Source organism: Globicephala melas, chromosome 11 (assembly GCF_963455315.2).
Source record: "Globicephala melas chromosome 11, mGloMel1.2, whole genome shotgun sequence".
Taxonomy (NCBI): Eukaryota; Metazoa; Chordata; class Mammalia; order Artiodactyla; family Delphinidae; genus Globicephala; species Globicephala melas.
This window is the reverse complement of record NC_083324.2, coordinates 38164461-38412440: the sequence shown is the minus strand read 5'-3', so window position 1 is coordinate 38412440 and position 247980 is coordinate 38164461. Positions and strand designations below refer to the sequence as shown.

The window sequence follows — 247980 nt, the reverse complement described above, 5'->3', positions numbered from 1 at the left end:
CAAAAATAGAAAGGAGAGATCCTGTGTACCCTTCACCCACAGATGTCCCCTTCTGCCTTCTTAGGAACTTGGGGCCAGTTCTTTAGAGGATGGACCACAGCTCCCCACAAAAGTCCACAATAGCTAAACCAGGTGCTATCATAAATTCTTTTTTTAAAATTGAGGTAAAATCCATACAACATTAAAATAACCATTTTAAAGTATACAATGTAGTGGCATTTAGTGTATTGACTATGTTGTGCAACCACAATCTCTCTCTAGTTTCAAGACTTCATCACCCACTGAAAAACACCACAACCATGTTAAATAATTGCTACCCATCCCACATCCCACATCTCACCCCCTGGCAAACACTTATATGCTTTCTGTCGCTAGGCATTTGCCCATTCTGGATATTTTATATAAAAGGAATCATACAAAATGTGACCTTTGGTATCTGTTTTCCTTCACTTAATCTTTTTGAGGTTAATCCAAATTGTAGCATGTATCGGTACATCATTCCTTTTTATGGCTGAATAATATTCCATCAGAGGCATATATCACAATTTGTTATCCAGTCACCTGTTGACATTTGAGTTGTTTATGCCTTTTGGATATTATGAATTGTGCTACTACGATTGTTCTTGGACAAGTATTTGAGTACTTGTTTTCAATTCTTTGGGGTATATGTCTAGGAGTAGAATTGCTGGGTCACATGGTAATTCTATGTTTAATTTTTTGACAGACCAAAAAGCTATTTTCCACAAGCAATGTACAGAAGTGATCTCCACATCATGGCCAAACTGGTTTTCCTTTTTTTTTTTTTTTTCAAATTATATCCATCCTAGAGGGTGTAAAGTAGTAGGTAATTGTGGGTTTTTTTTTTTCATTCAGTGAACATTTATTGGCTGTGTTATACGTACTAGGTACAGAAACCAGGGCCAGATTCTTAAGTAAGTGGTATCTTCAAATAGATACCAAAAGGCATTTGATGAAATTCAACATCCATTCCTGATTTTTTTTAACTCTTATTAAAATAGAAGTAGATATTTTTTAAAATTGTGGTTTTAACCATTTTTAAATGTACAATTCGGTGGCATTAAGTACATTCACAATATTGTGTAACCATCACCACTATTTCCAGAACTTTTTCTTTATCCCAAAGAGAAATACTGTATCCATTGAAAAGTAACTCTTCAACAATCTTAGATCCCCTGTTTCCCTGGAGCGTCTATTCTATTTTGTCTCTATGACTTTCCCTATTCTAGGTACCTAATGTAGGTGGAATTATAAAGTATTTGCCCTTTTGTGTCTCATTTATTTCACTTAGCATACCTTTTCAACATTCATCTAGGTTGTAGCATGTATCAGAATTTCGGTCCTTTTTTTTATTGTGATAAAATATGCATAAAATGAAATTTACCATTTTAACATCTTTAAATGTACGGTTCAGTAGCATTAAAGACATTCACATTGTTGTGCCACCATCACCGCCATTCATCTCCAGAACTTCATCCTCCTAAACTGAAACTCTCAACCCATTAAATAATAACTTCCCATTCCCTCCTTCCCCACCCGTGGCAACAGCCATTCTACTTTCTGTCTCTATGAATTTGACTACTCTAGGTTTCTCATATAAATGGAATTATACAGTATTTGTCCTCTGTCCCTGGATTATTTCACTTAGCTTAATGTCTTCAAGGTTCATCTATGTTATAGCATGTTTCAGAATTTTTTAAAAGGCTGAGTAATATTCCATTGTATGTATAGACCCAGAGTCTTGTAGTTTTCCCTCACAGAGATCTTGTACATATTTTGTTAGATTTATACCTAAATATTTGTTTTCTTTTTTCTTCTTCTTTTTTGGTGCTGAAGTAAATGGTATTGGGTTTTTAATTTTAGTTGTTGGGACTTCCCTGGCGGTCCAGTGGCTAAGACTCCATGTTCCCAATGCAGGGGGCCCAGTTTCAATCCCTGGTCAGGGAACTACATCCCACGTGCCACAACTAAGAGTTTGCATGCCACAGCGAAGATCCCATGTGCTGCAACTAAGACCTGATGCAGCCAAATAAACATTTAAAAAAAAATTAAAAATAATTTGAATCGTTCATTACTGATCTATAAGAAAGCTATTAGCCAGCCACTGCACCCTTAACTTGATGCTACACTTCCCCTCACTAACTGTCCCCATCTCAAGGCAGCACCAGAGGGGTCCAACCCCCATAACCAAGAGCGTCACTTCCTCCCCAAGAAGCCCAAGGCTCCTCCACACCTGCTGGAGAGCAGCTGGGCACTCTCAGCCTGAAGCATTCTCCCCTGTGCCAGGTCCATGCTGGGATCTGCAGAAACAGGTGAACTCCCATCCAGTAGTGAGAGAGGAAAGTTTAGGGGTCCTCATCCAAGCTAGAAGTTCAAAGGGAAGTCTTCTGGGAGAAAGTGCTTTTGAAGCTAAGATGCAGAGGCTAGCAATCTGTCTGGCAGAGTTGAAAGGTGAAGAGGGGGGTGTCACTGGTCATTTGTTGTGCTTGCTGTGAGTTCCCTGTGTGTCTAAACCCTAGTTCACCCATTTGCTTTCCTGCTTATGGCCTTTGCACTGTGCCCAGGTTAGAGACTGTGGACAAAGCTGAGGTGATGTCACTCTTGCTACAGTCTCCCTGTGCCCTATGAGAGGGCAAATGCCTAAGCGTGAAGCTGCTGGGTCTGGGTCTAGGTGAAGGTCCTGCTTTAGAAAATCATGCCAGACAGTTCTCCAAAGTGAGGGCAAATTTACACTCCCAGAGTCAGGAAGAAAAGACTCTATCTTTTTTATTTCACGAAGAAATCTGGCCCCCCTCCTCTCCCTACCACCATCCCCCATTCCCCGCCCTGCTTGGTCCAGGCCAACAGCAAGTCAGAGAGACAGGCAGAAGCTTGGGCAGGCTGAGGCTGCCTGAGAAGCCTCAAGCACTTTGGTCCTTACAGTCAACAAAAAACCCTGGTCTGGAGGACCAGAAGCAGCCCAGCCACATCCGATCATGGCTATAAATGGGAGCCTGGAATACGGAGCAAACCCTGCTGGCAGGAACAGTGAGCTGATCACATCAGCTCTCACAGGGAGACCCAGTATGATGGGGGGTGGGGCAGTGTGTGTGTGCAGGAAAAGCACAGTTTCTGGGCCTCACCTTCACCCCCATCTTCTTGTTTATCCTTGTCCTCAGGGCTGGTCCTAGAAGAGGGGCCATGCCCCGCAAACCATCTGCCGAGCCAGTCCGCAGTCCTCGGCCTATAAGTCAGAGGCATGTATCTGGCCACTGATCAGACTCACTGTTCTCACTACCACAGGAAGGTGTCCAGCTTGGCCTGGGAGGGAGGGAGCACTGTCCTGGCCCCCAGTCTCTGCTTAGCCCTGGCCTTGGGCTTGGGTTTAACGGGCAGTGAGCGGATCATAGTCGTGTCAGTCTGAAGGAAATGTCAAGGAAGAGGCCTAAAGAGGGGACTGGAATGGAATGCAGGGCAGGAAAGGCTCAGACTTGGTGGTGGGCAGCCCTGCTATACTGAGTAAGGTCTGGCTCTGCACACCTGGGGCTGCAGCCACTGGTGGGCTGGGGTCTGGGGGTACAGGTGAGGGATGATGTGGGCGCCACAGCTCAGCTCAGCCCAATGCTACAGAACAAGGATACAGGCTGGATGAATTTTGTCCGGCCTCCAAGTCCATCGAAGCCAGTCCTTACCTAAAGCAGAAGGAAGAGGTGAGTGGGCCAGGCTAATGGGCTAGGGGGCTGGCCACCCAGCCCCACCCCCAAGGAGGCTGGCACTTGCCACTTTTAGGAAACCACACTCACTGCATCTGTGCTGCGACAGGGCTCTGCCCTGGTCCTCTTGGTCTGTTTCTGGCCCAGGACAGCATTCCGGATGAAGACAGGGAAGGCACCAGCCAGCTCCTCATCAGGCTCTCCCAGACAGCGCTGGCCACCCAGCAAGAGCTGGGACTCCTGCAGAGGAGACCCCAGAGCCAGGCTTGATAAGCCGGATGGCAGCAAACAAGGAGGGTAGGAGGTGTGTTGGAATAGGATCAGGATCTCTGATGCTTCATCAGGAGGCAGGAAGGACAGTGAGTAGGGTTCCCAGGGTGGCTCCAAAGTGCTTCAGTCCTCCAGGGGTGAGAGGACTCTGGCAAGACCCTGACCTCTCAGAAAACCAGATTCATACTCAGTCCCGGCCAGAGTTGGAGGGTGATTGCCTGAGCTTCTTCTGGGAAGCCTTACCTGCTTGGGGCCTTTGGGCATCTTCTTGAGAACGTCCTGAACGGGAGAACTGCAAGAGCAAAACGTGAAGACAAGAGGCAGGTGAGCAAGACATAAGGGGTAGGTGAGGGACTTCCCTGTTGGCAGAGTGGTTAAGCATCCGCCTGCCAATACAGGGGACACGGGTTCGAGCCCTGGTGTGGAAAGATACCACATGCCGCGGAGGAACTAAGCCTGTGCGCCACAACTACTGAGCCTGTGCTCTAGAGCCTGTGAGCCACAACTACTGAGCCTGTGCTCTAGAGCCCGTGAGCCACAACTACTGAGGCCCACATGCCTAGAGCCCGTGCTCTGCAACAAGAGAAGCCACCACAAGGAGAAGCGCGCACACCGCAAGGAAGAGTAGCCCCCGCTCGCCGCAACTAGAGAAAGACCTCCGTGCAGCAAAGATGCAACGCAGCCATAAACAAACAAGCAAACAAATAAATATATTTTTAAAAGGGGGGGGCAGGCGAACCAGGCTCAGCACATTCCCCTTGGGGAGCCACCGCGTGGCATGGCTGCTGGCATGGCTGCGTGCTGGGCAAGGCACCTCAGTAATCCCTACCCCAAGAGCAGGTCTGTGAACAGCTGGATAGCCACAGCCACCAGAGTGGTGGAGGCAGGGGAGGTTGGGCCATATTCCAATCTTGTGGCTTCCACTCAGGGACAAACCAATTCCACTCACCATTGGAATGATGGGCTCTCAGTCACCTCACCACATCCTGGGCTGTATGTGGGGCTGGAGAGCCCAACAAATTCACTACCCACAGAAGGCAGGCCACTCATGCCCTGAAAATGAGCTCAGGCCTAGCCCCATCTGCCCAGAGAGGGGTCACCACCTCCAGAGGACCCTCAGTAAGTTAGAGAGCCCGTAAAGTACTCTCAGAACACAGGGTTAGGCCATGTCCCTAGATAAATCTGTGCAGGTAGGGTCTGGGGCAGAACAGGTCATGGCCCCAGGCCCTAGTCTGCCACTCCTAGTTCCAGAGCTGGACCCAGTGTTTCCATCCAACTCCTGGGGACCCTAGCAGCTGGATACCCTCTTCTCATATCTTCCCAGAAGAGTGGGAGAATGGTGACCTAAGGCTGACCCTGTGGATTCTCAAAGCCATAAGGACAGGGGCAGGATCAGGGCCTGCAAATATTGAACCCCTCTGTTCCTGTCCCCATAGCCTGTGGTGATGCCGCATGATGACCATGGGAAGAATCTCCTCTTGCTCCACTTGCAAGTCCGGTTCTGGGGAGGCTGGGCTCCCTCACCCCCCTCACAGGCACTGAAGATGGTAGAAATGTCTCTAAAAGGTATGGTAGCCTGCAGGCCCCAGGTGCCCACTTTCAACCTGTATAGTTAAAGAGGCAACAAGAGGAAGCCAGAGTACCGAGCAGGCACTGATAGGCCCCCTGACTGTAGCCCACATGCTCTAGGTTTGTTTCTCACTGCTACCAGGCCTGGCCCTATACAGCACTGGTGCCTCTGCCCCTGAGTCTGGGGAGGGGTAGAAAATCCAGCTGGCTTTCCCTTTTGTCCTCTCCCTGGGCCTCCTCTACCTCCACTGCCTAACATCTCAATTTCTTTCTCTCATGTCCAAAGTCTTTGACTGAGAAAAAACTTGCTCAGCCCCTGACTCCCTTACCTGAGCAGCGTACAACTACATGGATGTACAGGAGCAGCTCTTGTCTCCATGATGAACTAGTGGCCTGCCTGGCCAAGGAGACAGCCTCCCTACTCCCAGTCCCACTGTACCAATAGTGCAGGTCCCACCCATACCACTGCAGCTCCTCATAGCTTTTCATGTCTGCCCCTGTGGGCTACCTCCTTAAGTGGTAGGGCTCTGGTTCCATGGTCTGATATGGTCCTGCCTCAAGCATGAGCCTGTGGGGCACACAATGGAAGAGGAAGTTCAGAGTCCCTGACTTAAGACTCCAGCGAGCCCATTCAAGGTACTGGGAGCACCCTGCCTCCCAACAGCATCAGCCCAGACCTGCCCCTGCTAGGACCCCCATGTTCTCTCTAATTCACATCCCCAACTTTGCTTGAAGGGTGATTGTGAAGATTAATGAGACAAGCAACAGAAGGGCTTTGTACAGATTGAGTACTCAGGAGAGGGCAGAAAGGTAGCTGGAACCAAAGCCATGGCCATGGCCATGGCCAAGCCCAGGTGACCCTCACTGCCCTGTCAGCCACTCAGAGTTATTAGGGTAGGACCTGCAGAGATCTCTTAGCCATCCTCCCTCCAGGCTGTGGAAGGGCCAGGGGCTACCACTTACTGTGCCTTCTCTGGGAAGAGCCTCTTGGCATGGCCATGCTGGGTGCTGGAGGGCTGGGCTGGGGGAGTATCCACATTAAAGGTGGCATTGAGGTCAATATCATCGCCGAAGGCTGGCCGGCGAAGCTTCAGGTTCAGCATCTCCACAGGAGCTGGGCTATAGGCAGAGATGGCCTGGTTAATCAAGACCACAGCGGCAGCCCAGAAGGACAAAAGCCCCTCAAGCATCAGAGATGGCTCAGCTCCAGGGGCCTGGAGCCCACACCTGGTTTAGAGCCATCCTGCAAGGAAGCCCAAATCTCTACAGAAAAAACCACTTGGCTTAGTCCTTCACACAGTGGAAGTCTGGAAGACATGAAAGGAAGCAAGCAAAAACTCACACAAAACCCAAATGTACAACTAAAAGGTCTTTTGTTCACGTAGCCTCATTTCTCAGAATGCAAGGCAAGGATCCTGTCAGAGAGGTGACCACAGACTGAAGTAAAGGGATGTCCCTTCCAGTGCTACTTATTATGACAAATGGCACAATCTTAGAAACTGGCAAAATGACTCCCCTAGGGGGCTGGTACTGTCATAGCTTGAATATGATATACACATTAAAGTAGTGTTTCTAGAGAGTAAACTTAATAACATGGGAAAGTGCTCATATGTTAAATTTAAAAAGCAATACAAAACTCTATAGTCAACAAAAGAAAAAACAGAAAAATTAGACTTCACAAAAATTTTAAATTTCGCGCATCAAAAGATACTATCAATAGAGTAAAAGGGCAATCCACAGAATGGGAGAAAATATTTGCAAATCATATATCTGTTAACGGATTAAAATCCAGAATATATAGAGAACTTCTAAAGCCCAACAACAAAAAAGCAAATAACCCAATCGAAAATGGGCAAAGGACTTGAACAGACATTCCTCCTAAGATGATTTATAAATGGCCAATAAAGGGGAGTTCCCTGATGGCCTAATGTTTACGATTCTGGGCTTTCACTGCTGTGGCCCAGGTTTAATCCCTGGTCTGGGAACTGAGATCCCCATAAGCCGCAGAATGGCCAAAAGAAACCACCCCCCTAAACAAATGGCCAATGAAGACATGAAAAGACCCCCAATACCACTAATCATTAGGGAAATGCAAATCAAAACTACAATGAGACACCCCTCACACTCATTAGGATGGCTACCATAAAAAAAAACAAAACAGAAAATAACAACTATTGGTGAGAATGTTCTTAAATTGGAACCCTGTGCACTGTTGGTGGGAATGTAAAGTGATTAAATCACTGTGGAAAACAGAAAGACAGTTCCTCAAACAATTAAAACTAGAATTATCAAGTGATATAGCCATTCCATTTTTGGGTGTATGTGCAAAAGAACTGGAAGCAGGATCTCAAAGAGATATTTGTGTATCCGTGTTCACAGTAGCATTATCCACAATAGCCAAAAGGTGGAAGCAACCCAAGAGTCCATCTACAAAAGAATGCATGAGCAAAATGTGGTATATACATACAATGGAATATTATTCAGCTTCAAAAAAGAAATTCTACAACATGAATGAACCCTGAGGACATTATGCCAACTGAAAGAAGCCAGTCACAAAAAGACTGTATGATTCTACTTACATGAGGTATTTGGAGTAGTCAAGACCATAGAGACAGAAAGGAGAATGGTGGTTGCCAGGGGCTGAGGGGGAGGGGGAGGAAATGGGGAGTTACTGTTTAATGAGTATAGCATTTTTTACAAGACAAAACTTCGGGGGATAGATGTTGGTGATGGTTGCACAACCTTATGAACATCTTTAATACCACTGAACTGTACACTTAAAAATGTTGGTAAGGGACTTCCCCAGTGGTCCAGGGGTAAAGAATCCGCCTTCCAATACAGGGGACGCGGGTTCGATCCCTGGTCGGGGAATTAAGATCCCACATGCCGTGGGGCAACTAAGCCCATGCGCCACAACTACTGAGCCTGCGTGCCTCAACTAGAGAGAGAAAACCCGCACGCCACAACTAGAGAGAAGCCCGCGCGCCACAGTGAAAGATTCCACATGCCACAAAGAAGATCCCGCGTGCCGCAACTAAACCGGATGCAGCCAAAAAAAAAAAAAAGTTGGTAAATTTTATGTTATGTATATTTTACCACAATAAAATTGGGGGAAAAAAAAACAAAGAAAACTCTATGTATAGTATAATCACATGACTTGTGCACACACATCCCCCACTCTACCACATACAGAAAAAGGACTTGAAGGGATTTTCCGCTGGTCAATGGTGACTACCTCTGGGATAAGTCCATATTTTCCAAATTCTCAACAATGCATGTGTTTTTACTTTTTTTAATGGGGGAAGGGTATAATTCTATTAGAAAATTTAAGCCAACAGGATTTTTTCTAGCCCATCCAGACCTGGTGGGGCTCCCCAGCTCCTGTGATCAGAGAACTCCGGGGAGTGGCAGGGGAAGCCCCAAGACCACTCTTTCCCTCAGGAGCCTTTCAGAGCTGCCCACAGCCCTACTCTCACTACTCAGGGACAGAGGGATGAGCTGTGCCGTATTAGTCTCTGGCCAGGAGCCAGATGGGGTGTGCAGATCAGAGGAAAGGAACTACCTGCACTGACTTGGGTAGGTAAGCAATCTGGGAAGCTTGGACTCTCTCTTTCTTTCCCTGGCCAGACCCCTGGAAGCTCTACCCTTTCCTTGCCTGTAGGTGGAAGCAAAGGCTGCATAGACCCACCTCAGACCAACTTCACGCATTGCTTTGCTTCCCACTCTGGGAACCACAGCATAAAGCAGCAGTCAGGACCACTCATGCCAATCTTTTTTTTTTTTTAATAATTTTATTTTATTTATTTATTTTTATTTTTGGCTGCATTGGGTCTTCGTTGTTGCTCACGGGCTTTCTTTAGTTGTGGTGAGCAGAGGCTACTCTTCATTGTGGTGCTCGGGCTTCTCACTGCGGTGGCTTCTCTTGTGGAACACAGGCTCTAGGCGCGTGGGCTTCAGTAGTTGTAGCCCAGGGGCTCTAGAGCATAGGCTCAATAGTTGTGGCACGTGAGCTTTAGTAGTTGTGGCTCGCAGGCTCTAGAGTGCAGGCTCAGTAGTTGTGGCGCACGGCTTAGCTGCTCCGCGGCATGTGGGATCTTCCTAGACCAGGGCTTGAACCCGTGTCCCCTGCATTGGCAGGAGGATTCTTAACCACTGTGCCACCAGGGAAGCCCCATGCCAATCTTCTGTAAGATCTGTTACTCTGTCACTTTTTACCAATCTCAGCAAGTCCAGGTCCAGGTTAAGAGAGGTGCACTCAGGTGGCAGGCAGGGTCTGGCTATGACAGCCATTTTGCCCTCCAGGTGGCTCAGGGTAGGACTTCCTGCTGCCATTGCCTCAGACCTTGCCCAGTGGTGTTCATGGCATGTGCCCAGCCTTGGCTCAAGCCAAGCCAGTCTTTTTCACTCACACCTCCTGGCCATCCCCAACACTAAATTCAAGACTCAGGAGGTTCTCTCAGTGCCTCCCTCACTCCCCCACACCATCTGGCTCATATGAACACATTTCTTGTTCCCTCAGACACTTCCTGGTAAATCCTTCTTCTTTTATAAGCTCGAACCCTGTTTTTCTTCCTGCCAATGGTCCTTCTTTCCTTCCCACCTTCTGTCTGTCTGACAGACAAGGTGGAAGAGTCTAGAGCTTAGTGGCCATATACACCCCCCAACTGGTTGAGGGCTTGGCTTTAGGTCCTCCTGGGTGATACCATCATCTTTGGGATAGTCACCCATGGCCAACATACAGGGCTTCATGCCAGAGGACTCAGGAATTGGGGCAAGACACCCCTCTTTCCAAAACTCAACCAAGGCCCTGGGCAGACCTATTACCTGTGTGGCACGGGAGTTAGTCAGTGTGTCCTCCATGAACTCATGGCAACCGGCAGGCCTACCCTAAGCAAAGGCCTCCCCAACTCCCTTCAGCTTGGAGGTCAGGGGCTCCTGGGGTCCATGAGAGAGGTCTTCCAAACACCTCCTCTGTGGTTGGGGGTTATAGCTACCTCCTGAGGCCTCCCTAAAATGACAGGAGTGAAGGATAACCCTACTGCAACAAATGGAATGGGCAGCCATCATCAGTACCCATAGAGTTCCACAAAAATCTGGGAGAGAGCATGGCCAGGGGATAGGAGACTTACACAATAGCCAGAACCCACCAGGAGAGGGCTACGGATGCAAGGGAGGAGCGGGGAAGACCTGGATTTACAGATGCATTAAACAAGCCTGAAAATGGGGGTACTGATGGAAGGTGCGAGCTTGGTGCCACCCCTCCCTACATCAGGGAGTGAGCACCAGGAAGTGAGCCTGCTACCTGGGGCCAAGAATGAGAAGGGCCTTTTCTAAAGTCACCTGCAAACCATCCACGGGATCTTACGGCAGCCAGTACTGGACCTGACAGCAAATCCCTCTGCACCTAGGTTCAGACATGATACCAGATGACTGCACATTCTCCCAATCCCTGCCCATAAAGGTTGGGTTCCCAGGACACCTTTCTGTTATTCCTCCTCAGAGGGCCACAGGCAGCCAAGGACCCCCAAGCATGAGAGGGAAGTCCAAGAGAAAGGCCATGATGTGCAAACACTGGCCCTGACAGAAATGAAAATGCTAGACCATAAAACAAGGTATAGCATATTTTGCCAAGGATGTATTCAGCGAGCAAGAAAGAATGTGTGCAAATTTAAAATGCGATTGCTGATTCAGCCTTAAAAAGGAAGGAAATTGGGAATTCCCTGGTGGCGCAGTGGATAAGACTCCAAGCTCCCAATGCAGGGGGCCCAGGTTCGATGCCTGGTCTGGGAACTAGATCCTACATGCGTGCCGCAACTAAGAGTTCGCATGCCACAACGATGGAGCTCACCTGCCGCAACTAAGGAGCCCATGTGCTGCAACTAAGGAGCATCCAAGCTGCAACTAAGGGGCCTGCCTGCTGCAACTAAGACCCAGTGCAATCAACTAACCAACCAAATAAATAAAAAGAAAGTAAGCAAAAGCAGGAATGGAAAGTCCCTGGGCACCTAGAGGAAGCCTCTGTGCTTGTGCTCCCCCTTACTGTGGACGCCAGACACAGATGACAAGTGCATGGAAACACCAAGGCCCATGGAATAGAAAGTGGAGAGAGCACGATGGGGAGCTTGCAGACAGCAGCCTTGAGTGATATCCTAAAAAAAAGGATTTTTACTTTCTGCCTTGACTCAGGTTGGGTTCTAAAGGTCTATCTACATGAGATGGTCACTGAGACTAACAGCTCCCTGAGGGTGGGTACTATACCTGCCAAGCTCCGGACAGAGCCCTCATGTTACCTGGGGCTTCCAAGGTGGCTGGGCCGATAGACTCTGAGTGTAGAGTAGGTAGGAGGGACCAGAAACAGAGCTCAGTTTGTCAAAATCAGCCACAGGCTGGACCTCACAGAGTCATGTGCCCATCACACTCCCACAGCCCTCAGACCTAAACTGGGGCAGGCAGGCAGCCCTGGCTCTGTAAAGAGACACTGGAAGGGGCTTCCCTTGTGGCGCAGTGGTCAAGAATCTGCCTGCCAATGCAGGGGACACAGGTTCAAGCCCTGGTCCAGAAAGATCCCACATGCTGCAGAGCAACTAAGCCCGTGCACCACAACTACTGAGCCCACGTGCCACAACTACTGAAGCCAGTGCGCCTGGAGCCCATGCTCCACAACAAGAGAGGCCACCGCAACGAGAAGCCAGCGCACCACAACAAGGAGTAGCCCCTGCTCACCGCAACTAGAGAAAGCCCGTGTACAGCAACGAACACCCAACGCAGCCAAAAATAAATAAATTAAATAATTAAAAAAAAAATGAAACACTGGAGGACCTGAGGTATGAAAGGAAAGAGAAAGACTGAGGAATGAAAGGTAGGAGAATGAGAGGAAACTGGCTTGCACGCATTCACTGCCCCCCTCAGATGCTGACCGGGTACTATGGTGTGGGGGAAGGAGCGTGTGTGTGAGGAAGCTGATGGTGGGGACACAGATCAGGAGGCAGCTCCCGGTCTACTCACAGCCGGGTGTGTACACAGGGGGTAGACCAGGCTCCAGAAAGCCTCTAGAGCACCTCTGTGGACGCTAGCAGCTGATGACATCTGAATAAGAAGTGCTACCTGTGCAGAGGACAGTGAGCTTATTTCTGCTGAGGAGACTAGGGAAGGCTCCGCAGGGCAGCTGACACTTCAGTGTGGAGAAGAGCAGAAACACAGGAGGGCATAGGAGCAGGAAGGCAAGGGGTGTTCTGCTGCATTGGGCAGTGTGATTTGGCTGAAGCCTGAATATCCACCGCAGCCCACAAGGCCAGCTCCATGAGGGCCTGAGGCCAGTGCCAAGGGTCCTGGGAGATGTTTGGCAAGGGAGTGGCATGATGCCCTGGGGCTGCTATACAGGACAGGGGGGAGGAGTGGGGCGATGGGTCACAAGTCTCACACGGAGGTGGGAGCAAGGAAAAGGGTCAGGAAGGCACCACAGAAGTTAGATGGGCAGGCTCTAGCAATTGAGTGGATGTGGGGAAGAGGGAGCATAATGAGTTTCCAACGTTGAAACGTGGCTCAAAGGGACTTCCCTGATGGTCTAGTGGGTAAGATGCCACACTCCCAATGCAGGGGGCCCGGGTTCGATACCTGGTCGGGGAACTAGATCCCACAGGCATGCCGCAACTAAGAAGTCCACACACTGCAACTAACAGCCGCATGCTGCAACTAAGAAGACTGCATGCCACAACTAAAGATCCCTCATGCTGCAACTAAGACCCTGCTCAGCCTAAATAAATAAATAGTTAAATAAAAACAAAAGTGGCTGAAATAAAAGTGGCTGGGGGGCTTCCCTGGTGATGCAGTGGTTAAGAATCTTCCTGCCAATGCAGGGGACACGGGTTCGAGCCCTGGTCCGGGAAGATCCCACATGCCGCGGAGCAACTCAGCCTGTGCGCCACAACTACTGAGCCTGCGCTCTAGAGCCCGTGAGCCACAACTACTGAGCCTGCGTGCCATAACTACTGAAGCCCACGCGCCTAGAGACCATGGTCTGCAACAATAGAAGCCACCACAATGAGAGGCCCATGCACTGCAACGAAGACTCAACACAGCCAAAAAAAAAAAAGTGGCTGGGGACTATGCTGGTGGTCCAGTGGTTAAGGATCCGCACTACCAATGCAGGGGGCATGGGTTCAATCCCTGACTGGGGAACTAAGATCCTGCATGCCGCGTGGCTCGGGGAAAAAAAAAAAAGTGGCTGGGCTGCTGGGTTGTGTCTTCTGTCTGGACCATCAGGAGGGCTGCTAGGCAGGAGATTGCCCTGAGGACCCTCTCAGCCCATTGGCTTCTGTGGAACACTGGGGAGGAGGACACCCATCCCTCTGCCTCTGGCTCCCTCTGCTGGCAGCTTTAATGTGCATATTCCTGGAACCAGAAGAGAGTTACAGTATTTCCATGGTTGTTTCAGAACCTGGGGCAGACGGATACATTAGGTGAGCCATTCCATAAACAGGATGCCCTGAGCTGGTGCTCCTGCCCTTTCTCTGACCAGCCCTAGGTACTTTCTGGCCTCCCCTGGCCTCTCCTTGTCAGAACCCAGAATCTACCTCAAAGCTGCTTTCCAGCTAAATCTTGGCTATCTCCCAGGGCAGGGGGTCCACAGCCTTCAGGCCCACATGGGCCACCCACTCCCACAAAGCCAGGAAGAGTGAGGACACCCTTACCAGGGAGCTCTTCCAGCCTATAGCCCTTGCACCACCCCAGAGGGTCAACAAACCTCTCTAAAACCAGGCGGTTGACAGCCTCACTGTCCACTGGTGGCAGGTTCAGGGTTTCCTGCAGCATCGTTAGCTTTTTTCTCAGGCTCTTGGGGAAGGAAAGAGAAGAGAGTGAAAGAGCCGCTGAGGCACCAAGTCCAGAGGGACTACCAAGGACTGAGCACCACACACGAAAGGCAAGCCCACTGGGAACAGAACAAGGCCCGAAACCCAAATATCAGGCTCAGGAAGCCAGGACCACCCGACCTCAGAACCCGTCTCTGGTGGAGCCCCTACTCTGGTGGTCTCAAGGATGTAGGCACAGGACAGACTGTGAGGAAGACCCAGGTGCTCTCTGTCCTCTGCTGAGGAGGCCCCGGCTCCAGACCAAGGGCCAAGGCACATGTCCTGACCCACCCTGACCCAGGAGGATGCAGGGATCCCAGAGCCACCACCACTGACTGGTGCAAGGTTTCGCGGGCAGAACTGGCCAGCCCTGTTCTTGGAGGGCACATAAGCCACCCCTCGTTCCCGCCTGGCCAGAGATGTCCCTCACTGCGATTTCCTTGTCAGCACTCTGTAAGTCCTTCTGGGCCGACCTCAGCTCCAACTTGGCCTGGTCCAGTTCAGAGTAGACTGTCTGCAACTACAAGAAAGTGTAAGGAGAAAAGGATGAACCCAGGGGTGCCCATGTGCCCTGCCCGCACCTGCTGCTACACCAGCTCGTGGTAGCCCAGGGTCCAGAAGAGCTGGGAACACGGGAGGGAGACCCTAGCTCCATGGGGCTGGACCTTAGTCCGGCAATGTCCATCTGGAGCTGCCCAGGAGCAAGGGCTACTTCCTACACCCTTGCCCATGGATGCACCATGCCCAGAAATAAAAACTGCTGTGCTGACTGCATCAGGTTCCAAGATGCCTTCTACTGGCTGTTCCCTGGTGGCCTAGTGGTTAGGATTCCAGGCTTTCACTGCCATGGCCCAGGTTCAGTCTCTGGCTGGGGAACTGAGATCCCACAAGCCGAGTGGCGTGGCCAAAAAACACAAACAAAATAAAAACAAAACAAAAAATACCCCCAAACAAGAGGCCTCATACTCTGGGCCTGGAACAAAAAACAGGCACCTGCAGCTGTCACATTTGGGACCTGTGTGCTCCAGCCAGCTGAGAGGTACCCAGAAGAGCAGAGAGGAACAGAAGTGTGCAGAGGCTGGGGGGATACCTGCCTGATCTACCACCCTAACTGGACAAGCCATGTAGCCAGAGTCAATGCCCAGTAAGGATCAGAAACCAGCCTCTGTGAGTCATCCAACAGCCCCATGGCCTTGCTTAGGAGACACACATGAGCATGACAAAAGGACAGCCACCTCTCCCCTCACTGTCAGCTCCCCACTGAATTACCTTGCTTCTGGAAGAAAACAAATCCTTCTTCAGTTTGTCGGCTAGCTCCCCTGAGGCCTTCCGCGCCTCTTTTAGATTCTCGTACTCTCTACAAAGGGGCCATGGAAAGACATGTCAGCACCAGACACCTGCTGGTCAGACTGAGCCACAGCACCAACCAAACACAAAGCCCAGCCCAAGCCCTCAGCCCTTCTCATTCCTACTCTGACACCTGAGCCCAGAGGGGACCAGGTGGTGCTGTGGAGGGTCTGGCACCCAATGCAAGGAGAGCTGGTGAGTCTCTGTTCCCTGCCTGCCTGCAGGCACTGGCGATTTGAGAGGGTGTGCAGGAAGCCCCGGCCCCACTACGAGGCCCCCTACACCACCTGACCCCTACACGAGGCATCTGGGATCCTCCATGCCTGTCAGCCAAGTGGTCCCTTTTCTCCCACCTCACACCCATTGTAGTAAACATCTGAGCTGAGTTTCTGATGCAAGCCAGGCAGGGTCAGTAACAGTGCTAATAGGAAACAGGCTCCAGATATCATGATGGGGCTCATGGCTCAGAAAGCTGTGCCAACGTCTTTAGAAATAACACTTATAGTTCACACTCAATTCTCTCAAAATCCTGTGAGGCAAGTTATTATTATCTCCATTCAGGAAGCTGAGGATCAGAGAGGTTAAGAAATTGGCTCCTGGCCACATGGTGAAAGGGGTGAGGGTTCAAACTGAGGCAGCACGGCTCCAGAGCCTGCCCCTTAACTCCACCTGCTGTGCTTTACAAGAGATGGGCAACAGACGGAGAGGCATGGCTGGGGTGCCATGGCTTAGCTCCTGGGCTTGGATAGAGGGGCCAGAGTACACACTTCTTGAGGGACACGCAGTACACAGCCAACTGCTCCACCGCTGACTGTCCCACACCCATGTCGCGGATCATCTCCTCCACCTCGGGCCGCTGACTCTGGAGTAGGAGCTCAATTCTGAAAAACACCCAGCCCACGGCATTTAAAATCTGGAGGCTGATGGGTAGGTACCCAGTGCAGCTCTGCTTCCCTTTGCTGCCGTTGCTATGGTGACAGCCTGAGCTGCTAGGATGCTTCAGCAGGCAGGTCTGTCCAAAGAAAGGCCCCACAGCAGAGCTAAGCACAGCTGCAGTGATGCTGCTGAGGAAGAAGGGGTGTTGACAGAGAGCCTCAGGTCAGGGATCCCCAGAGAGAGGTTCTTGGAACAAAACCCCTGCCAGGTCATTTGGCCACAGGCAACAGGGACAGGGAGGAGTGTGGCAAGAGCCCCCATGGAAAGTAGAGGAGCCCATAGAGGTTGAGTAAGACCTGTGCCCATACTCAGCTAGCCTGAGCCCCCCATGGCCTATGGAGAGTTGAGCTACAGAGGTGAGCCAGCCCCTGCTGAAGTCCTGAGAGCTGTGCCCCAGAGGGCCCTAGATGCAAGGGCACAGGGCAGGCCCCAGATCCAAGCTCACCGCTCCATGGTCTTCATCTTGTTCCGGAGCCGGCGGGCCTCCTCCCGTGCTTGTTTGGTCTCATCCTGCTGCTGTTCCAAGTACTTCATCTGCTTCTGAAGAGCAAACGTACCCCTACATATCTGTTGCTTGGAAGCTCCTGGGGCCAAGGCTAAAGTCACTGGGAGAACACTACCCTAGAACTGTATGCTTTTGAAAATGCTGATAAGCATATGCTCCAACCCCCAGGAGGTAAGGCTCCTGGGCCCCACTCTGGCTTATGCTTTTTCTGCTAAGAGGCCCTAGGCCAGCTGCTTCCTCACCTCCCTGTTTGCTTCCTCCTGAGATAGGTCTTACCATAGGCACAGCCCACTCCCAGGATCTATAGGCCTGCTGGGGGCTGCCAGGGTCCTGTGGCCTGCTGTGTAGGAAGCTGAAGAAGCCTGGAGCACAAATCCAGGCTGCGCTATCCACCAGCTAGACCTATGGACAGTTGCTGGGGTAGGAGAGCTGAGCCAGAGGCAGCTGGCCAGGCTGCCCTCAGTACCTGGCCACTTCATCTCTGACCTGGGACTGCCAGCAGACTCCTGCTCTACAGCCAGGTGCTGGTTCACTCCTTCCTTCCCACTGGCCAGGCCACGTGATCCAGGCCAGCCACGAAGCAGAGACAGAAACAATGAACACCCTGGGGCTCTATCTGTTCACAAGGATGGCTCCCTTTCCCTTTCAAATGGCATCCAGCAAGGACTGCTCCTTCCTACGAGGCCAGAATATCAATTGTGGATTCAAGTCAATCACCTCATGCCCCTCGGAGAGCAAGAGGCTCACCAACCTAGGCTGACACAATATTCATTTGGGTCTAGAGCCACTTGCTCTGCAGGCTTTGATCTGCCCAGTCAGCTCAGCACAGCCGACTTCAAAGGCCCCCTGCTCCTCCCTGGGATGCTGTTTGATCTGGCTCCAGAGAGCAGCCCAGCAAAGAACTAGAGTGCTAATGGAAGGTTCTTCAGGCTGGCTTTGTCAGTGGAGTACAAACCACTTTTGGAAGCACGGCCCAGCCTCACTGACGTCTTGGCTGAGCAGCCCCTCCATGAAGCACTGGGCAGGCCTCACCTCTCGAAACTACCTAGTACAAAATCCATAAGTGCAGGCAATACGACCCTTTTCTCATGGGCTGGATGGGTACAGCATGGGAAGCCTGGGGAAGATGGGATTTGCCTCCATTTTACAATTGCACAAACCAAGGTATTGACCAAGGCAGAACCAAAAGACAAGCCCAGAGTGATGAGTCCAGGACTAAAACTATATCTCCCCAGCAATCTGTGTCCACAAGGCCTGGGGACCCACCTTGAGGGTGGAGCACAGCATCTCAGCCTTGTCTAAGGCCTTCTGCAGGGATTCAACAGTGGCGTTGCGTTCTTCCAGCGTGTCCCGCAGAGTGTCAATGATAAGCTGGCCGTCTCGTTTTTCCTTCTCTGGAGCAAGGGTGGGGGATAGAGGGAGAGGAGAGGCCCGTCCACACTGCAGTATGAGAACATGGGCCCTTGGGCTCCAGCACACCACCCCAGAGCCAGGTGAGGAACAAGTCTCAGGCCAGAAAGTTGGGTGGCCCGCTTCTCTCTCTGGCAGACACCAAACCAGGGACACCCAGCCAGAGTCTCTTCCTTCAGGGGATGAGACCCTCTTTCTGATGCTTGGAACTACTTGAGTAAAGATTTCACTGCTCTGTGCTCCTGTGGGTCTAGTTAATTCATCATCCCAGAACTCAAACAAGTTCCTGCCAAATTTGGCAGTGGAACCCTCACCTACAAATATTTTGTCCTATCAGATAGCCCCCTCCCAGCCCGGGTCCTAGGCAAGCAGCCTCAGACAAAGAGAAGAGGCTCACCTGATCTAGGTGGACAGCTTCAGTCACCTCCCTTTCCTTTCCTTTTCTGCCAATCACAAGAGCTGATAGGACTCTTGGACATATGAAGCAGGGAGAGTCCCTGGCTCTGCCAGAAGGTTGGAGGCCTTCCTCCCAGGGCCTCTCCCTCCACTACCCAAGTCAGGGGCTTCCCAGGGCCCCTTGGGAACTCACCTTTCTGGGAAAGCAGAGCTCTGGTATTATCCAGTTCATTCTGCAAGGCAATATCCACAATAAGCAGCAAGAAGGCATCAGAGCTGGCCTCCACTCAGCCTCCCATAAGGCTTGTGGGGAGCCCCAGGAGGGGACAAGGAGGCCTATGGGCCCAGGGAAGCATGAACCCTGCACACCTCAAGGCCAAGCTAAGTCAACAATGTAGAGAGAAACCTTGCTTTATCTCTGTGTGCCTTTTTAAAAAGTAGGTAAAATGGACGAAAATAATCTCAGGTACAAGACCCTAGGACAGGAAAAGAGGCATAAAAGCGGCAAAAGAAGTGGAGCTGCGCCTGTGCAGTCAGTCTCATGGCAGAGGCTTCCATCGCTTCCTTGGGCCTGTGCTGGCCTTGACCCTCTCTGGCATTAGCTGCACTCACTGGGGACACAGAATTGGGATGTCCAAGCACCTTGGGCCACCACTGCTTCCCTCCACCCTGGGTCCTGCCTGCTTCATGGTCTGCCCCTCTCCAAGCTCTAAGCTGGCTCTGTGCACCATGAATCTTCCAGCCCCAGAATCCAACAGGTAGGTGAACCAGGACAACTTTGCACCCCTGGATGAAACCTCACCTGCGCTAGGCTCTAACCAGACTGTTGTGAGGGTCAAATGGGCCTCTCAAAGTGCGTGCCTATGTTCCAAAGCCACTGCTACAGAACCACTGAGAGGCTGAAGCAGAACTGAGCCCAGCTCCCATTCAGGAGTCCCATGTACTCAACACCCCTGTGGGCAAGAGACATGCCTACTCCATAAGCAGGAAAACCAGGTTCGGCAGACCTGAAAGGCTTGGCCTAGGGTTCATGGTGGTAGCTCGATGCAATCCAGAAAAATCCTCCTCCAGATTACCCTCCCCAGGTCAACGCAAGACTCAGAATATCGGGCTTCCCTGGTGGCACAGTGGCTAAGAATCTGCCTGTCAATGCAGGGGACACAGGTGCGAGCCCTGGTCCGGGATGATCCCACATGCTGTGGAGCAACTAAGCCCTTTGCACCACAACTACTGAGCCTGTGCTCTAGAACCGGCAAGTCACGACTACTGAGCCTGCGCTCTAGAGCCCGCAAGCCACAACTACTGATGCCCATGCGCCTAGAGCCTGTGCTCTGCAACAAGAGAAGCCACTGCAATGAGAAGCCCGTGCACCGCAACGAAGAGTAGCCCCCGCTCAATGCAACTACAGAAAAGCCCTCACGCAGCAACAAAGACACAATGCAGCCAAAAATAAAAAATAAATAAAATAAAATAAGTTTAGAAAAAAAAAAAAGGCTCAGAATATCACATGTGACCAATACTAAGGCCTAGCCCCAGTGCGTGGATAAGTCCCTGTTGTCAAACTCTCTACCCAGGACTCTGGGGCAGGAACTGTTGGTGGCTGAGCTGGTCAAATAGGCCGGACATCTGGGGTGGAAGTGGTGGGCAGAGAAGGGCACACACGGGCTACCTGAGAACGGCTGCCAGCCCAAAGCTACCGCTAGTCCCCTGGCTCCTTCCACACCCAAGCAGGGTGCCTTCCAGGCCCTTGCTCCAAACTACTCAAGATTTTGCCTCCCTGTCTCCTAGATCTGGCTCAGAAGGCCAGAAAGAAATGAAGCTGCCTTTGTTGCCTTTATCACAGGGAGGACACGGCTTAAAACTGGGAGCAGTTACCATGACGATGAACATGTTAGCTTTAGGCATAAAAGTTCCACGTTCTTGAAGCAGTGAGGTTCCAAGGACATCACAGCACCCTGGGACCAGGGCCAAATGAATCCTGATCTGACAGATGCCCAGCAAATTAACCCTCAGAGTCCAGGTTCACTTGCAAACCCCAATCCCACTTATTTGAGAGGTTTCTGCCAATCCAATCCCTTTGTACACAAAGAAAGCTAAACTTTACACTTGGAGGGGAAGCAGTATAAGTGTAGGAGGGAACCCACCCATCCTCCCCTGCAGTGTGGGTTTCTATCCTGGCTGCATATCTTGATTCCAGGGGCTCTACCCTCCATTCCTCCTCTGAGAAAGACTCAGGCACCTGGATATATACCAAGTTCCCCAGGCAGTTTTGAAGCACAGGCAGGTTTGTGAACAGTAGGTTCACACATATTCCCTGGCTGAGGACTGAAAAGATGGTTGTAGACCCTTTGCGAGGTGGGGGAACTTCAGGAGAGGCACTCTGAACTATGGTCAGAATTGCTCTGAAATCCCCAGGGGAGGGCTCACAGTCAAGTGGCTCCCCTCCCCGCTAACAGCGTATTTCTCCAATGACTGTAGCATCATCACTTGTCCTCTGCTCTCTCAGCCTCTGCCTTGAAATCTCTACCAAGTCTTCCCTCCAGAACTCCATCTCCATACTCGAGGTACTCTCCCTGGGTAGGAGCAGAAAGTGAACTCTCAGAGGGCTTGGGGTTCAGTAGAATGAGATAAATTCTGGGTACCTTTAAGAATTCTGCATCTAAGACACTCTCCTCCTCCTGGGCAAGGTCAAAGAAGAGCTTATTGATAATGGTTCTTTTACCGACCTGAATGAAAGAACAAGATACAGTATGACTGCACAGCTGGGTCATGGGCAAGGATAAGGGTGTACATTCAGCCTAGCCCATCTCAGGCCTAACCTTTCACAGCACATCCCTTGGAGTGAGAGGACCTCTGTAACCCTGTAGGTGGCCCAAGCTGGTGCCACTAGCTTGGTGGTTACTGAAGTCATGTCACTGCAGACCCATGTGGTAACTGTTCAAAAGAAACCCCAACTCTAGGTGCTGGGCATTGCAGGGGAAAGGCAGGGAAGGAGACCAAATCTACCCAGGTGAAGATTGGCCCAGGCAATGAGTCCATCCGCCTGCTATCTTTGGGTACAAAGAGGCCTCCCGAGCCGCTCAAAAGCACAAGTGAGGCTCGACCAGCCTCAAACCACGAGGGTCCAAATAGGTCAAAGACATTGCTTAGCTTCAGAGATCTTTCCTCATTCCTGCTCCCTGGCAAGGAGCTGTCTTTAGCTGAGGTGTTTTCATCCTACCACCCTCACCTGGATTCGGCACTGCGGGCAGGTCCGACTTGGTGCTGTCTCGAACCACTGAATTAGGCTGGAATGAGAAACAGAAAAACAGACTTGTGAGCCATGGCTTGGAGCGAGACATACAGGCCAGGTAGCCACCCCGACCAGAACAGCGCCTGTCCTGCTCCTCCTCGACCCAATGCCTGCCTACCCAGGAGGGCAGCACCACAGGCCATGACGGTATATCCCACAAGGCCTGACTGGTACAAGCACTCCAACCAACTGGCCCTTTTTTGGGCCCTGTTGGCTTAGATTTCCCTACCCCTGAGCTGTAATTTTGTCAACTTTCTAGGCTTGGAGCAGGGCATGGGGGAGCAACAGTCAAAGCCAGACTCCCTCAGAGATGGGGGTTGTAATAATACCCCCATGTAAGCTAGGGCTCCAAAGGGGTACACTTTCAAAGTAAGGATAAACTAGAGGTAAAAGCAAGTAGCAGTAAAAGCAAAACACAGCCCAGCTATGCACCATCTGCTTTAAATTTTAATTAAAATAGTCTCCTGCTAGGGAATTCCCTGGCAGTCCAGGGGTTAGGACTCCGTGCTTTTGCCAAGGGCCCAGGTTCAATCCCTGGTGGGGGAACTAAGATCCCACAAGCTATGCAGCGTAGTCAAAAAGAAACAAAAACAAAACGTAGTCTCCTACTGGTAAACAATCCCACCCCCAGGAACCAGGGAGAAACAGAATCTTTTCAGGAAGATGATACCATAATCCTAGGCCTCAATTTTTTTTCTATAAATAATTTTTCAAATACATATAATACAAAGCTAACAATGCATAATGGAATACTACACAGCAATGAGAACGAATGAGTCTACAACTAAGAACAAATTATGGATGAATTACATAAATATAACATTGAGGAAGAGAAGCCAGATACAAAAAAAGGTATATTGTGTATAACTCCATTTACATAAAGTAAAAAAGTAGGCAAAACTCATCTATGTTGCTGGAAGTCAAGACAGTGGCTATCCTTATGTGTGGCGGAAAGGCGGGCAGGTGGGAGTAACTGAAAGAGTGCACCAACCTGGGTCGTTGGACTCTTTAATCAATAGAAACTGATAAGATGCCAGAGGAGAAATTCAGGCAAGGCTTTATTGGGACTTGTGCTGCACCTCAGGGAGCAAAAACAAGCAACAGGTGCCCTTGCTTGCTCACTGTGGGGCGGGGGGGGGGGAGCTGGCTCCTTAAATGGGGTGAGTGTAGGGGTGGGTTGGCAGATTGAGCCACAGGGGTGGCTTAGGTAGTCTGCCCACCCCTTTGGTGCTATGTGCAGGGGTCATGCACAGTACCCTGCTTTTGCTCCAGGCATTTCAGAAGCGACAGCTGGGTTTTGGCCTTTTTGTATTTTTTGTTTGTAATTTGCCCCAGCTGCTGCACACATGTACTTATTTTTAGTCCCCTATAGTTTCTCTGTATTCTGTTGCTTGAGGAGAGGTTTGTCTAGGTGCAAGTGCAAGCACTCTGGCAGTGTCCCAGGTCCCAGCCTGTCTCAGGAGGAGGTTTCTGGAGTGCTGATGTCTAGTTTCTTGTTCTGAATTCTGGTTGCAAGGGCGTGTTCAGTTTGTGAAAATTCTGCAAGCTACACACTTATTATATATGTACTTTTAAAGGTTTTATTTATTTATTTTATTGATTTATTTTTGGCTGTGTTGTGTCTTTGTTGCTATGCGTGGGCTTCTCATTGCGGTGGCTCCTCTTGTTGCAGAGCATGGGCTCTAGACGCCCGGGCTTCAGGAGTTGTGGCTCACGGGCTCTGGAGCGCAGGCTCAGTAGTTGTGGCGCACAGGCTTAGGTGCTCCGCGGCATGTGGGATCTTCCTGGACCAGGGCTCGAACCCGTGTCCCCTGAATTGGCAGGCGGATTCTTAACCACTGCACCACCAGGGAAGTCCCTGTAATGTATTTCAATAATTTTTTTTTTAAGTAAACAGTTATACAAGGAAAAAAGCACTACATAGTGCAAACCAGAACATATCCACAAAGACTTAAGATATTCGGATTTTCACAGACCATAATAAACACATTATGCTGAATAAATAAAAATTAAGATTGAAAATATCAGCAGAGGGCTTCCCTGGTGGTGCAGTGGATAAGAATCCACCTGCCAATGCAGGGGACACGGGTTCGATCCCTGGTCCGGGAAGATCCCACATGCCGTGGAACAACTAAGCTCGTGCACCACAACTACTGAGCCTGTGCTCTAGAGCCCGCGAGCCACAACTACTGAGGCCCGTGCGCCTAGAACCAGTGCTCCACAACAAGAGAAGCCACTGCAATGAGAAGCCCGCGCACCGCAACAAAGAGTAGCCCCCGCTCGCCACAACTAGAGAAAGCCCACACGCATCAACAAAGACCCAGTGCAGCCATAAATAAATAAAAACTTTTTTAAAATTAAAGAAAAAAAGAGGGCTTCCCTGGTGGCGCAGTGGTTGAGAGTCCACCTACCGATGCAGGGGACACGAGTTCGTGCCCCGGTCCGGGAAGATCACACATGCCGCGGAGCGGCTGGGCCCGTGAGCCATGGCCGCTGAGCCTGCGCATCTGGAGCCTGTGCTCCGTAACGGGAGAGGCCACAACAGTGAGAAGCTCGTGTACCGCAAAAAAAAAAAAAAATTAAAGAAAGAAAATATCAGCAGAGAATTCGAAAATAAAAGGTGACATATCAGAATTTAATAAGGACCAAACAGAAATTCTAAAACTGAAAAAATGGCCAAAATTAAGAATTCAATGGATGAGTTTAATAGCAGTTTAGACACAGTTGAAGAACTGGTATATTGATAGATAGGTCAGAGGAAACACCGAGAATTAGAAAGACGGAAAATATATGAGAAATGATAAGAGAGATAAAAGATACTGTGATAAGGTGTAGCATACATATAACTAGGAATTCCAGAAAGAAAGTGTTAGGTAGAATAGTGTCCTCCCCTCAAAAAGTGTACGTCCTAATTTCTGAAACCTGTGAGTATGTTACCTTATATGACAAGAGTAATTTTGCAGATGTGATTAAGTTAAGGAGATGGAGAGATTATCCAGGTGTGTCCCATGTAACCACAAGGGTCCCTGTAAGTGCAACAGGAGTATTGGAGTCATACAGAAAGCTGAAGATGTAACACTGCTGACTCTGAAGATGGAGAAATGGGCCATGAGCCAAAGAAGGCACAGCTCCACTTCCATCTTGATTTTAACCAAGCAAGACTCATTTTGGACTTCTGACCTCCAGAATTATAAAATAATAAATCTGTGTTTTCTTAAGCCACTAAGTTAGTTGTTAATTTGTTATAGCAGAAATGAAAAACTAACATAGAAAGAAAAGAGATAATGGAATAGAGGCAATACATGAAGAGATAATGGCTGATAATTTCCCAGAACTGATTAAAGAAATTGTTCCACAAGTTAAAGAAACCTATGATTCTCAAGCAGATTAAAAATAGTAACAAAAAGAGAATTGAGGTAACTATATTATCGTCAGACAAAATAGACTTTAAGTCAAAAATGTTTACAAGAGACAAAGAACGACTTTACATATTGATAAAAGGTTCAATCCAACAAGACATAACAATTATAAACATATATGCACCTAACAAAATACATATGAAATATATACGTGGAAGAAAATTGTACAGAATTGAAGGGAGAAACAAAAAGTTCCCCAATAAAAGTTGGAGGTGTTGGGACTTCCCTGGTGGCTCAATGGTTAAGAATCCACCTTCCAGTGCAGGGGACAAGGGTTCAATCCCTGGTCCAGGAAGATCCCACATGCTGTGGAGCAACTAAGCCCGTGTGCCACAACTACTGAGCCTGCACTCTAGAGCCCACAAGCCACAACTACTGAAGCCCGTGCACCACACCGCAAAGAAGAGTAGCCCTCCGCTCGCCACAACTAGAGAAAGTCCGAACGCAGCCACGAAGACCCAATGCAGCCAAAAAAATAAAGTTTAAAAAAAATTATTTAAAAAGTTGGAGATGTCAGTACCCCACAATTTCAATAATGGATAGAACAATCATACAGATAATTAATATGGAAATAGAGGACTTGAACAACTCTTTAAACCAAATAGACCTAACAGACATATACTCCCCCCAACAACAGCAGAACACACATTTTTCTCAAGTGCACATGGAACATTCTCTAGGAAGGTCATATGTTGGGCCACAAAACAAGTCTTAAATTTTAAAAGGCTGAAATCACACGAAGTATCTTTTCTGATCAAAATAGAATGAAACTAAAAATCAGTAACAGAAGAAAAATGAACAAATGTGTGGAAATTAAACAACACACTCTTAGACAACCAATGGGTCAAAGAAGAAATCACAAGGGAAATTAGAAATACCATGAGATTAATGAAAATGAAAACATACCAAAACTGTGTAATACAGCAAAAGCAGTGCTAAGAGGGAATCTGATAGCTTTAAACACACAGAATAAAAGAGAAGACACCCATTAGGATGGCTATTATGGAAAAAAAACAAAACAGAAAATAAGTTTTGGCAAGGATGTGGAGGAACTGCAACCCTTGTGCATTGTTGCTGGGGATGTAAAATGGTGCAGCTGATGTGGAAAACAGTAAGGCAGCTTCCCAAAAAATTAAATATAGAATTACTGTATGATCCAGCTATTCCACCTCTGGGGATAACCCAAAAGAAATGAAAGCAGGAATGTGAACAGATACTTGTACACCAATGTTCATAGTAACATTACTCACAGTAGCTGAAACATGGAAACAACCCAATGTCTATTAACAGATAAAGGGATAAACAAAATGAGGTATTTTCATACAATGAATACTACTTAGTCATAAAAATGAAATTCTGAAACATGTTACAACATGGATGAACCTTGAAAACGTTACGCTTAGTGAAATAAGCCAGACTCGAAAGAACCAAATGTGCAATTCCACTTATATGAGGTAGCTAGAATAGAAAAATTCAAGGAGACAAAGTAAAATAGAGGTTTCCATGGGCTGTGGGAAGGGGAGAATGGAAAGTTATTGTTTAATGGATACAGTGCTCTGTTTGGAATGATGGAAATGTTTTGGAAATAGATAGTGGTGATGCTTACACAACGTTGTGAATGTACTTAATGCCACTGAATTGTACACTTAAAAATGGTTAAAGGGCTTCCCTGGTGGCGCAGTGGTTGAGAGTCCACCTGCCGATGCAGGGGACGCGGGTTCGTGCCCCGGTCTGGGAGGATCCCACATGCCGCGAAGCGGCAGGGCCCGTGAGCCATGGCCGCTGAGCCTGCGCGTCCGGAGCCTGTGCTCCGCGGGGGGAGAGGCCACAGCAGTGAGAGGCCCGCGTACCGGAAAAAAAAAAAAAAAAAAAAAGGTTAAAATGCAAGGCATCTTTGAGCTCACTGAGTAAACACCCTTCTGATAAATTTTAAAATTTTATGAAGAAGTTATCATTGAAATTAAATGGTGGCAGACACGTCCAAGGAATATTGCAGGAATTTGATCCCTTTATGAATCTTGTGACAGGTGAATGTGTGGAGATGGCAACTACTGGGCAACAGAACAATACTGAAATGGTGGTAATATGAAGAAATAGTAGCATGTTAAAAGTTTTGGAACAAGTATAAACAATGGCTGTGTTCACCAAAGAAATCAATTGTTTCCACGTGTTCCCTTTCCAAAGGGCCTGTTTTACAATGATATAAAAATCAGGTTGTGTACATTTTCATACTAAACTTTTTTGTTACGTAAACTTTTGCAAAAGTTTTTAAAAGGTTAAAATGTTAAATGTTATCTTATATATTTTTTACTATAATAAAATAGTGTATAGTAAAAAAATGAAAAAATGGTTAATTTTATGTTACACATATTTCACCACAATTAAAAAAGGAGCTCGGAATCAGCCTGTTCACAGCTGCTAGAGGAATCTCCCCACTAGCTGCACACTCAACAGAACGGCTTGATTAGAAAGCACCTCCTTACCCTTCGATGTTAACTTGGGTTTGCTGAGGTCAGTGAATACACTGAAGTGTCTGACCAACGAGATGACTCTGGACAGAATCATTCCAAACCATCAAACAAACCACAAGAAATCGGGTAGCCAGCAGTCTACTAGGTCTCGAAGAAACAAAAGGGCTCGCTAATGTGGTGAAAGTTCATTTCTGCCCGGGGTGCTAATTTTGAAATCACATCTCTTTGCAAGTCGATCAAAGAAACCCCTACTCTGTCTTCATTAAACCAATCCTGTACCCCCGACCTCAGCTCAGCTGTCACCTCCTCCGGGAAGCCTGCCATAACCCGCCTCTGCCCAGGTCAGGACCTCTCGTGGGGCTCCGTCTAATGCCGTCCTCATCACCAGTCTGGGCTCTGGGTCGCCCGGAGGCCCGACACCCCACAGTCCTGTAGCCGTACGGGGGCAAGCGCCCAGCTCCAACAGAGCAGTCACTCACCACTGCAAGTGGAAGATGTGGCCGCAGTGAATGGCGGCCACGTCGCGGGAGTGATCGAAGAAGTCAGAGCAAATGGTACACAGAGCACGGATAGGCATGACGACTGGTCTCAAGTGGCCAAGGTAGCCAAGGAAAACGCGACGGGTTCAGCTTCTTGGCCGTGCTTCCGCGTCTCAGCTTGCTTCAAATTTGCCTCCCGAGCGCAACTTCCGGGAGCGGATCGGAAGTGGCGACAAGGCACGTGAAAGCGCGGACTGAAGGTTGGGTCCGGATTGGACGAACCCTCAGGGGCGGGGCTTAGCGGCCCACCGGCCGTAAAGAATCCTGGGGCCGAGCGCGGGCCTGAAATTGTTAGCGGTAATTCTCAGGCGGCTCGCGGGAAGACAGCCGGTACCGCAGGAGCGCAGCGTTGGATTGGCACGAAGAGCAGCTGCGCCGCCGGCCGGGCCCCTTTCTGGGGCAAGACTGGGAGTTATGGTCCCAAGCCAGAGCTGGTGCCAGGTGCGCTGGGCACGGGCTTCTCAGCCTTGTTCTCTCGGCGTAGCCTCCTCTGCACTTCGGGGGAGTCGAGAAGACCACGGCCGTAGGGGAATGGGACGACGGTCCCGATGGAGAGCGGGTCCCCTGGCCTCTGGACAGTGCTCGACCATATGGTGGAAGCCCATAGTTCCCAGACCAAAAGAACGCTCCACCCTGTCAGCCTTCCGCTCTGAGTGGTCCTAGAAAGATGGACAAGGTCCAGACACCTCAAGCTCACTCTGGCTCTATACAAGCAAAGCTTGATGATCCCTAAGTTTAGAGGTGGCAGGGTCAGTATCCTGACTTTAGTTCCTAGCTCTCAGGAGGATCAAGTTTTTCCTCGGGACTGCAGTAGGGTTGGAATTTTGGAGGCCCAGATGCTTCATAGATGAGTGGCTAACAAACCTTTTTCTTATTCCCACATCAGAGAAGTTATCTTTGGGGTCCTCTCTGAGAAAGAGCAGCATACCTGGTGAGTTCACCTGGGCTGATCTGGGCTGGAACAAGTATTCCTAGGAGTTTTCATGATTAATTATTTTTAGCAGTGTTACTCCCGTCTCCCCAGAAAAAAACCTTGTACAGAGCCCCATAATATAAAGCTGATCTGTTCCACCTGAAGTAGACCCACAGTAAAGTCCTTGGGGCCTATGTGGAAAACAAAGGTGTTGTTTACAGGAAAGAGGAATCAACACAAAGGGCAGGCTAGAATCTTTGTGTAATGCCCACCCTGCATCCACTCCCCAACCCAGGGAAGCCCAAAGGCCTCTCCCTATGGTGGATGGCACTTGGTGGGTTCCAGGTCTACGCCTAAGTTAAGATAAGGGCTCCTTGTTCAACAGGACTTGTGAGAACATAGACCAGAGGTTATTCCTCGGCACACGCCCAGCACAGTACCCACCACCCACATGGATTTCTGGAGTCCAGAGGACCTTGCCACACCATCAAGGAACACCCTGTGGCAGGGATGAACTGTACTCTCAGCCCAAGCAATCCGCATGGCACTGAGCACAGACCACTCACTACCTGTGAACCTAACTCCCGGCCTCTCCCCTCCCCATTGCCTTCCAGGGGCCCTTCCCCAGTAATATAGAGGAAGCAAAGGCGAGAGGGTGGCCAGAGGCTTTGGCAGAGTGACATTTATTTGCCAGGTTCAGCAGGTACACAGCCCACCGACCTTCATACACCAGAGCAGACCCACAGGCATGCAGGGAGAAGGGCAGGACTACCCCCAAGTGCCAAGCGAGGGCCAGGACCAGTGCAGCTGCCTGCCCAGGCTGTAGTGGGGTCTGACAAAGGGCACCTGCCAGGAGCCTCCGTTAGGAAACTGGGGAGCTTTGTTCCACTCCCTCATTCCAGCAAAAGCAACTCAGCATGGCTCAGAGGCACCTGGGCCTCTCTCCAAGCCTTGATAGAAGGGAAAGTGGGTCATAGACATAGAGGGGGTTCCTCTCTATTTTGTTGTTGAATTGAGAGAGCAGAAAATCTGCCCCTGTGAAGGGCAAACCCCGAATCAGACTATGGGACACTGCCATACAGCAGGCCCCCAGGTATGGAGAGGACTGTGGACTGAGCCTGAGGGAGCCCATGTGGGAAGAGCCAGGGGCAGCACTCCTTGTTTGGCCCAGGGTAAGGACCCAGCTAGGCTGATACACTAGGTGCTGGGCCTGCACTCTGCCCTCCCAGATCTCATTGCCACATGCTCATTGCTCCTCCTTCCCCTTACAGGCTCAGGCAGTTCAGGGCACAGGGCAACCCACTACAGGACCCAGGAGGGCAGGAAATAGAACAAGAATCCTGGGAGAGACTTCCAGGGACAAAGATGGAGGCTTCTAGCCTCCAACTCTTTCTCTTTCACTTCTGAGGACCCCCATGGCTACCAAGCAGTGCCCCCAGCCATGTGACCAGTCTTGTCTTAAAGCATACTGCCTGAGATTATAGCATTCTCTATACCAACCTGTTTCCACTCCTAGAGCAGCCCACACACCACAGGCACATACCTTCATGTGCAGGAGCCTAAGACCGCTGACAGGGCCTCGCTGGAGGACCAGCTCTCAGGGCAAGGCCACCCAATTTAGGGCCTGGGAGAGGATGGGACCTGCAGGGCCTGCCTGGGGGAATTGTGAGGCAAAAAGGGAAGGGGGAGGGGTGCAGGGACCTCCTGAGTATCCCTAGAGCAGCATCCCACAAGAAACAGAAACTGATGAAGCTAGCAAGACAGAAAAGCCACAAGGAATCCATGCAGGGGCTGGGGCTGGTCCTGCCTCTGGCCTGCCCACCACTCACACACATACACACAGGAGACGAAACTGCTCTCCTGTGGCCCCCAGACATGCCCCATGCTGGGAGGCAGGGGCAGGGGAGAGCGAGGGCATCATGCCAGTGACTCTCTGTACAGTGAGAAGCCCCTCGTCCACTCTCCCACCCTCCTGCCCATCCCCCGCCCCCCCACAGCCTGCCCACTCAGCTGGTCTCCTCCCTCCGAGACTCCTGGGCAGAGCCAGCAGCCTCTTCCCCTTTACTAGAGGGTGGAGCCTGGCCTGTTGCGCCCCCTGGGGCTGTGCTGTCCGGCTGGGCCAAAGCCGGCTCAGGGGTGGCAGCAGCCTTGGTGGCCAGTGTGGCACTGCTTTGGGTAGTGGGCATGGTGCTCTCTTCCACGGCTGGTGTGGCTCTCCCATCAGTGGCTGGAGTAACACTTCTGTCAGTGGCTGGGGTGACACTCCCATCAGTGGCTGGGGTGATGCTCCCATCAGTGGCTGGGGTGATGCTCCCATCAGTGGCTGGAGTGGCACTGCCATCTGTGGCTGGGGTGGCACTACGGTCTGCAGGGGCTACATTATCACTCTTCGTAACACCACCCACTGTGGCTGGGGTGGCACTGCCCCCAAGGGCTGGGGCAGCTCCACTTGCAGCTGTGGCCCCGCCTGCAGCCCCAGAGGTGGCAGTGTCTGTGGCTGGGGCAGACTGGGCTGCAGCCGTGCTGGACTGCTCCGGTGCCCTGAGCCGTTTCATGAGGGTGGTCACTCGGACAGCCTTCTGAAAGAAGGACAGTGGAGAGAGGCTCAGAGCGAGGCTTACAGAAGCTGGATCCATTCCTTTGCGAAGGCCAAACCCAGACCATTCCATCGTGCCCTGGCTGCCTCTGACCAACCCAGGGCCGGGGGCCCAGCTGCTCAGCACACCTGCCTAAGGTAGTAGCAGTGGCTACAGCTACACCTGACGGTTGAAGAAAAGCCTGTGTGTGGCTGCAGGGGTGTGATGCAGGCAAGAAACTGTGGTGCCAGAAGGAGCACTTGGGATCAAGCCAGGAAAGGGAGCCATCCAAGCCTTACCTTCCACTTAGCCCTGGCAAAGTTCTTTTCAATCTGGGCACAGACACCATCCTTGATGTTCTTATCAGAAGCAGCATTGCCAGAAATCCTGGAAAGGGTGCAAGTGCGTCTGGATCTGAGGGGGTATGGCCTTCATGGAGACTGTGCCCAGCCCTTTCTTGTAAGACCCAAGGATTACCAGGCAGACCCTCTGGGTTGGCCTGAGCTCTGGGTGTCCCTTGAACCCCAATTTGAGGCCTCAAGGATAGAGGCTGCTAGGTGTGAGGAGGACAGAGGCCAAGGGACCCCTGGCCTCTCCTCCCATCCTCCCTGGGCCCTGCTCACCACTCATGGGAAATGGCCTCTTCCGCAGTGATCCGCTGGTCTTGCTCCACCTCCATCAGCCTTGTGACCAGGTCTTTGGCTGGGGACAAAGCCAGGGAGAGGCTAGGCTTGGGCACCCCATTTCACTGTCTAGAGGTGATGAATGGGCTCGGGGATAGGATCAGAGTCCAACAGAGAAGGCTGAGAGCAGTCCTCCATGCCAACCCTTCACTCTGCCCTCATGCTGGGCACCTCCTCACCCGCCTGCGAAATGTCATCCCAGTATGGAGAGTCAAACTCATAGTCGCCAGCCAGGATCTTGCGGAAGAGGTTCTTGTCGTGGTTCTCATAGTCATCTTCCTCCACCTCCTCATAGAAAGGTGGATTCCCTGAAAGCCTACACAGGGTCCCAAGGACAGGGTTACTCAGGAAGGCCATGGACACAGACCCCCACCCCACCTGGCTGCCAGGCTGTTTGCCGGCTTATCCACTCACAGGATGTACATGATGACTCCAATGGCCCAGCAGTCCACAGGGCGTCCATACCGCTGCCGGCCTACCACCTCTGGGGCTGCAAACAGTGTCCACCTGCTGGTCAATATCAGGCCTGGCCAGGCCTTGTACCACTCACACCCATTTGCTGGGATAGGGACTTCCTTCCCCCCCCCACCCACCCAGAGCCACTCCTTGAAGGCTGTGTCCCACCCTGCCCCACCCCACTCCCTGCTTGCCCAGGTACTCGGGGGTCCCACAGGGCTCCTTGATGAGGCCATTCTCTAGCTTAGCCAGGTGAAAGTCGCTGATGACAATCTTTGAGTTCTTCAACCGGTTGTAGTAAACCAGGTTCTCCAGCTGCTCCAGCCAGGAATGGCATGTGGGTGGGCAGAGGAAGAGACCATGGAACCCTCAGAGGCTGGACCACGGCCCTGAGGTGCTGCCCACCCCAGCCCCAGGCCGGCTGCCAGCTGACCCTTTGACCTGATTGCTGGCCTCACCTTGAGGTTCCTGTGCACGATCTTGAGTGAGTGCAGGTAGGCCACCGCCTCCAGGACCTGCCGCACCACGTTGCTCGTGTCTCGCTCCGAGTAGTAGCCCTGGTCCAGGATCCAGTCAAACACCTCCCTCCCCGTGGCCCTGAGGGACACCAGCCCCTGAGCCCGGCGTGGGCAGGATCGGGGGTGGGGCAGGAGCACGTGGGCAGGCTGCCTACACCAGGCAGCTGGCTGGGCAAGGCACAGGGACCTGGGACCCCAAGGGTCCAGAAGGGGGGCCTTCCCTGGCTGCAGAGAGCAGAGCAGGTAAAGACCTGGGGGACTGAGGAATCCTGGAACCCAGACCCACACTCACAGCTCCAGGAAGATAAAGTACTCCTTGCGGGTCACAAACACATCCACCAGTTGTAGGATGTTGGGATGCTTCACCCTGGCAACAGAGAGAAGAGCCAACAGATAGGGCTGGGTGAACCCCTAAGAGAGGCTCTGGTCACCACTGTGAGCCACAGCAGACTAACTGGCCAGAGGCTGGTACTACTTGAGGCCTCCGGACCTCGAAGCCCTTCCCGGCTACCTCCCCTACCCCACCCCACCCCTGGGCCACATACTCACATCTTGAGGATGCCTATCTCGTTCTTGGCTGCCTTCCGCACCTTGCGGCCATCCCGCTTCTGGAATTTCTTGCAGGTGTGCAGCTTGCCTGTTGTCTTGTCCTTGGCCCGAAAGATCTCACAGAACTCCTCACTGCAGCCAGCAGGCACTCCACTCAGCCCTGGCTTCAGCGTGGGCTGTACTCCGCTCCCCTTTCCCCAGCCCTTGCCCACCCACCCTTGCCCAACAGACCCGGCACTCACGTCTTGATGACCTGTCCCAAATCATATCTGTCAGTCACCTCCGATGGCTGGTTATAGTTCTTCTTGTCTCCCAGAGTCACACACCCAAACGGCATTGCCGGGCTCTGAGCTGTGGGCAGGATGCGGTCTGGTTCAGCTGTACCACAGCCCACTTCTCCCCACAATGTAAAGGTTGCGTTTGGGAAACCCCAACCTGTCTCAGACCAAGTCAGAGGCAGAGTCTACACCAGGAAGGGCTAGAGGGTGATCAGGCTCAGATCCAGTGCCTGCTTTTCTGGCTGTACCTCCAACCACTCAGCTTGGCTGCCCGAACTACAACAAGCCCCTGCGCTTATGAAAAATATAGTAAACTGACATATCCGTGAATCACTTCGCATTATATACAATCTAAAGAAGATTTATCAAATGATTTATTTAAATTTCAGTAATTCCACAGATGAAAGGGGCTGTATCTACCCACCCATCAGAGAATCATCTCCACGAGTCTGAAGATGCCAAGTGTTGGCAAAGATGTGGAGAACACGAGCACTGCTGTTGGAGGGCAAGTCTCCCCTTTGCTAAACAGTTTGGTAAAACTACTGAAGTCGAACATATCCTGTGCACCAACAATTGCACTACTGACTATGTACATTTGTGCAGCAGGACACTGGTACAAGAGTGCTCATGGCTGCAATATTCAGAATTGCCCCAAACTGGAAACAGCCCACATATCCATCAAGAGCAAGATGTATTGTGGTAGAGTCAGTCACACAATGGAATATTGTTACAAAACAATGGAAATGAGGAGCTACAGCTCTACGCAAGCACATGGTCAATCTCACCAATACAGTGTTGAGTGAAAAAAATACCAAATACATATAGTGGGATTCTACTGATACAGAGTTCAAAACAGGCAGAACTAACCTATACTGTTTAAGGATACAGATATACTGGTAAAATTATAAAGAAACACTAAGAAATAAACACCATGAGTCTTTCTAAGAGAAACAAAGAGGTTGTGATTGGGGGCGGGGGGATTCTGGAGGACCTATTTCTGAACCTGAGAACCACCTGAGTCGTGGTTTAACAGGTGTTCAACTTTATAATAATTTGTAAAAATGTACATACACATATTGGGCACATTCCTAGATCTTATATTTCACAATAAAAAATGTTAATAAAAATTATGGCTATCCATACTGAAGAATACTTGATAGCTATTAAAAAGCATAAAATAGATCAAAATGTGCTACTGTAGGACAGTCTCTGAAAAAAAGCAGGGGACAGAATGGTGGGTAAAGCGTGCTACACTGGGAAAAAATTTTTAAAGTTTATATGCCTGTGTACACTCACAGACTCTTTTCTGGGAGAAAATAAGAGTTCTCTTTGGGGGAAAGAATTGGGTGTCAGAGGGGCAGATTTATACCAATTGTTTATTAATTTTCTGTTAGGACTTGTACTGTGATTACTTTTACTGATTTAATAAATACTGCAGGACTTCCCTGGTGGCGCAGTATATAAGACTCCACGCCCCCAGTGCAGGCGGCCTGGGTTTGATCCCTGGTCAGGGAACTAGATCCCACATGCATGCCGCAACTAAGAGTTCGCATGCCACAACTAAGGAGCCCGCCTGCCGCAACAAAGACCCGATGCAAATAAATAAATAAATAAATAAATAAATAAATAAATAAATAAATGTTGCTTGGGGATTCTTCAGAGGGAGAACTCCCATCTGGGTGGAGAAATGAGGAAAGGCTTTGAGGAAGAAGCAGCATTAGGGCTGGGCCTTAGAGGGAAAGGATTTGCCAGGAGGCAGGAAGGGGTAATGGTCCAGAAAAGCAAGACAAGCCTGCCTAGTGCCTCACTGCCAGGGCCCGCAGGAGACCTGGACCATCAGGTCCAGGGGAGAGGCCCCTGGCCAGGGGTGGCTATTCCAGGCACAAGGATGACCACATGCAGCTGACTCCAGTAGGTTCCAGGCACTCTGGCACCCGGAGCATGGCACCCCCCGGGTCTGCAACCCTGCCAGCCCAATCCTCACCTGAGGTGCTGAGTGAACTGGCTCCAGCACCCACAGGAAAAGGCACTCACGGTCCTTGCTCAGAGGTAAACTTCAGGAGGGGAATTGGGGACAGTGTCTGGACCTTTCCAGACCTGACCCAGAGTCAGCCTCCTTAATGCCTGGTTGGTGTGACACTGGGATGATAACACACTTCACGCTGAGGCTGCATTGAAACTGCTCTGCTGACTATGCATAGTCTCCCTCCACCCCGATTAGCACTTGCTATGCTAAGGGGCTGGGCTGGGGCCTTGGCTACCTAGATGCCCCCCTACCTGAAGTGACTCATAGCCACAGGGTAGTGAAGGAGAGAGGAAGCCACCACCAGAGGAAGCAGCTTGGTCAGAGGGACTCTGCCAGCCAGGGTCAAAGGCCAGGACCCACACAAGCCCCCTGGTCAGCGCTGGCTGCTGCTTGTTTCCTCCTGGGCGGAGGCTACCCACTTCCTAGGGCACCCAGTCCTGAAAGTTCTCCCTCAAATTTGCCCTCCGCTTTAGGGAACAAATTCCATCCAGGTTCTTTGGACTCAGGGAACACAAACGCATTTCATCAGTGTGATTCAAGCTAGGGCTTAAGCCATCTTGTGAGGCACTGCAGAGGCAAACAAGAGAAGCTTTGAAGATCGTCCCTGACTGCGTATCTTTGCCGCCATTGTCACAGCCCTGCTCCTGCATCTGCCGGGAAGGAGCCTGTGGCTAGAATCCCACTCTCACAGCTGAGAGCAGAGGCATGGCCACCCACCACTGCCGGCCACCCATCTCTATGCCCAAACAATCCGGGGGAGGGGGCTTGCATCAGTCCCCTCATTGGTCTTATGTGCAGCGATTCCCTTCCCAGGCTGCAATCCAAGGGCCCTGTACTGGGTGGGAGGGTTGTACCTCAGCCTACAGGTCCCCCAGGAGGGCTGGGAGGGACCTGTGTCCCAGCTCTGCCGCTCTGCATTCCCTCTGGCAGGAATGCCCTTCCCCCAAAGTCTCCCATCAGTATCCTATTTGTCACAGCAGAGTTATTTTTAACATTAAAAAAATCAGCAACTACCTAAACAACCAACAACAGGTGACTCGCCAGCTCAACTGTGTCCATCCAATGGCAGGAATTGTGGGCACTGGCAAGGGCACTGCCCATCCTGGCCTCTCTGTGGAGCAGCCTCCACATGAGCTAGGTGCTGAGACCAGGGCTAAATCTCTTCTTTCATTGTGATTTCTGACATTATAAGGCTATTTGTGCCACAGATTGGCTGCAACGATCCTGAAGCTCCAGGCTCAAAACCACCCTTCGCTGAGGTAACTTCCACAAACTCCACCTCCACCCACCCCACACCAAGAGCTCCCTGCTCAGCCGCATGGCGTGGGAGGTTTTGTACGTGCCTGTCCCTGATCTTGGCCCAGCTTTTGGCCGTGCACAGGCACTCGTACCCGCAGGGACCCAGGGCTGGTCATGGGGGTCTGTCTCCACCACGGAAATCCGGACCTCTGCTCAGTCACATCAGCCTGGAGCCATGTCCTGAAGCCTCATGGCAGGGGCAGGGACAGATCTGTCTCCTCCCTCCCACAGCGGCCCTGATCTCAGCCAGTCACTGCCTCTCCTCACTAACCTAACTGCACTCACTTGCCTCCACCCGCAACCTGGCCCCAGGGCAAAGAGAGGAGAAAAGGGGGCCCTGCTTCAGATTAGCATCTTGGTCCCCTCCACCCCCACCCACTCTACCATCTGCTACCCACTGCTCCTGCCTAGGAGGCTGCCGGTATGCGTACCAAGCCCCTGGCACCTGCTTGCAACAAGGGGGCCCTGGCCCCAAAGCAGGGAGGAGAAACTGAGGGACGGCTTCAAGAACAGTAGAAGGCCAGGCAGAAAGAGGGCGTGCATTTCTAACCCCCATGGCCTGGACAGCCCAGACTCAACATCCAACAATAGAGGGCTTCCCCCGCAACGACAAGTGACCTGGGCTCGGCCTTAAGTCCACACTGGGACATGGGAGGGCACAGAGGTCCCATAGCTGCTGTTTCCCTAAAGACGTGGTTCCTTCCATTCTCTGCAGAGAAACTGACTGGTGTGCACAGGGGGCGGTCCAAAGGGAGCTTGGGGGAAGTGCAGAGCCTGGGGGAGCCTCTAAGGGAGCCTGAGGGCCAAGCATTCCCTAGCTACTGCCTGCTCCTCAGGTCTGGCCCCTCAGGCAATGCTGATGGAGCCTCTGCCTTGGTAATAAAGGGTCCCCTAGGGACCCTACTGTAGCCTAAGACAAGTCTGGCCCAGGGGAGGCCCGAATAGGACAGAGGCCAGCTCCGGAGGCCCAGGGGTCCCACAGAGAGTCCTGGCCCCTCCTCTACTGGGGTCAGCCTGATTCAAGCCCCACATTTCGTAGCCATAAACAGGAGTTACCTGGCACCCTGGTCCTCTGCCATGTGGGGCTTCAGACCTTGCAGTAAAACTAGGGAGGCCAGGGGGGGCCCAGGAGGCCTCCAGCTGCCTCCCAACAACTGTGGGCAACACCTCCCAATTTAGTGGCAGCTGTGAACACCAGCCTGCAGGCAACCCCTCCCCTTCCCTGCTCTCCTCTCTCAGGGACTGGAGCTGGGTTTCCTGCTGTAATAGACATGCCTAGGCCCAAGCTCTGCCCAGCCTGCCGCAGAGACCTCACCCACAGGATGCAGGACCAGCAGAAATAGAGACCTCACTCTCAGGTCTGTGTCAGGAGGCAGAGTCAAGTTTCTCGCCCACTATCCAACTGCTCTAGGTAACTGGGCAGGGGGCTGCCCTGGCTGGGCCTCAGGCTCTAGCTAAATCATGGTCCGTAGTTCCTGCTGCTGACTCTCTCCCATCTAATGAGGGCGCAGGCAGAGGGCGGGGGTGCTCTCCAGTCTCAGGGGTGGGCATAGGATCAGGTGCTGCCTCCAGAAAGTTCAGCCTTCAATAAGCAGGCAGAGCCGAGAGCCAGCTGGCCCCTTCCAGGCACCTGGGGTCCCAGTCTTTGAGCCTCTGAAGGAAAATTCACTGGGGGCCCTGCTTCCCTGTGAGCGGAGGAGGGGAAATTCAGGGAAGGCCCCAGAGTAAAGGGTTGCTATGGTGATGGAAGTTTTTTAAAAAGGAGAGGGGAGGGGAGGGGAGAGGAGAGGTGTTATTCAAATTCTCCAAGAATTCCCTGAGACTTTGGCCTGATTCCTTCCCCATGGGTTCTGTGACCCTGGTCCCCATCAAGGAAGGGGAGGTGGGGAACTGAGAGACTTTAGAAAAGAGAGGGGCAGGGACACAGAGAGACAAAGGCAGAACCTGTGATGGAAGGGGAGTAAAGAATTGACACAGTAAAAAGGATGCAGGCACAAGGACACAGGAGGGAAGGTGGGCAGGGGGTTTCAAAGGGGCCTGTGGATGCCCAGCAGAGCCCTAAGGCCTCCATGACCATGTGCTCTGCACACCTGGACCAGGAGCTGCCCCTGATGCCAGGACCTCTGAGACTGACCCCTCCTGTATTCCCCTAGACATGCACTGAACTTGGTGTGGGACAGCCGTAGCTCTGGGAAAGAGGCCAGCTGTTGCGGTCCCCTCAGAACAGTTCCTCAGCCTCTCTCCCTGTCATCACAGCAGCTTAGGTGAGGAAGGTCCAACATATTGAAGGCACAGGCTTGGGGGATGGAAATGAAGCTTGGAGACCTGGCTGCTTCCCTTTACAGCCCCTCCTCTCAGCTGACCCAGCTCTGCCTAGACTCCCCAGCCACCCCCACCCCCATCTGCTGTCCTCTAGAGGCCTTGGGTCCCCAGGGCCTCTCTTGCAGCTCAGCCTAATTCCCTGCCACCACCGTCCCCCTCCCTGATAGTGGATCCTGTCTGAGGGCCAGAAACAGCACCCCAAGCAACCTAGAAACAGGATAACAACTGCACAGCATCCCTCCACTATGCCTCAGTTTCCCTGGATGGATATCACTGACTCTGTAGTCTTCTCCCAGGGCAAGGACTGCCCACCTGCCAGGACAAGGGCTGGAGAGGAGGGCCAAAAGCTGATATGGGAAAGGCAGCCTATGGCACCTGGGGGCCCACACCAAATGCTGTAAAAGAAAGGGAGAGAGACCTCTTCTCCACCACAGGGCCCAGCGTCTGACACCGAAGGGAGTAGAGTCACCAATTGCCCAGCTGAGGAAACTGGGGCCCAGCAGGTGCCTAAAGCTGGCAGGAATCAACTGGGAGTTGGGGGGGCAGGAAGGGCACCAGGTCTCCACGCGCGGTCCTGGGCGGGGGTGGGGGGGTGTTGCTCAAAGCCTGGGCCTTGGAGGAGGGTGGCAGGACAGGGGCTGGACTGCTGCAGACTGAGCTTTTGGTGAGGGACAGAGAGCCCTGCTCCCTGGGAGGGAACCTGGTGAAGCAGGCTCTGCCTAGCGGTGCGGACAAAAGCAGTTTGGCAGAGCTATGGGGGGCTGGGAGAGCCTAGGGTCTCTGCCAGACACTACAGGCTGGGGAAAGCAGAAACTCACTCGCTCATTGTTCACCCTGCCAGCCGGGGGCCCTGCTCCCCACCGTGCTGCCACCCTGACCCCCTTCCCCAGTGCTGCTGACTCGCCCCCGCTGGCACAGCAACACACATGCGGGAGGCACACGTGTGAGCACCCAGCCCCGCACCTCCCAGCAGAAACATGTGCGTCCCCCAGCCCCACCGCCCAGCGCTGGGTCGGTGTCCTGGACCCCCGGCGGGCCCTCGAGTTGAGGCTTGGAAGATGGATCTTGGCTAGGGGGCTGCTGGTCCCCAAGGGCTTGAGCCTCCTCCCCCACCCCGCGGCAGCCCCGCCCAGCCCCCTTCAGGTTGTCGCCCATAAAGAACTCTCGTTGTCATGGAAATTAGTGACTGCTTAGCGGGAGGGAGGGGGCCCGGGGGCAGTTGGGAGGGGCCGGAGGCAGCTCTGGGAGTCCAGAGGTACAGCTGAGCCCTCGGCCCCTACCCCCACGGGGCACCACGAATGTTGGAGGGTTAATGTTCCCACAATTAGGAGCCCAGCGAGACGGAGGTGGGATGGGCGACAAGGACGGGAGATTGGCCTGGACTTGAGTCTCAGAGGCTTCCCTTGGGACCCCCGACCCGTCTGAGGCGATGGGGAACTTTAGCCCAACCCCGCACGCCGAGCCCTGGATCTGCAGAGCCCGCGTGCTCTGCCCCCGCCGGGACCCCAAGCCCTTGCAGCGCCCCGGCGCACTCGGCTACCCGAACCTCGAGCCAGAGACTCAATCCCCTAAGACCCCACAACGTACGTTCCGGGGGCGCCACCCCCTCCCGGGTCACCCCGCACCTGCAGCGCTGGTCGGTCACAGGGAGGAAGCGATCGCGGGTTCAGTGGGGCGCCGAGGGCTCCGGGGGCGGCGGGCAGAATCCGCTCCGGGCACGCGGGGCAGACGCGGCGCCAGCTGCAGCCACTTCGGCTCGCGAACCTCCAGCATCTCCCGCCGCTCGCCGCCCGGATTCGCACCCCGGGCCGGGGGCGGGCTGGGGGCGGGGCCTCCCTCAGCCGGCTCCGCCCCGACCCTGGAGGAGCCTGAGCCCGGAATCTCACTCGAAGGAGGGCTGAGGATGGGGTGGCAGCAGAGAAGGTGAGCACTGGCCTTCCCGGCCCCGGCCAGGCTTTCAAAGGCTCCCTTAGGCCCTTGGACTGACCGGGCAACAAGGACCGGAGGGGCCTTCCTATGCCCATTGTAGAGGGTGCGGAGTAGAAGGTGTGGGGAAAGCCTGAGTCCTGGAGCTGCACAGGAGTGTCTTGGCAGGTAGTAGTCCCCAGGGGACTGGCGTTCTGCCCAGCTCCCAAAACCTGACCCAAAGAGCGGAACCCACTTAGAACCAAGTGGGCAGTTGCTAGGGCAAGCTGTGCTACAGACAGGCCTCCCCTAGCTAGTAAACACACCGGGGTGTGTGTGTGCAAGTGAGGGCTCCAGACCTTGGTGGCAGAGTCTTCTACCCATCCTCCCCTCCCCTCCTGCAAGGTCCCATCCAGGGTGGCTGGCTCAGCCTGCCCCCTCCTGTGTGGCACTGAATTTCTCAAGCTCTAAAAGTTACCTATGACATGGCATAGACTCTGCTTTCTTGACAGTTTAATCACCCTCGAACCCTTCCTGAACAGCATCACTACTGCTGGCCTGGGCTGAGATATGGGGATACAAGAGAACTACAGCACCATGGTGCCCCACCAGACATGGCCCCTGACTGGAGGAGGCTGAGAACTGCCGGGAAGAGCCTCTGAAGGAAGTCCTTGGCCATTTCTCTGTCCCTTGTCACAGAGGCACATGGACCAAATGCTTGCCCCGCCCCACCACAAGCCTTGAGGCCAGTATCTGAAGGCCAGACTTAGGCTTCTCTGTGCCTGAAACTGGGCTCCACCCAACCAGAACCCTCTCAGTGAGCCTTCTGACCCCATCCTGGGTGGGGTCATCTCCAAATCCCTGGCCATGTTGAGTGAGTCTCTCCTGGATGGTTCCCCACAGCTGCTGACAGGAGTGACTGCCCAAGTGAGGAAGTTGGAGCTCATGCTGGGGCTGGAAGTCTAGCCTGGGAAATGACTGCTCGAACAGGACCCCTCGATATCTTTCTCCAGAGGGGGTGTCGAGGAGCCCTTCACATCCTTCCCTGGTTTGGTCATTGCTTCCAGGCCAGATGGGTGTCACCTCTGGGCTCCCTGGGCTCTGGGTGGTCTCATTCATGGCACCAACTCCACTGGGTAGGAATCTCCAGGTAAGCTGGGCATCTGCAGCGCAGAGCTCTGAGTCTCATCTCAGTATGCTAAGTTCATGTCTGCAGAATTAATGAATGGCCTGGCACTCAGTCTTTCCTGCTGTCTGCCCACTGTCATTGAAACAATGGTTCCCTGTGTTGTATGGTGCATCTGATCCTTGGCTTGCTGACCCCACACGTGGTACACACATTTAATGCCTTTCCTGAAGATCATGGCTATCCAGGCACAGAAAAGCTGGGCCAAGGAGAAGCTGGAATGTGGGGGATTTAGAGGCAGGGGAAGAGGTGGCTCGCTAGAGCCCTGCCTGCTGCTGGCAGTGCTCCACGTCTTCTTGGTCCCGTGCACACTCCATGTGCCTGTGGGTGAGCACGTGGCAGGGTGTATGTGCACACGTGTGATTATGTCTGTGTGTGTGTGCTCTTATGCCAAAGGAGATGGCAACAGCACAGTGTGTGCAGCGGTGCCCAGGGGCACATGTGTTTGCATTCTGTGTCCACCCAGGCATGCTTGCTTGCATGTGCACATGGACGCTGTAGCTAGCTAGTCCCTAGAGCCACTGGTCCTCTTCCTACCTGGCACAGGCCTCAGGATCGTGGGGGCTGACTTACAGTGTGAAAGCTGGACATGGGAAGAGGGTGGACCATGGACCATGCCCAGGGGAGGGTGGGGGCTGTGATGACCTTATATCATTGGCCATTTATAGTCTCTCCACGAAGGGCAGCCCCTCACTCTCAGGTGTGTGTGGGGATAGCCAGGTCTTTGCCCTTTGTGGAGAGGACAACCTAAGACGAGAACCCAGGGTTGGGACAGGGGCATGGCTTGTCCCTCAGCTCCCAGCCAGAGGGGCACCAGCAGGGTAGGGCTTCAGTGTCTTTTTTTTTTTAAAGAATTTATTTATTTATTTTGGCTGCGTTGGGTCTTCATTGCTGCAGGTGGGCTTTCTCTAGTTGCGGCGAGCAGGGGCTACTCTTTGTTGCGGTGCATGTGCTTCTTGTTGCGGTGGCTTCTCTTGTTGCAGAGCACGGGCTCTAGAGCGCAGGCTCAGTAGTTGTGGCACATGGGCTTATTGGCTCCGTGGCAATGTGGGATCTTCCCAGACCAGGTATCGAATCCGTGTCCCCTGCATTGGCAGGCGGATTTTAACCACTGCACCACCAGGGAAGTCCTGGCTTCAGTGTCTTGGCTTCAACCTCCAGCTGCCCTCCAGGCAGGAAGTAGCAACACCAGGTGAATTCTTCTTCTCAGCTCTTCCAGGCCATGGAAGACATGGACCTTTATTCCTACCCCCACTATTCAGAGCCAGACAAGGTCAGGGGCCGTGGCTTCTAGCCACTCCCCTGGCCAGAGGGACAGCGGGAGGCCCTTTAAAACAGAGTGGAGTTTGGGACAAGAGCAGGGCAGTTGGCACTGGCATTGCCCCATAGCCTCTATGAAGATCTCCTGACGAGGCCTTTACCCTGGCCACCCTGTGGGCAGAGGCTGCCCATCTTGGGAGGCACAGGAGGCGAAGGGAGCCCAAAGTTGACAGTTCTGGCTCCCACCAAAACTAGATAGTCAGAGAGGCAGGATAAGATGTGAGTCTCCACGTCCTCAGAGACTACAAAGCAGGCCAGAGCCTCATCCCCCAGCTCAGGTTGTATCTCCCACCCAGGATTCAGGATTTATCAGCCCCCCACCCTGATTTCCTGCCCCAGGGAACCAAAGGCCAGCACTCCTATACCTTCATATTCTGACTGGCTGACAGAAGCACCTGCCAAACCAGCATAGAGCTCCAGCCAAGGTTCTGACTTTAGGAGGTATCTGCATTATCAGGCCAGCTCCCCCAGGAAGCCCAGACTCTGACAGGGACCCTCCTTGGGGGTAACAAGTGCTCCAGGGCCCCAGCCATCTGTAGAATTGTTTGGCTGTTGTCAATGTTGCTGGCCTCAGCGCCCCGTAGAGGGCCCAGCATGGGGGAAGGCAAGCAGTCTTTTCCTCTGGAGCTAGGGGAGGGGGCTGCCCGCCCCCATGACTCACTCCAGGCTGTGTGGGTTATTACATTATGTTTGAAATTGCCATGGCAACGAGCTGGCAATCAAGGGTAATTGAGCTTGTCGCCAGGGCAACAGGGCAAAACCCACAGCTGCCACTCTCTGTGGTTGCCCTTGGGGTGCAATAAAGGTCAGGCTAGACCAGGGCCAATGTCAGCTGTGGGGCTGTGGGGCTCTCTGGAAAGGATAGGATTGCCAAGGCCCATGGAATTCCAGTGTGTAGAGGCAGGGTATGCCTTGGCAGTGCCAAGGGCCCCATCCCTGACCACATGCCTGGATCCCTGCCCTTCCCTCCACCACCCTGTGCCTAAAATATGCCACAGTGGTCAAAAGAAGCAGAACCAGAAAGAACTTTTATGTGCTCACAGATGGTACTTATAGATGGCCCATGGGCCCTTCTCCTCGTACTCACGGTGGCTGAGCTACAGGCTCTGGAAGGAGTCCCGGGACGCCATGATGGAGCCTCCAAGCCAAGCAGCAGCAGCACAGTGCAGAGAGCCCAGCACAGTGGCACCGGGGCCCAGCTCCTGTCTCAGGCACTCAGGAAAGCCACTCAACAGGGTGCCGCCACCGTCCAGCACCACACTGGCCAGCAGCTGCTCCTGCTGCTTGGCCTCCAGCCGGCTGATACTCAGGAGGGCTAGTTGTGGAAGGCCTGGCTGATTGAGGCCTAGAATATTGGGCTGGAAGAGGGCCTCGGGGCAGCAGAAGCACTCAGAGCCCAGTGTGATAACCTGCTTGTCTGCAAGCAAAAAGTCCACCCGGGCCAGGGCCTGGGCACGGGCCATCTCAGCTGTCATGTCCATGGGCACATAGCAGCAGGCCTCTTCAATCTGGTTGACCAGCCATGCCTTGAACAGTGACTGGCCACCTGCCGGCAACAGCTGAGCCAGGTATTCAGTGAGGTCAGCACCCGCCACATCCAGCCGGTAGGTGTCAAGTGGGGCCAGATCCCCGGTGATGATGGGTGCCACAGAGGAGGTGCCATGGCCACTGCCCAGCACCAGCCCAGTGGTCCGCCCATAAGCATAGAGTGCCAGCAGGGCCTGATGCACTGTCTGCATGGCTGGCACATGGAAATGCTCAAAGAGTATTTCAGCCACCTTTTCTCGGTTCGTGCATGGTGATGTGGGTGAGTCCGCCACAAGCACAGCCAGCTCCTCGGGCTGCACACCCAGCCTGCAATAGAACAGGTGCTGCCACAGCACCTCCAGTGCATCCCAGTCAGAGACCACTCCTCGATTCAGCACCGAGTAGGAACCCTCTCGGTTCTCAGGCACTGCGTACCTGGGCTGGCCGTGGACTGGATGCTGGAGCAGCTGGATGCGTGAGCGCAGCACACTGAGGACGTGGTCCTCTCCAGCCAGTCCACATTTGGTGAAGCCTGTGCCTGTGTCGATCACCACAGATGCCATGTCCTGGTAGGGGTCCCGTGAATGGCGGCAGAGCACTGGGGACCGTACTGGCAGAACATCCATGGTGGGCACCAGCTCATAGCAGGCTCCTCGGAGAAGGCCAAGCTGCGCGACCACTGGCGAGTGTGTAATGTCCTCAGCTGTCAGCTTGAACCGGGGGCTGTGGGCAAGACCTTGCAGCCAGGACCAGGTGTGGTGAATGTGAGCAGGGAAGGCTGCTCCTCCCGCTCCCTGGGGTAGCTGCCAGCTTGCCAGGATGAGAGCCGATGTGAGCTGAAGCTTTGACCAGCACTGACACCAACATTTTCTCTGCTTACATAGACACAGGTCTCCTCAGGGGCCGGGGTCACCCGAAGTACCCCCACATGGGTAGGCGGGCCCAATGGCTCACCTTCCTGGCACAGGGTGGAGGCCTGACCAGGGTCCCTAGTGGTGGGGGGACCTCTTGAGAGAGTGGGCTTATTGGAGATGGGGGGTTCTTGGGAAAAGGGAGGCTGCCTAGTGAGAGAAAGCTGCCTGGCAATAGGGGCTCCAGTGAGAGGGGCCCGACCAGGAAGTGGGGGCTGCTTGGTGGAGGGGGCCTGCTCAGCTAGGGGTGGCTATCCAGAAAGGTGGGTCTGCCTGGGAAGGGGACGCTGCTCTGCAGAGGGAGGCTGACCGGCCGAAGGGGGCTGCCGGGAAAGGGGATGCTGCTCAGCTAGTGGGGGCTGACCACAGAGTGGGGCGTGCCCAGCACCTTTGACCTGAGGGCTGTCAGGGTGAGCAATAACGACCTCTTTCTGATTGTGGTTGCCTACATCCTCCTGGAGCAGGGGTCTGGGCACCTGCTGGTTTTTGGCTGGTGGTACAGGCTCTGGGGTCAGCTCTGAGTTCATCCACTGCAGTTTCTTGGCCTGGACCATAGAGGTGTCCTGCATCCTGGAGGCATCCTGCATCCAGATGGTGTGACTAGTTTCGGTTTTTTCAGCGTCAGGTTTGGACCAGCCAGGATCATAGGCATGGCTCAGTATCCTCTCTCCAAATTGGAGGGGCATACCCAGTGGAACATGCCCAGTGAGCATCCCCATCCTGATGGGTGTCTCAGTACCAGGGGAGCCTCGTGACTCCAGGTTGAGCCTGGCCTCTTTGGGAACCAGGGCCACCTCTCGGTAGCTTCCAGATGAAAGGCTGGAGGGCACAGGGCTGGACACCATGGGTGTGGTGGACCAGAAGCTAGAGCCATCACTGTCAGGGGAGAAGATGGGCATGGTCAATGGCCGGGTGGACAACGTATTTTCAGAGGCACAGATGGATGGGTGGCTGGGCATGAGGCCCACCAGCACTGCCCTTGAGCCCATGGGGTCATGGCACAGCAGCCCCGTTCTGGTGTTGCCCGTGGCCATATCAAACACCAGCACACGGTCTTCCACAGCATCCCGGAGCTGGCAGGTAGGGGCACTGGAGGGGGGTATCTGCATGGCTTCCTTGGGAGGCTGTACTGTGGGGGAGTTGCGGCAGGTTACTTGGTAGGCAGATGGCGGCACATTGGAGCAGGTGTTGCTGCAAGCATTGAGGGGCTGCTGACCTGGCTGAGAGCTGCAGATCTCCTGGTTACCCCGCTTGGACTTGGGGGTTTCTGGAGGCCCTGAGCCCGGTTTGGGGCTGCCTGGCCTGGAGGTACAGACCATGGGTTTCTCCACTTGGTTCTCAGGCTGCCTTGGTAACACCGGCCTTTGGGCAACCTCGAGCTCCTGGGCCTGGTCTGGGGACTCTTTTGGAGTGCGTGCTGGGGTGGCAGGCTCATCCTGAGAATGGAAATTCACTTTGTCCTGGCAGGATGTGACCCCTTTGGGAGACTCCAACTGGATAGACCATTGGTTGCCACATTTCCTGGGCAAGAGGTCTTGGGACAGGCCCTTGGTGATGGCATTGGTATCCATCAGGTGGTCAAGGTTGCAGGTGTAAGATTCAACTGCTGCTGACATTGAGATTGTATCCAGAGCTGGAGTATTTGCCTGAGTTGGAGTTGGAGTTGGAGGAGCCTGAGCCGAACATGGGCACTGGCCCTGGCCCTGAGCTTGGGCCGGAGCCAGAAGAGGACCTTGGGCTGCAGCTGAGCCATCCTCCCCTGAAAGAAAATACGGTAGCCACCGGCTCTTCCTAATGCCCAATGGGGCTATCTGTTTGGGGCTGCAGGGGCCTTTGCCCCAGCCTACTAGGACTTTAGCTGGAGCCTTGCCCTCCCCCGCCATCTGCACCTGAAGCCGGGAACAGCAGAGTCCGAGCTGGGCCACATCACTGGTGCGGTCACCGTGCCTGCACACTGGTAGGGCCAGGGTCCTGTTCTCTGTGACGAGATGTGTTTGGGCTCCCACGATAGAGCCTGGAAACGAGCTAGTGGAGGAGAGTCTCAGGGAATCCTCAGAGGCCCGCTCACAGCCACATTGGGAGCTAACCTCAGAGGGTCCCAGAGTTGCTGGTGACTGGGCTCGTGTGTATGGGCCTGGGAGGCTGAGCCATAGGACCCATCAAGGATGGCCTCGGTGGACAGTGACAACCCCTGCCTCAAGTATACAGATCCTGAGCTTATCCATGGTCCCTGGGACCCTCTAGGGCCACCGCCCAGCTGCTGGCTGCCAGCTGAGGGGTGGCCCTGGGAGCCCGATGGATCAGGGCCCCCCACTTTCTTGGTGACTTCCATAGTCCTGCTCCATGCCCTAGGTGCCCTGCCCCCACTTCGTTGCCATGTGTGGCAACCCCATACATCACAGCCCCCAGTGACCTGGAGGAGGGTGAGAGAGTGTGGGAAACCAGGGGCCCCACCCCCCTGAGGAATGGGGGCCTGCCCAGGGAATCTTGAGAGGTAGAAAGGCCAAGGGACCCCAGTGAATTCTGCCAACCCTAGACTGGCCTCCTCTCTCCTTGCCAGCCAGGTGGCCACTCTGCCCAGGCCAGCCCTAGAGGGAGGGCAGTGCTCCTAGAGGCGAGAGCGTGTATAAGGCCAAGGGAAAAAGGTAGGCAGGGGAGATACTGAGGAAGCCCCTGGGTTCCCAGTTTACCTCAGATGCCAGACTTGGCTCTTTCTCCCCATTTCCCACGTGGCAACTTGAGACGTAAGCCCTGACCCAGGGATGCAGTTCCAAGTGTGTGACCCGAGGCCCCTGTGGGGGGCAAAGCCCCTTCACCACTCAGTCCTGCGAGGCAGAAGTGGGTGAGGGGCCCAGGCTCAGGCTCTAACTCCCCTCCCCCATGTTCCCCAGCTCCCGCTCCAGGGACAGCAGCTCCTTGGCAGTCTCTCTGCTCCAGATGGCTTTCCCCTGCCTGTGCCTCACAGAGCCCCCTCCCCAGAGTCACATGTCCTTGAGGCCCAGGACCAGTATCCCACAGAGGTGGGGATGGGGACGACACGGGTGGGAGTGGGGCCTCTGCTCAGAACCCTCAAGTCAGAATGTTCTAGCCCTTGTCATATTGTGTCAACTTCACCTTGGCCAGAAGGGGGGCAGAACACTGGGCATAGGGCTAGGCCACCAGTGGAAATTACAGGATGGGCACAGTGGGGACACAGTGGTTAGGGGGCTGTCCACACAGTGGGCACAGGGCTGGCTACACAGTGCGGGTATGGTGGGTGCAGAACTGGGTACACTTTGGGTACAACTGCATACGCAGTGAGGACAAGTTGGACAAAGGACTGGACTTGGGTAGCACACAGAAAAGAAAGCTATTAGACGAGGTGGGCAGTCCTACCCTCCATTTTGTAGATGGGCAGAGGGTCAGGGAGGAGTGGGACCTGCCTGGACAACCAGCCAAGGCCCAGATGTGCCCTGCAGCCACAGAGGACAGGCCTAGTTTGGGGAACTGACCAGTGCTACAGGCCTGAGTCTGGAGGTTCTGACTGGGGCAGGGTCAGACCTTCCTCCTTCCCCCAGCTATGAGCTCTGGGCCTCCTCCCTCTGTCCTCCAGGGCTATCCTTTCAGGCCTCAGTCTTTCTACCCAGGAAACAGGTTTGTGGAGAACGAAGCTGTAGTCTTGTCCTCTGAAGCGGTGTGTTTTCACAGAAGTTAAAAATAGTGCTTACGGTTGGCCATGGGGTGTGAAGCGATGTGACCAGGGACCAAGGCTAGCTCTGTGCTTCGTCTGCACCTTCCTGACTCGGCACTGGGCAAAGCCTGACTCAGCCATGTCTCAGGCCCCCGGACCCCTCCCCCTTCCCCAGATGCTGCCTTCAGTTAAGAATGGGGATAGATGTGGCTGGACACTGCTGCTCACTACACACTATGGCCCAGGAAGGTGACAGAGCCCAAGGGTCTGTGGTCTGCACATGTGTGCATTCACACACACATACTTGCTGAACACTATTAACTTCATTAATCTCTGGCCCCAAGCAAACTGTTTTTTAATTTTGTTTTGTTTTTCCCCATGACAGAGATGCTAGTAGCAGCCTCCTGTGGTTGTGGGAGGGCTGGAGAAGCATGGAGGGAGGCCCTGAGTCCCTGCCTGTCCGACCACTGAGCCATCCCCCGACTCCTGCGAAAGTGAGGCATAATTCTCCCTTTCCGGGCTGGAGTCCTCATGAACAACGGATCTGAGAAGGGTGTGCCCCACTAAGGAAAGACCAAAGAAGGCAGCCCGGAGAGAGGAGAAAGCTTTTCCCACCTGGGAAGCAAACACCCCTTATAGCAATAAGAACAGTGACTGCTATTGACTGGGCCCTTCCTCTGTGCCAGGCAGTGCTGAGCACTGTAACCCAGCCTCACAGCAATTCAACAAGAGCCGGGTGCTGTCACCCTTATTTTATAAATGATGAAATCAAGGCACAGGGAAGAGAGAGAATTCACAGAGGTTGCAGCTAGTGAGTTGTAGAGCCAGAATCCGAAGCCAGGCCACCAGGCTTTGGACCCACACTTCAGGAAACTACAATGCCATCACAGGTGTCATGCGCAGGGCCACGTTGGCATGGACCCTGCTGGAGGGGAGCCAACATGCCTCCCTTCCGATTGCTGCAGCCCCAAGCCCCCACCCAAGCTGTAACCCACATGGCCCTGTTCCTCCTCCCAATAGCTTAGCAGGTGGCTCAGGCATGGGAGGGGGCATTTTCCTGGGGGGCACTAAGCCAGTGCCTCCCAGGAAGCTGTCAGTACTGAGTAGGGGCTAGTTACATACCCTGTGGGACCTGGCTGAGTCTCTTGTATTCAGAATTCTTGGCCTGCTGAAGCCCCTCTGCTTTATCCAGCTGAGGGGAGGGGCAGCAGGCAGTTAGAGAGGATCCCAGGCTGGGCCCCTTCTACCTAGCCCCCTCCTGCACCCACCCCTCATCCCCCCCATCCCCTCCCACCTCATCAGGCAGGGACATTGCCCCTGTACCCCTCCCCCAAACATGTTTTTAAATAGTCTCTCACCAGGAAGAAGGGCATCCAATTCTATTTCTGATTCTGGAAAGTGAGGAGGGCCAACATGTTACCATGGCAACCTAGAGAGCCCCTCCCCCAGGCTGAGCCCATTCCCCAGGCTGAGGGCTGTCTGGGATGGAGGGGCCAGGAAGCAACAGGAAGGAGCTCAGTCTGAGGGCGAGGCCATACAGAGGCTCCTCTATGAGGGCGGGTTCCAGCACTGCCTCCCTTCACACTTCACCTGACCCGCTCCGGGCAGGCTTGGGGGAAGGCCCCAAACCCTGTGGAGAGGGTCAGACTTCAGAAGATGGGGACAGTCACCTCACTCTGAGAAACCCTCCTTCCCAGTGGATCAGGCTGGAATCCTCCTACCTAGGAGAACTTGAGGGTGGTGGGCAGGAAGGGCATCAAGAGGAGAGGCACAGAAGGCCCCATTCTACCTCATGACCAGCCAAGTCTCCCAGACTTGCTTCTCCAACACAGACATATTTTGGGCTCTGTTGTGCTCTCAGGTGTCAGCTCTGTCAAGTCCCTGGCCCTGCACTCTTCCAGTCTACCTGCCTTCCCCTCCCTGTACTCTGGGAAGACTCGACATCTCCAAAAATCTAGGATCAAAAGGAGCCTTAGGGACTTCCCTGGTGGCGCAGTGGTTAAGGAATCCGCCTGCCAACGCAGGGGATATGGGTTCGAGCTCTGGTCCAGGAAGGTCCCACATGCTGCAGAGCAACTAAGCCCGTGCGCCACAACTACTGAGCCTGCACTCTAGAGCCCGTGAGCCACAGCTACTGAAGCCTGCGCACCTGGAGCCTGTGCTCCGCAACAAAGAGAAGCCACCGCAATGAGATGCCTGTGCACCGCAACAAAGAGTAGCCCCCGCCCGTCGCAACTAGAGAAAGCCCACGTGCAGCAACGAAGACCCAAAGCAGCCAAAAATAAATAAATAAAATAAATAATTAATTAATTAAAAAGGAGCCTTAAAGGGCTCCCAGTGCAGCTAACCACTTGATAATGGAGTGAAAAGCAATGCCTGTTTCCCCAGAGGTTCATCTCTGCCTACTGTCCAAGGGCTCAGACACCAGCCCTCTGTCCCAGAGGCTGCACGTGGGTAGCACTTAGGTCTGTGGAGGGAGGGCACTGCAGGTAGGAGCACAGCCCAAGCAGAGGCAGGCTTCTGAAGAGACCCACAAGGACCTTGTGATCAACACTCTCTGGGTCCTGATGGGAAACCAAAGCCCCCCAGGAGGAAGGCTGTACCCTCTGTCTGTCTCTCAGCTCTACACCCAGCACTCTGTCTGTGTTTTCCTCTCCACCCTGTGAACTCTAACTTCCTGCTTCCCTGGAAGTCTCTCCTGTTCAGGGTGCACCCATTCCACGGAGGCAGCACCATGTTTGAAGGAGCTGGCACCTTCTCCCTGCCCCGCTGCTTCACCCCAAACAAAGGCAGTCACAGTGCAGAAAACCCCAGTCCTAGAGGAAACTATGGCAGGGTGAGGGGTGATAATCCACTCCTCATCTGGGATGTGAAATGCAGAACCTGAGAGTGCAGGAGGACATGGCTTTTGAGCTTTAAGGCACAGGGAAATTTAAATAACAGATGTTTAAACAACCTTCCCTGCAAGCCATGGTGCAGTGACCCCTCTGCTGTGATGTGTTACAGCTTAAAAATAGCCCACAATGAACTGCTCTGAGCTCCAATTGACTCAAGCTTACGTAACTCTGCGTGAAAGATGGCCAGCCGCACCAGCCAGGAGGGAGGACAAGAGCACTGGCACCCCCCTGACTGCTGTCCACAGCTGGCTTAGGGGCTGCGGCCAGCTCCTCACCCTCCCTGGGAGCAGCCTCCCATCCAGGAGCCAGCAGCAGGGAGTGGGGGGAGGAGGCAGGACTTCATGCCTGGCAAGAAAAGACCTCCAACCACACCTGTGAAGGGGATGTAAGGAAAGCTGCCCTCCCTCAGGGTCCCTGAGGAACCCGGGCCCAGTGGAGGGTGGGGGCGACTTTACGAACAGATGGCTGGGGCTTCCCTGGTGGCACAGTGGTTGAGAGTTCGCCTGCAGATGCAGGGGACACGGGTTCGTGCCCCAGTCTGGGAGGATTCCCACATGCTGTGGAGTGGCTGGGTCCGTGAGCCATGGCCGCTGAGCCTGCGCGTCCGGAGCCTGTGCTCCGCAACGGGAGAGGCCACAACAGTGAGAGGCCCGCGTACCGCAAAAAAAAAAAAAAAAAAAGAACAGATGGCTGGACTTCCCTCTTCCCTGGTGGTGCAGTGGTTAAGAATCCGCCTGCCAATGCATGGGACACGGGTTCGATCCCTGGTCCGGGAAGATCCCACATGCTACGGAGCAACTAAGTCCGTGCGCCACAACTACTAAGCCTGCACTCTAGGGCCCGCATGCCGCAACTACTGAGCCCGTGTGCTGCAACTACTGAAGCCCGTGCACCTAGAGCCCGTGCTCCGCAACAATAGAAGCCACTGTGACGAGAAGCACGCGCACGTGCACCACGATGAAGAGTAGCCCTCCCTCGCCACAACTAGAGAAAGCCCACGCGCAGCAACGAAGACCCAATGCAGCCAAAAATAAATAAATTAAATAAATAAATTAAAAAAAAAAAAAAGGAACAGACGGTTGGGTCAGAGAGACCAGGGCAGGAGCCCACGTGGGCAAAGTGACTGGGGCAGCCCAAACAATTCCTTTCACCCTTTTAAGAGGGGCCTCCCCAGCTTGGAGAGACATGTCAGCAGGACCGATGCCTGGCTGAAGCTGTCGCTACGGTGGAGCCCAGGGGTGGAGCTGACTCTTTGGGGGTCTCTAAGTCTCCATGGTCCAGGCTGCATGGAGCCGGTCAGGGGGGTGGACTTGTAGCATGAGAGAGGGAGCTCTGGCTTCAAAGCTGATCAAATCCTGTGATCTTGGCCACCAGCTGCTGCTTTTGAGTCCCCTGCCTTCCCTGATGCATTCCCAGATCCCAACTGCCCAGTCCAAGACTGACCACAAGTGTGCAAGTGGCTAAACCAACAAGAAAGGCAACAGATTGGAGAGAAGGCAAGGATGCCCGTGGCTCTCGCGCTCCCTCTGCCTCTGCCCATGCTGAGCCCCAGGGATTCAGCAACTTCCCTCAGCTCCTACCACCTGAGCTCAGAATAGGAACCATCATGGGCCTGGCCCTCAAGCTCCCAAAGAGCAACAGTGAGACAGGCGAGGGCCAAATACAAGGGCCCTCCTGCCACCTGCCCAGCAAAGGCTGGCTCTCAGGACCACTAGTGCATCTGCTTCCCTTCCAATGTTTGGGCTGCAGGATGGGTGGAGCAGAAATTGTGGGGGAATGGGTAGCTGTGGAGGGACAGGAGCTGGTCCTGGGCTCTCTTGGCATCTAGGCTCATTGGGTTAAAAAACCCAACTGGAACAAACCCCAAAAGAATGGAGGGAGAGACTGAGGCTCAACTGGCCCCCCTGTGCCAGTTGATGGGGAATGCTGGGGGTGGTTCATCAAGTCATCCCCCCTCCTCCAGGCCGGAGTAGCTCCACCTCCAAGCTGGTTGGACCCTCACACGGGCAGAACAGAGGCTCTGAGTGAAGAGATGCTTGGTTCCTGGGGTCTTCATGGAGGAGAGTTCTCCAGCCCAGCATGGAGTAAACGGTGTTTTTCATCAGGGCCTGGCAGATACTGGATCAGTGCTCAGCTACCGATTCCTGGGGCTGCTTCTCTCTGGGCAGAGGCAATAAGTGTGAGAGGTGCATCCCAGGCCTTCCTGAGCCTCAGACACTCCCAGCAGTGCCCACGCCCCCCAACCCCACCCGGCAGTGGAGGGTCCTGCTCTCTCCTACAGGTGCAGGGAGTTAGTTCATGAAATGGCACCAGAGGTGGACCCGGGATCTCATGGGCTGAACCAAGGGAGTGGCGGATGAAGCCACTGTCCCAGAAAGTTCTCAGGATTTGAAATGGGGCTGTGTCTAGAGCCCTCAGGTGTGACCCCCTAGAGAACCTTTGGATCCCTGAGGAAATTCTCTGATAGGCTGGGGCTTTGGCATAAGGGGAATCTCAGACCAGACTCATGGTCCCCTATCAAAGCAGGTCGGTCTACCCCATGCTTGCCCTCCAGGTGCCAGACAACAGCGACACCAGTGGGCAATCAGGAGGATGTGAGTCATCTGCTGCTTCCTCAGCCCCAGCTTCCATCCTGGCCTTCCTCCAGCCTTTATTGGCACCTGCTGGGCCCCAGCCCCACTGGAGATGAGGAGAGGAACTGACACCAGCTCTCCACAGCTCATGATGGCAATGCTGGACTCCCAAAGCCCTGGGAGAAACCCGTGCTCACGCCATCCCACCCTAGTGGCAGGCCCAGGCCCACCAGGGCCACCAGCAACCTTCTCCTTGGACCAACCATTATTCAGGCCTCCCCCAAGGCAAAGGCAGTCCAGCCTTCATTAGCCCTGGAAACCACTCAGAAAACTCCTGGTCCTCCAGCCCATCACGGGGCCTAGAACCTATCCTCCCTTCCTCTCCTTCCTGGCGGCCCAGTCAGGAATTGGAACCCTGAAGTAGTTCCAGCTCCCGACACTCCAGATGGACTTAGGACTATCAAGTGGCTCTGAGAAAAGAGTTCAGAGCTTGGGGGCTGCAGCATCAGGGAGAGGGGGTGCAGCTGTGGCAAGCACCTGCTTAACTGTGTCCCCTCCCTGGAGAATCCTGGCCCTGGAGGCCCTTGGCCCAGAAACAGGCCCAAAGCCCCACATTCTGGCTACACAGGAAACCTGACATCCCCTGAGCTTCTTCTGTCTCCATTCTCCGGGACTCCTCTCCTCGCTAAGCTTCCCTCCCATCCAGAGACCCCCTTCTCTCTGAGTCCCTCTCTTATGAACAGAGAAGCCCATGGTCCATACGCTGCAGAGGCCCAGTAGGGAAGGAGCCTCAGTCCAGCTTCAGTGAAGCCTCTGAGCCTTCTTCTCACTCCCCACCCAGCTCCAAGCCCCGGGTGACGCTTAGATCCCCAAGATGAGGTTAGGGCACAAGGACTACTAGTTGGAGGGATGGAGACAGTCCTTTCCAACTGGTACGGGGACCACAGCTGTGGGAATGCTCCAGGACATTCCACTCACCTCTCTCCCAGCCTCAGGGGTGACACAATGGGGGAGAGAGAGCCCAAGGGTCCCTGGCAGAGCATGCAAGGCTACAACCTCCTCTGTGCCTGCACTCACGGGCATCAGAGGTGTAGGGGTAAACAGGCAGACGGAGTCCATCTCTTCCCCTCTCCAGCTCATAGGTCCCTGATCTTCAGACCCTTGCACTTGAGCGTGAGAGTCTCCTTTTAAGCTTTACCCCTGTCCTCAGAGTCCTTTGGGTCCCCATATTTGGGCCTCCCTCTGGCCTGAGATGACAGAGTAGGCAACAGATGGGTAGAAAACAGCTAGGCAGCTCCAGTCCCAAGGAGACCCCCACTCTGCTTACCAGGGAGCTCTTGCCTAAACCCAGGGTTCCATGCATGGCAGGGCAAGGAGCTGGGGACTCAAAGGGAAGGGAGCCTACGCCCTTTAGCGTGAGCCAGGGTCTCCCAACTAATGAGATAGAGGCCATGGGGGACCCGAGCAAGAGAGAGGAACCAGGACTTCCCTGGTAGCACAGTGGTTAAGCCTCCATGCTCCCAATGCAGCAGGCCCGGGTTCGATCCCTGGTCAGGGAACTAGATCCCACGTGCATGCCACAACTAAGAGTTTGCATGCCACAACTAAAGAGCCTGCGTGCCACAACTAAGGAGCCTGCCTGCTGCAACTAAGACCCGGCACAACCAAACAAATAAATAAATAAATATTTTTTTAAAAAAGAGAGAGAGAGAGGAACCGCCATAGTGCATGTCCCGGGCTCAGTCACCCTGATACTCCAGTCATCCACACCAGCAGAGGCCAGCGACCCCCTCAGCATTGAGGGCACGGGGGAGGGATAGTACAAGGAGGAAGCTGTTCTCCTTCTCTGGTGGAGCCTGCCCCTCTAGTGGGTATTGTACAGTGGCCTTGACGAGTATAAATAGCCTAAGCAGTCTGCACCTTGAAGCTGGTGCCTTGAAAGTGTGGAGCTGAGGTCTTGCTGCTGGCTCATCTCTTTCAAGGCTGCAAGAGCAATGCTGGCAGGATTGGGGGGAAGGGGAGCAAGTCTCCATGACTTATCAGTGGCGGGGGGGTATCGGGGGGAGTTGGGGGAAGGCCGCAGGTAGAGCAGGGAGCCCTGGAGTGGGGTTAGGGCCTGGGGAATGGGACAGGCAGACTGGGCAATAGGAGAAGCCAACCTGGCTGCTGCATATCTGGGTATTCAACCCACCCCTCTCGGTTCCATCCAAAAGCCCCCAGGACCCTGTAACCTGGATTTGGGCCTGGCCTCCCCTTCCTGTTCTCTGGAGCCTTCTTGCTGACTCAACCCCTTTCCAGCCTCAGGGTATTTGCATGTGCTGTTCACTCTGCCAAAAACTCTCTTCCCCCCCCCCCCCGACCGCTTCTGGCACAGTTCCCACCTGACAAAGTCTCAGCAAAAATGTCACCTCCTGGGGTGGTTTCCCTTACCTCTCTATTCATCTATCTAAGGCTATCCTCCATTCCCTCAAAGCAGCCTGTCTTTTTCTTCCATAGCACTTACCACAATTTGTAATTAAATATTTATTTGTTCATTTAATGATCTAAGGGCCAGTGGTCACCACTGAGTCCCCTGTGCCCAGCAGCCAGTTACACAGCAGACACTCCATAAATACTCACTGCATCAAGGATCCCATCACTGGCCCCCACTGGGGAGTGAGAGACCAATGTGCCTTGTAGCCCTCCTGTGCCCCTGAAGGTTAAGAGGCAGGGACAGGGACAGGGCAGAGGCCAGCCCAGAGGCAGCTTGGGGTTAACTCCCACCGCTATGCAGGTCCAACCCCCCAATGCCTGCCTGGGGCTGAGGTCACGTGGACTTTGGTGGCTCTGAGAGGGGCCGGGCCACCTATACTCCTGTGCACTGGTGGGGATGGTGACTATTCCAAGGGCATTTCTGCCTTGTCCGGGGCACCAGGGCCCACGTTCACGTAGGCCACAGGCAGCTGCACGTAGTGGTCCCCTCGCAACGCGGCCACCAAGCGTTCCACGTCCCCTGCCAGTGCTCCAAAGGTGGGTCGTGCTGCAGGGTCTGCAGCCCAGCAGTGCTGCATTACTGCGTACCTAGCGGGTAGAGGAAAACATGAGGGGCACGGTGCACCCCTACCCAGAGATTCTGCGTTATCCACCTGCTGTTAGCCCCCTGCCAGGCCACATGGGATGTAGAGCGGGTGACAGGGCCTGGTGCCTTGCATCAGCCAATTAGGGGCAGCTCTTCTCGACTGCCTTCCCACCCTGGCAGAGGTCAAATTGCCTCAGGGCAGAGAGGCTGGACTCCTGTGTCCTGTGACCTGGGTTATGTGATCTTGAGCAAGTTCCTTAACCTGTGTGTGCCTCTGGAGTCTTCTCTGATCACAGAGCTATTGGGGCATAAAGTGAGAGGATTCCTGTGAAGTTCTTAGCTTAGGCCCCGGCTCACAAGCTATCATGGTTATCATCACGTCTTCCAGGAAGGAACCCCAGGTCCAGTGAAATGGGGATTAAAAGCCCTGAGATGTGTGGGGCAGCTCATTACACCATGGATTCCAAGCAGAGTTTCTCTAGGTTTGTCTGTTGGGTCCTAATACATGACCCTTTATCTTGGAAATGTCATCCCTGCCTTAAATGATACTAAAAGTGACCTACACACAATAATCTCATATAATTCTCAGACCTCTGAGGGTGGTACTGTTATCATTCCAACTTCGCAGATGAGGAAACTGAAGCCCAGAGAGAAGGGACTTCCCCTGGTATGGAGGATGCCATGGTATGCCATCCAGTTTCCCCCCTTCATTCCCCCTGTGACTTCTGATGGCTCTTGGCTGAGGCCCCCTCTAGGAACTGGCCTAGGCAGAAAAGAAATGCCTCCTCCAAGCTCACACTCCTTCCTCAGGGACATCTGTAAGCAGTGACTAATGGATGTCTGGAGCAAAGACCTGGGCCCCTTGGTCTCAATTTCAGAAAACTCTGAAGGGCCATCCCAATTACAGAGGTCCCCAGGGGATGGACTGCAGCCTCTGCTGCATCTGCATCACAGCCCAACTTCTCCCCCTACCTAGTCCTGCGTCCCTCGCCCCTAACCTACCAATAAACCCCCTGCATGTAAACCTCCATCTCAGAATCTGTTTCAGGGAGCCTGACCTGGAGGCAGATAGGCAGTGAAGTTAATTTCCCTTACTCTGAACCAGGTTCATTAGTGAAATAAATAATAAAAAGCAAAATCAAGGCAGGCAGGGCTGTGAGGAAGGGTGACTCATACCCTTCTGGAGCACAAGCTGGGTGAGACAGTAATCATCAACCACCTTTACCTATGACCTGGCTTTTCCTGTTCTAACCTCAAAGACCTCAGCACAGCTAAGGCATGCATGCTGCTTATGAAGCTGAACCACGCGACAGGCACTGATGAAACACAGCTGCTGCCATGCCTCTGGGAACAGGGAATCTGAAACTATATCCAATGAAGAAAACATTCTGATCTGGAGACGTGGAGGGGGCTAGTGTGAGAGCTAATGGAACCTTTCCTTGAGGTTAAGTAAGTGGAATAAATGGAAAACAGCCCCTCTTGGCATGGTGAGGGGAGAAGAGTGCTGGGAAATCAAATCACTGGCCTCAACCCAGACTCTGAGTTGGGAATGGTGTTACCATGGCAACCATGATATCCCTCCAGCACCAAGCCTCGAACGGTGGTGGAACCACAGATGAGGAAACTGAGGTCCAGAGAGGGTCCCTTTCTAGGTCAACCAGAGAATCAGTCAGAGAGCCAGGCAAGAACTCTGTCTCTGGCCCCCTCCTCCCCTCCTTGTCTCTGGGGCCCAGCTCCCTCCCCATCGCCATTTCCACATACTCACAGAGAATCAGGGCAATACTCAGGCTGGGGCAGGCGCCGACCCTGGGCCAGGAAGTGCATGAGGTCAAAAGGGTCGATGTGGGGGTACGGTGGGGCACCCCGTGTCAGCAGTTCCCATAAGAGGACACCAAACGACCACTGTGGGAGGGGACAGGTGAAGGGACTCAGCTCTCGCCCTGGGGAGGACAGGTGGGCCCCCCCCAGGTCCTCTACCTCCTAGAGCCCTCTAGCTGGAAATGAGGGGCTCAACGCCCCCAGTCAGAGCCCATTCCTCAATACTTCACAAGCATTTCCCTCTGTCCCCGCCCACCACCAGAGCCGTCCAGAGCTGGGGCTGGGCAGGGCCTGGATTGTCTGTGAGAAGCCAATGAGTTCACAGCCTCCTCTTGCCCTGACACCTGCCCAGAGGTGGACGAATGGGCTGTGGGGCTGCCCAGCGTGGGGATTCCCTGGGCTCATCACCATCCGGAGATCAATGGGCAAGGCCAAGTGTTCTCTGAGGCCGTGTGGACTCTGGGGCAGGTGGGGCCTAACCACGTCGGACTTGGTGGTGAATCTGTAGGTCTGCAGGCTCTCTAGCGCCATCCATTTGACAGGTAGGCGAGTATGGCAGCGCTGTTGGACACTGTAGTACTCCTTGTCCAGGACATCGCGGGCCAGACCAAAGTCAGCCACCTTGACTGTGAATGACTCATCCAGCCTGGGAGGGGAGAATCACACTCAGGACGGGCCCCCACCAGGCCCTGAACCCACATGTTTCAGACCCTTACAAGGTTTCTGAGCCACAGTGTCCGACTCAAGCCTGCATTGGGCAGACAGGAAAACTGAAGCCCAGAGAGGGAAGGACATGCCCAGGGCTGCACAGCAAGGACTGGAGCATGGGCCTTCCCTGAGGCACCTTTAGCTGCACGCCCTGGTGCTCTGCCCCTTGGCTTCACCCCAACCTCACTCTGGCTGCTCACATGCAGTTCCGAGCAGCCAGGTCCCGGTGCACAAACTTCTGCTCTGCCAGGTACGCCATGCCACGGGCCACCTGCAGGCCGAAGCTGATGAGGTCCTTCACTGTGGGGCTCTGGGGGCACAGGTGGGTCAGTAGGCGAGGACGGAGCAGCTCCATCCCCAGCTGTTGCCCAAGCCCCCCAATCCAGGGCCAGCTGAGCACTGACCCGCTGGGGTGAGCGGATGAATTGGAGCAGGTCTCCGTGGCGCATATAGGGCAGCAGCACGCGGGGCAGCCCTTCAGGCGGCAGCACGATACCAATAAGAGCCATCACATTTGGGTGGTGCAGACTGCGCATGAGCAGCCCCTCACGCAGGAAGGCCTCCACCTCCTGCACCTCCGTGATGCCTGCAGAGAGGCTGGAGTCAGGCCCAGGGCAGGGAGGCCCTTTACAAGGGTCAGATGGGGAAACAGAGAAGAAAGGTCTCCTGCTCAAGGTCACTCAGAGCAGTGGTAGCACAGCAGGGACGAGTATCCTCCCAGCCTCTGCTCCACTTACGACTCAGCGACTTGATGGCACAGTGGATTTGATTCTGGGCCTCGTCTGTGTATTCTCCATGGTAAACAACTCCAAAGTGACCTGATGAGGGAGAGACAGTGAGAGGGGGCCCAGTGCCCAGGGCTCACGCCACACCCTCCCACTGGCAACCAGACCTCAGAGCCCCAACTGGCCAACCTGACATTAAAGACAAGCAGCAGCTTCATGATGGCAGAGCCTGCAGCCCCCCCACACCCACGTAATCTGCACCAGAACCCACGGAAGACAGAATTCCTATTTCACAGATGAGCAAATGGAGGCTCAGAGTCCTGCCCAACTATCCCTTGAGCCCCAACCCCACCTGGCCTGGCCCCCAGACCTTTGCCAATGACTCGGTCAGTGTGGGTGACTACCCACTCGTGGGGAATCAGTACATCCTTGACCTCGGCCAGGAGTGCAGAGTTCAGGTCCCCAAGCTGGATGGACTCTTTCCGCAGCAGTGGGACATGGGACCCATCCCCGTTGCCTGAGAAGGATGTTCTGTGGACCTGAGTGGTGGAATCCCGGCTATCAATGGCAGGGGCTGCTGAGAAAGAGAGGGAATGAGGGGCTGGTGGACCAGAGAGTATGGTCCCAGCTTCTAGCACCTCCACCATCTCACCAAGGCCATTTCTATAGTCAGAGCTTGAGCGGAGCAGAGGCAGAGGCATGGCTCCAGTGGTCCGGTCCAGGGATGCCAAGTCATCCAGGTTCGGAGAAAGGACTGTGGAAAAATGGCTCCTGGTAGCCAGCCACTCCAAGCTCCTAGAGGCTGACCCCTACCCAGGAGGTGTGAGTAGACCCCTAAGGCCTGGGCAGAGAGAGGATATAGGGACTTGGAGATGTCAGAGTTTGGGGGTGGGGTTGGGTCAGGATGGGAGTGGAGAGCTCACCTAGCTGTTTTCTCTGGTGGTAACTGAAGACCAGTATGGTGGCCAGTATAGCCACAAGCAGGAGCAGGGCCAGTAGGACACCGAGGAGTGTGCTCTGTGGGACCCCTTCCAGACCTGGCCGCACTACCTTGCCCAGGATGTGACACCCACCATCCACACAGACCTGGAGGCAGGTGGCAGCTCAGGCCCAGCCTGTAGGTCCTCAACCCATGTTTCCCATAGAGGGCCAACTGAGCTGCCTACCTGCAGTGGAGCACCGTCCTTGCCAAGTTGCAGGGAGGGGGGAAGGGGGCAGACAATCACATCCCCCCGCAGCTCATGCTGGCAGCTCTCACCACCCACGGTCACGATCACATCCACACAATCAGCCACAGCGCCCAGCCCAATGTACTGCAGAGACAGTCATGAGGGCTGGCCATTGCCCCCATCTCTTCCGGGCAGGCTGCAGCCTTAACGCTCCACTGCCTCCACCCCCTATCCTCCCCACTTACCTCAAACTTAACGGCATGCTCCTCAGGCTTCAGTGCGACCAGGTCCATGCTGGGTGGGTGGGGTGGGGCCAGGAAGCGAAAGCCAGGCAGCGTGAAGCCAGCAGCTCCATCCCCCTGGGCACTCAGGTTCCCCGTCACCCACCCCTGTGGTCCTCGGACCACGTATTCGGGCAGGCGGCACCAGTGCTGCTCCGGGAGCTGCCCCTCACACTGCTGGGTCCATGCGAGAGTGGTTAGCCCGGTATCCCACCTACAGCCACCCCAGACCCCTCAGCCCAGCATGGGCTGGGGCTGGAACTCAGGGGACTGGTGTGGCCTTCCTCCCTCCTGGCCAGTGCCCACTCGGCAGCTACCAGTGCCCACTCACCCTGTTCTCCACTGCCCTGCGCCCATCATGGAATGACAGCACGAGGTGCCACACTGAAGTCAGATGCTGGCCATGGATGGTGACGTGGGAACCACTGTAGAGGAGAGCAGGGTGGTGGACTTGGGGTGCTCTCCGAGGCTGGATCCCTCATTCTTAGGAGACCAGAGCGGGCAAGGAGGTGGCACTTACGTGTAGCCACAGTTGGGGCTGATACCCAGCATGATGGGGTCTTCCTGATAGTGGAAGTTCCAGGAGCCAGGCACTTCGGCGCCCCCCACCTGCAGGCGAATGGGAACGCGGGCGGTAGCAGCCCCGGGGGGTGTGGTACATAAAAGTTGCCCCTCGCTGACCCTGCAGAACAGGGGGATTAGGCTCAGGGGCACCCTCCATGTGATGGCTAGGCCCGACTCCCCCAGGAGCCTGCTGACCCCTCCCAATTCCTCTGTTGGTCATCTCCTCAACTTGCCCATACTCCATGGGTCTGTCTGAAGATAGGGTGGTCCCAGAAAGGCCTCCAAGAAGTCAGGGAGGGAACAGGTTCCCCCCACAGCCTTGGCTGCAGCCAGTGGACTCTGTAATGGGCTCTCTTGCCATCCCAAACCACCTCTGGGCTGGAGGGAGCAGAAGACACTTCTTCCTGGACCTGTTCCCTACACTGAGTGACTGAGCCCTCCTCCCCCTGCCCTGTCGGGGATTCAAGCCCCACCTGGTGAGGGCTCCCCTACGTGGGACCCTGTGGCCTCCCATTCCCTTTCCCACTGGCACTTACCGTTTCAGCAGGCACTCAGTCCCATTGACCAGCACGGCCCGGCTGCTGCCAACAGACAGGCCTTGGCCTTCAAGGGTGAGGCAGGTACCCCCTGCCCGTGGACCAAAGAGGGGTTGTACTGCTGTCAGCACGGGTTCCTAAGAGGGCACGGACGTGGCTTAGCTTGGAGCAGGAGGCACTCCACTCTAAACTCTTCCCTGCCCGAACTGCCCAGTTGGCCAAGGGCACAAACAAGGAAAAGTGGCCTCACCATGAAAGAGAAGCCTCGCAGCATGGAGGTGCCATCTACCCGGAAGTGCTTGCCCAGTGGCATGTTGGTCACAGTGAGGCTGACGTTGGCAGGCCCGGCTTCCTGCATGCCCAAGGGCTCCAGTTCACACTCAAGCTCCTCTACAAAGTCCTTCCGGGGTACTTGGCTGGGACATCAGGGGAACTCAAGGTCAGCCAGGGGTCACACAGGCCTGGTTGCATGCCCACCACAAATCACAGGTCTCATCTGAGCTTGAAGATAGCATCTCTCTAGCCATGGCTTCATCCAGCGTCGGCAGGATCTGACGGGGAAGGGACTAGCTTTGCCATGACTCAACAGACAGGTAGAGCATATGTAGGCTCAAGAAGGGACAGAGATGTCCCCCCAGACAGAAAGCACAGAGCTACTACAGCTTGCCTCATACCTCCTTGCCCCATACAAGCAGAGGACAGGGTCTCACAGGGAAGGGGCTGCTTGGTTATCCCCATCAGGGATAGAAAGGGCAGGGACCAAGTCGTACCTGAGGTTTGAGTTGCCTTTGAGCAGCAGTCGGCAGGGACTTTGACCCACAGTGACCTGATGGGTGCCCTCAGGCACCAGACCAGGAGGATGCAGGTAGAAGTTGGAGCCACACAGGGTCAGTCTTGTGCTGCCCCTTAGGGGTCCACTGTGGGGGCTGAACTGAGAGGGGAGGAGAAGATAGCCTGAGTCCCTTTATGGGTCAGGACTCTCAGCCCTGTCTGCTTTCCCCTAAGTTTTCTGCCACACTCCTTGCCTGCCCCACACTCCAGTCACTCTAGGTCACTTGCTTGTCCTCACTCAATACTTTTCTGCCTCTAAGTCTTTGCGTGTGCCATCCCGTCTGCCAAGAATACCCTCCTTGGGACTTCCCTGGTGGCACAGTGGTTAAGAATCCGTCTGCCAATTAAGGAGACACGGGTTCAATTCCTGGTCCGGGAAGATCCCACACGCCGCGGAGCAACTAAGCCCATGCGCCACAACTCCTGAGCCTGCACTCTAGAGCCCGTGAGCCACAACTACTGAAGCCTGCGCGCCTAGAGCCCATGCTCCGTGACAAGAGAAACTACCGCAATGAGAAGCACATGCACCGAAATGAAGAGTAGCCCCCGCTCACCACAACAAGAGAAAGCCCGTGCGCAGCAACGAAGACCCAAGTCAACGCAGCAAAAATAAATAAATAAATTTATTAAAAATTAAAAAAAAAGAATGTTCTCCTTGTAAACACTGAAGACATCCCAGGCCTGAGGAAGATCATGGTTAAGACCTGCTGACCTCCACCCCAGGCCCGGTTTGTCCCACACTTACCTGTGCCCTGCCAGGTAAGCCATACCTTAGTAAGCTCGGGTGGGCAATGGTCCTGTTGCCAGGAGCCAGGACACTCCTTCTGCCGGCCACACATGCCCCCACACCATCCACAGCCCATGAAACGCTGTGCCCGCAGGCAACGCCCACAGGTGAGGAAGTGGCGGCAGCCAGGGCCCTGGATAGGTACCTGGAAGACCTTGGACAAACAGGGGGCTCAGGGGTGGCTGAAGGGGGAGACTAAGCCCCTTAGACCCCCTGGTCCTACTGTAGATCAGGGTGGGGGGACCTGTGTGTCAATGCCTCCTTGGATCTGATGGAGAAGCTGTGCTCCCAACAGCCCGGCCCCGGGCCCTACCCTGCCCACCTTACCTGGTCCCCAGAGGCAAAGAGCAGGTGGTCCCCAAGGCGACTGACATCCCGATGCACAGGCTGCCCATTGCTGCCCAGTGAGAAGTTGGACACGTACAGCAAGTAGTTGAGAGACCTGGCCAGCTCCACCTGGGACAGGTCGGCTGTGAGCAAAATGGGGACAGGGATCCCGGGACAAGGGGCCGTGGAGATGAGGGACCTACCTGCAGGATGCGCCCATCGGCTGTGCCCATGTGGGCCACTGTGACATTGTCGAGACGTGTCACGTGCAATGCAGTGACCTGCGCTGGTCCTAACAGCCCGTTGAATAGGTCCACCCGTAAGAGGCTGCTGCTGACCAGCAGAGGGAAGTGGCGGCAGCTGGTTTTGGGGCTGGGAGCCACCAGGCCAGGCTGGGGAGGGTCAGGGAAGGAGTCAGGGCTCATCTCCATGAACTGACCCCTTGGGGCTTCTGTCAGTGACCACAGCAGCCTAAACTCCCACCCGTCACCTGGCCTGGCTGGAGAAGGCCCCAGTCCTGCCAGTTACCCCACTGCCTCCATGGGGCTCTCAGATGTAGCAAGGCCAGGGAAGAAGGCCAAGGCTGGAACGCTGGCTCCCCCTACGCCTTGCCCTACCCTGCCATGGCCATTCTCATAAGGAGTTACTGAGTTTTACAGAGCCAACCCCATTCTGTCCTCACAGCCACGCTGTAGAGTGGGTTCTCTCATCACCCCCATTTTATAGATAAGGAAACTGGCTCAGAGAGGTTTGCTCACATGTCAAAGGCCTTATCGCCTCTCAGAAGACGAAGCAGGTCGGAAGTCTGAGCTCCTGACCAGAGTCCTCTCCTGCCCCCTGCTGGTCCTGCCCTGCACTTCAACAAACCCTGTCCCCTCTTCAGCCTTCAGTCTCTCCACCTGCTTAAGGGGCTGAACTCTGAGGTTAACTGGCCAGCACAGGGTTGGTAACGTCGTCCTTCTCCCTGAGATGCCAAAGGTCTTTCTGTACCTCCAGCTTCTACCTGTACTTCCTTCAGGGTACAGGAGGGATAAACCAAGGCCTGAAGGCCCGGGTAAGAGGAGACACTAATTTCTCCCCTGCTCTTAGCAGGTGGGTGTTTGGGGGACACTCAGTGCCCCAGTGCAGAGCTGTGGAAGCTTCTAGGAAACCAGGCAGTGAGGGTATGGATGCAGGGTATTGGAGCTGGGTGCAAGGTGGGGGCAGGGCTCTGTAGCCCCGTAGCTTGGGACCCTCCCTTGCCAACCCTAAGGGCACTCCTCAAGGCTGATGGAAGGCCCCTATCAGACTAAGTATGCTTAACTCAGTCCTGAGACCTCAGTGCTGATTATAAGTCTTGGGAACAAGACCTCAGCATAGAGCTGGGCTCTGAAACTCCACACACTGGGTCTATAGGGTGGGTGGGTGGGGACTGGGACTCTGTCCTCACTGGAGGTGAGTAAAAGTCCTGGCCCTAGCAGGAAGCCAGCCAGGTGTTTTCAGTATGACTCAGGGACAGGTGGGGCTGTGGGGTGGAATAGAGGCCCTACCCTGGTCAGAGGTGCACCGCTGCCTGTTTGCCCCTGGGCTCCAGGACTTGAGATTAGTCCTTTTGGAGCCTTGCACTGCCAAGTCGTGCTGGGTGTCTTCTGATCCCCTGACCACTAGCCAAGTCAGGGAGAGGTTCTGACTCCCCAGAGAGAAGGAGAGGAGGGCAGTCAGGGCTGCCCAGACCCAGACTAGGGATCTCAACCCCTAGGGCCTCCTCAACCCAGAGGGAGTCAGTTGAAGGAGGGAGGCAGAAGATCCCCCCACCCCTCATTGTGTGTAAATTCTCTCCCACCTCTGGGGCATCAATCAGAGCGAAAGGAGTCAGTGAAGAATATCACAGAAGGGCCAGAGCCCCAGGGCAGCCAAAGACTCAGAGAGCAGTGACTGTGGGTTAGCTCCGTGAAAGGCCACTTGTCCAATGCCATTTGCTTGTTCGTTCACCCCATTTCCTTGGCGTAATCTCTTGTAACGTAGGGTGGGACTGTTTCAATGGCTTCAAGGGATACGGTTTTGGGTTTGTCATCAGGGAAGCATTTTAAGGAATGTCCTCTTACTCTCTGCTCTAGCTCCCTGACACCATGGCTGAAGAGAACCTGGGTAGGGTCTGCAGGAAGGAGCACCTAGTTCAACATAGGCTGGGAGACCTCCTGCCTGGGGTGAGAAGGGCCCCATCTATGGTGAAAGTCTGGGACTCCTACATGGTGAACCAAATCCAACCAGCCCCTCCTAGGCCTTTACTCATCCCCAGATGTTTAGTTGCTTGCACAAGACCGGGGTGAGCCTCCTGGAATTTACTAGAGCCAAGCCACCTTCTCACTATGTCTTGAATCCTCCCCCAGTCACCCCATGGAGAACAATCAGGGGTGAGTGGGTCCAGAAAGCCCAAGGCATGCAGGCTCTCTGACAAGCCCCCATCTTCCAAGGCCCGGAAGGCTCTCTGGAACAGGGGTGGAGGGGAGCATTCTCTGACAACTCCTGCCCCACCCTCTTGAGAAAGCAGAGCAAAACAAGTATTCCCGCAGGGAAAGCGAAAACGTGTTGGTGAGTAGATGTGAGTCTGGGTGAATTTGTGAGTATCTGCCTGTGGGGGGGAGGGTGCTGTTTTTTTGTGTGTCCCTAAGGGTATATGTGGTGGGCAGGTAGGAAGGAACAACCATCGTTGTACCCAGAGTTTGGAAGTGTGCCTGGTAGAGAGACAGTTATGATGTAATCCAATTTTCACATAACAAGAGAAATTACCTAAAAAAGCAAGGGGCCACGGTAAGTGAGAGGGTGAAAGAGCAAAATGGTGTAGCAACAGGGTCTAGCCTGGCTGGGAGATGAGCTTCCAGTGTGGCCTTTGTTTGGCTGATTCCCTCACACCACCCCCTAAGAAACTGGGTGGAAGAGAAAACTTCTCCCTGCCTGCCCTCCCCGTCCCAGATCCTCTCAGTGCTGGAAGAGAAGCATGTGCACACTGCTCACAAGTGAGGGCCCTTTCTTTCTGCTCACCGGGTCAGGGCAAAAACTGGGCAACTGGAAGAAGTCGAGGCCTCGCCGGAGGCCAGGGTGGACAGGAGGCTCACAACAGCGCTCCACACCCTGCTCGATGAGAGTGTCCAGCAAGTCTACAGGGAACGCACAGACGACAGAGTTGGGATCCACACCTGGGCCGCTGTCTCTGCTAGCCGAGAAGACCCCGAATAGCACTTCCTGGCCCTCAGCGATGCTCAGCTCAGTGGCCAGTCGCCCGCCCACTGGAGCAGCGTGGGCCGCCTGCAACACCGGGTAGGGCTGTGCGCCCTCATGGGCCGCGCGTCGCCGGCGTTTAGGTGCAAAACGGCAGTCGAGGACCAGCTCGCGGTAGTCGCCCAGGTCAGTCTCGACAGCGCTGAGCCGTACCAGGCGCGTGTGTAAGGCGCCAGGAGCATCTACCACGTTGGCTGGCTGCACAGTCAGGAAATAGACGAAGGCTCCTGCACGGAAACTGTACACGTATTCGATGCGGTAGGAAGCCAGGTGCTCAGGCATCACTGACAGTGCTGCAAAGCCTGGTGCAAATCCTGAGGCGTCGGCCTTGAGGCGCCGGATGGACACTGATCGTGGGCTGAAGCTGGCGGCCACCGCCGAGTCCAGTGAGGATGCCACGTAGAAGTAGGAGGCATGACCCTGCTCAACCACGGTCACGAGGGTGCCCAGCGGGCTGGCTACACAGTCGGGACAGTCCTCCGGATGATTGTGGTGCGCCGAGAAAAGGCAGACTGGTGGCGCCAGGTGCAGGGCTGTCCCGCGGGGCTCTAGCTCATGCAGGAAGCAGCGTCCCCGAAGGCTGGAGCCACAACTGATCAGTGCAGGCAGCACCGGCTCCAGCACCAGAACCTGCGCATCTGTGTCTCCCGGTGGGCCGTGGGTGCCTGGGCCACAGGCCGCACACGTCTGGCAGCCAGGGGCCCCAGCAGGGCCGGTGGCCAGGCTCTCAACTGGCTGCAGATCAGGCCCAAGCACATGCAGGCGATTACGTGTGGCCACGAACACGGCACTCCCTTCCCTGCCGCCCTCGTAGGTTGCCACAGCCTGTACCGGCCGGCCAGCCGAGAAGCTGGGCACCAAGTACTCCACGTCAAAGTCGCAGGAGGCAGCATAGGGGATGCGCGGGCACTGCCAGGACCCTCCCGTCTCGGGCACCGCTGGCAGAAGCAGCAGCAGCAGTAGCAGCAGTAGTAACAGGAAGGGCTGCAATGGCGGCGGGTGGAGCTCCATCGAGGCCCAGATGGCGGCCTGCGGAGGTTCCTGCAGGCCCGGGCCTGGCTGGGAGCCAACGAGAAGTCTGGGTTTGGACAAGCGTCGAGCGCCGGTCCTGGGAGCCCTGGGGCACCGACCCCACCAGGACTCCTGAGATGCCCGCCGCCTTCTCCTGCCCTCGGGTCTGAGCACCTGGCGCGGGCGTACACACACGCAGAGAGGCCGGGGCTTGGAGCAAAGTCTGAGTGCCAGGGGCGGGGCGGACGGGGCCAGGGTGTGGGGGCGGGGACGTGGGCGGGGCCTGCTCTATGCCTGGCCTTGCCCAGCCCTTCTGCCCGTTCGACTTTCCTGGCCCTCGGAAGCCTGGGTCCTACACCTACACTTGGTCCCCTTTTTCTCAGTGGCCTGTGGGTGGGTGTGCGTAGAGTGGCCTGGAGAGAGGTTAAGTAGATCTGAGCTGTCCCGTCCTGCCCCCCACGACCGACTGGGCGAAGTGAGGGGGCGTGTTGCCCCAGCGCATTTGAGGACCACCTGGCCTATTTCTTCTCTTAGCGCCAGGATACAGCAACATCCTCAGACACTCGTTCCAGGCAGGGCCTGGGGGACCCACCGTGTGGGAAACAGAGGCCAGGAATGTGTGGAGAACCAGAGGGAAGGTGTGGAGAGACCTCAGGAGTGGCACTAGCCTCTGTGGGCAGAGACTATCCCTCTGTGGGCCTGCCCTGGGTTGACAGCGACAGGATGGTGTCAGCATGGTGCATTGCATCCCGCCTGCCCAGGGCAGGTGGGATTTATAAGATGGGGCCAGCCCTGTTGGCTGGACATTAGAGTCAGAGGAGAAGCAACTTATGTGGAGGCCCAACCCTAGCTCTGGTCTGTCCACTGCTGCCTCAGTAGGTGGAAGCTGTAGGATGGGGACAATAAAACACAAAATGTTGGCCTTCATTCCTGGCTCTGCTCCAGGGCCTCCCTGATATGAGGGAAACATGGGCTTTGGCTCTCAGGGCACCTCTAACCTGCTCTGTAAGCCATGCTGGGCCTCAGCCTCTCAGTCTCTGAAATGAGGGTGCAGTTCTTGCTAGGTGGTTACCCAGAGTTCTCTCTCCAGGCTGTGATATATGCAGGGCAGGGATAGGGGAGTCAACTCAGTTCTGCTCTTGCCATCTCTCAGCATCTGCTCCTTGGTAACTTGGCTCCCCGCAACACTGGAGGGGGGCCCTGGGGTACATCCTTAGCCTGACATCCCCTTCAGCCAGGTGGGCCTGGACCCTGGAGGGAGGGAAAGCATCACAGGGTGGCCCATGGCTGAGGTCTGAGGGACCTGTGAACTGTGAGTCCCAGAGCTTTGGAGGGTAATGGGTGGGGGTGGGGAGAGGAGCCCTCAGCCCAACAGGATTCAGCCTGACCCTACAAGTATCTCCTCTACTCACCATCCAGCCCATACTCCTTGTTCTTCCTTCCAGGAGCACCCTTTTCCCTTCCTTCTCTTGTAACTTAGGTGGCATCTCCTCCAGGAAGCCTACCTGATCCAGGCGGTGACAAGTCCATCTTGTGGGTCCCACAGACCCTGTGCTACACCTACCCCAGCACAGTTTACTCTGGATACCTGACTCCCCCCATCTCCCATTCATAATGCTGGACTCCCCTACCCCTCCAGGCTGGAGCTTAATGAGCATCTGGTGACAGGGTGGAAACAGCACGGGGGCGGCCACACCCAGTGCTGGGAGGATACCGTGCCTGAGGCAACATAAAAGGCACTCCCTTCGCTAACCAGAATTGGCCCGGAAATGAATAAACACACATCAGAAATTATGGCACCATTCCTGTGTTCCACAGTCAACATGTCTAAAGATAGTCATGCAGGGCAAAACTGATATGAAACATTCCCTGCCCGGCGCTGAGACATGGGTTCTTGTGGCCCCTATTCTGCCTCAGGACATTGGGAGAGACTTATAGAGGTTGGGAGGAAACCTGAGGGGTCCTCCCCGTTCACCTGTTTTGGGGGTGGATGTGCAGCAGTCAACAGTTGGTTCTCTGCTGCCATCATGTGGCCAAGTTGTTGGCTGCCCCCAGGCTGGCATCTCCTCTGAGGTAGCCTTGGTCTTTGACAGCAGGCATCCACAGAGTGCCCCTTCCTCCCTCCTCATCCACTTGGTCTGTGGGAGGGGGGCAGGCAAGCCATGTGGGTGAAGTCAGCTAATGGAGCCTTGCAGTGCCGAATACAAGCACTTTCTCAAGGTGAGTTCACAAGGCCTGGCCCACGTTCAGCTAAGGACCTACCCCACTGCCCTTGCATTTGTCACCCTGAAGGAGTGCTAGCTACTTTGCCCTCTTTGGGCTCTCACTCCCCTCTGAACACTACTCCAGAGAACTAGTGCCAGCCTCTTTCTCCAACGCAAAGAGATCATCCTAATGACAGCAGGGGGACCTCTGTAACCACAATATGACCATGTCACTCTGCAGCTTTAAAACATTCTGTGGCTCCCCACTGCCAGACTTTTACCTGGAGTTTGAGAACCCTAGGCTTTAAAGACTCCTCCAGCTTCACTGTTACCCAGTCGGACAAGGTTCTTTACCATACCAGGTTTCATACCAGGTTCATCCCTTTGCACATGCTCGTTGCTCCACTAGGAACACCTTTCCTGTTTGTCTGTTGTCCCTTCCTTGCTCCCCAAACAGGTAAACCCTGCACTCTTAGGTGCCTACTGTCCTAGGTATACACACTTATCTAATTGTGACTATCTCTTCCCACCCCCACCCAGAATAGGTGCTGAACGGCAAGAAGCTGGAAGCCCTGCAAGGATCAGGGTAGCCAGCAGGGACACCTGGAGGCTGACCACTGACCAGAACACCGGTAGCAGTCAGAGACAGCTAGCCTGGCATCACCCTGGCCCCAGAGGCAGTGGTTTGGTGCCCTTTCCAGGATTCAGGGAAGGAACAGAAACAGCAAGCAGACAGAAAAGAGACCCAGGGCATGTGGGCAGTGTGAGCAGCACCCACCAAGTCTGTGGCTGCTCCAGAGGGGCTTTGGGGTCTGGGCAGGTGGCCTGCTGCCATACCCATTCTAATGTGATCTGGGGTGGGGCCAAGGGCAGGCGCTGTGCTGCCATTTCCTGGGACAGTAAGTGACTCATTCCAGTGCATCCTTGGCCTATGCCACCTACAAAGACACATTTTCCAGCATGGGTTGGTTTCAGTGGCACAGTATCTTGCTCCAGCACTCAGAGACTGCATGAAGGTGATTCACTCTATAGTCTGAAGACCATATTCCATGGACACTATTCTCCCAAACACTTCCTAGGTCTTCTGTTCCCCTGGCCAGTGAGATGGTTCAGTTGTGGCATAACTGGGAGAGTCCCCAGCAGGAAGGTAGAAGCTTTCTGCACTGTGCCTTGGGCTCTGTCCTAAGAAGGTCTCATGGTAGAGTGAATGGGGCTGGGCCTTCACTGCTGAGCCTCCTGGGATGTTCCTAGTGACCCACGTAGGCTGGGCCATGCCAGGGAACAGGGTGACTGAAAAGAGCATCAGCCCTTCTTAGGGCAGGGTCCACTCCAGCCCCAGAGGTCAGCTGGGTCTTCTTTCAGGTCCTCTGGCTCACTCCTGGGGGCCATCCTAAGGAATGTGCTGGCTAGAGGTAGGGGAGCTGAGGTGGACAGCCTTCATGAGGAACCCTAAGCTGGAATAGTTTCCCCAGAGGCCTACAGCTATAGTGAGGCTGGACTCTGAATTTGTGCTGAACACTGGGCCACCTCACCAAGGGCTCCCACCCATGCCCGGGCTCAGACTCTCTCCACTTGACTGTCCCTGTCTTACTCAGCTCAGCCCCTGCTGAAATACAGCAGTCCATTAAGCAGAGCCACAGTCAGGGCTCCCAGGTGGTTGGGTGGTCCTTCAGGCCATGCAGCTGGGAATCCCACCTAGGAGTGACAGGGGAGGCACCAGGGGCTCAGACTGAGTGTGGGGTGGGGCATCGCGGGAGGTTGGTCGTGGTGGGGAAGGCCAGTGGGGTCCTAGAGAACACTTTACACGTGGCAGGACTTCAGCTGAATGAAAACAGCCCCAGCCCAGGGGCCAACTCTGAGCACATGTGATGCTGTGCATGGGGAAGCATGGGCAGGGCCTAGGGAGGAGGATCCAGCGTCTGTGTGTGAGTGAGAGTGAAGGAACCAGTGACAAGGCCCACAAGTGTCTTCCCCAAAGCACTTTAATGCACACACCAACCCACAGTCCCTGCCTGCTGCCTGGGCCAGAGGCCAGCCCCACCTGGAAGCTCCCATGGCTTCCACAGCCTGGTGTGCCTAGGAGGGCCGAGCCCACACACATTCTCATCAGTATGTGAGGGGCGTGAGGATGAAGAGGCGGTCTTCTTCTTTGCGGATCCAGCGCATCAGTTTATGGATGGCACTGACGGCCGACGCCTTGGTCCCCAGGGGGCTGTAGCACATGTAGAGCTCAAAGGCGCCTGTCACCTGGAGGAAGGGGGCACAGGGTGGTCATCCAGATTAGACAACCCTTGTGGCCCTTGCCCAGGACCCCGATGAAGCCCAGCCCATCCCAGGGCTGCCTTACCCAAGCCAGGAGGTTCTCGTTGGGGCCCGTGTAGTAGATAGTCTTGAGTGGGCGGGAGGCATTGTGGGCGCGGCTGTGCAGGTACTGGTAGAGGCCCAGCAGCCGCTCCTGCTCCTCTTCACTGGTGTACGGGGCCTCGATCTCAGGGCTGGAGATGGGGGAGTGGGTTCGCAAAGGAATGACTTCCACTGGCTTCTCTGGAGATCCAGAAACACCTATTCCTGGCCAGGGAGACTCCACCATGGGTCCTACCCTCCAAATGCCCCCCACCCCAGGACAAGGCATTGTCTCCTCACCACTGAAGACTCCCCAGGACAAAGCTGGGCCCACCCAGACTGGAGCCCTGTTCTCCCCTCTCCCCCAAGTTCATGGCATCTTTGGTGACCCTCCCTTGGAGAAACCAATCTGGGTTTAGGTGTCCTAGACAGAGTGACAGGTCTGAGATGAAGGAAAAGTGAGCCAGGAACCTTCTGGACCAAAAAGGGGTAAAAGGAGGATAGAAGATGCCTCATCTGGCCCCAGCCCCTCTGCTGGAGGAGGAAGTGGAGGAGTTGTGCATCCTGGGCTGGACCAAACTGACCAAACAGAGGAGACCTCTGTTCCAGCTTCCTTCCCTGGGTGTATTGGGTATTTCAAGGCCTTATGGGAAATGACTGAAGTAGAGAGGTGTATGCTGATGGGGAGTAGGGTGATAGGGGGTTTGGGCCCCTGGTATCAGAGTCAAACAGACACAGCAGGTCGGTCCATTCCCAGAGGGGTCATCAGCTTCAGGACTGCATCAGAGCTCAGGCCCAACCAGCCGCCCACCCCCACCCCCCACGCCCTTGTCTTCCTCAAGCAGTCTCCCCAAGGCCCTCCCTCACCTGGTGAAGAGTCCCGAGCTCTTTGACTTATAGAGGAAGTGGCGCAGGTCAGGGATGCCCACTTGGGAAACACTGTAGTAAGGTGTGCGCAGTGCCTCCCGCAGCGCCAGGTGCGCTCCGCGCTTTCGCAGGCGCTCCTGAAAGCGGCGGCGGCAGTCAGACACTGCAAAGAAGTCCTCACGGTCGGTGGAGACGAGCAGCAGGCAGAGATCCGTGTCAGGCTCCAGGTACGAGATGTGTGCGTGGAAGAAGCCGGCTGCGTTGAATTTGGGCAGGCACACGGGCGTCCAGGCCTCGCCCTCGCGGAAGGACGAGGAGGAACTTATGAGGTTGAAGAGCAGGTGCAGGTCGATGGGGTGCAGGAATTGGTCCTTGCGGCGCACAAGCGCCACGAGCTGGTTGCGCGCCAGCAGGATGGAGAAGACGAGGCTGCGGGCGCGCGCCTGCTGCAGACTGGCACTCACGACGTCGCGCACGGCCGCCGCCAAGGGCAGGCAGCGCGCCGCCCCCATCAGGAAACTGGGGTCTCGCGCCATGAGCTGCAGCAGGTTGTCCGTGATGCGCTCAGAGCCCGAGAGCAGGCGCCGCAGGTCATAGTTCTGCTTCTGCTGGAAGATGTGGCTCAGCTGCGCACCCGTAAGAAGGCTCAGGATCTGGTAGTAGATGTAGAGCAACTCTTGCGCCAGTTCCTGTGCCGACTGCCGCGTGCGGGCCACCGCCACCAGCACCAGTGGGCTCCGGCGCACGAATACTACCTTGTAGCCATCTGATGGGACCGATGGATAGGGGTGGTGTCAGCTTCAGCCCTTCTCCGGAAAGCCCTCCCTGAATGGCCTGCCCTAGCACCCTCAGAGCCCCGCTTTCCACAATCTCTCCACCTCCCCTCAGAACTGTGCACACAGAGGGGGCTTCAGGATGAAAGAAAAACAGATGCCCATGGGCCCCCCTTTCCCCCCCTTTCCCCTTTCCTGCCACTTGTTTCACAGACTGGGACCAGCTAAAATGCAGGAAGCACTTCAGAAAGACACACATTCTTGGGCTAAGCGGCAAGACCTGGGTGGGGCTCAAGACCTGGGATTATTTTGGTTACCTCCCCCGGCTTCTCACCTTCTCCAAGGGCAAAGCCATGTGCGAGCCACCTTTGGCCCCCACAACAGCCCTATGAGGCAGTCAGTGTTGTTTTCCCGTGTTCAGATGAGGACCTGGGGCTCGGTGAGGTGGAGGGACTAACCTTGGTCACACAGCACATCCCAGCCCTCTAGTCCCTGGGAGTCCGAAACCTGGTATGGTCTCTCCTGGCCAGGGAGACCTCCTGGCACCCCCCTCCTGGTGGCTCACCTGCATGGATGGAACGGATGGCATTCTTGTCAGCCTCCAGGAAGGACACCAGGGCCACCATGACACCCATGGTGCTGGAAAGTGCCTCCTCTGACCCATAGCGGGAGTACACAGGCTTCCCCGCCTCGCTCAGCACGAAGACATGCTTCTGGTGCAGGCGCCATGCCTCAGCAGTCTCCTCCTCATCCCCTTCACCAGTGCCCTCTCTTGGGGGCTCTGTGGCTGGTCGCCCAGCTGCCCCTGGGGACTCCGGCCAGTCCTCAGAGCTTCCTGGAAGCATCTCCTCCTGCAGGTCTCGGGCGACACCTGTCAGCTGGGTGCTCAGCTCACTGAAGTCCTGGCTGATCTGGCGCATGTCTGTAGGCAGAGGTGGAGGACCACCAGCACCCTCCTTGGGGCTCTCCCCAGAAGCCACCCCATTCTCTGATTCTGTCAGGTCCTCATAGGAACGGGCATGGACGAACATGGCACCCTCCTGTCCGGCACCTGCCAGCCAAAAGCACTGGTGTTTAGAGCAGTAGCTTCTGGCAGACCACCTCACCAGCAAGGTGCCCAATACAGTACTCTGCCTGTCCTGATGAGGTAAGCCACTGTTCCTTCTGGCTACAAGTCATGCTCTGCGGTGACTTACAGCCCACCAGCCTCCTCCCCTCACACTGGGAATAAGACCCCAACCCCTCAAGGCTGCGGTGGTAGCCAGTATCTGCCTGCCCCTCTCACTCTCATCTCACAGCCCTTCGTGCATCTGCTCTTTGGATATCCCCACCTACCTCAGGGCCTCTGCATCTCCTGTTCCCTCTGCATGGAAGGCACTCCCACCTCTTTGCATGCCAGCTCCCTGTCACACTTCAGCTCACAGCAAAGATGTTAGTTGTCCCTGTCACCTGACCCCCAAACCCAGGCACTCTATCATATCCCCATCCTTGACTTCTCTTGCGGCACTTATCAGTTATTGCCCTTCTCCCCAACTGCAGTGGGGTTCCCCCTCATGGGCAGGAACCTGGTTTTTTGCTGCTGTGTTCCCAGCACCTCGCCCTGTGCCTGGAATACCTCCTGTGCTCAGCAAATCTCTCTCCCTGGGAGAAGGCTCCCTGACCCTGCACAGGGACTCATGGTTCCTAACCCCCTCCACTGGAATGCTCTCACTAGCCTGTGGCTCCCCCAAGGCAGGGACAATGTCAGTTTTCCTTTACTGATTTTTTTTTGGACAGAAGAGTTCAAGAGATATGTTTTGAGTCTCTATTATGAGTTCAACACTGTACCAGGCATTGGGGATACAACAGCTCTGTGCTCAAAGAGCTCACAATCTTGTAGACAAGAAAGATGGGCAATACATACACACACAAATAAGACTACAAAATAACTAGTGTTCTGTGCAGAGCATGGTCAGGGCAGGCCTCTCTTGTGAGGAGGTGACATTTAAGTTGAGAGCTGAGGGAGAGAGAAGGAGCCAGGGAGGTACCTGTAGACACAGGAAATAGGAGAAGAGCCCACACTGGTGGCAAGACAGCACAGGGCAAGTGGCACAACATGAAGTGGAGAGGAAGGCCAGATGCACACTGAGCCTGGATCCTTGCAGTATCCCCAGCACATGACAAATAGCTAACAAGTGAGCATGCATGAATGAGTGACAGTGAAAGAGTGGTTGGGAATCCCGATTGCCCTCGAGGCTGCTCTAGCTGTAAGCTGGCTGGGGCTGCGCACCCTGCCCATACCTGGCTCCATTCCCTGGGCCAGTCCTGGTGTGGGGCTCTCAGCTCTCTCCACACTCTGCCCATCAGAAGGAGCCAACGTGCCATCAGGGCCTTCGCTGCTTCTCTTCCTCTGCATGTCAGCAGCCATCCCTTGGGCTCTCCTGTGGGGCAAACAAAGGCATCATTGAGGGTAAGCGGGAAGGTGCTAGTGGCAGGAGTCACTGGCATAATTAAGAGTGGTTAAGTACAGGAAAGTATCCCTCACCAGGACCCAGCTAACTCAAACCTCTGGGGAATGGGTTCTGAATATTCCCTTCTAAAGAAGCGTGCTGTTCTCTTTCTGATTATAAAAGAATGCATGGGGGACTTGCCTGGTGGTCCAGTGGTTAAGACTCTGTGCTCCCAATACAGGGGGCCCGGCTCAATCCCTGGTCAGGGAACTAGTTCCCACATGCTGAAACTAAGAGCAGCATGCTGCAACTAAAAGATCCCTCACGCCACAACTAAAGATCCTGCATGCTGCAATGAAGATCCTGCCTGATGCAACTAAGACCCAGTGCAGCCAAAATAAATAAATAAATATACTTTTTTTTTTTTTTTGGCCGTGTTGGGTCTTCGTCGCTGCTTGTGGGCTTTCTCTAGTTGCGGTGAGCAGGGGTTAAGCTTTGTTGTGGTGCGCGGGCTTCTCATTGCGGTGGCCTCTTGTTGCAGAGCACGGGCTCTAGAGCGCAGGCTCAGTAGTTGTGGCGCATGGGCTTAGTTGCTCTGCGATCTTCAGGATCTTCCTGGACCAGGGATCAAACCCGTGCCCCTGCATTGGCAGGCGGATTCTTAACCACCGCGCCACCAGGGAAGTCCCTGTGTCGGGTCTTAGTTGCGGCACTCAAGCTTCTCTCTAGTTGTGGTGTGCAGTGTTTCTTTCTCTCTCTAGTTATGGCACGTGGGCTTAGTTGCCCCGCGGCATGTGGGGTCTTAGTTCCCTGACCAGGGATCGAACCTGCATCCCCTACATTGGAAGGCGGATTCTTTACCCCTAGAAGTTCCAGGGAAGTCCCAGTCCCTATGTGGATTTTTATGTAATCCTGATCACTCTTCTCTGAGGCAGGCACTCTTGTCAGACAAGCTTTATATATGAAGAAACTGAAGCTGAGAGAGTGTAAGTACATTGTCCAATGTCACGACAGGAAAGAAGCGCTGGAGCTGGTAATTGAAACCATTCTGTATCCTGATATCTTCCACTGTACATCCTATCATGAACATTTCTCCATTCAAAACTGAGTTGACAAATCAGTTCTTTTTGATATTTAGACATTTACTATGAACAAAGTGAGTCAGAGTAAACAGGCCTAAGCCTTGCTTTTCTCCTTGCATTCTGTACCTTTTGAATTTGGCACCAGGGCTCACCTCTCCAGTTAAAAACAACTATGGACATGTCGGTTCTCAGTGCCCATTTGATGGACACTAAGGACAAACTCAGCCTGATCTCCCAGTCCTTCTGCAGCCTCAGGGCCAGGTGGAGGTGGCCAAGAGTGGATGTCAGGGATAACGAAGTTGGGTGGCTCTCTTGGGATCAGCCTCTAAGGTCCCTTAATGTCAGGCTGAAGGGTCTTCATTTGGCAGGCAACAAACAATCCATAGGAGAGGGGTTCCATCTGAGGCACTAACCCTTTAGGGAATAGAAATTTGGCTGGATGGGCTAGAAGGGCAGCGAAGACTAGTCAGAGACTCATGAGGAAGGCACTGCAGGCAGGCCAGGGGCCTGGGGGGGACTGGTGTTAGTGTGAGCAAAGCAGACTCTGTCCCTGCCCTCCTGGAGCAGAGTCCATAGGGAATAATTGAGGCTTGTCCCTTACTAGCTCTGAGTCATAACCTTGGGCAAATGACTCCACCCTGAGCCTGGCATGAAGTAGGTGCTCAAAAACGTTCATGAGAAGAGTGATTTCAAAACAGTGTCACCAGCACTAGCATTTGTGTGGCCCCCGCTTACCTGTGTCTAAGAACTCTCTCCGACCACAAGTTCCTAGCGGGCAGCTCCTGCAAGTGTACCCAAAGAGTTGATTTTCAAGCTCTTCTGTCATCTTTGTTGTAAGCTACGGAATCCTTTCTTCAAATTAATCTTGTAAAGCAGTTCAATGTGCAAAACAGACAGAGAGGGAGGCAGGGCCAGAGACTGGCCTGATGGCCACGCCCCCCACTGGTCCCGGAGCACCACAGAGTTAAGTGGGGGTTGGGTACCACTGGTCAACAGCATCACCCCACACAGAGTGCCCTTTGAATAATCTTCAAAGGAAGATTATTTGGGAGAACATCTACCTTTTGGGATTTTCTAGGCCACCAGTCCTGTCCATCAAGACAATCAAGAGTGATGGTTCCCAGCGAGGGTCAGAGCCCAGAAGACCAAGGTGTGGTCCACCTTTTCTGATGAAGAGTAATTAAGAAGCTGCATGCCCTCAACAGGAACCTGGGGAGGCATCCAGAAAGGTCTCCTCTGAGACTGAGACCAAGAGGAGCAATCCAAAACAGGCCAAAACAGCCACCGCAACACCACGGAGCCCAGGGCAGTGGGTGCTAAGGAAACTAGGGCATGTCCAGATCTTGAGCAAGAAGACACAGGCCACACGAGAACCTTGGAGACCATTATTTTACAAGCTAACCTAAAAGCCCGGTTGGGGTCTGCATTGCTGTGTAAAGAGAGAGCGACCCCAGAGAGATGAGTCTGTCCATATATAGGCAGAGGGCAAGCTGCTACTGCCAGTCCTGGGGTTGTGGCCAGGGCTTCTGGACCTGGCTCCTTGGATGGAGGCCTGGATTGGTATGTGCTTTTTTCTGAGGAGAGGGTCCAGAACAACTACTTTAAATGGGAATGCCCTACATTTCTATGTGTACTCACTTTCCCACTCCCCTAGTGGAGAGCTTCACATCTTCTCTCTTCTCAAGCTTCCATCATCTTCTCCAATGCTCACCCTCAGCACTATCAGTGATAACCTTACCTTCTATTTCACTGAGGACATGGAAGTCAGCAAAAGAGAACTTCCAAGATTCCCACTACCACCTCACCTCACCTGCCAGACTCTGCCTTCCTCCTTCTTACTAAAGATGAGCTGTCTGGGCTCCACTAACACCTCCACTCCAGCCCCTCTCACCCATCCAAGCATATGGCTTCAGCAGCTGTCCCTCTCTCTCTCAGATCATCAGTGTCCCCTTCTCCCCTATTCATCACCAATATACTGATGTTTCTTCCATTTTCCAAACACCTTCCCTTAGATGTGTTTACTCTGTTATAATTCATTGAGCTGTACTTATGATTTGTGAACTTTATGTTTGTTTTATTTCAATTAAAACCTTAAAACAAACATCCCCTTAACTCTACATTCCCCTCCCTCTAGGTACCACCCTATTTTTTTTTTTTTTTTGCTGTCCTTTATAAAACAAACAAACAAACCTCAAAACAGTAAACAGTACTTGGAGTTTAATTAGTCACGTAAGCTAGGCTATGCTGTGTAACAAATGAGTGCCAAAATGGTAGAGGCTTTACACATAAAGGCTTTTTTTGTTTGTTTTGGCCATATCACATGGCTTGTGGGATTGAACTTGGGCTGCAGGCAATGGAAGTGCAGAGTCCTAACCACTGGACTGCCAGGGAATTCCCTAAAGGCTTTTCTTTTTTTTTTTTTATTGCAAGCATTTTTTTATTGAGAAATAATCTATGTATAACATTATATTAGTTCCAGGTCTACAACATAATGATTCAATATTTGTATATATTGCAAAATGGTCACCACCATGTCTCGTTAACATCCATCACCACACAAAGTTACAAAATTTTTTTCTTGTGATGAGAACTTTTAATACCTACTCTCTTAGCAACTTTCAAATATACAAGCATTATTAATTATAGTCACTATGCTGTACATTACATCCTCAGGATTTATATATTTTGTAACTGGAAGTTTGTACCTTTTGACCACCTTCACAGATTTTGCAACCATTTTTTAATAAACTCTAAAGGATAATATGTATTAAAATATTTACAAGTTCCTAATTTGACAGGCTGACTCCATTATATACAGCAGGGGTCCCCAACTCCCAGGCTGCGGACCTCTATCTGGGACGTGGGCTGTTAGGAAGTGGGCCGCACAGCAGGAGGTGAGCAGCGGGAGAGCCGAAGCTTCATCTGCCACCCCGCGCCGCTCCCCATCACTCGCATTACCGCCTGAACCAAAAAATATGGAACGCTTCAGGAATTTGCATGTCATCCTCGCACAGGGGCCACGCTAATCTTCTCTGTATCGTTCCAATTTTAGTGCTGCCGAAGCGAGCACTAAAGGCTTATTTTTTGCTCACGTACTGTGGGTTTGGTAGCAATTCAGAGCAGCTCCCTCCGGGCAGTGATTCAGGAATCCAGGCTACTAGCATCTTATAGTTCTGCCGTCACCTGGCAATGGAAGACAGGGCTGGAGGGTCATGTCAGAACTCTTAAATACTTCAAAGTCCAGACTGGCCAGAACTAGTCATGTGGCCAGAGGGACTGGGAAATGTGGAGCGCTCAGGTGTCTCTCCACTTTTCCCATTCACACTTGAATCCATTCCAACTATTACTCCAGTAACACTGCTCCCTCAAGGTCTCCAGTGACCTCCAGGATCATCTCACTTCACTCAGCAGCCACAATGATTATTTCCTCTCTCTCAAAACACTTTCTTCTCTTGGCTTCTGGCACATCACTCTCCTTTCATGGTTCTCCTACCTCATGGACCACTCCTTCTAAGTTCTCTTTACAGTTCTTCTTACTGTTGAGGGACCAAGATTTCAGGTCTTGGATCTCTTTTCTGTCTTCATTCGATCCCTTGGTGACCTTATTCAGTCTCATGGTTTTAAATTTCACCAATAAATTAATGATTCCAAATTTTATTCACAGCCCTAATCTCTCTTCTGACTTCCAGAGGCACACACATTTAACTGTTTACTTGATGTCTGCCCTTGGATATCTTATAGTATCTCAAAGTTATATGTCCAAAACTGAGTTCCTGATCATCCCCTTAAAAAGTTGTTCCTCTCAGAGTTTTCTCCATCTCAGTGAAAGACAATTTGATACTTCCAGTTATTTAGCAAAAAATCTTGGAGGCATCCCTTATGCCTCTCTTTTTCCCGTACCTCATATACCAAACCACCAGCAAATCTTGTCAGCTTTACTTCAGAATACAGGTACACCCAGCAAAATGTCTCTCATTAACCTTTGCCACATAGAATGCCTCTTGGTTTTTAATACACAGCTGTGGTAGCCAGCCTTCCAAATGGTCCCCAGTGATTCTCAACTCCCAGCATTCAAGTCTATATACTCCCATCCCACACTGAGCAGAACTAATCTATGTCACCAACAGGATAATGTGAAAATGACAATGTGTGACTTCTGAGGCTAGGTCATAAAAGACATTGTGGCTTCTGCTTTGTTCTCTTGGATCACTCTCTCTAGGTGCAGCCATCAGCCATCAGTTGTGAGGACACTCAAGCAGCCGTAAAGAGAGGAGCTCGTGGTAAGAAACTGAAACCTGAGAACAGCCAGTACCAATGTGCTAGTCATGTGAGCAAGCAGTCTTGGAAGCAAATCATCTAACCCCAGTCATGCCTTTGAATGACTGCAACCTCATGAGAGACACTGGGCCTGAATCATCCAGCTAAGATGCTCCCAAATTCCTGAACCTCAGGAACTGTATGAGATAATAAATATTTATTATTGGTTTGAGCTGCTAAGTTTTGGGATAACTTGTTACACAGCAATAGATAACTAATACAACAAACTTGTACTGATTGAGCTTATGTTTACATAGAAAAAAACTATTATCAACACTTGATCTATATTTTTTAATAAAGGAATGTGCATTTAAAGCCTCAAATTACATTTCAAATAGAACTGATAGATCATTGAGTGCCAACAAAAGGGGTTTACTTACATCATGGCTATCTGCAGGTACTGAAAGAGGCCATGATGCTGTATCAAAGCAACACTGTTTGATCAGGAGGAAGTGTTTTAAGCATTTTGTATCCTAACATTATAATTTGTTTGGCATATATTAGGTATGTATTTTCCTTGTGTTTTAGTGCCATTTTAGAAAATTGGGGATTTGGGGTTGATGAAGGAAGAATTATACTTTTTCCCATTTGAAATAATGGGGAAACACATAAATCAACTATACTTCAATAAAATGTTAAAAAAAAAGTGGGAAACAGATACTAAGTTAGTGATTCCAGACAGAATGTCCAACTTTCATGGAACAGATTATTGATGTTCCATAGGAAAATGCCCATATTCAGAATCTGACCACTTCTCATCACCTCCACCACTATCACATTGGTCCCAGTCAACATTATCTCTCTAGCAGATTGCTGCAAGTCTTTTTTTTTTTTTAACATCTTTATTGGAGTATAATTGCTTTTCAATGTCGTGTTAGCTTCTGCTGCGTAACAAAGTGAATCAGCTATACATATACAAATATCCCCATATCCCCTCCTTCTTGCGTCTCCCTCCCACCCTCCCTATCCCACCCCTCTAGGTGGTCACAAAGCAGCAAGCTGATCTCCCTGTGCTATGCGGCTGCTTCCCACTAGCTATCTATTTTACATTTGGTAGTGTATATATGTCAATGCCACTCTCTCACTTCATCCTAGCTTACCCTTCCCCATCCCCGTGTCCTCAAGTCCATTCTCTACGTCTGTGTCTTTATTCCTGTCCTGCCCCTAGGTTCATCAGAACCATTTTTTTTTTAGATTCCATATGTATGTGTTAGCATATGGTATCTGTTTTTCTTTCTGACTTACTTCACTCTGTTTGACAGACTCTAGGTCCATCCGCCTCACTACAAATAACTCAATTTTGTTTCTTTTTATGACTGAGTAATATTCCATTGTATATATGTGCCACATCTTTATCCATTCATCAGTCGATGAACACTTAGGTCCTGGCTATTGTAAATGTCCTGGCTATTGTAAATAGTGCTGCAATGAACACTGTGGTACATGACTCTTTTTGAATTATGGTTTTCTCAGGGTATATGCCCAGTAGTGGGATTGCTGGGTCGTATGGTAGTTCTACTTTTTGGTTTCTTAAGGAACCTCCATACTGTTCTCCATAGTGGCTGTATCAATTTACATTCCCACCAACAGTATAAGAGGGTTCCCTTTTCTCCACACCCTCTCCAGCATTGCAACAGTCTTTTAACCAGTCTCCCCACTTCTGTCCTTGTCCCTGTACAGTCTATCCTTCTCACAGCACTCAAAGTGATCTGCTTGAGACAGAAGTCAAGTCACGTAGCTCCTTTGCTCACTAGTCTGTAACGGTCACACCTAACCCAGTGAGAAAGCCAACTTCCTCACAGTGGTGCACAAGAACCTCTCTGTCTACACGCACTGCACCCCACCCCCCAAATTACTTCTTCAACCTCATCTCCTGTTCTTTCCCCTACTTGCTTTGCTTCAACCCAGCCACACTGACATTATGGCTTTCCTTGAGTATACTGTAAATGTAAATCCTGAGTATTCCTTCACTTCAGAACTTTGCTCTTGCTGAATTTTCTGCCTGGACCACACCTCCCTACTTTTCCCCCTGCCCCCCACCTCACCTATTCCACTACTTGGCCAAATATCTACATGACTCACTCTGTCACTTCCTTCAGGTTGCTGCTCAAGTGTTACCTTATCAGAGAGGCCTTCCTGGAATATCCTGGATTCTTATCTCCCTTGCCCTGCTTTATTTTTCTACATTGAAGGTAACCCTGTGAGCTGTCGCAAATTTCAGAATGTCAGCTCCATAAGCAGGATTTTAATTAACATTTGTCAGATAAATAACTTTGGAAGGGAGAAGATGAAAGATCCTCAGAGAACACCCAGCTCCAATGTAGCCTTGGGAGACTCCTGCCTGTAGGGAAGACTTAGTCCTTGGTAGTAGTTAAGTGTTCAGTAACAGTGGCTCTGGAGTCAGAGGGACCTGTATTAACCTGGCTTGGTTTTATAAATCTCAGCTTTCTCACCTATGAAATGAGGATGATGACAGCACTGATTCATTGGGTTGTGGAAGGATTAAATGAGATAATCCATGTAATTTGGTTACCCTGGCACAGAGTAGGTACATATACACTCAGCTGTCTTTAGCACATCATGATTATTCTTATTCAGACCATGTGTACCTGCACTTATACACAGATCCAGTAATCTCTGCCATGTAAATCAGTCCTTTGCGAGTTTGCTCATCCTGAGCCAGGCCCTTAGTGAGCAGGACGTGCTTCTGACCTCATGAAGCCAGGTGGGCTCTGGCCTGAAATGACCCATCTGTGATGCTGGGACAGAGATGCCTTTGGGCCTAGGGCTGGGAGTTCCTCCAGGCTCACTGGCTATTCATCCTGAAATTGCAGGACAGACCTGTAACTTCCCTGCTGCTCCCAGAAGTCTCTCCCAAGCTGAACTCCTTTCTACCACATGTCCCTACTCTGCGGCCTTGCGCCTCTGGCTCAAAGACCAAAACAAGGTCTACAGCAGCTTACCCCTGAGGGCCCACTATCCACTGATCCCAGTGGGATTTAGGTAACTGCGCCCAGCATGGCTGAGTACTACCCAACATGGTACCTGCATGTTGTGAGGGCAGGGTCAGCTGGCTGGGGCTAGTGGACATCTCCTTCCGAACAGTTCTCCAACCACCTGAAATCATGTAGTACCTCAATATCTCCAAGGCAAATATCGGGGTCCAGCCAAAAGCCCTGGTGAAGCAAACAGTTCTCTGGACATTTACACTGGAAACTAGGCAGGGAGGGTGAATGACTCATAGCAAAACCCACCCCAAACCCCATTGGAGCCATAACCTGTGTGGCTGAAGCTCTTGGGTGGCTGGGCCTGAAGCAGTTAAGCAAGAGAGGTCTCTTGGAAACAGTCCCAGATACTCCCTTGGGGCCCCTTCTCAGGCAGCCTCTCTAGAAGCCCCCAGGGCTTGCTATTTGCCCTAGAAGTGCTCTGCTGTGCCTTTGAACAATGTCACCAAACAAGTTAGCTCAATCAGCCCTTCTGGTATGCCTCCCTCCTCTAGGTGCCTGGCCTGGAGAGAGGAAGGGCCTTGCAAGAACTCCTCCCTACTGGGTCCCTACCACTCTTGCTCCCTCTTCCTGCTTAGATTGTGCCCTATCCTGCCTTGACCCTTTGGGGAGTGGGCTATCTGGGAGGATGGTGCCAGGATGCATGGATGTGTGGCAGACAGGGTCCAGGTGAGGCTGTGCTGTAACTGCTTCAGCAGGATGCCTACTCCACGCTGAGAGTATAGCTTGGTACTTGTCACTGCTAGTGGTCACTCCCCTTTCTGACAAAGGCTGCTCACCCTCCCCAGCAAACTCGAGCCCAGAAAGTGTGGCTCAACAGGTGCAAGAGGCAGCTTGGTTATCTGAGCCAGGGCACCCTTGAAGGCAAAGTCCCAAGCCTCAAGACACTTTCAGGAGCTTCCTGCTCACCCCACAGTCAACCTCTGCCAGTCTCTGAGAGCACTCTGCTGGGCCGAATGTGTGTGCGTTGGGGCTACAGGACTTTGCCCTTCCAGCCGAAGGAAGAGTTCCAGGCCTCGCCTTTTGTATTCCCCAGCTGGGAACCGGCGAAGGGACCCCAGAGAGACCCAGTCCTTCTACCGCAAATAGCAGCGTAGACTGCAGGGGCCCCCAGTCTTCAAGCCCCTCCCTTCAAAGATGACAGCTCTCCAGTCTCTTGGCGCCCCCAAGCCACGTGGGTTGGCAGTCGGACTCACCTGTTTCTCGGGGAGGGGGAAGGGGTCAGGAAGCACAGAGATTGCCGGTCACTGCCCTCTGCCGGATCCCCGGGAGGTCACGGGTGTCCGGCCGGGCCCGGACTGATGGTTCAGGTTCGCGGGACCACGGCCCCCTGCAGACACAGACATGGCCACAGCGCAGGCCACCGCTCCCTCCCACGGCCCCTTGCCCGGCTGCCGGCTCGAGAAGACAGCACTCGCCGGCCTCTGGCGGCGGAGGCCCGGCTACAGTCGCTGGGCCTGGCCCTGCCCGCCCCGGTGTGCATTATGGGAAATGTAGTTCGCAGTGCACGGCCGCCGCGAGGTGGGGCGGGGCGCCAGGTCCCGGCAGAGACCTGGGCGGGGCCTGACCCGGGTCAGCGGTGGCATCATCCCGCACCGCCTTTTACAGGGTCCCGGCCAAACTCAGGCACCTCCCCAAACCCAAAGCCTGGGGTGGACCGCAGGCCCAGACTTCCTAGCTCCTCCGCCCGAGCCAACAAGAGGTTTATTTAAAGCGAAAGAAAGAGACTATGGCATTGTTTCCTCCACTAATTGTGGAAGGACAGTGCAAGTTTGGGGGCTGGATAAATGTCATTAGTGGACCCGGCCACACTGACTGTAAAGGATGTAGGCACACCAACTGCTGCTAAAGGAACACCCTTTTATTTTTTTTTACATTTTTTTAAAATAAATTTATTTATTTTTGGCTGCATTGGGTCTTCGTTGCTGTGCGCGGGCTTTCTCTAGTTGCGGTGAGTGGGCTTCTCATTGCAGTGGCTTCTCTTGTTGCGGAGCACAGGCTCTAGGCACACGGATTTCAGGGGTTGTGGCTCACTGGCTCTAGAGCACAGGCTCAGGAGTTGTGGTGCACAGGCTTAATTGCTCCACGGCATGTGGGATCTTCCCGGACCAGGGCTCGAACCCGTGTCCCCTGCATTGGCAGGTGGATTCTTAACCACTGTGCCACCAGGGAAGTCCCAGAACATCCTTTTAGCCACGTTTTCATATATCAGTATGAATCTCTAGAATGTAGCTCTCAACTCTGCACATAGAATGACCTGGGGAACTTTTAAAAAAAGATGAATGCCTGGATACCACCTCTAGAAAAAAACAGGAAAACATAAAATCAACAAGTTTACTTTTGGAGAGTAGTTTAAAGAAATAAAATTAGGGATTAACAACAATACTGCTCATGTTTTCTCTGAAGCAATTAAATCACTTAATAACCTCATGGTTAATTCACCCAACAGTTCAGGGATGAAGGAAAAAGTATGAAGTCACTCCTTTGATTCTCTCTGCTGCTCCAAACACCCCAATGCAGTGTTCTGTCTCCATCTCAGTCCTACACTGGAATTGAGGGAGAGCTCTGCCCCTGGGCTTTTCTCATAGTCTCAGACAGCTGCCACTTGGAGCCTACCTCCACAACACTGGACTGTGACTGACATTGTGACAAAGCTGTGGCCTTTTACCGGAGATGGCTTTGCACAGGGCTTAGACCTTCGCACATAGTTTAAGGGGAGCTTTCTCCTCCCTTTTATTGATAGTTAAGAACGTGTGAGAAAATGCCCAATTCCTTGACTATCTTTTCCCCTGGGAAGGAGAGAGGAGTCTCTCCCTGTCTCCACAGGTCACTCAGTATTTTCTCTCCTTACTAGCTCAGCAGGACAGGCTCCCACCCTTAGAGTAAATATCATTTATATAGTTTTACTCTCATTAATCCTGCCATATTACATTATGAGAGTTCAAGCCAAGAAGGTCTCATATTCTCTGGTTGACACAGAAATATCCTGGCTACATTCCATTAACCAGAAGCTGCAGCCCCTAGAATTGATCCCTATAGAAGACAAATTTAAAGTTTTTTTTAACATACCTAACCAATCTCCTCAACAGTCTCCACGTGACCTCAGGGCTTATCTGAGTCCCACTCTTGCTTTCAAGCACATCAGCTCAACCAGATAGCACCACTGTCATTTGGAAGTATTGCATCTCCTTAGCCAAGCAAGTGGCCATTTACCCCATGGGCTTCTGGCTAACTCTTGAGCCTAGGACACTCAGAGCAAACCGTTGTGGCTACTTACGAAACGTTTTAAGGTTGTGATTTAAAACTCTGTTTAAATCAACCTATTGACCTATATTTGAATATTGGGACAACCCTTCCTAAACGTCACTTTTTTTTTTTGTGGTGCGCGGGCCTCTCACTGTTGTGGCATCTCCTGTTGCGGAGCACAGGCTCCGGACACGCAGGCTCAGCGGCCATGGCTCACGGGCCTAGCTGCTCCACGGCATGTGGGATCCTCCCGGACTGGGGCACGAACCCGTGTCCCCTGCATCGGCAGGTGGACTCTCAACCACTGCGCCACCAGGGAAGCCCTAAAGGTCACTTTTTACTGATAGAATTACCAGGAAATAAATCTAGGTCTTTTGGAATAATAATACATGTCAATTCTGTGATGGCTCTGCTGCCCTGTATGATGCTGCTTCAAGCCTTGGGCTTTGAGTGAGGATTAGCCTTGGGCAGTGGTGAGGACTAGCTAGAACTGGAGCAAAGGTAATAAGACCTCTGTTCTTCCCCAGATGTCTTTTCTTTCATAGCTTGAGTGGACATTTCAGAACCTGAGGTGCTGTGAAAATGCTGTAGCTGAAGTGAAAAGACCCGATTGTATCCTGAGGCTGGAATCTGTTACCAGCCCTGTTGCTATCTTGCTGGTGTGACTCAGGGCAAATTTTTAAATGACTCTTTCAGCATCTTCAGCAGTTTCTCCCTCCTACAAATACAAGATTATATAATATGAAGTATTCTGAGCTAATAATAAGAATAGTCGGGCTTCCCTGGTGGCGCAGGGGTTAAGAATCCGCCTGCCAATGCAGGGGACACGGATTCGAGCCCGGTCCGGGAAGATCCCACATGCCGCGGAGCAACTAAGCCCGTGCGCCACAACTACTGAGCCTGAGCTCTAGAGCCCACAAGCCACAACTACTGAGCCCACGTGCCGCAACTACTGAAGCCTGTGCGCCTAGAGCCCATGCTCCGCAACAAGAGAAGCCACGACAATGAGAAGCCCACGCGCCCCAGTGAAGAGTAGCCCCCGTTCACCACAACTAGAGAAAGCCCGCGCACAGCAACGAAGACCCAGCGCAGCCAAAAATAAATAAATAACATAAATTAATTTTAAAAAGAAGAATAGTCAGTTCTTCCCTGGAAATTTTGAAGAGGTTTTCCTTCCTGTTTTTATTACTTTGCAGTTCCTGGTAAGGCAGCTGGTTTTCCTGCTCTGCTGGAAAATTTCCTCTGTGGCCCTTGTATTATCTGTATCTCTCCTGGTTCCTGTCTCTCATTTTAACATTTGATCAAGTCCCTACTTTCGATGCTGAAGAGTCATGGCCCCAAGTGTGACCAAGGCAACAAAGAACAACAGGCAGCACAACAGTCTTCCTCTTTGCTGGGTTCTTCCATGTGAGAATTTAGGGGCTGAAAGTGAGTCAAGCTACCTCTGCAGCTGGACGTTGTGCTCCCCATTCCAGGCGAGGGCGCTGTTCTGGGTCAGCTATTCTAAATACTCATATTCCTGGTCTTAGGCAATATAAACAACCTTACAAGTACTATGGGCCAATGTAAGTTAAAAAAAAAAATTCTAGATGCTTCCTCTGAAAACTCAATAATCACCATAAGGAAAAGGGGAAAGTAGGCAGGAACATGAGCCTTGGAGTAGGACTGACCTGGGTTGGAATCCCCCCACCCTCTACTTTCCAGCTTCAGCAAGTTAATCTTTCTGGGCTTTGGTTTCCATAACTACAAAAGGGGATATCATACAGTTATTGTGAAGATTAAATGAGATAATGAAATGTCAGCACAAGGCCAGGCAAAGAGTTGTGAACAAGGGTAGCAATTATTATTGCCCAAGGAGCTTGGGCATAAGACAAAAATAATTAGTTCTTTCATATGTTTACCTCCTTAGAGGACAAAGTACTATCCGATAAGGGAAAGAACCACCAACAATGGTCCAGTTTGGGAAGCAAAGTCAAAGTACCCACAGCTCTGTGTAGGTGTTCCTCCTCTTCCCTGAAACCTCTTAGTGCTGGTGTGCCCCAGGCCTCAGGGCTGCAACTCTGCTCTCCGGTTATTCTCACTCCTTCATTCCCTAGGTCATCTCATCCAGGCCCATGTCATTAAATATCAGCACCAGCGATATGTTGATATCTCCCAGATTTGCATCTCTATCCCTGACCTTTACCTTGAACTCCAGATTCATGTAGCCAACTGCCAACTCCACATCTTGTCTACTAGGCATCAAAAACAACCTACCCAGGGCTTCCTTGGTGGCGCAGTGGTTGAGAGTCCGCCTGCCAATGCAGGGGATGAGGGTTCGTGCCCCGGTCCGGGAAGATCCCACATGCCGCGGAGCGGCTGGGCCCGTGGGCCATGGCCGCTGAGCCTGTGCGTCTGGAGCCTGTGCTCTGCAATGAGGGAGGCCACAATGGTGAGAGGCCCGCGTACCGCACACAAAAAAAACAAAAAAACCCACAACCTACCCCAAACTGAACTCCTGCTCTTCCTACCAAAATTGCTCCTCTGACATTCTTCCCTCTTTCCCCTCATCCCAGTCCATGTTTCCTGTTTCCACTGTGGCCACATAGGTACAAGTATTATCCTTCTGTGGTTTTATTACTGCAACAGCCTCTTAATCAGCTGGCATGCTTCTGCCCTTCCCACCTTCAGTTTATTCTCTACACAGCAGCCAGAGGGATCCCGGTTACATGGAAGCCATGATATTATTCTGTTTAGAGCCCTCCAACAGCTTTCCATCTCCCTCCTTACAGAAATCAAACTCATTTCAGCAGAGATTGTATATCTTGTTTAGTTTGTTGTCTGTCTTCAGTAACCACCCCCACTCCCATCTCCACCAGAGCAGCAAAGTTTTGCTTTTGTTTTTTTTTAAGTATTTATTTTGCTGTGTCGGGTCTTAGTTGTGGCACGCGGGATCTTTGTTGTGACATGCGGGATCTTTTTAGTTGCGACACGCAAACTCTTAGTTGCGGCATGCATGTGGGGTCTAGTTCCCCGACCAGGGATCAAACCCGGGCCCTCTGCATTGCTAGGGCAGAGTCTTAGCCATTGGACCACCAGGTAAGTCCCCAGAGCAGCAAAGTTTATCAGCTTTGTTCAGGTTCCTGTGGCCCCAGCACCTGATACAGTGCCTGGCACACAGCAAGAGCTTCATGCAGTTCTTGAATGACTTCCAGACAAGATGTCTGAAAAGTGGGAAGGTAACTTTAAAGACTACTTAACTCAACAATCTCTTTTCTCTACAGATAAGTCTTGCTTTATTTTAGAATGATTTATAGGCTTTTCTTGCAGCAGACTTCTTCGATTCCATGATGTTGAATTAAGGCTATAAAATCAGGTTACCTTCCCTGACGAGCCACTACCTGGCGATACCAGGTAGCTGGAACCAGCAAGCATTTCAACAATGTAGATGATCCACCTGGAAGCTTGGAGCTGGCCATTTGAAGAACATTAGCTGTAAGGAGATTCTGGACATGAGCTGCAAACTGAAAGTTGTGCTGCCCCGTTTTCCACTAGATTGCTGATTTGCAGATACTTTCCAGTTCCTCTGTGACCTCGCACAAGTCACTCTTGGCCAGATGTATTGCCCGAGCTAGCAAGGCTCTGTGTAAACTGAGTAGATTTTCCTTCGTAGGTAGGGATATTAAACCTTTAACACAGATGACACCCACCTGGTATTCCTGAGTCGGTAATACCTAACTTGGAAACCCATCAGAAGGAAAAGGAGACGAGCCTCTGTGACTACTGCTTCCCTATCCTATGGGAGGGTCGGAAAACAGGCTCTTGTGTGGGCCAGAAGCCCCTGCCTCGGAAGTCTTAGGCTGGAGACGCCTCCCTTCCATTTCCTTCATATTAACGGAAAATAAGTCGTTTTCAAGCTACGCAGGCCGGGGCCATATGTGCGCTCTGGCGGGGAGCAAAACTCGAGAAGGCCAAGCCACCAAGAAAATGCACGCCTCGCTCAACTCCAAAGACCGAAAAAGAACTAGAACCCGTGGGCCAGAGGCCAAACCACAACCCCCAGCAGCCCCGGCGGACGGAGTTGGGGGGGGGAGGGAAGGGCGCCCTCCCATTGGACGCCGACGAGAGCGTGCCCTTACGTCCCACCCGGGCAGGCAAGCACCCCCCCTCCCGCCCCGCCCTCCGCCCCCCGCGCGGGGTACGCCGGGAGTGGATTCGGTGCGACCGGCCGCGGTACTCCATCTCCCGGCGGGCAGAGCGCTAAAGGCGGCGGCGCCTTTGTGAAGGCAGCGGCTCGGCGCGGAGGAAGTTCCGGTCTCCGCGGCGCTGGGTCGGTGGCAGCGGCCGAGGATTAGGAGGAGCGGGCCGCGGAGGCCGCGCTGCCTCGGTAAGGGCTTGGGGCCGTAGAGAGGGCGTGCCGGAGCCTGGGGGAAAAGAGCCGGCCTGCCAGGCCGCTCTGGACGTCGCGGGCCCGCGCGGGCTAGAAGCTGCAGCTTCGGTGTCGCGGGGCGGCCGCGGCCTCGCTCAAGAAGAGAGCCAAGTGGCGGTGTGGTGAGGGAGGCGCCGCCCACGGGAGGAACGCCCCAGAATGGTCGCGGGCCCGGGGCGGGGCCCGGCGCGGCGGTGGAATTACCGGTCCAGTCTCGGGGCGGCCGGCTGCGGTGTTTTGTAGCTGGCGCGTGGTTGCGGTTCGGTGCTCCTGGTCTGAGGAGCTCCAAGCAGGCGGCCCTTTCTTCCTCCTTTTTTCCTGTTTTTTAAAGATTCTGATACAGTTCTGAGGCATCGTTCAAGAGGGAGCTTTTTTTGTGCTTAGCATGTAGCCTCACTCTCAGACCTGGACAGACCCGAGTGGGCTCAGCCGGACCACAGGGCGCGAGAGTTCGGAGCCCGGCACTCGGGGCTGTAGAATCTGGAGCCAGGGGAGTGGTCTGGTGGGTCCTGCACCCGTTGGGCGCAGGTAGGAGGAGAGGGAAGTTTCCTCGTATTCGCTTTTTAGATTCCTTTTGGCGTTGTAAATCTGTGTTTTTCTCTTAATTTTAGAATTGATGTTGTGCTTATGGGCTCAACTCTGGGCGTGCATTTTTTAATAAAACAAAGGGCCTTGTTTTGTAGGGTACATAAACTGTAAGAGTACTTGTATTTTTTGCACATTCCAGGTTTGCTTGTGAAGGTCAGAATTGCGGGGATCTAGGTGGAGTTCAGTAGACTTAGATGCGCCTGGTCACCTGATTCATTTCTGAACTCTGGATTGTGCCCTAGGTTTGTTAGTTTTCAACTTCCTGTTGAGTAGTGCCACCAATGTGAATGGTTTAATAATGTCAACATCAGCAAACTTGTGAGGACTATAGGAGAGGTATCAAGAACTGATAAGTGACGGTAGGACTGACAATGGTATGTTAGCATTCTGGTGAAACACACAAAAGTTGGACCTGAACCTTGCCTGGTTAACAGGCATCTAACTAGGTACCTAACCTATAGAATAGGTACTAGGTCTCTGTTTCTGGACATTTGTAGCACCCTTCTTTATAGAATTCTGTTACCAGAATTGGGTTTACTTTTGTTGCTTTTAGGAGCCTAGTTTTTTGTAGCCTTTCAGAGGAGAATTGTCAATGGAGAGGTTACTAAGTGAACTCTCCAGTCTTATTGAAGATACATGGGCAAGGTTATACTCTTCTGCCGGTGTTTAAATGTATGAAATGGTGTGTTAATAATCTAACTCAGAGTTGTATTAACATTAAAGCTATTGGAAAATTCTTTTTTGAAAAAAATTTAAATTTTATTTATTTATTTATTTATTTTAGGCTGCATTGGGTCTTCGTTGCTGCGTGCAGGCTTTCTTTAGTTGCGGCGAGTGGGGACTACTCTGTTGTGGTGTGCGGGCTTCTCATTGCAGTCCCTTCTCTTGTTGCAGAGCACAGGCTCTGGGCGCGGGCTCAGTAGTTGTGGTGCAGGGGCTTAGTTGCTCCGTGGCATGTAGGATCTTCCCAAACCAGGGCTTGAACCCGTGTTCCCTGCATCGGCAGGCGGATTCTTAACCACTGCACCACCAGGAAATTCCCGCTATTGGAAAGTTATGAAATTTTAAAGATGATAAATCATGGACTCTTCTGGCTACATTCCAAGTGCTTAGAATTTATTTTCCTGCTAGAATTCCACAGTAGTTGTTCATCTCATTCACTTAGTTAACGGGGCATCTATTGGGTGCCTTTAATAACCTTCCTATCACACTGTGGGACTCAGTAGAGCAGAGTGGGTAACTGTAGGAGCTCTAAATCTGGTAGGGTTTGAACCCCTGACTCTTCCACTACCTGAGTGACATTGGACAAATTACTTAACTTCAATTTCCTCATATGTGAAATGAGGTTAAGAAATGTAGCCACCTCGGTAGGTTGTTTTGAGGTTTATGTAATCCTTTTAGAACGGTGCCTGGTGTGTGGAAAGTGTTCACTAAATGTTAGCCATGGTTACCTTTTTAAGAAATAGCTTTGTTGAGATATAATTCACACACCATACAGTTCACCCATTTAAGGTGCTTAATTCAGTGTTTTTTCGTATATTACGTTACTTTTTTTTTTTACAAAGTTGTGATGAATATATTTTGTTACATACATTGTAACAAAATTTGCCATTTAAGCCATTTTTATGTGTAAACTTCACATAAAATTCATTGCATGAATTACATTCACAATGTAATGAAACCATAACCATTATCTATTTCTAAAACTTTTTCATCACCTCAAACAGAAACCCTAACCATTAAGCAAGTAACTCCTATTACCCCCTCCCTCTAGCCCCTGGTAACATCTAATCTGTATTCTGTCTCTGTTTATTTACCTGTTCTGGGTAACCCATATAAGTGGAATCATACAATATTTGTCCTTTCATGTCTGACTTATTTCAGGTAAAAATGTTTTCATGTCATAGCGTGTGTCCAAACTTCATTCTTCTTCTTCTTCTTTTTTTTTTTTTAAATTTATTTATTTATTTTTGGCTGCATTGGGTCTTCGTTGCTGCGCGCGAGCTCTCTCTAGTTGCGGCGAGCGGGGGCAACTCTTCGTTGCGCTGCGCTGGCTTCTCATCGCGATGGCCTCTCCTGCCACAGAGCACGGGCTCTAGGTGCGCAGGCTCAGCAGCTGTGGCACGGTGGCTCAGTAGTTGTGGCTCACAGGCTCTAGAACACAGGCTCAGTAGTTGTGGTGCATGGGCTTGCTCCACGGCATGTGGGATCTTCCCGGACTGGGGCTCGAACCCGTGTCCCCTGCTTTGGCAGGCAGATTCTCAACCACTGCGCCACCAGGGAAGTCCCCGTTCTTTCCTTTTTAATTAAAGATTTTTTTAAAAACTGAGATGTAATTGACATCTTCATTCCCTTTTAAGGCTGAACAAAACTCAGTTGGTATGTATAGACCACATTTTGTTTAATTGTTCACTTGCTAGACAGTTGAGTTTTCACCTTTTGGCTGTTGTGAATAATGCTGATGTGAACATGGGTATACAAATATCTCTTCATGTCCCTGTTTTCAGTATCTTTGGGTATATACCCAGAAGTGGATCATATGGTAATTCTGTGTTTAGCTTTTTGAGGAACCACCATACTGTCTTCCACAGCAGTTGCATTGTTCCCACCAGTAATGCACAAGGGTTCCAACTTCTCCACATCCCAACACTTATTTTCTGTTTTTTTGTTTTTGTTTTTTTTCAGTAACCACCTAAATGGGTGTGAAGTAGTGTCTCTCTCTCTCTCTCTTCTCTCTCTCTCCCTCTCTCTCTCTCTCTCTCTCTCTCTCTCTCTTTCTTTAACCATTTTAATGTGTACACTTCAGTGGTATTAAGTATCTTCCCACTGTTGTGCAACCATCATTACCATCCAGCTTCAGAACTTTTTTGTCTTCTCAAACTGAACCTCTGTACCCATTAAACAATAACTTCCTATTCTCCCCTCCCCCAACCCCTGGTACCCACCATTCTACTTTCCATCTCTATGAATTTGCTTGTCCTAGGTACCTTACATAAATAGAATCATAAATTATACAATATTTGTCCTTTCATGACTGGCTTATTTTACGTAGCAGAATGTCTCCAAGGTTCATCCATGTTATAGCATCTGTCAGAATTTCATTCCTTTTTGAGGCTGAATAGTATTCCATTATATATATATATATGCTATATTACGTTTATCTTTTCATCTATTGGTGGGCATTGGGTTGTTTCCACCTTTTGACTGTTGTGAGTAATGCAGGAATGAACATGGGGGCGGGTACACATATCTACTTGAGTTCTTGCTTTCATTTCTTTTGGGTTTATACCCAGAATTGGAATTGTTGGATCACATGATAATTTTGTTTTTAATTTTTTGAGGAACTGCCATATGTTTTACACAGTGGCTGCACCATTTTACATGCCCACCAGCAACACAGAGCGTTCTGATTTCTCCACATCCTCACCAGCCTTTGTTAGGTTTGTTTGTTTGTTCGTTTATTTTTGTTTTGTTTAGTAACCATCTTAATGGGTGTGAAGGCGTATCTGGTGATTTTGAGTTGCATTTCCCTAATTGCTAATGATGTTGAGAGTCTTTCTTTGTGTTTATTGACCATTTGTATGTCTTCTTTGAAGAAATGTGTGTTCAAGTCCTTTGCTCATTTTTGAGTCAGGTTGTCTTTTGTTGTTGACTTTTAGTTTTCTGTATATTCTGGATGTTAGTCCCTCATCAGATATGTGTATTGCAGATATTTTCTCCCATTCGTGAATTGCCTTTTTACTCTGTTGATAGTGTTCTTTGAAGCACAGAAGTTTTTAATGTTGATGAAGTCCAGTTTGTCCTTTTTTTTGACTCTGCTTTTAGTGTTATATCCAAGAGATCATTGCTAAATCCAATGCATGAAGCTTCCCCTCTCACTGTTGTGGCCTCTCCCGTTGCGGAGCACAGGCTCCGGACGCGCAGGCTCAGCGGCCATAGCTCACGCACCCAGCCGCTCCGCGGCATGTGGGATCTTCCTGGATCGGGGCACGAACCCATGTCCCCTGCATCGGCAGGTGGACTCTCAACCACTACGCCACCAGGGAAGCCCTCTTCCCTCTTTTGAATCCTTTTTTTGAGATAACTTTTGTATATGGTGTTGGGTAAGGGCCCCACTTGATTCTTTTGCGTGTGGGTATCCAGTTTCCCTATGACCATTTGTTGCAAAGACTGTCTTTTTCCCATTGAATGGTCTTGGCACCCTTGTTGAAAATAACTTGACCATGTATGTGAGGGTTTATTTCTGGGTTCTCTATTCCATTGTTCTGTATGTCTGTCCTTATACCAATACCACACTGTTTTGATTACTGTAACTTTATAGTAAGTTTTGAAATCGGGAAGTGAGAGTCCTCCAGCTATGTTCTTTTTCAAGACTATTCAGAGACCTATGAAATTCTATATGAATTTTAGGATGGGCTTTGGAATCAGATGGTGAGTTTGCATTTTGGCTTTTCCTCATATTAGTTATATTGTTTTGGGGCAAGTCTCTCAACCTATTTGAGCCTCAGTTTCATAGTCTGTAAAGTGGGGATTGTAACAGAACTTACCCCATGGAGGACCTGTGATGATTAAGTGAGAGAACCCATGTAAAATGCGCAACTGTGGCAGAGTCAGTACTCAGCTGTGCCTGCCTTTATTACTCTTGTTTCGGAGAGTAGGAATAGACATACTCAGAAAGGTCCTTTCCAGCTTAATGTTATTGTCATTTTAAACACCTGACCATAGTAGCAGTAGTAATAATATTTAATACATTGTTGCTTTAAAATTTTTCAAAACTTTTTTTTTGGAGGCATAATTTACATATCATAAAATTCACTTATTGTAACAGTTCAGTTTGATGCAGTCATCACCACTATTCAGATTTAGAATATTTCCAACACCTCAAAACATTCCCTAGTTCCTGTTTGTTGTTAATCTACACTTCCCACTCTTAACTGCAAGTCCTAGCATCCACTGATCTGCTTTCTGCCTCTGTAGTTTTATGTTTTCTAGAAATTTCATATAATTGGAATGTCTGGCTTCTTTTACTTGTAATCTTTTTTGAGATTTATCCATGTTGCATTCCTTTTTACGAGTATATCACATTTGTTTATCCATCTACCTGTGGATTGACATTTGGATTCTTTTCAGTTTTTGGCTGTCATGAATAATGTTGCTATCAATGCAATTGCTTCTGATGCATGATCTCATTTACTCCTTACAGTAATCATATGAGGTAGGTACCATTATTATTCCCCTTGTGTAGGAGGAGAGCTTTGAGGCATATAGAAGTTAAATATAACTTACCAAGGGTACATAGAAAGCTAAAGTTTTGGGCTTCCCTGGTGGTGCAGTGGTTAAGAATCCTCCTGCCAATGCAAGGGACACGGGTTCGAGCCCTGGTCTGGGAAGATCCCACATGCTGTGGAGCACCTAAGCCCATGCACCACAACTACTGAGCCTGCGCTCTAGAGCCCTCAAGCCACAACTACTGAAGCTCGTGTGCCTAGAGCCTGCGCTCTGCAACAAGAGAAGCCACCGCAATGAGAAACCTGCGCACTGCAACAAAGAGTAGCCCCCACACACCACAACTAGAGAAAGCCCGTGCGTAGCAATGAAGACCCAATGCAGCCAAAAATAAATTAAAAAAAAAAAAGAAAGAAAGCTAAAGTTTTGTCTTCCTTTTTTTTTTTTTTCTTTTCTCTTGGCCATGCTGCGTGGCATGTGGGATCTTAGTTCCCCAACCGGGGATGGAACCCATGCCCCGTGCAGTGGAAGCTTGGAGTCCTAACCACTGGACCACCAGGGAATTACCAGAAGCTGGAGTTTTGATTCAAACTCAGGCAGTCTGACTCTAAAACATATTCACTAGGCCAATGGTCTTGAAACCCTTTTACTCTTGAACCACCTAAAAGGATTAAAAAAAATTTTAACCCCTAAAATTTCGAAAAAATTTTTTACCACCTTGTACATTTCTATGTTGGCATCTTAACACTTCTGTCATAAATGGCTGCAAAGGATGTATTTTCTGGTATAATATATATGCTGCATATATGCTTTAACTATGTAGTTGACAAAACCTTGGAACTGCAGATTTAATTTATGGAAAATGTCTGCCATTTAATTTAATTGGCAAATCAAACTTTAATGTCAATCATTTAGCCAAACCAGACTGCATCAATGGGAACATTCCAAATCCCAATGATTTTTGAAATAAACTGTTAAAAAGAGTAATAACATTTACTGAGCATTTATTTATGAGGCACCGTTCTAGTGAATTTACATTGTCATTTTATCCTGATAACTATGAAGTAGACATCTTTATCCTGATTTTTAGAGAGAAGTAAACTGAGGCATTAAGTTAAATAACTTGCTTAAGGAGCTACATTGTGCAGAGCCAAGATTTGCCTCCAGGCAATCTAACTGTGAACCCCAGCAGAGTATGTCCAGAGACTGCACTCTTGTCCCTTCACTACCACACTGTGCTTTCTTATAAAACTCACTTTTAAACTAGGAACCTGACTGTAATTTGCTGGTGTAAGGGACCAGGATATAATATTTAAAATCTGGGAAATTTCTATTCACAAGAAAAAGCAGCTCTAATGAAGTATTTAAATGTCTCCCTATAGTAGTAAAGTCTTATTTGTACATGAGCTTGAGATTCCTATGGGATAGCTAAGTGGCCATTTCTGGCAGGCATTTGGACTTTATAGAGAAGTCTAAGCTGGGGATGGAGATGTGGAAATTATCATCATAGAGATGGTAGAGATAGTGGTTAAATTGGGAATGGGTAAGATTGCCCAGTGTCTTAGCTTGGGCTGCTCTAACAAAATACCCTAGACTGGGTGACTTAAACAATACAAATTTCTCATAGTTCTGGAGCCAGGGAAGTTTTTTTTGTTGTTGTTTGTTTTTTTTGGCTGCGTTGGGTCTTCGTTGCTGTGCGTGGGCTTTCTCTAGTTGTGGCGAGTGGGGGTTACTCTTTGTTGATGTGCATGGGCTTCTTATTTGTGGTGGCTTCTCTTGTTGTGGAGCGTGGGCTTTAGGCGTGAGGGCTTCAGTAGTCGTGGCTTGCAGACTCTAGATCGCAGACTCAGTAGTTGTGGCGCATGGGCTTAGTTGCTCCGTGGCATGTGGGATCTTTCTGGACCGGGGCTCTTTCCCGTGTCCCCTGCATTGGTGGGTGGATTCTTAACCACTGAGCCACCAGGGAAGTGCCGGCGGGGAAGTTTAAGATTAAGGTGCCAGACAGTATGGTTCCTGGTGAGATCCTCTTGATTTGCAGACAGCTGCCTTCCCGCTGTGTGCTCACATGGCAGGGAGAGAGAGAGAGCATCTCTCTTTTGTCCCTTTTTTAAAAAAATAAAATTATTTATTTATTTTTGGCTGTTTTGGGTCTTCGTTGCTGCGTGCGGGCTTTTCTCTAGTTGCAGCAAGTGGGAGCTACTCTTTGTTGCGGTGCATGGGCTTCTCATTGCAGTGGCTTCTCTTGTTGCGGAGCACGAGCCCTAGGCGTGCAGGCTTTAGTAGTTGTGGCTTGCGGGCTCTAGAGCGCAGGCTCAGGAGTTGTGGCGCACGGGCCTAGTTGCTCTGCAGCGTGTGGAATCGACCAGGGCTCGAACGCGTGTCCCCTGCGTTGGCAGGTGGATTCTTAACCACTGCACCACCAGAGAAGTCCTCTTTTGTCCCTTCTTATAAGAGCATCAACCCCATTCCTAAGGGCTCTACCCTCATGACCTAATTACCTCCTAAAGGCCCCATCTTCAAATACCGTCACATTGGAGATTAGGACTTCAACACATGAATTTTGAGGTAACACATTCAGTTTAGTCTATAGCACCAAGAGACGGCATCAAGAACCATGCTGGGGAACAGAATAGAGGCTAGGGGATTAGCAGTATTTGGTGGACGTTCATTTATATATTGAACTAATATTTAAAGGTTTTGTATTGGGTGTGTGGGTGTGTGTTTTGCATGAGGGAGACTTGAGTATGTTTACAAACAAAAAGGAAGTAGTCAGCAGAGTGGTAATATAGGTCAAAAAATGAGTTAAGTGATGGAGCAAGATAAGGGTACGTTCTTCAGACTACAGTCTTTAATTAACGGGTACACAAAAACATCCCAGAGAGACTATGGCCATGTATATTTTTAAAGGAATCAATATGCAGAACTTGCCTTCCATAAATACTTTTCTTAAGAATGATCTGGGGACTTCTCTGGTGGTCCACTGGGTAAGACTCCACGCTCCCAATGTGGGGGGCCCAGATTCGATCCCTGCATGCCTGCCGCAACTAAGGAGTCTGTGTGCCACAACTGAAAGATGCCACATGCTGCAACTAAGACCTGGTGCAGCTTAAATAAATATTAAAACAAACAAAAAAAGAATGAATCTTGCTCCTGGGTGTAAGAATGAAAACTCTTAGAAGAAAACATAGGGGGAAAGCTTTATGCGTTGGGTTTGGCAATGATCGTTTAGAGGATATGACACCAAGGGCACAGTCAACAAAAGGAAAAATAGACAAATTGGACTTCAAAATTAAAAACTTTTGTGGTCAGTGAACACTATGAACAGAGTAAAAAGGCAACTCACAAAATGGGAGAAAATATTTTCAAATCACACGTCTGACAAGGGATTAATATCCAGAATATATAGAAAACTTCTAAACTCAACAACAACAACAAAAAACCTGAATCAAAAAATGGGCAAAGGGGGATTCCCTGGTGGCGCAGTGGTTGAGAGTCCACCTGCCGATGCAGGGGACGCGGGTTCGTGCCCTGGTCCGGGAGGATCCCGCATGCCACGGAGCGGCTGGGCCCGTGAGCCATGGCTGCTGGGCCTGCGCGTCCAGAGCCTGTGCTCCGCAGCGGTGAGAGGCCCGCGTACCGCCAAAAAAAAAAAAATAAAAGGGCAAAGGACTTGAATAGACATTTCTCCCAAAAAGGATATACAGATGGCCAATAAGCACATGAAAAGATTCTCAGCATCATTATTGATTAGGGAAACGCAAATCAAAACCACAATAATTTACCACTTCATACCCATTAGGAAGGCTGTTATTAAAAAACAAAACAAAACAGAAAAACAGTATAACAAGTGTCGGTGAGGATGTGAATAAATTGGAACTTGTATTATTCTGCTAGGGCTGCCATAGCAAAATACTGCAGACTAGGTGGCTTAAACAACAGCAAATTATTTTCTCACAGTTTGGAGGCTGAAGTCTAAGATCAAGGTGTCAGCAGTTTTGGGTTTTGATGAGGCCTCTCTCCTTGGCTTGCAGAAGGCCATCTTCTGTCCATGTCCTCACATGGCCTTTTCCCTGTGCATGCATTCCTGGTGTCTCTTCCACTGATGCCAGTCCTGTTGGATTGGGGCCCCGCCCTTATGGCCTCTTTCAACCTTAATTACTTCCTCAAAGGCCCTATTTCCAAATACAGTCACATTGGGAGTTAGGGCTTCAGCATATGAATTGGAGGGGGCACAGTTCAGTTCATAACAAAACCATTGTACACTATTTGTGGGAATGTAAAATGGTGTAGCTGCTGTGGAAAACAGTATGGTGGTTCCTCAAAAAATTAAAAATAGAATTACCATATGATCCAGCAATTCTACTTCTGGGTATATATATCCAAAAGAACTGATCTCAAAGAGATATTTGTATACCCTTGTTCATTATTCACATTATCCAAATGATGGGAGTAACCAAGTGTCCATAAGTGGATGAATAGATAAAATGTACACACAATAGAATATTATTCAGCCTTAAAAAGACATGAAATTCTGATAGCTGTTGGAATATGTATGAACCTTGAAGACATTATGGTAAATGAAATAAGCCAGAAAGAACAAATATTGTATGATTCCACTAGTATTGAGGTACTTAGAGTAGTCAAAATCATAAAGACAAAGTGGAACGGTGGTTGCCAAGGACTAGGTTAAGAGGGGAGTGGGGAGTACTGTTTAGTGGGTACAGAGTTTCTGTTTTGCAAGATGAAAAAAGTTTTGTGGGTGGATGGGGATGATATTTGCAAAACACTGTGGATGTACTTAATCCCTCGTAACTGTATACTTAAAGATGGTTAAAGTGGTAAACTTAAATTATTTTTAAAAAATGGCTCTTGTTGATTCTCCTTTTCCACTTCCTCTTTCTTACTAACCCTTCTCCCACTTTACCAAAAAGTCACCTTTGCATTTGCAATCTAACTGAAGTACACTGTGCCAGGGAGGATACCCTTTAGGACACCAAACAATGTTTATATCTCATCCCTCATTGAAGGATATTTGGGTTGTTTCCATTTTTTTTTAAAGCTATTATGAATAAAGCTGTTGTGAACATTTTTGTAGAGGTCTTTTATTTTCATTTATCTTAGGCAAATACTTTAGAAGTGGAATTGCTGGGTCATAGGGTAGTGTTTCTCAGGCCAGTTTCTAAAGTGATTGTACAATTTTGCATTCTTTGTGTGTGTGTGTGTGTGAACTTTTTTTTTTTTTGATTTATTTATCTTATTTTATTTTTGGCTGCATTGGGTCTTCATTGCTGCACGCGGGGCTTTCTCTAGTTGCAGTGAGAGGGGGCTACTCTTCCTTGCCATGCCCGGGCGGCTTCTCTTGTTGCGGAGCACAGACTCTAGGTGCACAGACTTCAGTAGTTGTGGCTCGCGGGTTCTAGAGCGCAGACTCAGTAGTTGTGGCACGCGGGCTCAGTAGTTGTGGCTCACGGGCTCTAGAGCGCAGGCTCAGTAGTGGTGGCACATGGGCTTAGTTGCTCCGCGGCATGTGGGATCTTCCCAGGCCAGGGCTTGAACCCGTGTCCCCTGCATTGGCAGGCGGATTCTCAACCACTGCGCCACCAGTGAAGCCCTACAATTTTGCATTCTTTCGAGTAGTGTATGAGTTCTGATTGCTGGAAATCTTTGTGTATCTGATTTTGTGAATCTTTTTAATTTTAGCAATTCTAGTGAGTGTGTATTGGTATCTCATTGTGGTTTTAATCTTTTCCTTCTGACTAATAATAGGGAGCATTTGTCAGACATGTGTCACAAATATTTACTTGCTGTTCTGTAGTTTACCTATTCATTTTTTTAAGTGTCTTTTTTTTTTTTTTTTTTTTGGCGGTATGCAGGCCTCTCACTGCTGTGGCCTCTCCCGCTGCGGAGCACAGGCTCCGGACACGCAGGCTCAGCAGCCATGGCCCACGGGCCCAGCCGCTCCGCTGCATGCGGGATCCTCCCGGACCGGGGCACGAACCTGCGTCCCCCGCATCGGCAGGCGGGCTCTCAACCACTGCGCCACCAGGGAAGCCTAACAAGTGTCTTTTGAAGAACAGATTTTGATTTTAATATTTTTCTTTATGGCTAATGCTTTCTAGGTCCTTGACAAAAGTCTTTGCTGATACCAAGCTCAAAAATATTTTTCCTGTGTTTTATTTTTTTGCTATGCCTCTTGGCTTGTGGCATCTTAGTTCCCTGACCAGGGATTGAACCCGGACCACCGCAGTGAAAGCGTAAAGTCTTAACCACTGGACCGCCAGGGAATTCCCTGTGTTTTCTTTTAGAAACGTTATAGTTTTAGCTTCTGCATTTATGTAGATCCATTTTTAATGTGGTATGATAGTAGGCAAAGCAAATGCCATCAATGGGGATTTAGGATATGATTCTGGAGAGGAAGCCTGAAAAATCGCTATTACATTTGAGGAGGAATCTTTTTTTTTTAATTTATTTTATTTTATTTATTTATTTTTGCCTGTGTTGGGTCTTCATTGCTGCTCACGGGCTTTCTCTAGTTGCAGTGAGTGGGGGCTGCTCTTAACTGTGGTGCATGTGCTTCTCATTGCGGTGGTTTCTCTTGTTGCTGAACACAGCCTCCAGGGCACGTGGGCTTCAGTAGTTGTGGCTTGCGGGCTCTAGAGCACAGGCTCAGGAGTTGTGGTGCACGGGCTTAGTTGCTCCGTGGCATGTGGGATCTTACCACACCAGGCATCGAACCTGGTTCCCCTGCATTGGCAGGTGGATTCTTAACCACTGTGCCACCAGGGAAGTCCCGAGGACAAATCTTTTTAAGTGTAATTGAAATGAATACACTTAAATTTTTTTAATGGGAATTTGCAGGGGTTGGGGGAGCAATGGTGCTTCCAGCAGTCACTAATTCTAGGTCCAATAGTGCATATTAAAATTACTGCTGTTTAAAAACTCATAGTTGGATCATAGTTGGGTAGGTGCTCACACCAGTCCTTGCCTGTTGGTGCCCCCTTGATCCTCTTAGCTGAGTGTCCTGTTTGGCTCAAAGCATTTACTTTGGAAAAAATTAGAATGTTTAAAGCAGGAACAGGCTGCTATATGCCACAGCTAAAACTAATGGAATAGTACCCCTGGTTCTGCTTTGTTGGCTTTTGGAACTGAAGTCATGAGTAAGAGGGGTGGCCCTGGGTATTGGTTTTATTTTGCTGGAGGTAAATTTCTTGGACATGTGCAGAATGGACCAAAGTGAAAGTATTTGCCGAGAATTTTTTTTAATTAATTAATTTAATTTATTTTTGTCTGTGTTGTGTCGTCATTGCTGCGCGCGGGCTTTCTCTAGTTGCGGCGAGCGGGGGCTACTCTTCGTTGCGACAGGCGGGTTTTTCATTGCGGTGGCTTGTCTTGTTGCGGAGCATGGGCTCTAGGCATGCGGGCTTCAGTAGTTGTGGCACGTGGGCTCAATAGTTGTGGCTTGCAGGCTCTGGAGTGTAGGCTCAGTAGTTGTGGCGCACGGGCTTAGTTGCTCCGCGGCATGTGGGATCTTCCCGGAGCAGGGCTTGAACCTGTGTCCCCTGCATTGGCAGGAGGATTCTTAGCCACTGCGCCACCAGGGAAGTCCCGCCAATAATGTTTTTATTAATCAAGAGTCAAAGGCAGAGGAGGCTTAGAAACAATCAGCTAACATCATCATTCTAACCTTAAAGGCTGCTGACCCTATACAATGGGGAGGCTTTATTCCCATACCCACTGGTTGGTTTCCAGGAAACCAGTCTTTATGTTCTGGGGGAGTATAATTGTAAAGCTGAAAATTAAAGGAATTGATGAGAAGGGCATCACTAGGAGTGCAATCCATGGTTTAATGTGATGCTTGCCATCTCTCAGGATTAAATGACTCCTGTTCAACCAGTATTCACATGAAATTACTTTTCAATTCAGCATTCAGAACTCTCATTTGAGTGTCATACAGAGTGCAGTAAGTCAAAGGAAAACAAATATCTTACATTAACGCATATGTGTGAAACGTAGAGAAATGGTACAGATGAACCTGTTTGCAGGGCAGGAATAGAAACTCAGATGTAGAGAACTGATGTGTGGACGTGGGGGGAAGGGGAGGGTGGAATGAATTGGGAGATTAGGTTTGACGTAAATACACTACCATGTGTGAAATAGATAGCTAGTGGGAACCTGCTGTATAGCACAGGGAGCTCAGCTCAGTGCTCTGTGATGAGCTAGATGGGTGGGATGAGGGGGTAGGAAGGTCCAAGAGGGAGGGGATATATGTATACATATAGCTGATTCACTTCACTGTACAGCAGAAACTAACACAACATTGTAAAGCAATTATACTACAATAAAAACTAACAAACAAACAAAAGCCTCTCATTTGACTATTTACTACTACCACCAAGATCTACACCTGCAGCAGCTTCACCTGGACTTACATCTCAGCCTTGCCACAGGGGCCCTCTTACTCATTGCTATGTTGCATCTGTTAGGGGTGGGATCTGGGCATTTGAGGTGGCAGGCCTTCCGTTCCCACTCATGTTCACTGCCAGGTACAGTTGTGTAATTAGTGTTATAGTGCCACTTATTTTCAGAGTTAGGTGGTATGGCAGGTGACTTGTTATACATTCCTTAGTGGATTCTGACTTTCTTGGCTCCTGTCTTGCTGTGTATATCAACCAATATCCCTGCTGGGTTCTGATGAGCTTCAGAATTTAAAGCCTTAACCTGGCATTCAGTTCATCCCGCAGTGCCAGTTCTGTTTACCAAAAGTAGCCCTGGCTCCATGCCAGTAACTCAAGAGTTTTTGTTTGGTTTTTTGTTAGTTTTTTTTGCGGTATGTGGGCCTCTCACTGTTGTGGCCTCTCCCATTGCGGAGCACAGGCTCCGGACACGCAGGCTCAGCGGCCATGGCTCACGGGCCCAGCCGCTCCGCGGCATGTGGGATCTTCCCGGGCCGGGTCACGAACCCATGTCCCCTGCATCGGCAGGCGGACTCTCAACCACTGCGCCACCAGGGAAGCCCAACTCAAGAGTTTTTACCCATTTAAAGTTTAAGGATAGTTTAACATCATTTCAGCCCCAAGACCTGTAATCATTTGCTTTGCTGGATTAAACTGTCCAAAGAATTCCAGCTATTCTGAGGGAAATTTTGGAGGGAACCACTAGATGTTTGTACATATCTTTGGCCCCATTCACACCAGTAGTATATGAGGGTTCTAATTTCTCCAGATTCTTGTCAACTTATCTTTTTATTAGAGACACCCTAGTGGATATGAAGTGGTATCTTACTGTGGTTTTTTTGTTTGTTTTGTTTTGTTTTGTTTTTTGGCTTATGGGATGTTAGTTCCCCGACCAGGGATTGAACCTGGGCCACGGCATTGAAAGTGCTGAGTCCTAACCACTGGACCACCAGGGAACCCCCTTATTATGGTTTTGATGTGCATTTCCCTTATGGGTAATGTTGAGCATTTTTCTTATGCTTATTGGCCTTTTAAAAGTATCATCTTTGGAGAAATGTCTATTCATAGCCTTTGCCCATTTTAAAAATTGGGTTATTTTGCTACTGAGTTATAAAATAGTTCTTTATGTATTCTAGATACAAGTCCTTTATCAAATATGATTTACACAAGTTTTCTCCCATTCTGTGGGCTGTCTTCACTTTCTTGATGGTGTCCTTTAAAGCACAAAATTTAAAATTTTGATGATATCCAATTGATCTATTTTATTTTTGCTTTTGTTGCTTGTGCTTTTGGTATTCATCTTATCCAAAAAGCCATTTCTTAATCTAAGGTCATGAAGATTTATGCCTGTTCTAAGAATTTTATAGTTTTACCTCTTAAAACATTTAGGTTTTTGATCCATTTGTATTAATTTTTATACATGACATGAAGTAGGGGTTCAACTTTATGCTTCTGCATGGGGACATCCACTTGTCCCAGTACCATTTGTTGAAAAGACTGTTCTTTCTTCATTGAATTGTCTTAGAACTCTTGTCTAATACACTTGATCCTAAATGTGAGGGTTTATTTCTGGACTCTCAATTCTGTTTTATTGATCTTTGTTTATCCTTATGTCAGTGCCACACTGTCTCGATAACTGTAGCTTTGTTTTCTTTTTTTTTTAATTGAAGTATAGTTGATTTGCGATATCGTGTTCATTTCAGGTATACAGCACAGTGATTCAGTTTTTTCGTATATACACACACACACACACACACACATATACACATATTCCTTTTCAGATTCTTTTCCCTTATAGGTTATTAAAAAATACCGAGTATAGTTCCCTGTGCTATGCAGTAGGTCCTTGTTGGTCATCTATTTTATATATAGTATTGTGTATATGTTAATCCCAACCTCCCAATTTATCCCTCCCTGCATCCCCCCTTCCCCATTGGTAACAACAAGTTTGTTTTCTATGTCTGTGAGTCGCTTTCTGTTTTGTAAATAAGTTCATTTATATCATTTTTTTAAGATTCCACATAGTAGCGATATCATATGATATTTGTCTTTCTCTTTCTGGCTTACTTAGAATGATAATCTAAATGTTGCTGCAAATGACATTATTTTGTTCTTTTTTATAGCTGAGTAATATTCCATTGTATATGTATATACTACATCTTCTTTATCCATTCATGTGTCAATAGACATTTAGGTTGCTTGTAGTTAAGTTTTAGAATCAGGAAATGTGAGTCCCCTAACTTTGTGGTATGTGTTCTTTTCTATTTTGCACAGATGATACCATATTACAAATAATATTTTGCACATATTTTTAAACTTAATATGTAATAGTTTATCCTATATAAATTAACATAGCTATTTCATTTTTTGAGAGTTGCATAGTATTTCAGTAGTACAAATATATTCTGTTGATGTAATATAGATTTTATAATCTTTTGCTATTACAAACAGTGCTGCACTATGTACCTTTGTAAACATGTCACCTCACATTGTAAGTTTCTAGAGAATGAATTCCTAGAAGAGGAACTAGAAAGTCAGAAGTAATATGCATTTAAAATTTTGTGAATTCTAGTTTATGTAGAAGGAAAACTATGGAAAACTGTAGAATTTTTCCTTATGTTATTGATGTCTAACTTTATCCTGTTTGGGTTAGAGAGGATACTTTGTACGGTTATTTATCTTATAAAATCTGTTGAGCCTTGTTTGTGGCCCAGCAAATGGTCCATCCTGAAGAATATCCCATGTGCACTTGACAAGATGTGATTCTACTGTTGTTGGGTGGAGTGTTCTGTGTCAATTAGATGTGTTTGGTTTATTGTGCTAAGTTCTCTGTTTTCTTACTTATATACTGTCTGGTTGATCAATTCATTATTCAAAGTGAGGTTTGAAGTTTCCAACTGTTATAGAACTGTCTACTTCTCCCTTCAGTTTCTTTCAGTTTTTGCTTCATATATTTTGAGGGTCTGTTATTAGGTGTGTAATGTTTATGATTTATCTTCTTGTGTTTTTTTAACCTTTAAATTAATATATAATGTCCTTTGTCTTTTGTACCTTTTTTGATTTAAAGTCTGTTTTGTCTGATACTAGTATAGCCACCACAGATCTCATTTGGTTACTATTTGCATGGAATATTTTTTTCTGTCTTTTCCCTTTCAACCTATTTGTGTCTTTGGATCTACAGCGAGTCTGTTGTAGACAGCGTATAGTTGGATTATGTTTTTTAATCTATTATGCCAATCTTGTCTTTTGAGAAGAAAATTTTAAACTGTTTACATTTAAAGTGATTACTAATAAGGAGGAACTTCTGCCATTTTGCTATTTGTAATCTATATTCCTTATAGCTTTTTTCCCTTCATTTCTTCCATTATTACCTTATTTAGTGTTTAGTTGATTTTTTTATAGTGAAATGTTTTGATTGCCTTCTCATTTTCTTATGTGTATATTCTAAAGATATTTTCTTTGTGGTTACCATGGGAATTACATTTAACATAGTATAGTTATAACAATTTAATTTGAATTTATACCAACTTAAGTTCAATAGCATAGAAAAACTGCTTCTATACTGTTCCTTTCCTTCCCTCTGTCTTTTTGTTTTTTAATATATTATCCCATTGCTTCTATTTATTTATTTATGTATGTATGTATGTTTGGCTGCATTGGGTCTTTGTTGCTGCACGCGGGCTTTCTCTAGTTGCAGTGAGCGGGGGCTACTCCTTGTTGCGGTGCGCAGGCCTCTCACTGAGGTGGCCTCTCTTGCTGTGGAGCATGGTCTCCAGGCGCATGGGCTTCAATAGTTGTGGCTCGCGGGCTCCAGAGTGCAGGGTCAGTAGCTGTGGTGCACGGGGTCAGTTGCTCCGCGGCATGTGGGATCTTCCCGGACCAGGGCTCGAACCCTTGTCCCCTGCACTGGCAGGTGGATTCTTAACCACTACACCACCAATGAAGTCCCCCTTCCCTCTGTTATTGATGTCACAGATAACATCTTTATAAATTGTGTCCCATTAACCTAGATTAATAATTTTTTTAAATAAATTTATTCATTTATTTATTTTTGGCTGCGTTGGGTCTTCGTTGCTGCACGTGGGCTTTCTGTAGTTGCAGCGAGTGGGGACTACTCTTGGTTGCGGTGAGCAGCCTTCTTATTGTGGTGGCTTCTCTTGTTGCGCAGTGCGGGCTCTAGGTGCGTGGGCTCAGTAGTTGTGGCGCACGGGCTTAGTTGCTCCGCGGCATGTGGGATCTTCCCGGACCAGGCTCGAACCCGTCACCCCTGCATTGGCAGGCAGATTCTTAACCACTGCGCCACCAGGGAAGTCCCCCTTCCCTCTGTTACTGATGTCACAGATAACGTCTTTATAAATTGTGTCCCATTAACCTAGGTTAATAATTGTTTTTTATGCGTTTGTCTTTTAAATCATGTAGAAAGTAAAAACTGGAGTTAAAAATTGAAGTCACAATAATACTAGCTTTTATAATTGCTCTTGCTTTTTAAATCTTTACTGAAGCTTTATTTCTTCATATGGCTTCAAGTTACTTTTGACTTTCTTTCATTTCTTGCAGGGCCCATCTACTGGTAACAAATTCCTTCAGCTTTTGCTTATCAGGAAATGTCTTAATTTCTTACTCTTTTTTTTTTTTTTCCCACGCCAAGTGGCATGCGGGACCTTAGTTCCCTGACCAGGGATTGAACCCGTGCCCCCTGCAGTGGAAACACAGAGTCTTAACCACTGGACCACCAGGGAAGTCCCTCTTTCTCATTTTTGAAGGAGAGTTTTGCTAGATATAGAATTCTTTTCCTATACCATTTTTGCAAAGGCTGTATTCCTTAGGTGTGATCACTGACACCTGTTCTCTTAGCCTTTGTTCATCTAATGTGTTAACCAAGATTTCCTTGAATTCTAGGAGCTCAAACAGATAAAACAAAAATGGACAAAAAACACACCAACAAAAATAAGAGAAAGAAAAACCCACCTCTCTTTGTTTTTGCAGATTGGTTCTGTGCTGGAGCCATTCCTTCAACACTTAGCTAGGCTTGCTCTGAACCTAGAGATCAGCCTGAGGTGAAAGCTTAGAGTCTTCTCAGGTTTTGTCTGATCATGTGTCTGGGTATGCTTGTGGTGTTCTAAATTTTCTCATATACATGGTGCCTTGGAATGTCCTAACTCCCCAAAGTGTTTTCACCCCAACCTCTCCATATCTGTGAGTCTGTAGTCTGCTTTGCAGCTTTTATTAGCAGTGCCTGCGCTTTTCCCCCCAGAGTTCTGAGTTAGGTAAAACAGAGGCAAGTACCTTGCATCAGTCCTTCAGATAGCCCCCATACAGATTAGAACAGATGTACACAATAATTTACAAATCAGGTTTCCCTTGGGTTTAGGGAGGGAGCTGAAAACTGGGCTGCCTTCAAGACAAGAACCACTGCCATGCTGGGGTGGGGGTGGGGCAAGGATCAGTAAAAACACCAAAAAACTTTGCTATTATTTTGAGGATGACTTTTTCATTTTTTATTCTTTTTAAAAAATATTTATTTATTTGGCTGCGCCTGGTCTTAGTTGCGGCTCGTGGGATCTTTATTATGGCACGTGGGATCTTTGTTGCGGCATTCGGCATCTAGTGCCGCTGACCAGGGATCGAACCCAGGCCCCCTGCGTTGGGAGCACCGGATCTTAACCACTGGACCACCAGGGAAGTCCCGAGGATGACTTTTTCTTGACTGAGTGTTCAGTTGGTTGTTGTAAAGCTTTGACTGTTTTCTAAAGCTACAACAAAGTTGGTTCAGACTGCTTGTTTTTTGATGTTTCTGTTGAGGAATGAGGCTTTGGAATTTCATAGTCTGCTGTTTCGCTGACATGTGGGTTGTGTTTTCACTCTCTTGATAGTGTACTTGGATTCACAAAAGTTTTCAATTTTGATGAAGTCTACTTTATTTTTTCTTTCGTTGTCATAGTAAGAAACCATTGCCAAATCCAAGGTCATAAAAGTTTGCCTCTTTTGGGGAATTCCCTGGTGGTCCAGTGGTTAGGACTTGGCTCTTTCACTGCCTGGCCCCAGGTTCAGTCGGGGAACTAGGCTCCCACAGGCCTCGTGGTATGGCCAAAAAAAAAAAAAAAAGTTTGCCACTTTTTTCGTAGCTGGAGCACAGGTCCTGTGATGACTTCTCAGCCTTAGGTTACATGCCCATCTTCAAAGCAATCACTGTGGTGAGGTAATAGACTATTCTTGCTTTTTTTTTTTTTAAATTTATTTTTTGGCTGCTCTGCTTGGCATGTGGGATCTTAGTTCCCCCACCAGGGATTGAACTTGTGCCCCCTGCATTGGAAGCTTGGAGTCTTAACCACTGGGCAGCCAGGGAAGTCCCAGTAATAGACTATTCTGATTGGCCAGGCTGAATAGAGTAGGATCAGCCGCACAGACTGGGAGTGGTGTTTATGCTAAGGTGCTATTTCCGAAAAGGAAGATAGAATGGGTGCCAGAAAAATTAGTAAATATATTATGAAGCATTCTTAGTACATTGAGAAGTTGATGGTGCCCTAGAGTGCACATTTTAAATTTAAAATGTATTTTTCTTGCTATAAATTAGCATGTAAATGTTTAAAAGTGACTTCCAAAAGTATACCTGCTGATGTTGTCCCTGATAAGCCAAACAAGAGGAAATTGGTTTATTCTTTACTTCATGTTCCAATGTACTCATTTTTTGTGGTTTGTTTTGTACAGGTACTGTGATAACCAGAGTTTGGTAGCAAGGATCTACTTATTGGACCCTCTTGACATAGAAAGAGATGTGGGGGGATTCTCGATCTGCTAACAGAACAGGACCTTTTCGGTAAGTCTTTAAATTTGAATATTGAAATGTCAGTATTTTAATGATACAGTATAATATTTTTGGCCTACCATAAGGAGGGATATTTTCTAGAAATAGCTCTGATTTTTTAAAAATAGAAACTATTTAAAATTTTTCTAGTCATTTCTAAAGTGATTGTGAGACTAAATACCCAGTGTGCCAAGTGTTTTGTGTTTTAGCATTTTTAAAAGCATTAACAAAATCCCCCAATTTCTAAAAATATTTTTTGTCTCTTTTAGCAAAGTCATACATATTTGATTAATAAGGAAAGCTAGTAAAAAATGTACATAAATGTATGTAAATGTTTCATTAAATTCAGTAATTTATGTCTAGAATCCAGAGCTCTGTCTTTCCTGTGACATATTGTGTTTCAGCTACCAAAAATAGTTCTGAGAAAGAAAAATTACTCGATGCAATTTTCTAAGCTACATTTCAATTTTAAGGATTACTAGGTACAAAGATAAGTGGAGAAGGTGGTACCATTCAGTTGTAAATGGATTATATTTTAGAATTGTGGGAAGTTAATTTCTTATAGCCAGTATAATAAACACTGATGATGGTATTTTAAAACTTTTGCATTGTGTTTACAATTGGAATATGATTGTTATGGCTTTAGTTGGTATATGGCAAAGAAATCTGACCTTTAAAGCTATACATTAAAAAATATTTATGCTCCAGGGAGTTCCCTGGCGGTCCAGTGGTTAGGACTCCATACTCTCACTGCCAAGGGCCTGGGTTCAGTCCCTGGTGGGGGAACTAAAATCCCACAAGCCACGTGGTGTGGCCAAAAAACAAAATTTATGTTCTAATTGAAACTTCTGTTACTAGTAAATTTTCTTTTTGATTGGCAGTCTGCAGGATCTTCTTGTGCAAATTCAACAGATGTTTTATTATTTTGAAGCTTGGGGTTCCAATGAAAAATTAAGGGAGAGAACTAAGTTTTAAAAAAATCCGTATAGGGCTTCCCTTGTGGCGCAGTGGTTGAGAGTTCGCCTGCCGATGCAGGGGACGCAGGTTCGTGCCCCGGTCCGGGAAGATCCCACATGCCACGGAGCGGCTGGGCCCGTGAGCTATGGCCGCTGAGCCTGCGCGTCCGGAGCCTGTGCTCCGCAACGGGAGAAGCCACAGCAGTGAGAGGCCCACGTACCACAAAAAAAAAAAAAAAAAAAAAATCCGTATAATATTTAGTAAAACTAGTTTCATGAATACAGGGGTCTTTACTTTCTGCTTAACAGTCTTTAAATTAAAGCAGTGGTGGTGATGCTGGTTATGTTTTTCCTTTCACAATATTAAGGTCTGGATCAGTGGTCAACAACAACAAGCTGTACAGCCTGCAGCTTGTTTTTGTTTTATTGGAACATAGCCCTGATCATTCATTTACAAATTGTCTATGGTTGCTTTCATGCTGCAATGGCAGAGTTGAATAGTTCTGACAGAAACTGCAAAGCCTAATGTAATTACTGTCTGACTCTTTATGGGAAAAGTTTGCAGATCCCTAGTCTAGATTAGTGAGTTTGTACTTTAACATTTAAAAATCTCTCCTTTTTACTTATATTTATGGATAATTATTTGTAAGTAAGGCTGTTTCCTATAAGCCTTCAGGAATTAGGTAACTTTAGCTCTATTGCATCACTTAAAAATTTTTTTCAGAACATTTTCTCTTTGAATTTATTATTTAAAGTTGTATTTCCCCACCTTAATTTTAGTTTAAATATAAGTCATTACATGCTATTTTTTAAGATCTTTGACCAGAAAGAGACATAGTTTATATAGCATAACTTTTGGGGGGACTAATTTGGGTGAAAAAGGTATCTTGCAGGAAAATAATTTTGTATTCATCTTCTTAAAATTTTTTAAAATTTGGTTGAAAATGATTTTCGTAGCCACTGCTATTTTATACTAATAGAAGTGTTTCTTGAATAGTCTACATAAAATACAGTTCTAAGAACCCTAATACAGTGGTTACTCTAGATCTCTTTGATCTTCTCCGCTGAAGAGGGTAAGGTAATCCTTAGGGTAGTATTCAAAGACACTGTTGGATGTGTTCTGGTCAGAGAACATGTAGATTTAGATACGGCAGCACTCAGCCTGTGAGTGTCTGCTGAGGCTTAAGTCTTCCTGCAAGCTAACTATTGGGATTTTTTTTTCGTTAATTTTTAAATTTTTTGTCTGTGTTGGGTCTTTGTTGCTGTGCACAGGCTTTCTCTAGTTGTGGCGAGTGGGGCTACTCTTTGTTGCGGTGCACAGGCTTCTCATTGCAGTGGCGTCTCTTGTTGCAGAGCACGGGCTTTAGGCGCGTGAGCTTCAGTGGTTGCGGCGCGTGGGCTTCAGTAGTTGCGGTGTGTGGGCTCAATTTTTGTGGCACGCAGGCTCAATAGTTATGGCGCATGGGCTTAGTTGCTCCATGGCATGTGGGACCTTCCTGGAAGAGGGCTCGAACCCGTGTCCCCTGCATTGGCAGGTGGATTCTTAACCACTGCGCCACCAGTGAAGTCCCTAACTATTGGGATTTGAATGATTTTAAATATGGGTGACACCAGAATTAGTGGTAATGTCTTAATTTTAGTATTATATTGTATTACTTATGAAGAACATTTAAAGTTACTTCTCTTATGATGAACCCCATAGATATAACTAATGTTAATAGGAGCTATTGGAAGTTACCATGTTCTGAAAATCCATTAAATATGCATCATTCAACTGTTTAGGTTACTATTGTTAAATTCCTATTACTTTTTGGAAAGGGTTTGGCATTGTAACTGTTTCGCTTGCACTGAGTAACCCAGAAGCAGTTGTCTGTTGAATCTTTCTATAGCAGTGTAGTCTGAGTTCAGAAGGGTCATGTAATAGAACCTGTATATTCTGGAAGGAGAGAACTGAGTTGGACTTGATCTCTTAATACTTTTGTTTTACTGCTAAAAAGCAGGTAACCATTCAGATCATTTCATGTTTTCCTTTTTCATGCCCTTCTCTCCCCTCCCCTTCAAGCTCAGTATCCTAGGTACCTAATTGCCTATTTAAATTCCCTAATCTTTTACCAAAGTCAAAACATATAAAATGGTCTGGAGCTTAAGACAAAGGGAGGAAGTTAGGTAGTATGAAAGATTGGGCCAATTCTCATTTATCTCTTGAGTTCTGTAAACTGAGAATGTGAATACTATGCTTATTTTAAAATATATTGTATTACCATGAAAAATTAGATGAGGCATTAGAATCTAGAAAATCAGCTTCTTTTTTGGGGACCTGGTGATAATGCTTGAAGGCCTAATGCTCTCTCTAGGTCCCTTTCAGTATTAAGCTCCTGGATGCTGTTGCTTGGTTTAGTCGACTTAACACATGCTTTGTGGCATGATTCATGCTGCCTTCTGAGATACCCTTGAGTAGTTACAATAATAGGACCCAGGTGAGAGCAGTTCTAGGCAGAGCCACTGTAGAACTAGGATTTAGATGCAGCCAGGGCTGATGCTCAGCTGGTGAACACTGGTATACTCCTAGTGATTTACAGCCAGTGTTTCTTCATTTTGGGCCTGCATCCATTCTGACTGGGTGGTGTCCATACTGTGGCTGTAATCAAATATTTTGGAATGTTACTCCTGTATGCACCAATGAGAAAGACACCTCCTGAAACCTACTGTATAAAATTTACAGTGCATTGATTTTTCTGATGTATAGGAATCATCATGCTGATCTTGGAATTCTAAGTTCCCTGGCTATAGGAAATGGAAATTTTTGTAGAGTGTCACCATTGCTAGCTTATCTGGTGTTGCGGATTTTCCCTGTTGCAGGACTGGGTGAAAGCTTTTTCTGCAGCAGTCATGTTGAAAACCTTGTGTTGACTTTCCTCGTGTTCTGAAATGGGAATATAAAAGTTTACTACGCCACTTCGTCTTAAAATAGCAAAACATTGCTGTTTTCTGCAGATCTAGGACCTTGTTACAGAACTCTGCCAAAAAAAAAAAAATGTTTACAGAAGAATGTGCTGTGATTAGAGAAGAATATGCTGGTGTGTAGATTTCAAACTCTCTGGACAATATGAATAACACTGTCTTTGTTTCTACAGTGGGAGCCAAGAAGAAAGGTTTGCTCCCGGGTGGAACAGGGATTATCCTCCTCCTCCCCTTAAGAGTCATGCTCAAGAGAGACACTCTGGCAACTTTCCTGGCAGAGATTCACTTCCCTTTGATTTCCAGGGGCATTCGGGGCCTCCCTTTGCAAATGTAGAGGAGCATTCTTTCAGCTATGGAGCTAGAGACGGACAGCATGGTGACTATCGAGGAGGGGAGGGACCTGGACATGATTTCAGGGGGGGAGATTTTTCATCTTCTGATTTCCAGAGCAGAGATTCATCACAGTTGGACTTCAGAAGTAGGGACATACATTCTGGGGATTTTCGCGATAGAGAAGGACCACCTATGGACTATAGGGGTGGGGATGGTACTTCTATGGATTATAGAGGTAGGGAGACATCTCACATGAACTACAGAGACAGGGATGCTCATACTGTTGACTTTAGAGGTAGGGATGCTCCTCCACCTGACTTCAGGGGCCGGGGCACTTATGATTTAGATTTTAGAGGCCGGGATGGATCCCATGCAGATTTTAGGGGAAGGGATTTATCAGATTTGGATTTCAGGGCCAGAGATCAGTCCCGTTCTGATTTTAGGAATAGAGATGTATCTGATTTGGACTTCAGGGACAAAGACGGAACACAGATGGACTTTAGAGGCCGAGGTTCAGGTACTAGTGATCTAGACTTTAGGGACAGGGATACACCACATTCAGATTTCAGAGGTAGACACCGGTCCAGGACTGATCAGGATTTTAGGGGCAGAGAGGTGGGACCTTGTATGGAATTTAAAGATAGGGAGATGCCCTCTGTGGATCCAAATATTTTGGATTACATTCAGCCCTCTACACAAGATAGAGAACATTCTGGTATGAATGTGAACAAGAGAGAAGAATCTGCACATGACCATACAACAGAAAGGCCTGCTTTTGGCATTCAGAAGGGAGAATTTGAGCATTCAGAAACAAGAGAAGGAGAAACACAAGGTGTAGCTTTTGAACATGAGTCTCCACCAGACTTTCAGACCAGCCAAAGTCCACTTCAAGACCAGGACAAGTCACAGCTTTCTGGAGGTGAACAACAGAGTTCAGATGCTGGTATGTTTAAAGAAGAAGGTGGTCTGGACTTCCTTGGCCGGCAAGACACTGATTACAGAAGCATGGAGTACCGTGATGTGGATCACAGGCTTCCAGGAAGCCAGATATTTGGCTATGGCCAAAGCAAGTCTTTTCCAGAGGGCAAAACTTCCCAAGATGCCCAACGGGACCTTCAGGTATGTTAATGGAGTGGATTGCTTTTTTGAATTTTGCTTTTTCGTAAGACTTTTCTGGAGGGTGAAGTGTAGAGTCCAGGACCATTAGTCCGAGGTCTTAACTTTGTACATCCATTAAAAAGCAAGATTTGTATTCAGTGTACATCTCTAGAGAAAGGGCCCTCAGTTCAGATCATATTTTTGATGTGTGTCTCTTCATTATTTTGCTTGATGGTACTGATCGAAATGCTTTGGGATAATTTAGTTTGAAAGTATTTGTCTTTGCGAGTTGGTTCTCTCAACTCTTACACGGTCAGGCCTGTGGCTGTTTAGGGCTCATTTTCTTATTTAAACTCATTTAGAGGATACCTAGGATATAGAGATAGAGAATACCTAGTTATGAGGCGGTGATATTAATGTTGCAAGTATTCTATTGAAGCTAACTTAATTGACTTAAATGTTGAATTTCTGTATGTATAATGTATAATCTAATGTATATATAATCTAAGCGAGGAGAATTATGTTTGCAGTTGGACATTGAAAATATTATCTTTTAAAATAGGTATTACCCATCTCTATTGAAGTTTCTGTTATTTTGGACAGTAATTCTAAGACATGCTAACCAAATAATGGATTTTGAGAATGTTAGAGGCGGATGGCCATATAATTTATTGTTCAAGTCAGGACACTTTCAAGAGTAAAAGAGGGGGCTTCCCTGGTGGCGCAGTGGTTGAGAGTCCGCCTGCCGATGCAGGGGACACGGGTTCGTGCCCCGGTCCGGGAAGATCCCACATGCCGCGGAGCGACTGGGCCCGTGAGCCGTGGCCGCTGAGCCTGCGCGTCCGGAGCCTGTGCTCCGCAATGGGAGAGGCCACAACAGTGAGAGGCCCATGTACCACAAAAAAAAAAAAAAAAGAGTAAAAGAGGACACTATTTATAATTGTGCCAGGAGAGTAGGCATAACTGGGAGGTGTGGTCACATAGTTATAGGAGACTTTTTTTTCCCAAAAGTTAAACCCTTTTTATAACTGTTGAAATGAAAGAGGATCAGTTAGATCTGAGACTTTTTGTGTGTGTGTTGTATGCGGGCCTCTCACTGTTATGGCCTCTCCCGTTGCGGAGCACAGGCTCCGGATGCTCAGGCTAAGCGGCCATGGCTCACGGGCCCAGCCGCTCTGCGGCATGTGGGATCTTCCCGGACCGGGGCATGAACCCGCGTCCCCTGCATCGGCAGGCAGACTCTCAACCACTGCGCCACAAGGGAAGCCCTGAGAGCTGAGACTTTTGTGAATATGGAAAATGCAAATTTCTCTGAATTGTACTGTTAAGTTATATTGTCATATGACACCTTTTGACTGTTCTGGAATTTGTTTATAAATGACATCTTTGATAAGTGACATCTGGTTTTATTTATTTATTTGCTGTTTTCTCATTCAGGAAAAGAAAATTTTAGTTTTGAGAATCTAGGTGATTTTTTTTCCTGTTTATAAAAGTCACATTCAGTGTTGTTTCTCTTAATTTTCTGCTTTACTATTTTAAAATTCCCTCAATGACCATGGGTCTTAGCACACTTGTATTCTAATGATTTGAAATCAAATTTTGGGGGAATTCCCTAGCAGTCCAGTGGTTAGGACTCAGTGCTTTCACTGCTGGGGCCCAGCCTCAATCCCTGGTCGGGGAACTAAGATCCCACGAAAAAAAAAAAAAAGAAAGAAAGAAATCAAATTTTGGAACTCAGAAAAATAGACAATTATAATTTTTCATATCTTCATATGATGTAAGTCATTTTGATTTTTGATCCTGAGTACCTGTATTTCAAGTTGTTTCATTTTGCGCATTAACATGTATTTGTTTCTAAAATAATTTTTTATTCTGGATTCAAGGATCAAGATTATAGGACTGGCCCAAGTGAGGAGAAACCAAGCAAGCTTATTCGATTAAATGGGGTGCCTGAAAATGCATCAAAAGAAGAGGTAAGGCTTATTTTCTTTTTTCCTTTTCCTTTCTTTTCATCAATTAAAATTGTTTTTTTAACTTTTTATTTTGAAAAATTGTAGATTCCCAGGAAAGCGTAAAGAAATATTCAGGGAAATCTTGATTATCCTTCACCCAGCTTTCTCCTGCCCGTCCCCCAGTGTCAACATCTTGTATTACTGTAGTACAGTAGCTAAACCAGGAAATTGGCTTTGGTGTAATCCATAGAGCTCATTCATTTTTCACCAGTTACACATGTACTCAACTGAGGTGAGGTTTGTTAAAAAAAAAAAAAAAATTATGACAAATGATTGCTGTCCTTAGGCCTGATAATCGTCCTTTAGGGGATGATCCAAGATGCAGTTACATAAAGATACATAAAGATGCAGTTTATTGACAGTAGTAAAAACTGGGATCTGCCTAACTCCTCAGTGGTAAAGGACTTGGTGACTAAACTATGGATGACCTTAAGGAAGAGTTTGGTCAGAATATACAACACAGAGCAGACAGTGCCTTACTCTGTATTAGGCAGTGTGTGATGTTTACAAGCATTAGTTCATTTAATTATCACAACATCCTATGAAACACATACTCTTTATTCATTCATTCCAAATATTAAGCACTATTTTATTCCAGGCAGTGTTCTAGGCACTGAGTGATATAGCAGTGAACATTATGAAGTCACTGCTTCCATGGATAATAAAAAATAAGCAAAAAAAAAAAAAAAAAATCAAGCAGTGATAAATGCCCTGAAGGAAACTAAAGTAAGGGTTTAGAGCATCATTGGGGTATAGGCTATTTTAGATTGGGTAGTTCGGGAAGACATCACTGAGGAAGTGACATTTGAGCCCAGGCCTGAATGCAAGTGAGAGAACAGTCCATTTGAAAATGGGGAGAAGAACTGACCAGGCTGAGGGAGTTCAGGTGCCATGGCCCTGGACTGGAAAGAGCTCAGTGCATCATCTTATGTTTAAAAGATGAGAATCCGGATGCTGAAAGGTTACACAGCACATGAGCAGGAGACGCTTGGAATACAGGCAGTCTGATTTCAGAGCTTGAGTTCTTGAGCTTATGCTCTTCTGCTTTTTTTATGTACTTGAGAATTTTTAAATAATTATGTTCTACTTATTCAGCAGTTTTTGAATGCCTGGAGTGTGTATGGCTCAGTTTTGCCTTTGTAAAGTAATCATAGCTTTAAATTATGTAGAATAAAAGCCACTAGGGGAAATATAATATTCAGTATTTGATTATGATGTGTATCATTACTGTACATACCATATTCTTGCAGATTCTTAATGCCTTTCGGACTCCTGATGGCACGCCTGTAAAGGACTTGCAGTTGAAGGAGTATAACACAGGTGAGTTTCATGACTTGCATGCAGCCTTGGGTTAGGAAGAGTCTTTGTCAGATCTCTGCATCTTGAGCTACTCAAAATTTTTTTAAGAAACCATAGTTAAGATTTTCGGAAGTCTCCTGTTGATGCCTTCAAATAACAGCCAGCTTTAGTGTTAGCTGTGGTTCTTTGTGGATGTTCTTCCACACATGGGCAATAAGGATGCATGTTCCAGTTCTTCTGAGTGCCTGTGAGATATAAAGTGAGTGTTGTAGCATTTGTCCCCAAATATATTTTATATAATTGAAACATTAAACTTACTGCTTATGTTCTTCATGGTGGTGGAATGTTTACGTTTGAGCCTGGTAAGATTTTAATTATCTTACTATATGTAAACTTTTACATTTCATTTCTTCAGCGTGGAATTGTCAACTTTCCAGAGAAATTGTACAAATTAGTGGTTTCTTGAAATTTTAGTCTTATTCTGCGAACAGACTCCTGCAACAGCTATTTTGTTGAAACCCATGAATAGATCCAGAAGAGCTTTCTTTTTGACCTCTGTTCTGTGGTCTGAACTGCTGATTAGACTTTCAGAATATCCTCCTAGTATTTTAGAGTACCAGGTTTGGTCAGTTTCTTCAAATCTTATTACAGAAAAAGTAATCAAAAGTGAAATGCCATGCACTCAAGGTATTGGACCAATATTTTTAGGACTACACATATGAAATGGTTTAAAAAGGTAATATTTAAGTGATCTATTTTGCAGAATTTTAAATTGAAGAAGTAGAGCATTAGTCTTTTCACAAAACTTAGAATTTCAGTAATTCATGTTAAAGAACTCTTCAAGTAAGAGTAAGCCATATTTTTGAGTAGTTTACTTTTAAACAGTTTACCATGGAATAAAATTTTTGCATTAACTAGATAGCTTCTTTTGATTGGTTCTACAGAGGAAAACTATCCACAAATTTCAAGCACAAATAAATTTTTGTGCTTGAAATAATCTGGTGTTTGAGTTAAGTACAGAATTTTTTTTTCTGTAATTTGACAACAAACTCAGAAGCATTATTTCTCAGAAAGCTATTGTTCCTTTGTTTTAAATATGTCAACTCTAAATTTTTGGAAACATGACTAAGAGTAGTTAAGTTGTTCTTGCACACCACTTTTTTGGCAGGGAGGGGCATGTGTCTCATACATACTTTCTTGATTTACTATTAACTTTGGGAATTAAAAATAGAATTTATAGGCTGCCGTTGCTTTTTGACTCATAGGGCAATAATTTCAGCTTTTATGTTGTTTCATGAGCTGTGCTTTCGTTAAGTATTGGTATTTTTAGGAAAAAGACATGTCTTGATGTTTAAATAGCAGCAATTGCAGTTCTTCCATTTCTGTAGTAGTCATTGACTTTCTATGTGTATTGTCAGATTTATTAGCAGAGTAAAACCTACATTAACTTACATGGTTCACAGAGGGAGTTCTTAAACTTCCTGGCTGTGGTAGCTATTAAAATTGTAGCTGGCACACCAGAGATATTGATACGAATGTGAAATCATTCAAGACAGGACAGTGGTTTAAAAAAAAAAATCAGCTTTCAGGAAATGCACTTTTCTTGGCATTTTAATATATGAAGTGATAGTGTAATAAAAAAATATATATGCACATACATATATGTGTATATATATATATACCTTTTGAAATGAATGGATTGGATTACCAGTCCCATGTTATCCATATTACATCACTGTGTGGCAAGTAGAATGAACTTTTTAAATTATCAGTCAGATCATGTTATTCCCCTGCCTAACACCCTTTAACACCTTTCCATCTCAGTTGGAAGAAATTCCCAACTTCTTGTTTTGACTTACACAGTCTTGCATGAGTTTGCCCTTGGCTGTTTGTCTGACCTCATCCCATACTGCTCTCCACCTTTCTTATTATACTGTAGCCACACTGAGCCTTTCTCTAGTCCTTGGCGAATAAAGACTTCTTTCTCTGTCAAGGCCTTTGCACTGCTCTTCCCACTGATCCTCACTTGTCTTTTGGGGTTTAGCTCTTGACTTCAGTTTCAGCTCTCAGAGGCCTTGCCTCACCATCCAATCTAAAATCACTCCTCAGTCATTTTTTATTGTATCTTGGTTTGTCATCATAGGATTTATCACTTTGATATTTTTCTCAGCGGTTTTGTGTGTCTTATTCCTCTCACTAGAGAGTTAGCTCCATGATAGCAGGAGCCTCGTCTGTCTTGTTCCCTCTTGTTTACCCAGTTCTTGACACTCTGCCAGGCCCTGATGGGTTCCCAGCATGCCTGGAATGATTAACGTGGTGTATGTGGAGTAATGTATATGGAGAGCAGCTGTGGTCTCCTTTCAGGTGAGGTGCATTAAAGGGTAGTTTAGGTTTCACAGCCGTGCACTCTTATATATCTGCTGAAGAACATACCTTGAAACAATCAGATGTTCTGAGAACTTTAACATTTACTTGTTCAAAGGTTTTGTGTGAATTTTAGTAGAAATGGTGTCTTATAAATGGCAGTCAATTTTTTAGGCTAGGATAACCTGCAGAGACCATGTAGGATGGATGTTGATCATAAGAGGGGGATTGTGGGGTAGAGTTCATCCTTTTAGTTGATGTATTGGGGAGCTAGTCTGTAACAGAGAAAACATTAATGCCTCTTCACTGACTCAAGTAATATCAGTTTAATTTTTGTCTCATTTAGAGCTGTGTAAGTACAGGGCCACAACTTCTATCCAAAATCTGTGGGATCAGATGAATTTATGAATTTTTTTGAATATAGAAAGGTAATGTGGTACATAGCTCATACATGAATTATTTCTCCCAGTGGGATGTGTATCAGACGTAATACTTCTGCAGCAAAATGAATATTCTTACTAAGAAGATGACTATAAAGAGACTAAGTGTAGTATATAGATCAAGATTTGTCTCCAAATGACTTCACTGAAAATTTACCAAAAACTTGGTATTTAGGAGATATTTAGATTTTGGAATTGCAGATAAGGGACTGTGAACCTACACATATTGTGTACGTTTGAGTTTTTCTATTGCCATGTGCAAATATATAATAACCCTATTAGTTGTAAAAGTACCTTGACTTACATGATTATATTCCTGGGGAAAGTACCAGGAATGAAATGTCTTTTGGTGACTGAGCAAACAAACTCTGATATACACATACAATGGAATACTACTCAGCAGCAAAAATGATGAAACTATGTGTGCATGTAATAACATGGATGAATCTCAAAGGCATTATGCTAAGTGAAAGAAACTAGACTCAAAAGGCTACATACTGCCCTGAAAAGAAATAAAGTACTGATACATGCTACAACTTGAATGAACCTTGAAAACATTATGCTCAGTGAAAGAACCAGGCACAAAAGAGCACATATTGTCTGATTGCATTTATGTGAAATATCCAGAATAGGCATATCTGTAGAGACAGAAAATGGATTGGGTAGTTTGGTGGTTGTTAGGGGCTGGAGAAGAGGGAAAAGGGGAGTGACTGCTTAATGGGTATGGGGTTTCCTTTTGGGGTGATAAAAATGTTCTTCTGGAACTAGATAGTGCTGATGGTTGCATAACACGGTGAATGTACTTAATGTCACTGAATTGTACACTTTAACATGGTACATTTTATGTTCTCTGTACTTGATTATAATTTTAAAAAATACTGCATACTGTATGATCCTATTTATATGACATTCTGGAAAAAGAAAAATTATAGTAATAGAAGATAGTGGTTGCCAAGGTATTGGGGGAGGAGTTGACTGTAAAATGGAAGCATAAGGGAATTGGGGGGCATAATGGAACTGTTTTATATATTGATTGTGGCAGTGGTGTATCAATGTTAAATTCACTGAAGTTGGTAACTACTGTGGTTATGTAAGAGAACATCCTTATTCTTAGGAAATACACAGTGAAGTTTTTAGAAGTAAAGGACCATGATGTATGCAGTTTTCTCTCATGGGGTTTAGAAAAAAAATTTGATGAATATGGAGAAGCAAGGGAGTAGATATGACAGCATGTATCAATAGATGAAACTGGTAATGGGCATATGAGTGTGTTCTTTGTACTGTTCTTGCAACTTTTTTTGTAACTTGGAAATTATTTCCAATAAAAATGTGAAAAACTGACATAAATCTGATGTATCCTATTTTAAAACAATCAGCAGAAATCTCGCAAGATAAAGACTACAATGAACTATTTCTGTCAACAAACTATAGAGCAGTGGTCCTCAGAGTGGATCCTGGACCAGCAGTGTCAGTACTACCTCTCACTTGTTAGAAATACATATTTTCAGATTCCTTTCTAGTCCTTCTGAATCAGGAACTCTGGGGGTGGGGCCTACCAATCTCTGCTTTAACAAGCCCTCCATGCGATTTTTTTTTAATGCTTATTTTATGTATTTATTTGGTCGTGCCGGGTCTTAGATGCGGCAGGCAGGCTCCTTAGTTGTGGCATGTGAACTCCTAGTTGCAGCATGCATGTGGGATCTAGTTCCCCGATCAGGGATCAGACTGGGGCCCCCTGCATTGGGAGTGTGGAGTCTTAACCACTGTGCCACCAGGGAAGTCCCTCCATGCGATTTTTTTTTTTTTTTTTTTTGCGGTACACGGGCCTCTCACTGTTGTGGCCTCTCCCGTTGCGGAGCACAGGCTCCGGACGCGCAGGCTCAGTGGCCATGGCTCACGGGCCCAGCCGCTCCGCGGCATGTGGGATCTTCCCGGACCGGGTCACGATCCTGTGTCCCCTGCATCGGCAGGCGGACTCTCAACGACTGCGCCACCAGGGAAGCCCCCTCCATGTGATTTTTGATGCACCTTGAATTGTGAGAATGATTGCATTCGATTATTTGTTTATAGTCTTTATTCTAGAACTTTTTTGCACCGTTTAAAATAGACAGTAAGCAAGTGGACCTTCAGTAAGTAGAAAAGCCTAATGCATATGTGCCTTAGGAGCCCATGGCAGGGCCTTGCCTACCTGATATCAGTTCTCCTGTACAGAGCTGGGGCAGGAACTGGAGTAGTGTTGATGTTATTTTATGTTCTTAGTTGTTCTTTCTGTTTATGTAGCATACTTCCTCCAGAGGTCTTGGAATGGTTGTAGATGTTCTCATTCTCACAGTGTTTTTCTGATATTTGAATGCAGACAGAACTGCTGTTGATTTTTAGATGGACTTGAATACTGACAGTATAAAGCTTGCTGTGATTTTTTTCCCAAAGGAATTTGTATCATTTAAGTAAAAACAATATAGCTTATGGATTATGTTTCCTAATAAGTCTCAGACATAGAAAGTAACTCTCTTACAGTAAACTACAGTACTACAGAATTGTTTTAGTACTGCTTCATTAAGTAGTGTCAGAAAGTTAGAAGGTTAATAGGGTGGTGTTAGTAGGAAGAAGCAATATCTTGCTTTGATTCTGTCAGTGTTCATATAGTGAGTGGACACAGTTTTTGTGACCCTGTGAAGGAAATTTCTTCTTAGGAAGTAAGCATTTGCAGCAACCGAGTCACTTGGTCTCGTACCCTAGCATTTTGGGTATATTGAAAGTGTCAGAGGCTCTCTGCATTTATTAAGGGAATAGGCTCACATCCTTTCATTTTTCACAATTGAAATGGTTTGAGTTTTTTACATCTGTGTTGATGAAACAGAAGTGCCTTCCTTAAGAAAAGAAAAAACTCTAAGAGAATCTTTCAGTTTAGGGCAGAAATCCATTGTGAAATGGGTTGACATGGATGATACAAAACATGCATAGTTTATGGTATTCCAGATGGAGTAGCTCAACATCATTTAGAAAAAATAAATTATAGTTGGAAAATGCAAATACACATTTTTGGGTTTTTTTCCTGGCACTTACAGAATAGACAAGTAAAACTTTTAGTTCTTAGGGGAAAACTGACAAATCAGAAAATATCACACTTACTTGTCACATCTCTAAAACTACAGAAGATCTTTTCAGCCAGGAGACTTACTGGGTTTGGTACCACATTTGGGGAGGGTGTTTACAGATGAGCCTTAAGGAAAGGTGGCTGAGCTTTAAAAATAAGAATGTCTGGAAAGCCAAGAGGCACTTTTTAGGGCTGGGTGGGTCTTGTGGAGGCAGTGGATGGACTCTATGGCTGAATGGAGAACAGTACACCTGGAGAAGAATCCTGTGATGTGGTCCTAGAGGGATCAGGTGAACTGGGGAGAGGTGCTGGAACTAGGGTTAATTTTAGTCATCCTTGGCATTACCTGGGGATTGGTCTTGTTTATTTCATTTTTAACGTTTCCCACCCCAAAGACTTTGAGTAGAAGGTCCTGTTAGAGAATATGGATGTTTTGTGACTCTTACCCTCACTTTAAGGGATTACCTCTCCTGAGAGATTACCTTGGTGTAGACTCTGGAAATGGACAACTTGGCTAAGTACCATGAGCAGAGACATGAGCGAGTTGTCTCTGATGATGATGTATTCTGAACCTCATTAGGTGGTGTGGTACTTACTGCAGAATAGGGGCTCACTGGACTATTGGGAACGATAGCTTGAGGTCCCTGTAGAATTTATAGGAGCAGTAAGGCACTAAGGTTTAGTGACTAAGGGAAGTTTGAGTTTAGGTCTGTCAGCTAGTAAGGGGAGGGGTAGCCTAAGAGGATATAAGTATGTTTTCAGGGCTTGGTCAGGGCTGGGTACTTTTGAGGGTTTGTTGCTGACTTTAAAGTAGAATCCCAGTACTGTTTTGGAAAGCAAGACTTTATAATTTCTGGTTTTATTTAATCTTTTTCTTTGGGGTAGTTAACTTTCCTAACACTTAAGATGAAACTCATTTTGTATTCTGGGAGCTGGCTTATTCTTCAATTTAAGCTTCCTTATTAAAACCCCTTAAGTTAGCAAGGATGGTTAGTGGTAGTTTGCAGCCCTGGTAGGGAAGTTTTAATATTTTTATTGACTTTTTTATTGGGCTCCCTGCATGCTACCTTTCCTTGGGGCTTTTGGGTGTCGAGTCTTTTTTTTTTAATATGGTATTAATTAATTGATTGATTGATTAATTTATTTATTTATGGCTGTGTTGGGTCTCCGTTGCTGCGCGCGGGCTTTCTGTAGTTGCGGCGAGCAGGGGCTACTCTTCGTTGTGGTGCGCGGGCTTCTCATTGCAGTGGCTTCTCTTGTTGCGGAGCACGGGCTCTAGGCACGCAGGTCAGTAGTTGTGGCTCATGGGCTCTAGAGCTTCTCACTGCAGTGGCTTCTCTTGTTGCGGAACACGGGCTCTAGGCACACAGGTCAGTAGTTGTGGCTCACAGGCTCTAGAGCGCAGGCTCAGTAGTTGTGGTGCACGGGCTTAGTTGCTCTGCAGCATGTGGGATCTTCCTGTACCAGGACTCAAACCTGTGTCTCCTGCGTTGGCAGGCAGATTCTTAACCACTGCGCCACGAGGAAGTCCTGGGTATAGAGTCTTAATCTGGATCTGAGAATGGGACATCTTTTGCAACCCAAGGCATCACTTTATTCATAAGCAGGGACCACCAGCTTGGCAGTTTTTGGTTGGTAGACTATGTAGCATTGGAGGTCTCTATCTAAACCACACAGGACATCTGTAGGTAGAACAGACAGGTGACAGTATAGCATGACAGTGATGAGCAGATGCCTTAATTGGCAAGTTATATTCTCTTCCCTAGAACTATTTGGCTGAGATGGAATTTGCCTCTCTGAAATGCAGAAGGTGTTTGAACTCTGTTTATAGCCCTGTGTCAGTTCACTGCCTTTCTGAGTTCCTCACTCTTCTTTAGGTAGAATTGCTATAGTCCTCACTTGTCTTTTTGGTCAAATGCTTAGGTGGCTTTGGCCGAATCTTAGTTTGTATAAGGCTGTATGGGGTTTCCTGTGCCTTTTGGTAGTTAGAAGAATTCACTGAAGAGTTCCCTCTGATGGGGTAGCAAGAAGAAAAGAGTCGTTAATCAGCCTGCATAGTGCAGGAGCCTGCTTGAGTCCCAGCTTCAGTCCAGGGAGGAAAAGTCATTTATACAGTTACCTTCAATGGGAAGTAGATAGAGGCCATCCATAAAAACTATTTATGGGATTTAAAGTACATTGGCTTCTTCCTTTAACTTTCCCCTTGCAGAACATCTGATTTGTACTCGCCCTTTCTAGCTTACATTCTCTACCCTCAGAATGTAAATTAAAGCAATTTTCCCCTACTTCCATGTTTCTTACTTAGGTTATCACTTAGGTCTTCTATCTAATTTAAATACAAGCCTCTTAGGAACTATTTGGTGGTAATGGTTACACTACTTTGTGAATACACTACTGAATTGTACACTACTGAATTACACTACTTTGTGAATATACCACTGCATTTTATGGTATGTGAATTACATCTCAATTTTAAAAAATAAGCCTTCTTGAAAACTGGTTGACAACTTCTAGAGGCAACAGGATTAAAAGAGAATAACACCTAAGTGAATGCTTGAAGGTAATCACTGGTCAAAGAGATCAGCAAATAAAGTGATGTCCCCTGAGTTTCAGAGAAGTAAAATAAATCAAGACTTTTCATGAGTATTATAGGAAATGATCAGACAAGAAGTAGAGAAAAATGCATACAGATGGACCTTTTTTGTGTGCTTTCTGGAAGGCTCATTGTACCTCTGTTCCAATGCATTTTTTTTTAAATAAACATGATCCAACTATATGCTGTCTATGAAAGACTCACTTTATTTTATTTTTATTTTTTATTATATTTTTTTATTTTTGGTTGTGTTGGGTCTTCGTTGCTGTCCACGGGATTTCTCTGGTTACGGCGAGCGGGGGCCACTCTTCGTTGCGGTGCAAGGGCTTCCCATTGCAGTGACTTCTCCCGTTGGGAGCACGGGCTCTAGGCATGTGGGCTCAGTAGTTGTGGCGCACAGGTTTAGTTACGCTGCGGCATGTGGGATCTTCCTGGGCCAGGGCTCGAACCCATGTCGCCTGCATTGGAAGGCAGATTCTTAACCACTCCGCCACCAGGGAAGCCCCCAATGCATATTTTTTAAAAAGAATATTTTCAACCTCTAAAAATGTAGTTGGGTTGTAAGAATTTGTAAATTCTCAGAGAGAAGCTGTTTTCTACATAGGAGACCTTTGGAGGCCTTGAAGGTCTTGGTTATTTCAGTCTCAGTATTGGGAAGTTTCTCTACTATTTCTCCTTACTAAAAGAGGGCTGCTTTGCCTTCAGGGGAGTTTTTAAATGATCTGGAGCACTTTGAGATGTTTAGAGTGGTCTGAAATGTGACTTCCAAACCACCTCAAAATGTACCTTAGGAACCAGGATAGGGGAAATGGTAATATTTCATTTGTAGAACTTAGTCCTGGCTCTGTTGAAAGAATGTTAGTTTTGTTGTGGTATTGCCTCTTTTGGTTTTGTGGGGCCTACTGTTTTTTGTTTCTGGTTTTTTTTTGCGGTATGCAGGCCTTTCACCGTTGTGGCCTCTCCCGTTGCGGAGCACAGGCTCCGGACGCGCAGGCTCAGTGGCCATGGCTCACGGGCCCAGCCGCTCCGCGGCATGCGGGATCTTCCCAGACCGGGTCACAAACCCGTGTCCCCTGCATCGGCAGGCGGACTCTCAACCACTGCGCCACCAGGGAAGCCCTTGTTTTTGTTTTGATCACGATTTTAAAAACTAGATTTGGACTGGAAAGAGAAAAAAAAAGATATTTATTGGCTTGGTTTATATCTTTCATGGTTCATTCAGTTGTTTTAGGGGCAGGGGGAACAGGAAAACAAAGTAAAACAAAACAAAAAATTCCTTTCATGTTTATTTGAATGCCCACCAGTGCTTTTGAGTTTATCAGAAATGAATGTTGGTTGTCACAGTCGTCAGATGCATGTTAGAAAATCCCATGGTACAGGAGTTGGGGTGGGAGCTGCTGAATAGTACTTCATAGCTCTCTGGTGAGGGAAAGTGACTAGATAAGATGATTTTAATTTTATTTATTTATTTTTTAACTGAAGTATAGTTGATTTACAATGTTGTGCCAGTCTCTGCTGTACAGCACAGTGACTCAGTTATATACATATAGACATTCTTTTTTAATATTCTTTTCCATGATGGTTTATCAGAAGTATTGAATATAGTCCCCTGTGCTATACAGTAGGACCTTGTTGTTTAGATAACATCATTTTCAAAAATGAATCAAATGTCCCTGACAGGGTAGGAAAATCATTGCTTAATAAATGAAGCTTAAGCTTCATTAGTTTTTTCCTAATAACCGAGCAATTGAATTTGTGTCACAAATTAAATGATTTCCTGCCTTTGCTTGTCTTCAAATCAAAGAAGAAAATATTAGCCAAGCTACAAAAATTCCTGGTAGCAATGTGTGAGGTTATGTGTGAATTGGTGGTTAAATAATATTTGTGTAAGTATTGGAATATGTTTCTTCAACCTGAAAGTATTAGTTAACATTAGTTAACATGTATGTGCTAACTTTGGAAATAAAATATTGGATGAGTAGATCCTCTCAAGAAATTTTTGTCAAAAATTCTGACATACTTAATTTTAATTTCTAAAACTATGCAGTGGTGTTATGTTGAGGGAGTAGAGTGTTCTGTTTGTATAATTGTAAGTAATTTAAAATTCTATATTTTTTAGAAAATTTTTCATTTTAGCTTTCACATTAATATCAAGTCCTAGAAAGTGCTCACCTTGTTTATCAGACAATGAGTATGTTTGACAATGTACAAGCATATCTGATGAAAGATTTTGGTAAATCTTAATCAAGAATAGTCCTGTATTTTATTTATTTATTTTTAAAATTATTATTATTATTTTTTTGCGGTACGCGGACCTCTCACTGTTGTGGCCTCTCCTGTTGCGGAGCACAGGCTCCAGACGTGCAGGCTCAGCGGCCATGGCTCACGGGCCTAGCCGCTCCGCAGCATGTGGGATCTTCCCGGATCGGGGCATGAACCCGTGTCGCCTGCATCGGCAGGCGGACTCTCAACCACTGAGCCACCAGGGAAGCCCAGTCCTGTATTTTAAAATGGCTGCATGGAGGACAAGTGCTGTCAGTAAGTTAGCAGCAATACAGGGGCAGCTGTCTCATCTTTAGTCCCTGAGAGTGCTTTGTAATAGAAGCACAGGGGTACTGAAATGTATTATCTCATGCACCCCTGAAACCACCCTGCAAAGGAGTTACCATCATTGCTACTTGGCATATGAGATAACCCAAGCCCAGAGAGAAGTGCCTTGCCTGAGGGCACATGATGAATTAGCTGTAGCTTCTTGCCTATGTACATAACTGTAGAAGTTACTTTGTGTGTTGCTCCAGTGAAGATACTCATTACAAGTGATGTGGCATTGACTGAGCGCCACCGCGTGCCGGGTATTATGCTAGTGTTGGGTGTACAGAAATGAAAATATCCCCCTCCCCCACTTAGTCTGGGACCTCTATTGTTCTGGCATCATCTCTCTGCATGGGCAGTTTGCTTCAGCATTGATGCTACTCCTCTCTTGGGTGATCCTTTTGCCACTCCTGTACCATCTTTCCTGTCAGGTTGGAGTGTTCTTAGCTGGGGGGAGAAACTCAGATCTTACTCCTGATGGTTGCTCTGTAGGTTTTTTTGTTTGTTTTCAAGTGAACAAAAATTGAACTAGATCATTGGCTCTAAAAAGAGTAGTTGTTCCCAGATTTTTAAAAAGTCCTGGGGATTTAATATACAGGGTTGTGACTATAGTTAACAGTACTGTATTGGATATTTGAAGGTTGCAGTAAGAGTTGATCTTTAAAGTTCCCATCACAAGGAAAACAAATCGTAACTGTGTATGGTGATGGATGTTAACTAAACTTATTGTGGTAATCATTTTGCCGTATATACATATATCAAATCATCATGTTGTATCCTAAAAGTAATACAATATTATTTGTCAATTATAGTTCAGAAAAAAAAAGTTCCCTTTTTTGACTTACATAGCATTTTGAGATGGTCTATGCTTATCTACTTGTCATAACTCTTCCATTAGGCTAAGCTCTCTGAGGGCTAGGACACTCCCCTCCTCTGTGCTCACATAGCGTTGTAAATGTCAGTGGAAACTAATGAGTTGAATAAGGGTGAGAATTTCCTAACAAATGTTAATCTGGGCCCGAGAACCATCATCAGGATGAAGTAACCCTAAGATTAATTTTGGATTTTGAAAACTACTTGAAAATACAAACCAATAAAAAATATTAAAAAAAAAATAACCATCTGGTGCAGATGGAAAGCTAGATAAAATAGAACCATATGCAGTTTTCAAAAATTTAGCAAGTAATCATCAGTGCATATCTTCGTAGTTTCATCTGTCTTATTATAAACCAGCAATCCTTATATGCATAGTTGAAGGAGAGAGAATTGAAAGTGCTTATAAGATGTCAAAGTGATGATTTCATATGGGCCAATTTCATTCTTCCCAGATGGTATTTTGACATGTAAGTCAGATATTTTCCTAATTTTCCTAATGAAAGCTGCAGGTACATACTCATTTGAGGTTTTAACATAGCAAAGTACCTGTTGGAAATCTTTCACACAGGCCTCCTTTGTCATGTTATTTCCATTGATGGGAATTCAGATACCTGGATCAGTTCTGTTTGACTTTTGTTAAAATCTCTAACCTGATAATATTTTACTTTTCTTCTAAACACCTATATTCCCAGTGAAATGGAATTAGGAAAACAAGACCGATAGAACTAAGCCCTCTTGAATCTCTATTAATATTTTGCATGGTGCTTTTTATATTCATAATGCTTTGTTTCCACAGAAATATTACTTCTTGTTTAAAGGGGGAAATCCCTGTGTTTTCTTTTTCCTCAAAGATACCCAATAACATTTAAATTAATTTTTCCCTCTGCCTGTGTCCTTTAAAATCCTGATTCTTTCTTACATTTCATAGTTGGTATGTATATTCTGGCCTTTTTCAAAGTCAACCAGTACTCTCCTAATGGGAAATTCAACTGGACTTGTTTATGTTTAGTTGGGTTTTTCTTGGTCAGTTTGAATATAGGGCTGCTCATCTCATTTGCCTAAATAAAAATCTTGGTGTATAACGGTTACGAAAACAGGGCTTGGTATAGACTAACAGTTGGCTTGAATGATCAAGGGCCATGTTTGTCAGCATCACTGAGTCAGCTTTTCTAGGGACAGAGACTAAAGAATTAGTTCTGGGATTGGATATTATTTATCAGGGCTTTGTTTTCTGTACGTTGTTTTCCCCTAAGCACCTGGTTAGCTATTATCACAGATACTTTTTTGGGGAACAGGCAACCACATGGTTAATGAAGATGGAGAAGAATTGAAAATTTAATATTACCTTTATAGATTTCCTTCCTTTGCCTTGTTCCCATCCTTCTCAACTGCAAAAAAAAGTATAAGGAGCATTCACATTTCTATGAGAAATCTATACATTTAGGTTAGGAAATGGAGAAAGATATGCTTTTTAATAGTCATACAAATAAGCCACAAAGACCCATCAGCCCACCAGGTTTCTTCCCAACATGTGATGATGGAAGAAAAAGGTAATAAAAGAGGTTTTTTTATTACTCTTTTTAGGTGAGAATTTGTCTGTGGGACTGTTAACACTGAGTTTACCATCTTGATGATTCCAGATGGTTCCTAGCAATTCTGAATGCAAGGTTGGTTGGTAGTCTTCAGAACATTTAGGTCTCTGAGTGGAACATCTTCTGTGTCTACTAGAACTTTTTCTGTGAATTATAAAATTACATTTGAGAACTAAAGGAAAAAAATCACAATTAGCTCAATACAACCACTGTAATCATTTTTGTTTACAGTTGTGTCACATTACATCATTTTCAGATTTCTGTATATTCACCTGTGCTTGCTCAACTCCTCTCCCCTACCCCACACCCCATTTTCCCTCTCATGGAGTGAGCATGAGAGGTGGGGTGTGACTCGGCTATGACTTCAGGTGGTCTCTCCAGTTTTCTCTGAGTATGAGCGTTCACTATGCTGGCTGTGATTCTGTCATTTAAAGTGATATATTTTTCATACATTATGGCCCTTAAATGCAAGCCAACCTCTTCATCTGGTGTCAGCCAAAAGAAAAGTGATCTGTTGCGACGCTGGAGGAAAAACTGGCAGTGTTGGACTTAACCTATATTGAGAGATGGTATGTTGTTCTTCACCTTGGGGTGTTCAAGTATGATATTGAAAATGCATGGTTTTCATCTCATATGCTGACTTTTGTCTCTGACCTCTGAATTAGATGCAACTTCATTGTATTTAATTCTAGTTCTTTTTCCTATACACATTTTATATAATTGTTCTCAGTTTTAAAGTTTTTAAAATATACTATATTCAATATACTATATCAAGTATCTTATCATATTGTAATTTTTATAGCCATCATTTACAACAAGACTTTTGGGGTTTTGTCTTTTCAGAAGAATTTTGATAGCCAGTATATTCAGTCCATGAAAGTGAATGCTTTCTAACTTGCACAGTCAGGCCCACTCACAATGGTTCTGCCATAGATATTTTAGAATAAAAATAACTGTTGTGCTCAAATTTCAATATTTCTTAACTGTAGACATAGTCTTATCTGTGCTTAGGCATGTGGGATCCTTTCTGTGATTGGGCTCCGTGGAGGTTGGAAATCAGATTAACTTATACAGTGTAGTGGTTAATAGCATCAGTTTGAATCTGGACTGACTGGGTTTGAAGCCAGGTATTGCTCCTTACCATTGAGGTGATTTTGAACAAATTACTTGTTCCTTCTTTGACTGCTTCCCCATGATGGGTAAAATGAGGTTAATAATATTTACCTTATAGGATAGTCATGGGAGGATTAACTATATGTAAAATATTTAGAATACAGTCTTGCACCTACAAGTGCTTTGTAAATATTACTTGATATCATCACCCGTTTTGGCAATTTATGAAAATCCTTATAGTACAACTCTGAGTCTTGGACACACAAAATGCTTTGGATCAAGATTGGGTCCTTTTTAATTTTTATTTATTTATTTTTAAAGTTTTAGGTATTATAGTTAAACTTTTTTGCTTTTTCTGGCCACACTGCATGGTTTGCAGCACCTTAGTTCCCTGACCAGGGATCAAACCTGGACGCCAGCAGTGAGAGCACCAAGTCATAACCACTGGACCGCCAGGGAATTCCCTAAACTTTAAATTTCTGTTTTTGTTTCATAAAGTTTCAGGCAGAAGAAGTTGAATGTTGGGCTTATAAATTTAAATATTATATCTGAAGTACATTGTCAACATATAATATCTCAGGAATGTATAGAGATGCTATTAGATGCTCATTATGTCTGCTCTAGATGCTCATTATGTCTCCTCTAGTATCTTTTCCTTTGCAGTGACATTAGTATCAAAGTCTATTTGTTCTTTAGCAAAGTATGAATGTTGCCATGAATCCTTTCTTTTTCTGCACATAGATTCTGTGTGCTCCTCTGGGCCACAATAGTTACTTCTTTAAGAACAGAAAGGAAACTCAGGGCTTTGCCAATTTGGTGTTGGTGTTCTGTGTTTTTCATTTTGGCAGCTATGGAGAGGGTTTGCTTTCCACACACCTGGATGCTCCTTTGACAATGTTCTGTAGAGGTAATCAACACACTTGAGAGTATATCTGCTTGTTCTGTGGCTGCCCCTTTCTGATTGTGGACATACATTTGAATGTTTACAGTAGATACTTGGTGATAAAAGGCACTTTAGTTGCTTCTGCTCTTCTGCAGTGTTTCCCAAGAACACTCAGAGCCCTTTACAAAATGCAGAATGTTTTATGTATGAGATGTTCACTGAGTTGAATCAAGAAATCCACTTGAAAGGAAATATGTAACAAAACAATTTCTCCTGTTAATAGGGTATATACAAATGCATATACTGTTTCTCTAAAGTAGTTTCATTTCTCTAAATAGTTACTAATTAGAGAAGACTGATTTTGTTGTGGTAAGTTTAAATAGAGATTCCAGGGGTTAGTTCTAATCTGTGTTGGTCAAAGCTGTGAAATCAGGTAGAAAGTCTGTCCACCTAAGGGGGTGCTGAGATTTCTAGTAGCTTTCTTTTCTTCCTGGTCATTTCCTAAAATTCAAAGGAAGAATCAAATTATACCATTGTAACATTTCATAATGAACTTGGAGTATGTAACAGATCTAAAGCCTTACCTATATCATAATAAAACATTTCAGGCCATTCATTCCATGTGACAAGGGATCCAACCCATTTCACCAAGTTTGGTCTGTTTTTAAGTTATATTTTCTCTTGCCCTAGCTTTTTTGTTGTTGTTTTCCTTTTCCCTTTTTTTTTTCTTTTTTTGCCTTTATTACCTTGATTCAATGATACCAGTTTTCTATTATTATATATACTTTGTGCTCAAAATTGACCTAGGTTTTGTGTGGTTTCTCTTTCCCTGAGTTTTATTTCTTTTTTAAAAAAAAATAAATTTATTTGTGTCTTTTAAAAAATTTTTGGCTGTGTTGGGTCTTTATGGCTGCACGCGGGGCTTTCTCTAGTTGTGGCGAGCGGGGGCTACTCTTCATTGCGGTTCGCAGGCTTCTCATTGTCGTGGCTTCTCTTGTTGCAGAGCACGGGCTCTAGAGCTCAGGCTCAGTAGTTCTGGCACATGGGCTTAGCTGCTCCGCGGCATGTGGGATGTTCCCGGGCCAGGGATCGAACCCGTGTCCCCTGCATTGGCAGGCAGATTCTTAACCACTGCACCACCAGGGAAGCCCCTGAGTTTTATTTCTTATTTGAGCAAATCACATCTTTTTCTTGGTGTTCCATCTGCACAGTGTCACTCCTAAAGATGAACTTCTTTATCCTGTGAGGCAGTAGAGTGGCGGAAACATGGAAGCCACTTGTGGAGCATTGCTTTAATAAGTATATTTTTGTAGTCATATGGTGGCAGTATCAAGGAAATTATAGGATGGGGTTAGTGTTAGAGTTTGTCAGCTTGTAAATCCCATGACTTCCCATCTCATGGGTCACGAGAGTCACAAATGACACTTGCTCAGGAAAATGGTGAAGGGTGTTTTGTGCTCTGATGGTACATACAATTCTTGAACATGTACTGATTGCTAACAATTCCTGTCTCTCCCCCAGCCTACCCCAACTTTGTGCATAAGCACAGTTTTGGACCCAGCCATTTGTACTTATTTATGCTTTTACACCTTCTTCCTTTCATAAAGATTTTAGCTGGCTTATGACTTGAGTTGAAACAAGGAAAAAAAGAGGAGACCTGATATGGTCTGTCCCCTGCCAACCAGAAGCTTCCTGTGGTATATAGTTGCCTCAGTCTGTCAGCACTTCTGTCTTTGAAGGTGGTTTCTGCTTGATAAGTGGTGACTATTAGTATAGCTTTGAGATAATTGCTTCTCCTCCTTCTCTCGGTATACATTTTTTTTTCCAGATACTTTCCTGTTCTTGTTGACCTTGTTTTTCCAGAAGACTCAGCCTGTGGTTAAAATGTTTCGGGTCCCCCTTTGAACTTTCTGTGGGATTACCCAATTCTGGGGCACCCTCACCAGATCAACAGTGCTAAAGAGGGCAAAGAATCTTCTTGGTTAATAGAAAAGGCCATTTTGGAATGACTTTCTAAGTCCAGAAACATCCAGACTTTCCTTCAGTACTTTTTTCTGTTTGGGGTAGCAGCTTTGCCTAGTACAGGGGAGGGGGGGGGCTATGGGGAGGGCTTGTGTTTAAGGGGTTCAGAAACAGGGGATTTAAGTGTGTCTTTTGTGTTTTCAAGGCACTAACACCACTCCCGTCTGTATTTAAATGCTGTCCCCAGGTTACGACTATGGCTATGTCTGCGTGGAGTTTTCACTCTTGGAAGATGCCATCGGATGCATGGAGGCCAACCAGGTTGCTTTATACTTCGGTCAAATGATGCTGGAAGGATATATTTTTTATGTATGGGGAGGGAGGGCTTCAAATGATTAAACTTTGGAAAGGCACCAGAAATATGTATTTGGAGCATACCACATTCCAACCAGGAGAAACTTTAAAAGAAGCTGGGAAGGTTTCTCTAGAAGAGTTAATGGGCACAGAGTGTATTTTAAAAAATAGCATTCAGTTGTAGTTGCACCATATTCCAAGGACAGTAGATGGAAAAAAATGACAGGTCTGGAGTGCTTCCCTTTGGGATGTGACTGAGCTTGGGATCCAGATGCAAAGAATGATCCTTGCCTGTCTGTGATCTGAAGGAACTTCCTGGCACAGGAATTCTAGGTCAGTACTTAACACCCAGACCTAGGGTGAAGACCACTGATGGCAACTCCTGTGGCACTCAGGTCCTGCCTGCAAGTGCTACTTTTGGAAGAGGGCCAATGGGGAGAAGAGAGTTAGTTGTTGATTGTTGGGGTCTTTTGCATTCATCATTGTTCTTTGCAAATTGGGGTTTCGTACTCAAGTTCTTAGCTGCATATAGTCAGAGCTGGTGAATCTGAATCTGTACTTACCTTATGTTTTAAACACCTAGATGTATTTAGCTTGCCACCTAGAACTGTCATCTGGGTCTTTAATTGAACGCTGCCTGGTAGTTTTGGGAGGAATTATGAAATGGATAGAATCCTTGTCATCGTGTTTCCTTGGGGAAAGTTGTTTTCTCTGTGGTGTGTTAGTTCCTCCATCTGTAAAGTGGGAGAAAGAAGCTTAGTGATACAGTTTGATTTTTATGTACCCCCTGCCTGTGCTTAACATTGTGATTGCGATGCACCCAGAATCTTAAAAGAAGGCTCTGCCAGGGAAGAGTAGTATTGCATGAGAACTGTTTCTCTTTCATAGCCGAATGCCCTTTCATCAGCTTTGTTCCATTCAGCATGGCTCATCACACTTAACTTTTTCCCTTCTTTGACCATGTTCCCCCTTTATGGCAATGGAGATGACATGCTCTAAATCCTCTGGGATCAAGAAGTAATTAGAGGAAACTTGATGTATCCATTCCTATTGTTAGTAGTATAAATACTGTTAGATCCTCAGAAAATGACTGCAATAGGACTATATCCCCTTCACAGAGTTCTCGTTGCCTGATTTGTTCAGTGTCCATCATTGAGTCAGTCATTTAACAGATACTAATTATGTGTCAGAAAATGCTATCTGCCAATATTTGGGGAGAGGAATAAAAGTCCTAGTCTATATGCTTATGGTTGATTCCATTCTAGCAATCTGTCCTAATTTGAGAACATTCATTTAATTCATAAGCATCTTGTCTTTATCAGTGAGTAATCTTTAAATCCTTTGCCACTGTACTAAAGAATATTGTGAGTGGTAGAAACATAAATGGGGAGCCATGGCAGATGCCATTTCTTTAGTATCATTCTCCCAACTGTGTGTTTCTCCTAGAGGGATGTTGCTTTTTATCAGAGCTATATAATCTTAAAAATAACCATATTGTGTCTTAACTGCCTCTTCCTTCTATCCCCCAAAAAATCCTATCTAAAGTATCCAGCCTCCTAAAGAGTAATGTCAAATAGAACTAGGGCAGCCTTCTTTAAAAATAAGGATTATCATAATGCTGGATTTCTGTTAGAGGTACATCTAGAAAAATGTTCATTTACACAAGCAGTGTCAAGGGGGTGTGGCCTATAGACATATCTCCCCCCACCCTTCCCACCCATTCTTTGAACACTCTCCCAGATCCCTCATGAATGACCTTTGCCCAGTGAATGGGACACCAGAATAAAGCAGGAGCAAGGCCAGAATTTTTCTAGACGGGTAACCATGCTCTTGCATATGTCACTCTGTGCAGGAGAGCAAATAAGAGACAGCCTCTGTCTTCTAGGACCTTATAATCTCATACTAAGAAAGGTGACAGAGATTATGTGGTACTCATGGATTCCATAGAGTGTTCTCTCAGATAAACTCCAAATTCTGTCCGATAACATTTTCAGTATTCACTGGAGTTATTTCTTTTTTGTTTTTTTTTTTTGTTTTTTTTGCGGGACGCAGGCCTCTCACTGCTGTGGCCTCTCCCGTTGCGGAGCACAGGCTCCGGATGCGCAGGCTCAGCGGCCATGGCTTACGGGCCCAGCCGCTCCGCGGCATGTGGGATCTTCCCGAACCGGGTCACGAACCTGTGTCCCCTGCATCGGCAGGCGGACTCTCAACCACTGCGCCACCAGGGAAGCCCTGGAGTTATTTCTTAATAAGATATCACCATATCCTTATTCAGTCAACCCGATTTCCTAGATTTTTATTCTTCCCCTAGCCATGGGACAGAGGTCACACTGCTAACACTGCCATGCAATAGAATCCTCTCGCTGAACTGCATAGACTTCATGACCCAGTCAGTATTCTTCTAACAACCTTTACCACAGCTCAGATGTATACAAATCATTCTGATGAGAAAAATTTTGAGAATGGAATATTCAGGGGGATTTTTGTAATTAGGTAGTATAGCATAGAAAAGAGGAGTGTAGGTTCTATAGTCAGATGTTACTTCCTAGCTGGGTTGTCTCTGGCAAATTTCTTAACCTCCCTTGGCCTCAGTTCCCTCTGTTACCAGTACCTCATGGGACCCTGGAGTGGATTAAACGAGATCATGCATTCACGAGTGCCTGCTGTGTACTAGGCACCTTTCTGGATGCTGGAGATGCTGCAGTAAACGAGACAGATTATATAACTTCTGTTTTAGTGATAGAAGTCAGAGCATAAGCAAGTAGACAAATTTAAAATAATATATGATAATGCTAAGTGCTATAAAGATAATGAAGCAGGGTATTGAGAGAATGCATATGAGGGCAGTTTTAGATGAGGTGGTTAGGGAAACTTCTTGAGGAATAACATAGAATTTGAGTAGTGACTCTTGGTGCATAATGTATACAGAACACTTAGCATAGCATCTGATACCTAGTAAGCATTTGAAATTAGACAGTCGTCTCCTCCTCCTCCTCTTCTTCTTCTTCATGTCAAGTAATTTCCAATCATAATTCTGGGAAAAAAAATTTTATATCTGGATTTTCCTTAAGGAAATGGATGTGGATCAAGCTCCCAATAACACAGCAGTTTAAAATCTTATGAGAGACATAAGAATGTGAGGGACGAAGTCCTTACTCCTTGGAGTAAGGTGCAAGTGTTTGTGGAAGATGTCTATTCATCCATTCTCCTTCCGTCCAAGTTTTACTTATAGAAAAATTAGTATGAATTCTGAGTCACCATCTACAGGGCACCTTTGAGTAGTCTGTGTATATGCTTCTGAGGAGGGTTCTATGAAATGCTTTGGGTTGAGATTTTTATAACTCTTCACTATCCTGACTCTTGATGTGAAATGTCTTTTATTTATCATTGACTGATACTTATAAGTCTGGGGAAGGGGATAAAGGAGGCTTCTGTCAGCTTGGTTTGTCAGATACTGTGGGGTATGTGTGCATAATGAGGTTGTTCAGGATGATAACTAAGGCCCCTCTAGCCCTTTCCCAGTGCCTTAATGGAGACATCAAACTAGTAGGATGCTCTGCAGCAGTACTGAGGATGGTGGCCAAGGGGACTCATCAGGGCATCACTTAGCCAGCAGCTGTCTGTCTGGGAAAGTAATTTCCTACAGAGGTCTGTCAGCTCATACCTTCACCATCTCTGTCTAGGAGAAGTATAAAGCCAGCAAACACTGTGAGATGCAGAACCTTTTATTCTATCCCTTCCTGGGAAAGGTATTTCTAGCAGTGTCATATACCCTTGGCTTTCTTTATTGTCCAAGTCCCTGAGGATTGAGAGTGACTATTATCTCTTTTCTCTTTGTCCCATTGCACTGGGACTTGGGGAGGGGAGTAAGAAGCATTGTGTTAGAATATCTCTCAATGGCTGCCCAGTTGTGCTAGTTCTCTCAAACCGTTGTCATTTGGTCTGCAGCATTTTATTTTCTCAAATTTGCAGGTATGATGTTTGTTGCCTATTTCTGTTTGACCAAATAGTCACTAAAGTGCCCTTATAAAAGGGCTCTGGGAGAATAATTCATTTCTCTGCAGTTTTTACTCAACTTTATTAGCATCAGTGACCTTCTTTACTAAAGATGACTTGGCTACATGACAGAATCAGCCTGACTTTATAAAGTGCAAGGGAAAAGGATGCTGTTATCACCTAACATGAAAATTCCTTCAGACACTGGCTTTTTCTAGTATGTGGAATGAAGACTGTAGAATACATGAAGTTTTATGAAATAGTGTTTTTTTGTGTCAACAAACTTAAGAGAGTTTGAGTTTTTGAAGATACCAGGACGGCCAGGGTATTTCTGAAGGTATGTGAAGGAAGCCAAATCTTAAATAGGATCCGTCCTTGTGATTAAAATGAGATGAATAGGGAACGCTTATGTTTTGGGGGATGGGAAAGACTTTGTTGAGGCCATGATGGAAAAAATGAGCTGAGACTCAGTTTGTTGGAATCTTATTTAAGTTGTTAGCAATATTGTATGAAACATTTCAGTACTTGAATTGTGTGCTTTCCAGGTAACAAAAAAAAATAATCTTTATAAATACCTGCAAGGCTTGTGGCGTTGCCTAAACCTGCAAGGCTTGTGGCATTGCCTAAACCCTCACCCTAAAACTACTTCACTGAAGAGAATGTGGCATCCTGGCCAGAGCTCAGCTGTATAACTTGTGGCTTGAGTCATGCCATTCTTTCTGGAAATCTCAATTTCAGTACCCTCTCTTGAGTGCCCTCAGTAGAGGTATTGGTGGGAAACAGAAAGGAAAATGAATTCTAAAATGTGTGTAAATCAACAATTGAAGATTCTCACTCACTGGAGAGTTGGGGAATTCTGGAGAATTAAAAATGATTTTAAGGGGGACTTCCCTTGTGTCGCAGTGGTTGAGACTGAGCTCCCAATGCTGGGGGCCCAGGTTCATACTGGGTCAGGGAACTAGATCCCACATGCATGCTGCAGCTAAGAGTTTGCATGCCACAACTAAGGAGCCCGCCTGCTGCAACTAAGACCCGGCACAACCAACCAAATAAATAAATAAATAAAATATTTTTAAAAAATGATTGTAAGGATTGATGATCTGATTATGCAGTTTGGTTACCTGTCCAGTGATTGAGTCTTGGCTGGGCACCAGGCAATATATCATAGTAGTTAAATATATGGACTCTGATCTCCATCCAACTAGCTCAGTAGGTAAATACATGGACTCTGGAGGCAGACTGCTCAGGGTTGCTTCTCAGCTCTGTCACCTTCTACTATGTAACTTGGGCAAGTGGCATAACATAACATCTCTGTGTCTCAATGTCTTCTCATACTTCTAGGGATTAAATGAGTTAATGCATGTAAGGTGATTCGAACTGGGCCTGGCACGCAGTGAACATTGAGTGTTTATTTGTTATTAGCACACAACTTATCTGACTGGACAAGAAAGTCCTAAATTATAGCAGCTCCAGTTTTGGCTTCATGGAGTATATGGTTAAAAAGAGGATTTGGTGGCAGTGTCCAGGGGATTATTTTTACATCAACAATACTTCTTATTTAGCCTGCTGATTGGGACTGATTATCAGGTCTTTCTAGGTGTTTCTCCTGCCTCAGTGATCAAATCTTAAATTTTCTCAAGAGGAAGTGCAAGAGACATACCACATGTGGGGCATGGAGTATGGTTAGACCACACTGGGAATCTAGCCTATGACCTTAAAACCCTAAACTCTGGTAACTAGCCACTGGCGTTGCCTATCTCAGATTTTTTCCAATAATTGTAAAAGGTGCTCTAAGTTGGAGTCAGTTTAGTTTTCTTGAATTTGAAAAGTAAATATTTATCATTTGGCAGTTTTAAGGGAAATTTCCAATGTGTCTCCTATAATGAGATTTATGATTATTTTTGTTACACATGGTTCATTTCTGTGGTTGGAAGAAATTTAGTTCCTAATTTGTTCTAAATTGGGCATGTGCCTGTATATTTTAACCTTGTGCTTTGTTGTTGCCATATTTCTTTCAGCTTGTATTTTTTTTTAATTAATTAATTTATTTATTTATTTTTGGCTGCGTTGGGTCTTCGTTGCTGCACGTGGGCTTTCTTTAGTTGCAGCGAGCCGGGGCTACTCTTCATTGCGGTGCGCGGGCTTCTCATCGTGGTGGCTTCTCTTGTTGCGGAGCACGGGCTCTAGGCATGCATGCTTCAGTAGTTGCAGCACTCGGGCTCAGTAGTTGTGGCTTGCGAGCTCTAGAGCGCAGGCTCAGTAGTTGTGGTGCACGGATTTAGTTGCTCTGCGACATGTGTGATCTTCCAAGACCAGGGCTCGAACCCGTGTCCTCTGCATTGGCAGGTGGATTCTTAACGAGTGCGCCACCAGGGAGGCCCCCAGCTTGTATTTTTAGTTAATGTTTGACTTTTTATAAAAATTGGGATTGTGCAAAGTGCTAATTTTGGAACTTGATTACAGACAGTTATTGAAAACAAAAAGCAGAATTTGTATAATTCTAACTAACTAGTACAGGGGTTATACAAAGGCACAGTTCCCTTTGTGGTCTTGGTTATAGCTTTGGTTTATGACTTTGTATACCTCCAGACAGTATAGTGTTAAGAGCACAGACAGGTTTAAGATTCCAGCTTCATCAGTTCCTAGCTCTTGTAACTTCTGAAGCTCAGTTTCCTCATCTATAAAATGGAGGGATAATCACAGTACCTACCTCAGAGCAGTTGTGAGATTAAAGTATGTAATGTATGTGAAGTGCTTGGTATGGCAGCTAGCATATGGTATATACTCAGTAGTACAGGGTGATTCTATAACACTGGACTCTACTTGGTTGCCTTCCTTTTTCTTGGCTGCTTATCTACCTCTTGGGACGCAGAGATGCCTGAAAAGTGGAGGCAGTGCTTTGGGTGGCAGCTAGATCTTTTGACAGCCAGTTCTGTGTTGCTGCACAGTGTCTCTCCCATGAAACTTGGGGTGTCTGGACTGAAAGTGAAAGAGGCTGGGTAGCACCTGTCTTGACAGTGTCTGAAGGATGAGTGCACAGGCATCCAGGCATGTGAGGGCAGACGATCATGGCCATTCCAGCACTCATATGGTGGAGAGCCTTGTTTCTGAATCTAGCATTGCTGGTAGTTTTGTCACAGAATTCACTTAGGCCACAGGTGGCATTGAATGTTTATTGGGTGTCTTCTCCATTCAAGTTGAACTTGGAGGTTATCATGTGTCTTTGTGTCTCCGTTCTCCACAGGTCTACTTGTTCAGATGTTGTCATTCCGCCCTCTAGCTCATTTGTATGTGAGCTAGATACATAAATATGTGTCTATGTAATATGTATTATATATAATATGTACATATTTCTTGTTAAGAGTATTGATGGTATGACTTTGATAATCATGGATAAGCTTATCTAGATTAATAATTATCTTTGGGACTTCCCTGGTGGCTCAGTGGTTAAGAATCCGCCTGCCAATGCAGGGGAAAACGAGTTCAAACCCTGATCCGGGAAGATCCCACATGCCATGGAGCAACTAAGCCCGTGCGCCACAGCTACTGAGCCTGCACTCTAGAGCCCGCGAGCCACAACTACCAAGCCCACGTGCCACAGCTACTGAAGCCCGTGCGCCTAGAGTCTGTGCTCCGCAACAAGAGAAGCAACCGCAATGAGAAGCCGGCACCACAACGAAGGATAGCCCCTGCTCGCCACAGCTAGAGAAAGCCCATGCGTGGCAATGAACACCCGATGCAGCCAAAAATAAATAAATAAATGTATTAAAAAATAATTATCTTTAATCTCTCATGGTGAGATTTAGTAATGCTGATGTTGTATACTAATGATACATATTTTACCAAAATCTATGACCAAGTGAAATTTGTATTTAATCTGTATGAACACCATTTCCAAAGGAAAATATAAAGAGAAAAAGAGGTCTATCACAGAAAGTAGATAATTGGTTACCAGGTTCTTATAGAGAGGGGGAAAGCAAGAAGGAATAGTGAGTGACTGCTAATGGGTAATAGGGGCTCTTTCTGAGGTGGTAAAAATGTTCTAGTATTAGTTGGTGGTGATGGTTGACCAACCTTGTGAATATACTAAAACCCACTGAATTGTACAAAGTACCAAAGAAGAGTGAATTTTATGGTATGCGAACCATATCTCAAGTTTTAAAGTCTTTAAACTTAGCATGGAATTTAGTTCAGGATCCCAGCCTGATGGGAATGAATCCGGGTCTAAAATAAAATACAGATTCACTTACAGAAAAAAAGGTGGTATGTCAGTTTGTCTGGAAGCTAGAGATTTAAAGCTTTGATCGTAAAATGTCTGAAGAATTTCTTTGTTAATGGTATCTACATGCCACAGAAGAACATTTAAACTAAATGTCTGAAAGGGGATGGATGGAATTGGTAACAAGCCACATCTGAAGTGGCCACATAGCTTGTGCACAGTAGTTGCTCAACACAGTAGTTGCACAGTAGTTGCTCAGTAGTGCACAGTAGTTGCTCAGTACAGAGTGGGCTTTCTGTTTTAGTATCCATACAGTTAGAAATAAAGGAAAGGGGAATTCCCTGGCCGTCTAGTGGTTAGGACTCAGCGATTTCACTGCTGAGGACCTGGGTTCGATCCCTGGTCGGGGAACTAAGATCCCACAAGCCTCGCGGCACAGCCCAAAAAAAGAAAAAAAAGAAGGAAAAAAAGAAAGAAAGGAAAGGAGTATTTTGAAGTATTGATAGATTTGAAATGAAAGTGCTGCTGGGAAATCCTTGGGCTTTTTTTTTTTTTTTTTTTTTTTTTTTTTTTTTTTACAGAGACAACATTCCTGTAACCGAATGCTTTGTAGGTACCAACATGGATCTTTCCTGGTTTCCTGGAATTGTTAACCAAAGCTCAAAACTGGAATGTGGGTAGAGAAGAACAAATCACTGCTGAGGGAGGTTCCCTCCCTGTATCTTTCTCAGAGGCTTCTTTTCGGCAGGTTTTTTTTTTTTTTAATTCTTTTTTTGGGGGGAGGCTGCGTTGGGTCTTCGTTGCTGCGCGAGTGGGGCTACTCTTTGTTGCGGTGCGCTGGCTTCTCGTTGCGGTGGCTTCTCTTGTTACAGAGCACAGACTCTTAAGAGTGAGGACTTCAGTAGTTGTGACATGTGGGCTCTAGAGCGCAGGCTCAGTAGTTCTGGCGCATGGGCTTATTAGTTGCTCCACGGTATGTGGGACCTTCCCAGACCAGGGATCGAACCCATGTCCTCTGCATTGACAGGCAGATTCTCAACCACTGTGACACCAGGGAAGTCCCTTTTCAGCAGTATTGACACTGTAGCTGTCATCTTTTACCTCTAGTACCAGAGGGTCACAGAGGTTCTTTTTTTTTAAAGAAAAAAATTATTATGATAATTTAAGTATCATAAAATTCACCCATTTTAAGTATATAATTCAGTGATTTTTAGTAAATTTACCAAGTCGTGCAACCATAAAGTGATTTCAGACTTAAAAGTTGTAAAAACAGTACAAAGACTTTCTATGTGCTTTGCACACACTGTCCCCAAATGTTAACATTTTACCACATTTGGGTTTTTTTGTTTTTTTTTTAATTTGTTTATTTTAAAACATGAAACCCAAGCTGAATAGAAACCACAGAAATTACATTGACGAGATTTTTAGTATTTGCCAAGAAAAATAAAGCCCCCAGAGAAATAAAAATCAAACCCCAAACCCAGTTAAAAAAACCCAGAAACACAGCGGCAGCACATATAGCCATGGCCCTACGGAAGCTGGAGAATGCCAAGCGATTCAGGCCTCATTTCCTCGCTCAGAATGCTAAATCACTTTGTGGAGGGATGCAAGGGCCAGGAGAGAAACCCGGGAGGGGGAGTCTTAACAAATGCAGAGATTTTTGAATGATCCCTTCTCTTGAAGAGGCATCATTTAACTTGTCTTCCCATCACACCTCCTCCCTTGGTGGTTTGAGGTACTCTTTGGTTGGGGAAAGTAAGTAAATTTCTGGTGGGTTGAGTGGATGCTTTGTAAAGTGATGAGGGCTTAAGCTATCTTGTCAGCGCTCCCAAGAGGGTCGGTCCCCTGCTGGGCAGAGCTGAGGTTGGGGGTTGGGGTTGGAGGATGGGAAATAGGACCAGATTCAAATCTCCCACTCCTGCACACTGTAAGGTTTTTGTGGGGCTTAAAAAAAACCCAACAAATGTTTTCCCCCGTGAGAGAGCTGGCATTTGGATGCCTGATACACAAAGAAGGACTTGTGTGCTAGCTAGCATTAGACCAAGAAGCAACAGCAGCCAGGGGAAAGGCAAAGCAAGCTTACATCCATTGGCCTGATGTTTTTTTGTAATACAGTGGTTCTTAACAGTGGGGAGAGGGCGGGGGGAAGGCAGTTTGGATATCCTTTTCTCCCCTCCCCAGCCACTGGACATTTGGCAATATCCAGAGACATTTTTGGTTGTCACTACTGGCACTAGTGAGTAGAGGCCAGGGATGCTGCTAAACATCATACAACACACAGGACAGCCCCCGTAGTGAATTATCTGGCCCAAAATTTAAACAGTGCCAAGTTTGAGAAACCCTGGTATAAGGGGACGGGAGTTATGGTTAGCCATAGAGAGGATGACCCAACTTGCCATGGGTTGACTTTTTTTTTTTTTTTTTTTTGCGGTACGCGGGCCTTTCACTGCCGTGGCCTCTCCCTCTGCGGAGCACAGGCTCCGGACGCACAGGTCCAGCGGCCATGGCTTACGGGCCCAGCCACTCCGCGGCACGCGGAATCCTCCCAGACCGGGGCACGAACCCGTGTCCGCCGCATCGGCAGGCGGACTCTCAACCACTGCACCACCAGGGAAGCCCCATGGGTTGACTTTTAATGAATCACCTTTCTCTTTACCTTCCTCCTGGTCCTAACAGAATGGGGAGTGGTGGGTGGGGTTAAGAGTGTAGTGATAGAGTGCAGACATGGCTCCTGCCCACCTTCCAGACTGCCAGTCACAAGCCTAGCCTGTGCCCTTGGGGTAGGAGCTTCAGAATGAGACCTACTTGATATATTGCCCAGAATAAGTTCTTTAAAGAACCAAAGGGTTTTATGGGGTTTTTTTTTTTTTTGGTTTTTTGTTTTGGCCATGCTGCGCACCTTGCAGGGTCTTAGTTCCCCTACCAGGGATTGAACCTGGGCTTGGCAGTGAAAGCTCCAACTCCTAACCACTAGGCCACCAGAGAACTCCCCCCCAAAGGTGATTTTTAGAATCAGTCTGAGAAATGACTAAGATATTCTGTTATCCAGCAGACATTACCAGCTGGATATGGGGCTTGAGGGTCAGCAGATCACACACATTTGATAGCAGTTGCTAGAAAAACAAGTTGAGAATTCCCTAAACAGATTGTATTTCACTTGTCAGTTTTCCAGGGAGTATTTAAAATATGGGTGCTGATTTTCATAGCCCTTGGTTGTAATGTATCAAATATTGGAAGCCAAATGAATATCTTTTCATTTGGCTTTATTTTGGAAGAAGGTTTCACAGAGCCTTATAACTGGAGCCAGCATGTTGAACTAGTTATAGAGACTCAACTCAAAGTAAAAGATGCATATATTTTATCTTAATATAATAGCATTTTACTGTAAATGGGACATACCCTCCTGTGCAAAACTGGTTGGTCTGTCTGGAATCATGTTGGATATATCAGAAACAACTCATTTTAACTTTTGTTAACATGGTGAATACTGAGCTCTTCTATGTGTAAGACCTTGGACTAAGTAGTATACATTTATTAATGAAAAAATGGACATGTCTCCTTATGGTCTAGTGGGGTGACACTGTTTAAAATTTTTTAATTTTTAAAACTTTTCATTTTGAAATAATCTCAGTCTTTCAAGGGGGTACAAAGTAGTGGAAAGAATACCAATACTCTTCAACATTTCATAATCATTAAGTTAACATAGATATAATATTATCTAATATACATAACTTTTCAGATTTTGCCAGTTGTCCGCTAATGTCGTTTCTCTGGTTTAGTATGCAAGCCAGGATCATATGTTGTATTGAGTTGTGATATCTCCTTTTATTCTCTCTGTGACACTTCTCAGTCTTTCTTTGTCTTTCATGGCCTCGACACTTTAGAAAAGTACTGGCAGTTATTTTGTAGGACATTTCTCTGTTTGGATTTGTCTGTTTCCTTGTGATTAAATTCAGGTTATGCATTTTTTGGCAAGAATACCCCAGGAGTGATGTGTGTCTTTTCTTATATATCATCAGGTAGCACATGGTTTTGTCCTATTACTAGTGATATTAAGTTAGACCACTTGGTTAAGGTGGTGTTTGTCAGGTTTTACCACTGTAAAGTTACTATTTTAGGTATAATTAACTTACTATTATAAGTTATAATTAATTAATTAATTATAATTATTAATAAGTATTATGTGGGGGCATACTTTGAGATTATAAATATCCTATTTCTCAGCATGCCTTTTTCACTTAATAATTTTAGCATCCATTGATAGCTTTTGCACATAAAGTTACTACTGTGGGTTTTTGTCTAAGGGCAATTTTCTATTTCCATCATTTCTTACACATTTGTTAGAATTCTACTATAAGGTTGAACCATCCCATCTCCCTTATTTTATGTAGTGAATAGAACTAAAAAATATGGTGTATACACACATATGCATTTTTATATCTATCTGTGTATATATATTAAAAACCATGATTTCATGATGTTATAAATTCCAATTCTAATCCAATATCACAGAGTTCATTCTAGCTTTACCTCATTCCTTATTTGTAATTCTTTTTGCTAATAGTAAAAATCCTGGCTTTCATTCTCCACAATATGTTTACTTATTTGCTCAATCCCAGAGTATACATAAAGTAGTTTCAGATTGTTAATTCATCCCCCTGTGAAAAACTAGAATCCAGTATTTGGGTACAGTTCTTTTTGTCTTTAGCCTGAGAGTATATAGTCAAAATACTGTTTCCCAAAGTTAGTTAGGGTGGTTCTTCACCACCTCACCCACTCTTCTATGTGGTTGTTACTCATTTTACTGTAGAAAAAGTAGAAAACACAGGTTAAGAGAAAAGGGTTAGTATCTCCAGTGATCTCTATATTGCTTTTTATTTATTTATTTTTGGCTGCATTGGGTCTTCGTTGCTGCACGCAGGCTTTCTTTAGTTGCGGCGAGTAGGGGCCACTTTTCGTTGCGGTTTGCAGGCTTCTTATTGTGGTGGCTTCTCTTGTTGGGGAGCACAGGCTCTAGGCACGCAGGCTCAGTAGTTGTGGTGCATGGGCTTAGTTGCTCTGCGGCATGTGGGATCTTCCTGGACCAGGGCTCGAACCTGTGTCCCCTGCATTGGCAGGCGGATTCTTAACCACTGTGCCACTAGGGGAGCCCTATATTGCTTTTTTTAAAAAAATAAATTAATGGACTTTTTCTTTTCTCCTTTTAAATAGACTTTGTTTTTTAGAGCAGTTTTAGGCTCGCAAAAATATTGAGCATCCCACCTCCAACACCACACCCACAGCCTTCTTCACCATCCACTGTGGTACACTTATTACAATCAGTGAAACAACATTGATACATCATTGTCAACTCAAAGTCCATAGTTTACATGAGGGTTCACTCTTGGTGTTGTAGATTTGTGAGTTTGGACAAATTGATAATGACATATATCAACCATTATAGTACATGCAGAGTCGTTTCATTGCCCTAAAAATCCTCTGTGCTTTACCTGTTCATCCTTTCCTCAATGGTTGCTGGGTTGCAAACCCCTAGCGACCATTTTCTTTTTACTGTCTCCATAGTTTGTTCCAGAATCCCATGTAGTTGGAATCATACAATATGTAGCTTTTTGCAGATTGGTTTCTTTCACATAGTAATATGCACTTGCTAGTAATTGTCTTCTTTCACTTAGTAATATGGATTTAAGTTTCCTCCATGTCTTTTTGTGTTTTGATAGCTCTTTTTTTTTTTTGAAGCTCTGAATAATACTTTATTGTCTGAATGTACCACAGTTTGTTTATTCATTCACCTAAAGGGCAACTTAGTTGCTTCTGAGTTTTGGCAGTTATGAATAAAGCTGCTATAGGATACATCCATATGTAGGGTTTTGTATGGGCATAAGTTTTCCATTTATTTGGGTAATACTAAGGAGTGCAGTTCCTGGATTTCATGGTAAGAGTATGTTTAGTTTTGTAAGAAACTGCCAAACTGTCTTCCAGAGTGGCTGTAGCATTTTGCATTCCCACCAGCAGTGAATGAGAATTCCTGTTGCTCCACATCCTCACCAGCATTTGATGTCAGTATTCAGGACATTCTAATAGCTATGTAATGGTGTCTCATTTTAATTTGTACTTCCCTGATGACATAGAATGTGAGCATCTTTTCATAAGCTTATTTGCCAGCTCTAGGGTTCTGCCCCACCCCTCTCCACCCGCATTGTTCTTTAGCAAGTAGAAGAGGTTCCCATCTATTCTAGTTTGCTGAGAGTTTTTATCATGAATGGCTGTTGGATTTTGTAAATGCTTTTTCTGCTTCTATTGATATGACCTTGTAATTCTTTTTTTTTTTTTAGCCTGTTGATGTGATGGATTATATTAATTGATTTTTCAAAGTTGAACCAACCTTGCATTGCATACCTGGAATAAATTCCAGTTGTTTATGGCATATAATTCTTTACATACATTGTTGGATTTGCTTTGCTAATACTTTGTTGAGGATTTTTACATCTACCCTCATGGGAGATATTGGTTTTTTTCTTGTAATATCTGTGTCTGGTTTTAGTATTAGGGTGATGTCTGCCTCATAGAATGAGTTAGAAAATGTGTCCTCTACTTCTGTCTTCTGGAAGAGACGTGGAAAATTAGTATAAATTCCTTAAATGTTTGGTAGCCTTCATCAGTGAACTCATCGGGGCCTGGTGCTTTCAGTTTTGGAAGATTATTATTGATCCAATTTCATTAGTAGATATAGACCTATACAGATTGTCTTTTTCTTCTTGTGTGAGTTTTAACAGGTTGTGTTTTTCTAAGAATTGCTCCTATTCACCAGGGTTATCAAATTTGTGGGCATGGAGTTGTTCATAATATTCCTTTGTTATCCTTTTATTGTCCATGAAATCAGTACTGATGGCCCCTATTTCATTTTTGCTATTAGTAATTTGTATCTTTCTTTTTTTTAGTTAGCCTGGTTAGGTGTTTATCCATTTTATTGATATTTTTAAAAACCTAACTTTTAGTTTCATTGATATTTCTCTATGAATTCTCTGTTTTCAGTATAATGGATTTCTGTGCTTATTTTTATCATTTCTTTTGCTCTTTTTGGATTTAACTTGCTCTTCTTTTTATAGTTTTCTAAGGTGGAGGTTTAGATTATTGAGTTTAGATCTTCATTTTTTCTATTATGTGCATTCAGTGCTATAAATTTCCTTCTGAGCACTGCTTTCCCTGCATCCCACAAATTTCAACAAGTTGTGTTTTCAGCTTCGTTTAGTTTCAAATTTTAAAAAAAAGTTCTCTTGAGAGATTTCTTCTTTGATCCATGTGTTATTTAGAAATGTGTTGTTTAAGCTCCAGGTATTTGGAGATTTTACAGCTATCTTTCTGTTATTGATTTCTAGTTTTATTATGTTGTGGTCTGAGAACATACATTTATAATTTCTATTTTAAATGTGATAAGGTGTGTTTTTTGGCCCAGAATGTTGTCTGTGTTAGTGAATGTTCCATCTAAGCTTGAGAAGAATGTGTATTCTTCTATTTTTGGATGAAATAGTCTATAAACATTGAATAGATTATTGCTGTTATTTTGATGTGTACCCTTTCAAATTTTCCTATGTACTTATCATCCATAACCTTTGTATTTACAAAGTAGGATAATCTTGTACACATGATTTTATAACCTTTTCTTTTCAAGTATTGTGGGCATATTTCCTTGTCATTAAATACATTTTTATCATACCACTTTTAATGGCTCTGTAATGCTCCATAGTATAGATTACCATGATTTAACGAGTTCTTCATTTGATATTTTGAGATTATTTCTTTATTTTATTAAAGAATGCTATGATGAATCTCCTTGTAGCTCAATAGTCATACATCCTTAATTACTTCTTTAAGTTAATTCCTCCAGGTAGACTTGCCAGATTAAGAGGTAAGCATATTTTATGACTTAATAAATATAGTCAAATTGCCATCCAGAAATTTCCTGATTTATTTTTTACCAACAGTGTTTGAGAGTACCTGTCTTCCCTGCATCCCAATGGGTGCCAAGTGTTAATAACAAAATATTTTTATTGAGTGGTGGTACATGGATGTGTGTTATTGTGTTCTCAAACTTGCTGTATGTTTGAAATATTTCATAATTTTTAAAAAAAATGTTGCCTGTGTAGCAAAGAAGGGAGTGATTTAATCTTCTGTCTTAGGTTATTAGTGAAATAGAATGTTTTTACATTTGATTACTAGTTATTTGTATTTCTTTTGTAAATTGTTGGTTCCTGATGAATATTCAGCTAAAAGTGAAAAAAAGAGGACATCTTAGTTACCCTGTCTAGTCTTAAGGTATATCTATTAGACTTTTTGAAATGTTGAAAATAGGTATATTACCTGAATATGACATGGGGTTTCTCAAAACTTTATCCCTCAGAAAAGAGAATCCTTTTTTTTTTTTAAGCAGGCAAAGAAATTTAACACAGTTTTGGTGATTATTCCAGGGTTATAATCTCAAAAATAAAAAGTTGGATAACATGTTTAATAAAACAAGTATTCAAATTCACTTACAGGACCATTGAAAGAATTGACTATTGTAGTTTCATGCCAAAAAATACTCGGGCTTACGATAAACTTCCCCACAATAACATTATTCACAGATTCAAAATGTGGTATATCTTCTTAAAATTTATTTTATTGAAGTTTAATTGATTTACAATGTTGTGTTAATTTCTGCTGTACAGCAAAGTGATTCCATTATACATATATATACATTCTTTTTCATATTCTTTTCCATTATGGTTTATCACAGGATATTGAATAGAGTTCCCTGTGCTATAAAGTAGGACCTTGTCGTTTATCCATTCTATATATAATAGTTTGCATCTGCTAATCCCAAACTCCCAATCCGTCCCTCCCCCACCCCTCTTCCCCCTTGTCAACCACAAGTCTGTTCTCTATGTCTGTGAGTCGGTTTCTGTTTCTCTCTCTCTCTTTTTTTTTAATTTGGTTGTGCTGGGTCTTAGTTACGTCAGGTGGGCTCCTTAGTTGTGGCATGCGAACTATTAGTTACAGCACGCATGCAGGATCTAGTTCCCCAACCAGGGATCGAACCTGGGCCCCCTGCATTGCGAGCGCAGAGTCTTACCCACTGGACCACCAGGGAAGTCTCCCAACATGTTTTGATTGAAGTGAAGACTTGCTACATAAAGCATTTATTAGCATTATCAGCAGCTCCAAACAGCATGATCTGTATGTCTTGGGCTTCGGTTGTACAAATGGTTCCCTTTTTAGAGCACATCATTTTAATTGCCATCAAATTTGCTTAAGATATACCACATTTTGTGGGCAGAAGACCTAAATAGACATTTCTCCAAAAAAGACATACAGATGGCTAACAGGCACATGAAAAGATGCTCAACATCACTAATTATTAGAGAAATGAAAATCAAAACTACTATGAGGTACTACCTCACACTGGTCAGAATGGCCATCATTAAAAAATCTACAAATAACAAATGCTGGAGAGGGTGTGGAGAAAAGGAAACCCCCCTACACAGTTGGTGGGAACGTAAATTGGTGTAGCCACTGTGGAAAACAGTATACAGGTTCCTCAAAACCTAGAGTTGTTATATGATCCAGTAATCCCACACCCGGGCATATATCTGGATAAAACTATAATTCAAAAAGATACATGCACCGCTATGTTCATAGCACTGTTCACAATAGTCAAGACATGGAAACAACCTAAATAAGTGTCCATTGACAGAAGAATGGATAAAGAAGATGTGGTACATATATATAATGAAATACTACTCAGCCATAAAAAAGAATGAAATAATGCCATTTGCAGCTACATGGATGGACCTAGAGATTATCATACTAAGTCAGAATCTAAAATATGACACAAATGAACTTTTTTTTTTTTGTGGTACGCGGGCCTCTCACTGTTGTGGCCTCTCCCGTTGCGGAGCACAGGCTCCCGACGCGCAGGCTCAATGTCCATGGCTCACGGGCCTAGCCGCTCCGCGGCATCTGGGATCTTCCCAGACCGGGGCATGAACCCGTGTCCCCTGCATCGGCAGGCGGACTCTCAACCACTGTGCCACCAGGGAAGCCCAAATGAACTTATTTTTGAAACAGAAACCGACTCACAGATATAGAGGAAACTTGTGGTTTCCAAGGGGGAAGGGGAGTGCGAGAGGGAGGGATGGACTGAGGGTTTGGGATTAGCAAATGCAAACTATTACGTATAGAATGGATAAACAACAAGGTCCTACTGTATAGCACAGGGAACTCAGTATTCAATATCCTTGATAAATCATAATGTCAAAGAATATGAAAAAAAATGTATATATATGTCTAATGGAATCACTTTGCTGTACAGCAGAAATTAACACAGCATTGTAAATCAACTAAACTTCAATAAAATAAATTTTTTAAAAATGATGTGTTTGGACTTCCCTGGTGGTGCAGTGGTTAAGAATCTGCCTGCCAATGCAGGGGATACGGGTTCAAGCCCTGGTCTGGGAAGATCCCACATGCCGCGGAGCAGCTAAGCCTGTGCACCACAACTACTGAGCCTGCGCTCTAGAGCCCGCGAGCCACAACTACTGAGCCTGTGTGCCACAACTACTGAAACCCATGTGCCTAGAGCCCTGCTCCACAACAAAAAGAAGCCACCGCGATGAGAAGCCCATGCACTGCATCGAAGAGTAGCCCCCACTTGCCACGACTAGAGAATGCCAGCATGCAACAACGAAGACCCAACGCAGCCATAAATAAATGAATGAATGATGTGCTCTAGAGAACTGCTAGATGACCTAAAATGGCTCTGTTGGTGATTAAAAATGCAGCATGTAAAAAGCTTGAATAAAATAGAAGTGTACAAATGGAAGGGGTACTGTCTCTAAATCATTATTTCTTCTCTCTCTTCTTTGCTTTTTGAAGTATCACGTACTTACAGTAAAGAGCAGAGATCATAAGCATACTATTCAGTGAATTGTCACAAGTTGAATACACCTATTGTCTTAGTTTGGGTGCTATAACAAAATATCATAGACTGGTTACAGTACTTAAATAGTAGAAATTTGTCACAGTTTTAGAGGCTGAAAAGTCCAAGATCATGGTGCCAGCCAGTATGTTTCCCTGTGGGGGCCCTCTTCCTGGTTTGCAGATTGCTGCCTTGTTGTGTATCCTCACATGGTAGAGAGAAAGATTCTCTCTTGTTTGTCTCTTAGAGTACTAATCTCATTCATGAAGGCTTTACCCTCATGACCTAATTACATCCTACCTCCAGATACCATCACATTGGGGATTAGGGCTTCAACATATGAATTGGGGTAGGGGGGTGGACACAAACGTTCTGTCCAAGGACCTATGTAACTGCAGCCGAGGTTAATAAACAGGATGCTGCTCCATGTGAAGAAGCCTCTCCTGGTCATTAATCTTTCTCCCCTTCCCAGAGGTAGTCACTGTCCTAAGTTGTCGTTCTGTAGAGTCCTTTGACTTGCTTTTGATCCTTATGTATATGGAATCACACATGATGTGTTCTTCTACCTGACTTCTATACTGAGTATTGTTTTTAAAATTCATTTTGTGTTTAAGTGGGATGTGTTCATTTTCATTGTTGTACGGTCTTTCAGTATAAGAACATACCACAGGGATTTCCCTGGCAGTCCAGTGGTTAAGAATCCCCCTTCGAATGCAGGGGACATGGTGTCAACCTCTGGTCAGGGAACTAAGATCCCACATGCCACAAGGCAACTAAGCTCATGTGCCACAACTACTGAGCACTCGGGCCACAACTACAGAGCCCACGTGCTCTGGAGCCTGCGTGTCACAACTAGAGAGCCCTTAAACTGCACCTGTTGAGCCCGCGTGCCACAGCGGAGAATCCTGCATGCCACAACAAAGATCCTGCCTGCCGTGACTAAGACCCAATGTAGCCAAAAATTAAATAAATAAACAAACAAATATTTAAAGAAAGAAAAAGAACATACCACAATTTATTCATTGGTTCCACTGTCAAAGAACATGGAGGGTTGGGTTTTGTTTGGTTTTTTTTCCATTTGGGGCTATTTCATAGTTATTACTTCTCTTGGTGAATAGGTACACTCATTCCTGTTAACATATACCCATCGGTGGACTTGGATTTTGAGTGTATCCTCAGTCTGTCACCTAGTAGTTTAAACTTCATTGATTGCTGCCTAGATACAGTCATTCAGTAGCTGCTGAGCTCCTTGCTGTGTTTATATGCCTGCCAGTGTATAGGTATTGGGGGTACAGTTGTAATTCAGACCATGTTGTTTTATAATTTAAACATATAAAACTAATTAATAAATTAAGTAGACATTTGGCTATTTCATATCCCTAAAGTTTATTCATTCAAGGTTGGTCAAATTGGGCTTCCCTGGTGGCGCAGTGGTTGGGAACCTGCCTGGCAACACAGGGGACACGGGTTCAAGCCCTGGTCCGGGAAGATCCCACATGCCACGGAGCAACTAAGCCCATGCGCCACAACTACTGAGCCTGCACTCTAGAACCCGCGAGCCACAACTACTGAGCCCACGTGCCACAACTACTGAAGCCCGTGCACCTGGGGCCTGTGCTCCACAACAAGAGAAGCCACCACGACAAAAAGCCCGCACACCGCAACCAAGAGTAGACCCCGCTTGCCGCAACTAGAGAAAGCCCACACGCAGCAATGAAGACCCAATGCAGCCAAAAATAAATTTATTTTTTAAAAAAAAAAGGTTGGTCAAATTGCCTTTTGCAGCCAAAAATAAAGACCCAGTGCAGCCAAAAATAAATAAATAAAATAAATAAATTTTTTAAAAAAAGGTTGGTCAAGTTGCCTTTTGGCCATCTTTTTGTTGGGAAAATGGATGTTCCCTTCTAGTTAGAGTTCTCTAATTTTCAGTTATATATGGTCATTGGGAACCAGAGCTTTGGGCAAGAATTGAGGTGTGCTAAGGAGGATGAGTGTGGCAGTGGTATGCACAGTTAGAGGAGAAAAGGCTGGGGGCAGAGTACTCACTGAGAGGCTGTGGGGTGGGGACAGGTTAAGTGGGCCAGGGTATGGCAAAGAGAGGGGAATGAAATAACTGAATGTCTTTGTTCTGGCAATAGTCTTGCAGCCCTGAAAGCTTTTTTTGTTTTGGTTTGTTTTAATTAAGATATAGTCCACATATCTTAAAATTCACCGTTTTAAAGTGTACAGTTTAAGTGGCATTTAGTATAATATATTCACAGAATTATGCAGCCATCACCACTATCTAACTCGTGAACATTTTCATCACCCCAAAAGAAACCTGCACCCATTAGCAGTTGCTCCCATTTCCCTTCACCTTTCCCTGTTTCACGCTTTTACCGTCCACTAATCTACTTTCTTTTTTTCTTTTTTCGGCCCTGCTGTGCATGGCATGCGGGATCTTAGTTCCCAGACCAGGGATCGTACCCATGCCCCGTGAAGTGGAAGCATGGAGTCTTAAACACTGGACTGCCAGGGAAGTCCCCTAATCTACTTTCTGTCTCTATATAGATTTGCCTGTTTGAGATGTTTCATATAAATGGGATCATACACTTTTTTGTGACTGACTTCTTTCACTTAGCATAAAGCTTTCAAAGTTCATTCATGTTGTAGTATGAATTAGTACTTCATTTCTTTTTATAGTTGAATATTCCATTGTATGGTTGTAATACATTTTCTTTATCCGTTAGTTAGTTGATAGACATTTGGGTTGTTTCCACTTTTGGCTATTATGAATAATGCTACTATGAATATTCATGTACAAATTTTTGTGTAAACATACATTTTCAGTTCTCTTGGATATATGTCTAGGAGTGGAAATGCTAAAGTTTTCAGGTATTTTTTTCAAGAGCTTTCTCCAAATGGATTAGACCCCATATTGGAGTGGTGTGTTATTGAAAACATGGAATACTCACAGTTCCAATGGCCAGGTTTCAGTTCTGTTTTGGATGCCTTTGGGCATTCATGCTGCCATTTTGAATTCTCCCTTGGACTATGGATTGTTTTTTTGTTGTTGTTGGGTTTTTTGTCTTGTTTCATGTTGTTTTGTTTTGTTATTTTCAGCCAGATGCCTCAGGGCACTTGTTGCCCTGGACATAGATCAGCCTTTGTTATTTGGGTTTTGAGCATATCCAGGATTTGCAGTTGATGGTTGAACAGCTAGTTTTCTTCTTTCCATTCCTTATAGGTTGTCCTTCTCATAGTCAACTGTTAAATGGCACATTTATTATTTCTGCCTATGCATCTGATAATGCTCAGGTTGTCTAATTCCTGAGGTTTTTTTTAAAAAATAAATCTATTTATTTTATTTATTTATTTTTGGCTGTGCTGGGTCTTTGTAGCTGCGCGGTCTGGGCTACTCTTCGTTGTGGTGCACGGTCTTCTAATTGCAGTGGCTTCTCTTGTTGCAGAGCATATGCTCTAGGCACACGAGCTTCAGTAGTTGTGGCACATGGGCTCAGTAGTTGTGGCTCACAGGCTCCAGAGCGCAGGCTCAGTAGTTGTGGCGCACGGGCTTAGTTGCTCCGCGGCATGTGGGATCTTCCTGGACCAGGGCCTGAACCCTTGTCCCCTGCATTGGCAAACGGATTCCCAACCACTGTGCCACCAGGGAAGCCCCGCCTGAGGTATTTTAAAGATATAAAGGTCTTTTTCTTTCTTCTTCTTCGATGTGATTCTTGTGCACTGTGAATCCAGAGCAATGCAGGATATGTTCGGTTCCCTATAAACTGGAGGAGTGCCAGCACAGAGAAATGTTTGTGTTTGTTCCTATCTGGTTTCTAAGCTCAGCTGGACCTCTTTAAGGTCAGAGAACATTAGTTTGGGCGCCTTGCCTAGGAAAATTCTTCTTGTGGCTCATTTGAGTGCTTGGGAGGAACGGGACTCTGTGTTGTCAGGCGTTTGCTTAGGTAGTTTCAAGATAGCACTGGAACCCTGAGAAATACGGAATAAAGGTGTAAATAGCTAAACCAGACAAAGTGCCCAGGTCATGACTAACAAAGATCTATGTACAGTAAAGCAGGTGTTACCAGAAATAGACGTCTCTGGATTTAAAGATCCAAGAGGGCAGGGACTGTTTCTTTTTTTCACTTTTATTTCCTTCACTGCCTAAATGGTTTAGACCTATAACTGGCAACACATGATGTGCTAAATAAATATTTGTTTCTGGATATTAATACAACTTAAAAGTAGTTTCTGACTCTGTATTCCTTCTTCATAAGCCTTTAGTGATCTTTTTAGTTTCTGCATAATGTAGAAGTCTCTTGTTCTCCCAACCTGAGTAGCCTCTTGACTTGCCAGATTCTGGTACTTCTATTAGGCTTCTACCTTGTTATCTTTGATAGCAGATAGTAATATACTGTTTCTATTCTAACAGAGGTTGCCACATCTTGTTTGTTCTAATTTCCAAGTTTCTGTTTGATTCTTGTCCTCATACTCCAGGAATTAGTGAAAGGAATAGCTTGGAAAGTGCAAGGTAGGTTGTCAAGGGCCTTACATTTAGTCTTTAATTTAAAAACATGAGGGAACCACAAGAATGTAACAAAGTCAAAATGACACTATAGGGAAACTCTTCTTGTGGTAGTATATAGACTTGACTAGAGGGGTGAAACTGAAGAGGAAAAGGTCTTTTAGAATCTGGAGCAGAAATTGAGATGTGAGGAGATGATGGCTTCCACTAGGGGCTGGGAGCAGGTATGTAATGAAGAAGTCAGGTTTGAAAGAAGACTCTCTGAGGTTTGGTAACACTGGATATTGGACAGAGGGGCAAGAGGGAGGGTAGACTCAGAGGCCACTCAGAGGTTAGAAGAACGGTAGTACCTTGAACAGAAATAAAACATCTGGAAAAGGAGGGAGTTTGGAAGGGAGGGACGAAGATGGTTGTTGAGTGTGAAGTGACAGCAGGACCTTTAGGTAACTGATAGAGATACAAGATTGATGCCTGGCAGAATAAACATGCAGTTTTTTCACTGTCCTTTTTTGTATCTTTCGTTTCACTATTTAACTAATTTACAGCTTTCTTTTTATTTCATAGTCTTTACGGCAAAATACCTACCTCTGCCTATCACCAATAATTTCCAAAAGCATCTCTATCAGTTAGGATTAGATTTGGTGAGTGACAAAACACTAGAAATAACGGTGGCTTAAAATGAGGTGATTTATTTCTCTTTACCGTAAATGAAGTCTAAGCCATCCAGGTTTTCTTATGGTGGTATGATCATCAGGGACCCAGTCTCTTTTAGTTGTGTAACCCTATCATCCTCAACCTGTGACTTCTACCTGCTTGAGTGTCAGCCATCACTTTGACTTGCTGACCAGTGGGAAAGAAGAAGGGATGAAAATGGACATGGTTCTCCCTTCAAGAATAGTTCCTGAACTTTGCAAGTACTATTTCTGCTTATGTCCAGTGTATTAGAATTTATGGCTTCACTTAACTGCAGGGAGGGCTGGAAAACTTCTTTATTTCAGGCAGCCATGTACCCAGTTAAAAATCAAGGGTTTGCTTCGAAGAAAAAGAAAGCAAATAGGCATTGGGAGACTACTTGTAGTCTCTTAATTTTCCAGGCTAAGAACCAGATTCCAAATTCTTTTAGGTTATGGAACTTATTTCTTCAAACTTTAGTTATCCTGATAATAATAATAAATATACTAAACAATAATAAACTATATAAATAAAATATAATTAAAATGTATGCTTCTGTTTTTGTATTTTTTAAAATGTCACATAGACTTACGACTAGTAGCTAAAGCTTATGATGTGGAATAGACCAGTGTTGATGTCAGTGTCTAAAATTTGAATATAAGATCAATAGATTCAGAAGCTAGAGAAGTTATAGTATGATAAAGACCATATTTTACCTAGGCAGCTTTGGATGTAGTTTTTCTGTATGAGTTATTCTACAACTTATTATATGTAAACTGTAAGATTTATAGAGGGCAGAAGTAGAATGCCCCATTCCTGAAGGCACTAGCATTTCTGCCAGGCCCATCTTAGCAAGAAAAAGAATATATCTTGATCTTATTTATTTCTGGCTCTCTTACTCTTCTTTCTTTCTTTTTTAAGATTTATGTATTATTTATTTATTTTATTATTTATTTTTGGCTGTGTCGGGTCTTAGTTGAGGCATGTGGGATCTTTTGTTGCAGTGCGCGGGCCTCTTTCTAGCTGTGGCATGCGGGTTTTCTCTTCTCTAGTTGTGGCGCGGAGGCTCCAGGGTGCGTGGGCTCCAGAGCAATGTGGGCTCTGTAGTTTGCGGCACGCAGGCTCTCTTGTTGACGCGCACGAGCTCAGTAGTTGTGGCGTGCGGGCCTAGTTGCCCCGCGGCATGTGGGATCTTAGTTTCCTGACCAAGGATCTAACCCGCGTCCCCTGTGTTGGAAGGTGGATTCTTTACCACTGGACCACCAGGGAAGTCCCTCTCTCACTTTTTTTTTTTTCAATATAAATTATTTTATTTTATTTTTGGCTGTGTTGGGTCTTCATTGCTGCTTGCGGGCTTTCTCTAGTTGCAGCGAGCGGGGGCTACTCTTCGTTGCAGTGCACGGACTTCTCATTGTGGTGGCTTCTCTTGTTGCGGAGCACGGGCTCTAGGCACGCGGGCTTCAGTAGTTGCAGCACGAGGGCTCAGTAGTTGTGGCTCACAGACTCTAGAGTTCAGGCTCAGTAGTTGTGGCACACAGGCTTAGTTGCTCTGCGGCATGTGGAATCTTCCCGGACCAGGGCTTGAACCCGTTTCCCCTGCATTGGCAGGCGGACTCCTGACCACTGAGCCGCCAGGGAAGCCAGCCTCTCTCACTTTTCTTAAGTGTGGTTTATCATTTTCTCCTCTCTGGGTCACATCCAGCTTTGTCCATTGTATGTGCTGCTCACAGTGCACTTTATACCTGGTGAACTGTGTCACACAGTTGACCTCTTAGCATAAACTTTCTCACTCTCCTTTTGTCCCTCTTCACTTCTGGCAATATTAAAGAACACTTTCCATTCTGTATTTCTCCTGATAAGAATTTCAGATAGAGATATGTGCTGTTTATTTGTTTAAAACTGTACTTGTTTGTTGTCCTAGTGCTTTAAAAAATAATCTTCATGAGAGCCTTGCTAGGTTTTGTTCACCACTGAACCCCCCCATGCCTAGTCTGCTGTGAGAAAACAGTTGTTCTTGAATAATGAATACATAGCCTGTTCTGGCTACTGATTTTGGGGGATGAGGACTCGGTAGGGAAAGGGTAAAGGCATTTTTTAATCTATAAAACTCTAGAAGTCTTTCCACAAGAAGAAATAATCTTAGTGTATTGAACTGAAATCTTTTGGAGAGGAGCCAGCTGTGTTGTAACGTTAACCATCTTCAAATGTCAAATTGGTTTGCGTTGCCTGACACATAGCCTTTTTTTTTTTTTTTGCGGTACGCAGGCCTCTCACTGTTGTGGCCTCTCCCATTGCGGAGCACAGGCTCCGGACGCGCAGGCTTAGCGGCCATGGCTCACGAGCCCAGCCACTCCGCGACATGTGGGATCTTCATGGACCGGGGCACGAACCCATGTCCCCTGCATCGGCAGGTGGACTCTCAACCACTGCGCCACCAGGGAAGCCCCACATAGCCTTTTGATAGGACAAAACATGAAGTTGGAACTTTCTTAAAAAATCTAGACATGCCTGCTATTCTGTGTGCTAGAAACCTCAAGATGCTTCCTGACACTGCTCAAGGCTCTCCCCTTTTTAATGTGTTTTTTCCCCCAGTTTTTCTTATAAAGAGGAGAAATTTTCAATTATATGATCACTTATCTTGGTTATTTTGGTGGTCTTCAAACAAATATAAGGGATGCCTTTTAATACATTGGATGGTGTATCTTAGGTCTTGAGAGTGTTTCAAGGCATCCAAGGGTTAAGTCTCTGTTATATTTCCAGGGCACACAGGTCTGACCAGGAGGGTTTCTTCATGGCCAGAGGCTGTGCCTTTGTAGCACTTGATAGTACCTCTAGCTGGGATAGTGTTAGAGACCCGCTGGCTTTGTCTTCTCCCAAACTCCTGGATTACCAGAGATTTCTGCGCTGTGCAGAGATCATTCCCTCATTCTCTATATGTATCTGTTGCAATGGCAGCCATGATATTACAGCTCAGCAGATGTTGCTTCCTCAGTATGGACTAATTTAATGTGGGCACATCTTCCATGTGAAAAGCCATCCCTTGTTTTTATTAGGGGCTGAAGTTTGATAATTCTGTTATTTGCATGTGAGAATGAGTAGATCTAAGAGTTAGGAGGACTTCCCTGGTGGCGCAGTGGTTAAGAATCCACCTGCCAATGCAGGGGACACGAGTTCAAACCCTGGTCCGGGAATATCCCACATGCCGCGGAGCAACTAAGCCCATGTGCCACAACTACTGAAGCCTGTGCGCCTAGAGCCCGTGCTCCGCAACAGGAGAAACCACCGCAGTGAGAAGCCCACGCACCGCAACGAAGAGTAGCCCCTGCTCACCGCAACTAGAGAAAGCCCGGGCACAGCAATGAAGACCCAACACAACCAAAAATTAATTAATTAATTAATTAAAAGAGTTAGAGATCCAACTTGTTCTAGTGGACCTTTTCTGACTTGAAACTTCCATTGTTAGTCTTGTAGCTTCTGTCAGAGTGGCAGTGGGTCTCTAGCTTTTTGACTAAGAAATAAAGAATGGTGGGTGGTTACTTCTGCTAAAATGGCAGTTGAACAGTGAGTGTTCAGAAGTCTGGCAGCTTTGTATTTTATTCATCTTTTCAAGGCCCTGTTTCTGCAGAAAGTATGTTAGCAGGATTCTCTGAAGTGTCTGAGCCCAGAACACTGAAGCCAGAGAGGCTAATAGAGACCACCTTCAAGAGAGCTAAGATTCTTGGGTGGGAGGTAGTAGGTAAAGAGCCAGGAGAAATAATCTCTTTTCAATGGTGAGGCCAGAAGAATAGCTGCTGGTTCTTTGGGGGATGCCTGGGGAATATTGTGCAGCCTTTGTGGTAGGCTCAGCAGTGTGGCCTACTTGTGGGCCTCATCTGCTCTCTTGGCTGTTCCTGCTACCTCCAGTCGTCAGCTCTGTAAGAAAAAGAAATGAGAGAGAAATGGTTTGAACATTATTCAGCAAACAAAGCAAAATAAGAAGCTGTATATTCTCCACATTGATTTTAGCAACTTGCTTTTTCTTCCCCTACGGTGACTCAGTTTAGAGACCTAGACAATGAAGCATGAGTATATGTTGAATTTAGGGTCCACTTTTCCCAGAAGAAAAGAGCCAGGGGATCTAGAACAATAGTCATCTTAGAATATGAAAGAATAAAATGGAGGTTATAGAAACCGGAATTCTGAAAGGAATTCTGAGGATATCAGTAAGATATGTTCAAACCTAATTTTCTAATTCCACTAAGAACTAGATGGTATCTTTATTTGGAAATAAGTAATTGAATAATCAGGGAAATCTTAACTAAACTGAGGTCTCTATAAACATTGGCTGAAACGTTGTTCTAAAACATACAAAATTATAACAAACTGAAAGTTTCAAAAATATTTGCATTTTAGTGGTTCACAGTTGTTTGATTATTCTAAGCACTGTTAACTGGAGCTTGTCAATTGTTTCTTTACGGTAAGATATTTGTGGTGAGGGACTTTGCTGAGTGCCCCATCTGCCTGGCAGTCTCAGTCTTTGTAATAGGACCTCATCTTCTCACAAGGAACGAAAAGACTTTTGGCTGTTTTGATTATTTATTTGTTTGTTTGTTTATGTTTTCCCTCTTTGTTTTTGACTCAAATGACTCTTAGAATAGAAGTCTCTCATAGATCCCCTGGTAGATGAGTCTATCCATCCTAAGTCTTCCAGGACCTAAGTTAATGAAATCATCTCCAAGACTGCAGATCACTGATTTTCTTTCACAATGATAGAGGCATTTTATGGGATCTTACTTTAAAATATACAAAAGAATGGCAGGGAATGGTGGTGGAGTGGGTGGAATATATTCTCAGCACCAGATGCCTGTGTCGTCAGCGCCTGTGTTGTGTTTCTGGAACAGAGACCTTACTTCCACCAACTCTGAGCCTGGTGAGTAGGGCCCAGTGAAACACAGGTCAGCCATACTGCTTCAAAGAGCACAAATAAGGTTTTAGTTTTAGCAAGAGGTAGGTTGTGTCCTCTTAGGAAATGACAGTTAAACTGGTCAGGCAGTAAACAGTGTTATTAAGTAGCATTTTAGAAAACATGTTTGTTGTGCTTTTGTCTGGAGAAGAAAAGATATCCAGATAAGTAGCCGCCCAGAGGGCAGTGTCTCCTTGCTCCTCAATCTTTTTTTTTTTTTTAACATCTTTATTGGAGTGTAATTGCTTTACAAGTGAATCAGCTATACATATACATATATCCTCATATCTCCTCCCTCTTGCGTCTCCCTCCCACCCTCCCTATCCCACCCCTCTAGGTGGTCACAGAGCAGCGAGCTGATCTCCCTGTGCTATGCGGCAGCTTCCCACTAGCTATTTTACATCTGGTAGTGTATATATGTCCATGCCACTCTCTCACTTTGTCCCAGCTTACCCTTCCCTCTCCCCATATCCTCAAGTCCATTCTCTACATCTTCGTCTTTATTCCTGTCCTGCCCCTAGGTTCTTCATAACCAATTTTTTTCTTTTTGGTTCCATATGTACGTGTTAGCATACAGTATTTGTTTTTCTCTTTCTGACTTACTTCACTCTGTATGACAGACTCTAGGTCCATCCACCTCCCTACAAATAACTCAATTTCATTTCTTTTTATGGCTGAGTAATATTCCATTGTATATATGTGTCACATCTTCTTTATCCATTCATCTGTCAGTGGACACTTAGGTTGCTTCCATGTCCTGGCTATTGTAAATAGAGCTGCAGTGAACATTGTGGTACGTGACTCTTTTTGAATTGTGGTTTTCTCAGGGTATATGCCCAGTAGTGGGATTGCTGGGTCGTATGGTAGTTCTATTTTTGCTCCTCAGTATTAATTGGACCCTCAAGTGCTATTTTGTTTCTGGTGGAGTTTCCATCAGGTGGCTGCCCTCCTGGTGGCTCAGAGGGCAACTCAGCTTCTGCTGGGTGAAAGGCCATTCTAAGCAGAGGGTACATGGCAGTCAGTGGACCAAGCTAGAGTTGTTGTCAGTGGACCAAGCTAGAGGTGTCACAGAGCCTTCTGTGTACTTCCTTCAGGATTTTTGGCCTCTACTTCCCTCCTTCCTTCCTTTCCTTTTCTCTTTCTGTCTCATTCTGGTTTTGGCCTTTGGGGATACTGAGTTTTACAAGATGTTTGAACTGTAACTTATCCTTGTACCAGAAGGAATGAGCCTAGCTGCTATGCAAAAGAGTTCTATAAAAACTACCCTTTTATACTGAGGGGAATGACATATGGTCAGCCCTCCATATGCACAGGTTCTGCATCTGCAGATACAGAAGGCCAGCTATACTGCACCATTTTATTTTGTTTTATTTTTTGTATAAATTTATTTATTTTATTTATTTTTGGCTGCATTGGGTCTTCGTTGCTGCACACGGGCTTTTCTCTAGTTGCAGCGAGCGGGGGCTACTCTTCCTTGTGGTGCACGGGCTTATTGCTGTGGCTTCTCTTGTGGAGAATGGGCTCTAGGCACACGGGCTTCAGTAGTTTTGGTTCGCGGGCTCTAGAGCACAAGCTCAGTAGTTGTGGCTCACGGACTTAGTTGCTCTGCGGCATGTGGGATCTTCCCAGACCAGGTCCCGAACCCCTGTCTCCTGCATTGGCAGGCGGATTCTTAACCACTGCGCCACCAGGGAAGCCCTACTAGAGGCTTTTAGATGAGACTTCAGCATCCTTGGATTTTGGTATCTGTGGGGGTCCTGGAACCAATCTCCCACAGTTACCAAGAGATACATCTGTTTTAAACCTGTTATTTTGTTCCTCTTGCTTTACTCTTTCAGCAGGTCCATTTGATTGTTGTTGGTGTTGAAATTCCTGGTAATGTACTTACTAGCAGCCCTCTTTGTCTGAGACACAGCACCTAAAGTAATTGTAGGTACTTTAAGAACATAAAGAGCACCTTGAGCAGGCCAGTTGGAGGATTGGCAGTGCTATCAAGAAACAGAGTCTTTATGGCAGTCTCTCTAAAAACTCCCTGTGGGGCCATTGCCTGTAAATTTCTTTAGACTTGCCTTGTGCACCTTTTCATCAGAAACCACCTGTTTTTTTTTTTTTTTTTTTTTGGCTGTGTTGGGTCTTTGTTGCTGCACGCAGACTTTCTCTACTTGTGGCGAGCGGGGCCTACTCTTCACTGTGGTGCACAGGCTTCTCATTGCGGTGGCTTCTCTTGTGTAGCATGGGCTCTAGGCGCACGTGCTTCAGTAGTTGCAGCACGTGGGCTTACTAGTTGCGGCACGCGGGCTTCAGTAGAGAAGCCACCTCTTTGGTGTGGCAAGTATTATGAGTTGACTGACACCTTGGAAGTTTAAAAACAAAGAAAAGCAATGTGATGAAAAGAAAACCTGACATTCAGTCCCATATAAGTTGCTAACTAGCTCTATAATCTTGGGCAGGGTGCTCCATGTATCTCAGCCATACTTTCCCATGTGGAAGTAGGTATTATTTATGTCCTATTGTGAGGATTTATCAAGATGACATTTGTGAAGAATGCCTTTATAAACTGTAATTGCTTTGTGAATAAAGATTACTATCTCTGATAGACAGTACCAGTTCTCAGCCACCAGTAACTTGATTCTCCCATCCTGTGTTTGGAAGAAGCACAAATCTGCAAAGAGGGCTTGCTCATTTTTCAGCGTGAGTTGTATTCACAAGGCTCACATACTTTCCCCCTGCCTTTGATCCTGTCTGTCTCCCTCTCTCTCCATATTTGAATGGGGTGATCTTTTATGCCACACAGCAATCATATTCTCAATACAGAGTATAACTGTGACTCTGCTTGTGGGAGATCTTCAGAAAAGATGCAAAGCTGCTGGCCAGAAACGTTCTTTCCTTTCCATTTTCTCTTGTACCTCCCCAGTACCTTAAGAATCCTTGGGCTTGGTTATAAACCAGCTGGAAGTTACGATAGAGTCTCAATTCTCTGACCCAAGTCCTTTTCACAGGTTAACAGTCACAAAATGGAGTTATGAAGTCTCCAAGAGCAGCAGATGAAAAGGGAAATGGAAATGTGAATGTTGAATTTAGCAGCCCTCAGACCCAGAATATGCTACTCTTTAGTGTCCCTGAGGTGGAGAGTAAGGACTCGCTTTGCTCTTCAGGAGTGTGATTATCTCTCGCTGCTTGCAGCTTTTTCACATTAAGACCCTTTGAAATATACTTAGGGACACATATATGTGACTTTGTCAAGTGAGAGCTTTGGGCTTGGGAGGATTCTAGCAGGTTTTAATCTAATTTACGCCTAATCTAACACGACTGAGAAAGGGGGTGTCTTTGGTTTTACTTTCAAATATATGGTGGTACATCTTTAGAAGCCAGATGTGGTTAATCAGACTTGTCTTCATGGTACCTTTGCTTCAAGTGGCTTAATAAATAACCCAATAATTCAAATGATGAATAAAAATTCTAGTGTGTGAAGGTGGTGGGTAATAGACAATTAAAAGTGGTCATCCGGGCTTCCCTGGTGGCGCAGTGGTTAAGAGTCCGCCTGCTGATGCAGGGGACACGGGTTCGTGCCCCGGTCTGGGAAGATCCCACATGCCGCGGAGCGGCTAGGCCTGTGAGCCGCTGAGCCTGCGCGTCCAGAGACTGTGCTCCGCAACGGGAGAGGCCACAACAGTGAGAGGCCCGCGTACCGCAAAAAAAAAAAAGTGGTCAACCAAAAAGTTACAAAATCATCCTACCCCCTTATTAATCCAACTCCCCACAGGTTGTTTCCTTAGGAGACACTGGCATATCTTTATGAAATCTGAACAAAAGACCTGACAGGAATGGGGAGGAGTACAGTATAAGTCACGCCTGTGCTTGGTACATCTGGGCAGCCGCTGTATAACACCTGGGGAATCAAATCATAAATCAACCTGATTGTTCTTATTCGAGTTTTTTGTGTCTGTTTATTCTTTTTTTCTTAGAATTTTTTAAAAAACATATTTATTTATTGATTTGTTTGGGGCTGCATCGGGTCTTAGTTGTAGTACGTGGGATTCTCCACTGCAACACACAGGCTCCTCATTGCGGGGCATGGGCTTCTCTCTAGTTGTGGTGCATGGGCTCAGTAGTTGCGGAGCGTGGGCTTAGTTGCCCCGAGGCAGTGGGATTTTAGTTCCCCCACCAGGGATCAAACCTGTGTCCCCTGAATTGGAAGGCAGATTCTTAACCATTGGACCACCAGGGAAGTCCCGTGTCTGTTTATTCTTATTAAAACAGTTGGCTCCTGGGCTTCCCTGGTGGCACAGTGGTTAAGAATCTGCCTGCCAATGCAGGACACATGGGTTCGAGCCCTTGTCTGGGAGGATCCCACATGCCGCGGAGCAAATAAGCCCATGCGCCACAACTACTGAGCCTGCACTCTAGAGCCTTCGAGCCACAGCTACTGAAGCCCGCATGCCTAGAGCCCGTGCTCCACAACAAGAGAGGCCACCGCAATGAGAAGACCCCATGCAGCCATAAATAAATTTATAAAAAATCAATTCGCTCTGTTCTTCAATAGTGATGGGTTTAACAGCCATTTTGTATTCTTTAGCAGTGGTGTCTGGTAGCCTCATGTCTAACCATGTGCAGATTGAAAAGAAAGGGCCGCCTTAGTTGTAGGGGGCTCTGAGGAATAAGAAATCAGTGGTTAGGACTCTGCACTTCCGTTGCAGGGGGTACGGGTTCAATCCCTGGTCCGAGAACTAGGATCCTGAAAGCCTCGTGGTGCTGCCAAAAAAAAAAAAGAAATCATGCATGCCATTGTAACACATGAATTGAAGGTAATCTTCTCAAATTGATATGCTGTGAGTACTCCTAGCAGGGCGAGTTCCCTAGCTTCGACAGAAAGTCATCAACAGCTTCTGGAACATCATATTTGTTATCTGATAAGTATAACGTGCTCCTTGCCTTAGGAATTCCTGAGTCTACTGATGCCTCCCAGTGGTACAATCAGAATTTGCAATTGACTGCAATTCACAGTAGTGCCTTGTTCTGATGGCACTGTTCACTGTTCAAATGGCAACCCCCATGTTTTATGGACTGGGTGTACAGGTGTACACGACAGCAGTACCTTCCTCTAGAGCCACTGTGTGCTAAAGCACTCCAGTCTTCCAGGGATAGTTGGATCCATTCAGTCTTTTTTTCGTTCCATAACTGCTTATTAAGCTCCTTTTCTGTACCAAGTACTGAGCTTGGTACTGATAATAAAAGACCAGCAAGATTTAGCCTGGTTGATCAGATTTGGCCCAGCATTTGAAAACTAACACTAAGCGCTGTCATAAAGATACAGGTTCTGACATGCAGTGACCATTCCCTTATGAAAGCTTAGTCTTTCAGTAGATTGAAATGGAGTGTGAAGTATTATCACCTGACAAGCAAGTAAGATGAAGTGAGTAGCTAATCTGATGAATGAGTGACTAGTCCTTTTCTAGCACTTAGGGCTCGAAATACAGGTATTGAGCCCTAACTATATCCCATGCTAAGCACTTGACATGTATTAATTTACTTAATCTTCATAACCACCTTATGAAGTAGGTACTGTTATTCCTACTTTACAAATGAGGAAACTGAAGCGCAGAGAAGTTAAGGACCTTGCTGATGAAGGTCATGGAGTGGAGTCAGGATGCAAGTTTAGGGAACCTGACCCAGAGTCCATATTCTTAAATGACATGATATACTGCGTCTGGGTGGAAGGGTATCATCTTGACCAACCTCCTGTATAGGTAGAGCTTGGCAGAGTGATAATCCCCCGACCCTCCCTGTCTGCAGAGCTTTTTCTCTTTCCTGGATTGGCTCCTAGAGCAGATTACCTATCCCTAAGAGTGAGCAGGAGTTGCCAAATGCAGCAGGCAGTCCCTTATCTACAGCCCCAGAAGTGAATCTGCCTCTCCCTTTCACCAGCTGGGTAACCTTACCTCTCTGAGCATGTTTCGTCATCTGTAAAATGGAGATAATGATCATGGGATCATTTAGGGGTTAAATGAGATAACATACTTAACAGTTTCTGGCTCTGAGTAAGCACTTAAAAAATGTTAGCAAATTTTTATTATCATTGTCCTCTAGCCTTGAGAACAAACCATGAAACAGTTTCTCAGAGACCAGATTCTAGGACTTAGGTAGGTGGGCAGGTTTTTTTTTGTTTTGTTTTGTTTTCACAAGACAATAATTTTATTCTATGTATTTCTCTTGACTCTTTTGGTGTGAAAAGCAGAGAGGTAAAGCATTATTTGACAGATGTATGGATTCAAGCAAGAAACTGAGGTCCAATTGCAAAGAAATGCCTTGTATAACTCAGAGCCCTGTCTGAGGAGACACAGAGGACCCTAGAGGGCGGAGAATGAACACAGCGCAGGGGCTAGTTCCAGAGTCGCATCCTCGGTTAGTTCACTTGCAAGTGTGGGTGAGGGTCCCTTGTCAGTAGGCAGAGATTTTTTTTTCCTCTGCTCTAACACATATCTGCTGTCCAGTGTTTATTAAACAAAATTTATTTTTTTCTTGATGTGAAAGAATTCGTGTCTTGTCCAAAATGCAGAGGCAAAGGAGCTCTGTAACTGCAGGCTTGTTGAACCCCTTTTCCCACCTGTTCTGGTGCCAGGCTTTCCCAAAGTGCTTATTTGCCAATGATTCCTCCTCAGTTCTCATGGCCAGCTCACTCTGAAGGCTCCAAGCCACAGTGATGCTGCTGCCACCACCGCCACTACCACCACTGCTGCCACCACCAGCCATTCAGTTTCCTGCTCTAAGGATGTGACCTGCCGTGAAGCTTTCACATTCCTCTTTTCTTCCTGTCTTCGGTGTTGTACCTCTTTCTTTTGGTGCTTTTGCCATGCAGCAGTATTGCAAAAAAAGTTTTCAGGCACCAAAGTTAAGAGCCCTTACTACCTCACCAAGGGGATTTGAGTTAGCCATGGAAAAGAAGATAATTGAGAGGGCTCCTGTGCCTCTGTGCTTCAGAAGGAAAGAGTTTGCTTCTTGACAGTGTGCCAGCTCCCTAGCCAGGTGGGGGACGTGCTGGGACTACATGACCTCTGGAGGAGTAGACTGGGCCTAACCTGCCCAAAGACAGCGCCCCAACCCACAGGAGCCAAGGCTGAAGACTGATTTCACCTTCTCCCATTCCCTTTCCCTAAGCTTAAGCTTGCTCTGCCACACTGTCCCAAGTCTGTGGCTTATAACAGCCATTTCCTTTTGCTGATGAATAAGCCCACTCTTTGTAAAATGTTTCAACTTAGGGACTGGAAAGGCTCTCTGTGCTTTCCTGTCTCTTTGTTTCTCCAAAGGTTAATGTTAATGGTTTCTGTCTTTGTCTTTACAGGGAACTCTAATGATCCATGACAAAGAGGTCACCCTTGAGTATGTACCAAGCCTGGATTTTTGGTACTGCAAACGGGTAAGTGCCAAGAATTCCTCTCCTTAGAAGTAAGGATCCAGCATCACAGCTCCTCCATGTCTACAGGAATGCTGCCTGGTGTAGTATGCATTGCCAAGGGCAAAGCTCTTCTTCCTTGGTTCACTTCAGATGAACTGGAGGTCAGGGCAAGATCATCTATAATTTCTGCTTCCCAGCTACTGCCTGTGGCCATAGAGGGTTCTGGGTCTGTAGTTGGAGACCTTTTCCCAAGGACATATGCCATGCTTTCTGTTGATTACAAACTGAAAGAAAAACAGTCCCTTGACTTATAACCTCTCCCCAGTTACCCTTCCTGGGGTAAAGAGGATTTATTAGTGTTTGGAATGATGTATATAAAGAGGCTGGTTCTGTGAGAGATACACATTTTTTTTGGATATTCAGGGGTTTCCAAGGATATAGAACTTTAGGTACCATGGGATTTTTCCTCTCTTCAACTTCGTATTGTTCTTGAATGGCATATATAAAGATTTTAGGCTCTACTCTTTTTTTTTTTTTGCGATACGTAGGCCTCTCACGTTGCGGAGCACAGGCTCCGGACGCGCAGGCTCAGCGGCCATGGCTCACGGGCCCAGCCGCTCCGCGGCATGTGGGATCTTCCCGGACTGGGGCACGAACCCGTGTCCCCTGCATTGGCAGGCGGACTCTCAACCACTGCGCCACCAGGGAAGCCCCAGGCTATACTCTTTTTAGAAGTCCAGTTTGATTGCAAATGAGCATGAAAATATATTTTGTCATTTTTCATTGCTACTGTTTAGTTTCAAAAATAAATTTGAAAAATCTATATAAAGTTTCTGAACCAAGATTCATTAAAAGTGTTGTAGGGCAAAAAAAAAAAAAAAAAGTGTTGTAGAACTTGATAAAATTAAGTAAAAGTTTTAGCTTTACATTTTTGAATACAATTTGAATAGCTGTGATTGTCATTGACCAAAGTATTCATAGTTCATGGATGTAGTACCTTAAGCTGTCAATTTAGGAAAACATTTAACTATTTTTTAAAAGGTGGTGAAATACACATAACATTAAATTTACCATTTTAACCATTTTAAAGCATATAATTCAGTAGCCTTAAGTACATTCACAATGAAGTGCAATCATCAACACTGTCTAATTCTAGAACTTTTTCATCATCCTAAAAGGAAACCCCATATCTATTAAACAGTCTCTCCCCATTCCCATTTCCCTCAGTTTCTGGAAACCACTATTACTATTCTGTTTTTTATCTCTATGAATGTGCCTATTCTGAACATTTCATGTAAGTAGAACCATATATTATGTGACCTTTTGTGTCTGCCTTCTTTCACTTAGCATGTTTTCAAGGTTCATCCATGTTATAGTGTGTATCAGTACTGCATTTATTTTTATGGCTGAATAATATTATATGGATATACCACATCTTGTTTATCTGTTCATCAGTTGATGGACATTTGAGTTGTTTCTACTTCTTGGCTATTGAGAATAAGACTGCTATGAATATTCATGTGCAAATTTTTGTTTGAAAACCTGTTTTCAGTTCTTTTGGAAGTGCCCAGGAGTAGAATTGTTGGGTCATATGGTACTTTTCATTTTTTAACTCTTTGAGGAACCAATAAACTGTTTTCCACAGACAGCAGCTGCACCATTTTGCATTCCCTCCAGCAGTGTCTGAGGGTTCCAATTTCTCCACATCCTTGCCAACATTTGTTATATTCCTTTTTTTTTTTTTGATAGTAGCCATCAAACTATTTCACAACCACCAGTGGGTATGAAATAGTATCTCATCATCATGATTATGATGATGATTTGCATTCCCCTAATGACTAATGATGTTGAGCATCTTTTCTTGTGTTTGTAGCCACTAGTATATCTTCTTTGGAAAAACGTTTATTCAAGTCCATTTTTGATTAGGTTGTCTTTTTTTTTTTTTTTGGAGTGTAGTTGATTTACAATGTTGTGTTAGTTTCAGGTGTACAGGAAAGTGAATCAGTTATACATTTATTTATATCCACTCTTTTTTAGATTCTTTTCCCATATAGGCCATTACAGAGTATTGAGTAGAGTCCCCTGTGCTATACAGTGTAGGTCCTTATTAGTTAATCTATTTTATATATAGTAGTGTGTGTATGTCAATCCCAATCTTCCAATATATCCCTCCCCTCTGTCTTCTTGTTAATTTGTAAGAGTTCTTGGGAATTCCCTGGTGGTCCAGTGGTTAGGACTTGGTGCTTTGACTGCAGTGGCAATCCTTGGTCGGGGAACTAAGATCCCACAAGCTGTGCAGTGTGGCCAAAAAAAAAAAAAAAGAAAAAGTTGTAAGAGTTCTTTATATTTTCTGGATGTTTATCCCTTATCAGATACGTGATTTGCAAATATTTTCTCCCATTCTGTGTGTTGTCTTTCACTTGCTTGATAGTGTCCTTTGATACACAAGGTTTTAATTTTGATAAAGTCTAATTCATCTATTTTTTTTCTTTTTTAAAAAAAATTTATTTATATATTTATTTATTTTGGGCTGTGTTGGGTCTTCGTTGCTGTGCACGGTCTTTCTCTAGTTGCAGTGAACGGGGGCTGCTCTTCATTGGGATGCGCGGACTTCTCATTGCGGTGGCTTCTCTTGTTACAGAGCGCGGGCTTCAGTAGTTGTGTCTCACGGGCTCTAGAGTGCAGGCTCAGTAGTTGTGGTGCACGGGCTTAGGTGCTCCACGGCATGTGGGATCTTCCTGGACCAGGGCTCAAACCTGTGTCTCCTGCATTGGCAGGTGGATTCTTAACCACTGCACCACCAGGGAAGCCCCTATTTTTTTTTCTTTTATTGCTTGTCCTTTGGTGTCATGAAACCATTGCCAAAGCCAAGGTCTTGAAGACTTATCCGTATGTTTTCTTCTAAGAAATTTATAGTTTTGGCTTTTATATTTAGATCTTTGGTCTATTTTGAGTTAATTTTTGTTCCAGGTATGAGGTAAGGGTCCAGTTTCATTCTTTGGAATGTGGATATTCAGTTTTCCCAGCACCATTTGTTGAATTAACTATTATTTCCCCGTTGAATGGTTTTGGTACTCTTGTTGGAAATCATTTGACCATAGATGTATAGGTTTATTTCTGTAGACTCTCAGTTTTATTCTGTTGATCTATATTTTTATCCTTACGCCAGTACCACACTGTTTTTGTGTTTTTGGCTGCGTTGGGTCGTCGTTGCTGCGCATGGGCCCTCTCCAGTTGCAGCGAGCAGGGGCACTCTTGGCTGTGGTGCGGTGGCTTTGCCTGTTGTGGCACACAGGCTCTAGGCACGCGGTCCTCAGCAGTTGCAGCATGTGGGCTCAGTAGTTGTGGCTCATGAGGGCTCAGTAGTTGTGGCTCGTGAGAGCTCAGTAGTTGTGGCACACGGGCCCAGCTGCTCCACGGCATGTGGGATCTTCCCAGACCAGGGCTCGAACCCGCGTCCCCCGCATTGGCAGGCATATTCTTAACCACTGCGCCACCAGGGAAACCCACCACACTGTTTTGATTACTGTAACTCTTTAGTAAGTTTTGCAGTCGGGAAGTGTGAGTCCTTCGATTTTGTTCTTCTTTTTCAAAACTGTTTTGGCTACTCAGGGTCCCTTGCAATTTCATATACATTTGAGGATTGCTTTTCCATTTCTGCAAAAAAGGCCATTAGAATTTTGAGAACATTTTGCATTTTAATAGTGACTGCCTCTACGTCTTAGAATTATGAGTGATTTTCCCCTGTCTCTTAAACTTTCCATTATTAGCTATAATGCACACGTATTGTTTATTTTATAATCAAGAGATGGAGGGAGCTAGCATTAAAGGGAAAGTTTTGAACTCTATTTTCTGTTAACCAGCAGACAAAAATGTTAATATCTGACATCAGAATTATGTAGCTGTTGCCAAGGCTGTTGCTTGAAAGAACAGAATAGCTTGGTTAAATTGTTCCCTAAAATGGCAGGCCACTTGTTCAGCTGTTTCAGAGATCCTTTGTAATTTTTGTGCTTTTCTGGAAGAGTTGAGGTGCCAACCCTGCATATGTGATCTTTGGCCTGATGTGAAATGCACTGACTTTTAAAAAAATTCATAGCAGTATTACTCATAATAACCAAAAAGTAGAAGCAACCCAAATGCCCATCAACTGATGAATGGATAAACAAAATGTGGTATAGGGGCTTCCCTGGTGGCGCAGTGGTTGAGAGTCCGCCTGCCGATGCAGGGGACGCAGGTTCGTGCCCCGGTCCAGGAGGATCCCACATGCTGCGGAGCGGCTGGGCCCGTGGGCCATGGCCGCTGAGCCTGCGCGTCTGGAGCCTGTGCTCCGCGACGTGAGAGGCCACAACAGTGGGAGGCCCACGTACCGCAAAAAAAAAAAAAAAAAAAAAATGTGGTATAGCCATACAGTGGAATGCTATTTAGCAGTAAAAAGGAATGAAGTACTGATAGGTGCTACAACATGAATGAACTGGGAAAAGACTATGCCAGACGCAAAAGATTAATTCTATAGGACTGGGGGTGAGAATGGGAGATGACTCCACCAGGTTTCTTTTGGGGATGAAGAAAATGTTCTAAAGTTAGATTATGGTGATGATTGTATTATAGATATGCTAGAAATCATTGAATTGGACACTTAAAACTGATGGATTTTATGGTATTTAAATTATACCTACTCAGGTTAGGATCCTGATTCCCCCACTTACAGCTCTGCTGTACAGTCATCCAATGGTATCTGTGGGGGATTGAGTCCAAGACACCCTGCTGATATCAAAATCCACAGATGCTCAAGTCTCTTGTATAGAATGATGTAGTATTTGCACATAACCTAGGCACATCCTCTCGTGTACTTTAAATCATCTCTAGATTACTTATAGTAGATAATACAATGTAAATGCTATGTGAATAGCTGCCGGCATGTGGCAAATTCAAGTTTTGCTTTTTGGGACTTTCTGGAATTTTTTTCCCCCAAATATATTTGATCTGTAGTTGGTTAATCTGCAGATGTGGAATCTGTGGATATGGAGGGCCAACTGTAATAACAAATAGCCCTCAAATCCTAGTGATTTACATTGACAAACATATTCTTCGCTCACATTACATGTCCAGGGGCTGTGGGCAGTTGCTGCAGTTCGGCTTGGCTGCTCAGTCTGGGACCCAGGTGGAAGGAGTTAGTCCCGCATCGGGACTCCTGGCCAAGGGAAAGAACAGGACGCTCATCTACACAAGCATTGGCTCTTAAAGCTTCTACCAGACCTGTGTAGATCACGTTCACTCATGCTCCATTGACCAAAGCAAGACATGTGGCAAGGCTGACAGTGAAGTCACTCACCCTACAGGGAGGCACCACAGTCACTTGACAGTGGGCAGGGCTGTGTGTATGATCTGCTTACAGAGAAGGGAACAATAAAGTAATTGACTTTAATCACCTTGCTCAAGTGACTTAACCTCTCCAGGCCTCAGTTTCATTATCTACAAATTGGGGAGATAATAGTTGTTTGGATCAGCAAGTGACCACATGTAAAGTAAGCCCAGTACATGCTGTGTGCTGTTTAATCATTAGCTGCTGCTGCTTTTATTATTATTCTCTCCTCTTCCATTTGGTATTCTTTTACTCAACCTACAAGACCCTACTCATAGAATCCTTTTCATGGTTCCTGCTCTTTTGGTTTCTTACCAGTCAACTCTGCCCTTCTAACACTCTGAGCTCAGTGGCAAAAGTTCAGGTTTGGGGCTGTGTTTGGGGTTGGGCAATGATAGACTTGCCTATTTGTTCATAGGTTCAGATAAGAAGAACTACACTCACAATGCAAAGTGTCTCTTCCCTTGTTCTAGGGTAGTGAATGTAACTTTTCCTTTTAACATCCTCAGAATAGCTGCCAGAGACACTACTTATGGATCATCCTCCTCCTTCTGTGCCCTTTTTAAAATCAGTGTTTGAGAAAGGAATTGATCACTGGATTCTTCTCAGTTCCAGCCAAGCCTGAATAGGGTTGTCATAACCAGTTCAGGATCAAATTTTGGATGCAGACTGAGTGGTAACAGCTTTAGGGCAGTATATCCTATAAACCACTTAATAGTCCAGTCTTCTTAGTCAAGTTTACTTCCTGTAGAAATCCTTGTCCAGAGCAAAAGCATTTGGGGCTGCTCCAAGGTCCATATACCCTGTTAGAGGCAGCTCTCAAACACCAGCTCATCAGAGTCCACGTCAGCTCTGATGAGTGGAAGACATCAGACTGATAAGGTTTTAAGGTGATCTGGGATATGGCTTATTTCTTTCATTTTTTGGCAGTTGTTGCTGTGTTGGATATAAGTAAGATTTAAAAAAAAAAATTTTTTTTGGTCAATTTGAATTCTTTTCCTTTCCCTTGTAGTGTAAGGCCAGCACTGGTGGACACCGATCTTCATGTTCATTCTGCAAGTGCCCAAGGGAAGGTGAGTGGTGGTAGAGATGGAGGTGGTAGTTTTTATTTTGTGCACTGAGCAAAACAAATTTCATGCTTTCCTTGGCTTCAAAGAGTGATCATCCCTAAATACAAGATGATCTGTAAAGCTCTTAAAAGTGCAGTGTGATAGCTAACTTCGTGTGACCTGTTAGTAAATCGTTTTGGATCTCAGAGTTCTGCCAGGGGAATGAGATGGGTTATGGGCTCCTTATCCATAACACAGCTGACCAGATGTCAGTAGTATTGTTACTCAGAATACATTTTAAGGATATTAGACTGAGAAGGAGTCTACATGGCATTAGTCCATGTGGACACCCCACCCACCCTACCCCAGCTTCTTTGAAGTTATTGGGAATAATTTGCTATTGTTATTATTTTCTCATTTACGTTCTAAACATTTGAGGATCTTCAACACAAAAACATTTGTTAAAGTAACAGTAAAAATATAAACAAGAGACAATAATCAGGATTGAGGGTTTGTGTTATTTTTATAGAGTAATAAACCTAACAGCTTCTCAGTAACTTGGTTTTAAAGTTAATTTCTCCTGAGAACCTGTAGGTAAACAACCTTGAAGAGTGTGTCAAAGGCATCTGTAACAATAGTCCTATAACAATGACTGTTATGTGCCTCTTTCTGATATTATTCTGTAAGGAAAGCTAGTGCATGACCATAAAATACAGTTCAGTGCTGGGATCCTGTTAGTCTTCTGAAAGATCTGTTTGTTCCAAGGTTAGAACTTAGCATGCCTACAAAGAATTCCTTAGCTGGGCTTTTGGCCTATAGTGGAGATTCTACTCTCTAGTGAGGGCTGTGAAGCAGGTGTTCTGAAAATCTTTGGGGAAGGCTCTACATGCTCTAGAGACCAAACCAGCATATGGGAAGGTGAGTAAATAACTTCCCCATGGACAGGTTGGAGATTTTTAGCTTGTTGTATTACTTCAATTAGGCAAAATTGTACTTTTTCCCTCAAGAAAGACTTCTTTCTCAGTCTACTCTAACAAATGAACAGATGGTTTATAAAAACCCTTGAGCACCATACCACTAAGATGGCTGAAACAACTTTAACATGGAAACATACATAGCAAGTATTCATTGGTTGCCTGTCACTGCTGTTAAGTAATCTCTACACTGCTCCCATAGAATGTCTTTTTGAGCCTCATGACTTCCTCTAAGAATGAATTAATTGCAGAAATACCTCCAATTAACTGGACAAATTATCCTGCTTTAGAAAGAGATTTGAAATGAGTCATTTATATTTTGAAGGACATTTGCCCATTGTAATTATTTGCATATAAATGAGCTGTGTGCAGGTAGGTCTCTTCTTAGCTTCGCCGGAGAATAGGGTGTCTGGTTCTACAGAATTTGAGCAGCTATCTTAGTACCGTAACACTGGAAGAAGCAAGGCCCCTAGCCATACACGTTTGAGATAAGTGTTTCTAGCAAACTTCTAGCAAGGGCCATATCTTTGGTAATTTTGTCCCCAGATCTGTTCTATCATTGGTTATAATAATAAAGATCAGGGTCTCATGAAAGATTTAAATGTTGGGGAAGTGATAGAAAACTCGTAAGATTAAATTTTTTAAATACTGGGTAGTTTCTTCTGTTAACTATTTTATATGCTGTCTTATTAGCCATGCTTAAAGTCTGTCAGAGGACTTTTTTGTAGGTATTTCTTTGACTTTTAAAACTATTCCAGGGAATTCCCTGGTGGTCCAGTGGTTAGGACTTGGTGCTTTCACTGCTGTGGCCCAGGTTCAGTCCCTCGTCGGGGAACTAAGATCTCTCATGCCACGTGGTGCAGCCAAACAAAACAAAATAAAAGCATTCCAGTATAAGTATTTGGTGGCAGGTAAGGAGGAATCACAGTGTTTGGGGGGATAAAACCTGTTGGAGATTCTCTTTCTGTTCTGTTCCTCTAGCGACAGAGGCCAAGCAAGAATTAATAACCTACCCTCAGCCTCAGAAAACATCCATACCAGTACCGTCAGAAAAACAACCCAGCCAACCAAGGTCAGCTGATAAGGAATCTGAACCCAAGAAGCGGGAAGAAGGACAAGAACCACGCTTGGGACATCAAAAGAGAGAAGCAGAAAGGTATCTCCCTCCTTCGCGGAGGGAAGGGCTCACCTTCCGAAGAGACCGAGAGAAGGAGCCATGGTCTGGGGAGACACGCCAGGATGGGGAAAGCAAAAGTAAGTGGTTTGTTGGGGCATGTACCAGACCGTGACCACTGTGGTTGGAACATAGATTGCTTGTGTTGTGGCTCTGGACCAGCAGCTTCCTACACCCTAGTAAAACTGCTCGGCCTGATTGAAGAGGCTCTTGCTTTTCCCGGCCTCTCTGAAGTAATCTATATCTTCCAAATAGCAAGTTGCTATTCAGATGCAGCAAAGCATAACTTTAGATATCTAAGTATTGGGGAAGAAAAATATGAAGTATTTGACTAGCATTTTGTTATAGAACCAGCCTTGGTAGAGCAGGGTAACATCTGCAGTCATCTGCAGTAAAAAAAAATACACACACACACACACACACACACACACACACACACACACACACACACACACACACACACACACACACACTCAGGCTCTGAGGACTTCAAAAATGTAAACCTTTCTCTCTCTCTCCTTTCTCCTCTCCCATTTGTGCTTGGTTTGTTCAGCAATCATGCTAAAACGCATCTATCGTTCCACTCCACCTGAGGTGATAGTGGAAGTGCTGGAGCCCTACGTCCGCCTTACTACTGCTAACGTCCGTATCATCAAGAACAGAACAGGCCCCATGGGCCACACCTATGGCTTTATTGACCTTGACTCCCATGCGGTGAGTCGTAGTTATCCGTCACCACCACCCCCACCCCCTGGATCCCTCACCTCCTACTACCTCAGCCAGGGATGGCTGGCTATAGAAACCTCCAGAAGGTTTGAAGGACTTTAATCTTGGAATTCTCATTTGCTACTTGGTACCATAACCCCTCTTACTCTTTTCTTGGGGTTCATTCAGGTGAAATGACTGCCCTTGAAAGTTGGAACTCTGAGTGGTTTTCCAGATCCATTTTTGTCTTGTGGCATTTACAGTTTCCAGTTAAAATAAAGTGACAGCTTAGTCACTTGTGGAAAATCTGAGGACTAAACCTTTTCAAGATTTTAGTGAATTTTCTGATTTCTTAAAATCATTTTGCCTGGCCACAGACAGTTTTATGTTTGATGGAAACAGAGCATTTCCTCTTTTTCCTCAAAGTGTTGCTTTAATAGATTTCTTGTGGCTTGAAGTTTTAGTTGTGGGGCCCTTTTCTATGGAAGTAATGTGAGGATAGCAATGAAAATCATTGATATTTCTTAGATTTCACAGGATAGCAATGAAAATCATTGATATTTCTTAGATTTCATGCTCAGAAATCACAAGAGACTTTGTAAACTGAATCTGATGCAATGACAGTTGCAGACTAGAAGAGGATTTGAATTTCTGAAATTTATACCAAGAACTGATGTCTACTCTGACCATTATTCTGATCAACCCTTCATTAAGAGTTGCCTGTTTTTGCCAGTGTGCTCTTAGTATTACAGTTATGACCAGAACATAATGTTTAGAAATTTTTCTTTTTTTTTTGTGGTATGCGGGCCTCTCATTGTTGTGGCCTCTCCCGTTGCGGAGCACAGGCTCAGCGGCCATGGCTCACGGGCCCAGCCGCTCCGCGGCATGAGGGATCTTCCCGGACCGGGGCACAAACATGTGTCCCCTGCATCGGCAGGTGGACTCTCAACCACTGCGCCACCAGGGAAGCCCTAGAAATTTTTCTTTTGAGAAGGAAAATCCATGTTCAGTTTTCTTTCAAGGGACATGTCCTTTTCCCTCTTTGGGTTCAAATGAGTCTTTGCTTCCCCAGGAAGCTCTTCGCGTAGTGAAGATCTTGCAGAACCTTGATCCACCATTTAGCATTGATGGGAAGATGGTAGCTGTAAACCTGGCCACTGGAAAACGAAGGTAAAGCAGAGGGGTGCTACCCCCACTCAGGTTTTTGGGAGGAAACTCTTATTCCTGGCTGGAGAGACAGGTAGTAAAACGTGGTGCTTTCCCAGTATGAGTTGCTTCAGGTACGTGTGTATGTTTTCTTTTTCTGAAGCTTGCCTTGTTCTGACTCTAGGTTTTTGTTTTTCTCTTTAAATAGCAGTACTAGGTACTTCTGTTTTTTCCCTCTTGATTCTCTGGTATCTTTGGGTCCCAGGTGATGGTACAGTCTTGGATGTGCAGGGAAAAAATTGCAATATATGCTTGCCCCTTGGAATCCTAAGAAAATGCTGTCTTGACTTTGTTCGTACCCCCATAGTGCTGGGAAATCTTATTCTTCTTTACTCCTTCATTCATCTTGACCCAGGAGTGGTAACTGGGAAATGGCTGCATCAGAGAGGCAAGCTTACAGGGATGGGGCAGATCTTGCTCTGGCACCCTCAACTCAGTTGCTGTTTTGCTTCAGCCGATAGCTTTGTAGAAGTCCCACTGCCCCTCCCCTCGGGAGTCTCTGCATCACCAGACTTGCTTACTGTCTGGGTTGGTTCCTTTCCATACAAAAGAGGGAAAAGAGTTTCTCAGCAAATCTGTAGGGTTGGGCACTCCTCAAGTGGCTTTTGGTAGCAGGCTCAAGACATGTTGTATTGTTTGTTGCAGAAATGATTCTGGGGACCATTCTGACCACATGCACTACTATCAGGTAGGCTTCAGCAGTTGGGGGGTGCTCTATTAAAATCCTCAAGTGACTGAAAGAGTGATCTTAAATTTTCTCTAGTGGGTAATTGTTAAGGTAAATGGCTATCAGAAGTTCCATAATTTTAACTTGTCTTTCTGTGATAGGGTAAAAAATATTTCCGAGATAGGCGGGGAGGTGGCAGAAATTCAGACTGGTCTTCAGATACAAATCGACAAGGACAACAGTGTGAGTGACCTTTGTCTTATTTCTATTGTTCTTTTTGGCTTGACTACTCATTCATTGAAATCTTCATGGTCACAAAGTTGGCAAGAGATGCAGTTGACTAGGGGTTATGTCTCAGAGAGCATCGTCTACAGGTTCTGTACTGTTTTGGGTTGGCCAGCCTCGTTCTTAGATTGTTCTTGATGAGTCCCCAGCAAGGGCTTCATTGGACAGGGACTAACACTGGCTCTGGTTTTATTCCCTCTAGCTTCATCTGACTGCTACATATATGATTCTGCTACTGGCTACTATTATGACCCCTTGGCAGGAACTTATTATGACCCCAATACCCAGGTGAGTTTTTGGCTTTGTTATTTTGTCAGTGATTCTTTTGAGAAAAGTACCTGTGATTTGTTACTTTGAAGGTTTTATTCCCTGTATTCTCTGGTTGCTCATTACATGAAAAGTATAAAAGTTTAAATCTATATAAGCTGAATATTTCTCCATTCAAGGCAGCTGCTCCACTGTTGTACTATGTGTACCTCATGTCTACTTCTTGTTTTAAAAAGTCCAGGTTTTATATTGAGTTATATTTATTTAGGTGGATTTTAAAGATGATAATCTTCATGTTAACTGTTGTACATATAGAAAATCAATGCGTTGTGGCATTACAGGCAAGAACAGTGCTGTTCTTGGAAAAATGGACAGTGAGTGGTCTGGCTACATCCTGGCCCCTGAAGTGGAGTTTTCGATTGTTTGATATGGTCTCTTCTTAGGCTTGAGGGAGAGAGCTGTTCTTTCCCTCAGAAGGGAACTGTGCTCCTTAGATCTGGAATTACTGGGAAAGTAAAACGTTCTGTAGACTTAACTGTTTCCAACTGTATTGCAGCAAGAAGTCTATGTGCCCCAGGACCCTGGGTCACCTGAGGAAGAAGACATCAAGGAAAAGAAACCCACCAGTCAAGGAAAGTCAAGCAGCAGGAAGGAAACGTCTAAAAGAGATAGCAAGGAGAAAAAAGACCGAGGAGTGACAAGGGTAAGATGACTTGTGAATCTGCTCCCTTTTCACCACATAATTACAGATTAAAAGAAAAGAGTCATAGACAGACGAGGTCTGGGTTTCAGGTGTAGAGTTACTAAAAAAGCAGGCAGTCCACTAGCCTCTTACAGCCTGTCGTCCCTCTCTTTTCTAAATACAGAAACTGTGGATGGTGGAACAAAGTGGCTCAGCTCAAACCCCAATACCTCAGCTCCACACAGTTTCACTTTCCTACATCCCTTTTCAGTGCTTGACTCCGTATACACACTTCTATAGGCAGGGGATACCATTTTCTATTCTTTATTCACTTTATATTTGATCATAAGTATTTTTTCATGTTTGTATAATACTCTTTATTACTTCCATGCCTGTATGGTAAAAATTCATAGTAAAACTGTGACCTTGTTTTCTTCATCATTCCTACATTGTTTGTCTCTTCTTTCTAATCTTATTCTGTTATAATATACAGCATTTAACATTTTCTTTTTTAAATTACTTCCTTAGGATAAATTTTCAAGAACAAAGATGCTGAACATTTTTACATTTCCTGACATAAAATCAAATTGTTTTCCAAAGAATTATATTGATTCACCCTGACACCAGTTATGCATTAATGCAAATGGATGAATTAGCCTGTGGCTTAATTCATAACTTGTCTTTCCCCCCCCCTTCTAATACTACTAGTGTTTATGCAGATACATATATATAGAGAAAGAATCTGTCTGAGAACTTTTTTCTTCTAATTTTGTTGAGATATAATTAATATACAGCACTGTATAAGTTTAAGGTATACAGCATAATGATTTGACTTATATACATGATGAAATGATTACCACAGTAAGTTTAGTGAACATCCATTGTCTCATAAAGAAACAAAATAAAGGGAAAAAAATGTTTTTTTCTTGTGATGAGAACTCTTCAGATTTATCCTCTTAACAGCTTTCATATATAACATACAGCACTGTTCATGTCTAGTATTTATGTATATTATAATTGGAAGTTCTTACCTTTTGACCACCTTCATCCAATTTCCCCACCCCCTACTCCCACCCTGCCTCTGGTAACTACAAATCTGATCTCTTTTTCTTTGAGTTTGTTTGTTTGTTTGGGTGTTTTGTTATGTTTTTCTTTTGTTTCCCTACAACACTATGTTAGTTTTGGTTCACAACATAGTGATTCAAAATTTCTATACATTACAAAATGATCACCACTGAAAACTTAGACTTTAAAGTTATACTGGCTTAATATGTGGGGGTTTTTTTGTTTTCTTTATAAATTTATTTATTTTCATCTGTGTTGGGTCTTCATTGCCGCGTGCGGGCTTTCTCTAGTTGCGGCGAGTGGGGGCTACTCTTCATTGCAGTGCGCAGGCTTCTTATTGCGGTGGCTTCTCTCGTTGTGGAGCATGGGCACGCAGGCTTCAGTAGTTGTGGCACATGGGCTCAATAGTTATGGCTCATGGGCCCTAGAGCATGGGCTCAGTAGTTGTGGTGCACGGACTTAGTTGCTCTGCGGCATGTGGGATCTTCCCAGACCAGGGATCAAACCCATGTACCCTGCATTGGCAGGCGGATTCTCGACCACTGTGCCACCAGGGAAGCCCCTGGCTTAATACTTGGATTCTGCTTTTGCCCCTTATTCTTTCTAACCATATTTTCAATCATTTGTAAAATTAGCACATTAATGCCTATTTAGAAGGATTATAGTAAAGGCTGAAGGAGATAATGTATATAAATGCATCATCTGGTGCCTGACATATAGTAATCACTCAATATATACTAAATGTGATGTTTTTAAAGTTTTTTTTTTTAATTTTGGAATCATTATAGTAACATTACAGATATTTCACAAATTAAGAGGTTTGGAAAATCAGACTCATTTCAACAGGGTTAACTCTAAACCCAGCTTTTATAAGTATCATATAAAAATTATCTGGGATTTTGATCAGTTTCAGGAAAATGCCAGTGAGGGGACAGCTCCCCCAGAAGATGTCTTTAAGAAGCCTCTGCCTCCCACTGTGAAGAAGGAAGAGAGTCCTCCACCAGTAAGGCTAAGCTGATGCACTGGGCTAGGGCTGGGGCTGGTTCCGAATGGGAAGGGAAGTTCAAAGGTTGATGCCTCACTTTGGTGTTGGTCCTTTAGCTCTCTGTGTCTCACAGACAAGACTCTTCTTGAGTATAAGCATGAGGTAAATTTTCCTGTCTGCTAATAGGGGTATTGATGGAGAATCAGAGGCAGTTATCTGTCCTCTTTCCCTCTGCCTTGTGACATTCCCACCAGACTGGCCCTTTCTAAGTTAGAATCTCGGTCTTGTTAATTCTTCTCTTCTAAATGACCAAGGAAACCCATTTTCCTGGCCCTGATGTTTCCTACCTTTTGGTGCTGCATGAGAATCTCTTAGATGTCGAGTGCATGCATGGTCATTTTTATAGTTTGCCTGCCAGAGTGAACAATGCTAACATTCGTACCCATTTTTTAGATGCCTTTAAGTGATAGTGTCAATCTAATCACAAGTTATTTCGATTAAATACAAATATATAACAATAGAGACCCTCTGTTTTTATTTTGATTGATCATATGCCAGTGATCATGCATCATTATTTAACATTTCCTATAAGCTACTGATAAATACTTTTTGCCTGCTCTACATTATTGATTCAGTTCACTATAACATCTGTCCTAACCATGCCTTTGTCTTTACCTTACTCAGGAACTGAATCTGTCTACCTGAGTGTTTATCCTTCAGTTGCTTTTAGTCCATCTCCTAAATCTCTTTTGCTCTAGGAGTTACTGTAGCCTTGATGAAAGTTATCTTTCCTTTTCTCCATGGGTTACAGTGACTTGGAGGTGGTTGCTATCTCTGCCTCTTCAAAAGTAACTTTTAAACTCTCCCTGTGGTCTCTGTCAGTTTCCCTTTCTCTTCCTTCTCATCACTGTTCTGTTGCTAGAGTCACTCCTAAGGGAAACTTTCTGGCTTATCTCAGTGGACAAGGAGAACAGTCAAGCTCGAGCCATGTTGCTTCCATCTGGGAAATGAGCAACATGGTCAGTGGGCCTGTTTTGAACCCAGTTCATTATTCAGGCTAAAAGAAATGAGATGCCCATATCAGAATATCCAGAAAACAGGCCCCAAATATAGGTTGAGTTTGCGTTAATCCCTGGCCTTCTCCTACCAGCCTAAAGTGGTAAACCCACTGATCGGCCTCCTGGGTGAATATGGAGGAGACAGTGACTATGAGGAGGAAGAGGAGGAGGAGCAGACCCCTCCTCCACAGCCCCGCACAGCACAGCCCCAGCAGCGGGAGGAGCTGACCAAGAAGGAGAATGAAGAAGACAAACTCACTGACTGGAATAAACTGGCTTGTCTGCTCTGCAGAAGGCAGTTTCCCAATAAAGAAGTTCTGAGCAAACACCAGCAGCTTTCAGACCTGCACAAGGTATTAAGGGAAGGGCCCTGACCTTTCGAACTTTTGACTCTTTATCACTGTTGAGCATTACAGTGACTAAAGAAGCTTATGCTGTCCTCCTCAGCCTGTATCTTCCCCAACTCCTCTAATTAAATCAGTTTAATTCAAAAATGAGTTGCTGGGACTTCCCTGTGGTCCAGTGGTTAAGACTTCGCCTTCCACTGCAGGGGCCGCAGGTTCGATCCCTGGTTGGGCAACTAAGATCCCACATGCCATAAAGCGCGGCCAAAAAAAAAAAAAAGACAAAAATGAGTTGTTCCTCCACCTTTTGTTCATGAGTTGCTCTACATTAAGATGGTGCCTACCTTCAAAAAACTTCAGGGTGTAGACCCAAGGCAAGCATCATGGCTGTGGCTGGGGCACCAAACATGGAAGCTGTGCTGAAGACAGGAGGAGAAGGGGTCGTGGAAAAGGAAACTCACCTGCTGGGTTTCTCATCTTAGCTCTACCATTAACCTAAGAGTTGGACTTCAGATAAGGCCCTTTTCTTCTTTGATACTTGGTGGCTTCACCTGGTTCCATCTAGCTCTGACAGTGTGTGGTTTTCCCCAAGGGTGAGTCACATTCTGCCATCTCTTCATGTAGTGAGTTATTGCTATAAGCCATGGCACAAAAACTATTCTTGGGGTGTTAAACTGACATACATTGGTCCTCCCTTGCAGTCTTCTCATTTATATGTACTGGCCAAGGAGCCAAATTCTGGACAAGTAAAGCCCCTAGATGGACTCGTGTTCTCAGTATAAAGTAATTTCTTTCACACTCCTTTTCCAGCAGATGTTGCTAGAGCACGTGAGGGGATAAGATTTAGACTTTCTCTCAATATAAAACCCAAAGTCCTATGTAGCTAAAAGCTGAAAAGCTCTGCTTTGATGATAGGCACACCTCTTCTTCCAGCTGCCTCTGTTGAGGCTCTGCAAAGTTTCTAGGATTCTGAGAGGCTCCTTCTGACAACCCCTGCAACAGACTACCTCCAAGTTCCTTTGACCTTCTGGAATTCTGAGTCATCAGACAAAACATTTAAAATTCAGCTCTCTTATGAAAGTGCTAATAAATTGCTAAAGAGATTAAAAAGTTGTTGTCAGGAAAGAGGAGCCAGAGGTCTGATGAATCCACAAACTGAACTAGCCCTGGGACAGTGGAACGTGGACTATAGCACTTTTCCTTTCCTTGCAGTAATCCAATGCAAAGAATCCCCTTTCTGTACAAGAGCTGCTCTGGACACCTTAAGTTTCTTATATATGCCAGAAGGAGCCACGCTTCAGGAGTGTAGGACCCTCAAGGAGTACAGGACTCTCAGAGAAATCTGTTCATTTGTGACCTTGGAGTTCCTTTTCCTGTTTCTCTGTGGGCTTGAATAGTGCCCACAGAGAATAGTGTCTGAGGATGGCAGGTGGTAGTGGTGGTAGGCAGAGCATGTGGGCATTTGGTTTTCTTCACTGGTGTAGTCAGATTCCCCTCTCCCATTTTTACCTTAGGTAAAGAGATATAAACCAGATTTGTGTCTTCTACACTTTGGAGAGAAGTAGGATAAAATTCTGTCTTGTGTCACAACATGTAACTAATCTATGTGACAAGCCAGTGTTAGAACCTGGGTTCCCATTGGTGAGCCTAACGCAAGACCAGTTAGGGATTGTTGCTTGCATGGTGCCGTGATCACTTGGGAGGGTTAGTCAGTGAAAGGAGCTACAGTCCTAGAGCAGCTATCAGGAAAGGCCTAGAGCATTTCTAGGACCACTTTTTTTAGACCTACACTCATAGAACTCCCTCTCTTCTCAGCAAAACCTGGAAATCCATCGGAAGATAAAACAGTCTGAGCAGGAGCTAGCCTATCTGGAGAGGAGAGAACGGGAGGTAAGATTTGGTGACTTGTTACTCCCTTGACCCCCAACTCTTTTTGCTTTCTGGTATAGCATTTGTAGGCTGTGCTGAAGATAAAGAACGAAGAAGCCCCAAAAGATGGTGTATATATTTCTCAAAACTCATCAAACTACATTAAAGTGGGTACATTTTATAGTTTAAAAATTATACCTTAGTAAAGTTGCTTTTTTTAAAGGTGATGTTAGGGTCTTTGGGTAGGTGAAATAACATTCCTCTTTCCTGCCCAGCTTTTAAAATCAATGAAGGAGTGTTGGATAGGGCTGCTGAAATAGCATCTTTTACTGTTAAAGGCCAAGTTGGAGGAAGTAGCTTAGAGTGAGAGCCAAATGGACTTGCTATCTAGACCAATTAGGCAGACTCACTTACCCAGCTACAGGCTTCACTGGCCCATGACAGGTCTTATGTGACCATCAAGAATCCACCTGTGGAGGCGTATTGGAGAGCACCTCCTCCTCAGAAGAGGAAAAGATAGCCTCTTCTTCCCAAATTTACCAGTTAGAGAAGCCACTACTTTCTCAAGAAGAATGTTTGAAGGAATGAGAGATTCCAGGAGTTACCAGTTGAATCCCTTCACATTAGAAGAAATATCGGGAATAAAGTGAAGCTTTCGCACTCTCCCACCCCCTCAGATGGGAGTCTCAGATCTGTTCTTCTGCTTACCAACAGGGAAGGTTTAAAGAAAGAGGAAATGATCGCAGGGAAAAGCTCCAATCTTTTGATTCTCCAGAAAGGAAACGAATTAAATACTCCAGGGAAACTGACAGGTAAGCTAGAAACTCTTCACTCAGCCTAGGTCTCAAGCCTAATGATGAAACCATCACTTTCTTTAACATGCTGCCTTTTTCTCTCTCGGGGAGTGAGGTTATCGGGAGCAGGTTCTGTCTGAACTCTTGAGCATGAAGTTCACCCCAGCCTTTTTACCACCTGTCTTAACACAGGGAATATGTATGTTTGCATGTAAGAATCACTGGCTGCTTAGCTGCTCAAAACCAGGGCTGGAGTGGCTATAGTTGGGAACCCTTTCTCTCCTCATCAGTAACACTGTACCTCCGTATTAGCCTGATAAGAATGTCACACTCTTGGACTTTTTTCTCTAGGGAACCTCCATTCTCACACATTAGGTGCTGAATAAATGGTTGGCTGCTGATAGAAATATATGATCTCTAGCTTCCTGTGCTTGTTTCTGGTCAGAGAGCTCCAAAGTTGTGAGTCCAGAGTTATACAGAATTTGCTGATAGCCCACTGTGTACAGGTACTGCACCAAGGGCAAGGAATATTCATGTGGACAAGACACGTATTATCCTTGACTGTCTGAACAGAGAATAGGAAGGCTTAGGTGGTACTTTGTCTTGTAGGGCAGACACAGAAATCCGGTGGAGAAGGGGAGGGCATTTCAATTGGAGGGAACTGCATGCTTCATGGATGAAAGAGAGAGAGGTCATGATGCATTTGAGAAGCTGTAAGTAGCTTGATGGGCTGAACACTGAAGATAAGTGGTTGAGTGACAAGGAGATGAGGCTGGCTCAACAGACACAGTCCAGTTCTTGAAGTTCATGCTCCTTTAACACCTTGCTAAGACTTTGTCTTAGGGCAGTGGGAGGTTATGAAATGGTTTTAGGCAGGGTATTGATCTAGTGAAACTTGAACAAGTCTCTACATTGGTAAGCAAAAGAACTAGTAGCGAGGGTAGAGTATGCCTGTGGGGAAAGGGGAGATAATTGATGGAGAAAGTCCCCTAAGAAGTCTAGGTGGGGTCTGGGGCTCTGGCATTCCAACTTATTTGTTCACAGCCCTCAATAAGAGATTATTTTGAATCATGGCCCAGAATATATGTATGTGTGTAAATAACTGAAAAAGAAATCTTCATGAAAAATACTTCCTTACTGTGCAGTAAACACTGACATTTTTATTTTAGTCTATTCTATTCGCATTTGTAAGAAGTGCTAAGTTGGGACCACTTAATCAATGTAGCATCCCATTGGGTCATTCTCTGCAATTTGAAATACACTGAACGATGACAAAACTGAAGGAGTCAGCCAGGAGGAGGAAGAGCACCTTAGCCCTGAGTCAGTTGGGTGTAGCTGGGTGTAGAAAGAGATGCCTCTCTATTCTCAGCACCCATCACATCACATTCTACTGGCTCTCCTCCTTCTAAGTCTTCTCTCCTGCTCCTCTTCCTTTTCTGGGTTATTCCAGATATTCTCCAGGACTCTGCCCTCAGTTTTCCTTTATTCTTGCTCCTCCATCCTCTTGACTTGGACTGCCTACGGTACCCAAGGCTTTAGCCACCACTCACAGGCTAACAAGTCCTATGGCTCCATCTCAAGTCATTTCTGTTTTCTGAGCTCAAAATCATTATTTCTGTTTACCTTCTGGGCATATCCTCTTGGCCACTCCTCAGCCTCCTCACACTAAACAATTACTCAATATTATATTCCACATTATTTTCTAGTCCAGTCCTGCTAAACCTGCTGTATTCCTATTTCAGAGTAGTAACATCATCGCATCATGGTCTACCTGGTCTGTCCCAATCTTCCTCCTTTATCCTCTGTATCGTTAGTGGCCACATCCATAATTAAGCCTTGCCCCAATTCCTAGCTCACCTCCAAACTGGACTGCTTACTCCCCATCTTTGCTCTTCAGTCTTTCTACCCTACCATCAAAATGACCTTTATAAACAGAAATCTCCTAAAACTAGCCTTTTTGTGAACATATACCTTGCCTAAAGGGAGGCCTGGGTTCTAGAGATTCTTTGCCTGAAGTATGAAGTACAGAGTCATGATTTAGCATGATGTTCAAGGCTTTTCACAATCTGGCTCAAGCAGCCTTTTATCAATTCCTGCCACTCTTCCTCTGGACAAATTGTATTCTTTCACTTCTCCTTGCTTGTGTCCTCCTTTCCTCCCATGCTTTTTCTAGCTCACAACCTCCTCATTTGTTAAGACCCAGTTCAGGTATACCCTCCTGTTAGAATTCCTCATTTTTGGTGATGCCCCTTCAGGTTTGTGTTCCCTGTTTGTATTTCCATAGTAGGTATATACTGTTGCTACATCCATGGCTGAGCTCTTCAATGTGCTATAAGCATCTATTCACATATTATCCTTCTCACATCCTTCCCCATGAACAGAGTCAGGTCTTGGTCATCTCTGTATCCTCAGGACAAAGCCAGTTTCATAGATAGCAGGCACTCAAAGATACTGTTTAATATTCTTAAGAGGAGGCAAATCTGAATCAAGAGGACAGAGGTTTTTATTGGGCTCACAAGCATGTCACTTTGAAAGTGCTGGTGTATAAGTATGTATGCTTCTTTTGCAGTGATCGTAAGCCTGTTGGTAAAGAAGGCATCGACAATAGCAGCAAAGGAGGCTGTGTCCAACAGGCCACTGGCTGGAGGAAGGGGGCAGGCCTCGGATATGGCCATCCTGGATTGGCTTCAGCAGAGGAGGTGAAATGGTTTCCATCTTGTTAGGGGTGGCATGAACCTGGCATATACTTAGTTTCCTCTCATTCTGTGGCCCAGAGCTATGTCCTTGCCTATTAGCTGGGCTTTCACCACTGCTGGCAAAGAACGTGAGAGCTGAGAAGCCTGTCAGTCTTTTTTTTTTTTTTTAAAAAAGAAGATGTCGGGGGTAGGAGTTTATTAATTTATTTTATTTATTTTTACTGTGTTGGGTCTTCGTTTCTGTGCGAGGGCTTTCGCTAGTTGTGGTAAGCGGGGGCCACTCTTCATCGCAGTGCACGGGCCTCTCTTGTTGCGGAGCACAGGCTCCAGACACGCAGGCTCAGTATTGTGGCTCACGGGCCTAGTTGCTCCGCGGCATGTGGGATCCTCCCAGACCAGGGCTCGAACCCATGTCCCTGCATTAGCAGGCAGATTCTCAACCACTGCGCCACCAGGAAAGCCCCGAAGGCTGTCAGTCTTTTTTTTTCTTTTTTTTTACATCTTTATTGGAATATAATTGCTTTACAATGGTGTGTTAGTTTCTGTTTTATAACAAAGTGAATCAGTTATACATATACATATGTTCCCATATCTCTTCCCTCTTGCATCTCCCTCCCTCCCACTCTCCCTATCCCACCCCTCCAGGGGGTCACAAAGCACTGAGCTGATCTCCCTGTGCTATGCGGCTGCTTCCCACTAGCTATATATTTTACGTTTGGTAGTGTATATATGTCCATGCCATTCTCTCACTTTGTCCCAGCTTACCCTTCCCCCTCCCCATATCCTCAAGTCCGTTCTCTAGTAGGTCTGTGTCTTTATTCCTGTCTTACTCCTAGGTTCTTCATGACATTTCTTTTTCTTAAATTCCATATATATGTGTTAGCGTACGGTATTTGTCTTTCTCTTTCTTTTTTTTTTTTTTAACATCTTTATTGGGGTATAATTGCTTTACAATGGTGTGTTAGTTTCTGCTTTATAACAAAGTGAATCAGTTATACATATACATATGTTCCCATATCTCTTCCGTCTTGCGTCTCCCTCCCTCCCACCCTCCCTATCCCACCCCTCCAGGCGGTCACAAAGCACCGAGCCGATATCCCTGTGCCATGCGGCTGCTTCCCACTAGCTATCTACCTTACGTTTGTTAGTGTGTATATGTCCATGACTCTCTCTCGCCCTGTCACAGCTCACCCTTCTCCCTCCCCATATCCTCAAGTTCGTTCTCCAGTAGGTCTGTGTCTTTATTCCTGTCTTACCCGAAGGTTCTTCATGACATTTTTTTTTTCTTAAATTCCATATATATGTGTTAGCATATGGTATTTGTCTTTCTCTTTCTGACTTACTTCACTCTGTATGACAGACTAGTCCTGGGTCCCATGAAGGGCCTCACCCCTCATGTTTAAGGAAAAGAAGAGAAGATAGAAAAGGTGATAAGAGGGAACCCTCTCCATTTTGTGTTGTCTTAGTCCCTGTCTGAAAATGCCACATATATGAGATGGGCTTCTCACATTTCTGGTGTTGAATCCTGTATCCTGAAATCATGGCATCGCCACCCTCCTTATTCATCTTGAGTGTTTGTTTATTAAGCATTCTTTTAAAATTCTCCTATATCCTGCTCCTTACTAGTCCAGAAATGCTTATAGTCAAAGACCAGCCCTGAGGCTAATTAATTCATAGAGCTCACTTCATTGTTTGTCTTTGTTTTACAGACTGAAAGCCGGATGAGGGGTCCCAATGTGGGAGCTCCAGGAAGAACCAGCAAGAGACAGTCCAATGAGACTTACCGAGACGCTGTGCGAAGAGTCATGTTTGCTCGGTATAAAGAACTCGATTAAAGAGTGGAGACAAGTCCCACAGGACACAGCCTCCTTCTTGTTTTGTTTGTCCGTCTCTCCTTTTGTTTTGTTACTGTTCTTGCTGCTAGAACTTTTTTAAATAAACTTTTTTTCAATGTGACTTCTTTTGGTGGTTAAATTTTTCTCCCATGGGTGGGGGGGTGGGGCTAATGGTAGGAGGAAGAGAGTCCCTTGGTGTGGGTCCATTTGAGGTGACGCTGAAATGGCAACAAGGGCTGTAGTGAGCCCTGGAACAGTGCCTGCTATCAGTGTGAGTGGACTGGTTGCAGTGACCGTTGAACTCTGGCTTGTACGAATACTGTCAGATTTTTAAAAATTATTTTCCTAATCTAATTAGTGGAAATAGCATCACACATTATTGTAACTGCTAAGGCTGAACATATTTCCATATGTTGGTTTACTAGTCATTAGACCTTCAGAAGTCCTCTTCTGACTTTGTTGGGGGACGGGGGGAGGCAGTGTTGTGACAGCTCTTTTTCTGAGTGTCTGCTGGATGTTCACTGCTTCACACATTGTGGTCACCACAGCAAGTTGGCATAATAAGAATTACCACTTCTCTCCAGCCACTGCCCCAGCTTTTCCTTTCCTCCATGGCTAGAACTCTGCAAAGAGATGTCTGCCCTCTTTCAAATCTTTATTGCCCACCATATCACTCATACCATTTCACAGAATTTGCTTCAAAAGTGAGTTTTTTGTGTGTTTTTAATTCTTTATAGTTAAAAAGACTGCTATATCCTAGGCACCTATTAAAACTTTAAAAAATAATTTCTCAAGGGAACATATGGTACTAAGAATTGCACTTTTCAGGTATCTCAGGGGAAGAATGTTTCTTAGAACTGCATGTTTTGAAGAACATCTTGATTGTATAAGGTAGGGGTTTGTGAACTTTTCTGTAAAGAGCCAGAGAGTCAATATTTTAGACTTCATATTATAGGTCATGATCTCTGTTGCAACTACTCAGCTCTTTCGTAGTAAGAAAGCAGCCACAGGCAATACACAAACAAGTGATTCTGGCTGTGGTCCAATAAAACTTTATTTACAAAAACAGGTCACAGGCCAGAATTGGCCCAGGGGTTGTGGCTTTTCCCAACCCTTGGTCTAACGACATAGTCTGGATGCATAAGGCAGGACCAAGGAGGGTTTTGTAAAAATTGAGTGGGAGTATTGGCATTTTGGAGAGGATGAGCAGTGAGGGGTGGGAGAGGTAAGGAGAGGTGGGAGTATACCAAGGAGAAAACATTTCTAGCAACAGGATTGGTAAATGTGAATTTAAATTGTTTGCCATGCTGTGTCCAAATATCCCTTTCTCTTAATCTTTAATATATCTTTTTACTCCTTCGAAAAAGGAAAACAAACAGGAGTACATTGGCTTAGGGATCAAAAGCCCCTAGTTCTGGGCCTTGCTACCATTAGTGCAGCATTTTAGAAGATGGGCTATTTGGATCTTTCAGCCCCAGACAGATGTACTCCAAGAGCCCTTCTGGTCTAACTGTTGGTCTGCAGGTGCATCTATGGTGTGTCCAGTTACTCTCTTGTCTGACCTTCACTGAATAGGTCAAAACATTTTTTGGAAGTTTCCAAATTTGTCCTGAACTGGTCAGACTAGGTTTTCCTCCTAACTTTGTGTCACCCTGTTTGGCTGTGAAACACATCCAATGCTTCAGTATTGAAGATCCTGTAGAGGCTACTTGGTTGACCCAGGTTATTGGCTGCCCAGCAGTAGCATCATCAAGTTATTAAGTGGTCATTGAATGTTTTGAAAGCCTACTTGTTACTGGGCTTATAGCAAGATCAGTGTGGGTCTCTGTGACCATGGGACTCAGTCCTCTGGGGAAGATGGACGTTGCACAATTTCTGATGTGATGAGAGATGCAAGGGAGAAGTATAGCAAGCTACTGGGATGGTATGACACGGACTTAATTCTCATTTGATGGCAGCAGCATCTTCTCTGATGTGTTTAAACTCAGACCTCCGGACTAGTTTAGGCCACTGCCTAGTTTTGTTTTGGTTTGTCTTCTGGTTTTATTTTGCCACTTTCGTGGAGATTTTATGGTTGGAAATAAGGTCTAAAGTATTTCATACATTTTTAAAGCAGTACTTTGGGTATTGTATGAAACTCGGAATGGGTGTGAAAAGTATGTCACCCTAAGATGTCCCTAGGAGGTTCCCTGAGTCCTCTGATCAGAATGCCAGCTACATAAGGGCAGAGATCTTGGGTAATTTTCTTCACTACTATATCCCTAGGGCCTGGCCCAAGGCCTAACACAGTTGGCACCCAATAAATGAGTGAATAATGCTGAACTCATAGGTCTATGGTAAATACTTGTTGAATTAAATTTTGATTGCATATCTCTCAGTTTAAGCCCATCTCTGACAAAATTAAATATTTTGGTTTCTTGGTATAGGCAAGAGTTCTCACGTTGTCTTTTTTTTTTTTTCTTCCCCACATGAGCCTTTTTACTAATTCTAAAGCAGTAGTTCCCAGCCTGGGACCAAAACATGTGAACTAGTTTTTTTTTCTTTTGTCAAGTGGTGAGAAATTAAGAAAAAGACCTAAGATCGTTTCATTAAGAGAACTTTTTTTTTTTCCATCAAAAAAGTAGTAAAGGCAGGGCTTCCCTGGTGGTGCAGTGGTTGAGAGTCCGCCTGCCGATGCAGGGCACATGGGTTCATGCCCTGGTCCAGGAAGATACCACATGCCGCGGAGCAGTTGGGCCCGTGAGCCATGGCTGCTGAGCCTGCGCGTCCGGAGCCTGTGCTCCGCAACGGGAGAGGCCACAACAGTGAGAGGCCCGCGTACCGCAAAAAAAAAAAAAGTAGTAAAGGCAAACTTAAAGGACTGTCTTCTATATTGAACATTTGTGGCTTTCTTTAAAACAAAAAAACAACTCATTCTGTTGTCTTTGTTTTCCTTAATTGGCCAGGAACTTGTTAAACTTTTCCAGACTCACATCAGCTGCCAGACAGGCCTTTGGGGGCACAGCTCTGGAACTCAACAGGGCAGTGTCCACAAGGAAGGTCAGCTACCAGAGAATTTTGAGGATGGCATTTTGCTCTGGTGGAATCCATCTTTTTTTCTAGACACCTCCTTCAAGTATTTAAGAATGATTTTGTACCATTTATGAAGAGCTATATAGCTTTTATGGCTGGTGACAAGCCCAGCCCAGCAGGCACCTCAGGGATGCTCAGAAGTGCTTGTTTAACTGCTTTGGAAATGAGCAGACTTCTAGTGACCATTAAGTCTAGCAAGTTCTGGGTTCTCGGCATCTGCATTATCCATTGCAGGGTTTGCAATGACCCATCTATATTTAAGTTTTAAATATCATTAAACTAATATTGGAGTTCCGAGGGTCACATACATTTACTTTATTCTGATGATAAAAGTTTTACATATATATGTGTGTGTATATATATATATACATATATACACTCCCCCATAAGTTGGATATTATATACAGATACATACATACATATGAAAATGTAGAAAAATATGTGTGTGTAGGTAGTCTATGGTCTGAATGCTTGTCTTTCCCCACAACCACCACCAACACCTATCCCCAAAGGTGATGATATTAGTAGGTGAAGTCTTTGGGAAGTCTTTGGGTCATGAAGACAGAGCTGTCATAACTGGGATTAGTGCTCTTATAAAAGAGATCCCACAGAGCTCCCTAGACCCTTTCACCATGTGAATATACAATAAGAAGTTTGCAGCCCGGAAGAGGGCTCTCACCCAACCATGCTGGCACCTTGATCTTGGACTTCGCAGCCTCCGGGGCTGTAAGAAAAACTTTTCTGTTGTTTACAAGCTACCCAGTCTGTGGTATTTTGTTATAGCAGCCTGAACAGACATAGGTAGGTAGGTAGGTGGATAGATAGCAAGATAGAAATAGAGATGAGGAGAGAGAGAAAAGTTACCCATTATTCTAAAATCCAGAAATTCCTACCTTTCCACCTATTGTCATGTTTTTAATTATCCAAAGAGTTTCCAGTGTCATCACTTAATGCCCTCGACGTAGAAGGATAAGCCATAGTTAGAACATGTTTAAAGATGCTTTTCCAAGGAAAAGATTTTCCAGTATATCTGGAGCTTCTGGTTTGAAATCTCTTTGACGTCCTTCTACTTATTCTTTTTTTTCTTTATTTTTATTTTATTAATTTTTGGCTGCCATTGGGTCTTAGTTTCGGCACGTGGGATCTTTTGTTGCGGTGCATGGGTTTTCTCTCTCTAGTTCTGGCGTGCGGGCTCCAGGGCACGTGGGCTCTGTAGTTCGCGGCACGCGGGCTCTAGTTGAGGTGCGCGAGCTCAATAGTCGCAGCGTGTGGGCTTAGTTACCCTGTGGCATGTGGGATCTTAGTTCCCTGACCAGGGAACGAACCCACATCCCCTGCACTGGAGGTGGATTCTTTACCACTGGACCACCAGGGAAGTCCCCCTTCTACTTATTCTTAAAAGATTTCTTTTTATTCAGAAAGAAAAGAGTATTAAGTGTGGTTTTCCACATCTAATATCTTCCTCTGCCTTGTCATGGTCTAATTATTCAATCTGTATATGTGACCTGAAAAATCAGTTCCACTAAATCTATATCTATAAATAATGCCAGTGGGCAAGTTATGCTAACTGGATACATAGAAATACCACCATATGACTGATGAGTGAGGGTCCAAAATATCTCTCTGAATTGCTGAAGGATCCCTGGTTCTTTCTGCCACAAATGTTGCACTTTTAGCTTTGGTAGTGGATTCATTTGTTCATTCAACAAATATTTACTGAGTGCATACCATGTGCCTGGCAGCAGTAGAGGCACTGGGGATATAGTAGTGAACTAAACAGACAAAAGTCTCTCTCCTTCTGGAGTTTACATTCTAGTGAATGAGGGCGTGGACTCAAATTAAACTTAACTAGTTCAAATCCCAGTTCCACCACTATAGTTTGGAATCTATAGTGTGACATTTTAGTGTGACCTACTCTCTAAAACAAGGACAGTGATAATAGCTTTAACTAAGTGAACAGCAGTTGAGCCAGCTAGAAGTGGTCAGATCCAAGATATAGTTTAAAGGTAGAGTCAACAGGATTTGCTGATAGATTGAGTGCGAGGAAAAAGGAGTCATGGATGACTCCAAGTTTTTTGTCCTGAGTAACTGGAAGCAGGGGGTTGCTAACTATGGGGTGGGGAAGGCTGTGAAGGAGACAAGGTTGGTTTTTGGCTGTGTTAATTTTGAGATTCTATTAGACGGCCAAGTAGTAACTGTTAAATTAACCCTGGAAGGACTTCCTGGTGGCATTAAGACTCCACTCCACAGTCCCAATGCAGGGGGCCCGTGTTCAATCCCTGGTCAGGGAAGTAGATCTCACATGCGTGCCGCAACTAAGAGTTCGCATGCCACAACTAAGGAGCCCACGTGCCGCAACTAAGGAGTCCTGGAGCCGCAACTAAGGGGCCTGTGTGCCACAACTATGGAGCCTGCCTGCCACAACTAAGAACCAATGCAACCAAATATTTTTTTAAAATCCTCTTAATTTCCATAAACCTCAATTTCCTTACTTGAAAAATGGATTTAATAACCACCTCATAGGTTATGAAATGAAAATAGAAATTTGTAAAGCATGTAGCCCAATCTAATCTAGCATTCAATAATGCAATAGGCGATCGACCTACATTCCTTCTCTTAAAGCCAGATTAAACGTGATGGTTTACACCGCGTCGGTGAAAGAAAACTGTACTCTCTAAGGCCCTTGTAGCAAAGCAAATAATTACTATGCCTAATAAAGGTAAAAGCTCTGATCCCTATCTGCAAAAGGCAGACTGGAGATTAGGCCTGGGTTTTGAAGAAAGGGAAATACGCAGGAAATTGACACAGGGCGTAGTTAAGTGACAGGTTGCCCTAGCGACCACACTCCCCAGCAGCCCTCGCGCAGCCAGACCCCTTCGCGGATTGGACACCTCCATAGGAAGCGTGTGGCGGGGGGAGGGGATAGGCGCGAGGTACTGTGGGTAGGAGACGGCCGTCGACGGAGGCGCCATTTTGTGAGGCGGCCGTACCCTGTTGGAATCCCTTGGCGCAAAACCGCTACTGCTGCTGCTTCCGTCCTTCCTGGGGGTGAGTGCGGCGGCCGCCCGTAATGACCCGCGGTTCTTTCTGTTGCAGCAGGCCCTGTAGAGCCTCCCTGTCAGCCGCGGGCGGCGGTCGATCAGCTCCAGCCGGATCTCTCGAAGGGCTACCGGAGGCATTGGAGAGCCGCGCCCCTCCTCGCCGCTAGCGCTGTCAGCTTTCAGAGAGCGTTCTCCCGCCCAGCCCGAGGCCCGCTTCTTTCGGGCTCTGAGTGTGCCCCTGTCGGGACGTGTTTCCGACTACCCAGCCCAGCTGAGCATGAAGCCGTCGTTTGTCCCTCGGGTACTTCTCAGGGGCGCCCTGACAGTCTCCAGCCGCCATCGTCCCGCAGCTTGACCTGAATCAGCCCTCTCCGGAAAGCTGTTCGGTGAAGGCTGATCTGCGGGCTGGGAACCTCTTGGGGGTCGGGAGGCGGGTGTGCAGGCAGGAAGAGAAAGCCGGACTCCTGAGTTGGTCGCGCAGGCCGTGGCGCCGCCATCTCGGCCGCGACACCCCGCGGAGGTGGGTCCGGGCACTGCCCAGGCGAAGAGGGGAGGCATCAGAGATTCTGCCTAGGGCCTGGTTTCTCCTGGATGGTTCTCTTCCATTTATTAATTCAGCAAATGTTCGTTCAGCGCCTGCCTAGAACAGGCGTCAGGGACTGCTGTTAAGTAGTTTCTCGGACCGCGCACGCATCGAACGCAGTCTAGCTCTGTGATGTTTTATCACCGCCGGTGCGCAGCTGAGCCAGGCAGGCCACCTCAAGAACCTGTGATGATCATTGTTACCTAGGAATTAAGTCGTGTGGAGGTTTACCCTTGTTTGAGATAGCTTTGGATCAGCCGTTGCATTTTAAATGGAGTAGATTTGCAATCAACTCAGCATCGGGCTTCTGAAAGGTTTTAAGTTTTTCCTAAGTAATTTTTGAATTTCTTTTCGCTCCTTGTATTAATACACTTTGATTAATGTTTTAACGGTCAACGATCGCAATGGAGTTGCTTTGATTCAGAACACAGGGAGCTGATTGCAGCTGTGCCCTTTTTGCTTTGTAATCCTACAGCAGGAGCAGGGAAGGAACCTTCTGCTCGTATCCTTTTATGGGTTTGTTATTGAATGTGGAATTTAATATTTTTCACTGTGCTTCGCCTTCCTGCTATGCCCACTGTTAACAAAATGTTAGCTTGATTTTAATGTTGCCAGTTGGTCCCCACTTCCCTCCCCACCCCCCCAACCTTAGATAATCACTGTTAATGGTTTAATGAAATTCCAATCTCAGTAGTGTTCCAGCTGTGGAACAGTTGACTTACATGATCTCTCAGACTTGCAGCAACCTATCTCTTTTGTCTCCTAGGAAAAACAAAATTTGAACCGTTTGGAGCAGTGTGCTAGATCTTCAGCAGGACAATGGGTTCAGACAAACGGTAAGTTATTACTGTTACATGCCTTTGATCTCAGCATTTCAATGGGGACTGAGCTATTTGTTAAAAATTGTTTATCAAACAAATATTTGAGTGTCTGTTTTGTATCCGGCGTTGCTGTGAGCACTTTCATGATACTTGCTCTCACAAGCACACAGTTTAATGAGATAATTAAAATACTGTGTGAACTGTGCTATGGTAAAAGAAGTTGAGGGTGCTGTTAGAACACTTAGGAACATGTGTTTTCTTGGAAACGGCCAGGAAAGCTTCCTGGAGAAAGTATTCTCTAAGGTGAAGCCTGAAGGGTAAGAAAGAATTAGGCAAAGGAGGGCTGGGTGGAATAGTAAGTCATGAGGGTTCCTGGTGTGGATAACAAACAGCCTCTGGAAGAAGCTAGGAGATCATACTGTCTGTCACTTTGCACAGTACCTGGGCTGTAGAAAGCAATCAGTGAATGCCAGTTCTCGTTATTGTCCCCTCCATGACAAGATGATCCAGATTTATAGAGCTGAGAAGCTTTGGACCATGGGTTACATTTTTAAGAAAAAAAGAAGAAGAAAGAAAAACTGCTAAAGAATTAGTAAAGAATTAAGATGAGAGCATTTGACTCCTGTGTCATCTGTGGATTCTCCGACTCAAACCATTTGATTTAAACACACAACCTTTGTTTATACATCCAGCTGCCTCCTTAATATTGAGTCCAGTCCCAGTGATAGATCAAATTGATGGCGCACTGGGACTCATGAAGTGTTCATGTCACATGATATCATTGTTTTAATGCTTTGTCAGTACTCTGGTTCCAAACAAATTAACATTTACCGTTTTGGGGTCTCTCATCTACGTACTTAACATTTCAAAATAGTCCTAGGCTACTTGTTTCATTTGTTTCTTTTTATGAAATTTGTATACTCTAAATGAGGCCCTTATAAGCCTTCTCTTTGTCTTGTCCTTACATAGTAGTTTTATGAACCTGGTAAACAATTTATGAAAGAACTATCTATATCTGTGGTCAAATGGGTTTAAGCCTTTTGTTATTAGGTTTTCCTGTGAAGCCCAGTGCTGCTCAGTAATCAAAAATAAATCAGGGGCTTCCCTGGTGGTGCAGCGGTTAGGAGTCTGCCTGCCAATGCAGGGGACACGGGTTCAAGCCCTGGTCCGGGAAGATCCCACATGCTGCAGAGCAACTAGCCCCATGTACAGCTGCTGAGCCTGTGCTCTAGAGCCCGTGAGCCACAACTACTGAAGCCCATGCACCTGGAGCCCATGCTCTGCAGCAAGATAAGCCACTGCAGTGAAAGGCCCTCGCACCGCAGCAAGAAGTGGCCTCCGCGCACAGCAATGAAGACCCAACGCAGCCAATCAATCAATCAATCAATCAGATGTTATAGGAAATAATGTTTTCTGATGGTGCTAGTTATATCTAACAAATGAACTTGGTTAACTGCCTAATGGGGAAAAAAGACAGGTTATCCAGTTTGTTGGTCCATTTCTTAGTAGTGAGATACCCTTCAGAGTGGATGAGTCAGGACATGTCCTCCTTTGTAATTGAGTGAAATGCTAATACAGTTGACCCCTGAACAACATGGATTTGAATTTTGCAGGTCCACTTATAGGCAGATTTTCTTCAATAAATACAGTACTACATGATCCGTGGTTGGTTGAATCTGCAGATGCAGAACTGTGTATACCAGAGGGCTAACTGTGGGACTTGAGCATCCATGGGTTTTGGTATCTACAGCAGGTCCTGGAACCAGTCCCTGGCAGGAACAACTATAATTACATTCTTCCCGTCTAGATTGATCACTAAGATCTGAAATCAGGGATGAAAGGAGTGATGTGTAGACAACAGGCTTGGGAAAATGCAGGATGAACTTGGGCAGCTTGACTCTCTCAAAAATATTAAACCCATACATTTGATAGCTATATTTTTACATTTAGTATGAATTCCTGAAAACTACCTTTGTACTTAGGGATATAGCTGTTTTCCCAGTCATTGTCTTTGTAAATTGGAATTTGGTGATAAATTTTAAGGAATACACTGAACTAGTTGGATGTCTTGTAAACTGAGATGTGGGTTGTGTGTTTTTTCAACCATGTTTTCTGAAGGGACAAAATATGATTTACTGAAGAGTAAATGAAAATTATTTTCTGTGGCAGAGTGAGTAGAACAGAACGCAGTGGAAGATACGGGTCCATCATAGACAGGGATGATCGTGATGAGCGTGAATCCAGAAGCAGGAGGAGGGACTCGGATTACAAAAGATCTAGTGATGATCGGAGGGGTGATAGATATGATGACTACCGAGACTATGACAGTCCAGAGGTGAGTGACCAACAACTGTTTATAGAGTTGTTAGAATTATGAATTATATGCACAGAACCTCCAAGATTCTTGAAATAAGTATACCAAGTGTGGAAATCTCTCAAGAGGAGTATTACATTCAAACTCTTTATTATTCTGAAATCTGAGTCGACTATAACCCTCAAAGACAGACTGTTCCCTGTAGTCATAGAAATACTGGCCAGGGTTTACTTAGGGCTCACTATGCTCCAGGCACTCTTTTGAGCACTTGACTTACATGAACTCATTCAGGTCTCACTATAACCCTATAAGGTAGGTGTTATTCTCATTTTAAAGATGAGACAATTGGGGCATAATTACATACCATCCCTTTGCCTCAGATGGTGTTTCTAAAAGTTGTAGTTTAACATTGTAGCATAGCTTTTTTCACATTTCTTTCCATATGCATTAGCTTTGTTTAGCAGTAATTGTGCAACCAGCATAATTTTGCACTGTTTTTTTTTTTCTTATGCATATAATCATCTTATTTTAACAGGTAATAGTGTTTCATTGTGTGTTGTTATACTGTTTGGTGAGTTGTTAAACCATTCTTCCTGAACTAAATGATTGTTGCCAGGTTTGGGGGTTTCTGTTCTTGTTTTTTTTGTTTTATGCTGTTTTAGAAGACACTGCAGTGAACATCATCATGGAGTTCTTGGTATTATCTCTATTCCTAAAGATAAATTACAAGTGGAGAGACTGGATCAAAGGGTATAAATAAGTCCAGTGTGATTTGAATTACAATTTTCTTTATTGTAAATCAGAGAGAACGTGAAAGAAGGAACAGTGACCGATCCGAAGATGGCTACCATTCAGATGGTGACTATGGCGAGCATGACTATAGGCATGACATCAGTGATGAGAGGGAGAGCAAGACCATCATGCTTCGCGGCCTTCCCATCACCATCACAGAGAGCGATGTAAGGGGAACCAACAGTTCTAATGAGCAATCCAATAGGCACAATGAACTTTGAGCTTCTACCGTTATTTTCTTGTGTTACTATATCTCAAGCTAATATCTAGTGAAATACATTTCTGTAATTAGGGTGGAGTTCTCTCAACTTGGTTCACAGATAGAATCATTTGTATTTAGGCTTTGAAGCTCAATGTAGAGTTTTCAGAAGAACTACAGGGAGCAGTTCTTATTCCTTCAATAATAGCTATTAGAAGGTAGCCAGTACGTTTTTATTGAATTGGTTACTTACTCGGTGAGGATGTATCTGTAAGAACATTTTATGATTTGGCCATCCTTTGATTTAATGGAAATTATATTATCCATTTGAAACTTCTTAAAAGCCTGTAGAAAAGCCTGGCTCCCCACTTCTCAGACTGGTCAACTACGGCCTTGGTGTACTGGGCACTGCCTGATTTCCAGTGGTATCTCTGATCCTCATGCATTCCTTCCAGCCACATCCACCACTTGCTTCTGCTGCAGGCCACTTTGAACATGTCCACTGTTCTACCAGTGTGCCTTTTTTTTCTTCTTGAAGCCCTCTTCCCTTCCCTTCTTCCTTCCCTTCTTCCTTCCCTTCTTCCTTTTCTTCCTTCCTTCCTTCCTCCCTCCCTTCCTCCCTTCCTCCCTTCCTCCCTCCCTTCCTCCCTTCCTCCCTCCCTCCCTCCCTCCCTCCCTTCCTCCCTCCCTTCCTCCCTTCCTTTTCTTCCTTCCTCCCTCCCTCCCTTCCTTCCTCTTTCTCTCTCCCCTCCCTCTCCCCCTCTGTCTCTCTCTCTCCCTCCCTCCCTTCCTTCCATCTTTCATTTGGGAGGGCAGCTCTGTGCGGCATGCAGGACTTTAGTTCCCCAACCAGGGATCGAATCCATGCTCCCTACAGTGGAAACACGGAGTCTTAACCACTGAACCGCCAGGGAAGTCCCTGAAGCCTTTCTTGACCTACCAGGTAGAATTTCTTAAGTGTATCCCCAACCCTTGAATGCAGGAGGCTGCTCAGCCAATGTTTTTTGTGAAATGAATGATGTTTTGAAATACATTTATAAAACATGCATTATGCCAGTATCTATTGTCTTGGAGTATTCAGAGTAATATTCTGACTAATGTTTAGTGAATTTTAGAGCTGAAGATAAGTACTGAGTTCACACAGCCTTGGTCTTCTAAACATTGGAAGTGACAAATGTGAGATGGGATATTAGAATTAATAGTGGGTATTTGTGATCCACAGCACCCTTGCTACACTGTGTACTGCTATGCTATAGTGATGGAGAACCATGGATCCTGCCTCATAAAAGCTTAAGGATGAATAGCTAAGGTCAGCAGATAATGAAGACAATGCAGAGTAGAAAGGGGTAGGTGTTGGAAGAGGTCCTGTTGAAAGTGGTTCTGTGGAGTAACTCTGGAGGATTCTTTAAGGGAGCTGAGTTAACTGGTCGAGAGCAAGGAAGAGCTCCAGGGAGGTTTTAGTTGAGTTGATTCTTGGGGGATAGAAATGTTTTGGTCTGGTGGAGAACTGAGGATAAGATGTGGACTGGCCCAAATCAGCTTGGTTTGACTGAAATCAAAAGCCTTTGGCAGGAGAGAGGTGGATGGGAAGGTGCTTTGGGGGCCAGTGATGGAGTCTTTGAAAGCCCAGCTAAGTATAAAAGAAAGCTACTGAGGTTTTTACCTGGGAGCAAAAGCTATGTAGGTTAGAATGGTAGGGGGTGGAAAGAAGGCAGAGCTGAGCTCAGGTAGCAGCAGCCATGAGCATGTGGAGAAGGGGATACAAGAAATCTTGCAGGAGTCAGTTGAGGAAAGTTTACTTGTTGATCATACTGTTCCCTTGAGTCTTTTAGGCCTGTGGCCCTGGGAGCGTGCAGAAGAAGTGGGTGGCATGGGGAGAGCAATGCCTTAGCTGACTCTGGGGGCACTCCCTTCTGGTAATGAAACAAGATTGAAATGCTTATTTATTTCAGGCTTCTCAGAGAACTAGAAGTGCTTACCTTAAGAAGGCAGGTTTTCAAAGTAGACTTTCTGAGGTTGCCAAATTTTGTGCAGTATTTGTAGAAAATTTGCTTATTGAGATCTTTAAAACCTTTTAAAATTATAGTATTTAATCTTTTCCTGAATTTCAGTTTATCACTTTCAGTATTGTCATTTTATTTTAGTCCCCCACTGACATGTGAACTCTTAGGGTAACAGTCTTTAGTTAATTATGTTACTATGTATGTACTGTATCACTATTTTTTAGAAACTGTTTTTAGTTACTCTGGTGACTGATTTTTTACTTACTGTGTTACCAAGCATGAACTTGAGTCAGGTGGTTGGCTCTGGCTCAGTGTAGTGCTTCTCATACATACTCTTTGTGAAAAAATAGTCGATTTTCCTTATATTTATGGTAGTTGCAGTCTATAAAGGCACTGGGGGTATGGAACCATGCTCTTAGGGGAAATACAAAGTTAGGTTCCTGTGAGCCTCTGGTCACAACATTTACATTAACTGATCAATATATGACCTTGTTTCGTGTGTATTTCTGTTTAGAGGTGCCTTATTTAATATATACTGTTGATTCATTAGCATTGAACTCACAGCCAATAGCACTGTAACTTATGTCTGAATGAAGCTTTTCTAATATATTTTCCCTGTAAGGGACATCACAGCCTTCCTTCTTGCATTAGGAACACTAGACAGCACTTCAGCATGCACTTGGAGAGCCATTTTAAACAGTGAAATCACCAACAAAAAGTACAAAAATGTGAAAAACTTGGCACTAAACAGACTATGAGTAGGACACTTGTTTACAGTATGAAAGCTGAAACAAGGCAGAGCATCACCTCTGCCGGGAACACATACATCAGGTGACTCAAATTTTTTACTACTCTGCACGTGTCTGCAAATGGCCATGAAAGCACTTTCAAGTATTGATTTGGAGTTAACGAATTTTAATGCGTAGGCAAATCCACAAGCGCAGAATCCCCAAATAATGAGGATTGACTGTATATAATCCTGCAGCCTTTACACGTAATTATGGAAAGTGGAGGCCACGAAGCATCTCTGTTTCACAAATTTGGCCCTGGTTTTCTCCCTGGGAGTATCGCTGCCTGGTATGATTGATAAAGAGACTAATGTATTTATTAATGTATTTTGCCTTTTGCAGTAAGGGTTTGATCTGACATCAATAACAAACCTACCAGCCAGAAGTCTTTCTTCAGGCCCAATTAATGTTTACTTTGATTAAACTAGGAACCAAAGAACGTTATGAGCTTTGTTAATTTTCACCATTAATGTAAATGTAAGGAAGCTATTTCTTTAAGATATTGTGCAAAAAATATTTATCTTAAGGGAGTTCCTCATTTTTTGGCATTGATACTTGGTTGCGTACTTCAGAAGACAGTGACATATCTTCTGCATTTTTTAAATCTCATCTTTCTTTCTGGTCCTTTAGTACAAAGAACAACAAGATTAGACTAAAGGAGGGAGGCTTGAGGGACAGCATACCATGAGCAAGACTGTATATCACAAAATAAATAATTGTGCTTGAGGAAATTCCCAGTCAGCATATAAAGAATGCCTTCAAAGCTGTTACAGTACATCAGTTTCTATGAGAAGTGTTCCTTCTTTTATTCTATTTTTAGAATAATTACATTTTGATGATAGAAGTTAAAAGCTTGGCTAATTAAGCAGTTAATGTAATCCCTAGTCTTTGACCTCTCTTTAGTGTGGAATAGTTTGTGGCTAAAGCTTTAACTATAAATGTGTAAATCCCTGTCTGTGCAGATTCGAGAAATGATGGAATCCTTTGAAGGCCCTCAGCCTGCGGACGTGAGGCTGATGAAGAGGAAAACAGGTGAGAGCTTGCTTAGTTCCTGCTGTTCTGGTTCTCTTCCCCATTCCCACCTCAGTCCCTAAAGAACATCCTGATATCCCCAGTCTTCAAGCACATGAATTCAGAATGAAAGGTTTGCCATGGCTAAGGAATGTGACTGTTTGAAAACGATGTTAGAAAGCATCTGAGGACCTTTTTAAAAACTTTGTTTTTAGGGGCTTTTTTTTCCCTTCGGTAAGTAGTGATTTATAAACTCCTTGTTTGACTGTTTGTAGTCGGTTGCATGGTTACTTTTTAAGTGTGGAATCAAATCGAGTGGCATTTAGTTCAGGCGGCTTGGTTCCTTGCCATGGCAAAGTATCAAGAAGATCCCCAAGTCAAGTCACATTTGTAAAGCTGCTTCCCAATTGGCTTTGTCACGCAGTGTTGAAGCAGTGGGAGAGAGATTCACCTGTTATAAAGGAACTGACTAACACGAGTATCCCGTCTATATCTGAATGCTGTCTCTAGGTGTAAGCCGTGGTTTCGCCTTCGTGGAGTTTTATCACTTGCAAGATGCTACCAGCTGGATGGAAGCCAATCAGGTTGCTTCACTCACCAAGTCTAGATATTCATGAAAATGGAACAAGTCTGTACAATTAAAAAAAAAAAGGTTGAAGGAGTGGTTTGTTCCAAAGGAGTGACTTTAAAAAAAGAAAAGCTTTGTATATATTAAAATTGCTGTTACTAGAATAAATACAGTACCAAGCACTACGTTGCAGAATTTGCTCTGCCTTTAAACATGGCTACCTGGCAGGGCCTTGTTAACCACTGAATATTTGTCTGGTAGTTATCAAGACATCTTTAATATTCCCCTTTTCCTTACCTGATTATATTCCTATTATGTCCATTGAGAGTAATCTTAGATTATCCAACTCTCGATTTGACAGTGAAGAGAATATAATTGAAGTCTGCTACAGGCATTTTGTAAGTAATTTTTTATTTTGCTTGGAGACTGCAAGCCTCCTGGAGGCGTAACTGCTCAGTGGGTCTTCAAGGACTATATAAGGACCTAGTGGAATTTCTGAACAATAAGTCTGATGAGATTAGCCTGGGAGCTGGTGTCCTGCTGCTGTCTGATCTAGTTAGAGTGGCATTAACATTCTAATCTCCCTGAGAATGCCTTTTATAGTCTGTTCAAAGCAAATCATTGATGATTCTTTAAGAAGCATTAACTGAAGTGTTCTACAGTTTGTCAAGATAATGTTCAGTGCTTGGCACTTAAATAATGTTTTTTGCCAGAACTCCAAAGCACAGTATTGAATGCCTTAACCAAGTGCATTCTGGGAAGTCTGCTTAACTCATTATGTTGCTCCTCTGCAGCATTTTATGATTTGTCACTCATAAATAAGAGTTATATTCTTTGATGATTTATTATCATTTATAACAAGACTCACTAATGAGGGTATCATTTTGATTGACTTGTTAGATTTTTAAACCTCTCATTTCCTTAACCCAGAGGTGACAGCCTGATCTTATAATGGTAGATCTTCATTCATTTCATACCATGGACACCATCCTAATAAAACTCAGGACATACACAAGCTTCATGTGAATCTGCTTTCTTTACATGACAGCATTTTTAATATGGTGGATGTATCAGAATGACTTGCTTGGGAGTTTAAAACTCCTAGGAAATTAAAACTTGTAAGACACTTAAAAATCTCCACAATTTTAATGTATACAAAGCTATGTTAATGTGTAATATTTCATTACAGTTCAAATTCACTCCAGAAATAAAAGGCCAGTAGGATTAGGGACTCAGTGATAGTTTGGAGTCTCCCCCAGCACACATCCCTCCTAGTGGGATGATCTGTTGACATATCTGCCAGCTTCTTTATTTTTGCTTCTTTACAACACAGTGAGTGGATGGCCTTCAGCTCTTTCCCTCTTGGCCAGACATGCAGTCTTGTCTTTAGATATTGCAGAGACAACATTCACAGCATGTCTTAACTCTTCCAGGATTTGCAAGAACCAAATTACTCAACAGTATGTATGTTTAGAGGGGTTAGACTCCTTTAAAAAAATTTGGATATCTAACCTCCTACTTAAATCTGTTCTGACAGTGTCAGAACATCCTGCTCCCTTCCCCTCCCCCCCAAAAAAAAAAGAAAAGATGTGCCTGTTAAATGAAGGCTCTTTGGGGGCAGGTGCTGGGTATACTCTTGGTAGAGTGATTCAGCTCGGAGTTTTTGACCTTTGAAAATTAAGTCCTTTTTAGTCACATGGTTGACTTGAAGGATGAGGTGGTATATGAACATTTACAAACTTTTCCTAACCCCCTGAAGAAACTTCATTGGCCTCCTGGTTACTCATCTTGAAGGAGAGTACCATCTATTTCAGTGAAAAACACATCTGTCACTCAGGACATCACGTGGTTACACTTGGCAGGAAGAAATCTCATTTAGCTGTTTTAGAGTCGATGGCATTCAGACTAGTTCCTTCTGAGAAAATTGTAACCAGATTCCCTTTAAAAATGAGTTCCCCTCCCATTGTCCCCCAAAGGACACATCCTGAAGCAGGAATTTGAGGGAAGGGGAAATGTAAAGGCTTTCACTTTGCATAAGGATGGGGGACTGGGGAAAAAGTGAAGCGAAGCCCAAGGACACCATGCTAAGGGCTAAAGTAGGAGACAACCTCAGAACTGGGAGAGTTGTGTCTTCTGCTTTTTGAAATAGACTGTCACTCTCAGGCAGCCTGTCAATGATGAATGTTAGGACTTCTGTCTCTGCTGGAGACACGGCCTGGTGCATGTCAGCGTTTAGTGTGTGGCAGCTTTCTCAGCACTCCCTGACTCCGTTTACCTTTACTCCGCATCCCATTCTCTTACTGCCTATCTGAAGGATTGGATGGGCAGAGTATAGGTGGCGGTGGTTGGTCCTCCCCGTATGTTGTCCATTTAATTCCAGAGCACTGATTTTTCCGAAGTGTGCTCTGCCCTGGGAAAATGGACACATGTTCCTCACAATGGGAATAACTAATTACTTCTTTTTTTACAGAAAAAGCTGGTGATTCAAGGAAAGCATATTGCAATGCATTATAGCAATCCCAGACCTAAGTTTGAAGATTGGCTTTGTAACAAGGTAAGCATGCGTCCTTCCCAAATAGACAAAACTCTTTTGGGGTTTTGTTGTTTTCTATTTGTTTGTTTGATTGTCCAAACAAGGACATGAGTAAGTACACAATCACCAGCTTTTATCATAAGGTGATTTTTGTACTTTCTGACTTTCTTGGGTCCTCCTGAGTAGGTACTAAAGGACAGAATCCCTCAAACATGAGAGATTTTGTTTAAGATCCTGGTTCTAAGCCCAGTGTTTCAATTAAGATTTTAAGTTTATTTCACTTTATGGTTTCTTGAATTCTAGAGCTCTCAACTTTTGGCAATTTCTCTCTCTCTTTTTTTTTTTTTCTATTATTATTTGGCTGCATTGGGTCTTTGTTGCTGTGCATGGGGGCTGTTCTTCATTGCAGTGCGCGGGCTTCTCATTGTGGTGCCTTCTCTTGTTGCAGAGCATGGGCTCTAGACGCATGGGCTTCAGTAGTTGTGGCTCACGAGCTCTACAGCGCAGGCTTAGTAGTTGTGGCGCACGGGCTTAGTTGCTGATTCTTAACCACTGCACCACCAGGGAAGTCCTTATGGTGCTCTTCTGATATAAGGGAGAACTTTGCCAGTGGCTTGCTATAGGATTTTGGGGTGAACTAAAACTTTTCCCCAGCTTGGTAAAAATGGAATTCTACTTCAGAATACATCAAAATTTGTTTTTCTTGGGAGAATTCACATAGTAAAAGCATTCTAAATTTTTAGGTTAATATCCTTTTATCTTGGATACATGGTATCACTTTCTGCTTTTTTTTTTTGGTTGTTCCTCACTGGGACTTGCCCGTGGCCCTCTTGCTCTAACTTACCACATTGTTACTAGTAAGCCCGGCCTACTGTGAGAAATAACTAAGATAAAACTTTTTTTTTCCAGTGCTGCCTTAACAATTTCAGGAAAAGACTAAAATGCTTCCGATGTGGAGCAGACAAGTTTGGTAAGCACAGATTCAGCTGTTTGGGAATATGTATTAAACCCTGACTAATTGGATTGTCTGTGAACCCAAGGAAAAGTACAGGTTGTAGGGCATTTAAACAAGTAACCTATATATTTTCCTTAAACCTTCTTACCTTAGGTTAGGTAGATCCTGCTGATGATTGTGAGAGTACAAATAGTTCTTTTATGTTCCAAAATTAAGTCTGCTCGCCTTGTTTACATTCTGCATCTGCTTTTCTTTAGTATAGAGGTAATGTCAGTCCTCCACTGGCCCAATTTTTGCATTCCCCATTTAAAATTCATGTCAAAATTAATGAGGTTTTACTATAGCCACAAATGGTTAAAAAAGAAAAAACAACTGCTACATTTACTTAAAATTAAAACTTCCGTATTTCAATGTATTTTTTATATTGGTTTGTTGTTTGTTTGTCTTCAGTTACTGATTCTTCCTCTTTCTTTCCTTTCTTGTAGACTCTGAACAGGAAGTGCCCCCTGGAACCACAGAATCAGTTCAGTCTGTGGATTACTACTGTGATAGTAAGTTCAAATGTAATCTCTTGGCCTTTATGTTGGAAATTAACCTCCATTTGATGTTTTTGTTCTCCTACCCTTTTTTATTTTATTTATTTATTTTGCATTTATTTTATGTATTTATTTTTGGCTGGCGCTGGGTCTTCGTTGCTGCGCACGGGCTTTCTCTAGTTGCGGTGAGCGGGCTTCTCATTGCGGTGGCCTCTCCTGCTGCACAACACGGGCTCTAGGCATGCACGCTTCAGTAGTTTGGGCATGCAGGCTCAGCAGTTGTGGCTCGTGGGCTCTAGAGTGGAGGCTCAGTAGTTGTGGTGCACGGGCTTAGTTGCTCCGCAGCATGTGGGATCTTCCCGGACCAGGGCTCGAACCCGTGTGCCCTGCATTGGCAGACGGATTCTTAACCACTGCGCCACCAGGGAAGTCCCATCCTGCCGTTTTGTTTGTTTTGTTTTTTTCATCCTGCCGTTTTTTAATGAGGAGCAGTAGCTTCAGGTTACCTCATAAAAGATTGGTTTTTAGAATCTTCTCCATGTCAAAGTGTGAAAGATATGCAGTCAACTCTTGAACAACATGGGTTTAACGAACAATGTGGGTTTTTTCAATGAATGCTATAGTAGTACAGTATCCTCTGGTTGAATCTGGGGTTGTGGAACTACCAGTACAGAGGGCTGACTATAAAGTTATATACAGATTTTTGACTGCGTGGCTGGGATGAGGGTGGGGTCAGCACCCCTCATCCCTCTGCATTCAAGGGTCAAATATGCTAGAAACCTCCCAAAATGGATTTGTTTGTACTTGAACCTGCCTTGAAAAGCATTGGTTGTGGGAATGCATGTATCTGTCATCTGTCTCATTCACCTGCAGCAATCATACTTCGAAACATAGCTCCACACACTGTGGTGGATTCCATCATGACAGCGCTGTCTCCCTACGCATCCTTAGCTGTCAATAACATTCGCCTCATAAAAGACAAACAGACCCAGCAGAACAGAGGCTTCGCGTTTGTGCAGCTGTCTTCTGCAATGGTGAGATGTTCATTGAATCTTTCCTTTTAAAAGAAACTGAGATTTAAGAGGCAAATGTGGTTCATCCAATTGTGATACTGTGTGTAAGACTCCTGGAGCCCAAAGTTCAAGACTTAAGAAATGACAGTTATTACAGTGCTAAATTATAGGCTGATGACTTCAGTAAGTGGTAAAAATACCATATATACCTGTAGATAACTGAAGGTTGAGCCATAGTTTTGTCATTTCATCATGCTTTGTTTTAGACTGTTTCAGCATTTACTCTTTTAATAATACGGGATACCTTCATGTCCTGGAGGAAAGAGGGCTAATTTTTTTCTCATGATTTCATATCCGCAAATAAGAATGAATTGCTATTCTTTTTTTAATATTTCTTTGACTGGGCTAGGTAGTAGCGAGAGATTTTCAGTTACGTGACAAACTTGTTTTTCTTCACATTCTCCTTCAGGACGCTTCTCAGCTGCTTCAGATACTACAGAGTCTCCATCCTCCTTTGAAAATTGATGGCAAAACTATTGGGGTTGATTTTGCAAAAAGTGCCAGAAAGTGAGTGGCTTCATTGTCCTTACTTCAAACCGCTGCATCTGCGTGCTTGTCCAGGGATGCTTTGCTAACTGCACTCAAAGCCCATGTTCTCTACGTTGAGACACTATCCTTCCTGGTTGGCTGGGAAGGATACGGTTGTCTTCTTAGAGCTTATTCCCTCCTGTCTCAATAACCAGTTGCCAGAAAACTTCAGAGCAGGACAAAGAGAGACATGGCAGATGGGTTGAGAATAAGTGCTATGCAAACTGCTTCAAGATGGTGCAAACCCATCTGGATATAATTCTTTACTTCCAGAACAACATGCAGTTTCATGTATATAGAGCTTCATTCTAGCGACGTAAATTTCCCCTTTCTGGTGTCATTGCTTATCCAGCAGACACCTTATTAGATGGAAGGGTACAAAGGAGAATAGAAATACTACAGGGACACTTGCCCACTTAGGGCTTTGCCCATGGGAACCCTTCCTCATCTGAAATGTGGCCTTGTTGGCATTAGAGACCTTCCAACAAAGGCTGGAGTGAATTGCTGTTTTCTGGGTAGTGTGGCATTAGTGATTGGAAGCATACTGAGATAGAAACACATGATTGGATCATTGTGGTTTCAGAGACTTGGTCCTCCCAGATGGTAACCGGGTCAGTGCTTTCTCCGTGGCTAGTACAGCCATTGCTGCCGCTCAGTGGTCTTCCACCCAGGTAAGATGGAGGATCTTTTTGCTCAATGTAGTGTGGTGGCGTTGCCCGGATTCACAGAAGTAACCTCTCCAGCGGTGCTTGCCTTAGAAGCTCTCCAAGGACATTTTAAAAACTTGATGTCTGTGTTTCCTCTTCTTTTGATATTTTGTAGTCTCAGAGTGGCGAAGGAGGCAATGTTGACTACAGTTACCTGCAGCCAGGCCAAGATGGCTACGCCCAGTATGCTCAGGTAGGTAGATATGACCAGCATCCAACTTCTGGTCTCCAGAGTGTGTCTGAGAATAGCAGCTTTAATGGTGGACTCTTCTACAGTACTCACAGGATTATCAACAGTTTTATCAGCAACAGGCTGGAGGATTGGAATCTGATGCATCATCTGCATCAGGTAATAAACTTCATATTCCCTTTATTTTTGTTTAAGCAAATACAATTGAGGAGATAGAACTAGATGTTCTCAGTAGACCCAAATAAATCTATGAGGGCCATTTCCCTGCAAAACTTGGGGATAGGACACATTCAGCGTTGTCACCATGTGCCTAAGGTCCTAGGGGAATATTGGGATTGCTCGTGTACATCAGGAGCTGATAAGAAGCTCTTAGAGACCATGTGATGAGTGTTCATTCTTGGAATTCAGTATTTTCCCTGTCTGTGTTGTTAGGAATCATGGGTGACCATGTAGGTTCAGGTAAGCAGAAACGGTGTGGCCCTGCAGTCTGGTGTCCAGTCATTAATCAGAAGGGTCACTCTAAAAGCTTATGCTTCAGTTGTTGTTCTAGAATTGTAAAGGTGTGGCAGTTAAATCTATTCACAACCCCAGAGCAGATATGGAGACTTTCTTCTCTTCCTTCTTCTTAACCATCATACAGAATGTTTGACTTTGTGTGTCACATTCTAGCAGGATTATAAAAATGAAAATATCATAGGTTCAAGAGTACTTATTGGGAATTAGGTTGTTAAGAACTGACGTATACAAAGATGCTAGATTGGGCATTACAGATCGGGATGTTTGGCTTAGAGTTCAGTGCGTTGGCTCTTCTAACTCCTGTGTTTATTATCAGGCACAGCGGTGACCACCACCTCAGCGGCTGTAGTATCTCAGAGTCCCCAGCTATATAATCAGACCTCCAATCCACCTGGCTCTCCGGTAATCCTGTCATTTTAGATACAGAACTGGTGACTGTTGAGGAAGCTTTGTGTTGCCATACTAGTATTGTCTTTGCCTGCTGTATGAGCTAGGATTGAATAATACACACACATTCCAGTCTCACTTCTCTGTCAAATATTATTAGATAATAAAATAATTTTGTGTATGTATTTTAAGTGCAAGATTCCAAACGGTGTATTTATACTATGCATGTTTCGACTTGACCTTTAGGAAGAAAGTTGTCAACATGTGTTTTGATCAAGGATTGCCTTAGATCGTTGCTACAGTGGGTCTGTCAGGGGGCCCTTCCTGCTGGATGATTGCAGTGATTTAGTTCTCTTGAGAGACTTTACAGTTGAAATTATATTGAAGCTGCTGTTCTTTCCAGACTGAGGAAGCACAGCCTAGCACTAGTACACAGGCCCCAGCCGCTTCCCCCACTGGTGTAGTTCCTGGTACCAAATATGGTAAGCCAAACCTCATGGGGCTGTTGATAGTTGGAAGGTCCTAGTTGTCTTTGTTTAATAAGAGTTCCTCTCCCTTTGTGGGTGTCAGAGGGACACTTGGGGATGTGAGAGAAGACCATTAAGGCCTGCTGCATCTCAGTGGCTTAGAATTTAAAGTAAAGCCAGTTTCTTACTTGGAATGACTGTATGCTGTATTTTGTTTTTTGCAGCAGTGCCTGACACGTCCACTTACCAGTATGATGAATCTTCAGGATATTACTATGATCCGACAACAGGGCTGTACTATGACCCCAACTCGCAGGTAATTTAAGGGTTAAAATGCATGTTTTGAGGTATAATGTACATACGGAAAAATGCATGAAACTGACGTACAGTTCTTGCAGTTCTTTGAATGTTTGCATGTATATGCGTTCATACATACACCAGCACTGAGATAAGAACGAGAGCATTCCTAGCACACTGGACATTCTCTGGTGCCTGTTGCTGTTCGGTCAGTAACCCCACCCGTAGCCACTATTCTTACTCCTAAGCCATGGATTATTTTGTCAAGTTAAAATTTATAGGTGACTGTTAACCTTCATGTAAAGACCTAGATAAAAATTTTAATTGTGATTTTTTTCTTACTATATATTCTTTTTTTTAATTGAGATAAAATTCACAAAACATAAAATTCACCATTTTAACCATTTAGAGTGTTCAGTTCAGTGGTATATTCACAGTGTTGTGCAGCCATCATCACTATCTAATTATAGAACCTTTTCATCAACCTGAAAAGAAACCCTATGCCCTATATATTAAGCAGTCACTTCCTAATCCCGTCCCACCCCAGCAAATGCTGTCTGCTTTCTGTCTCTATGGATTTGCCTATTCTAGACATTTTGTGTAAATGGAATCAGATATGTGACCTTTTGTGTCTGGCTTTTACTTAGCAACCCTTTGTATTTTTGAGAATAGAAATTAGCAGATGTGTGGAGTGATATTGTATTTTTGGTAGTGTGTATAACTTTTAAAGAGGAAAAGCAACATTAACACTCCAAAAATAAACAGCTATTTATGACCAGGATCTGTATGTATATATAGAACAGTTAAAATAAGTGCTTTTAACAGGAACTTGGCATTGAGAGCTTGTGGTTTCTGAGAGTCAGGTGTGAAGCTGTGTGGGACCTGCCAGGGAGGCTGAGCCTGTGCATGGTTCTTCCACTGCTCTTGCTTGTGAAGTCTGACCTTTCCCAGGCCATTCTTCTTGGCGGCCATAGAAGTTGTGGCTCCTGTGCCTGACCCGCACCACCTTCCCTGGAAGAGATACAACAGGCAGTCTCTCCTGGGTCCCTGTTGAGCAGGTAGAGTGAGTGAGTGAAGAATAGAGAAGAGGAGAGATAACTGCTACCTATTCTCTGTTGTGGTTCTCCCCACAAATTTCAGATCAAGTTCCTTCACATGTCACCTCCTTCCAGGCTCCCGAGCTAGCCTCTTACAAACCTGTTTGGTTGCCTGAATGTCCACAGGCCGTGTTCTGTATGGTTGAACCCAACAATGAGATGTTAACTGGTTGTCATGGAGGACGTATGAGAAAAAGCTCCTCCTGAACCACCTGTTCTGGCCACTTGGTTTGTGTAAATGGTCTGTCTATGGAAAGGAGTCAGACGCGTTTCTCTTTGGGTACCCTCCAGGCCCAGGGATTAAGTTAATAGGAACTAGACTCTTGAAAAGAAACCACACTCTACTTTTGCCCAAGAGGTTTCACACCTCTTGGCTGGTTCATCATCCTCACCTACACCAAGGTGTACAGCACCTCTTCTCTACGTAGAAAATATTACTAGTCTGCAACATGCTTTGTTTTTATGTTTAGTTTTTTTTGACAAAACAACTTTGATGTGGGTTTTTGACAAAATACTCCTTTAAGTTAATGGTTCAACACAGCAGAAATCTGCATTAATGGTATTTTTTTCCCAGTACTACTACAATTCCTTAACCCAGCAGTACCTGTACTGGGATGGAGAGAAGGAGACTTACGTCCTGGCTGCGGAGTCTAACTCCCACCAGCAGACAGGCCTACCTCCTGCAAAAGAGGGGAAGGAAAAGAAGGAGAAACCCAAGAGCAAAACAGCACAGCAGGTAAGGTCATGACCCAGCCAGCAGACCCATCTTTCTCTCTGGGATGTTGGGCTTAATTTTTATGTTTTTTTTTTGTGGGGGGCAGGGGGGCGAGGCATTTATATCTGCTTTATTTGGATTCTTTAAAATGGGGTCACACATCTTATTTATATCAAGTTTGTAGAGCATTTTGCAATTTTTTAGTGTTACATATGTTGTCTGTCAGTTGCCTATGTACTTAGGGGAAAAAAATCCTGAAAAACTCAAAGACTTTTTTAATATTTATTTATTTGGCTGCATCGTGTCTTAGTTGCGGTACGCGGGATCTTCATTGCCGCGTGCAGGGTCTTTAGTTGCAGCATGAGGGATCTAGTTCCCTGACCAGGGGTAGAACCCGAGCGCCCTGCATTGTGAGCACAGAGTCTTAGCCACTGGACCACCAGGGAAGTCCCTGAGATTTAGGTTGTATAAGGCTGTATGGGGTTTCCTGTGCCTTTCGGCGGTTAGAAGAATTCACTGAAGAGTTCCCTGTGATGGAGCAGCAAGAAGAAAAGAGTCATTAATCAGCCTGCATAGTGCAGGAGCCTGCATGAGTCCCAGCTTCAGTCCAGGGAGGAAAAGTCGTTTATACAGGTAACTTCAGTGGGAAGCTGATAGAGGCCATCCATAAAAACTATTTATGGAATTTAAAATACATTGACTTTTGAGACCTTTAATGACTTTGGTTGTATGTACCTCATAAAGGTAAGGGCAAAAGGGGTTTTGTTACAGTTTGTTACCATAATGCCTTGTTTTCATGGCGTAGGAGACTATTTTCTAAGTTCCTCTACCTAAGTGTATTTTTTGTGATTGTTGTTTGACTTTAGATTGCCAAAGACATGGAACGCTGGGCTAAGAGTTTAAACAAGCAGAAAGAAAATTTTAAAAACAGCTTTCAACCTGTCAATTCTTTGAGGGAAGAAGAAAGGAGAGAATCTGCTGCAGCAGATGCTGGCTTTGCTCTCTTTGAGAAGAAGGTAACAGTAGCAGGAATGGCCTTACTTCATGAGGGGAACTTAGGTAAAATTTGAGGCTTATGGCATGTTCTCTGTTTCCCAGGGAGCCTTAGCAGAAAGGCAGCAGCTCATCCCCGAATTGGTGCGAAATGGAGACGAGGAGAATCCCCTCAAAGTAAGGAAGTACCACCAGTTTAAAGACCATATCTGTGCTTTGTGTCTCACTTTGAAACTCAGCTGCATCGTGGCTAATGTGATTTCTACTTAATTGGTCCCTGTCAGTGGGTATTTGGAGCAGCTTCTGCACATAGAATCCATGTTCAGGGCTTTGCTTTCCCTGTGTGAGAGCTGGAGAGATGGAGCAGGGAATGAAGCCCGAATTCCTGAGCTCAGTTAATTGAGTTTTATTGCATTTGCAAATAGAGAGTTTTAACAGACTGGAAAGAGAAAATTAAGATAAGAAAAAAACGGATTTTATTGGTAGATACTAATGTGGGTAGGCTGTTACTCTGATCTGTTGTATTTGGGGTTTTCAAATATGGTCAGCAGTTTGAGAACAGCCATCCAGGAACTCTTCTTGGGGCCCCAAGAGGGTTGGTGCCAGGAGGCTCTCGAGCCCAGCACTGGAGGACCTGGCTGCTCCACTCAGTACGGGTAATGCGTACTCTCAAAGTTTGGATTAGGCATTACTTTTAGCCATTGCTATCTTCCTGTTGTACATTTCCAATGACCCACCCTCCTTTTGTCCCTAGAGGGGTCTGGTTGCTGCTTACAGTGGTGACAGTGACAATGAAGAGGAGCTGGTGGAGAGACTTGAGAGTGAAGAAGAAAAGCTGGCCGACTGGAAGAAGATGGCCTGCCTGCTCTGCCGGCGCCAGTTCCCAAACAGAGACGCCCTGGTCAGGCACCAGCAGCTCTCAGACCTACACAAGGTGGCCATGCTTCTCTGAGCTGATCTGAGGCAGGGAGGGGAGGCAGCAAGATGCTGTGAGTGCCCTGACGGTAGTGAAGTTTCAGTAAATACCTGTATTAAATGATTGCCTTTTAGAAGGCTGCTTCTGATTATAGTATGTTCTAGATTATAGAGTGGAAAGGACCGTGGCAGCTCCACATGCACCGGGATCTGGCTTTCATGCTGTAGTGTAGTGAATTAGACTTTGACTCTTAGAATATAATAGATACTGGGGCTTCCCTGGTGGCGCAGTGGTTGAGAGTCCACCTGGGGACACGGGTTCGTGCCCCGGTCCGGGAAGATCCCACATGCCGCAGAGCGGCTGGGCCCGTGAGCCATGGCTACTGAGCCTGGGTGTCCGGAGCCTGTGCTCCACAACGGGAGAGGCCACAACAGTGAGAGGCCCGCGTACCGCAAAACAAACAAACAAAAAGAATATAATAGATACTGATAATGTTGTGATATCTCAAATTAGGTGTGAATTCTTACTGTCTGTAAAATCTCTCGTATAGCAAAACATGGACATCTACCGACGATCCAGGCTGAGCGAGCAGGAGCTGGAAGCCTTGGAGCTGAGGGAGAGAGAGGTGAATGGGGGTCAATGTGCCGCTAGAGTGTCTTGGGGTAACTGCCTTTGGCTTTTATTTGTAGCACTTGTTTCAGGTCGCAGGGACAGGGTAGGATTTGCCACATACCTGTCACCTGGCCATTGTGGCTCATGTAGACTGGACCCAACTCTGTGCGCTTTGTGAGCCCTGTACTGACGCTTAATGAGGGTGCTCGAGGCTGCTCACAAGTCCTGAGTGCCAAATACTTGCTGGTGAAGTATGCTGGATTTTAGCAAGGAGAGAGTGAGCTCATTTGGCCTGGCCAGGGAAGCCTTTGTGAACAATGAGAGAAGCTTCAAATGAGGCCCAGGGAACAGCAGGACACAAGATGATTGCAGGTGATGTGGAAGGAAGCAGTGGGCAGGAGAAACTTGTGGGGCCACTAATGGGCAGTCATTTGGTAGTTGACGAGGCAGGTTGAGAGCCAGCTGGGCAGGGTTTTAAATACAAATAGAGGCCTGTGGGTTAGAGATGAACCAGTGAGCAAGTTACTTGAAATTTCTCACCCCAAGATAGTATCTGTAGTTAGGGCTTTTGCTTTCCTGTTTTTTTCCACTGTTTATGGTGCCGTCTCTCCAGGGACTGTAGAACAGGTCTCTGGAAGTCTCCTTGGCTCTGTCTCCCTGGAGGTGGGCCTGTCCAAATGCTGAGGGGTACAGCAGCTCTGCCCTCCTCTCCCTCGAGGACCTTGGCAAGCTGTGCCCACGCCCAGCAGGCTGGTTGAAGAGCTTGACAAGAGGTGACTCGTTAAATAAAACTGGTTGTTGTAAACATAGTTCTACCCCAGGTTCCACACACAGTTCATCTCTACAAACCTGCCGTTTTGGGTATGACTGAGTGCAGCGAGGGAGACAGGGCATGTGGTATTTGAGAGCACTCTAAAAGGCCAAGCTCCAGATGAAGAAAGCACTTGAGGTGATAATCTTCAAGTGTGGGTGCATGAGACTGCTACAGATTGAAGTCTGAATATCTCTAACCATGTTTGTTTTCTCACATAGATGAAATACCGGGATCGAGCTGCAGAAAGACGGGAGAAGTACGGCATTCCAGAACCTCCAGAACCTAAGCGCAAGAAGCAGTTTGATGCTGGCACTGTGTATGTGTTGTGCACATTTTCCACTTTGTGAGCCGGGGCTCTGGCTTTTTAAGTAACTGTGTGTTTGCCACTGGCAGGAATTACGAGCAGCCCACCAAAGATGGCATTGACCACAGTAACATTGGCAACAAGATGCTGCAGGCCATGGGTTGGCGGGAAGGCTCAGGTTTGGGAAGAAAGTGTCAAGGCATCACAGCCCCCATTGAGGTAAGCAGTGGCTTGCAGGCTTATCCCAGAGATGAGATGCGATTGAAGAACCCAGAGGACCTAGGACCCAGTGGGAGTTGTCTTCTCTGCAGCCCTCCCATATTTCACGCTCCTTTTAAGATGTCAGTTGGAAGGAATGGGTGTGGCACCCTACTTGATTTTTCTGGTCTTTTGGTATCTTTGGGTAAAACTTACCTTCTCCTAAGGGCTGTGTCTTTTCATGTCCTTTGTTATAAACAAACCCTAATTTAATACCAATTCAGACCCGTGTAGCTTAGATTGGATTTTTAGAAAGGTACTGTGCTTTAATTTCTAAGTGATTTTGCTTATGTATAAAACAAATTATAATTTAGTAGGATTTCCATCCATGATAAGAAATCTTTTACTCAGATCTCAGGAGCAGAGGCCCTCAACCACTGGCCTTCTAGACAAAAGCACCGCCAGTGATTGCTCCCTCTCTGACCCGGTAACATAGCTTAGGTCAGACTCTTACTGTTGATTTGTGCAAGTGAGTTCTGCTGACTTCAAGCTGTCCTGCTGTGATCTGTGCCCAAAATTACCAGAGCTTCCCTGGGCTTCAGTGCAATTCTTTGTGCTTTGGGGCCCTTACAATGCTTGCTGAACAGGCATAGGAGTAGGGGAGGGTGTGGTTCTATCTGCCTGTCTCCCTTACCTATTTGATCCCTTCAGTCCTTAAACCTACTCCAGGTCTCCAATATAGAAATCCATATCTTCATTTAAAACTTCCTCTCCTGTCTTCCAGAGGGTGGTCCAGCTCAGTAGGGAGTGGGTTAGATAAGGGAGAGAGGGAGCCGTCCACACCCTACCTGCCAGCTGCTGACAGCAGTTTTATCCCCCCCAGGCTCAAGTCCGGCTAAAAGGAGCTGGCCTAGGAGCCAAAGGCAGCGCATACGGACTGTCTGGTGCAGATTCCTACAAAGATGCTGTCCGGAAGGCCATGTTTGCCCGGTTCACTGAGATGGAGTGAGACTCAGAGAGGATGAGAGAGAGAGAGAGAGAGAGAGAGAGAGAGAGAGAGAGAGAGAGAGAGACAGATATGACAAGGAGCTCCAGAGAGCACAAGGAGTGCTCCATCTCTTGAATTCACTCTGACCACCTTTCTGTTTAAGGGCATGCCTTGTGCTGTTAATAGTTTTTAGGGCAAACCACTTCATTCTGCAAGGTTCTCCCACTTAAAGGAGTTCCCCTCATATGGATTATCTGGTGAATGGCCTGCCTTCCTGCCAGAGGGCTCGTGAGCTGGCCAAGGGGACAGTGGGTCTTTTATACTTCAGTGTACATAGTGTAATTGTAGTGTGTTTTACATGTGTAGCCTATGTTGTGGTCCATCAGCCCCTTGCATTCCTAGGGGGTGTTGAGATGCCCTAGGGTGGTATGTAACACCAAAGCCGCCTCTGTCATTTGTTGTGCTGTCTTTTCTCGGCAAAAGCCTTGTGTATATTTGTATATTACACATTTGTACAGAATTTTGGAAGATTTTCAGTCTAGTTGCCAAATCTGGCTCCTTTACAAAAGAAATACCTTGAAAAATGTGTGTCTGTGTCTCTTTATTCTTGGGGTGATGAAGGAAGTGTGTGAAAATTCATCATGAAAACTCCATCATAACTGAGTCGGCTTTTCCACTTCCTTACTTTGTATAGGTCTAAGTGAGTGCGAGAACTTGGGCTTCTTCACTTTTCACAGACTATATCCTAGACCTGCGGGGGGTAGGCATGTTACTGCTCTGTGAGGAAGAGCCTCCCTGCTTTTGGCCACAATACAGGCAACCTCTGCTGAGGTGGAGGAGCTGAGAGGCCATCTCTCTCCCCCGAAGCACTCTACTTCTCCGCTGTCATCTCAGCTGCTGAGGGACGTTGCAGGGTTTTCCATTCAGGGTGGTGTCATCCAGTCCTTGTCATCATTTGGCCAGCAACACCATGCTTGACAAGAGCAGGAAGTGTGTCTGAGTCTGAGGCTGTTCCCGGGACCAGATGTGGTGATGGGGTACCTATGCTGCCTATCTAGCTGAACTGAGTGCTTGGGCTCCCTGTTTGGCATTTAGTCAGGGAAGGGGAACTTGTTCTTAAAGTTAGACCTCCATGGCTTTTGTGAATGGTCATATTTTTCTGTTTTCAGGCAGGCCTGGCCCTTATAAAATCAGGATGAAAAATGCTCAGGAGGAGCTTTCAGGGCACGTGCCCTCACCCCAGCCTCCTAGGGGGTGCCTCAGAGAGGTTGAGCCTGGCTTTGCTAGGGAAATGTGGAGGCAAATGCAGAAACCTCAGGCTTGGGCTTCTGTGGGCTAAGGCTTGGGAACCTCACAAATGAGGGCCCAACTGATATGCCCATCTTCCAGGGACAGCCGTGGGGAGATACCATCCCCAACTCCAGAGTCCTTGCAGACGCTGGTTCTCTTAGCATTTGAGCAGCAGTTGAAAGCAGCTTAATTAGACACATCTGACAGCCAGCCTGGAAGGCTGCAGCCACACAGGTGAGGCCACATGTTATGAAATCTGGGAAGCTCTTAATTACGTATAGCCAGCTCATCAAAGGGCAAGTGAGTGTAAGCCTCTTCCCTGGGAAGCTACAGCTGAGCCCTGGCAGGAGAGCCAGGCCTCCATCAGCCATCTTGAGCCTCTCACTTCCCCACACCAGGAATCAGTCCCAGCCCTACTTGGTGCTGATAGTTGCCGTACTCTGCTGCTCAAGGCTCCCATGAAGACAGCTCTGGACCACAGCATCTGCTGTCTGCACTGGCATGGGCTTTCCTATAAACATGAATTTAGTGTCCATCCTCTGATCAGATCCTCAAGAGAAGCTGGCGGCTCCCTCTCCCACTTTCAGCCTGTTCCACAGCTATACCTGTCACCAGCATACCTAGCCAGGTGACTTCAGCCCTCATCTTGCATCTGAACCCATGGACCAATTTCTTAAAGTTTGACAGGCTGTACCTTTGGCTCAGATCTCTCATAGAAGACCATATTTGGGAGATCCTGCCAGTAGTGCTAAATGACTCTTAACCTCTGAGGACCTGAGGCTGAAGCCCAAGGGCCCAGGCATCCCCCGCTGGCCTGTCAGGTTCTACTCCATCCCCAAGCCCAGGGATGAGTGTGCCATGTCCTGCCCTGGCCTACCCTGACCATAGGACCGCTGTTACAGCCATGGCTGATGGGGGTGCTGTGAGAGCAGTGCAAAGTTCCCAATCAGGGAAACCCAAATTCTGAATTTGGAAGGGTCTCTTGCTGACCTAGAGGGAACCTCCAGGGATCCCAAGTCCAGCCTGCCCTTTGCTGGGACAGCTGCTGCAATGTGCAGGGCTTTGAGGGCCATCCAGGAGCAGATGTCGTGGCCATGCATCAAAAGAGTTTCAAAGCCCAGATGAGCAGTCAGGCCTGAGCTAAGCTCCCCAGGCATGCACAGTTTGGCTGGAGGTCTCAAGGGCGCCTGGAGTCCCTCCATCGGCCATCCTGATTCCCGAAGGATGAATGCCCTCAGGGACAGGTGGGATGGGGGGGATGGGGGGGAGATTGGCCTGGAGACTGGACCCTGGAGAAGGGCTGTTTTACTGGTGGCCACCAGGTGGCAGCACTTCATCATTTATGGGCTGGACTCGTTTAGGTGCTCTCGTTGGGAGCATATCTCACCAAGTCCTGGGGTGCTGGAGGATCCTAGGACCTCTTCCAGGTCTCTGAGATTCAAGGGGACCTGGCTAGAACTCGGGCCTCAGAGGCCCTGCAGGTTTTTTTTTTTGGTTTTTTTTTTTTAAGATTTATTTACTTAGTTTTGGCTGCGACGGGGCTTAGTTGCAGCACACAGGATCTTCGCCGAGGCACGCGGGCTTCTCTCTAGTTGTGGTGTGCGGGTTTTCTCTTGTTGTGACGCGCGCAGGCTCCAAAGCGTATGGGCTCTGTAGTTGCGGCATGCGGGCTCTCTTGTTGAGGCGCACAAGCTCAGTAGTTATGGTGCACGGGCTTAGTTGCCCCGTGGCATGTGGGATCTTAGTTCCCTGACCAGGGATCGAACCCGTGTCCCCTGCATTGTAAGGCAGATTCTTTACCACTGGGCCACCGGGGAAGTTCCCCTGCAGGTTCTTGCCAGGTCCCTTACCTCCAGGGATCACCACTGGCTAGAAAGGGAAGTTGTTGCCCAGCTGTGGGATAAAGGGTCAGGCTAGCCCTGTGCACAGTAAGTGCTTCAGTCTCTTAGCAATTCTTTTCAACCCAGGTAAATAATTTCTGTGGTCGATAAAATGCATTTCTGCCTCTCACACTCTCTTTACCCATTTGCCTGATTATTGACTCACAGAAATACTCCCTTGGCAGAGCCCACATTGGATCCAGAGCCTCTGTCTCTACAGCCAGAGGAAGTTTGGGCTGAGCTTGCCCAGGGCTCTCAGGTGGAGGCAGGGGATGCCCACATGCCCTCAACCAGCCTCCCAAAAGCTGGAAGGAGGGGGGAACTTTCCAGCAGGGGGCATAGCCAGGGGCAGGGCCCTTGCATCCGATTAGTCTCTGAACCACTTTTAGTCCCTGAATCATTTTCATCCAGTTTAAAGAGGAAACGGGCTCAAAGCAGAGCAGTTGCTGGAAATTACCAGGCTATCAAGTGCTGAGCCTAGGTTCTGACTCAGGTACATCTGCCCAACTGACATCTGGGCCAGCCAAAGGGACTGATAGAGATGGAGAAGCTCGGCCTTGGGGATGACCACCACCCTCACCCACCCACCACTACCCTGGAGAGAGAAGACAGACAGGGAGAGGCAGGAAAAAAGACAACTGCAGACAAAGCAAGGCCTAGAGGATGCCAGGAAGAGGAGCAGGAAAGGTCTGCAGCGGCTGCAAGGGGCGGGAGGAGGCTGTGGGGCAAGATAATGTGGAGTGGGAGCGGCCCACCAGGTCTGGGGGAGTCGGTTCCGCTCCACCCCCCTGGCCGCCGAGGAGATAAGACAGCCAAGGAGCAGCCGGTGAATTCTGCATGCTGAGCGGGGAGGCCAGGCGCAGCAGGCCAGGGAAAGAGGAGGGGCCAGGAGGCCTGGCCCGGAACCCCTGCCGGCTTTCCTGCCAGACTGAGCAGCCCCACAGACCCTCGCCCACCAGGCCTAGCTCCCGCTCCAGGCAGGCACCAGCACCCTGAGTTCGGCTGCTGGACAGGAGCTCTTTGAGAATGATTCATGGATGCAATTAAGTGTCCCCACACCAACCCCTTGCTCAGGCAGGATTGGGGGAAAGGGAATTGGAAGAGGGTGAAGATATGGGAGCCCCGGCCTGCTGTGCAAGGGTGGGGTTAAGCACAGCCAAGTGCCTCAGGTCACCCACTCCAGAACTCCAGCCTGGAGCAAGGCAAGGCTGGGCCCAAATCCTGGGGGGCACCCGGGCAGGGGTTTCTCCTTTCTCCCCAAATCCTAGGCTGGGCTGAGGGGTGGCCCACTGCATGCACAAGCATGAGAGAGTACACATGCACATGCATGCACAGGCCTGGATAGTCATCCAGCAGAGTCAGGAGTGCTTCTCCAGCACCCTCGACATGTGTGGGGGTAGGACACGCAGATGCCTGCAGACCCCAACCTTCCGCGCCCACCCCGCCCATGCGTGAAGCATGCAACCTCACACACACCTCTTCCCAACCACCTGTACATGGGCAGGCCAGGTCCAGTCATGAAAGCTCACCCCTGCACACAGTTATAACCTGCTCTGGCCCAAGGGGGTGGGAATCAGACTCTTGCTACCCTTGAAGAAAGGAAGCTTGGTCTGGCAGCTGGGAAGGAGGTGGGAGCTCACAGGCCTCAGTGGGGCAGGGCTCGGACTGGCAGAACAGAGGTACCCCCCGTGTGCGTGCACACGCGCACACACACACGCACGCAGTCACTCTGCGGCTTCCCCTTCACAGGTAGGTGGATCTTGGGGGTTTCCACCCTAAACAGGTTCCCGAGCTTACTGAACAGAGTCCTCCGCTCAGCTCTAGTGTCGAAATGCAGAGCTGAAGGGGGAGAGGAGACTGAGGAAGGGGACGTAGTGCTCCTGAAAAAACTCAAAGCTCAAAACCTTCCCTTCTATTACTTACAGCCACACTTAGTGGGGACGGGACTGAGCGGCCTTCTCCAACAGACTGGCAAACTGAGGCTCAGAGAAGGGCTGCCGCAAACCCTGACTGATAGGGTTCATCCACAGCTCATGGAAGCCCAGGGCTCTGTCTGTCCCTGCCCCTAGGCATCTCCGTGGGTTGGTGTCCTCTCCCACCCAAGACTGGGCTCTGCCATCCCCTCAGGCCGGCAGACCCTAGGATCACCTCCTCAGGCTAGGAGTGCCCAGAATTGGCTGGGCTCTGCCTCCTCCCTCAGACTGGGATCTCCTAGGACTGGATGGCTTCTCCGTTAGGACTGGGTACCCCAGCAATGACTGGGCTGGGCCTCTCCTCTAAGACTAGGAGCCCCAGCCTGAGCCCCTCAGGCTCTACCAGACTCAGATACAGAACGTGAGCAGCAACCACACACTGCTGTCCTCCCCCCTCTCAGATTTTTCTGGTTCTTATTAATGTAAATGAAATCTGCTCAGCGTTCTTAATGGAAAGCGTTCCTGGAATTTTTGCACACGTGGTGGGAGGGGGTGGCACCCTGAGATTAACCCTTGTGCAGTCAGATGGAGATTCATGACTGTATAAGGACCCCTCGGGCCTCAGGCTGGGGTGGGGCTTGGCAGAACCAGGACAGTCACTCAGCCCCTCCCAGAACTGTGTCCCGGCAACATCAAAGGTGGCTGACAGAGCACCACACATACCTCTGCCCTGAGACCAGCTGGGCGGTCCAGAGGTTTCTCAGAGCCTGAAGTAGGTGGCCTTGACAGGAAATAGGAAGCCCTAGAAGGTCCCTGATCAGGGAGGGGCCCAGCCAAAGGCTGGAGAGGCAGGGGGGCTGGGGGTGGGGGTGGGCAACCGCCAGCCAGGCTGCCCATCCTGTGCTCATCTGGCTCTATCCTGTGTTGGGAGAGGGGAGCCAGGCAACAGACCCTGTCTCTTTGAACCTCCCCACCCTGCAGGGAGAAGACCCTGCCTCTGTGGTACACCCCCATCCATCCCTCCTCCGCCCACCTTACTCCTGTGATAGATCTGCCAGGACAATTATCTTCATAACTGAAGCGGGGGCAAAGAGGGAAGCTGGAGATACAAGGGGAAGTGCCTAGGGACAACTAGCTGAGGGGGTAGGGGGGCAGCGAAGCCCTGGCCTGGAGCCCACACCTCACCCTGCCTGGCTCCCGCCCCCAAATCTGGATGCTTGTTCTGGCACAGCCCTCCGCCCGCCGGCCCCAGTAGAGCCGTGTTTTACTGCCTTTCGTGTCCAGGACAGGGATGTCTGCTTCATCGGTGGGGGTAGGGGAAGAGTCTAAGATTTCAATTTCTCCCAGGTGTGGCTCAGTCTGGAGGATGCCTTGGGGAGGCTGACTGAGAGGCCAGCACCTGGTGCGGGGGAGGGCAGTGCAGAGAAGGGGAGGGGCTCCGGAAGGGGAGGAGGCCACCTGGGGGTCTCAGAGAGGGAAAGTGGGCTCTGGGAGGTGGGTTGGAGGGGCAGGGGCTCAGGGAGGGGGTTGAAGGGAAAGGGGACTCAGAGTGGGACCGACTTCAATGGGGTACAATGGGCTGACGGTTCTCCCTCCCACCCACACCTGTCAGGCAGGCTGGGGGAGGGAGACTGACCCACTTAGCTGCCTCCCCTCCCAGGCTTCCGCTAATGAGCGCACTGAGCTTTGGGAGGCAGCCTTCCCCCCACAGGCTGTGCCTGAGGCTGTCCCTTCCCCCCAGCCGCTCATTATCTACTGGGGGTGCTCACTGGCTCAGGCTGCCCCCCTTATCTGCAGCTGTGCCTGCCTGTGGCAGTGAGGAGGCGGCTCTGGACCCCAAAATGTGTCCTCTCGGCCCCAGCTCCCCTCCTCCCCCAGGGCTGGGGAGACAAAGGCTCCCACTCCCCGCTGTGCAGCTCGGCTCCCAGCAGAGCGCTTTGATTCCACCTGTGGGCCCCACCAGCATGCCAATGAGGGAGGCGGGGTGGGATGGGGGTTGTGCCCGTGGCTCACGGGAGAGCTGGAATTTAGGCGCTGCCAGGACCCCCGGGGATGGGGTCTGCACTGCTCGCCAGAGGGCTTCCCAGCAGCTGTGGTCAGGAGTCCCTCTTGACCAGGAGTGGGGGCTCGTGGTGGGTGACGGGGGGGGGCTCCTGAATGTGTGGAGAGCACAGCTCTGGAGGCCGGAGAGTATGGAGTAGCGTTTGGGGCACAGCTCTAGGAGGAAAGTGTGGGGTCAGGAGGGATGGTGGGGAGAGGTTTACATGGGGGCACAGCTCCTTGTGGACAGTGTGTGGGAGGGAGCACAGCTCTGGAAGGACCATGTAGCTGGGAGCACGGACCGGGAAGGGGCACAGTTGTGGGAGGACTGTGTGGGGAGCATAGTCTGGGGGGCTGATGTGTGTGGGGAGAGCAGCTCTCAAGGATATTCTGCCAGAGGACAGTCCAGGAAGAATGCTGCCATGTTTCTGGTAGCCTTGGCTTCTTCTGACTCCTCCTCCCCCACATTCCTGGGGTGCAAGGGGAGGTCTGGTTGCTGGAGCATGCCCAAGTCCCCCCAGGCTCCCTCTGACTCTGTCCCGCTGTCCATCTGTCCACCCCCTCCCCCAGGAGCCCAAGGCCCAGGTGGCACTCTCCCCTCCCAGCACCCTCATTAGGAAAGGGCTTTGAGATCCTCCTGAAGCATCTGCCCTGAGCCCCCCACCTCCAAGTCAGCTGCAGGCTCTGGCCCCTAGAGCCTGATAAATATTTATGACAAGATAAGTAGGATCTGCCACCTCCCAGCCCAAACCTTTGTCGTGGGAGCTAGAGGGAGAGGCAGGGTCAAAATCTCAGGACTTGAGTGTCTGGGGGCAGAGCTAGGAGTCCGGTTCTGGGTGGGGGCAGGCCTGACTGGGTAGGCCTCCTGAGCTCCATACTAATGAGGGGACTGGGCTGGGCTGTGGCTGGAGCAGGGGGTGCCGGAGGGGAGTTTCCTCCAAGGTGTCACACTAAACAAGGTCGCTCTCCCCAACCCTGGCGGGTCTTATGTGGGGGGAGGTGGGGGAGGGTACACGCTGTACTTGGAACCCATTTAATTCCTTCCTCAGTGTGGACAACTGCTGTAGCCAGGGTAGGGTTAAAGCCATACTTAGGGGCAATCTGAGTTCAGGTATGCAAAGAAGCCGTGAAGTTGAAGAGGGAATGAATGAACGCCATTAATGGTAAGTCCAGTAGACTCTGGGCATCCCTGGCTAAAGGGGTGGGGCCCAGGTGATCCAAGGGGTCACCCATTAATTCCAAACCTGCCTACAGTGTGTAACCCTCACAAGGCCGCCAAGCGGGGCTCAGGGCTGGCGATGAGGGGCCGGGGGCCGCCTAAGGAAGCCTGGGGGAGGAGTCCCTATCTCCCTCACTCTATGGCTTCTGCCCAGTGGGCCCCAGATCTCCGTCCCTCCTGGGAGCTGGGTGCCGCCTGGCTGAGCCCTCTGAGAGAAAGTCCAGGCTCCTTTTGGTGCGGGGCAGAGTCCCAGGTGAACCAGCAGGGTTTGGCCTCTTGCACGTGGCTCCAGGAGCTCCTGGGACATCAGATACTGGCCTGGGGCTGCAGCGACTGCACCCCACTTGGTGGTGGGGGGGGCGGGGAGAGGAGGGGGATGGAGCCTGGAGCAGGCTGCCCCCCCCCCACACACACACCTGGGGGCAGCCTGAGGGTCCCTACTCTGAAGAGAGGACAGCTACCTTGGGGAAAGTGTATGGCGGCAAGAGGTCCGAAAGTCCCCACCAGCCAGCTCCATTGTTCCTGTGGTCCCTGTGTGTGTGCCCAACGTGTGTGTAAGTGAGAGGTGTGGCCTGGTTGCACCCAAGCTGCCGCCCCCCTCAGGATTCTGGGTCGGTGCCCTCTCCCCACCAGTCATAACTCCTGCCATGGCGGTTCTAGCCGCCTTCTCAGTGCTGAGTGATAATTGCCCCATCTGACCCCAGTCAGGCGCTTCCTTCCGGCAGACTGGCTGAGCAGGGTGGATGTGGGTGGCGGGGTGCCTGGAGCCTTCGCCAGGGTGGTTTTGTGTTTAGCGTCGACCGTCCAGACCTCGGAATTCCTTAACCTGGGCCAGCTGGGCTAGTGGGGAGGCAGGATCTTGAGGGGGCAGCCCTGGGCTGGATCTCCCCTCCCAGGGCTGGGTGGAGCAGCTTCTGCAGATGTAGGTCCTTTCTAGGCTCAGCTTTCCTATGTGCGAGAGGGGCAGGTGGGCTCGGGGAGCGAGGGAAGTCATGCCTCTCTTTCACCCAGTAGTACCCAGCCTCCCAGAAGACCAGGCCAAGGCAGCTGTGAGGAGGGGCAAGAGTCATCAGAGTGCCTTGGGTTCTTGCTTCTCCAGCGGCGGGAGGCATTTCTTACCTGCCTGAGAGGTGCTTTTCCCCTAGACAGACTCACTCCTCTCTCCACCCATCCCACATAGTCACATGGGGCTACACAGCCTCCCTGATGCTCCCGTGTCTCCTCAGAACTCTTGTGCCATGCTCTCGGCAGAAGGGAATTCTGGACGTGGGTCTGGGAATCTAGAATGTAACAAGCCTGCTCGAGGCTGACAGACTGGGATGGTAGACACCCCCGCCTCCTCTGCTGATGTGCGCGCACGCGCGCGCGCGCGCACACACACACACACACACACACACACACACACACAGAGCCAGGTCTCCAAGGTCACTGGCAGCCCATATAATCTCTGAACTTGGCTACACTAATGCATTAATGGAAAAGCCTGAGACTCCAGGAGCCAAGATGCTCCCAGGTGTATCTAACAAGCATCTTCTGGTGTCACTGGGAACCCCAGAGACCGACTCTGATGGTAGGATGTCAAGCCATGGGGCCAGTAAACCTGAATACCCAGCCCCTTGCATGGAGCCTGTGGTGTGAGAGGGTCAGTTGGGACCCAATGGCTGCACAGGTCAGTCCTGAGCCCACACCAGGAACTATTGACGCGACTTGTGCTTCTGGTTGCCAGGCTGTCCTGGGGTTTCTGAGAGTGTCCTCAGTGGTGACAGAACAGGAGCCTTTCTCTCCCTCCCTGAACCCTTACATTAAACCAAGTTTCTGGTGATAGGGCTGGAGTCCTGGAGGCTATAGGCTGTTGGAGGAGAGGACTTGAGAAGCCATCCTCCACATATGTTTGGTCATCTTCCAGGTGTACCTAGCAACCCTCCAGGTGTGTATAGCTGTCCTCAGGGTATACTACATAGTTGTCCTCCAGGCCTCATGGAACTAATTCCTGGCCATACACTTTTCTTTCTTGGGGACCAGTGACTGTGATGGTGATTCCCAGACTGCCACTCCCTGAGGTCAGGCACAGACTTGGATGGTCTCCAAGCCCAAGGCTGTGCCCAGTTAAGAGCTCGGTTAAGCAGGCTCAAGATCCCACTCAGGGCTCCTATAGGCCGGAGACATTTGAGAAAGGAGTGGGTGGTAGGGGTTAGGGGATTATTCCTGACAATATTTTCTCCTCTGACCCCACTGCCAGGAGAAGGCACCCAGCCTGGCCTTCTGGAAGTGTGGGGGTAGGTGATCCCAGGCTGGATAGCAACCCCCCTCCTCCAAATTGCTCCAGCCCAGGCTCAGCCTCCTCCACCTACCCCCTCCAGCCACCTCCCAAATCCCCAATCCCAGCAGCAAACCTCGGTGTTTGCCTGTTGCCATGGCAATGGGATGCACCTTTTTTGTTACCATGGCAACCAGCCAGGGGTTTTTAAAATTCAGTTGAGGTAATTTCCACCCCTGAATCCTCATTCTCAGACACCTCATTCTTCTCTTTTCTTTTCTGAGTCTTAGAAGGGAGGGGGGCCCACAGCCACCAGTCAGAGGTGGAGGGTCAGAGGGGCTGGTGGGAAGACTTGGGCCCCATTCCTCACTGATTCCTCCATGCAGACTAGACCCCAGAGAATAGGGCAGCCTCTTCCCCATTCCCTGTCCAGATCCAGATCCATGGTGGGAATATGAGGGCTTTGCATGGCTGGGCAGGCAGAGGCCAGCACACCTGGGAGGCCTAATTGAGGGTACAGCCTGTATGGCTATGCAGGAGCAGAGAGAGTCAGCAGGGACCCTCCCAGACCTCCCTGCTGTGTCTCCAGGGCTCATGTGAGGATCTCAAGGTACCAGGGCCCAGACCCCAGGACAATAGGGGACAGATGTTGTTTATGCTGTGTCCTGGTGCTAAGGAGCTTAGTTTAGTGGAGCCCCGTGCTGGCCAGATTTGGGCAGAGGGCATCTGAGAAGGATGGAGGGAGAGGGATGCAGACACTGTCCAGTACCTCCCCCTCCCCCTCCCCACTAGTGTCCTCTTTCCCCAGGAACCCGCTTCATTAGTCTGGTCATTGTAAATTCATGAGGCCCAGCATCCCCTCCCTGCCCTAGCCTGCCTCCTGGCTGGGAGAAGAGGAGTCAACAGCCCAGGACAGACAGGTGGATGCCCCCCTGATCAGAGTAGACTGGATATAGGGGATGATGGGACCCCAAGCCCCACGCACTGCCCCATCATGACTCGTGTGCATGTAATTCCTTCATTCTTTGACTTGTCTCTGTAGCAGGTTTGTGCCCCACAGGCAGAGCTTCCCCCAAAGAAGAGGTTTCGAGGAAGGAGAAGTTGGGGAGAGTCCTGCAGCAAGGGCACCCTCCCCACCTCCCCTGTTCTTTCCCTATGCCTGTTCTCCTACTCCATCAGTCAGTTGGGTAGAGGGGCCCTTCTCCCCCAGGATGGATGTGGAGTGCCAAAGCCAAGCACTGCAGGGCCAGCAGGTGGGTGCCAGGGCCAAAGGGAAGTCACTTCCAGCTTACCTGTCCCTTGAGCTCAAGGGCCAAGACCCTATGGCAACAGCTCTTCTGAGGCCATAGATGGGCAGTCCAACCTTGGGAGACTACAGAGAACCCCCCCAGGTTGAGGCTCACGCTGCCTGAGGGCCTGCTCCCTCCTGCTCCTCCCTCACCCCAGGCAGGGAAGGTTTGTCTGGGTTAGCATTGCCCTTCCCAATCTCCTCTATTATATAGTAGCCCCAGCCCCAGGGTCCATGCCACCTGTGGGTGGGGGTCACTCATGCCCTTCCCACCAAGGACCCACAAGACCCTACAGAGTCCACAAGCGCCTGAACACCTGGGTCTGTGGCCCCCCACGTGCAGGATAATAAAGTCTGTGTTTGACACTTTTCATGACTTACTATTCCCACCAGCCCTGTAGACTCCATTGGCCTAGACAAAGCCACAGGGTTCTCCATAGCAAGTATGGTTAACACTTTTCTGTTCTCCTGTCAGCTGATGGGAGAGCGGGGGGAGGAGGGGTTAAACCAGAGACTTCTGGGAAGGAGGTGATGGGGCAGGGGTTGGGGAGGAAGAGGATAGAGGAGTGTTGTGGCCACCCTACCCCCACCTGCCCACTTTTCTTTCAGTCTCTGCTCCTTCCAGGCTGCCAGACCAGGGAAGCCCCAGGCTAGGCAGGGGAGGAGGGAACCCAGCCCAAGCCCTAGGTGAGAGTGGGGATGTCACAGGTGGGGCACCCTGCTCCATGCTCAGCTGGTGGACACCTGCAGCCTCTCTGCTTATCACCAAGGCATCTCCTCTCTACAGCCTGTGACCCCCTCCCAGGGTTATGGGACCCAGAGAAGGCTAGACCCCTCTCTCTCCCAGGCATCTGTGGCTCCTAGGCTCCTGAAGAGCTTCCTAGTATTAGGGAACTGATACTGAACCACACTACAGCTCCGTCAGGGCCTCCACACTTGAGAGCCTGCAGCTGAAGTACTGAGGAGCAGCGCTGCCCGAGGTTTCTCTTGTGAGCAGCACGCGTCCAGCGAGCCACACTCAGTGCGAGCTGCTGATGGGGGTTTGGCATCAGCTAGAGGACTGTCCAGCTGGGCAGACCCTCCAAGAAGGCCTGCTGGCCCTGGCAGGCTTGTGCAGCACTGGAGCCCCCATCTGGAGTCAGAGGAGGGGTGCAGGTGAGAGGGGGAACAGCAGGGCAGGGCAGGATGGGTGTCTGTGGCATGGGAATAGAGACCACCCCATCCTGGGACACCTGATGGCCTAGTTTCTGGGCACCTTCTCTAGGGTCAGAGACAGCACCCTCTCCCCCACATCCTGTGTACTCACATCAGGCAGGGAACAGGCCTCACACTCCATGGGTGGTATCCCTGGACCATCCCGATGCCTGAATATGAAGAGACGCCAAATTGCCCTGCCTCAGTGGAAAGGGGTCCCTGGGGCTTTAGAACCAGGAATCGGGGCTTAGAAGCCTGACTCCCCAGGGGGCATTTAAGAGAAGCTGAGGAAATGCCAGCAACTATTTATAGCCTGTGGGGTATGCCAGCCCCAACCCAGGATGCATGCCCTCGTTCTCCTGCCAGCCACCTGCCAGCCATGGAGTAAGCATCCCTGAACTAGAGCAGGAGACCCCAAAGCTTCAGAGAGCAGACCTATCTGAAATCCCACAGCTCACGATCTGCACAGCCCTGGGAGCTGGACGGTGAGGACGGGGGCAATGCCTAACTCAGGGCACAGCATAGCTGGGGAGGGGCACTGGGATAGGAACATATACTCGGGAGGCCAGGGCAGGGCTCTCAGCCCAGGCCAGGCTGGGCAGGCCTGGTCAACAGCAAAGGGTGGTTGAATAGGCCTCCTGTGAGGGGAGTGGAGTCCAGTTCCCTCTGCGTGGAGCTAAGGCTGTCTGGCTATCTGTAGGGGTGGTTGCTAAGAAGTGGAGGATATGAATTGTCCTGTCAGCTGCTTAGGCGACCCAGCCACAGGGGCAGGGAGCAGATCAGAGCTGGAAGTATGGGGGGCACTGGCTGTCATGGAGGCTGGTCCCCACTGCTGGCTGAGCAAGCTGGAGATTAGAAGCTCAGGAAGCCCTCCCAACCCACCCACCTGAGACCCAACTTCCCAGCCCACCTGGTCTCCTGATGCTCTGACAGCCCATTCATCTTAGGATTCTGTGGGGCCCAGGGGCATGGCTCCTATTTCCTCAGTCCCAGCCCTGTCCTCCAAGAAGAGTCTGAGCTCTGGGCAGGCAGAAACCATACTAATGCTAATGCTCATCCACCCTGCCACATTGGGGCCTGGGAAAGAGAGGGGCACATGGAGTTGTGTGTGTGAGGCAATGAATGATTTTGCCTTAAAGCATTGGAAATGTACCTGTGCTTTGTGGTCAGTCGGTTGACTGAGCTGTTACCCAGTGCTTCCAGGATCTGGGGACCAAGTGTGACTGAGACAGATGTGATCTTCATCCTCCCAGAGCTCACAGTCCCATGGGTAAGGAGGACAAAGCCGATCCAGTGGTTGGACCTGTGATAAGGGATGCAGGACACATGGGATCCCAAGGAGGAGGGACTAGGCTATCTTCTTTGAGGAGAGGTCCCTGGGCTGAGCTGGCTGGGTCCCAGGGCCTCCAAACTGCAGGCCAGAGGAGGAGGCACATCAGGACCTGGGAAGAACCCCTCAGAGCTGGAGCTGTCTGGACTGGCTTTCCCTGAGAGAGGTCTCAGGGGAGGGTGTTG

At 47.0% G+C, this 247980-nt stretch overlaps 7 protein-coding genes, 2 non-coding genes and 2 pseudogenes across 14 annotated transcripts; 3 read left to right on the top strand and 8 right to left on the bottom strand.

Moving 5' to 3' along the window:
* Nucleotides 1-2847: 2847 nt before the first annotated feature.
* On the bottom strand, nt 2848-30159 carry TRAIP (TRAF interacting protein). Of its 2 annotated transcripts, XM_030867165.2 has the most exons (15): nt 28654-30159; nt 22222-22279; nt 21635-21718; nt 19186-19225; nt 18453-18580; nt 17127-17221; nt 16513-16626; nt 15668-15755; nt 14829-14918; nt 14293-14381; nt 6513-6668; nt 4224-4272; nt 3801-3950; nt 3639-3689; nt 2848-3417 (listed from the first exon to the last, which is right to left on the bottom strand). In XM_030867165.2, the coding sequence occupies exons 1-15, from the start codon at nt 28749-28751 to the stop codon at nt 3292-3294; spliced, it is 1416 nt and encodes a 471-aa protein (XP_030723025.1). In that variant the 5' UTR covers nt 28752-30159; the 3' UTR covers nt 2848-3291. The 2 variants fall into 2 exon arrangements, with proteins under 2 accessions (XP_030723025.1, XP_060163950.1); XM_060307967.1 differs by lacking the exon at nt 6513-6668.
* Nucleotides 27643-27831, top strand: LOC115858876 (small nuclear ribonucleoprotein G pseudogene; annotated as a pseudogene).
* Nucleotides 30160-30293: 134 nt separating the features above from the next.
* Nucleotides 30294-42144, bottom strand: CAMKV (CaM kinase like vesicle associated). Of its 2 annotated transcripts, XM_060307965.1 has the most exons (11): nt 41959-42144; nt 34651-34759; nt 34409-34540; nt 34152-34226; nt 33800-33938; nt 33536-33656; nt 33300-33375; nt 33065-33201; nt 32826-32904; nt 32502-32589; nt 30294-32205 (listed from the first exon to the last, which is right to left on the bottom strand). In XM_060307965.1, the coding sequence occupies exons 2-11, from the start codon at nt 34743-34745 to the stop codon at nt 31633-31635; spliced, it is 1515 nt and encodes a 504-aa protein (XP_060163948.1). In that variant the 5' UTR covers nt 34746-34759; nt 41959-42144; the 3' UTR covers nt 30294-31632. The 2 variants fall into 2 exon arrangements, with proteins under 2 accessions (XP_060163948.1, XP_060163949.1); XM_060307966.2 differs by lacking the exons at nt 34651-34759; nt 41959-42144 and adding an exon at nt 34640-34650.
* A 3637-nt stretch (nt 42145-45781) lies between these two features.
* Nucleotides 45782-49514, bottom strand: LOC115858879 (uncharacterized). The gene is given in 3 exon segments (XM_030867172.2): nt 45782-46992; nt 46995-49283; nt 49286-49514. Coding segments are annotated over 3 exon segments (3729 nt in total).
* Nucleotides 49515-59198: 9684 nt separating this feature from the next.
* On the bottom strand, nt 59199-73053 carry MST1R (macrophage stimulating 1 receptor). Its single transcript, XM_030867173.2, has 21 exons — nt 72808-73053; nt 70148-71443; nt 67330-67518; nt 67127-67255; nt 66783-66953; nt 65952-66112; nt 65432-65597; nt 65182-65318; nt 64602-64763; nt 64413-64506; nt 64046-64258; nt 63798-63944; nt 63555-63717; nt 63284-63385; nt 63002-63208; nt 62644-62724; nt 62311-62492; nt 62107-62216; nt 61607-61844; nt 61146-61282; nt 59199-59382 (listed from the first exon to the last, which is right to left on the bottom strand). Exons 1-21 carry the CDS (start codon nt 73051-73053, stop codon nt 59199-59201), a joined length of 4515 nt encoding a protein of 1504 aa, XP_030723033.2.
* A 2519-nt stretch (nt 73054-75572) lies between these two features.
* On the bottom strand, nt 75573-89884 carry MON1A (MON1 homolog A, secretory trafficking associated). 3 transcript variants are annotated; one of them, XM_030867195.2, is made up of 7 exons: nt 89612-89884; nt 88456-88586; nt 79863-80002; nt 78148-78633; nt 76810-77575; nt 75947-76094; nt 75573-75846 (listed from the first exon to the last, which is right to left on the bottom strand). In XM_030867195.2, exons 3-7 carry the CDS (start codon nt 79987-79989, stop codon nt 75706-75708), a joined length of 1668 nt encoding a protein of 555 aa, XP_030723055.1. In that variant the 5' UTR covers nt 79990-80002; nt 88456-88586; nt 89612-89884; the 3' UTR covers nt 75573-75705. The 3 variants fall into 3 exon arrangements, with proteins under 3 accessions (XP_030723055.1, XP_030723051.1, XP_030723054.1); XM_030867191.2 differs by lacking the exon at nt 88456-88586 and adding an exon at nt 84190-84276; XM_030867194.2 differs by lacking the exon at nt 88456-88586.
* LOC115859169 (U6 spliceosomal RNA) lies at nt 84063-84163 on the bottom strand (annotated as a pseudogene).
* Nucleotides 89885-95850: 5966 nt separating the features above from the next.
* RBM6 (RNA binding motif protein 6) lies at nt 95851-203481 on the top strand. Of its 2 annotated transcripts, XM_030867200.2 has the most exons (21): nt 95851-96027; nt 117045-117153; nt 121232-122510; nt 124373-124462; nt 125752-125821; nt 143560-143633; nt 180296-180370; nt 186724-186784; nt 188716-188988; nt 189462-189622; nt 190686-190783; nt 191465-191507; nt 191648-191729; nt 191974-192059; nt 192595-192741; nt 194693-194788; nt 195921-196181; nt 197988-198062; nt 198756-198853; nt 201405-201534; nt 203241-203481. In XM_030867200.2, the coding sequence occupies exons 2-21, from the start codon at nt 117110-117112 to the stop codon at nt 203364-203366; spliced, it is 3369 nt and encodes a 1122-aa protein (XP_030723060.1). In that variant the 5' UTR covers nt 95851-96027; nt 117045-117109; the 3' UTR covers nt 203367-203481. The 2 variants fall into 2 exon arrangements, with proteins under 2 accessions (XP_030723060.1, XP_060163463.1); XM_060307480.1 differs by lacking the exons at nt 95851-96027; nt 117045-117153; nt 121232-122510; nt 124373-124462 and adding an exon at nt 179192-179358 and having other exon boundaries at nt 125756-125821.
* On the bottom strand, nt 111221-111292 carry TRNAE-UUC (transfer RNA glutamic acid (anticodon UUC)). Its single transcript has one exon. It is a non-coding gene; the product is annotated as a tRNA-Glu (tRNA).
* TRNAA-CGC (transfer RNA alanine (anticodon CGC)) lies at nt 160936-161008 on the bottom strand. The gene has a single exon. It is a non-coding gene; the product is annotated as a tRNA-Ala (tRNA).
* A 5893-nt stretch (nt 203482-209374) lies between the features above and the next one.
* RBM5 (RNA binding motif protein 5) lies at nt 209375-233970 on the top strand. The gene is made up of 25 exons (XM_030867204.2): nt 209375-209486; nt 210829-210898; nt 213053-213218; nt 214001-214156; nt 217942-218011; nt 218501-218574; nt 221029-221112; nt 222001-222061; nt 222532-222597; nt 223456-223616; nt 224065-224162; nt 224767-224854; nt 225006-225083; nt 225167-225239; nt 225913-225998; nt 226387-226465; nt 226675-226766; nt 228419-228580; nt 229426-229575; nt 229658-229729; nt 230307-230486; nt 231019-231093; nt 232113-232210; nt 232288-232417; nt 233280-233970. The coding sequence occupies exons 2-25, from the start codon at nt 210882-210884 to the stop codon at nt 233403-233405; spliced, it is 2442 nt and encodes an 813-aa protein (XP_030723064.1). The 5' UTR covers nt 209375-209486; nt 210829-210881; the 3' UTR covers nt 233406-233970.
* Nucleotides 233971-247980: the final 14010 nt, after the last annotated feature.

Bases quoted from the DNA above. Each gene is read 5' to 3' on its own strand.
- MST1R (XM_030867173.2), bottom strand. From the start codon at position 73,053: ATGCTCATTAAGCTCCAGCCTGGAGGGGTAGGGGAGTCCAGCATTATG. The intron at 67,256-67,329 runs GTAGGTCCCTCA...GACCTGTCCCAG, and splicing joins CCGATGGGCGCATCCTGCAG to GTGGAGCTGGCCAGGTCTCT. The intron at 66,954-67,126 runs GTAAGGTGGGCA...TGTTTGTCCAAG, and splicing joins TCTTTGCCTCTGGGGACCAG to GTCTTCCAGGTACCTATCCA.
- CAMKV (XM_060307965.1), bottom strand. From the start codon at position 34,745: ATGCCGTTTGGGTGTGTGACTCTGGGAGACAAGAAGAACTATAACCAG. The intron at 34,227-34,408 runs GTGAGTATGTGG...CTCTGTTGCCAG, and splicing joins GAGATAGGCATCCTCAAGAT to GGTGAAGCATCCCAACATCC. The intron at 33,376-33,535 runs GCAAGCAGGGAG...CACTGTTTGCAG, and splicing joins TGGGACCCCCGAGTACCTGG to CCCCAGAGGTGGTAGGCCGG.
- RBM6 (XM_030867200.2), top strand. From the start codon at position 117,110: ATGTGGGGGGATTCTCGATCTGCTAACAGAACAGGACCTTTTCG. The intron at 125,822-143,559 runs GTGAGTTTCATG...TGCTGTCCCCAG, and splicing joins GTTGAAGGAGTATAACACAG to GTTACGACTATGGCTATGTC. The intron at 191,508-191,647 runs GTAGGCTTCAGC...TTTCTGTGATAG, and splicing joins ACCACATGCACTACTATCAG to GGTAAAAAATATTTCCGAGA.
- MON1A (XM_030867191.2), bottom strand. From the start codon at position 84,257: ATGCTAGTAGCCTGGATTCCTGAATCACTGCCCGGAGGGAGCTGCTCT. The intron at 77,576-78,147 runs GTGAGCCACCAG...CGGTCCCATCAG, and splicing joins CATCCGTTCCATCCATGCAG to ATGGCTACAAGGTAGTATTC. The intron at 76,095-76,809 runs GTGAGGGAGGGC...CCCCATCTCCAG, and splicing joins AGCTCGGGACTCTTCACCAG to CCCTGAGATCGAGGCCCCGT.
- RBM5 (XM_030867204.2), top strand. The intron at 229,576-229,657 runs GTAACAGTAGCA...TCTGTTTCCCAG, and splicing joins TTGCTCTCTTTGAGAAGAAG to GGAGCCTTAGCAGAAAGGCA. The intron at 232,211-232,287 runs GTATGTGTTGTG...TGCCACTGGCAG, and splicing joins CAGTTTGATGCTGGCACTGT to GAATTACGAGCAGCCCACCA.
- TRAIP (XM_030867165.2), bottom strand. From the start codon at position 28,751: ATGCCTATCCGTGCTCTGTGTACCATTTGCTCTGACTTCTTCGATCAC. The intron at 21,719-22,221 runs GTGAGGGTGGTA...TCTTTCATTCAG, and splicing joins GCCCGCAGTGCCGAATCCAG to GTCGGTAAAAGAACCATTAT. The intron at 15,756-16,512 runs GTGTGTACTCTG...GCCCCTTTGTAG, and splicing joins TACTGCGTGTCCCTCAAGAA to AGAGTACGAGAATCTAAAAG.